At 50.8% G+C, this 280636-nt stretch overlaps 12 protein-coding genes and 1 long non-coding RNA gene across 17 annotated transcripts; 7 read left to right on the top strand and 6 right to left on the bottom strand.

The window, feature by feature from the left end:
• The first annotated feature begins 53886 nt into the window (after nt 1-53886).
• Nucleotides 53887-70900, top strand: LOC311530316 (C-type lectin domain family 2 member D-like). The gene is made up of 5 exons (XM_084646762.1): nt 53887-53998; nt 65524-65619; nt 68233-68417; nt 69226-69335; nt 70707-70900. The coding sequence occupies exons 2-5, from the start codon at nt 65574-65576 to the stop codon at nt 70855-70857; spliced, it is 492 nt and encodes a 163-aa protein (XP_084502888.1). The 5' UTR covers nt 53887-53998; nt 65524-65573; the 3' UTR covers nt 70858-70900.
• A 704-nt stretch (nt 70901-71604) lies between these two features.
• LOC311530315 (killer cell lectin-like receptor subfamily F member 1) lies at nt 71605-81481 on the bottom strand. Its single transcript, XM_084646761.1, has 6 exons — nt 80115-81481; nt 78374-78472; nt 77289-77387; nt 75907-76061; nt 75481-75593; nt 71605-71741 (listed from the first exon to the last, which is right to left on the bottom strand). Exons 1-6 carry the CDS (start codon nt 80197-80199, stop codon nt 71618-71620), a joined length of 675 nt encoding a protein of 224 aa, XP_084502887.1. The 5' UTR covers nt 80200-81481; the 3' UTR covers nt 71605-71617.
• A 1557-nt stretch (nt 81482-83038) lies between these two features.
• Nucleotides 83039-89778, bottom strand: LOC311531037 (uncharacterized protein; the record flags this gene model as incomplete). The annotated part of the gene is made up of 4 exons (XM_084648095.1): nt 83039-84172; nt 85739-85855; nt 87567-87890; nt 89709-89778. 4 exons carry the CDS (start codon nt 89776-89778, stop codon nt 83865-83867), a joined length of 819 nt encoding a protein of 272 aa, XP_084504221.1. The 3' UTR covers nt 83039-83864.
• A 5979-nt stretch (nt 89779-95757) lies between these two features.
• On the top strand, nt 95758-144196 carry LOC311530393 (C-type lectin domain family 2 member B-like). Of its 2 annotated transcripts, XR_014713988.1 has the most exons (8): nt 95758-95831; nt 99381-99590; nt 102276-102389; nt 104186-104397; nt 105646-105749; nt 106867-107842; nt 143362-143667; nt 144146-144196. XR_014713988.1 is itself a non-coding variant. In XM_084646944.1 (6 exons), exons 2-6 carry the CDS (start codon nt 99557-99559, stop codon nt 107003-107005), a joined length of 603 nt encoding a protein of 200 aa, XP_084503070.1. In that variant the 5' UTR covers nt 95758-95831; nt 99381-99556; the 3' UTR covers nt 107006-109999. The 2 variants fall into 2 exon arrangements, 1 of the variants encoding a protein (XP_084503070.1); XM_084646944.1 differs by lacking the exons at nt 143362-143667; nt 144146-144196 and having other exon boundaries at nt 106867-109999.
• On the bottom strand, nt 122934-133504 carry LOC311531307 (killer cell lectin-like receptor subfamily F member 1; the record flags this gene model as incomplete). Its single annotated transcript, XM_084648552.1, has 6 exons — nt 122934-123057; nt 124949-125061; nt 126108-126262; nt 127700-127861; nt 129805-129903; nt 133420-133504. 6 exons carry the CDS (start codon nt 133502-133504, stop codon nt 122934-122936), a joined length of 738 nt encoding a protein of 245 aa, XP_084504678.1.
• A 4565-nt stretch (nt 144197-148761) lies between the features above and the next one.
• Nucleotides 148762-152593, top strand: LOC311530358. Its single transcript, XR_014713965.1, has 2 exons — nt 148762-149360; nt 152200-152593. It is a non-coding gene; the product is annotated as an uncharacterized lncRNA (long non-coding RNA).
• A 4966-nt stretch (nt 152594-157559) lies between these two features.
• LOC311531155 (C-type lectin domain family 2 member D-like) lies at nt 157560-184211 on the top strand. The gene is made up of 6 exons (XM_084648290.1): nt 157560-157698; nt 169405-169614; nt 175184-175300; nt 178049-178227; nt 179883-179986; nt 180462-184211. Exons 2-6 carry the CDS (start codon nt 169530-169532, stop codon nt 180610-180612), a joined length of 636 nt encoding a protein of 211 aa, XP_084504416.1. The 5' UTR covers nt 157560-157698; nt 169405-169529; the 3' UTR covers nt 180613-184211.
• Nucleotides 184212-184246: 35 nt separating this feature from the next.
• On the bottom strand, nt 184247-193521 carry LOC311530420 (killer cell lectin-like receptor subfamily B member 1B allele B; the record flags this gene model as incomplete). The annotated part of the gene is made up of 6 exons (XM_084646997.1): nt 184247-185012; nt 186176-186288; nt 187501-187655; nt 189748-189909; nt 192092-192202; nt 193335-193521. 6 exons carry the CDS (start codon nt 193519-193521, stop codon nt 184889-184891), a joined length of 852 nt encoding a protein of 283 aa, XP_084503123.1. The 3' UTR covers nt 184247-184888.
• Nucleotides 193522-199640: 6119 nt separating this feature from the next.
• Nucleotides 199641-207530, top strand: LOC311531136 (killer cell lectin-like receptor subfamily F member 1). The gene is made up of 6 exons (XM_084648258.1): nt 199641-199868; nt 200742-200837; nt 201751-201918; nt 202544-202698; nt 203920-204032; nt 206713-207530. The coding sequence occupies exons 1-6, from the start codon at nt 199784-199786 to the stop codon at nt 206834-206836; spliced, it is 741 nt and encodes a 246-aa protein (XP_084504384.1). The 5' UTR covers nt 199641-199783; the 3' UTR covers nt 206837-207530.
• A 3789-nt stretch (nt 207531-211319) lies between these two features.
• Nucleotides 211320-217879, top strand: LOC311531036 (killer cell lectin-like receptor subfamily B member 1B allele C). The gene is made up of 3 exons (XM_084648094.1): nt 211320-211592; nt 212640-212738; nt 216040-217879. Exons 1-3 carry the CDS (start codon nt 211469-211471, stop codon nt 216258-216260), a joined length of 444 nt encoding a protein of 147 aa, XP_084504220.1. The 5' UTR covers nt 211320-211468; the 3' UTR covers nt 216261-217879.
• Nucleotides 217880-220784: 2905 nt separating this feature from the next.
• Nucleotides 220785-245672, bottom strand: LOC311530422 (C-type lectin domain family 2 member B-like). 3 transcript variants are annotated; one of them, XM_084647000.1, is made up of 6 exons: nt 245611-245672; nt 230576-230777; nt 227756-227848; nt 226596-226807; nt 224276-224379; nt 220785-223671 (listed from the first exon to the last, which is right to left on the bottom strand). In XM_084647000.1, the coding sequence occupies exons 2-6, from the start codon at nt 230631-230633 to the stop codon at nt 223563-223565; spliced, it is 576 nt and encodes a 191-aa protein (XP_084503126.1). In that variant the 5' UTR covers nt 230634-230777; nt 245611-245672; the 3' UTR covers nt 220785-223562. The 3 variants fall into 3 exon arrangements, with proteins under 3 accessions (XP_084503126.1, XP_084503128.1, XP_084503127.1); XM_084647002.1 differs by lacking the exon at nt 245611-245672 and adding an exon at nt 244705-244999; XM_084647001.1 differs by lacking the exon at nt 245611-245672 and adding an exon at nt 232791-233331.
• On the top strand, nt 245085-255366 carry LOC311530421 (C-type lectin domain family 2 member B-like). Of its 2 annotated transcripts, none has more exons than XM_084646998.1 (6): nt 245085-245317; nt 247533-247701; nt 250351-250446; nt 252348-252535; nt 252740-252843; nt 253713-255366. In XM_084646998.1, exons 2-6 carry the CDS (start codon nt 247614-247616, stop codon nt 253831-253833), a joined length of 597 nt encoding a protein of 198 aa, XP_084503124.1. In that variant the 5' UTR covers nt 245085-245317; nt 247533-247613; the 3' UTR covers nt 253834-255366. The 2 variants fall into 2 exon arrangements, with proteins under 2 accessions (XP_084503124.1, XP_084503125.1); XM_084646999.1 differs by lacking the exon at nt 245085-245317 and adding an exon at nt 246034-246492.
• A 1864-nt stretch (nt 255367-257230) lies between these two features.
• Nucleotides 257231-266803, bottom strand: LOC311530758 (killer cell lectin-like receptor subfamily F member 1; the record flags this gene model as incomplete). Its single annotated transcript, XM_084647634.1, has 6 exons — nt 257231-257354; nt 258849-258961; nt 260136-260293; nt 260835-261005; nt 265668-265766; nt 266719-266803. 6 exons carry the CDS (start codon nt 266801-266803, stop codon nt 257231-257233), a joined length of 750 nt encoding a protein of 249 aa, XP_084503760.1.
• Nucleotides 266804-280636: the final 13833 nt, after the last annotated feature.

Below are 280636 nucleotides of genomic sequence, written 5' to 3'. Positions count from 1 at the left end.
TGCCCTTTATTCTTCCTTTGGCCCTTCTCTGGGCTCTCAGAGTCTGACATGAAGAGGAACCTCTTCCCCCCGTGTCTTCTAGGCCCTGGGGTGTGTGACAGCCTCCCAGATGGCTGCAATCAGAAGCTGAACCACCTCAGGGAGCAGTGGGGACAGGTCCCTTGTCCGAGGAAACCAAGCATTGCTGGTTCTCAAAGAGGCTGAGAGGGAAGACCCCGCTCCCTCATGGAGGTAAGAGCCATTGACTTCTTTGGGCATATGGGTTTCTTGCGGGGAGAAATGGGATCCCTGCTGCATAGCCTGCCTGGGAGCTTCCCCCATCCCTGGGACAGAGACATCTCCAGCAATGTGCCACCCTTGTTCTTTTCCTAGCAAGAGGCTCCCCAGAGAACTCCTCAAACCTGTTTTCCTGGGAGCGTTTGTGGGAGGAGGCTCCCATCCCTCAGTCTCCTACTCCATTATGCAGTCTCTTTCACCTAACATCTCCGCTTTCCAGCTCCACTTCCCGCAGCAGGACAAAGGGACCTTCAGCTCCTAGAGAACAGACTCTGACCTCCTTCTGATCAGCAATGGGGTTTCACCATCCTCTCAGCAAACCTGTCAGCTGGGCTGGACCGGATTTGAAGGAGGAGGGTATCTAACAGGGTGGCTTGGCCTGTGGCTGCCAAGCCTGGGGCTAGGCCAAGTTGATGAGCAAGTGAGCCCCACCTGAGAGGAAACAAGGGGAAACAGCAGCAAAAGTACAGAAGCAGACCGAGCTGTTCAGTAGACGGCCTCTGGCCAAAACCTGGAGTCCAGGGTAGGACTGGGTTCTCTCACCGTCCCTAAGGAAGGGGACATAGAAGACCATAGAAACCCAAGAAGGGTAGGCCAAGCCAAAATCAGGCCGAGGAAGAGCTCCCCACAAGGGTGGAAGGCCTTGTTTCTGTTCAAGACATTTTTGGACTTTGTTTGGAAGGAGCCCGACTCCAGGAAGGAGTAGACTAAAGGCCAGTCACCTGGTTGGGGGGCTGAGTTCCCAGCCAACAAACTGCAAGAGTGAGTATCAGCGGGGTTGCTAGCCCAGCGAGAAAGCGGTGACACGAGGCCTGGCCAGCATCTAGCGGTGAGTGAACTCTGGTACACGCCTGCTTCCATTCTGGAAACAGCCTGGTATTGGAGAGTGGGTGCGGAGAGCAGGGAGGTGGGAGGGGTTCCTGAGGCTGGGGTGGGGAGGAAGCTGTGGGGCTGGGAGGGGAAGGACATGGCCCAGCTTGTGGGAGGGATCCTGCTGGCTGTGTCTGGAGCCCAGTGTAGCCTCTTCTGTGGGAAGTTCCCATGGGTCAGTGGGGCCTGAATCGCTCCTGCTCCTTTGGTCTCTTTGGGCTTCACAGGAGATGTCTGGTGAACTGCCCTTGGACTCTGGGCCCAGCACCGCTCAGAAATTATTCGCTACCTTCAGAGAGACAGGGCACAGCTCAGCCTGTTGGGTAGGCTGGAGACTCACGCTTCACTCAAACACACAACGCTGAGGTGCTTTGGGAAGCACAGTAACAAAGAAGAGATTTAAATGACACTAAGCAAGAGAAAGAGACAAATTTCAAATAGAGAAACAAAACACAACACACTTTGTAGTGACTAAAACTGAATCTTAACAAGTCCCAATCTTTGCCTTAGCAGTTTCCAGACTAACATCTCAGCTTTTCTAACAGACCTTCTTTGATGTCCCTGTAGGGTACAAAACTTCTCTGTCGAATCCACTGATTTGATTGCTTCGTCTTCTGGTTTCAGACCCTCTGTTCTCCTTCTGGGCTGCCTGGACCCTGACTGTAACATCTCTCTGGCCCAGCCTCTTACACAGATGCGTGCTGCAGCCAGCCTAGCGCAGGGGGGACAGATGGTCTCATCCTGTCAGACCAAGCAACAGGGGTCCCAGTGAGGCTTAGATGGAAGATCCCAGGCATCTCCTGGAGGTAAGAACCGTCCACTTTTCTGTGCACTTGGGGCTGTTGCAAGGAAGAGGGGGCTCCTGTTCCATTGCCTATTTGTCCTCATGACTGTGTTTTTTTATTCTCAGAGGATGTGTTCAGGACCCTGGAGACTGTTTTGTGCAGGAGATATGAGCGGGGAGAGATCACTCACTGTCATGGGTCATTAACCCGGGTCTGCAGGGTTCCTGGGAGCAGCCGCCCTCCAGCACGCCACCTGGAAGCCTACGAAAAACTGCTTACCTAGGACTGACGAAGTCCAGATCCAGTTTGAGGCTCCATCCCTGAGGCCCATTGGCAGAGTCCCAGAGCAGCTAATCGGCCCCCGGGACCTCCTTAAACCAGCAGTAGGAACAAGGAGCTGTCTGAACACCCGAGTGCCCACCCGCCCCCTCTGGACCGTGTGTTGGCTGTTCCTGCTCCCACTCCCCAGGCTTGATTTCCTGGCATGCGGACTCGGGGTGACTCATCTGACTTGAGGTGCTGAACACCATTTGGTCTTTTGCTTCTGCTCTTCCAGTGTCCAGTCCCAGCTGACTCTCGACTCCTGTCTTGTGAGTGTGGACTCTGCCTCTGACCACTAGGTCTGGCTGCCCATGACCCGGCCATGACACTGACTTTTCTACAATTCCTCCAGTGCCCTTTTCTGCTCTCCAGCTCTGCTCTCCCAGCAAGACACACCGATCCCTGGCTCCCAGAGTCCTGCTTGCCTGCTATTCAAGGGCTCAGGGGGAGAGCTTGTCTTGCCCCCTCCCCTACCACGGCTGCTTTTCCTCGGGGATTCTCTCTAGCACAGAAGAGAATCCACCCTGGCAGCAATTCAGGAAGTCACGGAAGGGACGGTCTGCTCAGCTCCCTCTGCAATGCCACTGCCCGAGACCATCACGAGTGGGTGCCCAGTGACTGCGCCGGCAGTTCCTTGAGAGACTCCTGGGGCAGGGTAGTCATGTTTTCCGGTGACCGCGGGAAGCCATGCAAAGAGTGCGGCATTGAGGAGACTCTCCTGCTGTCCTAAAGGGTTTCTGTTCTCCTGCATGGTCAGACCGTGGGGCCGGCTGGCAGAATGGGGGAGAGCTGGTTGGTGATGAGTCGGAGGATTCACCATAGAGGTGGCAGCAGCTGCAGATCCTGGAGTCCCTGTGGTCGGGTTACCATGCGTCCGGATTTTCCCGGACATGTCCGGCTTTTGGGGTTTTGAGTCGCCCTCCGGGAGGAATTTGTAAAACTCTCCAAAGGGCCGGGATTTCCCTCCCAATGCAGCACTCCGGGGGCGGGGGCGGGGCGGAGCTGCGTGCTCTGCGGGGGAGCGTGGCACTGTGTCTGGCTCCGCACCCCAGACACACTGCTCTGAGCAGCAGGGTAAGGGAGCCGGGGGGCTGGAGAAGGGGCATGGGGTCCCAAGGGACAGTCAGGGGACAGGGAGCAGGAGGGGTTGGATGGGTCAGGGGTTCTGCAGGGAGCCTGTCAGGGGGTGGGCATATGGAGAGGGGTCAGGGGAGTCAAGGGACAGGGAGCAGGGGGGGTTGGATGGGGCGGAGGTTCAGGGGGGAAGTCAGGGGCAGGGAGCCGGGGGGGGGGTTAGATGGGTCCGGGGTTCTGCGGGGGCAGTCAGGGGACAGGGACTGCTTGGATAGGTGTCGGAGACCCGGGGCTTTGTCAGGGGGCGGGGGTGCGGATAGGGGGCGGGGCAGTCAGGGGACAGATGGGGGGGAAGTTCTAGGGGGGCAGTTAGGGTGGGGGGGTCTAAGGAGGGGGCAGTTGGAGACAGGGAGAAGGAAGGCTTAGATAGAGGACGGGGTCCTGGGAGGGGGCGATCAGGGCACTAGGAGCGGGGGCGGTTGGATGGGTTGGCAGTTCTGTGGGGGGCAGTCAGGAGGCAGGAAGGGGGAGGGAGTAGATAGGGTGCAGGGCTACCACTCCTCCCCCCACCCCACCCCGGAGTGTCCCCTTTTTTAGAAGTTCAAATATGGTAACCCTACCCTATGGGCCCAGCCTCCACTCCTGAGAGTTGAGGCAAACCTGCCCCTGTTCTCAGGGAGTCTTTGGCTTTGGCGGCTGGGCCTGCCTGCCGAGACAGAGGAGTCAGTGTTTCCATCAGGCTGCTCAGCTGCAAATGCAGCCACCCAAAGACGTGAAGAATGGAAGCGAAAGAGCAAAGCTGGACCCTCCGCTGAGCTCCTGCCATCCAGTGAGCCCAGCCTGGGAGAGACGAGGGAAAGCTCCAAGGTGGCTGGTGGCTGCAGGAATCCAGGGGAGGAGAAATAAATCATTAATGATGAATCCTAAGGGCTTTGTCTTGTGTGGTGAAGGGTTTAAAATGGGTCTAGTTACTATCACATTCAACTTTACAATGGCTGTGTCTGATTGAAGGGCAGGTCTGGAAAGGTCAGAGGTCACTCTAGGAGCTTCTCGTCTCCGATTCTGTCCCTATTGCCTGCTTTGACCAGCTGATCTCAACCCAACACATCCCTCAGGTGGTCGCAGTGGTGAGCTCTTTCCTTCTTTTTCTGGATGAGCCGCCAGCATGGGGACAGGATCCATGTGGCCAAGGAAATGGAGAGGCATGGGGGTCACTTGCAGAGGCATGCAGAGAACTTGCAGAGTTGCCTGTTAATGCAGCTCCTCTGGGGGGAGCACGGTAGGGTCCCGTGCACTCAGGGGCACCGTTTCAAATTTTGGTGGTGGCGGGGAGGATAAGTTCACCATGATACCAGGAGCTACTTAGGCACCTGAAAACTCTATCTGTTTTGGCAGATAACTTAGCAAAGACCTGACAGGAACACTTGCCAGACTGCTTTCCGGGGAAGACAGCTATAAGCATGGATCCAGGGAATGGTTCTGTATCCCTGAGCTGTTTGGACACTTTCAGGGAACATTGCAGAGGCAAGACAGAGATCCCCAAAGTTATCCTGGGTAACCCTGAGAGACTTATGGAAAACTAGCAGATACCACATCTCTGCTGTCACTTTGCACTGACAAACTTGGACTGTCTGAACTTGTTCATGTATTTTACCTGCTTTAAGCTCTCAATAATTTTCACATATAAAAGAAAGAAAATTAAATAAATGACATAGTTACACTGATATAGGGCCATAGCGTAAACCCGACCTCAGAGTTGTCCCATTGAAATGGAATTATTCACAGCAGTCTTTACAGTTAAACATGCACATAAGGGTTTCCAGGGCCAAGATTAAGGCCACAGCTTATGAGAGGGGCAGACACAAGAAGAGAAGAGCGGTGCAAAAACTGAAATACCACTTGGAACGTGGCCCAAACAATGCAGCATGAAAAATAAACTCATCTTGTTATACAGTAATAGAGCTGGTTCAAAATGGTTTTACACTCACAATGCAACCTTTGAACTAAAAATGCCACTTTGGATTACATTGATCATTTGAAAAGAGTTCCCGTTTAAAAAAAAACATTTGGGATTTCTCTGCCCACTTGAGAGAGAACGTGGAGTTTTTCCCACCAAAACTAAACAAAAATTTGGAATGTCACACACAACACAGCGTGACTGGCCCGGGTTGGTTAGGTGCATGTTTTGCTGTTGCTGGCAAAATTGTGCTTTTGTGAGGTGGTGGTGGGCGGGGGGGAGTTATATTTGAAAGGAGTTCTTCATCCTCTCCCACTCTCATCCAGGGGAGACCAGGGCCCACCACTTTTTTCTGGCCATAAGTGTGAGCGACTGGATGAGGGGGAAGAGAAGGGAGCGGGGGGGGGGGTGTTTTGGGGGCAAGGGGCGGTGTGAAGTGGGAGCTCAGGGAGAAAGGCAACATGAGGCGGGGGCCTCAGGGAAAGGGGCGGTTTGAGGGGACAGGACCTCGAGGAGAAGGGGTGGCACAGGGGCTGGGCCACAGTTTGTCTGTCAGCAGCCCCCCACTTTTAGGAAGCTTTTGCCCATCCTGCCCTCATCCCAAATAAATTTGTAACAGTAAGAAAACTTTGAGCAACAAGGAGACTCGGAGACCCACACTATTACATCCGATGAAGTGAGCTGTAGCTCACGAAAGCTCATGCTCAAATAAATTGGTTAGTCTCTAAGGTGCCACAAGTCCTCCTTTTCTTTTTACTATTACCGCTAAAATCCTCACCCGCCCCTGGAGCTGGGCAAACAGAATTTTTGGTCGCTGGCAATTTCAAAAAAGAGATGGAAAAAAACTGGTTTCAGTTTTGAAAAAAACTAAATTTTTTCCAAATTTTTGATGAACCAAAAAGCTTAAAAATAAAACAAAACCCAGGAACATTTCAAGGGTTGTAACTTTTTGAATTTTTAAAATAAAATTGAAGGACATTTTTAAACAAAAAATTGTTTCAAACTGAAAAATCAAAATGGTTTCTTTGGAAAGTGTCTAAACGAAATGCTTCGACTTGTTAAGAACTGGGGGGAGGGGCTGGACGTGAACAATTCAGCAGACCGGATACGAATTCGCAAACTGCTGAATCTGCATTTTTCACCTAAAATTGGTTTAGATGAAAAGTTTCGCCCAGTCTAGTCCCCACCATTTGAGAGGCACCGTAAGAGGGATCAGCTCTTCTAGCTGGTTCCCTAGCCCATGTCTGTCTCCATTTAATGGGTCCCTCTCCGCCACTCCGGTTTAGGGTTGCCAATTTTAATTGGACGGATTCCTGAAGATTTTATCACATGACATGATCTTTAATTAAAAATTAATCTTTAATTCCTGCAGACTCCCGGTCACCCTGGAGGATTGGCAATGCTACTCCAGTTTCCTGGGCCACACCCGTGTCCCCACCTAATGGATCCCTTCCTCTGGGTTCCTGGGTGAAGCGTCTGTCCTCCATGAGCAGGTCTCCTTCACCATTCTCCAGGGCTGGGTCTCGATTCCTGTTTCTGGTTCCCTGGGCCTGGGCCTGCGCCCCGTCCCTGTCACACACTGCGGGGAGCTCAGATTCCTGTGAATCCTGCGGACTTCCAGGCTGCGGGGAGGGATGAGTCAGCAACTTCCTGAAGACGAGTCGCGGGTAGGCAAACGCTTTCCCTCTACCTTTCCAAAACCCACATTCGTATAGTGAGACTAGCTCCCCCACTACCCCCACCACTCCACGCACCATGAGACGATTCCAGGACGCTGGCTCTGAAACAAAAAAAGCGAGAGAAAGGCCCCATGACTAAGGGAGTCCGTTAAATCATCCCACTGCTGCCATGGGGCTCCCAGAAGATGAAGACGTTCCTGGGATACAGTAAGAGCTGAGTTGGGTCGTGTGCACATGGGCACCACTCAGAGCAGCGGGAATGAGATCTCCAGGCTCATTATCCCCATCGGCCAACCTGACAGAGGGAGAAAGGTGAGCCCGGCAAAGCAGCCCCTGTTCCAGAGTCTGGGAACTGTGATTTTTAAGATGCTCCGGGATGGGGTCCCTCAGGTCTTAAAGGTTAGAGGGGACGGTTAGGATCATCTACTCCAGCGTCTCCTGAAGCGTGGGGAAGGGCTAGCCGTGGTGGGAAGGGTGGGGTTTGAAGATGTGTCCATGAAAATGGGGGGTGGGGTGGTGAACACATTGCTGACGGGTGAGGGGCACGATTGGTTTCTTTGCCTTGAGGAGGGGGCTCAGCTTTTAAAAGTTTTGGGAACAATAATTTAGTCTGAGCCCTGGCATAACCCAGGCCAGAGTACGTTGCCTACTGATTCCTGCACCCAGTCCAGTGATTTATGGCACTGACTTGGCATTGAGAGGGATTTTATCATACGCTGAAATCCAGCTGCAGAAGGGAAAGGGCATTAGAAGCTGAAAGACCCCAGAAGTGGCTCTGCTTTTCTACTCAAAATAACCACCCCAGGCTGATTTTCCCAGCCCAGCGCCTTGCAGTCATGCACCCCGCGCCGAGTGAGTTCGGTGTGCAGGCAGGCTCCCAAATCCAGACAGTGGCTCTTCACACCCACTTTGCCCTGGTGTCAGGGACTGCCCTGAGCGTCCATCCTGCAAACACGTACGCACCTGAGCCCTCCCACTGCCATCCAAGGCTACTCCTACGTGGCTAAAGCGTTTGCAGAGGTTCCAAGGAGCTGAGGCTCCATGTAAAAGGAACATTACTTCAGTTATTCCAATCTTGGGTTGATGAGATGCTCCTGCCCGCCCCCGCCCTTCACAGATGAGTCTCCCACCCAGTGGAATTCTCCAAGGAACTTCCCACTCCGAGACCCTAGACACTGTGGCCAGCGCTAACTGTCCCAATCCCATGCTTCAGGACATAGTCTGAACGCCACCGAGGTCAGTAATTAATTCCCCACCTGCATTTGCAGGCCACAGTGTCCAGGGTCTCGGAGTGGGGAGTTCCTTGGAAAGTGACCAGAGAGATTGAAGTGATAGCTGGGAGTGCTGGCAGCGTAGGGCCTGAGGAGAGAGTCTACATAGCCAGACAATCCTGCTGTCAGGATGCCAATGCCTGAGATGAAGTGGTGTCCACGATTTCCAGGTTTATGGATCTTGGGTCGCAAATAGAAGACCCCTGGTCGGGGCTCTAGGGGTGTGTCTGTGCAGATTTGTTCTTGTGCTTTTTCAGGGAGTTTCCTGAGCAGATGGTGTAGTTTCTTTTGGTAATTCTCAGTGGGATCAGAGGGTAATGGCTTGTAGAAAGTGGTGTTGGAGAGCTGCCGAGCAGCCTCTTGTTCATATTCCGACCTATTCATGATGACGACAGAACCTCCTTTATCAGCCTTTTGGATTACGATGTCTGAGCTGTTTCTGAGGCTGTGGATGGCGTTGTGTTCTGCACGGCTGAGGTTATGGGGCAAGTGATGCTGCTTTTCCACAATTTCAGCCCGTGCACGTCAGCGGAAGCACTCTCTGTAGAAGTCCAGTCTGTTGTTTCGGCCTTCAGGAGGAGTCCACCCAGAATCCTTCTCTTTGTAGTCTTGGTAGGAAGCTCTCTGTGAGTTAGTGTGCTGTTCAGAGGTGTGTTGGAAATATTCCTTGAGTCGGAGACGTAGAAAATGGGATTCTAGGTCACCACAGAACTGTATCCTGTTCGTGGGGGTAGGGGGGAGAAGGAGAGGCCCCGAGATAGGACAGCTTCTTCTGCTGGGCTAAGACTATAGCTGGATAGATTAACAATATTGCCGGGTGGGTTAAAGGAACCACTGTCGTGGCCCCTTGTGGCATGTAGTAGTTTAGATGGTTTAGTGTCCTTTTTCTTTTGTAGAGAAGCAAAGTGTGTGTTGTAAATGGCTTGCCAAGTTTTTGTAAAGCTCTCCAACACCACTTTCTACAAACCATTACCCTCTGATCCCACTGAGGGTTACCAAAAGTTAGTGCCTGTCTCACTCCCCGCAACCTGCAAGGTGTCGTCCAGCAAAGGGAAGCTGCTCCCAGATCTGGAGCTGCATTCGCATGTCGTGAGGGCTGTCCTGCACCATGGGCACCACGGGCAGGTAGGTCCTCAACCTCCATCTCTGTCCCAGCTGCAGGATGGCCTCTGGTTCCTGCTCCCTCAGGCACCTGGAGATGCTGAAATACGGGTGGGGTTGGCGGAGCAGGAGAACACCCCATGAGGTTAAGAAATGGCAGTGAGAGCCTTTTCCCTCCCTGGGAGATTACAGTGTCCCTCTGTGGGGACTCCCTTCCTGGCAGATGCTGTGCTTTCGTTCTTGGACTCTGCCAGGAGGCCCAGCTCCCGACCCTAGCAGCTTGGCTTTTCCATCCCCTAGTGTGTACCCAAACTGCCTTGAAAGGACTATCTAAGCCCCTCCCAGGCCTGCTCCCATTGCGGGTCTCTCTCCTGGCTGAGCACAGGCTGTTCTTATATCACCCAACAGGCCTGGATCCTAGTTACATGCTGCTCCTTCTCAAGTGAACCCCGTAATTTATTCCCTGCACCTGGGGATAGGTTCAGTTCAGCTACTACCCCTTTCATGGCCTTCTCACCCTGGGACAGCCTGAAACTGGAAACCTGGGCTCGAACAGTAACTGTTTGCTAGGAAAGGTGCTGAAGACACAATGGAAGAGGAAATCCTTTGGACTGGGTTGAAATTATTCCAAAGGAAAGTGAATGAGAGAAAATGTCCAGCGTTATCCTCCAAGCGAAAGAAAAAAATGAAGGTCAGAAAGGACCATTCTGTCCATCTTCTGTGTAACACAGGCCCTAGAACGTCACCGAGCGCTTCCTCCAGGAAACCCACGACATGGGACTGAGCCAGAGCATGTCTTCTGGAAAGACATCTCCATGCATTAGAGCCAGCTGCTCAGAAACAATCTTTCTTCTGCAGTGACGTGAAGTTAAAGGACACGGAGACGAAGAAAACCTCGACTCGGGTTGTCGCTGGAGCTGAAGCAGAGAGGCCAGGACAAACACGGCTAGGGCCCGGGACTGACTATCAGCAGATCTGCCGTTTTCTATTCCTGGCTTTTTGACCATGAGCGAATCTCTTTGCTTCTGTGTGCCTCAGTTTCCACGACTATAAAATAACGCTACTCAGGGTTATGTTTTTTTCTCTCCTGTTTTTCAAGGCGGGACACTTAGATACATTTGGGGCCTGTCTACGCTACCGGTCTAGAGTGTATTTCTAAGCTGATGACCCCCACATGTTGTTCAGAAGCTATGGATGGCACAAGCTCCGAAGTTAGTTCTGTGCTTAGCCCCTATGGCACAGCTGGGCTGGGCGGCCTTTTCTCGCTGGGCTGTGAGGAGCAGGTTCTGGGCACTAGGGATATGAAGCAGCTCTCAAGGACTAATTCTTGAAAATAAATATCAAGGAACTGCAACCCAAATAAAAAATCACTGCTGCTAACATTGGTGGGTGATAAAATAGTAGCAGAGTGGTAATTAATGATGAGGAGAGGGCAGTGACACAGAGCAATCGGATCCCTTGAGAAGCTGGACCCATTCAAAGAAAACCACTTTGAAAATACCCAAAGGAAGGGTCCTATCGCTAGCAACAAAGCAAGCCGGCCACACCTACAGAATGGGGCAGTGTATCCAGGAAAGCACTGAGTGTGAAGAGGATTTCGGGGCCATGCTGGACAAGCCATTCAACAAGAGCACCCAGGGTGATGCTGTGGTGAAGGGGGCTAAAGCCATCATTAGATGTATGAAAAGAGCAATGAGGAGCACAGGGAGGTGACACACCATGCGGAAGATGGATCATGGAGTCCTGCATCCAGTTTTGGCGTCCACCTTTGAAAAAGATTTGGAAATATTGGAGATGGGGCAGCAAAAAGCAATGAAACGTTTTGAGGGCTGGAGAAAAATGCCTGCGAGTGAGCTATTGAAAGAGCTCAGCCTGTTTAGATGATAAAAAAGATCAGGTGGTGACGTCATTGAAGTGTTGAAGTGACTTTATGGAGAGAAACTATCGTGTATGAAAGGGCTCATGGATCTAGCAGAGAAAAGCATAAGAAGACCCAGTGGCTGGAAACTCAAAAGAGACCAATTCATATGAGAAAGAGGGCACACATATTCAACCGTGAGGATGAATCCCCAAAGGAACAAACTAGAAAGGGAAGTGGTGGGAATTCCCCACCTCTTGATGTCTTCTAATGAAGACTAGATGCCTTTCTGGAAAATGTGTAGTCAAAAACTAGCTCCTATGCTCTACAGAAAGCATGTGATATGCAGGGGGTCAGAAGACATGCTCTAATTGTCTCTTCTGTCCATAATGTCTGCTAATTTATGAAAAACTGTGCGTTGCATGGGGAGAAGCCTCTGAAGTTTTACTGTGTATTTGGCTTGAGCCCACAATGAACGCTCATTGCGTGGGGTGATCCAGAGGAAGCAGCTCAAACATCCGGTGTGGCTGGACAGGGGCAGGACATCAGCACTGCAAAGGAGGGGTGGGTGTGGCAGTGACATCACAAGGGCCTTTGGCAGGACCTCAGCCGATTGGACAAAGGTGGTGGGGAGGCGTTGACCTCACAGAGAGGTCTTGACATCAGCCAGGCAGGACAGGGGTGCAGGACAGGGGCCACCTCGGAGATCCCTGTGGCTTTGCTTCAGCACGTCTCCTTCTCGAGGTCTCTCCTGGAGGACTGAGAGAGCATTCACTTGCACCTTCGTGAGCGCAAGGAGGACCCTCTTCGGAGTTTTCTCCTTTTCTTTTCGTAGTTTTGCTCAAAAACAGACGTCCCTGTATAGAAGGTAAGAGCCTCGAAGAGGTTTGGAACCTGTTCAGTCTGATCCATCAGGTGCCGGCTGATTTTTAGGAAAGGAAAACACTAGATTGTAGGGGCAGCATTTTATTTCCGACCTAGGACTTTGTCCCTTAGAATTCCTGGTGACATTGGGGGTTCTCCTATTTGTTTTTCCTTTTCCTCTGTCCCTCCTACCTTTCTCTTCTTGCTTCCTTTGTCCTTTTCCTCTGCTCTCCTCCCACCACCAGGAGCTCTGTGTGTGGAGCAGGGGCCGGAGGGGATGGGGGGTTGCACTCCAACTCTCCTTGCGGGAGGCGCTCCCAAAGACATGTGGCTGGAATGGTGCTCTAAGAGTGACTCCCTCCGGTGGTGACCTGGGACATCTGGTGAGAACTCTCAGCTTTCTGCTTCTCAGAGTCTCAATGCTGATTGGGGGCGCTTGGGGCTATTGTGAGGGAGGAGACTCAGGTCCTTGTTACCCTCTTTTAAGATCAAGGAAATAGGCCGTAACCAAACATGTATTTGATTGCTCTTGCCGCTTTTCTCCATTCATTGTCTTTGAGTAATTCATCATTCTCTCTCTAATGGGCTAGTTCTTCTAAAATGCTTACTAAATAATTAGGTTTTAATACAGCCAAATGCAACCCCATACCTCCAGTAACAAAGGATTCAGGCGGCACCCTATAGAATGGGGGACAATCCACTGAAAAGCAGTGACCCTGAAAAGGATTTCGGGGCCATAGTGGACAAACTGCTCAGCATGATCTGTTAATGTGAAGTGAGCTGTAGCTCACGAAAGCTTATGCTCTAATAAATTGGTTAGTCTCTAAGGTGCCACAAGTCCTCCTTTTCTTTTTGCGAATACAGACTAACACGGCTGTTACTCTGAAACCTGTGATAAAAAAGGTTCAAGCCATTCTTGGATGGATAGAGTAGTGAGGATGGAAAGGGAAGTGAAACAGCATTGGTGAGACTGATGTTGGAATGTTGAATCCAGTTCTTGTGTCCACATTTTGAATATTATGTTAAAATAATTGGAGAGGGTGCAGAAGAGATTTGTAATTGAGTGAGGGGGATGATGCCTTCTAATGAGACATTGAAAAAGTTCAATCTGTTTAGTAGATACAAAAGACAAATGAGAGGTGAGTTGCTTGACTTCATGGAGAGAAAATGTCGAGTATAAAAGGGCTCTTGGTGTCGTCCTTGGCACAAAGTACCAAGAGAAATGATGGCTTCTCCATCTCTTGATCTCTTTGAATAAAGACTAGATGCCTTTCTGGAAAATGTTTGAGTAAAAGAAAAGCCCAGCTCTTCTGATATACAGGAGGCCTTAGGATACGCAGGGGATCAGATTAAATGCTCTAACAGTTCCTTCTGGCCATAAAGTCTACTAACTTGTGAAAACCTAATTGTGGCCTGGGGAAGAGCCTCTGTGTTCGACTGTGTGGTCGGTATCATCCCCACAATGAACGCTCATTGCGTGGGGTGATCAAGGGGAAGCAGCTCAAACATCCAATGTGGCTGGACAAGGGCAGGACATCAGCACTGCAGGGGAGGGGTGGCAGTGACATCACAAGGGTCTTTGGCAGGACCTCAGCCTATTGGACAAAGGTGGTGGGGAGGCGATGACCTCACAGAGAGATCTTGACATCAGCCAGGCAGGACAGGGGTGCAGGACAGGGGCCACCTCGGAGATCCCTGTGGCTTTGCTTCAGCACGTCTCCTTCTCGAGGTCTCTCCTGGAGGACTGAGAGAGCATTCACTTGCACGTTCGTGAACGCAAGGAGGACCCTCTTCGGAGTTTTCTCCTTTTCTTTTAGTTGTTTTGCTCGAAAACAGACGTCCCTGTATAGAAGGTAAAAGCCTTGGAGAGCTTTGGAACCTGTTCAGTCTGATCCATCAGGTGCCGGCTGATTTTTAGGAAAGGAAAACGTTAGATTGTGGGGGCAGCATTTTATTTCCGACCTAGGACTTTGTCCCTTAGAATTACTGGGGACATTGGGGTTTCTCCTATTTGTTTTCCCTTTTGCTCTGTCCCTCCTACCTTTCTCTTCTTGCTTCCTTTGTCCTTTTCCTCTGCTCTCCTCCCACCACCAGGAGTTCTGTGGGTGGAGCAAGGGTGGGGATGGGGGTTGTGGGAGGCCCTCACAGAGAGGTGAGACTGGACTAGTGCTCCGAGAGTGATCCCCTTGGTGGTGACCTGGGCCATTCTTTGGGCTATTTGGTGTGACCTCTTAGCCTCCCACCCCTCAAAGTCTCAACCTTGATTGGCTGAGGAGGGGGCTATTGACTCTGGTCTTTGTTGCTCTCTTTTATGACCAAGCAAATAAGTCACAACCAAGTATATGTTTGACTAATGTGGATGCTGCTCTCCATTCATTCTCTCGGAGCAGTTCATGATCCTCTCGAACATTCCAATTCTTCTGAAATACTTGCTGAATAATTACTATGAACAATTGTTGGTCTGTAGCTCATTTGAGAGCAACTGCATCAGCTAAGACAAGTCCCTGCTCCTTTCTCAGCCTTCGTTTCTCCTTCTGTCAAGGACGACTAACAATCCTCTCCCACCTACCTCGCCATGGGTGGGTGATGGGGATCCACTGAAGAGTGTCACTCGGAGCAGTGCAGACTCGGGGGTGTCCTATCACACTGAGCCATAGCAGATTATGACCTAATATTCTATTTGATTTGCATTTTATTCTTTTGAAATTGTGAAGAGCAGCAACTACTTAGCTCAGACTGAAGCATCTCGTCTAATTTTCCAGAGCGTCGTGTCTCCCCTTTGTGTACGACGAGGCAGTTTAATGCACTGTGACGGACAGGAGATGCTCTTCTTTTGCAAACAAATATTTTTGCAAAGAATTTTATCTTACTTGTTATGATTTCAAGAAACAAAGTGGTTTCGCCTGAATGGGTTTTCTTACAGAAAACGGTTTCCATGAAAATGTTCACACCTTATTTCCTGGGCTCTGGAAGTGCTGGGATGTCAGGATCCTGGAGGCGCTGTCTCCTCCACCCTAGGGCAGTGTTCTGCACCCCCCTGCTGCTGGCAGAGTTTCTCCATCCCTTGGCAATAAGACAGACACTTTTTTTCACAGCCAGTCGATCGCCCTCGTGTCATCACCCTGCCTGCTGGCTGGGCAGGGTAACTCCTGAGGTCACCACCCTCTCCAGCCTGCCTTGGGCTTGGAGAGTGAGGAGGAGGGCGAGGGACGTCTGCTGACCCTGAACATCCGCCATCCATCATACCATCACTGAGAGCAAGTGAGTGGCATTCGGGTTCCTCGGTGGCTTCCCCTGCCTGTGTGGGGAGAGGCAGAAACAGGGAGAGAATACCTCCAAAGGGAGATTTCATTTGCAATCAGCCCCCAAGAGCCCCTCACTCTTAGACAGGGCAGGGGCTTCTCCAGTGCCGTCTCCAGTGTGTTTGGAAAGGTTCCAGCAATGGGGCTTCCAGCCCTTCCCTTGTGGGACACTGTTCCCCAGACTGACAGTCTCTGAGCTGGGGAAATCAAGGGGGAACGAGGAGGGCCCTGGTCTTCCTGTGCCTAGGGTCTTTGTGACTTTGACGTGGGAATGGTTTCCCAGGAGAAGTCCGGACTCCTGGCTTCTCTTCCTTCTCAAGCCTGGGTGGGAGTGTGGCCTGGGATGACAGGAGGGGGCTGCTTGTCCAGAGGAAGCGATGGTCTTTGGGACTGACCCCATTGCTGGAAAAGGATGAGACTTCCTGGATATTGCAGCAGCAGGGATTACGAGGGGGAACGTTGGGAGCAGATCGTGCAACGAACTCCTGCCCGTGTGTGTAGATGGCTCTCCCTGCACTCCTGTGGGGGCAGAGGGGGCGGCTGTGGTTGGAGCAGGGAGGAGGAGGGCCGGAAAAGGGCCAGGAGGGAAAGGCTGCCTTGAGCCCAGACTCAGCCCTGCTCCCCGCTCGGTTCCAGGATGGCCAGGCTCCTGCGGATGTTGCGGAGGAAGGTTCTGCAGGTGACCCCAGAGCCTGAGGGAAGCAGCTGCCGCCTTCCCGAGGGGCAGAGCAAGCCCTGTGTCCCCGCTGGCGGGGAAGCAGGTCCCGTCCAGCCCAGACGGCGGAAGTGCCCGGCCTTCTGGAAAAGGACCCCGGCTCCCGGCGCAGGCGCCGAGCTGGGAGCGGCCCCGACCAGGCCCCGGTGGAGCTGGCCCAGGCTGCGGTTTTGCAGACAGGACCCAGCCCAGGAGGGGCGCCGGGCAGGGTGGCTCTGGGGCTGGTTGTGTGGGCAGCAGCGGCCCCAGGAGCCCAGCCCTCCTTCCCATCAGGAGGCCTCGCCCTGCCCGGTCTCTGAGGCCCTTCCAGCCCCCGCCGGCCAGGAGGGGGAAGGTCCCTGGCCCAGCACCGGCAGCTCAGCCTGGGACCGCGGCAGCACCTGGGTCTTTGGCAGCAGCCAGGCCGACGGGCGCCACGGCTTTGTGCCAGGTGAGGAGCCGGGCTGGGCTCCGGGAGGGCTGAGGACGGGATGTGAACCCCCTGGGCCCAGACGCTCTCCCAGGGATCCGGGGGGGGTCCCCAGCCCAGGTGTCTGGCCTGAGCCCCGCGAACCCCACGGACAGCAGCAGCCGTCACACAGCTGCCCCTTCGCACGGGGCCCTGGGGGTGGGGGCGTGAAGAGCTGCTGCCACCTTGGTCCTTGCTGCTCCGGGCGGGGGGAACAGGCCCCTCCCCTGGGGTCCTGGGCAGGGGAGGGGGGCTCTGCTCTGGGCTTCGGCAGCTGTTGGGGGCTGACGGCATCCCTGAGAGGGAGGTCTGGGGCCCATCTGCCCTGGGGGCCTGAGGTGGGAAGGGGGGTCTGGAATCCTGCTCTGCCCACCACGCCCCCGTCCATCCCCCAAGTGGCAGCAGGCATCACCCTGTTCCCTTCTCTCCTGGGTGCAGGGACCCCCCTGGATTCGGAGCAGGAGGAAGGGGTGGACGTGGCCAAAGATGAAGCTGCTCTCAAGGTCATCCGAGAGCAGCTCCAGTGCAGAGATAAGGTACAAATGTTCCCCACCTGGGCTGGAACCAAGATGGCCCTGTCCCTTCCCAGCATCCCCACCCCCTGCCGAGGGTCCTGTCCCTCCTGATCCACCACCCCTAATGGGGCCCTTTTACATCCATGATGTGGGACCCCCAAAATGGGGGTGTTTGTCCCACAACAGCCGAGGTCGTCTCCCCCCACAGGCACTGTCCCCGTTCCTGATCCTGCTTGCGTAGGAGTGGGGGGGGATTTGGAGAATAGGCGGGTCCCCACAATCCCCCATTGAGGCCTGAGCCCTGGAGATGGTGTGGGTGGGGCAGGAAGGTCCCTCACTAACAGGTTCTCTCTCGCTATACCCCATTCCTGGTGGGTCCAGGATGAGGGGCAGCAGCTCCTGTTCCTTCAGGCCGTCTACCCCGCATGTCTGGCTGCACGGGAGAGAGGGGAGGACACGCTGGAGCCGCGCTGCTGCAAGGCAGCTGTGGCGAAGAGGATCGTGGTGAGTGAGACACGCCATATGGCAGCTGGCGGGAGGAGAGGGATCCCGCTGGCCATGTGGGGCACTGGCTGTGTCATCTCCTCACTGGGAGGTGTCAGTCGGGCCTGAATCTCACACGCTCCTTTGTCTCCTTCGCGTCTCACAGGAGCTCATCGAGGAGCTTCCCGACGACTCGTCACCCAGCGCCGTCCTCGCCCACTCCCTGGCTGCAGTGGGCAACCTCTGGTACGGAGACAGCCCCACCCCCCACCCCGCCGGCTCCCCTCACCCCAGTGCTGCTCAGGCCCAAGGCTGGGAGTCACCTCCCAAGAGTGGCGCCTCTGGCAGAGATGGTGGGGAGGGAAGGGTCACTCTCTCCTGGCGGGGCTCTTCTTTTCACTCCCATAACATGACAGGGGCCTTGGGGAGGGGCTCACTCCCGGGCTCAGATACAGGAGGGGCAGCAGGCTCCAGGGAACAGGAGCTATTCCTGTCCTGCCACTGTCTGTCTGGGACGCCTTGGCCTTGTCATTCCCGAGCTCAGTGCCTCAGTTTCCAATCTCGCCAGCCTGTGCCTCTATCCCTGTGGGTTGGTGTCCGTGTTGGCGACAGTCCCACCCCCGTACTGCACAGTCTAATACCAGCTCCTCTCTCTTGCCAGCACCATGAAACCTGCCCTGGAGCCAGACCTAGAGACCCACCTCTTGCGAGCTGCCCTTCACTCCGTCTTCACCCTGGGCACGGAGAAGGACACCACCGGCATCCAGGTACATCCTCCTCCTCCATCCTCCTCCTCTTCCAGAGTGTTCCTTGGTCCTGCTCCCTTGATTCGCTGGAGCTCCAGATTTAGGGGTGGGGTAGCGGAGATGGAACAAGCTGCAGGGTTGGATCCTTCCCTCCAGCAGGGAAGAGATTACCTCTCTCTGGGGGATTTCTTTCTTTCTTTCTTTCTTTCTTTCTTTCTTTCTTTCTTTCTTTCTTTCTTTCTTTCTTTCTTTCATAAGCCGTGTTTTGCCCAGAAACCCAGCTTCCATCCATAGCAACTTGGCTGTTTCATACTCTTCTGCCTACAAGGCCCTCTGCAGAGACCTGCTAAGCTCATGGATCAAAGGTCCAGGGGTCATCAATTCTTGCGAATTGCCTGCAGTGGGATGTGAAGGAGAGAGGCCAGGAGATGTGTTTGGGAGTCTCCCCAGTGCTTCATAGATTCATAGAAGGTTAGGGTTGGAAGGGACCTCAGGAGGTCATCTAGTCCAAACCCCTGCTTGAAGCAGGACCAATCCCCAATTTTTGCTCCAGATCCCTAAATGGCCCCCTCAAGGATTGAACTCACAACCCTGGGTTTAGCAGGCCAATGCTCAAACCACTGAGCTATCCCTCCCCCCCTCTGCTTCCCAGAGACCCCTCTTCCCTTCCTGTGGCAGGTGTAGGCTCAGGTTCCCTAACTCTGACCCATGCTTTGCAGGCTTTGCACAAAGTCATCCCAGAGGTCCTGGATGCCATGCTGGGGAATCTGCTGGCAGAGTCCCCAGACACAGACAGGCTCCACTTCATCTTGGAGGTGAGCCCCATTTTACCTGAACTCTTTCGGGGACTGGTAAGGAGAGCCTGGAAGATCCATTTTCTACTCTGTCCTCCTAGCTGGGTCCCCAGTAGGCCGTCCTTGGTTGGGGAGGTCAGTGCAATGCAGTGTCAGGTCCTTCCTTCTTGAGGGACAGAGGAAAGAGCTGGGATTTCAAGCCAGAGCTCTGCCTGGTTCTGCGGAGCACGAACCACAGGGCTCCTGGCTGTCTTGGGGAGTGAGAGTCTGAAAACCCACCCTTCCCCCGCCCCTCCAACACACCCCCCCCATGAGATTTGGGAGATGGTTCTCAGAGAAGAGGCACACGTTCCTTCCTAGAGAAACAGGAGGACCCCAGGGAATGAGCCCTTCCCTCTGATCTGCTCTGAAATTCCTGGGGGGATTGTGCTCTCAGTCACTCCCTACACCCCCCCAAGGATTTGCGTAGCAGGGAAGGGCGAGGGTTCAGTCTCCTTTCTGGTGAACTGTTCAGGAATCAGGAGTTCTGGGAGGAGGGGACCAGCCCCGACCCCGAACATTGTCCCAATGTAGAGAGATGCTGACAAGTTGTGACCTGCAAGGTACAAGCTGTGTTCTGGGGGAAAGAATCCCCTTCTAAAGCTCTGCCATCAAGGCCTGAGATATTCCCCCCTGTGCAGAATGTCTCAGGCCCCTGGGGCTGGGGGCGTGGGGCTCATTTGCAAAGCAGGTGCAGCTGGCCATTGAGTCTGACCTGCCTCCTTTCCCCACAGCATGTCAACTTCTGGGTCGTGTCCAGGGTGTCGCAGGAGCGAGCCAGGGCCATCAGGAGCAGCACAGCCCTGCTCAGATACACAGTCACCCTCCCTGAGTTTGACGTAAGTGACCTCCAACCCCAGCTTGCTGGCTCCCGGCAGAGGCGGGCTGGCTCCAGCGGGCTGCAGAATCTGCTGCTGCCGGGGCTGTGGCTTAGGAGGGTTCTTCATGAGGAGGCAGGGTCAGAGCAGGGACTTAGCTCGGCTTGAGTCAAGTTCTTCTGGTCCTGGTTCAGTGTTGTCCCTGGGCCTTTAAGGGGACCATGCTCCAGCCCCTGCTTGGCATCCCAAAGCAGCTCCGGGCTCCCTTGGCAGCAGAGCAAATGAAGGGTCGATCTCAAGCTCCTCTCCCCCAGCACCTCCTGCAGAGGGGCTAAGGGGAAGGAGCCCTCTGGCCCAGGGGGGACAGGGAGCTGACAGGAAAATACTGATGGAGTCCCCTCTCCTCTCCCTTCCATTAGATCTCAGCCGAGTTCCCCAGGATGGGGCACCATGTGGCCCAGCTGGCTCTATTTGTCAGCGATCCAGACAAGGACATCAGCCGGCAGGCCAGGGAGGGGACTTACCGGCTCTACCAGCTGCTGCTCCGACAGAGGGGTAAGGAACCCAGCTGGGACACGGAACCCAATAGGGGACTGAGAGTGACCACAGGTGGATAATGGGACCCCAGACCATTTCTCTCAGACTGACCCCAGCTGGAGGACAAGTCTCTCTCTGCCTCTGGTCTTCTCCACTCCACTGTGGAGCCACCAATGGGATTGGAAGGACACTGGAACTGCAGCCAGAATGAGGAGAAAAGTCTCTCTCTCTCTCTCTCTCTTCCAGGCCTGACCATACGTGACGCGGAAGATCTCTGGTGCAATGACTGGCACCAGGACAGAAGGCTCTTGGGCTACAAAAATACAGCCAGAGTGGGGGAGGTAAGGGCACTGTGCCAGGGCATGACACAGCCCGGGGAGTGGGGCTGGCTAGGTTCCCTGCAGTGGATGCCTCCTGGAGACAGGAGAAGAGCCCACTCCTTATTTCCAGCTCAGAGCTCCTCCTCCAGCAACCAGTGGGACAGGCTGGTGCTAAAGGTCCCACATTGGAACCTCGCTAGTTGCCGTGATTTGAGTGTCTTACATGGCTGCATTGCTACGTAGCATAAGGAGGATCCCCGGATGGGTGAATTAATATAGGATTATGGCTCTGGGTGTCTCTCTGCTCCTTGTCCCCCTGGCTGATCCCCAAGTGTCTGAGAGGAGAGCCCTGAGTCAGTCAGTCACGATTGCTTGATCAGACCCTTGTTTAATTCCCTGCACCCTGGAGAAGCAGAGAAAGGAGGTGGGCTTTGCCCAATTCCATTGCCGGTCAGGAAGCAGAATGCTCCAGTCTGGGAACTGGCTGGGGACACAATGAGCTCCAGAGCCAATATGGACCACATGCGCCCCCCTCCTGTCTCCTGACCTGGCCAGGGAATGGCAGCGTATCTGGACCTCAGCCACTGTTCCAAAGAAGCACATTGTCACTGACCCAAATTACGGCTACTTGCTGCACAAGTAGAAAATCAAAGACATCGCGCCCCTCCCCCACCCCTGCCCCAAAACTGTGGTGAGAATATCCAAACCTTCGAACACACCGTAACACAGTGCCCCCAGCCTGGAGTCCAAGGTGAAATGGGTGATTTCCACAACATCACAGAGGAGGCCCTGGAGCGGCTCCTGGATCGACAAGGGCATCGACAGAACGCTGCTCCACAGACGCCCCGTGAGAGAGACTGTGTGAGCTTGTCCCGCCTCCCACAAGCTGAATTGCTGCAGCGGAAGAAAAGTCTCCAAGGAGTGTCTGGGATGGGGACTGGGCCATGAGTCTCCTTGTCCTTGTCAGGCTGCAGGTTGGATTCCCCTTAAAGAAACCAAGGAGCTGCGGAGGCCATTCCCAGCAACAAGAGAAATCACTAAGCTGGGGGGAAGAGACCTTTGGTCTGTCAGCTCCAACCCCCTCGTCCCACACAACACACACACACTCCTCTAGCCGCTGAGATGCAGGAGATCTCTCTGCTGAAAGCAACACAGGGTCCCCTGTTGTCTCTGTGCCCTGCACAGCAGAGTGGGCCTGCTCACACACATTAGAGATCCATTTCCAGCCCATCCTGGCCCCTGCCATAAATTGCCCTCCCGAAAGAGCCACTGGAGGCTTTGGTCCCTAAGCACCTGCAACCTTTTAATAAAGGGGCTTCCCTGAGCCCTGGGACCCTGAAAGCCTCCTGGGGAATGAACTGCCTTGGCCACAGCAGCTCTCTTCCCCGCCCTTTGGGGCACTAGACGGTGATGCCATTGTACGGCCAGGACTTGGAGGCTGGCTCTGGGCAATCTGCTCGAGCCTCGTGTCCTCTTGGTTCTAGGTCTTTGGAAAATTCTTCTGCGACGGGCAGAAAAGATCCTTTCTGCAGACAGCAGTGCTGGCTATCCACGACCCCCTGCTGCGTGTCAGCCAGGCTGGGCTGGTGCTCGTCTACTCCCTCCTGGGGGAAGCCCAGCAACTGATGGGGGTCACGGTAAGCAGCTGCAATCGACTCAGGAGCTTGGGGTGGGGCCCAGGACCTCATTCCCATCCGATCGCCATTCGCTGGCCTGGTAGCAAGGAGCCTAGTGGGGACTTCTGGACTTCATGGACTTCTCTTCTTAGGATGTGGTGCTCTGCTATCACTCCTGGGAAGGACAGGAGAATCCCCTAAGTGCCCTCTGGGAACCTTTCCTGCCCCACAGAGCTGCACCCATTTCCCCATGGCCTAGTGTCCATGTCACCCGAGCCACCATTGAGAGTTGCTCCCATCCCTGGCAGCCTGGGAGGCCAAGGACTGACTGGAGATGCCCCCTTCACCAGGGCTGCCATCCTGTGGCTTCAGCTTTTGTCACTGGGGTGACTTGGGGAAAGGTCTCAAGCTCTCCCCATCCCACTTCACTGCTGCCAGAATCCCTCCTGCCCCCCGCCACCCTGCTAGAGCCCCCTCCCTGCCCTACCTGGGTGGGGATGGAGGTGGGGGTGGAGGAGAGGGTTCTACAAACTTGAGCGGTGTCCCCAGGTGGGTTGGAGGTGGAACAGCTGTCAGGGGCACTGATGGGGAGGTGGAAGGAGCTCACCGTACAAGGAGGGGGGTTGGCACCGGAGGTCACTAGAGAGGACAGCAAGCCTCCATCCTGGGGGTCGGGAGGGTGAATCCACCACTCAGACATGAGCAGCTGCTGGGTGGAAATGATGGTGCTGGTTCCAGGTGCCCTTCATCCTCCCTGATTCCTGGGGAGTGTCTCCGTCTCTGACATGTTCTCGTTCCCCTGCAGCACGAGGATGTCACAGCCAAGGTCATGGGCCAGCTTCACATCATCAGGCACTTGCACCAGATGCCCGAGGCGCTGCAAGGGCTGTGGCTCCTCTGATGCTCTGAAAGGTTCCCCTCCCTGTTCAGCAAGTCCCGCTCCCTGCTGCAGGTACTGCTCTGTCTCACTGTAAATGCGGGGCTAGTGGAAGCGGAAATGGAGGCCCCTGGCACTCACAGAAACTCTCTGCCCTCTCTGTGGAGCCGGGTCCTTCCCTCGGCCCCCAAAAATTCCTTCATCTGGGGCAGGAGCTCTTTCCCTCACACCCATACCCCTCCCCTCTTTCCTTGATCTCACCCCCAGCCCATTCCCCGTGCTCCCAGGCAGAGATCTTCCTGCCCCATATGGCGCAGAAGGACCTTTGGGTCAGGGCTACAGACTGTCTGTCCAACTGAAGCTCAGGAAGCTCCACATTTGAGGAGGTGAGGATGGGACAGAGGATCAGGGCTAGCTTCATCTCCTGCCCTTTATTCTTCCTTTGGCCCTTCTCTGGGCTCTCAGAGTCTGACATGAAGAGGAACCTCTTCCCCCCGTGTCTTCTAGGCCCTGGGGTGTGTGACAGCCTCCCAGATGGCTGCAATCAGAAGCTGAACCACCTCAGGGAGCAGTGGGGACAGGTCCCTTGTCCGAGGAAACCAAGCATTGCTGGTTCTCAAAGAGGCTGAGAGGGAAGACCCCGCTCCCTCATGGAGGTAAGAGCCATTGACTTCTTTGGGCATATGGGTTTCTTGCGGGGAGAAATGGGATCCCTGCTGCATAGCCTGCCTGGGAGCTTCCCCCATCCCTGGGACAGAGACATCTCCAGCAATGTGCCACCCTTGTTCTTTTCCTAGCAAGAGGCTCCCCAGAGAACTCCTCAAACCTGTTTTCCTGGGAGCGTTTGTGGGAGGAGGCTCCCATCCCTCAGTCTCCTACTCCATTATGCAGTCTCTTTCACCTAACATCTCCGCTTTCCAGCTCCACTTCCCGCAGCAGGACAAAGGGACCTTCAGCTCCTAGAGAACAGACTCTGACCTCCTTCTGATCAGCAATGGGGTTTCACCATCCTCTCAGCAAACCTGTCAGCTGGGCTGGACCGGATTTGAAGGAGGAGGGTATCTAACAGGGTGGCTTGGCCTGTGGCTGCCAAGCCTGGGGCTAGGCCAAGTTGATGAGCAAGTGAGCCCCACCTGAGAGGAAACAAGGGGAAACAGCAGCAAAAGTACAGAAGCAGACCGAGCTGTTCAGTAGACGGCCTCTGGCCAAAACCTGGAGTCCAGGGTAGGACTGGGTTCTCTCACCGTCCCTAAGGAAGGGGACATAGAAGACCATAGAAACCCAAGAAGGGTAGGCCAAGCCAAAATCAGGCCGAGGAAGAGCTCCCCACAAGGGTGGAAGGCCTTGTTTCTGTTCAAGACATTTTTGGACTTTGTTTGGAAGGAGCCCGTCTCCAGGAAGGAGTAGACTAAAGGCCAGTCACCTGGTTGGGGGGCTGAGTTCCCAGCCAACAAACTGCAAGAGTGAGTATCAGCGGGGTTGCTAGCCCAGCGAGAAAGCGGTGACACGAGGCCTGGCCAGCATCTAGCGGTGAGTGAACTCTGGTACACGCCTGCTTCCATTCTGGAAACAGCCTGGTATTGGAGAGTGGGTGCGGAGAGCAGGGAGGTGGGAGGGGTTCCTGAGGCTGGGGTGGGGAGGAAGCTGTGGGGCTGGGAGGGGAAGGACATGGCCCAGCTTGTGGGAGGGATCCTGCTGGCTGTGTCTGGAGCCCAGTGTAGCCTCTTCTGTGGGAAGTTCCCATGGGTCAGTGGGGCCTGAATCGCTCCTGCTCCTTTGGTCTCTTTGGGCTTCACAGGAGATGTCTGGTGAACTGCCCTTGGACTCTGGGCCCAGCACCGCTCAGAAATTATTCGCTACCTTCAGAGAGACAGGGCACAGCTCAGCCTGTTGGGTAGGCTGGAGACTCACGCTTCACTCAAACACACAACGCTGAGGTGCTTTGGGAAGCACAGTAACAAAGAAGAGATTTAAATGACACTAAGCAAGAGAAAGAGACAAATTTCAAATAGAGAAACAAAACACAACACACTTTGTAGTGACTAAAACTGAATCTTAACAAGTCCCAATCTTTGCCTTAGCAGTTTCCAGACTAACATCTCAGCTTTTCTAACAGACCTTCTTTGATGTCCCTGTAGGGTACAAAACTTCTCTGTCGAATCCACTGATTTGATTGCTTCGTCTTCTGGTTTCAGACCCTCTGTTCTCCTTCTGGGCTGCCTGGACCCTGACTGTAACATCTCTCTGGCCCAGCCTCTTACACAGATGCGTGCTGCAGCCAGCCTAGCGCAGGGGGGACAGATGGTCTCATCCTGTCAGACCAAGCAACAGGGGTCCCAGTGAGGCTTAGATGGAAGATCCCAGGCATCTGCTGGAGGTAAGAACCGTCCACTTTTCTGTGCACTTGGGGCTGTTGCAAGGAAGAGGGGGCTCCTGTTCCATAGCCTATTTGTCCTCATGACTGTGTTTTTTTATTCTCAGAGGATGTGTTCAGGACCCTGGAGACTGTTTTGTGCAGGAGATATGAGCGGGGAGAGATCACTCACTGTCATGGGTCATTAACCCGGGTCTGCAGGGTTCCTGGGAGCAGCCGCCCTCCAGCACGCCACCTGGAAGCCTACGAAAAACTGCTTACCTAGGACTGACGAAGTCCAGATCCAGTTTGAGGCTCCATCCCTGAGGCCCATTGGCAGAGTCCCAGAGCAGCTAATCGGCCCCCGGGACCTCCTTAAACCAGCAGTAGGAACAAGGAGCTGTCTGAACACCCGAGTGCCCACCCGCCCCCTCTGGACCGTGTGTTGGCTGTTCCTGCTCCCACTCCCCAGGCTTGATTTCCTGGCATGCGGACTCGGGGTGACTCATCTGACTTGAGGTGCTGAACACCATTTGGTCTTTTGCTTCTGCTCTTCCAGTGTCCAGTCCCAGCTGACTCTCGACTCCTGTCTTGTGAGTGTGGACTCTGCCTCTGACCACTAGGTCTGGCTGCCCATGACCCGGCCATGACACTGACTTTTCTACAATTCCTCCAGTGCCCTTTTCTGCTCTCCAGCTCTGCTCTCCCAGCAAGACACACCGATCCCTGGCTCCCAGAGTCCTGCTTGCCTGCTATTCAAGGGCTCAGGGGGAGAGCTTGTCTTGCCCCCTCCCCTACCACGGCTGCTTTTCCTCGGGGATTCTCTCTAGCACAGAAGAGAATCCACCCTGGCAGCAATTCAGGAAGTCACGGAAGGGACGGTCTGCTCAGCTCCCTCTGCAATGCCACTGCCCGAGACCATCACGAGTGGGTGCCCAGTGACTGCGCCGGCAGTTCCTTGAGAGACTCCTGGGGCAGGGTAGTCATGTTTTCCGGTGACCGCGGGAAGCCATGCAAAGAGTGCGGCATTGAGGAGACTCTCCTGCTGTCCTAAAGGGTTTCTGTTCTCCTGCATGGTCAGACCGTGGGGCCGGCTGGCAGAATGGGGAAGAGCTGGTTGGTGATGAGTCGGAGGATTCACCATAGAGGTGGCAGCAGCTGCAGATCCTGGAGTCCCTGTGGTCGGGTTACCATGCGTCCGGATTTTCCCGGACATGTCCGGCTTTTGGGGTTTTGAGTCGCCCTCCGGGAGGAATTTGTAAAACTCTCCAAAGGGCCGGGATTTCCCTCCCAATGCAGCACTCCGGGGGCGGGGGCGGGGCGGAGCTGCGTGCTCTGCGGGGGAGCGTGGCACTGTGTCTGGCTCCGCACCCCAGACACACTGCTCTGAGCAGCAGGGTAAGGGAGCCGGGGGGCTGGAGAAGGGGCATGGGGTCCCAAGGGACAGTCAGGGGACAGGGAGCAGGAGGGGTTGGATGGGTCAGGGGTTCTGCAGGGAGCCTGTCAGGGGGTGGGCATATGGAGAGGGGTCGGGGGAGTCAAGGGACAGGGAGCAAGGGGGGTTGGATGGGGCGGAGGTTCAGGGGGGAAGTCAGGGGCAGGGAGCCGGGGGGGGGTTAGATGGGTCCGGGGTTCTGCGGGGGCAGTCAGGGGACAGGGACTGCTTGGATAGGTGTCGGAGACCCGGGGCTTTGTCAGGGGGCGGGCTGCGGATAGGGGGCGGGGCAGTCAGGGGACAGATAGGGGGGGAAGTTCTAGGGGGGCAGTTAGGGTGGGGGGGTCTAAGGAGGGGGCAGTTGGAGACAGGAAGAAGGAAGGCTTAGATAGAGGACGGGGTCCTGGGAGGGGGCGATCAGGGCACTAGGAGCGGGGGCGGTTGGATGGGTTGGCAGTTCTGTGGGGGGCAGTCAGGAGGCAGGAAGGGGGAGGGAGTAGATAGGGTGCAGGGCTACCACTCCTCCCCCCACCCCACCCCGGAGTGTCCCCTTTTTTAGAAGTTCAAATATGGTAACCCTACCCTATGGGCCCAGCCTCCACTCCTGAGAGTTGAGGCAAACCTGCCCCTGTTCTCAGGGAGTCTTTGGCTTTGGCGGCTGGGCCTGCCTGCCGAGACAGAGGACTCAGTGTTTCCATCAGGCTGCTCAGCTGCAAATGCAGCCACCCAAAGACGTGAAGAATGGAAGCGAAAGAGCAAAGCTGGACCCTCCGCTGAGCTCCTGCCATCCAGTGAGCCCAGCCTGGGAGAGACGAGGGAACGCTCCAAGGTGGCTGGTGGCTGCAGGAATCCAGGGGAGGAGAAATAAATCATTAATGATGAATCCTAAGGGCTTTGTCTTGTGTGGTGAAGGGTTTAAAATGGGTCTAGTTACTATCACATTCAACTTTACAATGGCTGTGTCTGATTGAAGGGCAGGTCTGGAAAGGTCAGAGGTCACTCTAGGAGCTTCTCGTCTCCGATTCTGTCCCTATTGCCTGCTTTGACCAGCTGATCTCAACCCAACACATCCCTCAGGTGGTCGCAGTGGTGAGCTCTTTCCTTCTTTTTCTGGATGAGCCGCCAGCATGGGGACAGGATCCATGTGGCCAAGGAAATGGAGAGGCATGGGGGTCACTTGCAGAGGCATGCAGAGAACTTGCAGAGTTGCCTGTTAATGCAGCTCCTCTGGGGGGAGCACGGTAGGGTCCCGTGCACTCAGGGGCACCGTTTCAAATTTTGGTGGTGGCGGGGAGGATAAGTTCACCATGATACCAGGAGCTACTTAGGCACCTGAAAACTCTATCTGTTTTGGCAGATAACTTAGCAAAGACCTGACAGGAACACTTGCCAGACTGCTTTCCGGGGAAGACAGCTATAAGCATGGATCCAGGGAATGGTTCTGTATCCCTGAGCTGTTTGGACACTTTCAGGGAACATTGCAGAGGCAAGACAGAGATCCCCAAAGTTATCCTGGGTAACCCTGAGAGACTTATGGAAAACTAGCAGATACCATATCTCTGCTGTCACTTTGCACTGACAAACTTGGACTGTCTGAACTTGTTCATGTATTTTACCTGCTTTAAGCTCTCAATAATTTTCACATATAAAAGAAAGAAAATTAAATAAATGACATAGTTACACTGATATAGGGCCATAGCGTAAACCCGACCTCAGAGTTGTCCCATTGAAATGGAATTATTCACAGCAGTCTTTACAGTTAAACATGCACATAAGGGTTTCCAGGGCCAAGATTAAGGCCACAGCTTATGAGAGGGGCAGACACAAGAAGAGAAGAGCGGTGCAAAAACTGAAATACCACTTGGAACGTGGCCCAAACAATGCAGCATGAAAAATAAACTCATCTTGTTATACAGTAATAGAGCTGGTTCAAAATGGTTTTACACTCACAATGCAACCTTTGAACTAAAAATGCCACTTTGGATTACATTGATCATTTGAAAAGAGTTCCCGTTTAAAAAAAAACATTTGGGATTTCTCTGCCCACTTGAGAGAGAACATGGAGTTTTTCCCACCAAAACTAAACAAAAATTTGGAATGTCACACACAACACAGCGTGACTGGCCCGGGTTGGTTAGGTGCATGTTTTGCTGTTGCTGGCAAAATTGTGCTTTTGTGAGGTGGTGGTGGGCGGGGGGGAGTTATATTTGAAAGGAGTTCTTCATCCTCTCCCACTCTCATCCAGGGGAGACCAGGGCCCACCACTTTTTTCTGGCCATAAGTGTGAGCGACTGGATGAGGGGGAAGAGAAGGGAGCGGGGGGGGGGGTGTTTTGGGGGCAAGGGGCGGTGTGAAGTGGGAGCTCAGGGAGAAAGGCAACATGAGGCGGGGGCCTCAGGGAAAGGGGCGGTTTGAGGGGACAGGACCTCGAGGAGAAGGGGTGGCACAGGGGCTGGGCCACAGTTTGTCTGTCAGCAGCCCCCCACTTTTAGGAAGCTTTTGCCCATCCTGCCCTCATCCCAAATAAATTTGTAACAGTAAGAAAACTTTGAGCAACAAGGAGACTCGGAGACCCACACTATTACATCCGATGAAGTGAGCTGTAGCTCACGAAAGCTCATGCTCAAATAAATTGGTTAGTCTCTAAGGTGCCACAAGTCCTCCTTTTCTTTTTACTATTACCGCTAAAATCCTCACCCGCCCCTGGAGCTGGGCAAACAGAATTTTTGGTCGCTGGCAATTTCAAAAAAGAGATGGAAAAAAACTGGTTTCAGTTTTGAAAAAAACTAAATTTTTTCCAAATTTTTGATGAACCAAAAAGCTTAAAAATAAAACAAAACCCAGGAACATTTCAAGGGTTGTAACTTTTTGAATTTTTAAAATAAAATTGAAGGACATTTTTAAACAAAAAATTGTTTCAAACTGAAAAATCAAAATGGTTTCTTTGGAAAGTGTCTAAACGAAATGCTTCGACTTGTTAAGAACTGGGGGGAGGGGCTGGACGTGAACAATTCAGCAGACCGGATACGAATTCGCAAACTGCTGAATCTGCATTTTTCACCTAAAATTGGTTTAGATGAAAAGTTTCGCCCAGTCTAGTCCCCACCATTTGAGAGGCACCGTAAGAGGGATCAGCTCTTCTAGCTGGTTCCCTAGCCCATGTCTGTCTCCATTTAATGGGTCCCTCTCCGCCACTCCGGTTTAGGGTTGCCAATTTTAATTGGACGGATTCCTGAAGATTTTATCACATGACATGATCTTTAATTAAAAATTAATCTTTAATTCCTGCAGACTCCCGGTCACCCTGGAGGATTGGCAATGCTACTCCAGTTTCCTGGGCCACACCCGTGTCCCCACCTAATGGATCCCTTCCTCTGGGTTCCTGGGTGAAGCGTCTGTCCTCCATGAGCAGGTCTCCTTCACCATTCTCCAGGGCTGGGTCTCGATTCCTGTTTCTGGTTCCCTGGGCCTGGGCCTGCGCCCCGTCCCTGTCACACACTGCGGGGAGCTCAGATTCCTGTGAATCCTGCGGACTTCCAGGCTGCGGGGAGGGATGAGTCAGCAACTTCCTGAAGACGAGTCGCGGGTAGGCAAACGCTTTCCCTCTACCTTTCCAAAACCCACATTCGTATAGTGAGACTAGCTCCCCCACTACCCCCACCACTCCACGCACCATGAGACGATTCCAGGACGCTGGCTCTGAAACAAAAAAAGCGAGAGAAAGGCCCCATGACTAAGGGAGTCCGTTAAATCATCCCACTGCTGCCATGGGGCTCCCAGAAGATGAAGACGTTCCTGGGATACAGTAAGAGCTGAGTTGGGTCGTGTGCACATGGGCACCACTCAGAGCAGCGGGAATGAGATCTCCAGGCTCATTATCCCCATCGGCCAACCTGACAGAGGGAGAAAGGTGAGCCCGGCAAAGCAGCCCCTGTTCCAGAGTCTGGGAACTGTGATTTTTAAGATGGATGGGGTCCCTCAGGTCTTAAAGGTTAGAGGGGACGGTTAGGATCATCTACTCCAGCGTCTCCTGAAGCGTGGGGAAGGGCTAGCCGTGGTGGGAAGGGTGGGGTTTGAAGATGTGTCCATGAAAATGGGGGGTGGGGTGGTGAACACATTGCTGACGGGTGAGGGGCACGATTGGTTTCTTTGCCTTGAGGAGGGGGCTCAGCTTTTAAAAGTTTTGGGAACAATAATTTAGTCTGAGCCCTGGCATAACCCAGGCCAGAGTACGTTGCCTACTGATTCCTGCACCCAGTCCAGTGATTTATGGCACTGACTTGGCATTGAGAGGGATTTTATCATACGCTGAAATCCAGCTGCAGAAGGGAAAGGGCATTAGAAGCTGAAAGACCTAATGAAGTGGCTCTGCTTTTCTACTCAAAATAACCACCCCAGGCTGATTTTCCCAGCCCAGCGCCTTGCAGTCATGCACCCCGCGCCGAGTGAGTTCGGTGTGCAGGCAGGCTCCCAAATCCAGACAGTGGCTCTTCACACCCACTTTGCCCTGGTGTCAGGGACTGCCCTGAGCGTCCATCCTGCAAACACGTACGCACCTGAGCCCTCCCACTGCCATCCAAGGCTACTCCTACGTGGCTAAAGCGTTTGCAGAGGTTCCAAGGAGCTGAGGCTCCATGTAAAAGGAACATTACTTCAGTTATTCCAATCTTGGGTTGATGAGATGCTCCTGCCCGCCCCCGCCCTTCACAGATGAGTCTCCCACCCAGTGGAATTCTCCAAGGAACTTCCCACTCCGAGACCCTAGACACTGTGGCCAGCGCTAACTGTCCCAATCCCATGCTTCAGGACATAGTCTGAACGCCACCGAGGTCAGTAATTAATTCCCCACCTGCATTTGCAGGCCACAGTGTCCAGGGTCTCGGAGTGGGGAGTTCCTTGGAAAGTGACCAGAGAGATTGAAGTGATAGCTGGGAGTGCTGGCAGCGTAGGGCCTGAGGAGAGAGTCTACATAGCCAGACAATCCTGCTGTCAGGATGCCAATGCCTGAGATGAAGTGGTGTCCACGATTTCCAGGTTTATGGATCTTGGGTCGCAAATAGAAGACCCCTGGTCGGGGCTCTAGGGGTGTGTCTGTGCAGATTTGTTCTTGTGCTTTTTCAGGGAGTTTCCTGAGCAGATGGTGTAGTTTCTTTTGGTAATTCTCAGTGGGATCAGAGGGTAATGGCTTGTAGAAAGTGGTGTTGGAGAGCTGCCGAGCAGCCTCTTGTTCATATTCCGACCTATTCATGATGACGACAGCACCTCCTTTATCAGCCTTTTGGATTACGATGTCGAGCTGTTTCTGAGGCTGTGGGTGGCGTTGTGTTCTGCACGGCTGAGGTTATGGGGCAAGTGATGCTGCTTTTCCACAATTTCAGCCCGTGCACGTCAGCGGAAGCACTCTCTGTAGAAGTCCAGTCTGTTGTTTCGGCCTTCAGGAGGAGTCCACCCAGAATCCTTCTTTTTGTAGTCTTGGTAGGAAGCTCTCTGTGAGTTAGTGTGCTGTTCAGAGGTGTGTTGGAAATATTCCTTGAGTCGGAGACGTAGAAAATGGGATTCTAGGTCACCACAGAACTGTATCCTGTTCGTGGGGGTAGGGGGCAGAAGGAGAGGCCCCGAGATAGGACAGCTTCTTCTGCTGGGCTAAGACTATAGCTGGATAGATTAACAATATTGCCGGGTGGGTTAAAGGAACCACTGTTGTGGCCCCTTGTGGCATGTAGTAGTTTAGATGGTTTAGTGTCCTTTTTCTTTTGTAGAGAAGCAAAGTGTGTGTTGTAAATGGCTTGCCAAGTTTTTGTAAAGCTCTCCAACACCACTTTCTACAAACCATTACCCTCTGATCCCACTGAGGGTTACCAAAAGTTAGTGCCTGTCTCACTCCCCGCAACCTGCAAGGTGTCGTCCAGCAAAGGGAAGCTGCTCCCAGATCTGGAGCTGCATTCGCATGTCGTGAGGGCTGTCCTGCACCATGGGCACCACGGGCAGGTAGGTCCTCAACCTCCATCTCTGTCCCAGCTGCAGGATGGCCTCTGGTTCCTGCTCCCTCAGGCACCTGGAGATGCTGAAATACGGGTGGGGTTGGCGGAGCAGGAGAACACCCCATGAGGTTAAGAAATGGCAGTGAGAGCCTTTTCCCTCCCTGGGAGATTACAGTGTCCCTCTGTGGGGACTCCCTTCCTGGCAGATGCTGTGCTTTCGTTCTTGGACTCTGCCAGGAGGCCCAGCTCCCGACCCTAGCAGCTTGGCTGTTCCATCCCGTACTGTGTACCCAAACTGCCTTGAAAGGACTATCCAAGCCCCTCCCAGGCCTGCTCCCATTGCGGGTCTCTCTCCTGGCTGAGCACAGGCTGTTCTTATATCGCCCAACAGGCCTGGATCCTAGTTACATGCTGCTCCTTCTCAAGTGAACCCCGTAATTTATTCCCTGCACCTGGGGATAGGTTCAGTTCAGCTACTACCCCTTTCATGGCCATCTCACCCTGGGACAGCCTGAAACTGGAAACCTGGGCTCGAACAGTAACTGTTTGCTAGGAAAGGTGCTGAAGACACAATGGAAGAGGAAATCCTTTGGACTGGGTTGAAATTATTCCAAAGGAAAGTGAATGAGAGAAAATGTCCAGCGTTATCCTCCAAGCGAAAGAAAAAAATGAAGGTCAGAAAGGACCATTCTGTCCATCTTCTGTGTAACACAGGCCCTAGAACGTCACCGAGCGCTTCCTCCAGGAAACCCACGACATGGGACTGAGCCAGAGCATGTCTTCTGGAAAGACATCTCCATGCATTAGAGCCAGCTGCTCAGAAACAATCTTTCTTCTGCAGTGACGTGAAGTTAAAGGACACGGAGACGAAGAAAACCTCGACTCGGGTTGTCGCTGGAGCTGAAGCAGAGAGGCCAGGACAAACACGGCTAGGGCCCGGGACTGACTATCAGCAGATCTGCCGTTTTCTATTCCTGGCTTTTTGACCATGAGCGAATCTCTTTGCTTCTGTGTGCCTCAGTTTCCACGACTATAAAATAACGCTACTCAGGGTTATGTTTTTTTCTCTCCTGTTTTTCAAGGCGGGACACTTAGATACATTTGGGGCCTGTCTACGCTACCGGTCTAGAGTGTATTTCTAAGCTGATGACCCCCACATGTTGTTCAGAAGCTATGGATGGCACAAGCTCCGAAGTTAGTTCTGTGCTTAGCCCCTATGGCACAGCTGGGCTGGGCGGCCTTTTCTCGCTGGGCTGTGAGGAGCAGGTTCTGGGCACTAGGGATATGAAGCAGCTCTCAAGGACTAATTCTTGAAAATAAATATCAAGGAACTGCAACCCAAATAAAAAATCACTGCTGCTAACATTGGTGGGTGATAAAATAGTAGCAGAGTGGTAATTAATGATGAGGAGAGGGCAGTGACACAGAGCAATCGGATCCCTTGAGAAGCTGGACCCATTCAAAGAAAACCACTTTGAAAATACCCAAAGGAAGGGTCCTATCGCTAGCAACAAAGCAAGCCGGCCACACCTACAGAATGGGGCAGTGTATCCAGGAAAGCACTGAGTGTGAAGAGGATTTCGGGGCCATGCTGGACAAGCCATTCAACAAGAGCACCCAGGGTGATGCTGTGGTGAAGGGGGCTAAAGCCATCATTAGATGTATGAAAAGAGCAATGAGGAGCACAGGGAGGTGACACACCATGCGGAAGATGGATCATGGAGTCCTGCATCCAGTTTTGGCGTCCACCTTTGAAAAAGATTTGGAAATATTGGAGATGGGGCAGCAAAAAGCAATGAAACGTTTTGAGGGCTGGAGAAAAATGCCTGCGAGTGAGCTATTGAAAGAGCTCAGCCTGTTTAGATGATAAAAAAGATCAGGTGGTGACGTCATTGAAGTGTTGAAGTGACTTTATGGAGAGAAACTATCGTGTATGAAAGGGCTCATGGATCTAGCAGAGAAAAGCATAAGAAGACCCAGTGGCTGGAAACTCAAAAGAGACCAATTCATATGAGAAAGAGGGCACACATATTCAACCGTGAGGATGAATCCCCAAAGGAACAAACTAGAAAGGGAAGTGGTGGGAATTCCCCACCTCTTGATGTCTTCTAATGAAGACTAGATGCCTTTCTGGAAAATGTGTAGTCAAAAACTAGCTCCTATGCTCTACAGAAAGCATGTGATATGCAGGGGTTCAGAAGACATGCTCTAATTGTCTCTTCTGTCCATAATGTCTGCTAATTTATGAAAAACTGTGCGTTGCATGGGGAGAAGCCTCTGAAGTTTTACTGTGTATTTGGCTTGAGCCCACAATGAACGCTCATTGCGTGGGGTGATCCAGAGGAAGCAGCTCAAACATCCGGTGTGGCTGGACAGGGGCAGGACATCAGCACTGCAGGGGAGGGGTGGGTGTGGCAGTGACATCACAAGGGCCTTTGGCAGGACCTCAGCCGATTGGACAAAGGTGGTGGGGAGGCGTTGACCTCACAGAGAGGTCTTGACATCAGCCAGGCAGGACAGGGGTGCAGGACAGGGGCCACCTCGGAGATCCCTGTGGCTTTGCTTCAGCACGTCTCCTTCTCGAGGTCTCTCCTGGAGGACTGAGAGAGCATTCACTTGCACCTTCGTGAGCGCAAGGAGGACCCTCTTCGGAGTTTTCTCCTTTTCTTTTCGTAGTTTTGCTCAAAAACAGACGTCCCTGTATAGAAGGTAAGAGCCTCGAAGAGGTTTGGAACCTGTTCAGTCTGATCCATCAGGTGCCGGCTGATTTTTAGGAAAGGAAAACACTAGATTGTAGGGGCAGCATTTTATTTCCGACCTAGGACTTTGTCCCTTAGAATTACTGGGGACATTGGGGGTTCTCCTATTTGTTTTTCCTTTTCCTCTGTCCCTCCTACCTTTCTCTTCTTGCTTCCTTTGTCCTTTTCCTCTGCTCTCCTCCCACCACCAGGAGCTCTGTGTGTGGAGCAGGGGCCGGAGGGGATGGGGGGTTGCACTCCAACTCTCCTTGCGGGAGGCGCTCCCAAAGACATGTGGCTGGAATGGTGCTCTAAGAGTGACTCCCTCCGGTGGTGACCTGGGACATCTGGTGAGAACTCTCAGCTTTCTGCTTCTCAGAGTCTCAATGCTGATTGGGGGCGCTTGGGGCTATTGTGAGGGAGGAGACTCAGGTCCTTGTTACCCTCTTTTAAGATCAAGGAAATAGGCCGTAACCAAACATGTATTTGATTGCTCTTGCCGCTTTTCTCCATTCATTGTCTTTGAGTAATTCATCATTCTCTCTCTAATGGGCTAGTTCTTCTAAAATGCTTACTAAATAATTAGGTTTTAATACAGCCAAATGCAACCCCATACCTCCAGTAACAAAGGATTCAGGCGGCACCCTATAGAATGGGGGACAATCCACTGAAAAGCAGTGACCCTGAAAAGGATTTCGGGGCCATAGTGGACAAACTGCTCAGCATGATCTGTTAATGTGAAGTGAGCTGTAGCTCACGAAAGCTTATGCTCTAATAAATTGGTTAGTCTCTAAGGTGCCACAAGTCCTCCTTTTCTTTTTGCGAATACAGACTAACACGGCTGTTACTCTGAAACCTGTGATAAAAAAGGTTCAAGCCATTCTTGGATGGATAGAGTAGTGAGGATGGAAAGGGAAGTGAAACAGCATTGGTGAGACTGATGTTGGAATGTTGAATCCAGTTCTTGTGTCCACATTTTGAATATTATGTTAAAATAATTGGAGAGGGTGCAGAAGAGATTTGTAATTGAGTGAGGGGGATGATGCCTTCTAATGAGACATTGAAAAAGTTCAATCTGTTTAGTAGATACAAAAGACAAATGAGAGGTGAGTTGCTTGACTTCATGGAGAGAAAATGTCGAGTATAAAAGGGCTCTTGGTGTCGTCCTTGGCACAAAGTACCAAGAGAAATGATGGCTTCTCCATCTCTTGATCTCTTTGAATAAAGACTAGATGCCTTTCTGGAAAATGTTTGAGTAAAAGAAAAGCCCAGCTCTTCTGATATACAGGAGGCCTTAGGATACGCAGGGGATCAGATTAAATGCTCTAACAGTTCCTTCTGGCCATAAAGTCTACTAACTTGTGAAAACCTAATTGTGGCCTGGGGAAGAGCCTCTGTGTTCGACTGTGTGGTCGGTATCATCCCCACAATGAACGCTCATTGCGTGGGGTGATCAAGGGGAAGCAGCTCAAACATCCAATGTGGCTGGACAAGGGCAGGACATCAGCACTGCAGGGGAGGGGTGGCAGTGACATCACAAGGGTCTTTGGCAGGACCTCAGCCTATTGGACAAAGGTGGTGGGGAGGCGATGACCTCACAGAGAGATCTTGACATCAGCCAGGCAGGACAGGGGTGCAGGACAGGGGCCACCTCGGAGATCCCTGTGGCTTTGCTTCAGCACGTCTCCTTCTCGAGGTCTCTCCTGGAGGACTGAGAGAGCATTCACTTGCACGTTCGTGAACGCAAGGAGGACCCTCTTCGGAGTTTTCTCCTTTTCTTTTAGTTGTTTTGCTCGAAAACAGACGTCCCTGTATAGAAGGTAAAAGCCTTGGAGAGCTTTGGAACCTGTTCAGTCTGATCCATCAGGTGCCGGCTGATTTTTAGGAAAGGAAAACGTTAGATTGTGGGGGCAGCATTTTATTTCCGACCTAGGACTTTGTCCCTTAGAATTACTGGGGACATTGGGGTTTCTCCTATTTGTTTTCCCTTTTGCTCTGTCCCTCCTACCTTTCTCTTCTTGCTTCCTTTGTCCTTTTCCTCTGCTCTCCTCCCACCACCAGGAGTTCTGTGGGTGGAGCAAGGGTGGGGATGGGGGTTGTGGGAGGCCCTCACAGAGAGGTGAGACTGGACTAGTGCTCCGAGAGTGATCCCCTTGGTGGTGACCTGGGCCATTCTTTGGGCTATTTGGTGTGACCTCTTAGCCTCCCACCCCTCAAAGTCTCAACCTTGATTGGCTGAGGAGGGGGCTATTGACTCTGGTCTTTGTTGCTCTCTTTTATGACCAAGCAAATAAGTCACAACCAAGTATATGTTTGACTAATGTGGATGCTGCTCTCCATTCATTCTCTCGGAGCAGTTCATGATCCTCTCGAACATTCCAATTCTTCTGAAATACTTGCTGAATAATTACTATGAACAATTGTTGGTCTGTAGCTCATTTGAGAGCAACTGCATCAGCTAAGACAAGTCCCTGCTCCTTTCTCAGCCTTCGTTTCTCCTTCTGTCAAGGACGACTAACAATCCTCTCCCACCTACCTCGCCATGGGTGGGTGATGGGGATCCACTGAAGAGTGTCACTCGGAGCAGTGCAGACTCGGGGGTGTCCTATCACACTGAGCCATAGCAGATTATGACCTAATATTCTATTTGATTTGCATTTTATTCTTTTGAAATTGTGAAGAGCAGCAACTACTTAGCTCAGACTGAAGCATCTCGTCTAATTTTCCAGAGCGTCGTGTCTCCCCTTTGTGTACGACGAGGCAGTTTAATGCACTGTGACGGACAGGAGATGCTCTTCTTTTGCAAACAAATATTTTTGCAAAGAATTTTATCTTACTTGTTATGATTTCAAGAAACAAAGTGGTTTCGCCTGAATGGGTTTTCTTACAGAAAACGGTTTCCATGAAAATGTTCACACCTTATTTCCTGGGCTCTGGAAGTGCTGGGATGTCAGGATCCTGGAGGCGCTGTCTCCTCCACCCTAGGGCAGTGTTCTGCACCCCCCTGCTGCTGGCAGAGTTTCTCCATCCCTTGGCAATAAGACAGACTCTTTTTTTCACAGCCAGTCGATCGCCCTCGTGTCATCACCCTGCCTGCTGGCTGGGCAGGGTAACTCCTGAGGTCACCACCCTCTCCAGCCTGCCTTGGGCTTGGAGAGTGAGGAGGAGGGCGAGGGACGTCTGCTGACCCTGAACATCCGCCATCCATCATACCATCACTGAGAGCAAGTGAGTGGCATTCGGGTTCCTCGGTGGCTTCCCCTGCCTGTGTGGGGAGAGGCAGAAACAGGGAGAGAATACCTCCAAAGGGAGATTTCATTTGCAATCAGCCCCCAAGAGCCCCTCACTCTTAGACAGGGCAGGGGCTTCTCCAGTGCCGTCTCCAGTGTGTTTGGAAAGGTTCCAGCAATGGGGCTTCCAGCCCTTCCCTTGTGGGACACTGTTCCCCAGACTGACAGTCTCTGAGCTGGGGAAATCAAGGGGGAACGAGGAGGGCCCTGGTCTTCCTGTGCCTAGGGTCTTTGTGACTTTGACGTGGGAATGGTTTCCCAGGAGAAGTCCGGACTCCTGGCTTCTCTTCCTTCTCAAGCCTGGGTGGGAGTGTGGCCTGGGATGACAGGAGGGGGCTGCTTGTCCAGAGGAAGCGATGGTCTTTGGGACTGACCCCATTGCTGGAAAAGGATGAGACTTCCTGGATATTGCAGCAGCAGGGATTACGAGGGGGAACGTTGGGAGCAGATCGTGCAACGAACTCCTGCCCGTGTGTGTAGATGGCTCTCCCTGCACTCCTGTGGGGGCAGAGGGGGCGGCTGTGGTTGGAGCAGGGAGGAGGAGGGCCGGAAAAGGGCCAGGAGGGAAAGGCTGCCTTGAGCCCAGACTCAGCCCTGCTCCCCGCTCGGTTCCAGGATGGCCAGGCTCCTGCGGATGTTGCGGAGGAAGGTTCTGCAGGTGACCCCAGAGCCTGAGGGAAGCAGCTGCCGCCTTCCCGAGGGGCAGAGCAAGCCCTGCGTCCCCGCTGGCGGGGAAGCAGGTCCCGTCCAGCCCAGACGGCGGAAGTGCCCGGCCTTCTGGAAAAGGACCCCGGCTCCCGGCGCAGGCGCCGAGCTGGGAGCAGCCCCGACCAGGCCCCGGTGGAGCTGGCCCAGGCTGCGGTTTTGCAGACAGGACCCAGCCCAGGAGGGGCGCCGGGCAGGGTGGCTCTGGGGCTGGTTGTGTGGGCAGCAGCGGCCCCAGGAGCCCAGCCCTCCTTCCCATCAGGAGGCCTCGCCCTGCCCGGTCTCTGAGGCCCTTCCAGCCCCCGCTGGCCAGGAGGGGGAAGGTCCCTGGCCCAGCACCGGCAGCTCAGCCTGGGACCGCGGCAGCACCTGGGTCTTTGGCAGCAGCCAGGCCGACGGGCGCCACGGCTTTGTGCCAGGTGAGGAGCCGGGCTGGGCTCCGGGAGGGCTGAGGACGGGATGTGAACCCCCTGGGCCCAGACGCTCTCCCAGGGAGACGGGGGGGGGTCCCCAGCCCAGGTGTCTGGCCTGAGCCCCGCGAACCCCACGGACAGCAGCAGCCGTCACACAGCTGCCCCTTCGCACGGGGCCCTGGGGGTGGGGGCGTGAAGAGCTGCTGCCACCTTGGTCCTTGCTGCTCCGGGCGGGGGGAACAGGCCCCTCCCCTGGGGTCCTGGGCAGGGGAGGGGGGCTCTGCTCTGGGCTTCGGCAGCTGTTGGGGGCTGACGGCATCACTGAGAGGGAGGTCTGGGGCCCATCTGCCCTGGGGGCCTGAGGTGGGAAGGGGGGTCTGGAATCCTGCTCTGCCCACCACGCCCCCGTCCATCCCCCAAGTGGCAGCAGGCATCACCCTGTTCCCTTCTCTCCTGGGTGCAGGGACCCTCCTGGATTCGGAGCAGGAGGAAGGGGTGGACGTGGCCAAAGATGAAGCTGCTCTCAAGGTCATCCGAGAGCAGCTCCAGTGCAGAGATAAGGTACAAATGTTCCCCACCTGGGCTGGAACCAAGATGGCCCTGTCCCTTCCCAGCATCCCCACCCCCTGCCGAGGGTCCTGTCCCTCCTGATCCACCACCCCTAATGGGGCCCTTTTACATCCATGATGTGGGACCCCCAAAATGGGGGTGTTTGTCCCACAACAGCCGAGGTCGTCTCCCCCCACGGGCACTTTCCCAGTTCCTGATCCTGCTTGCGTAGGAGTGGGGGGGGATTTGGAGAATAGGCAGGTCCCCACAATCCCCCATTGAGGCCTGAGCCCTGGATCTGGTGTGGGTGGGGCAGAAGGGTCCCTCACTAACAGGTTCTCTCTCGCTATACCCCACTCCTGGTGGGTCCAGGATGAGGAGCAGCAGCTCCTGTTCCTTCAGGCCGTCTACCCCGCCTGTCTGGCTGCACGGGAGAGAGGGGAGGACACGCTGGAGCCGCGCTGCTGCAAGGCAGCTGTGGCGAAGAGGATCGTGGTGAGTGAGACACGCCATATGGCAGCTGGCGGGAGGAGAGGGATCCCGCTGGCCATGTGGGGCACTGGCTGTGTCATCTCCTCACTGGGAGGTGTCAGTCGGGCCTGAATCTCACACGCTCCTTTGTCTCCTTCGCGTCTCACAGGAGCTCATCGAGGAGCTTCCCGACGACTCGTCACCCAGCGCCGTCCTCGCCCACTCCCTGGCTGCAGTGGGCAACCTCTGGTACGGAGACAGCCCCACCCCCCACCCCGCCGGCTCCCCTCACCCCAGTGCTGCTCAGGCCCAAGGCTGGGAGTCACCTCCCAAGAGTGGCGCCTCTGGCAGAGATGGTGGGGAGGGAAGGGTCACTCTCTCCTGGCGGGGCTCTTCTTTTCACTCCCATAACATGACAGGGGCCTTGGGGAGGGGCTCACTCCCGGGCTCAGATACAGGAGGGGCAGCAGGCTCCAGGGAACAGGAGCTATTCCTGTCCTGCCACTGTCTGTCTGGGACGCCTTGGCCTTGTCATTCCCGAGCTCAGTGCCTCAGTTTCCAATCTCGCCAGCCTGTGCCTCTATCCCTGTGGGTTGGTGTCCGTGTTGGCGACAGTCCCACCCCCGTACTGCACAGTCTAATACCAGCTCCTCTCTCTTGCCAGCACCATGAAACCTGCCCTGGAGCCAGACCTAGAGACCCACCTCTTGCGAGCTGCCCTTCACTCCGTCTTCACCCTGGGCACGGAGAAGGACACCACCGGCATCCAGGTACATCCTCCTCCTCCATCCTCCTCCTCTTCCAGAGTGGTCCTCGGTCCTGCTCCCTTGATTCGCTGGAGCTCCAGATTTAGGGGTGGGGTAGCGGAGATGGAACAAGCTGCAGGGTTGGATCCTTCCCTCCAGCAGGGAAGAGATTACCCCTCTCTGGGGGATTTCTTTCTTTCTTTCTTTCTTTCTTTCTTTCTTTCTTTCTTTCTTTCTTTCTTTCTTTCATAAGCTGTGTTTTGCCCAGAAACCCAGCTTCCATCCATAGCAACTTGGCTGTTTCATACTCTTCTGCCTACAAGGCCCTCTGCAGAGACCTGCTAAGCTCATGGATCAAAGGTCCAGGGGTCATCAATTCTTGCGAATTGCCTGCAGTGGGATGTGAAGGAGAGAGGCCAGGAGATGTGTTTGGGAGTCTCCCCAGTGCTTCATAGATTCATAGAAGGTTAGGGTTGGAAGGGACCTCAGGAGGTCATCTAGTCCAAACCCCTGCTTGAAGCAGGACCAATCCCCAATTTTTGCTCCAGATCCCTAAATGGCCCCCTCAAGGATTGAACTCACAATCCTGGGTTTAGCAGGCCAATGCTCAAACCACTGAGCTATCCCTCCCCCCCTCTGCTTCCCAGAGACCCCTCTTGCCATCCTGTGGCAGGTGTAGGCTCAGGTTCCCTAACTCTGACCCATGCTTTGCAGGCTCTGCACAAAGTCATCCCAGAGGTCCTGGATGCCATGCTGGGGAATCTGCTGGCAGAGTCCCCAGACACAGACAGGCTCCACTTCATCTTGGAGGTGAGCCCCATTTTACCTGAACTCTTTGGGGGACTGGTAAGGAGAGCCTAGAAGATCCATTTTCTACTCTGTCCTCCTAGCTGGGTCCCCAGTAGGCCGTCCTTGGTTGGGGAGGTCAGTGCAATGCAGTGTCAGGTCCTTCCTTCTTGAGGGACAGAGGAAGGAGCTGGGACTTCAAGCCAGAGCTCTGCCTGGTTCTGCGGAGCACGAACCACAGGGCTCCTGGCTGTCTTGGGGAGTGAGAGTCTGAAAACCCACCCTTCCCCCGCCCCTCCAACACACACCCCCCATGAGATTTGGGAGATGGTTCTCAGAGAAGAGGCACACGCTCCTTCCTACGGAAACAGGAGGACCCCAGGGAATGAGCCCTTCCCTCTGATCTGCTCTGAAATTCCTGGGGGGATTGTGCTCTCAGTCACTCCCTACACCCCAAGGATTTGCGTAGCAGGGAAGGGCGAGGGTTCAGTCTCCTTTCTGGTGAACTGTTCAGGAATCAGGAGTTCTGGGAAGATGGGACCAGCCCCAACCCCGAACATTGTCCCAATGTAGAGAGATGCTGACAAGTTGTGACCTGCAAGGTACAAGCTGTGTTCTGGGGGAAAGAATCCCCTTCTAAAGCTCTGCCATCAAGGCCTGAGATATTCCCCCCTGTGCAGAATGTCTCAGGCCCCTGGGGCTGGGGGCGTGGGGCTCATTTGCAAAGCAGGTGCAGCTGGCCATTGAGTCTGACCTGCCTCCTTTCCCCACAGCATGTCAACTTCTGGGTCGTGTCCAGGGTGTCGCAGGAGCGAGCCAGGGCCATCAGGAGCAGCACAGCCCTGCTCAGATACACAGTCACCCTCCCTGAGTTTGACGTAAGTGACCTCCAACCGCAGCTTGCTGGCTCCCGGCAGAGGTGGGCTGGCTCCAGCGGGCTGCAGAATCTGCTGCTGCCGGGGCTGTGGCTTAGGAGGGTTCTTCATGAGGAGGCAGGGTCAGAGCAGGGACTTAGCTCGGCTTGAGTCAAGTTCTTCTGGTCCTGGTTCAGTGTTGTCCCTGGGCCTTTAAGGGGACCATGCTCCAGCCCCTGCTTGGCATCCCAAAGCAGCTCCGGGCTCCCTTGGCAGCAGAGCAAATGAAGGGTCGATCTCAAGCTCCTCTCCCCCAGCACCTCCTGCAGAGGGGCTAAGGGGAAGGAGCCCTCTGGCCCAGGGGGGACAGGGAGCTGACAGGAAAATACTGATGGAGTCCCCTCTCCTCTCCCTTCCATTAGATCTCAGCCGAGTTCCCCAGGATGGGGCACCATGTGGCCCAGCTGGCTCTATTTGTCAGCGATCCAGACAAGGACATCAGCCGGCAGGCCAGGGAGGGGACTTACCGGCTCTACCAGCTGCTGCTCCGACAGAGGGGTAAGGAACCCAGCTGGGACACGCAACCCAATAGGGGACTGAGAGTGACCACAGGTGGATAATGGGACCCCAGACCATTTCTCTCAGACTGACCCCAGCTGGAGGACAAGTCTCTCTCTGCCTCTGGTCTTCTCCACTCCACTGTGGAGCCACCAATGGGATTGGAAGGACACTGGAACTGCAGCCAGAATGAGGAGAAAAGTCTCTCTCTCTCTCTCTCTCTTCCAGGCCTGACCATACGTGACGCGGAAGATCTCTGGTGCAATGACTGGCACCAGGACAGCAGGCTCTTGGGCTACAAAAATACAGCCAGAGTGGGGGAGGTAAGGGCACTGTGCCAGGGCATGACACAGCCCGGGGAGTGGGGCTGGCTAGGTTCCCTGCAGTGGATGCCTCCTGGAGACAGGAGAAGAGCCCACTCCTTATTTCCAGCTCAGAGCTCCTCCTCCAGCAACCAGTGGGACAGGCTGGTGCGAAAGGTCCCACATTGGAACCTCGCTAGTTGCCGTGATTTGAGTGTCTTGCATGGCTGCATTGCTACGTAGCATAAGGAGGATCCCCGGATGGGTGAATTAATATAGGATTATGGCTCTGGGTGTCTCTCTGCTCCTTGTCCCCCTGGCTGATCCCCAAGTGTCTGAGAGGAGAGCCCTGAGTCAGTCAGTCACGATTGCTTGATCAGACCCTTGTTTAATTCCCTGCACCCTGTAGAAGCAGAGAAAGAAGGTGGGCTTTGCCCAATTCCATTGCCGGTCAGGAAGCAGAATGCTCCAGTCTGGGAACTGGCTGGGGACACAATGAGCTCCAGAGCCAATATGGACCACATGCGCCCCCCTCCTGTCTCCTGACCTGGCCAGGGAATGGCAGCGTATCTGGACCTCAGCCACTGTTCCAAAGAAGCACATTGTCACTGACCCAAATTACGGCTACTTGCTGCACAAGTAGAAAATCAAAGACATCGCGCCCCTCCCCCACCCCTGCCCCAAAACTGTGGTGAGAATATCCAAACCTTCGAACACACCGTAACACAGTGCCCCCAGCCTGGAGTCCAAGGTGAAATGGGTGATTTCCACAACATCACAGAGGAGGCCCTGGAGCGGCTCCTGGATCGACAAGGGCATCGACAGAACGCTGCTCCACAGACGCCCCGTGAGAGAGACTGTGTGAGCTTGTCCCGCCTCCCACAAGCTGAATTGCTGCAGCGGAAGAAAAGTCTCCAAGGAGTGTCTGGGATGGGGACTGGGCCATGAGTCTCCTTGTCCTTGTCAGGCTGCAGGTTGGATTCCCCTTAAAGAAACCAAGGAGCTGCGGAGGCCATTCCCAGCAACAAGAGAAATCACGAAGCTGGGGGGAAGAGACCTTTGGTCTGTCAGCTCCAACCCCCTCGTCCCACACAACACACACACACTCCTCTAGCCGCTGAGATGCAGGAGATCTCTCTGCTGAAAGCAACACAGGGTCCCCTGTTGTCTCTGTGCCCTGCACAGCAGAGTGGGCCTGCTCACACACATTAGAGATCCATTTCCAGCCCATCCTGGCCCCTGCCATAAATTGCCCTCCCGAAAGAGCCACTGGAGGCTTTGGTCCCTAAGCACCTGCAACCTTTTAATAAAGGGGCTTCCCTGAGCCCTGGGACCCTGAAAGCCTCCTGGGGAATGAACTGCCTTGGCCACAGCAGCTCTCTTCCCCGCCCTTTGGGGCACTAGACGGTGATGCCATTGTACGGCCAGGACTTGGAGGCTGGCTCTGGGCAATCTGCTCGAGCCTCGTGTCCTCTTGGTTCTAGGTCTTTGGAAAATTCTTCTGCGACGGGCAGAAAAGATCCTTTCTGCAGACAGCAGTGCTGGCTATCCACGACCCCCTGCTGCGTGTCAGCCAGGCTGGGCTGGTGCTCGTCTACTCCCTCCTGGGGGAAGCCCAGCAACTGATGGGGGTCACGGTAAGCAGCTGCAATCGACTCAGGAGCTTGGGGTGGGGCCCAGGACCTCATTCCCATCCGATCGCCATTCGCTGGCCTGGTAGCAAGGAGCCTAGTGGGGACTTCTGGACTTCATGGACTTCTCTTCTTAGGATGTGGTGCTCTGCTATCACTCCTGGGAAGGACAGGAGAATCCCCTAAGTGCCCTCTGGGAACCTTTCCTGCCCCACAGAGCTGCACCCATTTCCCCATGGCCTAGTGTCCATGTCACCCGAGCCACCATTGAGAGTTGCTCCCATCCCTGGCAGCCTGGGAGGCCAAGGACTGACTGGAGATGCCCCCTTCACCAGGGCTGCCATCCTGTGGCTTCAGCTTTTGGCACTGGGGTGACTTGGGGAAAGGTCTCAAGCTCTCCCCATCCCACTTCACTGCTGCCAGAATCCCTCCTGCCCCCCGCCACCCTGCTAGAGCCCCCTCCCTGCCCTACCTGGGTGGGGATGGAGGTGGGGGTGGAGGAGAGGGTTCTACGAACTTGAGCGGTGTCCCCAGGTGGGTTGGAGGTGGAACAGCTGTCAGGGGCACTGATGGGGAGGTGGAAGGAGCTCACCGTACAAGGAGGGGGGTTGGCACCGGAGGTCACTAGAGAGGACAGCAAGCCTCCATCCTGGGGGTCGGGAGGGTGAATCCACCACTCAGACATGAGCAGCTGCTGGGTGGAAATGATGGTGCTGGTTCCAGGTGCCCTTCATCCTCCCTGATTCCTGGGGAGTGTCTCCGTCTCTGACATGTTCTCGTTCCCCTGCAGCACGAGGATGTCACAGCCAAGGTCATGGGCCAGCTTCACATCATCAGGCACTTGCACCAGATGCCCGAGGCGCTGCAAGGGCTGTGGCTCCTCTGATGCTCTGAAAGGTTCCCCTCCCTGTTCAGCAAGTCCCGCTCCCTGCTGCAGGTACTGCTCTGTCTCACTGTAAATGCGGGGCTAGTGGAAGCGGAAATGGAGGCCCCTGGCACTCACAGAAACTCTCTCCCCTCTCTGTGGAGCCGGGTCCTTCCCTCGGCCCCCAAAAATTCCTTCATCTGGGGCAGGAGCTCTTTCCCTCACACCCATACCCCTCCCCTCTTTCCTTGATCTCACCCCCAGCCCATTCCCCGTGCTCCCAGGCAGAGATCTTCCTGCCCCATATGGCGCAGAAGGACCTTTGGGTCAGGGCTACAGACTGTCTGTCCAACTGAAGCTCAGGAAGCTCCACATTTGAGGAGGTGAGGATGGGACAGAGGATCAGGGCTAGCTTCATCTCCTGCCCTTTATTCTTCCTTTGGCCCTTCTCTGGGCTCTCAGAGTCTGACATGAAGAGGAGCCTCTTCCCCCCGTGTCTTCTAGGCCCTGGGGTGTGTGACAGCCTCCCAGATGGCTGCAATCAGAAGCTGAACCACCTCAGGGAGCAGTGGGGACAGGTCCCTTGTCCGAGGAAACCAAGCATTGCTGGTTCTCAAAGAGGCTGAGAGGGAAGACCCCGCTCCCTCATGGAGGTAAGAGCCATTGACTTCTTTGGGCATATGGGTTTCTTGCGGGGAGAAATGGGATCCCTGCTGCATAGCCTGCCTGGGAGCTTCCCCCATCCCTGGGACAGAGACATCTCCAGCAATGTGCCACCCTTGTTCTTTTCCTAGCAAGAGGCTCCCCAGAGAACTCCTCAAACCTGTTCTCCTGGGAGTGTTTGTGGGAGGAGGCTCCCATCCCTCAGTCTCCTACTCCATTATGCAGTCTCTTTCACCTAACATCTCCGCTTTCCAGCTCCACTTCCCGCAGCAGGACAAAGGGACCTTCAGCTCCTAGAGAACAGACTCTGACCTCCTTCTGATCAGCAATGGGGTTTCACCATCCTCTCAGCAAACCTGTCAGCTGGGCTGGACCGGATTTGAAGGAGGAGGGTATCTAACAGGGTGGCTTGGCCTGTGGCTGCCAAGCCTGGGGCTAGGCCAAGTTGATGAGCAAGTGAGCCCCACCTGAGAGGAAACAAGGGGAAACAGCAGCAAAAGTACAGAAGCAGACCGAGCTGTTCAGTAGACGGCCTCTGGCCAAAACCTGGAGTCCAGGGTAGGACTGGGTTCTCTCACCGTCCCTAAGGAAGGGGACATAGAAGACCATAGAAACCCAAGAAGGGTAGGCCAAGCCAAAATCAGGCCGAGGAAGAGCTCCCCACAAGGGTGGAAGGCCTTGTTTCTGTTCAAGACATTTTTGGACTTTGTTTGGAAGGAGCCCGACTCCAGGAAGGAGTAGACTAAAGGCCAGTCACCTGGTTGGGGGGCTGAGTTCCCAGCCAACAAACTGCAAGAGTGAGTATCAGCGGGGTTGCTAGCCCAGCGAGAAAGCGGTGACACGAGTCCTGGCCAGCATCTAGCGGTGAGTGAACTCTGGTACACGCCTGCTTCCATTCTGGAAACAGCCTGGTATTGGAGAGTGGGTGCGGAGAGCAGGGAGGTGGGAGGGGTTCCTGAGGCTGGGGTGGGGAGGAAGCTGTGGGGCTGGGAGGGGAAGGACATGGCCCAGCTTGTGGGAGGGATCCTGCTGGCTGTGTCTGGAGCCCAGTGTAGCCTCTTCTGTGGGAAGTTCCCATGGGTCAGTGGGGCCTGAATCGCTCCTGCTCCTTTGGTCCCTTTGGGCTTCACAGGAGATGTCTGGTGAACTGCCCTTGGACTCTGGGCCCAGCACCGCTCAGAAATTATTCGCTACCTTCAGAGAGACAGGGCACAGCTCAGCCTGTTGGGTAGGCTGGAGACTCACGCTTCACTCGAACACACAACGCTGAGGTGCTTTGGGAAGCACAGTAACAAAGAAGAGATTTAAGTGACACTAAGCAAGAGAAAGAGACAAATTTCAAACAGAGAAACAAAACACAACACACTTTGTAGTGACTAAAACTGAATCTTAACAAGTCCCAATCTTTGCCTTAGCAGTTTCCAGACTAACATCTCAGCTTTTCTAACAGACCTTCTTTGATGTCCCTGTAGGGTACAAAACTTCTCTGTCGAATCCGCGGATTTGATTGCTTCGTCTTCTGGTTTCAGACCCTCTGTTCTCCTTCTGGGCTACCTGGACCCTGACTGTAACATCTCTCTGGCCCAGCCTCTTACACAGATGCGTGCTGCAGCCAGCCCAGCGCAGGGAGCAGGGGGGACAGATGGTCTCATCCTGTCAGACCAAACAACAGGGGTCCCAGTGAGGCTTAGATGGAAGATCCCAGGCATCTCCTGGAGGTAAGAACCGTCCACTCTTCTGGGCACTTGGGGCTGTTGCAACACAGAGGGGGCTCCTGTTCCATAGCCTATTTGTCCTCATGACTGTGTTTTTTTATTCTCAGAGGATGTGTTCAGGACCCTGGAGACTGTTTTGCGCAGGAGGTTTGAGCGGGGAGAGATCACTCACTGTCATGGGTCATTAACCCGCGTCTGCAGGGTTCCTGGGAGCAGCCACCCTCCAGCACGCCACCTGGAAGCCTACGAAAAACTGCTTACCTAGGACTGACGAAGTCCAGACCCAATTTGAGGCTCCATCCCTGAGGCCCATTGGCAGAGTCCCAGAGCAGCTAATCGGCCCCCGGGACCTCCTTAAACCAGGAGCAGGAACAAGGAGCTGTCTGAACACCCGAGTGCCCACCTGCCCCCTCTGGACCGTGTGTTGGCTGTTCCTGCTCCCACTCCCCAGGCTTGATTTCCTGGCATGCGGACTCGGGGTGACTCATCTGACTTGAGGTGCTGAACACCATTTGGTCTTTTGCTTCTGCTCTTCCAGTGTCCAGTCCCAGCTGACTCTCGACTCCTGTCTTGTGAGTGTGGACTCTGCCTCTGACCACTAGGTCTGGCTGCCCATGACCCGGCCATGACACTGACTTTTCTACAATTCCTCCAGTGCCCTTTTCTGCTCTCCAGCTCTGCTCTCCCAGCAAGACACACCGATCCCTGGCTCCCAGAGTCCTGCTTGCCTGCTATTCAAGGGCTCACGGGGAGAGCTTGTCTTGCCCCCTCCCCTACCACGGCTGCTTTTCCTCGGGGATTCTCTCTAGCGCAGAGGAGAATCCGCCCTGGCAGCAATTCAGGAAGTCACGGAAGGGACGGTCTGCTCAGCTCCCTCTGCAATGCCACTGCCCGAGACCATCACGAGTGGGTGCCCAGTGACTGCGCCGGCAGTTCCTTGAGAGACTCCTGGGGCAGGGCAGTCGTGTTTCCCGGTGACCGCGGGAAGCCATGCAAAGAGTGCGGCATTGAGGAGACTCTCCTGCTGTCCCAAAGGGTTTCTGTTCTCCTGCACGGTCAGACCGTGGGGCTGGCTGGCAGAATGGGGAAGAGCTGGTTGGTGATGAGTCAGAGGATTCACCATAGAGGTGGCAGCAGCTGCAGATCTTGGAGTCCCTGTGGTCGGGTTACCATGCGTCCGGATTTTTCCGGACATGTCCGGCTTTTGGGGTTTTCAATCGCCCTCCGGGAGGAATTTGTAAAACTCTCAAAAGGTCCAGGACTTCCCTCCCAATGCAGCACTCTGGGGGTGGGGTGGGGAGCTGTGCGCTCTGCGGGGGAGCACAGCACTGTGTCTGGCTCCGCACCCCAGACACACTGCTCTGAGCAGCAGGGTAAGGGAGCCGGGGGGCTGGAGAAGGGGCATGGGGTCCCAAGGGACAGTCAGGGAACAGGGAGCAGGAGGGGTTGGATGGGTCAGGGGTTCTGCAGGGAGCCTGTCAGGGGGTGGGCATATGAAGAGGGGTCGGGGGAGTCAAGGGACAGGGAGCAGGGGGGGTTGGATGGGGCGGAGGTTCAGGGGGGAAGTCAGGGGCAGGGAGCGGGGGGGGTTAGATGAGTCCGGGGTTCTGCGAGGGCAGTCAGGAAGTGCTTGGATAGGTGTGGGAGACCCGGGGCTCTGCCAGGGGGCGGGGGTGCGGATAGGGGGCGGGGCAGTCGGGACAGGTAGGGGGGGAAGTTCTAGGGGGGCAGTTAGGGTGGGGGGGTCTAAGGAGGGGGCAGTTGGAGACAGGGAGAAGGAAGGCTTATATAGAGGACGGGGTCCTGGGAGGGGGCGATCAGGGCACTAGGAGCGGGGGCGGTTGGATGGGTTGACAGTTCTGTGGGGGGCAGTCAGGGGGCAGGAAGTGGGAGGGAGTAGATAGGGGGCAGGGCTACAACTTCCCCCCTCCCCCCCAGAGTGTCCTCTTTTTTGAAAGTTCTGATATGGTAACCCTACCCTATGGGCCCAGCCTCCACTCCTGAGAGTTCAGGCGAACCTGCCCCTGTTCTCAGGGAGTCTTTGGCTTTGGCGGCTGGGCCTGCCTGCCGAGACAGAGGACTCAGTGTTTCCATCAGGCTGCTCAGCTACAAATGCAGCCACCCAAAGACGTGAAGAATGGAAGCGAAAGAGCAAAGCTGGACCCTCCGCTGAGCTCCTGCCATCGAGTGAGCCCAGCCTGGGAGAGACGAGGGAAAGCTCCAAGGTGGCTGGTGGCTGCAGGAATCCAGGGGAGGAGAAATAAATAATTAATGATGAATCCTATGGGCTTTGTCTTGTGTGGTGAAGGGTTTAAAATGGGTCTAGTTACTATCACATTCAACTTTACAATGGCTGTGTCTGATTGAAGGGCAGGTCTGGAAAGGTCAGAGGTCACTCGAGGAGGTCCCTATTGCCTGCTTTGACCAGCTGATCTCAACCCAACACATCCCTCAGGTGGTTGCAGTGGTGAGCTCTTTCCTTCTTTTTCTGGATGAGCCGCCAGCATGGGGACAGGATCCATGTGGCCAAGGAAATGGAGAGGCATGGGGGTCACTTGCAGAGGCATGCAGAGAACTTGCAGAGTTGCCTGTTAATGCAGCTCCTCTGGGGGAGCACGGTAGGGTCCCGTGCACTCAGGGGCACCATTTCAAATTTTGGTGGTGGCGGGGAGGATAAGTTCACCATGATTCCGGGAGCTACTTAGGCACCTGAAAACGCTAGTGTTTTGGCAGATAACTTAGCAATGAGCTGACAGGAACCCTTGCCAGACTGCTTTCCGGGGAAGACAGCTATAAGCATGGATCCAGGGAATGGTTCTGCATCTCTGAGCTGTTTGGACACTTTCAGGGAACATTCCCGATGCAAGACAGAGATCCCCAAAGTTATCCTGGGTAACCCTGAGAGACTGATGGAAAACTAGCAGATACCACATCTATGCTGTCACTTTGCACTGACAAACTTGGACTGTCCGAACCTGTTCATGTATTTTACCTGCTTTAAGCTCTCAATTACTTTCATATGTAAAAGAAAGAAAATTAAATAAATATTAGACCCACTGAGCTCTAATACTAACGTGGTCTGACATCTTGTGGAAAATCACTTTAGGGACACTGGTTAAAATTTGAATGTAGATTCTTACTTTGTTACCAACTCTTTAGAGGGAGAGACCCTGCCAGGGCTCCTGGGTTCTATCCCAGCTCTAGGAGGGGAATGGGGTCTAGTGGGTTACAGTGTGGGGGGCAGCCAGCCCAGGAGAAAGGGGCGATTCTGGCATTGCTAGCATTCCAGCGGGTCCCACTCACAGCCGGTGGCTCTGTGAGCGGAGGGGAAAGTGGGCTGGTACCGGCCGGTATGGCGTACCGGTGAGAAGTGGCTGCCGGTACAGGCCCGTACACAGCTGAGGTTAAAGGGCTGCCGGAGAGCCAGGCGGCGTGGCCTGGGCAGCACTGAAAAACTGGGTGGGGGAGGCTGACCCCAGCTCAGCTCCTTCTGCCTGAGGCCCCGCCCTTCCACCCAGAGCCCCGCCCCCTTCTAGAGTTCCTGGAGCCGGGCCCCCATACCGGTAACAGTTGTAAGTTACTTTTATCCGTGCTTCTGCTAAGCGAGGGAGCAGTGGCCATGTGGAAACTCAGTCTCTCCCCTTGGACCCTAATGCTGCAGCCCCTGGGAAACGTGAGAACCCAGCCCGTGCAGTGATGTTGCTCCCAGCCACCATGGCTAAGCAGACACCAGACCTTAACAATCACATTATTCCGGTTAGTCTTCCTCCATAGGCTACCTCCTGGGACCAGCACTAGTGGGGATGATTCCCCCTGGGACCAGCGCAGGGACAGAGGGGTTGGAGAAGGGTGGACACTGGACCCCACCCCGATTCAATAGCTCTTTGTACTTCACTTCACTTCCCTCGAAGCAAAATCTTAACACGCCGCCCCCCACCACCACCCCACCCCTGCCAGTGTGCAGAAGACCCAGGTCTCACCCCATGCAGAGGGAGATGTTGGGGTGCAGCAGGGAATTTCCGTGGCTGCTGCATTCAGAGAGACCCGCCCACCGATGCATGCGGCCCGGTTGAGCCTGCACTGAGGGCTCCTTGTTCAGGACATGCAGGGACAGCTGCTCTGAGCGAACAGGTGATAGGCTCTTCCAAATGACAGCTTGTTGGGAGATGGGTTGGTCCTTGCCAATGACCTCAATTTTCAAAAGCCGGGGAGGGAGTGAAGGCCCCCTGCAGTGATTGCCACCTTCCACTAGCCTGAATCAGTCCTGGGATGGGCTTGGTGAGGCCCCCCCAAGCAATGGATCCTGGAGTTAACTCCCCATTGAGGTGCATGGGCCAGCACACAATTCCTACGGCTGCCCAGGGTGACTGCATCTTGCCACAACCACGCTGCACAACCTATGCAAGCCACTAGTGGGCACAGGCTGGATTCCCAGGTTCCCCATGAGCTGCCGCATTAAGTCTCAGGGCAGCAAAGCTGAGAGACTGACCTTCCACATGGCCATTGCTCCTTCACTCAGCAGAACCACCAGCCACGAATCAGACCGACTGGAGCGTTTGCAATGTCAGAATTGCCTGCTTTTCCTGGGCCGGCTGCCAGCTTCCAGCTTCGAGCCGTGCAGTGAAGAGCTCGCTGTGATTCTTGGCAGGGCTGGGTTCACTCCGCGGACAGGCTACTGTAAGTCACATGGTGCAGGTGCTCGCTTCCTAAATCGCAGTCGGGTTGTTTGTGTGAAAGCCAGGCTCAGAGTTTGTGCATGTTCCTGGACTGTAGGGTAGGGTAGGGATCGCATTGGCACGGGGCAGAGAGCCCGTGTGTGTCTAGCCAGGAGGGGCGTGCGGAGAGCTGTTTTTCCGTTTGCTGTGCCGGGGTCGGGGGGAGGAATATGTGTGCACCCTGCTAGAGATCCTAAAGTGGGTCTGCTCCCGGCTTGCCTGGGTTAAAGAAAAGCATTGTGTCATTGTGACGTGTGGGGCTGTCTCCCGGTTACTCTCACCCCCACTAGAGTCAGGGCTGGCGTTTGTGCAGAGGCGCAAGGTTGGGAGCTGGGAGCCCTTCCCAAACGCTGGGTAACCCCTACCTGACATCGGTTAAGGCTGAATCTTAGCAATCACCCCTCCCTCTGTATGGAGCCTTCAAACTTCCCTCTCCCCTGGTGCCGGCTGCTCGGCTCAACCGTCTACCCCCTCAGGAGGCCTCTGCCCCGGCTCTGGCTAAAGGCTCGCACACAAGAGGCAGCCTCTGTTAGCAGCCTCCTGGACCAAGATGCTGGGAAATATCCCACCAGGGCAGCGTGTTTCCCTCCCGACGCCTGGGGCAATACGAGGAGCGTGAGATCACCACGGCTGACTGAAGGAAGCAAATCACAACACCACCCTTGTTACCTCCTGCACTGCAGCGTCGCCCCAAGTCCGGGAGGTTCACCTGGCAACAAGATTCCCGGCTTTCCAGATGCATGAAGTAAGTGCATCCTGCCGTGAAGTGCCCCACTCTCTCGGCAAGGCACTAGCGGGCAATTGATCCGACTGTGGCGACAAGCCCGAATCTGCGAAGCTAGAGCGGGAGGGAAGGAAGGGATTTTGCAATGCGCTATGGTGCAAGCGAGGGGCAGTGGAATCTTCACTGGGACCCCACCCCAGAGCTTAAAATACTTCAAAGGTACCAAAGTGATTCCAAACTTAATTAACAAAGGCTGAACTTTTCCCTTACCCCAGGTTAACTCCGCACTCGTGGTTTGCATAAAGTGTGGGACATGGTTGTAGCAGGATGTAGTCACCTTAGGCAGCTGGGGAATTCTGTGCTGCCCCATGGGCTTCAAAGGGGTGTCAACTCCAGAACCCACTGCTTGGGGGCCCTCACCAAGCCCACCCCAGCAGGGTTGTGTGTGTGATGGGAGGGGAAGAATACAGAAGGCTCAGCCACCCCTCTCAAGCCTCTGGGGTAGCTACGGGAGGGTCCCCCTGCTCTGCCTCTGTGGGAGGGCCCCCCTGCTAGTGCTCCTCCAAATGGTGGGTGAAACTCTGGGGCGGGGAGACAGTGAGGATTCACAAAGGACCTTGCATCATAGTGCACTTAAGGCCCTCGATTCCTGCAACCTGGCCTGTTGCACCCATGCAGAGTTCTCTAGGAAGTCACGGTCTCAAACTAGCCCTTCAGGGACCGTGGAGAGCAAACCCCCAGCTCTTTCTGCGGGCCTTTCCAGGCGTTCTGCCGAGTGAATGATTGCACAGCCGTTAAACAGAGCTCAGAGGGGAGCCTTCTTGTACCAGAGCCCCTTGACCAACTTCGGAGCTGGCTTCCTGAGGGCGGCGCTCCCGGCATCTGGGTGCAGTCAGAGGCGGCCTCTGGGGTGTGAGCCTGGAGGCAGAGTGGGGACAGACACATGCCGTCTGACTTGGCTGACGGTTGAGCAGAGCAGCCGGCACCAGGGGAGAGGGAAGTCGGATTGCTCCATACCCAGCGGGAGGGGTTCTTTGTTAAGACTCAGCCCTAATCGATGTCAGGCAGGGGTAGCCAGCGTCAGGGAAGGGGTCCCGGCTTCCAGCCCTGCCCCTCGGCCCTACCAGCCGCCCGCCCTCCTGGGCAGGGGGCTCACACTCAACAATCACACAAGGCTTTTCTCTAAGCCAGGCAAGCCAGGAGCAGACCCAGGTCAGGATCTCTAGCCGGGGGCTCACACGCTCCCTCCCCCCTGGCATAGCATAGAGCAGCACTGCTCTTCCCTCGCCCCGCCTGGCTAGACTCACACAGAGCCTCTGCCCCACGCCGGCCCTGCTTGGGTCAGTCCAGCCTGTCCGTGCTCTGCTCTGGTGCGGCGTGCCGTGGGTCGGGTACGTGGTCTTGGCTCCTGCCAGCAGCAGGTGGAGAGTTGACATGAGCCCCCCGTTGCCAGCGCCTGGCTCTCCTCCCTCTCTGCCCTCGCTCCGGGGACAGCTCCTCGCTCGCTCTTTGCTTTCTTTCTGCATTTCCCAGGCTGCTCCCCCATCTCCCCCCCATCTGCTCCTTCGCTCCCCAGGGTCAGAGTTAATTTGGTGCGTTTGATTGGCGCTGCCTCCCAATCCGGGGTGTGCAGGGCAGCAGGGAGGGGGGCCGGGGAAGGGGAAGGAGCTCTCTCCCCAGCTGCACACTGATGCTGGGTGGGATGGGAGCAGGAGGGATGCACTGAGTCAGCCTAGGGAGGGGGGCAGTCACTGCAGGGGGCCTTCGCTCCCTCCTCAGCTACTCCAAATTGCGTTTCGTTGGCGAGGTCCAACCCAGCGTCCAGCATTGGGAGGAAGCTGAACCTGTTCCCTCCAGGGCAGCTGTCCCAGCATGTCCTGGACAAGGAGCCCTCAGTGCGGGCTCTACCGGGCCGCATGCATCGGTGGGCAGTTCTCTCTGAATGCAGCAGCCCCTGGAATTCCCTGCTGCCCCCCAGGTCTCCCTCTGCACCTGGTAAGACCCAGGTCTTCTGCACAATGGCAGGGGTGGGGAGGGGCATTAAGATTTTGCTCTCACAGAGGGAAGTGAAGGGAAGTCCAGAGAGGTATTGCATCGGGGTGGGGTCCAGTGCCCACCCTCCTCCAACCCCTCCGTCCCTGTGCTGGGCCCAGGGGGAGTCCGTGCAGTGCACCCGAACCAACACTGGACCCAGAGGTAGCCCATGAGGGGGTGCGAAAGCCGAACCAGAATAAAATGATTGTTACCGTCTGGTGTCTGCTTAGTTATGGGGGGCTGGGAGGACCATCACTGCATGGGCTGGGTTCCCAGGTTCCCACGGGCTGCAGCATTGGGATCCGTGGCTGTAAAGCAGCGAGACTGAGCTTCCACAGGGCCACTGCCCATCGCTCAGCAGAAATACCAGATGTGAGTCAGACCGATTTGATTGGAACGTTTCTGACGTCGGAGTCGCCCGATTCTCCTGGGCTGGCTGCCAGCTTGGAGCTTACAGCTGTGCAGCAAACCGTGAGGACTGGCAGGGCTGGGTTCATTCAGCACACGCACCACGGTCGGTCACATGTTGTGAAGTACAGGCCCTCGCTTCCTCGACATCATAGAATACCAGGGTTGGAAGGGACCTCAGGAGGTCATCTAGTCCAACCCCCTGCTCAAAGCAGGACCAATCCCCACTTTTTGCCCTGATCCCTAAATGGCCCCCTCAAGGATTGAACTCGCAACCCTGGGTTTAGCAGGCCAATGCTCAAACCACTGAGCTATCCCTCCCTCCCCAATCATTCGGGTTGTTTGTGCGGAAACCAGGCTCGGTGTTCGTGTGTGTTCCTTTAGCACCCAGAGGCCCCCGTCGTGCCGGGCGTTGCACAGACGCACAGCGAGCGACAGTCCCTGCCCCGAAGAGCTAACGAACAGGAAGGATTATTATCCCTTACGGACGGATAGTTAGATAGATAGATAGACTAACACGGCTGTTACTCTGAGACGGATAGTTGAGGCCCAAAGAGAGGCAGTGACTGGCCCACGGTCGCCCAGGGAATCTGTGGCAGAGCTGGGGGTTGAATCCGGGTTTCCCACAGGCCAGTCCTGTGCGTTGACCCCCAAACCGTCCGTCCCCAGCAGGAACGAGCCATGCACATGTGTAGACTGACGCAGGAGGTGGGTTACTGGCCCCTTTGCCTGCCCTGGCTCTGAGGGACGGCATTCCCCAGCGCTGCAAACAGGTGTGACCGCCCCAGATTGTCTGACACGCCGGGGACTGAACTGGGTACTTCCAGGGCTAAAAGGTATGACCCACCGCTCCTTGAGCTAGAGTCAGGCTTATGGGTCACTACCTGTCATACACTTCAGTACTCTGCGGCTGGGCTCAGCTGGAGGGGCTGAGCAGCGGGTTACATTGGGTGTCTGGACCGAAGAACATGCAGGATGTATTTACCCCACTTCTCCTCCTCTCTCTCCCCCCAATGACTTCCAGGTGTCCTTCCTGCTGAGGGTTACACTCCCTTCTCCCCCTGCATCAATTGGGAGGGCAGCCGTGGTGTTCAGTAAACACTCAGCCAGCGCTTGCGGGACACTGGCTCTATGCAGGTTTTGGAGGGGCAGCCGTCTTAGTCTGTATCAGCAAAAACAGCGAGGAGGCCTCGTCGCACCTTAGAGACTGACACATTTATTTGAGCATAAGCTTTCGTGGGCTAAAACCCACTTCATCAGGTTGCCACAAGGACTCCTCCTTCTTTTGGCTTTATTCAGTGACCATGACCTTCTAGGGATCAGCTCTGCACAGTCTGAGAACTGCTTCCACTCAGCTCGTGCCAGGCCCTTTAAAGAGACACTTCCCCACAGCAATGTCTGCAAAGTGACTTTGCCCAGTCACTCTGCTCTCTGTGCAGGGCTCATTCTCCCCCATGTCCACCGTGCTGGGGGACATCTGCAGGCGCCCCATCATAGCAAGGAGCCGGGGGGAGGCTTTTAGGTGCACAGGGAAAGTGATCAGTGTGGGGGTTGCATGTCACTCAAGTCTCGCTCAATGAAAGGGTGATGGGAATACCCCGCTGTGCCCTGGTGCTGTGTTTGCAGCCCAATGAAGTAAACATGGTGAGAGTTGAGTCCTCTTTAGAACCCAATCTGAGCTGCCCTCTACAAACATGGGCAGCAGATATCTACCTCCACATCCGTGGCTGCCAAGTGGGAATCCCCGGCCATCATGTGGCTATCTAAAGACTTGCAGGGCTCTAGTCATCTTACCAGAAACTTGGGTCTTGTAATAAACGGGCTTGGCAGGCAGCCCAGACTTCAGTGTATATACCCAGCTTCTTCTTTAATTCTCCTTCTCCTTCTCATCTCGCTGTCCGGCGCTCCGCTGCTCGGGTGCTGCTGAGTGCCCTCTGCTTTCCAAAAGCCCGACACAGCCCCGGGCGTCTCCACCAAAGTAAGATGCACGTTTTATTGCAATAGAGAAAAAGGGAGCGATTCTCCGGTTGTTGCTGCGTGTCCGACTGAGCTGCCATCAGAGGTACGTCAAGGAACCTGGCTTGCAGCCCACTTCCACTGTACAGCTCTCATACATTGCGTGACTTAGAAAGTATTATAATTAAGATAAGTAGATCCTGAGGAAATGGCTAAACGGAAGCCTGTTCCCAATGTGGAAACTCATTAGGCTCCCAAGGGGTTGCTGTGAGAGGAAATCTCCCATTTATGAAGTGACAGATTGAGCACGATAAAGAAGCCCAGACCACTGCTTCTGGCAGGATGCCTGATTCTCTGCAGGGCACTTGCTCAGGGCTGTGGGCGCTGATGTACCCAGCTGGGCCCTGGCGTCCCTGTTAAAGCTGGGAGGGGTGAGACTGGCTGCTGCGTGCAGGGAGAGGGAGATTTTGTTGGTAGTTGAAGATCTATTTCTAAATCAGGTGCGAGGTGCAGTGTTTGAAATGGGGGAAGGGGGAATCATTCAAATCCAGCTGCACGGATTATAAAGTTTTTTGCTGTGGAGAGGCATTCTCTCCCTGCACCGTCTCACCTCTGCTACTCACACGCATTCCAGGTGGCAGTCAGTATTTCACGTCCTAGAGGCCAAGCCCCTTGTAAGTACCCTACAGACTAGATCCCCTCCCCACCACAACACATCGATCCAGCATGTGGGTGGGTGGGTCTCTGTGCGGTGCGTGCCTTCTTATGGCTGGGAGATGAGAGGAGTTGGTTTAGGAAGCAGGCAAGGTGCGCCCCTCTTTCTGTCTGCCTCTTTTCCTGTCCTGCAGTAATTGTATCAGGCCAGGAAGTTTGAGAACGAATGTGGCAACTCGTATGGGGTCCTTTGTCAGGGCTTGATCCAAGGTGTGCGATCCAAAAAGCTTCCCTTTCCTTATACTATTACATTGACAAGTGTGGGCAGGTGTTAAGTTAACTTGTTCCTGCCACATCATGCAGAGGGCAAATAATCTCGGTCTCATCTCTAGGGATTGTCATTCCCACCGCATACCCCCGTCCGCAATCTCACGACTGGCGTTTTTATTCTCTGAGATGCTTTGATCTCAATCAGAGGAGTGCTCATCTTTTCATCAGTTAACATCTTCCTGTTTTCCCGTATCCTCACCCGTTGTCATTCCCACCCGAGTTTCTAGTTGTCCAGTTCTGGCCAGATCATCAGCAATCTCACTCGGGTGTTGGAATCCATTGAACTGTCAATCTATTGCCTTACTTTCACATCCTCTGAGCCTGCTTATGAACTGCCTTCTCAATCCATCTCCTTGCAATGACTTCTCCTTTAGGGTGAGAGCCACCCCTGGACAGAGAGCCCCTGAGTGAATCTCTCTTCATGCTCTGTACAGTGCTGCCCTCTCTAGCAGGAGTCCTGGGGCTTCTCTTTCTTTCCCCCTTTGCCCAGAAGTTGTTACACCCACATACATTTTTGATTCAATAATTAAAATGCAACTAAATGGTTCCTAACTGAATGAGTCAGATGCACAGAATCAGCAGCTCAGTCTCTTTCGGGAGTGGGGTGGGCGGCAATGTCTGCAGGGTGAATTTTCTCCAATCAGTTTGCTGTCTGGCAGGGCTCCCCTACACCATGTCCCTGATGGTGGAGGTGTCAGCAGGGCCGCACCCCCGATAGTTGGAACATAAGGGAAGGGGTTTAACGTGCATGTGGCCAGGAGATTGAGGGCAATTTCGTCAGTGAAGGTGAGGCAGGAATATACTTTGAGGTCAGGTCATTTGGAAGTCACATAGCACTAATGCCTCATAACATTTTAAGCCACCGAGGGCATGGTTGGAAGTCCAAAGAGTTGCAGATCGCTGGAGGGTGAGTCATTCGCAATGTGTAATAACCAGACATCCCTCAAATCCCACATAAGGCCTTGAAGTGGGATTTAAGTGTTGCCTAGCCCTTGCCCAGCTTAAATTTCATCCTGAGTGAAGACCCCAGTAGCAGGATTCTGGCACTTGTCTTTCCCTCTTAGCCAAGAGCCCTTTACACTGACACTTTGGATTCAAGAATTAGAATGCAGCGAAATGATTCCTGAGTGAAGGAATTGCCTGCAGAGCTCCAGCACCTCAGTTCCTTGGCATCTTTTTCTTATTTAGAGGAAGGATCACCTCATGGTTAGGGCACTAGCTAGGCCTTGGGACACCCAGCTTCAATCCCCTGCTCCACCACAGACTTCTTGAGTGACCTTGGGCAAGTCACTTAGCCTCTCTGTGGCTCAGTTTCCCCATCTGTACAAGACGGGTAACAGCATTTCCCTATCTCACAGGGATGTTGGGAGGGTCAGTACTTGTTAAGCACTTGGGATCTATTAATGAAAAGCACTAGATAAGAAATGGGTGTTATCTTGTTAGAGATGTGTTAATTTGTATTATTAAATATTATTAATTATTATTATTATTTATTTCTATGGCTGTAGCACCCAAAGGCCCAAATGGGGGTGCAGGGTGCCCTTTGTGCTGCGCACTGTCAAACAGATTATAGGGTTGAATTGATCCAGCCCCACTGAAGTCCATGTGAGTTTTATAAGGGCTCCTCTACACAGGGAAATTGACAGCAGTAGCTATTCTGGACAGCATGTGGACACTCTCTTCTGGAACAAAAGTCACCTTATTCTGGAATAATTAGTGCAAAATCCCAAGTAGAGTAATTCTTCTGGAATAAAATCCTTTTTTTATTCCACAGTACCGTCTGCCAGCGGAGCTGGTCTGAAATAGCGTATTCTGAAATGGTAATTCTGGTCAATTTCCCCATGTAGCCAAGCGCTGAGTGTTGAAAAGCGTAGCTGAGTCACAGAGAAGCTGTTGGCAGTGACTGAGCTGGAAGAGATAGTTTACAGCTGTGATGTAACACGCACCACAATTATCCATGGTTCGCCTCACAGGAGCTTGGAAGTTTATAGACATAGGTATCTGCTGCCCGGGCTGCTCCAGCAGTAGGAAGCTCAGCCGAATTTGACTGAGTGACACAATTACACAGCCATCCATGGTGTGTTTAAGTGGGCGTAGTGAGCTCTGAAATACACTCCTGCTTCCTAGGGTCTTTCTCCAGGAGCCAGATCACTATTAATTTATAGTTCAGTAGCATGTGGTCAGGGATCAGGGCCCCCAAATTCAAGTCTGACTGCCACATCCAAAGAAGGCGTGGGGTTTATTTCCTATTATGTGGTGGTTACAATAACAGAGCCATCATGAAATAGCTACAAGAAGAGTCCCCAGTGTATTTGTGGGTTATGCTCTGATTTTGGTGACTGTCTGGCTCTTATTCTGCACTCTTCATTTAATTAATGGAAAACTTCTTTATGCTCTAGTTTTCTTTCACTCAAGTGTGCTCTGACATGGACAGAATGGGGAACAGCTTCAGGAAGCCCAGGCACAATGAAGAGCAGGTGGGAGATATGCTACACAATGTTTCCAATCAGGTGCTGACAGAGCAGCCTCGAGGTATATTTGTCTTCTGTTTGCTCTTGTTCTTAACCAGTTTCCTAGGGAGCCATCTCAGCATAGTCTGGTGACACTGTAACCCACTGGTTCTCGTTCTCCTTAATAGCACTAGAGGATAACAACTTACAACTTCTGTAAGCTAAGTTTTTTCCATTAGTTCAATTAAGAGCATTCCAGGCTTTCTAGTGTAGTAGGGTCCCTGGTTTAAACCCTGCTAGTGATCCATGCTGGTAGAGTGAGTGTTACAGTCTTTTACATCACTGGAGGATAACAGCCTACAGTTGCTGCTGTCTTGTGGGTTTAATTCTTTAAATCAAGTAGTCGAAACAGCCGCTTTAAGAGCTAAAGGTCCTGGGTTAAAACCCTGCTGTTGGGAGTGGGTGTCACATCCCCCACCCCAGAAGCTGGTCTACTAGAGGATAATAACCTACTACTGCTGCCATCCATTGGAGTTACTTCTTTAGCTCAAGTGGTAGAGGCCAATGTTCTCAGTGTTGTAGGTCACGGTGCTCAACCCCTGCTACAGACACAGGTCAGGGGGAGTCATTTCAGCCCCTTCCATCCTGCCGCATCAACTTCATTTTAAAAGCTGCACAAAAGTGAGGGTGGAGCAAAACCTGCGCTTATTGGGCCAGATCCTGGACCCCCCCCCCTTCTAGCTGCTAGATGGTGCAAACCTACCCAAAGTGGGCAGCTGGGAGTTTAGCTTGTGGAGCTGCTCCTAGTCGTCTGCCCAACAAGGGAGGGGAGGCTGCCAGAGGCAGGAAGGGGTGGGGCTGGAGCACAGTATCCTCCGGAGACCCTATTCCAGTGAAGTGGCCATAGGGACTGCTACTTCCAGCGTAACTTAAAAGCTCCTTGGGGGTCAATGCAGTCAGATTCCCAACTGGTGTGAATCGGGCGTCGCTCCCCTGGAGTCAAAGTGTCATGCTCTCCCTTTCTAAGAAAAACTGCCTCTTCCCTTCACGCATTTCCCTTCCCCGGTTCTTGTCAAAAGGCCCAGAGACAATGAAATATGCATGACTCGTGTCACAGAAAAAAAGACAAGCCCTCAAAAACTTGCAAATAGGAAATTCTCACAATTTCAGTAGCCACAGGGTCAGCCAGGATGAAAACCAGAAATCTGGTAGGTCTGTCATCTACCCACTGAGCCAAACTACCCGTGAAGCTTGTCAGTCCTATATATGTGCCAGTTTTCCTCTGTGTCTTCAGCCTTGCGTCTCTTTTCAGCGTGGTCTATCTAATTTTCTAGTTCCTTTTACACGGTTCCATTGCCATAGCGTTCAAGTATCTCACAGATGCTTTCTCGCTGAGTGATCTATCTAGGCAGCTTACGTATTGTATGTGGCCTCCTGCTAATGTAGTGTCATGGCTCCTTACAATTGTCACTGTATTGATCCTCACAACCCCGCTGTGAGGTTAAGGAAGTTACACGTGGGGAACTGAGGCCAAGGGAGACAAGGGGCCAGATCCACCTAGGGACTTAAGCGTTGCAAAGCGGAGCGTCGTATCGCCCCACTTTTAGGTGCCTAGAAAAATCACTGGGATCCGCCAAGCCTGGGTTAGGAGCCTCGGCTTCCTGTACAATGCATGGGGGGAGAGGGGCACCTCAGAATGGGACCCACAAAAGGCAGCCCATTAGACAGGGAGACACCTAAGCTAGCCCATAGAAGATGCTGAGCAGGGGCGTGTCCCCAGTCCTGCCCCCTCACGGAGTTCAACATCTAGGCCAGGTTGTCAGGAGGTGCCTCTCTCTGCTAGCGATCCACAGCTGGGGGCCCCTCTCCTGGCGCCAGGTGGCTGGGGTGCCCAAGTTGTTTTTGATACTCACCTGGAATGTGGGAGACTCCCCTTCAAATCCTCCTCTGGCTGATTTGAACAGGGATCTGCTGCCTATCAGGTGAGGGCCTAACCACGGGGCTAAGGAGTCCCTCTCACATGGTCTCTGACCCATTTAAGGGTTCGATTATTTAAAAATGCACAATGTCACCAAGCGAGATGTGCATCAGAATATCCCATCGCTCAATGGGTTGGGAACCCACTGGAGAGGTAGCTGAGCCCTGTTCAAATCCCTTTGTGGGGGAACGTGTACCGGGGTCCCCTATATGCTAGGTGAGTATCTTAACCACTAGGCTAAAGAGAGGTCTTCTTCCTCTAGGTGGCCTCTGAGCACACGTACTGGATCAGACAAGTTAGGCGGAGGGGCACTGGTCGTTCCTCTGGTTTTGAATCACTCTGGAGTTTAGGCATGAGTTAGGTGTCTGGGTGCCTAGACTGACAGTGCCCATTCCCATAGGCAGAAACACAGACACTTACCCTAGGTGCTGAATTAGTTTAGGCATCTGCAGGGTTAGACGCAGCAGAGCAGGGGTTTTGTGCATCACAGCAGTACCTGAACCTTGGATTTAGGTGCCTAATCCCAGATTAAGGCAGCTACGTCACTTTGTGGATCCTGACTGAAGTGACTGGGCTAGCCGGACCCTGCGTCTGATCCAGGATGGCTATTTCTATGTTCAAAGGTGCTGATACCCTCCTTGGCCTCAGTGGGAGCCCAGACTGCTGGAAATCAGCTTCTTGTTTAGATGCCTGACTGTGGATACTGGAGTCTGGCTTAAGCATCCAAGTTTGAAAACTTTGGCCTGAAATCAGCAAACAGCATAAGCCATCCTTTCCAAATTCTACCGCTCCGGTCACCTTCCTGGCCTACCATTCTGACCCCGTCATCCTCGCTAGCCACTGCCTCTGTTCTGTAGCCAAGCTCTTAATATCTGTGATGATCCAAAGTTTGATCCCTCATCGTCTCTTCCCGAATGGCACAGGGAATGTAAACAGCTGCTTTAATTTTTCAGCTCAGCCTCTGGCCGGGGCCAAGAACTGGTTTCGATTCGCCATCGGATTCATGGCAGTTCTGAGCATCATCATTTCCCTAGTTGTAGCTTTGGCAGGTGAGTTCTCCACCCCTGGCTCTTTGCTCCGGTTCCCCTGCAGCTCTGTCTCACTCATGATCTCCGGTCTGATTACAAGCACTGGCTCAGCTTCTCTCTGATTATTTCTGGGGCTCCCAACACCTTGGAGTGGCTATCACCCTGCTTTTCTGCAGGGCTCTCCCTACATTAAACTCCCCCAGTCACTCCCATAGCAGAATGCATGTCACCTGCACATGCCAAGGTTCTCAGTTGGCATTAATCGGGGTAGCTTCCTTGACACTGGGAGGCAGTGTGGCCTAGTAAATAGGGCACTGGACTGGGACACAGGAGACTTGGGTTTTATTCTTGTCTCTGCCACTAGCCAGCTGGTGACCTTGAGCAAGTCACTTCATGCCTGTGTACCTCAGTTTTCCCATTTGTAAAATGGGGATCCTGATCTCCCTTTGCAAAGTGCTTTGAGCTGTGTGAATGAAAAGTGTTTAGAAGAGCGAGATATTATTATTATTCAGTGGCGCTCGGCTGCTTGACTGAGGGGCTGGCCCTTTGTCTATAGAACATGCTCCATTAAGCAATGCAAAAACCTATAACAACACAACCTCCAGGCTGAAAAGTTAAAGAAACGGGTCATAAATAAAGGCATGAGCAGGGCTTAAATTCAGCCTGAGCTGTCCAGAGTGGAGCTCTGATAAATATTTTCAAAGGCTCGAGCTCCGGTGCCCTCTGTGGGCCAGAAGCCCAGAGCCTCAGGAAATACAGTATGAGAATTTAAACCCTGGGCATGAGACAACTGAGCTATGACTCTCATGATCCCATTCTCTTCTGTGGCCCAGATTACATCTCCCATGATAGATCATTGCCAGGGACTCCCATGATGCACTTCCACCCTTCTCCAAAAGGGGAAAAAAACCATGATGAGATCATGGGAAATATAGTCCAACCAGGGAGCCTGGCTTATAGAGGAGAATGGGAGCATGAGGCACCTGGACTACAACTCCCATGAGGCACTGTGGTGGCATATTTGTCTTTTTGCTGAGTTTCTCACTATTCCAATTTTCACCAAAAATATCAATGAATTTCCACAGGGGGGAATTGCTGACCAGTTTAACTAGAGAAGGCTGGTGTAAATCAACATAGCTCTGTTTACATTGCTAGCTTGCATCAGCTGAGGATCTGAAACCAAACCTTTAAGAGAGACCAGTCCAATCTCCAGGCAAATGATGGAGAATCTGCCCCCGTCCCATAGGGAGTTACTCTGATGGTCACTCTCCCTGACTGTTAAAAAGTTGCATTTTATTTCCAGCTTGACTGGAAATATCAGCCCATCTCAGGTCATTCTGATGCTCTCATAGCCCCAACTCTGACCAGAAAATCACTTCCCCGGCCCTTTAGCTCCCTCCCTGCTGCTGTTGGGGATTACACCATGGCTGCTTTGCTGGACTGAAAGGGTTAAATTTGGGTTCATTTTGTTCTCCTTTTACTGCTTTCCTAGCAGATGAAGGAAACATCGAGGTGAGTCGAGTTTTCACAGTTCTCAGCTAGTTGGTACATTACACAGCTTTGCTCAGTATAACTGCCCAGGCTCAGACACCTGTGATCTGGCCATTCCACATCAGAGTATAAGGGGAACATGGGACTAGCTCCCATCCATCTCATGCACAAGTCACAAGGCAGTGAAATTCCTGCTGCTTTACCTGTCCAGGCTTCTTGCACCTCTTCTCGGCCAGAGAGTGCAGTCAAGAGGGGCTGGTAGACGAATCCATGCTTAACCTCAGAGGCATTAGCCTGCAGGGGTGATGTGATAAATGGTTGGGCTGTGACCAGGCCCTGTGAATCCTCTTTGTTTGGGGTGGAGAATGGTGTGGTTGTGATCTTCCGACATAGTCTGCTATGAGCTACAATCCAGAATAACTCCATGCGGTTCCGCGGAGTGACTCTGGATTTACACCAGGATAACAGATCAGAATCTGTCCCAGGCATCATTGACTTCGGTGGGATCACTCTACATTTACATCAGCGTCACTGAGATCAGAATCCACACCTGGATCCACGGACTCCGGTTTTCCCTCCAAGTCAATGAGATCAGAATCCAGTCCTGACGCCAGCGGTTAGACCCGCAGTTCCCGTAGCTTCTTTCTTGTATCTTGAGTGACACAGAGTGGTTGATTCTATGAGATACAGGTGCTGATGCCCTGCTGCTGGGGCAGTACCCCAGGCCCTGATTTCCTATATAAACATGGGTAATTGAATCTGCTTTGGGATCAGTTTTATCTGCAGTATCGATCACTTTAATTTCAAATGCCAACTTTCCTGCCTGTAACTCAGAGCAACAAGTGCAGTTTACAAGATGGGCTTGGACTCAGAAGAAGTGGGGTCTGTTCTCAGCTCTGACAGTCTGCTGGGTGACCTTGGGCCAGTCACTTCCCCGCCATGTGACTCAGTTTTCCCATCTGTAAAATGGGAATAATGGCACTGAATTTCTTTATAAGGAGCCTTGAGATCTACAGATGAAGTGCTGGGTAAGAGCTAGGATTATTCCTAGAAACACATGTCTGTGTGTGTGTGTGGGGGGGGGCAATTAAAACAGACAGTGGGGAGCGGAGAATGCCTAACCACTCTGCTATTTGCTTTCAGTAGTAGCCTCCAAGCATCATTCCTCTCCTCTGGACCTTCCTGCTGCCGCGTGCCCAGATGACTGGATTGGCTACCGAGGAAAATGCTACCTTTTCTCAAAGGCTCACGGGACCTGGAACGAAGGCCAGAGCACCTGCTCTTCACTCAATGCCTCCCTGGCTGTGATTGACACCCCGCAAGACCTGGTAAGGCAGAGATCCGGCTTCTTTGTGGGATGCAGTTAGGCAGATGTGGCAGAGCAGACAATGATGGAATGAGGCCTGTCCTGCTCCGGGGAACCGGTGCTGGGAGCTCAGACAATGAAAGCTGAGGGTTAGATGATTTCCTGGATCACATAACAGTTCTCCCTTTGTCTACTTAGACTGTGAGCTCTTCGGGGTAGGACTATCTCTCCCTGGGTGTCTGGGCAGCGCCCGGCACAACGGGGCCGTGATCTCGGCTGGGGCAGGGACTGTCACTGTGTATCTATGCAACACCCAGTGGGACCCCAATATTAGTTGGGGCTACCGCCATACACAAATAATAGATTCCCATAGTTTATGTTCAAGGTTATTATGAATCAGCTCCTTAAGCGTGCCTGACACATTGATCTGCCCACAGTCCAGATTTGGGTCAGTTCTGATCTCTCCCAGCAAGGAATTCTACAGCTGAGGTCAGGGCACTGGTCCCAGTCTGTGTCTGTCCAGCTGTCTTGGAGAGTGGAGCAGCCTGCAGGGAAGGGCTTTGTAGGCAAGGCCCGGAGGCCTGATTCCCCATTAGCATCTTGTAGAGGCTCTGCACCCAGCCCCACCAGCTCCACCTTGCAGGGAGATTCTCAAGGGGCTGTCCGTACCTGCTTTAAGGGACCCTCATGCTGCCCAGTGTGGCCTGAGCGTAACTGACAATCAGATCCCAGGAGGACTTTCCTTTTCTCCTTCAGTGAATGACGAGTTTGCTGTCCCCAGTGTGCTGTGAGAGTCATCCCGGACATTTCTCCCTTTGTTGGTTTTAAAGGATTTCCTGCAGCAACATAAAGGCTCCCCTGCATGCTGGATCGGCCTCTGGAGGAGGGACCCGGCCCAGCCCTGGAAATGGGTGGATGGTACAGAATTCAACAACCGCCTGTGAGTGCTTTCTGCTAAAAGCCCGCTCACGGTTGAGTCAGAAGTTAGGGCTCTCATCTGGTAGAGCTGACAATCCTTTCCTCCAGGGGTGTCTCCTTCATTTTGTGCAGAGGGTCCGAGCCCTTCTCTGAGCACAGCCCGTTGGGCACACATTTAGCAATCTCGTTCTCTGGACTCCTGTAAATCAATTGTGGCACCTTGTGTGGGAAGATATGGCCCCGTGTAACAACACCCTGGCTGGGATTGAGCTGCGGATCTCTGGCTGTAAAACACAAGTCTCTACAGCTCGAGCTAAAGAAGGCTGTTAAAAGGCAGGAGCAGACTTATAAGCCTTTCACTGGGTCCCGCTCCTAGCGAGGGATAAAAACCTGCACTGGGCAAGTCCCATTTCCCCCTGCACTCCATGCAGTGATTTCACACCAGGGAAAACCGGTTGTAAAATGCTTCCATGCAGATTCAGCCACTTTCCAGTGGTGAAAATGACCATGCAAGGGGCAGGGCCACATAGAATGGGCCTGAAGCCCTTTACAGATCGAGCTGGGTGAAACTCTTGGGCTCAAACCATTTAGGAACACAGCAATGTTTGGCCCTGTCACGTTCACTAGATTGCTCATTGAAGGGAAAAAAAAACCTAAAAAAAAAAAAATCAAAATGTTCTGGTTTCAAACAAATTTTCCCTGCAAACTGTCCTTTAATTTTATTTTTTTTTCAAATTCAAAACTTTAAAAAACTAGCTGCCAGCCACATAAAACATTTCAATTTTTGTCAAAACGAAACATTGTTTGACCCAAAGTGAGGTTTTCTTTTATTTTATGAAATTGCTAAAGTACCCGAAAATCTGTTAATTTACCCCCTTTATGGGTCTGAATGGTTCTTGCGCTGATAAATATCCCTAGTGTAGAAAAGGCTTCTGTGACAGTCTCTCATGGGAAAATCTGTTAAGCATGGATCAGTGCTCTAGCCTGAACAGAGGTTCCCTGAATCCAGCCTCATGCCTTACCCAGAAGGCCATTCTCTCCAGCACAGCTGCTTAGATTTTCCCAGAATGCACCGTTACAGGTCAGCCTGTGCTGTGGGAGTGTCCATGCAAATATAGTGACACATGGTCTGTGAACACCATTTAACCGGGTCAGTTATAACCAGCTCTGATGAGAGAACCGTAACTTGGTTGGTTTTTACCGATTAATTGTATTGTGGGAGCCTCATTCATGGAGCAGGACCCCCATTGCGCTAGGCGCTGTACAAACCTAGAACAAAGATGGGCCCTGCCCTCGTAGACCGGATCTGCGAGTGCAGCAATTACACAGAGGGTCCCGTGTTTGGATGCTTCCTGTGTGATGCAGCTGATGAGTGACTCTCCCTCCATTGTAGGTTCAAAGTGGAAGGAGACGGACTATATGTATATCTCAACGAACGGCCCAGCAGCTCATTGGGCCATACCAACATGCAACCGATCTGCAGCCAGCCGGACGAACTGGCAAAGAGGAAACAAAATGGGGCCCTGCAAGCTTCGCTGGAGTGAAGCAAATCCCCTCTCTTCCGCGGTCACTGCTGCTTCCTATATTACAGACATTGAATATAGCTGCTTTAAGTGCCATACTCAGCTCAACCTTAACTCCGGAGCTAGGAGAGCAATTCCAGACACAGGGCTCTACCGCGGGAGTGGGCGGGCGAGGTTCTGTGGCCTGCAGTGAGCAGGTCAGACTGGATGGCCATGATGGGCCCTTCTGGCCTAAAAGTCTAGGAGTTTAATTAAACCATTGCTCAGAGCCCCCTGCCAAGTTCAGGGCCCGCTGGGAGCTGCACGTTCACCGTGAAGAGACGGTCCCTGCCGCAAACTGCTTACAAGCTGGCTAAGGCCTGCTCCACCCAGATTTTGTACAGGTTTAACTAGGCTGGCAAATGTTGGGCTTTTATTGGTAAAAGTCGATTTCACCGTATATACACACACACATATTCCCACAACTATGAACATTTAAATAGAAAAAAATGCTTAAAAATAAACCTATATTATCAGTCAAAATTGCACCCATTGAATGCTGCCAAGCCTAGCTATAGCTACTGAGCTAACATTGATCCCCTCCTTCCCCTCACCTTGTGGTCTGCTCCCAGCAACGCTAGGGAACAAAGGGACTAGATCAAGGATTCAAATTCCCTTATTTTGCCAGCTGTTGCTCCGCATCAGCTCAGAGGAAGACGGAGGCGTCTGTATATAAAGCCCTTTGAAATTCGTCACCATGGGGCAGGAGCACTCTGCTGGGGCGCTGACGTTCTCATTTGCCTCACACCACGATAGCGTCTTTCTGGCAAATCCACTTGAATTCGGCGCTGCAGGTTTCCGAGTTGATCGAGTTCCCCTTTACCACCCCACAGCTGCCGGAGGCAACAGGGCCCGAGACCGGGAACCTGCGGAGCGAAGGAGAAAGGTAGTGATAGATGGATCAGAGAGACCCTCCTCTCGGAGTGATGGGATGCTGGCCTTGATACCGACCCAGCTGGGCTGTGCCCAGATGCTGATGATAGCGTAACCCATGGCTGAGTGCCTCTCCTAATCTCACGGGATGGCTTCTTAGCTCAAGCTGTGGCAGCTTTTGCTTTTAGCTCTGGAGGTCCCCAGTTCAGTCCCTGGGCTGTCAGCCATCACAGCAAAACCTCCCAGGACATGAACTGAGTTAGGGTGTCTTGTACGGGGAGACTTTGGCAAACCAGTAAAATGCCTGAAACCGCTATGGCTTATTGCTGCAAGCAGCCAAGTCCGCAGGCTGTAAGTTGGCCATTCAGCATTCTCAGTTTGACCAAGGCAGGAGTGGGGGAGGGGTGGGGAGGGGGGAGTTTTGGGTGCCACAGAAAGGGCAGCTTGACCCCCCTCCCCTCCTTCCAGATAAGAATTGTGTTGAAGTGGCTGATCCTGCTCTTCGAAAATGCATGTATGTGCCCCAGGAATGTCTAGTGGGGCCTCAAGGCTGCAAACTCTGGAAAAACCCACACCTGGTTAATCGATAATCAGAAGGAACCTCTTGCTTGACTCTTGAAACTGCTTACTGAACAAGTTTTCTTTAAGGGACATGTCATTCTATTACTAATGTATAAATAAGGGGGAAAAGTTTGAGGTAGTTGGACTCTTTTTGGACTCTCCTTCTGGATACATCTTGCAGTCCCCACCGGCGGACGGAATATTTGGCCACCGGAAGCCTGCCGCTGTGCCACTCGAGAGCCACACTCAGCTTTGGTAATTATCAAGGGTTGGGGGTGTTTTACTAACCTTTTGCAGACGTGTGTAAATGCTTGAGACTAAGTAAAGTTTAGCTTTAAGTGAAAGCACCCTTGTGTTGTCCTGTTTGTGCCAGCCATCTATCGGTCGGACAGCCGTGTCTCCCCTGATTTATTTCCTGACACCACCTCGCACAGAGTAAAAGTTACTAAGAGCTTTGGGTTGAAAAAACCCCGGGTAACAGTCTCGTCTTCCCCCATTCTGATAACCACTCCCCGTTATTCAGGCCCCACAAGTCTCTGGGGAGATCCTGGCCCCCCTTGAAGTCACTGGGAGCTTTGCCAGGATCATTCCATCTCTGCTCTCTTCTTGTGGCCGATTCCTCTCTCGCTCACTGCCGATTTAACAACACGGACGCCCAGATCCACAAAGGTATTTCGGCTCCTAACTCCCATTGAATTCAATGAAAGTTTGAGGCCCTTGCGTCAATCATTATAAAGCTTCTGTAGCCAATGGTATTTAGTTTATTGCTCATTTCTTGTATGGTTATAATCAATAAGCAGGTTACGTCGTATATAATCATTGTATGCTCAATAGAGTTAAGATGTAGGATTATAGAAGTCTAAGAATGATTAGGAGCTGGAAGGGTTAATTTTGTATTCGGTATCTAACTAACGAGGGGCTGAAACACAAGGCCTGCAGGCTCAGGCCTGCAAGATTTAAGCTTCGCTGATGGAGCTGAGAAATGCCGACATAAGCAAGTGACCAAAGAATAACCCGATGCCCTAAGATTACAGGGAAAGAGGTACCAAGTGGTGGAATTGTGAAAAATCTAGCGGGAAGATTAATTTTAAATCATAAGAATGCCGCAAAGGTGCACCTGTTTCCAACGTGTGCCTTAATCACAGGACATAGGTTGTGTATTAATGCTCATGAGGATAAAGAGAACCTACACGACCTATAGGAATCGGGGTACTGTACCTTTCTAGAGGACATCAGACCAATAAGGAAAAAGAGGGTTGACACTTTTATGGACAGGCACAGACCGTAGGTGTAGACAGAATCACATTATAAAGAGGATGCCCAGAGTGGGAAAATTGAGCTCCCTACAGGAAAACTCCAGCAGGAACCATCCCTCTGTTGATGGGCAAGCCATGCGAGACCCATCAGACCTTAACACTGCTGTTAAGGTTGTGAGTATATTTGTAACTTGTGCATATGTCTGTGGAGAATTTCTATGTGCATGGGTATTCATACCCTTAATACAATTTGTAAAACAGATAGACTTTGTACTTGTGAATGTCTGTGTGGTCACTACCCTTGGTCTTTATTCCTTCCTAGAGACTCTAAATCTGAAGGGAGTGGCAGAGGTGACTTTCACGCCATTAAGCTTGAACCTGTAGGGACCACGTCCAAATGCAGAGTGGTGTGACACCAGATTACAAAACTCACTTGAAATAAAAATCAAAGGCTAACTGCTCTCTCTTTAGCTAAACAAAGAGATGGTGAAGAGGTGACTTGATCACAGTCTCTAAATACCTACATGGGGAACAAATGTTTAATAACGGGCTCTTCAATGTAGCAGAGAAAGGTCTGGCACAACCCAATGGCTGGAAGTTGAAGCTAGACAAATTGAAACTGGAAATTAAGGCCGACATTTTTTTTTTTTTTAACAGTGAGGGTAATTAACCACTGGTAGAGTAACTCAAGGTTCATGGTGGATTCTCCATCTTTGACCATTTTTAAATTGAGTGGATGTTTTTCTAAAACATCTGCTCTGGGGTTTATTTTGGGGGCAGTTCTCTGGCCTGCGTTTATATAGCAGGTCAGATTATATGATCACATTGGTCCCTTCTGGCCTTGGAATCTATGAAGATGGGGAAACTGAGGCCCAATGGGGTACAGAGATTCTTAATCCTCTCCTTGTTTTATTATCAGACCGTGCTGTCTCCCAGACCTGGGACTAGAACCCAGATGGTCTAATCCAAGGCCCTGGAATCAGTAGGAGCCAAAGGAGAAACAAGGCCCTGATTTATAGCCTAGTCGCAGAGCAGATGGTTGCAATAAGAACATTTGAATCGCAGCGATGTCCAAGTCGTCTGTGAAACCTGAGCCCCTGCTGGGATGCTAGGAGAGATTTCCGTCCAAAAACGCACAGCCCTGCGGAATCTGAGCCCAAATGTGCAAAGCTTCAGAATGAGCAAATCATAGGACTGGAAGGGACCTCGAGAGGTCACCCAGTCCAGTCCCCTGTGCTCATGGCAGAACTAAGTATTATCTAGACCACCCCGACAGGTGTTTGTCTAACCTGCTCTTAAAAACCTCCAGTGACAAAGTTTCCACAACCTCCCTAGGCAATTTATTCCAGTGTCTAACCACCCTGACAGTTAGGAAGTTTTTCCGAATGTCTAACCTAAACCTCCCTTGCTGCAATTTAAGCCCGTTGCTTCTTGTCCTGTCCTCAGAGGTTAAGGAGAACAATTTTTCTCCCTCCTCCTTGTAACAACCTTTTATATACTTGAAAACAGTTATCGTGTCCCCTCTCAGTCTTCTCTTCTCCAGACTAAACAAACCCAATATTTTCAATCCTCCCTCATAGGTCATGCTTTCTAGACCTTTAACGATGCTCTTCTCTGGACTTTCTCCAATTTGTCCACATCTTTCCTGAGATGTGGCGCCCAGAACTGGACACAATACTCCAGCTGAGGGCTAATCAGTGCAGAGTAGAGAGGAAGAATTACTTCTCGTGTCTTGGTTACAACACTCCCGCTAATACATCCCAGGAGGATGTTTGCTTTTTTTTGCAAGAGTGTTACACTATTGACTCATATTTAGCTTGTAGTCCACCGTGACCCCCCAGATCCTTCCTAACAAATCTACAAATGCGGAGGAAAAGGTTATCTTAGCCACAGTGAATCTGCAGGCAACACTCACAGTGTTTGATTTAAAGGGGAGCCGTCCACCCAGGTCCAGTTCCTGGTGTGGGACGTGATGTTCAGGCCGATCCAGATGTGGTTTGTGCCTTCTGCGATAGTGTTTATGAAATCCTGGGGAGTGTAAAGCAAGCGACTGGGTGACTGTCACACGGTCTTACACCCCCTGCATATACAGAGACTTCCCCCTCCTCCCCACAAGCCCCATCACACCAGGAGATGTATCAGAGACCCAAAACATGCAAGGAAAATGGATTCTGACCCAATGGGGCCAGCACACTGCATGATACCCTCTCACTGGAGAGCTTCAGTGGTACTGAAGAATAGACCTGTTTCCCTGAGAGTTGCTGAGTGGTAAAGGAGTCAAAAATTTGTGGCACATTGATTCACACCAGCTGGAGAACTGGCCTTGTGCATTTCACTTTACCATCTCCTCTTGGTCCCGGATCACGAGCATCTGTGAATTCCTCGACTCACAGTCTTTCCGGCTCTCACTCCAGATCTGACTCCTTCTAGAATCCCAGTAGCACTTTCCCCTGTGTGCCCGCCAGTCCTTAGGGCAGAGTTCGCACCCGGTGCCCCCTGGAAGAAGAAACAGAGATGCCCGTGAACTCACAGAAAGCCAATATTTTTATTTCAAGCCATTCAAAAGCCCTAGCCCACAATGGGCGCTAGGAGCCAGACTCCCAGCTGGTGTCGGTCAGCATGGAGCACATCAATTTACACCAGCTCAGGATCTGGCCCGAGAGCGATCCTAGTAAAAAATTTCCATCCAATTTTGTCATAGTGGCAGGCGATGGATTTATTTTCCCCTCTTTTCTCATAACTCAGAGCTCAAAGGATTTCACTCAAACTCCCCACCGGACCTCCAACACTGTATGATGTAATAAATGTTTGTCACAGACCCAGCAAAGGAAGCGTGACCCTGGAGGTTGAGTATCAGAGCATTTGGGGGCTCTAATTAACAGTTCTGGGTGCTCTGCAGAGTGAGAGCTACCCCCATGTAACCACTAGAGGTCACTGCTGCCATTAACACAGGTGAGGACGGGGGGTCTGGGTATGTTGCAAGTCTCTGCTGAATATAGGATTGTTATTGTGTTGGTTTGTTGCATTGCAGTAGCCCGTGCTGGGCACTAAACCAACCAGGCACAGGAAGACAGTCCCCACCTCAAAGGGTATTTTTGTTACCTGCATTTCAGTAACACCTAAAGGCCACACTGCCTTTACTTAGGGGAACTGGACTGTTACTCAAGAGATCTGGGGTCTTTCCCAGTTCTGCCACTGAGCTGCTGGGTGACCTTGGGCAAGTCACTTCCCCTCTGGTTCCCCTCCTGCCTTTTGTTTAGGTTGCAAACTCTGCCAGGCTGGGACTGTCTCTCCCTGTGTGTCTGGGCAGCGCCTGGCACAACGGGGCCTTGATCTCAGCTGGGGCAGGGATGGTCTGGGCCTCCATGTGCTACTCTAATGGACCTAGTGACAGACAGCCTCCATCCCAAAAGCTCAATCTAAATAGAGAAAACATCCAAAGGAAGGATCATTATCCCTACTGTACGGATGGGGAAACTGAGGCCCAGAGTGATGTAATAGTTTGCCCAGGCTTGGACAGGGAGTCCGTGGCAGAGCCAGGCATTGTACCCAGGTCTGCTGTGTCCCACTCTGGCATGTGAGCAGCGAGCTTTTCCAGCAGATGTTGAACGTCCATAGTCATTCCACCTCCCACCCGGCTCCCAAGATTCCCCAGGTCAGGTGTTTCCCAGATTCTGAGCCCAGCCTGGAAATCAGCTGAGAAAGAATCTGAGCTGAGGTTACCTGCTGGGCCGCTCCAGGCTGGGTCACACAGACTCTGCTTGAGACGAGACACGAAGGCGGCCTGCTGGATGTCGCATTCTGCCCATCCGGCCTGGAAACCTTCCAAACAGCATCCGTGCAGAGGGAGGTTAGGACACAGCACATAAGGAAGCTCTAAGGAGCTAGGTCACGTTCCATAGCCCAGAGGGAAGAGAGAAGGGGAGCGAATTTGGGCCCGGTTCCCCATTATCTTGCCCCTTATGGTGTCATTTACGCTAGTGCAGAATGCCACCATCTGCTCTGGTAGCAGATCTAGTCAATATTATCTGTATTTTCTGTGCTTTTTTTAAAAAAAAAAAAATGTCAATTAGATACCCAAAAAAATCCAGTTTTTCGCTTCTGTTTCCCTTCCTTTTCCCCCTTCCTCCGTTTTCCCATTAAAAAGGGCTTGATGGAAGGAAAAAAAGGGGAAGGAATGGGGAAAATATTTTCAGATGTTTCGTTAAACTCCAGGAAATTTTAAAAATATTTAGCGAAGGCCTTTGTCAAAAAAAAACAAAAACAAAAAAAGCCACGATCTGGTGTCTTTAGTAATATTTTGCACTGGTTTTCCCCCTGGGGTGAAGGGCAGGGAATCAGACCCGTTTCAGAGGGGTAGCCGTGTTAGTCTGTTTCAGCAAAAATGAGGAGTCTTGTGGCACCTTAGAGACTAACAAATGTATTTGGGCATAAGCTTTCGTGGGCTAAGACCCACTTCATCAGATGCATGGAGTCAGACCCATGGAGGTGAGCTGGTCTGGAGAACACGGTGGAAACCGGGCCGCAGTCATGCCCCCACTGGGGAAGATGAACCATAGCTGGTGGGAGAGTCGAATGAAAGTTGCCACTCTCATTTACCCTCTTCCTGCACTTACAATAGGCACCGAGGTAACAGGGTTACAGACATAAGAGCTGCCATATTGAGTCAGACCAATGACCCATCCAGCCCAGTACCCTGTCTCTGACAGCGGAGGACAGGTGGGGTCCCAGAGGACGTGTGACAGGTAGAGCTGTGGGTTAAACACCCCAGGGCCTGGAGGAAGCCAGCGCCTGTGCCAGATACTTACCCCAGACACTCTGAGCAATCACAGCCGACACCAGAAGGACACACACAGCCCCTAAAACTCCCACAGCAACTTTATAACCATCGAGACCGGGAGGAGAACCTGTAAAAATGCAAACGTGGGGAAACCTTTTCAGTGAAGGACAAAAGTAGCCATGGAGGGATTTCCTGCCAAACCTACCAACCGGATTGTGGTACTAATCCTAGTGCATTCCCTGCAATTTCCACATCTAGTTTTGCTGGGCTCACTGGCAGGGTTAGTGCGACCATCTCAGTGTAAGATCTTTGGGGTAGGAGCTGGGGTACACAATTAATAGAAGTAAAACAGTAGCACCTAGAAGGCCTAGCTGAGATCAGGGCCCTGTTGTGCCAGGCGCTGTACAGACACACAGGGAGAGACGGTCCTTGCCCAAAGGATGACCGAGTATAATTAGACTAGACAGACAAAGGGGAAACAGAGGCACAGAGACTTACCCAACCTCACAAGCAGGGACCTAACCCAGGTCCCCTGGCCTTTACCCTACCCAGTACCGCATGGCACGTCAGAGAGATATACTGTTATTTCAGGCCGACAGTTCTTAACAACTTCCCCCCCCCCCCCCCAATTAGTGTCAACAGAACCAGCAGACAATACAATTAAGCAGCCCACTGTTTATTCCCTCCTTGTCTCCCCGGGTAGGAGCGTAGGTGTTGTCACACTGGACCAGAGCATGGGTCCATCTTGTACAGTCTCCTGTCTCTGATAGGGACCAGTGCCAGATGCATTCGAAGGTGGTATAAGAACCCCATACCTACAGCAACCAGTCTGGATGCCGAGAGCTCTGACGCTTACCCCATGCCCTGACCAGTCTCCTTTACTGATCTCTGTTGCACTGTTTTGAACAGCCGCCACAGTAATTTTGCACATCAAAAGTGCTCTCTGTCAGCAAAACACTCGTTTGTTCCCTCCTGGAGCTGTGGAAGAAATGCTGCAGCCCTGTCAGAAAAGGTGGATGAGTTTTTCCACAAGTGTCTATGAAAGGGAACTAAAAAGGGCCAAACTGGAGTTTGAAAAGCAAAGAGCTCACGACATCAAATCAACAAGATTCTTTAACTAGAGCAGAAGCAGGAACCCTCTGTGCAAGAATAAGTTAGTCTGCTGGAAAACCATGATTTTAAGGGAGCAATTAAGGAGGATAAGGACATTTCTGAGAAGCTAAATATCTTTCTTTGCATCAGTTTTCACTACAAAGGGTGTGGGACAGATTCCTATTCTAGCACTGCTCTTTGCTGGTAATAATGTTGACTTCCGGTCAGAGACTGAGCTACCAGACCAGGAAACTGATGATTTTAAAAATGTCATAAAATCACTCAGCTGTGGTTGAGAATGTTACCCCCCCCCCTTTTTTTTTTTAAAAAATGGCATTTTTTCTGTTTTGAACCAAAGCTCTCCGTCTGACTCTGCTGACCTACCGAAATCAGGACTGAAAGAAAAATTTTGCAGAACAACCAACATGCAAAAAACATTTTTTGTCTTCACATTTCTGATCACTTTTTTTAAACTGCAGGTGTTTGGAAAAAAAAATCAAAATATTTTTGCAAAAAAGTCCATGTTTGAAGAGGGGCAAAAAAGGCCATTTTTTCCCCCAAGAAAAACCTGTTTTTGCTGGGGAAGTTTCAACCAGCTTTGCTCGTGCCGTCACTGAAACCTAAAGAGCAGACGCCATTCCTGAGTGGACAGTGTAGGTTGGTTTATAGAGCAGTACCTTGGCTCCCGTGCGGAGATGGCTGGGTTGAGTTTATCCTCTTCATCTGGAGGGTCATGACGACGTAACCGTCTTCATTCTCCATCTTCTGATGCCGGTGTCGGGTTCGGTTTCGAACAGAAGATTGGAGAAGAAGAAGAGACGCCTGTGGATTCCGGCTGGTCTCCACAAGCCTACAGAGGAAGTACTGGCTCCTCCCCAAGAATCAGGTGTGAAACCACAACATGCAGAGCTGCTGGTGTCCGATGGACCCAGCCGTGACAGTGGAGCCAGAAGCTGAGGAGGGGGGTGCAGGTGTCACATGGCTGTATTCCCGACCTGGGGGGGGCCAGATGTTCTTTGGGAATAAGGCAGCGTAGCTACAGCTCATTGACCCCTGCTGAAAAAATCTGGGCCCATTGACGCCAATTGAGCAACTGTAGATTCACACCAGCTTGAGTTTGGCCCCACTGACGCCAGTAGAGTTATGGGCGATTTGTACCAGGTGAGGAATCGGGTTCAGAGCAGTTTGTGGGGAGGAGACGTTGATAAGAACTAGCTGATAAGAACCTACGAACTGGCTCAGCCCAATGGTCCCGCTACCCCAGTATCCCGTCTCTGACAGCGGCCAACGTCAGATGCTTCAGAGGGAATGCACAGAGCAGGGCAATTTATCGAGCGAGCCATCTCCTATCATCCTGTCCCTGCTTCCGGCAGTCAGAGGCTAGGGACAGCCAGACCATGGGTTGCATCCTTGACTGTCTTGGCTAATAGCCATTGATGGACCCAGAAGTGAGAGTGGGCCGGTGCGGCACTCCGGTTTTGCTCCCCCGTCAGCAGCACTGTCAGACCCTACCGGGAGAGTGCCGACGGGGGGGAGAAAAAGGGGCAGCTGCCCCAGACCCCAGCTTTGGGGGCCCCCCTGGAGCCCAGGGGGCTAGTGAGGGACCTGCTTCCAGCTGGGAGCAGGGGCCGAGCCCCCCCTGCACTGTCTAGCGGCGGTGGGAAGAGGAGACACCCAGCCCCAGCCCGCTCCACTCCCCCAGCTCACAGCCGCTTCCCGCCCCCGGCACTCACCGGCGGTGGCAGGAAGTGGAACGTCATCGCAGCTGGGAGCCGGCAAAGTGGAGGGGACTGGGGCTCTCCACTTCCCATCCGCGGTAAGGATGCTGGGCCCAGTGCAGGGTGCAGCGGTAAGTCGTGGTGGCTACTTTCACTCCTGGCTGGACCGATCCTCCAGAGACTGATCTAATTCATTTTGAACCCTGTTACACTTCCGGCCCCCTCCACCTCCCCTGGCAATGAGTTGCACAGGTTGACTGTGCATGGTGGGAAGAAATACTCCCTTTTGTAACACGGCTGTTACTCTGAACCCTTTTGTTTGTTTGTTTTCCACTTATGCTCAAATAAATTGGTTAGTCTCTAAGGTGCCACAAATCCTCCTTTTCTTTTTGCGAATACAGACTAACACGGCAGCTACTCTGATCCCTTTTGTTTGTTTCCCGTCACCAGGTGACCCCTGGTTCTTGTGTTACGTGAAGGGGTAAGTAACACTTCCTCAGTCCCTTCTCCGCACCAGTCATGATTCTAGAGACCTCTATCAGCTCCCCCCTCGGTCATCTTTTTTCCCCCCAAACTGAACAGCCCCAGGGTTTTTACCTTCTGCTCACACGGCAGGTATTTCACACTGGTCATCAGGTTGATCATATCTGCATTACCCCCCACGGCTGCCAACCACACTGAGAACATCACACAGCACCTGCGATGAAGCCAGCCTCCTGCGGGTCAGCCTTTGCTGATGTGTGGGAAGCCATTTTCCATCTGCTCACCTTCGAGCCAGCGCTGACTGGCCGGCCTTCTCCTGCTGGATAACTTTGGATGCAGCCCACCCTTCCTGTGTAAACAACAACCTGTGGGAGAGAACGCCACAGCGGCTTCCTCCTGGAGTGGGACCCAGCTCATCTGTCTGCAGTGGGGTTTGCTCCCTTGCTTGGGGGGGCTCAAACACTTGGATCCCCAGAGAGATGTGCTGATGTCGGCAGACCATCTGGCAGCCATGCACAGAAGCCGGATACCTCGTTCCACCAGTCCCAGGGCCGTCTGTCTCTCCTCTCCCCACCAGCTTCCTGGCAGCCCAGCTCCCCTGGGCAGGGGTGTAATAGAAACACACGACCGATCTGGGGCCATCTCTATCCCCAGTGTGACCCCACTGAGGACAACAGCGTGGTGCAAAGGATTAATGCGTCAACTGAGCTAATTAATTGGTTGATAGACGTATGCCAGGGGTTATTTGAATCCCTGCAGTGTGACAAGTTTGATGCGGATTTCCTAGCCTCTAGGGACTGCACTGGGGCAGAAGAGGTAGAAAAAGGCTAATGAAGGCCCGCTCAGTCCAAACTGAGACAGCTGGAGGGAGATGATTAAAAGGAAGAGCCTTGCTCACCTGCAGGCAGAGAGAGCAGATCTGAGGCTGAACTCACTCTCCCAGAGAAGAAATTAAGTTTCTGTTGCTTCTTGCTGGCTTTAGGCATGGAGTGCCCCACAACCGCATGGGAGGGTGGGTGGAGAAGCCCAGGGACTCACAAGGGGGCACGCTGGTCAGGACGTGCTATAACACAAACCGAATTTGGGCCTGGCGTGTGCAAGTGAGACTCTCTATGGCAAGAATGCCAGGGAAGCATGCTCACGCTAGGACAGCCTTGAGCTTCTAGCACTGGGGATGAGGGCGTGAATTAAATTTAAGTCGCTTTACACCCCTGTTGGTAGGACTTGCTTTACCATAGCAGCCAGAGAAGACTGGGCTTCACCCTCACGTAGCTGACTAAAAGCGTATAATACTGACACTGAGTGGCCAGGAGACATTTGATCGCACTCTGCTAGTGTTGGAAATTCCTAAGAAGGCAGGAAGGTTTACGGTAGGTTAAAAAAAAATATTCAGACAGCTGTGACTTTATTATTGCGTGTATTGCAGTTGCATCGAGTCTTCAGGAGACATCAGTGCCCCCCTTGTGCAAAGATAAATGAGACACTCCCTCTACTGTATAGCTTATCGACGAAATAGAAATCCTGTCGCAGACAGGAGGGACAGGCCCAGAGATAAATACAATAGTAAAAACAGATTTAAAAAAACAATCACATTTACTTATGATCAAGGCTACGATTTTGGCACTGGTATTTTTATGTCAACTCCTGGACAGGACATGGACAATAAATAATAAATGATGGATGCCCAAACCCTGCTGCCCAGGGTTGAATTATTGCATTTTCAAGAAGTTGTGGAGGGCTCATTTAAAAAAAAAAAAATCACAGCATCTGTAAGATCCATGACAGATTTGTAGCCTTACTTATAATTATTAATGTTACAATACAGTTCCAGTCAGGGCCCCATAGCGATGGGATGGACACACACAGTCCCTGCCCCAAAGTGCTTACAATCTACATAGAGGAGTATCTCATTTTAAAGATGGGAAACTAAGGCACAGGACGGTGGAAGGCCCGATTTTCAGAGTAGCTCAATTCCCAGTTAGGCAGCTGCACGAGCCTTCGGATTAAACACCCCACTCACTGTCTAAGCTCTTGAATATTCGGCCCTGAGTGACTCACCCATAGACAGGGAGTTGGTGGAAGAGCCGGGTCTCCCAAGTCCCAGCCCGGAGCCTTAAGTGCAAGGGCAGCCCTGGCCCCACAGGGGAAGAAGTCACATCCAGGATAGTGCAACGATCGTAGCTGTGTAACGCACACAGAAGGCACCCACCCCTCGGCCATTCAACGCTATTCACGTGCTGGCTCTCGGCTGCGTTGGGGCAGCCGGCTCAAGTCCCGGGGCTGTACCACCTCTCCGTTCGATGGGATCTCCTCACCAGCCTCTCTGTCTCGGGTTCCAGCCTCGGGAAGATGCGAGACACGGGCCGGTACGCAAACGGGCGAGTCTGCCGAGTCCAAGATCCCTTCCTCTTTGCAACTACAACGGGTTTCCGGTCCTTCTCTCCCACGTTTCCAGCAGGCATAAAGTGCAGCAGCAACAAACAAAGCAGCAACGAACCCCAGAGATACCCACATGCCACTGTGGCCCCTTGGCTCTGGAAAGAAAACCAAAGATGAGAGTCAGTTTAGGCACAGCTGGACTAAGAGAAGACAGGTGTCCCAGTGGTTAGAGCCCTCGCCTAGGTCTTGGGAGACCAGGGTTCAATTCCCTGCTCTACCTTTGAGTCCTTCTCTGGGCCTCAGTTCCCCCTCTCCAGTGTGGATAACAGCATTGCCTTCTCACAGGGGTGCTGTGAGGCTGAATCCAAGGTGCTCAGATACTAACATGACGGGGTCCAGATAAATATTTTAGAACAAGCCTTACTGATAAGAAGCTGGCCTCTGCCACAAAGATCTGTTTGCACAGCACCTAACACTCTGGGGTCCTGGCTATTAACCCAAGGCAAATAATACATTAGAGTCACTCAGACTAGAGCAAGGGTAACCTCATGTTGCTGCCTCTCATAATGTTTGGTGCGTTCCTTAAAGCCCCAGCTCCTGGAGTCCTGTGATTAGAGGAGACTCCCCGCTTTCATTTGGGTCTTCTCAGGGAAGGTTTCCAGCCCTTGGGGCTGTGGGGAGAGTTTGAAAACACAGTCCCTAGAGGTAGGTGCAAAAAGGGGGACGGAGACTGAGCATTGCAATCCCCTGCCACCCCAGAGCATGGCACCCTGGCTCCCTATAAAATTCAGAGGCCCCTAAAATTGGGATTCACAGAAGCCAGCATGCGAGGCAGGGGGCTGCCTAAGGTAGCCAGTAGGAAATGCCGAGGAGAAGGCTGTGAAAAGCCACCTCCCTCCACTTGCAATTCACAGCCAGGCGCCCTCTCTTGGAGTTAAATGCCTAAGCAGGGTCAGTCCATTTTTGAGAAGAAACAAGATGGCAGCGATTAGAGCATTTGCCCAGGGTGTGGGAGACCAAAGTTCAAACCCACGGAGAGAAGCAAAGACTTGAACCCAAGTCTCCCACCTCTCTGGAATGGGCTGTACCCACTGACCGCCAGGAGGGACTGAGGGACCCCCCCAACGTTGTTCCACTGGGCAGAAATAATTAGCTGGAGAGCCCCAAGAAATTCGCAAATACAAGACACCATGGTAAAAAAGCAAAACACAAACACCCACCCCTCAATGGCAGTGCCCATCTCACGGAGCTGGGCCTGGCTCTCCACTCCTGTGTCGTGACCTGGCGCATGGGGTCACATCACCGCTCAGGTATGGGGGCAGCCGGGCCAAACCGGGCTGGGGGTGTGGGGGGATTGGCCCTATAGGACAGGAGCTGCCGCTGCAGGGTGAGTGCAAGGCAGATTCACTCTCCAAACCTTCCCTTGCCCAGCCTGGCCTGGCCAGGCCCAGGGCTTCCCCATCTCCCCCAGGGGACCTGACCCCCCCATACCACCATGTGGATAAAACAAAACCTCACACAATTCCCTCCAAATAAGACATTATTTAAAAAAAAAATTCACAGGGCTCTAATTATCTGACAGCCCCCGGCTGCGGGTGATCGCTGGGATCAACACACAAACACCCGGAGTTCTGGGTAAAAGCTGATCAGGCACCGACCCAGTTCTGCACAATCCCGCTGGGAAGTGCTCCTGTAAAGAGATTCAGGTCATTAATACTTACCCCGCTCCAGAGAGCCGTTGGAAAGCATCCCTCGTCTACTTCCCTCTCCAGTCCGATTGGCAGTCCCCTCTCTGACAGCGGGAGTCTCCGATATAAGTGGTGGGAACAAGACAGGACCTGCAGGCAAACAGGAGGGCACAGATGTCAAGGCAAGGAGGCACCATTAGGTCAGCTGATCTGATCTCCTGTATAACCCGGGCCAGAGGACCTCACCCAGGGGTTCCTGCGTCCAGCCCATATCTGGTGGTGGCCTAGAGCTTTTTTTCCCTGAAAGTCATCCAGTCTTGATTTAAAGACTTCACAGCGATGGGAGGCTGAGATACACAGCACCTTGCAGGAAGCAGTAATGCAATATCTAGGCTCTGATCCAGCCCTTCTGCCCATCCCCGTAGTATCGTGCACCTCATAGTCCCTTTAAAGTATTTATCCTCCCAACATTCCCCACCACGGTGGGGGAAGCACCGTTATCCCCTGTACCAGGGCGGTTTGCTCCTGGGCTGGAGAGATTAGGGCCAAGCCTGCCCTGATCACAGGAGTCATCCCAGCCGAAGGGAATCCGGAGATTCCAATGTAAAGGGCAGTGTGGGGCGGGGGAAGTGGGGGGTGGTTGAAAGAAAGTTGAGCCTGACAGCAAGCTAGGGAAGGCCAGGAATCAGGAGATGTATTGAGCTGAAATGGATACAATACTTGGTGTGTTTTGGGACCGCTGAATTCTGCGTTTGGACAAACTCCGTTGCCAGCCTGGAGAAAAGCGGTTCAACAATTCTGGGTGGACAAAGTGATTGGAACCTGTGTGAGTTCTTAAAGGGGGCCCGATGAAGGGGAAACAGAGGCAGATTGGTGGCCACGATACTATATCCCCTGACAGAGGCGCACACACACAAACTTCGTGCCAGATTTGTAAAGGTATTTAGGCGTTGCTGTGCACAGGGTCACAACGCCTAACTGAGTTAGGAGCCTACATCTCTTTTCACAAGGGATTTAGGCACTTAGGAGAAAAGATCCCATTGATAGACAGAATTTCAGCTCCCATGTGCCCAAATGCCTTTTGAAAGAGTTAGGCTCCTAAATCAATCAGTTAGGGGCTGCGACACTGTGCATAGCAACGCCCAAGACCTTTACAAATCTGGGGCTAAGTGACTTGGCCAAGGTCACACAGACAGTCTGTGGCAGAGCTGGCATTGACCCAGTGTCTCCCGAGGCCTGAGCCGGCAGACCAAGCACAAGGCCCTCCTTCCTCCCTAAACATGGCAGAAGAAACAGACGCCCAAAGGGAGTCATAAACAACACTGAGCATGTAGAAAAGGAGGACTTGTGGCACCTTAGAGACTAACCAATTTATTTGAGCATAAGCTTTCATGAGCTACAGCTCACTTCATCGGATGCGAATACAGACAAACACGGCTGCTACTCTGAAAACTGAGCATGTATTCAGCATTTCTCATCCATAGACGTCCAAGTGCTTTACAGAGGTGGTCAGTGTCATCCCCACCATTTTACAGATGGGGAAACGGAGGGACAAAAGGGGGGGGCAGCAACATGCCCAAGGTCACCCAGCAAATCAGGGGCAGAGATCTGAATGAAAGCCAGATCTTTGAAGTCCCAATCCAGCCTTACCCACTTGACCCATCTGCCTCCAAGAAAGCAATCCCAACTGTCGACAAGGATCTCAGGGACAGCGAGGCCAGAAGAACTATGCCGCTCTGAACGACATCCCTGGGAATTATACACCACTTCCACACATCGGATGGAGGGGGGAGAGGCTGTGCGCGTGAGACTGAACTGGAATTGGCCGTAAACCTCAAGGCAAGGCACCTGGGAAACTTACCAGGCACCGTCAGGTTGATACGCGCCATGCAGATTTCATGAAGGTCACTGACGACTCGGTATTCTCCGGCCATCCATTCACTTGCGTTCTTCACAGAAACGAGGAGCCAGCCTGAGACAGCGATCCGTCCCTGGTACTTGCGGCTGTAGTAATTCTGCTTTTCTTTACTAGTGAACACCAGGATGGGGTCACAAGCAGTGTCGGAGGCCGTGATGGTGGTTGGCATCTTACACAAACGAGATGCCTTCTTGGGCAGGTTAATTTCAACATGCCCAGAGGAGCCTTCGGGCACAGACAGGTTATAGCGGGGACAAGCTCCAGACCCTAGAAGGAAAAAGGTGTGTGAGCGACAAGTGGGTTCTACGCTGCTCTTGTGGAAGACAATGATTTCCTCTGGAGGGGAAGCGGGCATGCTGCAGGTCCGGGGCCCAGGAGCAGAGCTAAAGCTGGCTGCGGACGGGTTAGCTCAGGGCGTGGATGGCAGAATGTTGCGGGTCAGGACTATGGGGCACTGGCAGAGCTGTGGGCTAGGGCAGCGGAACCTTCCCAGAAGTGGGGGGGGGCCCCCACGGGCCCCCATCCCCTCTGTGGCCCTGCCCCCACCCCCGGCCAAGCTGGAGTGGGGCTGGAGAGCCCAGGCCCCTCCACCTGCCTGAGGTGGGCCCCCCAAGAGCAGCCCCTGGCCCATGTATCCACCCCCCCAGACCCTCTGCCCAAGGCGGTGGAGGGTCCACGGCTCCCCACAGTTGCCTGCGTGATTGTTACCCCCACCTGGCTCCAGCTGGGGGGCAGGGCCTTGGAGCCACACTCAGCCCTGGTAAGAGCCATGCAGGCACCTGCAGGGAGCCAGATGCTCTACCTGTCCTGGGCAGGGGGGGGAGGGTGTCCAGCGGGCGGGGACTGTTCTCAGGGACCCCCCCACCCCAGGAAGGTGGAGGGTCCATGACTCTTCACAGCTGCCCAGGCTCCTGGGCCAGGCTCCAGCTGCCAGGAGGGCTGGGGGAGGGGGGGCCTCAGGGGGAAGAGGAAGGGCAGGGGCCAGGCTTCCCTGGCTGGGGGGGCAGGGGGAAGACAGCTCTGGGCTGGAATAGTTGTGGACATCAACAGAGCTCAGCTGCGGGGGGGGAAGACCAGGGCTTGAAGGAAGAAGTGGGGACTGAAGGTCAGGACAGAGGAGCATCCGCAGAGCAGGAGGGTGGGAAGCCGGGGGCTGGAATAGCAGAGGGAACATGGGTCAGGATTAAGGTGACTTGGCAGAGTTAGGTGGGAGTGATCCCCGTGGGGCCTGGGATCAAGGGGCACTGGTGGATGTAGGAGGGAAGCCCAGGGCTAGAAGAACTATAGGGCACCAGGAGAGTGATGTATACCGAACCCAGGACTGCAAATTGCAATACTGGGGTACGGGATGTGTGCAATATGATCCATGGAAAGGGAGACCAACCTTCCCCCACCCCCACCCCCCAGCCAACATTTCAAAGATCCCCAGTGCAACTCAACTCGGGGGTGGGGTGGGGGGGATCTAGATTTAAGTGTCCAGATTTGGGAGGGGGGAGAGCAAGAGGTGAGGGTAAGTATGGTTAAGAGCCACCTGGACACCTTGCCCCTGCAAACACACACACCCATCTCCTGCCCTTGGCCAATAAAATCTGTCAGTGCCTCAGATCCCTCCCCGCCACACACACTTGGTGACTCACCCTGCTACCATCTGCAAGAGGCCAGTCCAGCCTACCAATGAAGATCATTTCTTGCAGTTTCCCACCCCCACCATCCACTCACTTGCACAGACCCAGCTCCTTATTTTCCAGCCCTGCCTTCTCCCCATAGCAATGGGGGGAAAGACATAATCCTCCAGACCTCCAACTCCCTGTTACCTCCCAGCCCCATACTTGCTACCTCCCCCCCCCACCAGTAAGGAGACATCCTCCTCCCCATCTACTCCCTAGCTGCTACCCTGCAGCAAGAGGATGGACCCCCCGCCTCCATCCATCCCGAGCAGCCTGCTACCCCCATCCCCAGCAGGAGGAGCATTCCACCCCCACCCCCCTATTCTACCGCTCTCCGAAATAAGGATCCCCCACCATATCCCCTCTGAACCCAGCACAGCTGTATTCCGTCCCCCCATTACCCATCCCCCCTGCCCACCTGCCACCTGCCCAGTCCCTGGAGTCAGCCAGAGGGCCCCCAGAAAGATCAGGGTCTTTAGTCTCCACATTGGCCCAAGTAGCAGCTGTTGAGCGTGTCTGTCCCCTTCCGCGCACACAGCGACAATGGTTGAAATTTTTCTTGGAGGCTCGTATTTCCCGGGACTTGCGCAGACATCGTCATGAGCTGGGACAGGGATTGGTTCCCCTTTGCCCCGGCCCTGCCCAGCTCACATCCGCTCTGCCTCCCTGGGCCTGAGGGGGAAGCCGCCACCTGCTTCTCAGCCTTCCCTGGCTTCCTGCGCGAACAGCTGAGTCGCAGGAAGCCGAGGCGGCGCCTTCAGGGGAGGATGCGGTGCTCTGCACCCACCAAATTTTCCCCTTGGGTGCTCCAGGGCTGGAGCACCCCTGGGAATTGGCGCCTAAGGTGCTACTTTGGGCCGATTAAATTTCTCCCTCCCGGAACAACCGGTTCTCAAAGGGCTTCTAAATTTAACAACCGGTTCTAGCGAACTGGTGCGAACGGGCTCCAGCTCACCACTGGTTGTGCCCCCAGCAGACCACCCCGCTAAACTAAACACCGATCTGACTGTACTCTGTGGGTACACACTACACGGGTTTGCAGGATCCCACCCACGCTGGGACAGCACTTTTCTGACCAAGATGATTTTCCAAGTCACCTGTGTCTCCTCCTCCTCCTCCTGTCCTAACCCACTCCGCACCCAGAGCCAGGGACAGAACCCAGGAGTCCCGATTCCCAGTGCCCCCTGCAACTCTCACCACTAGGCACCCCTATTTTCCAAGGGCAGAGATTTTCTGGTCTAGTTCCAGTCCTTATTAGGAAGCTGCTTTGCTGGCCAGCAAGGAAGCACCCGTGCAAGCTGCGGGGGGGAGGGCTGAATGAGAAATCCTGCGTTTAGAGATCGCCTTTCACAGAGGCTCAGAGGCCAGGGCAAAGCCTGGGAGTGAGAGATGCATGGTCCAGGGCTGCTCCTGGGAAGATGGAAGGTTTTAGGCAGCACCCTTGGAAGCTCTGACCCTCACTTCCCTCCTAGCCCTCCCCCGCCCTGAACACAGAGCAGCCATTCTAAGTGGGGCGGGGGGGGGGGGGGACGGGGCACTCAAGGCACTGCTACAAAGGAAGTTCACAGCTTACCGGCTGGCCGGCCCCCTTTCTGTGCAGTATCCCCTGCAGATGAGCCATCTCCCCCTCTCTGGGCACGAACAGCCAGGCGTGCTCTGCAAACCCCCTATTCCAAGCCGGGCAAATACAGCACCTAGGCACGATCAAAACCGCGGGATTTAGCCCCGCCTGTCTGGAAGCCTGGGGATTGGCTGTCATTAGCATACTGTACTGTCATTAGCGTACGCAGAGGACAGCGTGTAGCAAATGAGCGGTGATCTGCATAACGCGCGGGAAGCTGCAGGGCTGGGGGGCCGCCCCGGCTGGTCTCGTGTGCATTGAGCCAGCTGCTCTGGGTTCCCTCCCAAGCAGAGGTTGGTGTAAAGTGGCCCTCGCTCTGTTGGAGTCAATGAGCCAGATCCTCCCTCCCCAGGGTGAAACCACTGCTCTAACCCTTAGGCAACGCTCCCCTCTCAAAGCCAAGATTGGAGCAGCTGCTTATTGCTCCCCTGCATGCTGCTGTCTAGGAAAAATAGCTTGTGTAAAACCCGCTGCCAACCCGCTGCTAGCGGGGTTGTCTGCTCGGTGTCCCCATCCGGTATCCTCATTTTGAACCTCTGACCTTCACTCTGATCCCTAAAAAGAAAAGGAGGACTTGTGGCACCTTAGAGACTAACCAATTTATTTGAGCATAAGCTTTCGTGAGCTACAGCTCACTTCATCGGATGCATCTCTGATCCCTGTTTTTCATTAGTTGTCTCCCGGGACTCAGTTGGTCCCTGGGTCCAGTGGTCCCTCCCGCTGGGCTGGGAGAGGGGCCTTTAACAGTGGGTGGGCTTGAGCCTGCCCACTTCCCGCATTTTTTTCGTATAAAATCTCCTCACTGTATTTTCCACTTTATGCATCCGATGAAGGGAGCGGCAGCTCACGAAAGCTTATGCGCGAATAAATTGGTTAGTCTCTAAGGTGCCACAAGTCCTCCTTTTCTTTTTGCGAATACAGACGAACACGGCTGCTACACTGAAACCTCCATCGTGGCCATCTAGTCTGCCCACCTGAATGGCACAGGCCAGAGAACTGCCCCCAAATAATTCCCACAGCAGATCTGCCCTGCTCACATTTCCCGGCCACTGGGCACAAGGGAGGGACACGGAATACAGCCTCTTCACCAGCTGTAATAAATAAAAAACCAAGCAGCCACATGGGGCCCAGCTTTGCCCACTAGGGGGATCAGCCCTGAGTCCTGGTCTCTTCTGCTTCTCTCCTTACAGTGGAGGGAGGTGCTTTGGGGTTATTTTAATTTGCAAGCTAGTTTCACATGAGGCAGGGCAGGTATGGGGGCAAGTGGGAACACAGAACAATACTTGCAAACCGTATCTATTCAAAGCATAATATGAGATAGCAGGAGACCCTGAGCCAAAATGCCCAAGTCAGTTTAGTAGGGCTCATACGGTTGGGACTGAATGCAGAATTTGGAGCATTGCCGTTAAGGCATAAATTGGGTGGTTAGAAGGCTAGTGGGGCGTCAGATGGCAGGAGAACGTAGAGCTGGGAGGAAAAGGATAAAGGCAATAGGTGCATTCAGAAAGAGAAGCAAGGTTGTTACCACCGCTACAGACTAGGGACCGAATGGCTAGGCAGCAGTTCTGCGGAAAAGGACCTAGGGGTGACAGTGGACGAGAAGCTGGATATGAGTCAGCAGTGTGCCCTTGTTGCCAAGAAGGCCAATGGCATTTTGGGATGTATAAGTAGGGGCATAGCGAGCAGATCGAGGGACGTGATCGTTCCCCTCTATTCGACATTGGTGAGGCCTCATCTGGAGTACTGTGTCCAGTTTTGGGCCCCACGCTACAAGAAGGATGTGGATAAATTGGAGAGAGTCCAGCGAAGGGCAACAAAAATGATTAGGGGTCTGGAACACATGACTTATGAGGAGAGGCTGAGGGAGCTGGGATTGTTTAGCCTGCAGAAGAGAAGAATGAGGGGGGATTTGATAGCTGCTTTCAACTACCTGAAAGGGGGTTCCAAAGAGGATGGCTCTAGACTGTTCTCAATGGTAGCAGATGACAGAACAAGGAGTAATGGTCTCAAGTTGCAGTGGGGGAGGTTTAGATTGGATATTAGGAAAAACTTTTTCACTAAGAGGGTGGTGAAACACTGGAATGCGTTACCTAGGGAGGTGGTAGAATCTCCTTCCTTAGAGGTTTTTAAAGTCAGGCTTGACAAAGCCCTGGCTGGGATGATTTAACTGGGAATTGGTCCTGCTTTGAGCAGGGGGTTGGACTAGATGACCTTCAGGGGTCCCTTCCAACCCTGATATTCTGTGATTCTATGATTGCTGTGTGTCTGTGCTGCTCTGGACCCCAATAATCCCTCCCTCTAGTCTAGGCTGTGTAAATTCGTATACCACAGCCCATGGGATTACTGGTGCTTGCCTAGAGCAGTGGTTCTCAACCAGGGGTACATCTATGTACCCTGGGGGTACGCAGAGGTCTTCCAGGGGGCACATCAACTCATCTAGATCTTTGCCGAGTTTTATAACAGGCTACAGAAAAAGCACGAGCCCAAACTGAAATTTCAGACAGAGGATGACTTCTTTACACTGCTCTATAGACTACACACAGACAGGTAAGTACAATATTTATATCCCAATTGATTAATAATTATATGATACGAATGAGAAAGGAAGCAAATTTTCAGTAACAATGGCTGTGACACTTTTGTATTGTTATGTCTGATTTCATAAGCGAGTCATTTTTAAGTGAGCTGAAACTTGGGAGGGATGCCAGATAAATCAGCCTCCTGAAAGAGGTACAGTTGTCTGGGGAGGCTGAGAGCCGCTGGTCCAGAGGCCAGTAAGTATAAGTCTACACAGCAAAGGAAAACCCATGGCTGGTCCATGCCAGCTGATTCAGGCTTTTGTGGCTGTTTCATTTTTGTGTAGACTTCTGGGCTCTGGCTCTGGGACCCTCCCACCCGCTCAGGTCCCAGAGTCTGCACTCCGGGCTTAGCCCAGATGTCTACACAGCAATGAAATAGCCCTGCGAGCCCAAGTCAGGTGGCACGGGCCAGCCGCAGGTGTCTAGTTGCTGTGTAGACATGCCCTGAGTTTCAAGCAGGCACAAGGCTGGGTCTGGCACCACATGGCCTGTTTGTCTGAATGTTTATCCTGTGCTGATCCTACATCCCTCCTGAGTCATCTCCACTGAGTCAGCCCTGTGATTTATCAGGGGACGGAACAGCCAGTCACAGAAAATCATGAGTCACCCATATGTGACGGTGCAGAATTTGAGCAGTGTTGTAGCCGTGTCAGTCCAAGGATATTCACAGTGGGTGAGATATCTTTTATTGGACCAACTTCTGCTGGGGAGAGAAACAAGCTTTCGAGCCTGTCTATTCCAAGCTCTGCTGCTGGGTGAGTGGGGGGAGAGGGGGTAAATTGCTTCCCCCCCCGTGCCTCAGTTTCCCCATCTGTGAAATGGCACTAATGATTTTTGTAAAGTGCTAGGTGATCTGCTTTATGAAAAGCGCAAGATACAAGCTAGATATTATTATTATTATTATTATTATTATTAAAGATTGTGAGGTGTTCAGATAATCTGATAAGGGGAACCCTATGGCTAGAGCCCTACTAATCTGGGGGGAAGACCAGATAAATCTGATGTCCACTGGTGTAAGTAAGGGGAAACTGAGGCCCACACAGGGCCATTTTCCATGCGACAGCTGTTGCCTACATATATCGTAGGTGGCCCCTCCGTCAGCAACAAACCTTGGCACCCTCTAGTGATTTTTCTGTGGGCCCCCTGTTGGCATGCGGGATCCCTCCCCGCACAGAGCCCCCTGCTGGAGTTGTGTTCCCCACCTTCTTCTCTGAACCCAGCCCACTCAAAAACAGGGTGCAGTGGGTAGGGAGACACTGATCAGAGTGAAGACCAAAGGCAGTGGGAACCCTTCCTACCGCCACCCCTCCTACAATTGGTCTTCCATATGCACCATGCCATCAAGGGGGAGGAGAGGAGTTTTTTAAAACCCTGCAGAGGTCTCTGGGTGAGGACGGAAGGGCCAGCTGCTAGCATCCCAGCAGAGCTCTGCGCTGGATTGTTTTAGGGGTTTCCCCTGGACTCCCTGCTCTTCACAGCAGTGTTCAGGCATCTGCTGTTACGAGCTGCCTGTGGCCTTCCAGAGCAGGCTCTCTGCAAACTCAGGCAGACCTCACTGTGTCAGCTGGGGGCATTTTTGGACACCAATCTTTGCAACCCTGAGGAGGGAGCTGGGGGGGGGAATGCACAAAGAACCTGCCGTGATGGTGAGAAGGGGAGAGAGTGATATGGGGGACGGGGGCATGTGGGGGACAGAGAGCTCCTGGCATGGAGGGACACACAGATGGGGGTAGGAATAGGGGTGAACAGAGGCCCTGGCAATGGGAGGGGGTGACACAGAGCTGATATCATTGGAGAGGGGATTGTGAGGGTGGCACAGCGAGCCTTTGGGTTGGGGGGAGAAAGGGGTACCCTGGTCTAGGGACATGAGGATCTGGGGGGCAAACAGAGCCTTTGGGCTGGGGGGAGAAAGGGGAACCCCCGGTCTATTGGCATGGGGATCTGGGGGGCACACAGAGCCCCTGGCATGAGGCAGGGAGGGGCAGCTGCAGGTGGGGTCTGTGCAACAGAGGGGGATGCTGGAGGAATGGAGGATGCAAGGGCCTTTGTTGTGTGCAAGGAGCTGGACACAAGCAAAGCAGCTGATCCCCCTTAGGAGCAAATAAAGCAGAAGCTGCGGGCGTGTGTGTGTGCGGGGGGGTTTAGCTGGAAAAGATTCTAGTTTGAGACCAGGGGAGTCGCTTCAAGCCTTGGGCTGGAGGGAGGGAACTGGGGTCTCGGCAAGGGAGGGAGAAGGGACTGGGCGGAGCGGGGTTGTTTACCTCGCAGCTGGATCAAGTCGCTGCTTTCGTTTTCGCTTCCTCAACCTGCCAGGGCAGCTCCTGCCACAGCGTCCTGGGAGGTGAGTTTATTGCATTAGTTTCCCGATGCCACTCCACGTTTGGCTGTCTCGGTGCTCAGCTGCACCGGGGTGGGGGGGTATGGGGGGGGCAGCTTCCCCCCTGCAGCCGTGATTGTTGGGTTTACTTGTGCACGGAGTTGGGACAGTGGATTGGGGGCCCTTCGCGTGGCACTGGGCAGGCGGGGCCGGCAGGAGTGGGGGGCGGTGCTCCAGGCTGGACCCCCCACCCCCCACCCCACTTGTGAGGGTGGAAAACTGCATGTCACCGCCCCGATGATTGTTTCCCTCTCGGGATGGTCTCCCCGCGGAATGACTTGACTCCGGCACCGCTGCTCCGGATGAGCTGCTCCCTGTGTGAACGCTTGGCATTCGCATCGGAGCAGCAGCAGCATTGGAATCGACTTTCAAGAGAAGGCAAGCCCTTCCCCCTTCTTCCTCCTCTCCACCCCCCTACCCCCAGCGAGCAACTCCTGGGCTCACTTGACTGCTTTCTTCCTTGCCTCTGTACTGGCTGCTGAGGACCAGGAGGGGGCGCTCTCCCCTTGCAGTGAGTGTCAGCACCCGGCTAGGGGGCGCTGTGCTTCAGGGAGTGGGGCGGGGGGCTCAGTAGGGGGTGCTCTCCCCTGGCAGTCAGCGCTGACCCCAATGCACCAGTGTGGCGCTAGGGGGCGCTGTGCTACAAGGAGCGGGATGGGAGCTCAGTAGGGGGCGCTCTCCCCTGGCAGTCAGCGCTGACCCCAATGCACCAGTGCGGCGCTAGGGGGCGCTGTGCTACAAGGAGCGGGGCTGGGGGCTCAGTAGGGGGCGCTCTCCCCTGGCAGTCAGCGCTGACCCCAATGCACCAGTGCGGCGCTAGGGGGCGCTGTGCTACAAGGAGCGGGGCTGGGGGCTCAGTAGGGGGCGCTCTCCCCTGGCAGTCAGCGCTGACCCCAATGCACCAGTGCGGCGCTAGGGGGCGCTGTGCTACAAGGAGCAGGGCTGGGGGCTCAGTAGGGGGCGCTCTCCCCCGGCAGTCAGCGCTGACCCCAATGAAGCGCTAGGGGAGCTAGGGTGAAGGTGCCACCTTTAAGCTGCACCCCTGTAACTCATGTAACCCCATTGGGGTTCAGAGAGCCTGGCCCCTTTTACAACCTTGTCCTGAGGCAGCGGAAAGGCGGGTTGTTCTGGGATGGGGAAAGGGGAAGCGACAGGGTGTGCGTGTCTGGAGCTCCAGACAAGAGAGCTCCAAGCGAGCAGGCCCTCACGTAGCGAGGCAGCCGAGAACCTGCCCAAAGCCCGGAAGGGACAGAGCGGCTGACCGGGGACACCCCAGGACGGGAGCCAGAAGGAGCGCCGTGCCAGGGAGGAATCGCCCGAGAAGGACAAACCGGCGCTGGACCCCGGATCCCTGCTGCCCAGAGCCGTGTGGGACCATGAGTGCTGAAGCATGTGACCTTGCATTGGGAATAAGGAGGGAGGCTGTTAGCTAGTTAAGTGGGGAGGTGGTTGCTCTGTGCGGCTTTGCAGAGCGCTGCAGAAGAGGGCACCGGCGGGGTTTGTTGGGGTCTGGGGAAAGTTCACTGCACCGGAGGTGACTTGGGAGCACCCAAGACTCACCTCTGGCCCGGAACTGTGCCCGGATCTCCTGAACTCTCAGCGGACACATTGCTTGGTACCTGCCCTTTCAGACCGCTGGTACCATGGGCCTGTGGGGCCTTGTGTTGGATGTAACCCTGTTTTTCTCCATTCGTCCCTCTGTAAATAAATATTTCCCTTTCCTGTAGTCATTGGACTGCTCTGGATGTGTGGTGTCTTTTACTCCAGGGGTGTGGAACAGGTGCCCACGGGGTGACAAGGAGTTTCCCGGCTGCGTTCCTGGAAGCACCTGTTCTTGGCCGGAGCTGCCTGCACAGCGGCCTCCATCTTGGCCACGAGGATGCCATAGTTAAAAATCGATCTCGTTATGCTGAGGCAAATACCTAATGTAGATGCCAGGGTCACCGGAAGGGGGGGCCCGGGGGCCATGCCCCCCTCCCCCTTTTTACTGGCTGTAAGCATAGGTGCAGACTCCGTGGGTGCTCCGGGGCTGGAGCACCCATCGGCAGCCAAGCTCCCCCCACCTCACCTTCCCCCCTCGCCTGAGCGTGCCGCATCCCTGCTCCTCCATCTACCTCCCAGCGCATCCTGCCGCCAAACAGCTGTTTGGTGGCACTTAGGACTTTCCAGGAGGGAGGAGTGGGGACATGGCGCGCTCAGGGGAGGAGGCGGAGAAGAGGCAGGGCTGGGGCAGGGAATTTGGGGAAGGGGTGGAATGGGGGCAGGGCGAGGGTGGTGCAGGGGCGAGGGTGGGGTCGAGCACCCACCGGGAACAGTGGAAGTTGGCACCTATGGCCGTAAGAGCAAGCAACGGGGGTGGGGCAGAAGAGCGGGCCTGTTCTTGGGGAGACGATGCAGGAGCAAGGCCCCAGGGGAAGATGCGGGGTGGGGGCGGGGTCTCGGGGGAAGGGGCGGGGTCTCAGTGGGAATGCACACCACGGGGGCAGAATCTTGGGAAGGGGCGGGGCTTCCATGAAACTAGGCAATTGTCAGAGCCGGGGCTCAGGGAGAAGGAGCGGTGTGGGGGCGGGGCCTTTGGGGGGCACAGCAGGGGGGCGGGGCCACAGTTCGGGAGCCTGTGGCCCCCTCACTTTTAGCACACTTCTGCTGCTCCCGGCCCTTCAATGGTTTGTCTTCCTTCAATTGGTTTAAATCTACATCTACATTAGGAATTTTCAGTAGGATCATGAGAAGATCAGTGTTAAAACTGAGTTAGTTACACTGCTATAACCTTTCTAATATAGACAGGCCCACAGATTAGCAATCCAGCACATTCCGCTTGTTCGCAAACTGCTGGTGGATGCCTGAAAGTTGCCATTATCCGATGCTGCGTGATCAGCAGAAGTCAGGATTGTGGTGCTGTAGCCAGGAAAGGAATGGCTAGGACGTGATTTCTCTGGCTCCAGCCCCGCAAACCTGCCTGCAAGCAGGGGTTTTCCCTGGAGAGTGGAGATGCTAGGGATTTTTTTTTTTTTTTTCTAAACTGTCAAGCCGGTTGCCAATAGCCAGACCGGTTACCTTTATAGTCAACTGGACAGTATTGGTTCCAGGCAAAACGTAGTGAGGGTTGTTATTAAGCAGCATCTACTGTAAATACATCTCTGGTTGCGTGTGGTTGCTTTTTCTGTGTCACTTTCCTGAAGAGGAGGGGGCATTCCAGCTAAATTTCCACATGGGAACTGGCTTCCTGGAAAATTCCCCTTTAGTTGGACTTTGGACAGGGGCAGTTCTCTTCTTTTCCAGTTGTGGTGGGTGAATAAATTCCCGTGTGTAATCTCTGTCTGTCCATTTTACTTTCTAAATCCCTTTGCCGTGCGGTGGCGGGGAGGTGGTCCAGGTTTCTGAGGAAACGTGAGGTCATTCGTTACACTGTTAACGCCTCTGGGTGTGTGGGCCCGGCTGGGGAAGGAACTAAGGGTACAGATAAACAGCCAACCCTTGAAAATCGGGACTGTTACTGTCTCTTGATTTCAGTTTGGTCCAGTCGCTGCCAAGGGGAGAGGATCCGGCGCTGGGATCTCTGAAGTTGATTGCTGCCTCCGGACTGAACCCAATTGCAGCTAGAGAGGAACTGGTCAGAGCCCAGTGCCCACACCCCAGCGTTCATCTGTCTCGGTGAGAGAGGAGAGGTGACAAAAGGCGTGGATCCCATGGCTTTAGAGCAGTCGCTCAATGGAAGACAAGGTAACTAACGCTTGACTGAGTAGGAACAGCCTGGGGGCTACATCTATACTTAGGGTGTCCAGGTGCCTGGTTTTCAACTGGAAAGTCCAGTTGAGAAGGAGACCTGACAATGTCTGGTCAGATCTACTGACCGGCCATGCAAAGTCCGGTTACTGCTGGTGGGGGAGGCAGGGCGGTGCCGGGTCATCACCCGTGCCAGCCCCTACTCAGCCGGGGTCACCTCCTACCTGCGTCGGGCGGCTGCAGCTCCCAGCCCTGGCTCTGCAGGCGAGTTCCTCCTGACCCAGGAAGGGGAGAAGGGGGAATAAGCAGCAAGCAAGGGGGGAGGAGGGAAAGAGGAGCAAATGGGGGGCGGGGCTTTGGGAGGGAAGAGTCGGGGCGGGGCCTCGGGGGAAGAGGTGCAGCTTTGGGCGAAGAGTCGGGGCAGGGGTGGGGCCTCAGGGGAAGAGGTGCAGCTTTGGGCGAAGAGTCGGGGCGGGGCCTCGGGGGGAAGAGGTGCAGCTTTGGACGAAGAGTCGGGGCAGGGGCGGGGCCTCAGGGGAAGAGGTGCAGCTTTGGGCGAAGAGTCGGGGCGGGGCCTCGGGGGAAGAGTGCAGCTTTGGGCGAAGGTCGGGGCAGGGGCGGGGCCTCGGGGGGAAGAGGCGGGGTGGGGGGAAGGTTCTGGCATACCTGCTAGACTGTCTGTTTCTTAAATATTACAAAATTGGCAACCCTACCTATGCTGCCTTCTGGGGGTTGGCATCAAGAGTCCCGGGTCCCAAGCTTCTACACGCAGGCCCCCTGGTTCGTAGGCGCAGCTGGTGTTTTCCAAGCACAGACATGAGACGATGGTTGTATGGTGGGATTTTGTGGCCTGGTGTGACCCAGGTCTGTTTGGCGTCGTGCCCTGTCCCCCGTCTAGTGGCATCTAAAGATCACTGAGTCTGCTACAGTCTTAGCGAAGAAGTATGTGGCTTTTAGTTCACGAATAGAGGCTCATACACTGAGCTTCACTGGTTCCAGGTTCGATCCCGCCTGCCAACAGACCGTGCTCCACTTGCATAGTGTTCATATGACTGCATGGGTTTGTTCTTTCTCGCTCTGCTTTATGCTAAGGACAACGGAGCCAAGTTTTCCATTGCTGCCCCTGTTTCACCCAGAATCCCACAGTGGGCATTGCCGAGACTAGCTATGTGCCGGGCAGGAGGGGAACTGGATTGCTTGTTTATGCAAACATAGGTTTCTGTAGACATACAGTAAATGCACACCTGCTCCTGTGGCTTCATCCGCCAGGGCCTCTGAAATGCTTCCATCAGGAATATTTTGACGTTGGTCTAGCATTCCGTTCCATGACTGAAGGGATTTCAAAGAAACCGTTAACTTCTGCCCAAAACAGTTTTCATTGAACGGACACAGTCATTTATTCAAACAGTACAACGGCCCCCTCCATCCAGGGGTCTTTGCACCCCTTACAAACAGCCAGAAATAATGCTGACCACCCACGTGGTGAGGTAGGGATCGTCCCCACCTTACCAAAAATGGGGAAACTGAGGACCTGGAGAGGTGAGGAGGAAAACTTTTAAAGCTTCCTCACTTTCAAAAGGAAGTTTGAAGACTTAGGAGCCTAAATGTCATTGATCCCCCCCCCCCCTCCCCAGTGAAATTTAGGCTCCTCCGTATCAAAGTGAAGTTGGTTTTTAAATGGGGTTTAAATTCCTAGAGCACTTGGAGTCAGTGTTTCAAAGGCAAGTAAGTGATTTGCCAAAGGTGATATGGAGTCTGTGGCGGGCTCAGATTGCTTGACTCTCAGTCCTATTTTGACTAGTCTGGACCGATAAAGAGTGATCAGTGCAGTCCCAAAACTGGGAGCGGGCTCATCTCCTTTCTGAGGATCCTGTGGATGTGGGAGAAGGGAAGGAAAATGCCCTTTTTTTTGCTGAAGTTTTGGTGGCTTAATTATTTTGGCTGGATGGAACTAACTTGAGAAATAGTCAGATGAGGCACTTTAGAGAAGCTAAAAGGAAACCGTGCAGAAGGAAAGTCTTGTGGCTAATGCACAAGACTTGGAGTCATGCATCTGCTGCTGGCTTATTGTGATCCAGAGCAAGCCGCCCCTCCCTCTGCCTCGGTTTCCCTATCTGTGAAGTGGTGGCAATGATACCGCCTAGCAGGTAAGCAGATAAGCTCCGTGATGGCAGAGGGCTGCGAGCATTGGAGGGAAGGAGCTGTGGAAGTGCAAAGTCAGTGACCCCTTGGGATTTCTCCAGAGTTTTCCACTGCCTTCCACGAACCTAGGGTTGCCAACTCTGACTGAAGCTATTCTGGGAGTTGTTGTCCCCCCCCTACACACACACACATGATGTAATGTAGGTTTTTTTCAAATATCCTATTAAAATCTCTCTGATTGCTTCAATAGTCACTGGGAGATTGATGGTGATTCCAGGAGACTCCAGGCCAATCCTGGAGGGTTGGCAACCCTACATGAACCTGGTTCCTTGTATTAAATGTGGAAGCACCGACCTTTGGGTGTCAGACTGCGAGGGGCGCCGTACCAGGGGCACTTTCTCAGCAGCATTAATACTTTACCATCTGTTCCCCACCTGGGAAGCCAGTTGTCCTGGCGATGGGCCAGCTAATGGAATGCTACCTGGCCTCTGGCAAGATAAATGCCATCTGGTACCATGAACGGGTTTTGTTCTCTTTCAGGTGACTTGCTTCACCTTAGACACAGGAAACCAGTTGGGTGGAAAGTCCCCCTGATTGTCGGTGTTGTACTCACAGTCGTTGTGATTGTTGCTGTTCCCATGATACTTTTGTCCGGTGAGTTGTCAGCCTTCACTGCTGTCATAAATAGAAAGGGAAGGGTAACAACCTTTATGTATGCAGTAACATCAAATCCCTCCTGGCCAGAGGTACAGAATCACTTACCTGTAAAGGGTTAATCATTTCCATTAACCTAGTTGGCACCTGACCAGAAGGACCAATGGGGAAAGAAGATACTTTCAAATCTGGGCGGGTGGAGATTTTTGTTTATGCTCTTTTGTTGTGTGCCCTCTCGGACAGAGAGAGGGACCAGCGCAGGAAAAAACATCTCCTAAAAAGATCCTGAATTAAATTACAGAAATTGTAAGTAATAGCAAGGAAATGCATTAGAGTATCTTTTGTTTTAGCTTGTGAATTTTCTCTATGCTAAGTGGGAGGTTTATTCCTGTTTTGTAACTTTGAAGTTGAGCCCAGAGGGGAATCCTCTGTGTTTTAAATCTTTTTATTACCCTGTAAAATCACCTTCCACCCTGATTTTACAGAGGTGCTTTTTACTTTTTTTTTTTAATAAAGTTCTTCTTTTAAGAACCTGATTGGTTTTAGTGTCCTAAAAACCCAAGGGTCTGGTCTGTGCTCACCTTGTTACCCTATTGGTTGGTATATTATTCTCAAGCCTCCCCAGGAAAGGGGGTGAAAGGCCTTGGGGGGATATTTTGGGGGGCTAGAGCTCCAAGTGGCCCCTCCCTGAATGTTTGTGTAAATCACTTGGTGATGGCAGCAATACTGTCCAAGGACAGGGAAAGGAATTTGTGCCTTGGGGAAGTTTTTAACCTAAGCTGGTGGAATATAAGCTTAGGGGGTCTTTCATGTGGGTCCCCACATCTGTACCCCAGAGTTCAGAGTGGGGAGGGAACCCTGACAACTGCCCATTCCCCAGCCACAGGCTCTCTCCTAGGCGGTGTGAGGTGGGGAGGCATGTGGGGTCATATGCCCCCACTCAGATTTCTGTCGGGGTGCATGGCTGAGAGGGACATGCCTGCGAAAGGCACCAGCAGCAAGCGCTCCCGCCAAGCCCCACTCGGTGGCACCCAGAGCAGGGAAGCGAGACGGGGCTGGCAGCCCAGGGTACAGGGAAGCCGGGTGACTCGCATCCTTCCTCGCCAGCCAGCAGCTGCAGTTACCAAGTCTGTTTTGGCTTGAAATTACCTGTATGCGATGCTTCCGGCAACCGCCTCTGCTGGTCCCTTTGGTTACCCCCCCCCCAATACTTTCCACAGAGAAGCTAGCTTAAAACAGCCCTTCTGGCTGGAAGTGTTTCCCTAGCTTGTGGGGACAGTCCCTCCACGGGAAGGCTTAGGAGACTCCTGGGATCAGATTTTAAAATGCTCCGGGCCAGATGTTCAGGACCCAACGGGCCGAGCCCTTTTGAAAGTCAGCCCTGAGCAAACAACCAAAGCGCCTTTAAACCGGCAAATCTGGGCTTGCACCTGGTACGTGACCCATTTCAATGTTAATTGATTTGTGGGCACAGAAAGGTGCTACAAGGAGGCATGTTTATCAGCTTCCTCCAGCTTCCTCCCTTGAGTTTAGGAAAAGCAAAATCTCTTATCACTAAAAGAAAAGGAGGACTTGTGGCACCTTAGAGACGAACCAATTTATTTGAGCATGAGCTTTCGTGAGCTTCATTCAGTGGATGCATCCGATGAAGTGAGCTGTAGCTCACGAAAGCTCATGCTCAAATAAATTGGTTCGTCTCTAAGGTGCCACAAGTCCTCCTTTTCTTTTTGCGAATACAGACTAACACGGCTGCTACTCTGAAACCTCTCTTATCACTGTTACTCTCTTAACTTCAGTGAAATCTCCACCCGAATCCAAGCTGCCTCATGTCTCCACCCCAACCCAGCTAAATGCAAAACGCCCTACTGCCTGCTGCCCGGATGGCTGGGTCGGGTTTCGAGGGAAATGCTATTATTTCTCTGATACTGAGGGGATCTGGGACTCCAGCCAGAGCCTCTGCTCTTCACTCAACGCCTCCCTGGCTGCGATCGACACCCAGAAAGACCTGGTAAGGGAAAACGAAAAATAAAACGGGTATAGACACCAAGCGGCATGTTGGTATGATCTTGTCCCAGGGTTCCTTCTAGTGCTCTTGTGAGGAACAAATCAGCTGGAACAAAAGCTCTGGCAGCTGAACCCTCAACTCAGATAGATACAAATATTCATATATTTTAAAAAATCCAGCCATGTTAATTAGAACATTAGAACGGCCATACTGGGTCAGACCAATGGTGCATCTAGCCTAGCGTCGTGTCTCGGATGGTGGCCCTTACCAGAGCTTCAGGGATAGGGTTCAGCACAGAGAATTTCTGGAGTGACCCACCTCTGTCTTCCACTTCCAGCTTCTGGCAGTCAGAGCTTTAGGGTCGCAAGCCTGGGTTTGCGTCCCTGACCATCTTGGCTAATAGCCATTGATGGGACTTCTCTAGTTCTTAATGGTGATTTGCAAAGGGTTTTTAAATAAATTTGGACTTGGGTCCCAATAAATCTTACTCCGTCTCTGAGGACACTAGATGGGGAATGCTGTGAGTTACTACCGAGAATTCTTTCTCAAGTATCTGGCTGGTGGGTCTTGCCCACTTGTTCAGGGTCTAAATAATCACCATCTATTGGGTCGGGAAGGAATTTTCCTTGTGGGTCAGATTGGCAGAGACCCTGCAGGTCTTCTTGCCTTCCTCTGCAGCATGGGACATTTGCACGTTTAAACTAGAGTAAATGATTCTCTGTAAAGTGAAGTCTTTAAATTATGATTTGAGGACTTCAGTAACTCAGCCAGAGGTTATGGGTCTATTACAAGAGTGCCTGGGTGAGGTTCAGTGGACTGTGATGTGCCAGAGTTCAGACTAGATAATCATGGGGGTTTCTTCTGGCCTTAAAGTCTGAGTCTTGCAGACAAGTGCTATCTGCCCCAGTCCCCCCACCAGATATCCGCCCGAGTCCTCCCACCAGATACCTGCCACTGTGCCCAACAATGTAAGCATGTTAGCTGGATGTTGCTATAAAAACATTTAGCAGCAAAATAGTTAACGTTGAGTTTGCCATCACTAGGTTTCAGAGTTAACAGGGGTGGAGCTGAAGTGTGCAGTTCATCGCTAATGTTTGAGATTCTCTGCAGATTCAGGGACCATCTACACTAGGAAAGCGATTTGTTTCAGGCAGCAGATCCCCTTGAAGCGGTGACTGAAAATAGCTTAACCGTTTCAACAGCATTACAGACTATAATGAATAAGGTGCTTTTTTTTTTTTTTTTTTAAAGAACTTCATTATGCGATACAAAGGCCCCTCTGAGTACTGGATTGGCCTGAAGCGAGTATCGGCGCAGCTCTGGCAATGGGTGAATGGCGAACAGTTCAACAACCTGTGAGTCCTTTTCTAGCTAGTCACGTTGTTGGGTTCCGAATGGGAAAAGGGCTGCATTCAGGCAGGTAAAAAAATTAGTTATTCCCAAAACATGGGTTACTTTTCTCCTTCGTGACATTTCCCCGGGTCTTTGGGGCTCATCCCCCATCGCTGACCTAGCAGATCAGCAGGCTGCATGCCCTTCCCCAGGCTCCAACCCTCTAATGCGCGGCTTAGGTGGAAATGAAAGACCCAGGTATTTTTCTGAAAAGTTCAGTGGGGATTTAAGCCCAGATTTTAAAGGTACTTCAGCATTGCAAAGCCGAAATAATTTTAGGAACATGAGTCACTTTCAGAAGTGACTTAGGCTCAGAGGCGGATTAAGGTTTTGTGGGGCCCTGGGCCAGATCAAGTGAGGGCCCCTCCCCACCCCTTCCACCTGCAGTCCCGCCCGGCCCCGCCAGCGCTCTTGCTGGGGAAATGAGGTCAGGGCGCGGGGGCTTGCCTCGCTCCGCCCACCTGGCGCTCCTGCTAGGGAGTGAGGGGAAGCCCCCACACCCTGACCCTGCTCCCTGGCACGAACGTTGGGCAGGTGGGGCAGGGCACAGGGGTGCCTCAATTTGCAGGGACCCCTAGGCAATGGCCTCATTGGCCCAGTGGCTAATCTGCCACTGCACCTGCTCCTAAGTCACTTGGGCCTCGCAATGTTGAGCAGAGGAGCAGTATAAATAACTAAATAACTTTCTGGAGCTTAGCCCTTCCTCCTCCTCCCTAGCAAAAAACAGTAGGAAGAGAGTCTCCAGTGCCCATGCTGAGTTAATGCCAGTGGCTGCTGATGAGGAATCTGGCAGGACAATCCCTGAGGTCGTAGCTATGCTGCAGAAATAACCACGTTTGTGACCCAGCTACGTTAAAAAGTGTCTTGCATTGCCAGTGTGGACAAAAGATAGTTCCTTAACCCTACTGGAGATCAGCATTTTAGTCTCTTCCTCCCCACCCTTCTTGCCAGGAAGAGTTCGAGTGGAATGAGTGATGCAGGAAGGGGGCGATCCTGAGGGGTTTCACTGGATGGGCCCGTCCGATGGGGCACATGCCCGGCCCCTGCCAGACTCTAATCACCAGGGCATCTCCTTCGCAGGTTTACAGTAAGAGGAGAAGGCGACTGCGCATACCTGAGCGACGGCTTTGCCACTTCGTCGTGGTGCTCCACGAAACGCTACTGGATCTGCAGCGAACCCGACGGGATGCGAAGGGAGGACGCGATGCCAGGGGACTGAAGGGCGAAGCTTGGGGAAACGCCTCCAGACCCAGCTGCCTTACACTCCAAACATCGCTCAAGAAGATCCTTGATAGAGCTTGACAGTTGTTTTTTTTTTTAATAAGCCTCTCTTTTGATTTTCTCTGTGTTGTGGCCCCTGTATAATCCTCTCCTTCCTGGTTGTGTACTAAAACCTGGTCTACACTTAAAGCTTAAAACTCACTCCTGAATGCTGTAGTTAGGCCGACGTAACCCCCAGTGTAGTCGCAGCTAAGTTGCCCTCGCTACCGTCACTTGGGAAGGCAGAGTTCTTACAGTGACGGAAAACCCTCTTCTCCCATGGTAGGAGATATCTATGCTCTGGGGCTATGCCAGCGTAGTCCGCCGCCATGTCCCCATACCGTAGATACGGATAAAACCCCTTCCCAGCTTCCACTGCTGCTGTCTGTCAGGGGGTGTCTACACCTCAATGAGGGTACGTGGGGGTTACGCTACCCACCCAAGTCTTTACCCAGGGTTCCAGCCTGCGCAGCTGCGGCATCATTGCTCCAGTGCTAGCTAGATTAAAATTAGCTTGTGTACGTCTACATTAATTGCAGCCAGACCCTGTGCTTGCAATGTAGACGTACCCGCAGCTCTGCTGGGCCGGCTGGGCGGGGAGGCAGCACAATCGAAACAATCTTAAATAGCAACAGGGTAAGAAAATCCACAGCAAGCAGAGATGTGAAACACAACATCCTCCCAAGGGAAGGAAGCTGCGGCAAGACACAAGCAGCCAGGCTGTGGGTTTTCTTCGGCGGTTGCAGAGCCAGGCTCCATTCGCTCATGCTGTCTCCCGACACCGAGCAACAAAGTTGTAAGTTAAAGCTAAATGGGACCGGGATCTGAACTCACCAAAAGGCCCTTTGTTGATGCTCATTCAGAGCTACCTCCTGCATAGGGTCGACTGGGGTGTGTTGTCTCCCGGATCAAAACGTAGTTGTTCCATCTTTGATGGAGAGTCTCCGTTGTGGAGCCAAGAAGATAATTAAGGAGGGCCAGAAATGAGAGGCAGGTTCAAATGGAAATCGAAATGTCTGCATGTTTGAGAGTGTTAGGGCCTTGCTGGGCTTATTGAGACTGGAAAGGGAAGGCCAGGCATGCGTGCCAGAAGTTGATAACTAGCGAGATGAGCTAGCAGAGCAGGTAGAGAGGCGGCTGCGGAGATGCCGAGGAGCGGCGTCTGCCCTCGTGAGAAGGCAGCCGGTTTTGTACTCTGTAGTAGCAATGCGTCACCAGTGCGTTCCAGCGACAGGAATTTGCCTGCAAACTCCTAGGCAGAGCAAATGCCTTTTACTTTAATTGAGGCCTCTTTACGAGTTCCAGGCAGAGAAGCTGGAAGCGCGGCTCCCGGCACTCTGAGCCTGTCCACACTGGCGCTTTAAAGCACTCAAACTTGCTGCATTCGGGGGGGGGGGGGGGCAGTGTTTTTTCACACCCCTGAGCCAGGAAGTTAGAGCGCTTTGTTTTGCCAGTGTAGACGTGGCCTTAGATAAGTACAAAGGTCAACGTGGTCAAACCCTAAGACGTAGAGTTTTTAGATGCTGCAAGGTTCATTTTTTAAGTGTTGCTTAAGAGTTTAATTCCCCTTGGACTCCTTTGCAAGCCAAGTTAAGAGTACTTTTGTGGAGGACAAGATGTGTATTTTCCCCTAGTTTGGGTATTTTGTAGCTGCATCATCTGTTCAAACCATGGGAGGCTGAATCTAAATAATTGAAATGTGGAAAGTCTCACAACTCATGAAAATTAATCGGGTGATGCCATGGAGTGTTCACCTCTTTAACAATTTGCTGTTCACTACTTTTGTTTTATGAAGTTTGATATGACTTAGTCATTCCTATAAGCTAACTGTAAAAGAAAAAAGCACCTTATTTTTCCTTCTGTTGTAATTTGCTCATAGTCATTGCTCATAAAGTTTCAGGCTGGGGGGTACCTCTTGTTTTGTTTAATCTGTCTCCCCTCCTTCTCACTTAGAGACAATGGAGTATTTTCTAACGAAAAGTTTGTCAGAAAATGTCTTTGTTGAACATGAATGGATGAAACTTCATTTTCAGTGAGTTCATCTTTTACGTTTTCTGAAGTTGTTTTTTTTTTCTTTCAATTTATTATCAAAACCATTTCAGGGGGAAGCCCAACTTTTCCAGAATTTTGTAAATGTCTTGAACTGTGGAGTTTTTTTTCATTCTTCTCTCCACTTTCTGGCTGCCTTCCAACTTTTGCCAGGCGGAAACGAGTAAGAGCGTTTCCGAAAGTAATGCTTTGTGTTCAATTAACCTTTCAAAGTGAAGGTGTTCCTTAAAAAAACTACAGGAGTCCTTGTGGTACCTTAGAGACTATTGCTCAGATAAATTGGTTAGTCTCTAAGGTGCCACAAGGACTCCTGTTCTTTTTGCAAATACAGACTAACACGGCTGCTACTCGACCTTAAAAAACTACCCCCTTCACAGACCCATACAAACCCTTTCTCACTCACTGTCTCCAAAGTGGAAGAAATTGGGAATGAATAAAAACATGTAAGTGGGGAAAGAAGTTTTGCACTTAAATTGTTCCATTAGGATGTTTGAAAGGGGATATTTTTTTCCTTGTGAAAACTTTTGTAAGGCAAAATGCTGCTTTTCCAGCTAGCTCTAGTCTTTATTGTTGTTGGTCTCCTCTTATGTATTGGTTTATTTTTATTTTTTCCCCTGACCCAGTGCCATCTGCTGGGCTGGAGAAGATGCTGCAATGTTGTCTAGGTTTATTTCAGAGCGCCCTGATCTGCTGTTTAGAGACCAGGGTTGGGAGGATCAAGGTGGATTTGAGCCTTGCTGGGTGGCTCTTCCAGGCGATCCCAGTATGGAAATACCCACTGCAAGCATTAAAATAGGGGGGAAGCTAATATACCAATCAGCGATACAAACTCAATACAGGGATTATTGTACAGATTTAATGTGCCTAGCTCTGTGACTACTTGTACTTGTAATTAAAATAATTATTCAACACTCAGATGCCTGTGTTCAAGAAGATCTGTCCTCTCAGTCATACTTTCACATCTGCGCCTGCGAAGTGCAGCTCTGCGAGGTTTCCATTCATACGTGTGTTTGCATGCGGACAAGTTCATTCTGTGCGTGCACATGCCCCATGGGGGGCGCTGTTTCTCTTGTGTATTTCTAAAGCGTCCCAGCACTGACAGAGTGGAGGGTGGCGTTTTTGCAGGCCCTCCACCTTTGAGAACTTTACCCTAAGCCCGAACCTTAGTCCTGTGTTTCCCTTAATCAAATAGGGGATCTGTTAATGCCATTTAGATCAGGACAGCTTCCCTCTGGCAAATACACTTAACATCACCACTGCACATTTCACTATGAATCTGATTCTCCTTCCACACCCGACATCCAGAGCATGGGGTTGCATCCCTGACCGTCCTGGCTAATAGACATGGATGGACCTATCTTCCATGAACTTATCTAGTTCTTTTTGAACTCAGTTATACTTTTGGCCTTCACAACATCCTCTGGCAAGGAGTTCCACAGGTTGACTGTTTCCTGTGTGTAAAAATACTTCCTTTTGTTTGTTTTAAATCTGCTGCCTATTAATTTCATTGGGAGAGCTCTGGTTCTTATGTGAAAGGGTAAATAACGCTTCCTCATTGACTTTCTCCACACTGCTCATGATCTTATAGACTTCCATCCTCTCCCATCTTAGTCGTCTCTTTTCCAGCCCCAGGCTTTTTACCCTCTGCTCATATGGCAGCTGTTTCACACCCTTCATCAGATTGATCATATCTGCATTACCACGCACTGTCACACGGCAGCTGAGATAAAGCCAGCTTCCTGCGGGTCAGCCTTTGCTGATGTGTGGGAAGCCCGTTTTCCATCTGCTCGCCTTCGAGCCAGCGCTGATTGGCCGGTGTTCTCTGGTTGCTTAACTCTGGGTGCAGCCCACCCTTCCTGTGTAAAGAACAGCTGGTAGGGGAAAGACAGTGCTGCAGTTTCCTGCCTGGATGTAGGCCCCAGCTCAGTCTGTCTGCAGTGGGGTTTGCTCCCTTGCTTGGGGGGCTCCAACACTGGGATCCACAGAGAGATGTGCTGATGTCGGACGATCATCTGGCAGCCATGCACAGAAGCCAGATACCGTGATCCATCAGTCCCAGGGCTTTCTGTCTCTCTTCTCTTCACCAGCTTCCTGGCAGTCCAGCTCCCCCAGATGTGGGTGTAAGAGAAACACACGACTGATCTGGGACCATCCCCATCCCCAGTGTGACCCTACTGAGGTCAGCAGCGTGGTGCAAAAGATTAACGCATCAACTGAGCTAATTAATTGATGGATAGATTTACGCCAGAGGTTATTTGAATCCCTGCAGTGTAATAAGTTTGATGCGGATTTCCTAGCCTCCGGGGACTGCACTGGGGCAGAAGAGGTAGAAAAAGGCTAATGAAGGCCCACTCAATCCAAACTGAGACAGCCAGAGGGAGATGATTAAAAGGAAGAGCCTTGCTCACCTGCAGGCAGAGAGAGCAGATCTGAGGCTGAACTCGATTTCCCACAGAAGAGGTTAAATTTCTGTTACTTCTGGCTGCTTTGGGCGTGGGGTGCCCCAGAAAGGGGAGAAGTTCGGTAAGAGGCCCAGCTAGAGAGCGAGGTCTCTGCAACCCAGTCAGTGGTGGAGGATGGGGGGAGAAGCCCAGCTGGGCCGCTGAGGCTGAGGGCCTCACAAGGGGGCGCTCTTGTAAGGACATGCTATAACACAAACTGCATTTGGTCCTGGCGTGAGGCTCCCCATAGAGGGAATGGCAGTGGGGCATGCTCGTGCTAGGGCAGCCCTGGGCTTCTAACGCTGCGGATGGAGGGTGTGAACTAAGTTTAAGGCACTGTACACCCCGCTGTTAGGACTTGCTTTCCAATAGCAGCCAGAGGAGACTCACAGACTAAAAGCGTGTAATATTGACACCTAGCGGCCAGGAGACATTTGCTCTCCTTCTGCTAAATGGTGATGAAAGATATTGGGCGTTAGGACACGAGCCCAGCAAGGCTAGTCCAATATTCTGCCCTGGGGGTGGGGGGGGGTTGCAGAGCGAACCTAGGGGAGAGGTTTGCATTTGAGACCCCGGAGAGCTAAAGCCAATGCTCACTCCACAGCACGTTGGAGCTTCTGAAGAAGCCAGGAAGGTTCCCCATGGGTTAAAAAAATTCAGACAGCTGTGATTTATTATTACATGTGTTGCAGTCACACCAAGTCTTCAGCAGAGATCAGTGCCCCCCCCGGTGCAAAGATAAATGAGACACACTCTCTTGGCTGCATAGCTTACAACCTACAGAGATCAGAGGGGTAGCCGTGTTAGTCTGGATCTGTAAAAGCGGCAATTGTCCTGTGGCCCCTTATAGACTAACAGACATCTTGGAGCATAAGCATGCATGCATCTGAGGAAGTGGGTATTCACCCACGAAAAAGCTTATGCTCCAATACGTCTGTTAGTCCATACGGTGCCACAGGACTCTTTGCCAATCTACATAGACACTTTTTCACAGACAAGAGGGACAGGGAAGAGAGGCACAGAGATAAATACAATAATAAAACCGCTTTTGTCATAAATATAACGGGAAGGGTAAACACCTTTAAAATCCCTCCGGGCCAGAGGAAAAACCCTTTCACCTGTAAAGAGTTAAGAAGCTAGGATAACCTCACTGGCACCTGACCACAATGACCAATGAGGAGACAAGATACTTTCAAAGCTGGAATGGGGGGAGAAACAAAGGCTCTCTCTGTCTGTGTGATGCTTTTGCCGGGAACTGAAAGGAATGGAGTCTTAGAACTTAGTAAGTAATCTAGCTAGAGATGCCTTAGATTCAGTTTTGTTGAAATGGCTGATAAAATAAGCTGTGCTGAATGGAATGTAGATTCCTGTTTTTGTGTCTTTTTGTAACTTAAGGTTTTGCCTAGAGGGATTCTCTGTGTTTTGAATCTGATTACCCTGTAAGGTATTTACCATCCTGATTTTACAGAGGTGATTCTTTTACTTTTTCTTCTATTAAAATTCTTCTTTTAAGAACCTGATTGCTTTTTCATTGTTCTTAAGATCCAAGGGTTTGGGTCTGTGTTCACTGATGCAAATGGGTTAGGATTTTTATCAAGCCTTCCCCAGGAAAGGGGGTGTAGAGTTTGGGGAGGATTTTGCGGGGAAAGACGTTTCCAAGTGGGCTCTTTCCCTGTTATATATCTGTTAGACGCTTGGTGGTGGCAGCAATAAAGTCCAAGGGCAAAAGGTAAAATAGTTTGTACCTTGGGGAAGTTTTAACCTAAGCTGGTAAAAATAAGCTTAGGGTGTTTTCATGCAGGTTCCCACATCTGTACCCTAGGCCAATCTACATAGAAACTTTTTCACAGACAAGACGGACAGGGGAGAGAAGCACAGAGATAAACACAATAATAAAACAGCTTTAAAACAATTAAAATCACATTTACGTATGATTAAGGCTACGATTCTGTCATGGGTATCTTTATTAAAAGTCACAGACAGGATGCAGGCAATAAACAATAAATGATGGATGTCCAAACCCCACTGCCTGGGGTTGAATTACTGGAATGTTCAAGAAGTCATGGAGGGCTCATAAAAAAAAAAAATAAAAATCACAGCATCTGTGACCTCTGTGACAAACTCGTAACCTTACTTATGACAGCAAATATTACAAGGGAACATACAGGTCTAGTCAGGGCCCCATAGTGATGGGGGACACGCACACACAGTACCTGTCCCAAAGTGCTTATAATCTAGACAGAGGAAGATCTCATTTTAAAGATGGGGAATCCAACCCCAATGGCTGGATCTAGGTCCCCGGTTACAGGACCTGCTACTGCTGAGCTGGGAGAAGGAAGAGAAGAGGGACAATTGCAATAGGCTGGATTGTAAAACAAACCCGGACGGATCCCCCCACACGCAGGCTGGAAGAGAACCAGGCTTTGGAGACCAGCAGGCTGTTCAGAGGGACACTGGACTAGCTTGAAATAGAGACAGATCATTAGAGCCCTGAGCGGATACAAACATTTGGATTCGCACTGTAATTAACTTGTATCCGACCCGCGATCCGCACTCCACCTTTTAAAGTCTTTTGTTAGTCTCTACGGTGCCACAAGTCCTCCTTTTCTTTTTGCGAATACAGACGAACACGGCTGCTATTCTGACACCTTTTATAGGTGTCCACAGCAGCACCCAATCTCCCTGTCAAAGGCTTGCACGGATAGAAAAATCCAGATCCACAGCTGATCCGCAAAGATAGTAAACAACCACATCCGCGGATATCCAGTGGATTGTCCCTGGATTTGCAGGGCTGGACAGATCATCACACACTAGCTTCTCTACAACTCCCCTCTCCAACAGTGGCCAAGGACAGGTGAAACTGAGACACGTGCTCAAAGGAAAAGGCAAAACGAGTCAGAGAAACCACGTTGGCGGGGGCGGGAGGGATAGAGAGCAGCTACCTTTCAGTTTTACCCATTTTCAGGGTGATTTGCAGCTGTACGAGCTCCCAGCCCTGTAAACACCAGGCCACATGAGTAACTCTGCTCACTTGGGTCCCCGTCTTCTGATCAGCTGTGCAGAGCTGGGCTCCCAGCAGACACCACTAAACACAGATCTGGCTGCCCTCTGGGGGTAGTTCCACACCACAAGGGCTTCCTGAATCCAGGCCACCGCTGGGGCAGCGTTTTTCAGACCTGACGGTTTTCCAGGTCTTCTGCTTGCCTCCCCCTCCTGCCCAGAGCCAGGGACAGAACCCAGGAGTCCTGATTCCCAGTGCCCCCTGCGGCTCCAAAAGCAGAGGTTTTCTTCTAGTTGCGGTCCTCACTAAGAAGCTGCTTTGCTGGCCAGCAGGGAAGCGCCCATGAACTGAATGAGAAATCCTGCGTTTAGAGATCGCCTTTCACTGAGGCTTAGAGGCCAAGGAAAAGCCTGGGGGATGTATTATCAAAGACAGCAGCACCCGCACCCCCTAGGAGCTCTGAGACTCATCCCCCCGCCCAGCACTTCCAGAACTGTTTGCTTCTCCTCCCTGAACACAGACCAGCCATTCTGGAGGGCAAGGCCCCCGCAAGGCACTGCTACAAAGGAAGTTCACAACTTACCTGCTTGAAGACCCCCCACTTTCTGTGCCGCATCCCCTGCAGATGACCCTCCCCCCCCAGCCATCTCCCCCTCTCTGAGCACAAGGAGTGCTCTGAACTCCCCATATTCCAAGCCAGGCAACACAAGCCCCTAGATAGCTAGATGACCAAAAGCCCGCGATTTAGTCTGGAAGAAGAGTGGTGATTGGCTATCATTAGCGTACTGTCCCCTGACTGGACACAGGGTAGGGCCGTTGTATCGAGTAGCAGAGAACAGAGCTGTCGCTCACGAAAGCTTATGCTCAAATGAATTGGTTCGTCTCTAAGGTGCCACACGTCCTCCTGTTCTTTTTGCGAATACAGACTAACACGGCTGCTACTCTGAAAAGAGAACAGAGTGTAGCAAATTAACAGTGATCAGCATGACGGGCGGGAAACCACAGGGCTGGGAGGGGCCCCAGCTGGTCTCTTATGTATTTAGACAGCTGCTGTGTATTCCCTCCCAAACACCTTGGGGTTAAATCAGCGGTAGCTCTATAGGAATCCATGGGCCAGATCCCCGGATGAACCCACTACGCTAACCATTAGACCGCACTCCCTGCTCAAAGCCAAGGATGGACCCGCCAGCCAGTAACTGCTCCCCTGCGTGCTGCTGTCTAGGAAGTAGTTTGTATCACCCGCTGCCAATGGGCGTGTGTCTCCATAATAACTAGACTGTTTGTGGCCATCTAGTTTGCCTGCCTGAATGACGCAGGTCAGAGAACCGCACCCCCCAAAAATTCCTAGAGCAGATCCGCCCTGGGCACATTTCCAGGCCACTGGGCATGAGAGAGGGGCCTGGAATTCCCCTCTTCCCCAGCTGTAATAAATAAAAAACAGGGTGCCCGGTTCCACCCACTTGAGGGAGGAGCATAGCCCTGGTTTTGCTTGATCTCTTCTGCTTCTTGAGGAGAGGAGCATGGGCTGCTGCATCTGTTTTCTCTCCTGACAGTGGAGGTGTTTTCAGGGTATTGCTGTGTCTATCCATACTGCCCTGGGGCCCCAGTAATCCCTCCCTCTAGTCTAGTCTGTAAATTCTTGTACCACAGCCCACGGGATTACCGGTGCTTGCCTAGAGCAGTGGTTTTCAACCAGGGGTACATGTATGTACCCCTGGGGGTACGCAGAGGTCTTCCGGGGGGACGTCAACTCATCGAGGTATTTGCCTAGCTTTACAACAAACTAAAATTTCATACAGGCCATGACTTGTTTTTACTGCGCTACGTACTAAACACTGAAATATAAGTACAATGTTTCTATTCCAATCAATTTATTTTATAATTCTATGGTAAAAAATGAGAACGTCAGCAATTTTTCAGTAACGTTGGGCTGTGACGCTTTTGTATTTTTATGTCTGATTTTATAAGCAAGTAATTTTTAGGTGAAGTGAAACTGGGGCATACGGAAGACAAAGCAGACTCCTGAAAGGGGTACCGTCGTCTGGGAAGATTGAGAGCCACTGGCCTAGAGGACAGTGAGGGTACGTCTACACAGCAAAGAAAACCGTGTGGCTGGCTCCTGCCGGCTGACTTGGGATCTCGTGGCTTGGGCGGTGGGGCTGGTTCATTGCCATGTCGACTTCTGGGCTTGGGCTCTGGGACCCTCCCACCTGTAGGGTCCGGGAGCCTGGCCTCCAGGCTTAGCCCAGGTGCCTACACAGCAATGGTGCAGCCCTGAAAGCCTCAATCAGGTGGCACAGGCCAGCCCCAGGTGTCTAGTTGCTGTGTAGACATGCCCTGAGTTTCAAGCAGGCACCAGGCTGGGTCTGGCACCACATGGCCTGGCCGACTGTCTCCGTATTTATCCTGTGCTCATCCTACCGCCTTCCTCAGTCATCCCCACTGAGTCAGAGTCACCCAGGGAACAGCCAGACACAGGGAAACATGAGTCACCCATATGTGACGGTGCAGAATTTGAGCAGTGGTGTTGTAGCCGTGTCAGTCCCAGGATATACAAGGTGGGTGAGGTGAAATCTTTTACTGGATCAACTTCTGCTGGGGAGAGAGATGAGCTTCTGAGCTACACAGAGCTCTTCTTCAGGGCTGGAGAAGGTTCTCCCAGCCTCACAGCAAAATGCAGGTGGCCGAGGTCGCTGTGACGCCGGGAGCGTCTTACCCAGGCCTGACGGAGATCTCCGTGTGCCCCAAAAGCTTGTAAAACAGGAAGATGTAACACAGAAACCATTGCGCTTGTGCCTGCATCCCAGTGCCTCAACCAGACAGCCTCAGTTTCCCCCTCTGTGAAATGGCACTAATGATTCTGCCCTCCTTTGTAATGTGCTAGGAGATCTATTTTATGAAAAGCGCCAGGTACAAGCTAGGTATGATTAATTATCATTATGATTATTACTAAAGATTGTGAGGTGTTCAGATACTCCGATAAGGGGAATCCTGTGGGAAAGTTCACCTTTTTCTGCAGCATGGGGCATGGGCCACTTGTAGCTTTAAGCTAGAGTGAATTGTGGATTCTCTGTAACTTGAAGTCTTTAAATCATGATTTGAGGACTTCAGTGACTCAGCCAGGGGTTAGGGGTCTGTTACAGGAGTGGGTGGGTGAGGTTCTGGAGGTCTAGAAGATCATGATGGTCCCTTCTGGCCTTAAAGTCTGAGTCTTGCAGACAAGTTATATCTGCCCCACTTCCCCATCAGACATCCTCACCAGTACCCCACTAGATACCTGCCACTGTGCCCAACAGCAGTGAGTAAACATCTTAGCTGAATGTTGCTATTAAAACAATTAGCAGCAAAATAGTTAACATTGAGTTGGACACCATTAGGTTTCAGAGTTAACACAAGTGGTGCTGAACTGTGCAGTTCACCGGTAATGTATGAGGCTCTCTGCAGATTCAGGGACCATCTACTCTATGAAAGCGATTTGTTTTAGGCAGCAGGTCCCCTTGAAACAGTGACTGAAAATAGCTTAACCATTTCAACAGCATTACAGACGATAATGAATAATGTTTTTTGGGTTTTTTTTTAAAGCAGTTCATTATGCGATATAAAGGCATCTCTGAGTTCTGGATTGGCCTAAAGCGAGTATTGGCACAGACCTGGCAATGGGTGAATGGCGAACAGTTCAACAATCTGTGAGTCCTTTTCAAGCTAGTCACTTTGTTGGGTTCCAAATGGGAAAAGGGCTGAACTCGGGCAGATTAAAAAAATTTGCAAAAAGAAAAGGAGTACTTGTGGCACCTTAGAGACTAACCAATTTATTAGAGCATGAGCTTTCGTGAGCTACAGCTCACTTCATCGGATGCATATCGTGGAAACTGCAGCAGACTTTATATATACACAGAGAATATGAAACAATACCTCCTCCCACCCCACTGTCCTGCTGGTAATAGCTTATCTAAAGTGATCATCAGGTGCCCACCTGATGATCACTTTAGATAAGCTATTACCAGCAGGACAGTGGGGTGGGAGGAGGTATTGTTTCATATTCTCTGTGTATATATAAAGTCTGCTGCAGTTTCCACGATATGCATCCGATGAAGTGAGCTGTAGCTCACGAAAGCTTATGCTCAAATAAATTGGTTAGTCTCTAAGGTGCCACAAGTACTCCTTTTCTTTTTGCGAATACAGACTAACACGGCTGTTACTCTGAAACCTTAAAAAAATTTGTTACTTCCAAAATCACGCTGATTACTTTTCTCCTTTGTGACATTTCCCCCCAGCTTTTGGGGTTCATCCCCATTGCTGACCTAGCAGATCAGCGGGCTGCATGCCTTTCCCCTCTAACGGGCAGCTTAGGTGGAAATGAGAGACCCATGGTATTTCCTGAAAAGTTCAGTAAGGATTTAAGCCCAGATTTTAAAGGTACTTAAGCGTTACTCAGAATTTCAAAGCCTAAATAACTTAGGAACATAAGTCTCAGTTTCAAAAGTGCCTTAGGCATGTAAATCACTTAGGCCTTGCACTGCTGTGCAGAGGAGCAGTGCCTAAATACCTTTCACAATCTGGACCTTAGCCCTTCCACCTCCTCCCTAGAGGGGAAGAAAGTGGGAAGAGAGTCTCCGGTGCCCATGCTGAGTCAATGCCAAGTGCAGAATGGCTGCTGGTGAAGAATCTGGCAGGATAATCACTGAGGTCGTAGCCGGGCTGCAGAAATAACCATGCTTGTAACCCGGCTATGTTAAAAGAGTTAGGTGTCTTGCATTGCCAGTGTGGACGGACGACCATTCCTTAACCCTGCTGGAGATCAACCTGTTAGTCTCTTCCTCCCCACCCCTCTTGCCGGGAAGAGTTCGAGTGGAATGAGTGATGCAGGAAGGGGGCGATCCTGAGGGGTTTCACTGGACGGGCCCCTCTGTCGGGGCCCATACCTGGCCCCAGCCCGACTCTAATCACCCGGGCGTCTCCGTCGCAGGTTTACGGCAAGAGGAGGAGGCGACTGCACGTACCTGAGCGACGGCTTTGCCACCTCGTCGTGGTGCTCCACGAAGTGCTACTGGATCTGCAGCGAGCCGGACGGGATGCGAAGGGAGGACACGATGCCGGGCGACTGAAGGGCGAAGACTGGGGAAACCCCTCAAGGCCTGGCTGCCTGACTCTCTCCAAACATCGCTCCAATAAGATCCTCAATTGAGCTTGACAGATTTTTTTTTTTTTTTTTTTGGTAAATAATCCTTTTTTCTAACTTGCTCTTTATTGTGGCCCCTGTATAGCCCTCTTAGTCCTGGTTGCGTAACTGAGACCTGGTCTACGCTTAAAACTTAAAACTCGCTCCGGAATGCTGTAGCTAGGCCGACTTAACCCCCAGTGTAGACGCAGCTCAGTTGCCCTCGCTACCGTCACTGGGAAGGCAGTGTTCCTGCAGTGATGGGGAAACCCCTTCCCCCACGGTAGGATGTGTCTGCTTTGGGGTTATGCCAGCGTAGTCTGCTGACATGTCCCCATACTGTAGACATGGATTAAAACCCCTTCCCGCCTCCCCCTGCTGTTGTGGGTGCGTCTACACTGCAGTAGGGGTATGTGATAAAAGCAATGAAGGGGCAGCAGCACTGGGCTAGTCGCCCAGGTCTTTACCCTGGGTTCCAGCCCGTGCTTCTGTGGCATCATTGCCCCAACCCTAGCTAGACTGAAATTAGCATGTGTATGTTTTACGTCTACATTAATGGCCACCAAACCCTATGATTGCAGTGTGGACATACCCGCAGCTCCGCTGTGCTGGCCGAGCAGGAAGGCAGCGCTGCCTGAGGACAAGCTTAAACAGCAACCGGCTAAGAAAATCACCCTCCCTAAGGAAGGAAGCTGCGGCAAGACACAAGCCGCCGGGCTGTGGGTTTTCTTCGGCGGTTGCAGAACCAGGCTCTGTTCGCTCCCGCGGTCTCCCAACACCGAGAAACAAAGTTGGGAGTTAAGGCGAAATGGGACCGGGATCTGAACTCCCCAACGGGCCCTTTGTTGAGGCGTCTAGTGATGCCTCCTGCATAGGGTCCACTGTGTTGTGTTGTCTCCCAGATCAAAACGTGGGAGCTGCATCTTTGACGGAGAGTCTCCATTGTGGAGCCAAGAAGATAATTAAGGAGGGCCAGAAATGGAGGCAGGTTCAAGTGGAAATCGAAATGTCTGTATGTTTGAGAGTGTTAAGGCCTTGCTGGGCTCATTGAGACTGGAAAGGGAAGGCCAGGCATGCGTGCAGGCCAGAAGAAGTTGATAACTAGCTAGGTGTGCGAGCAGCAAAGTTATGGAGTTGCCGGCACCCTGTGAAGAAGCTGTGGAGCTGTCCAGGAGAAGTGTTCACTTTGTGAGAAGGCAATGGGTCTGTACTAGCAATAGGAATTGTGGGTCGCTGTCACCCTCGTATCCCACCCACAGGAATTTGCTTACAAACTCATAGGCAGAGCGGATGCCTTTTAATCTAACAGAGTTATCTTTCAAGGTGAGTTCGAGGCAGAGAAGCTGAGGTCTGTAGAACCCTTTTGATTGCACTTGACTTTCCCCGTGATCAAGTTTTTAATCAGTAAGCAAAACAAACTGCAAAATCTGATTCAGGGTAAGCAGGTGGGTTTCCTGACCTTGCTAAAGAAACTTAGATAAGGGCAAAGATCAATATGTGCATAAAACTCTAAGACTGAAGAGTCTTTAGATGCTTTAAGGTTCACTTGCAAATGTTGCTTAAGGGTTTAAATCCCCTTGGACTCACTTGCCAGCCAAGTTACAAGTACTTTTGTGGAGGACAAGATGTGTATTTTCCCCTAGTTTGAGGGGGGCTGGGTATTTTCCAGCTACATCATCTGCTCAAGCCATGGCGGCGGAATCTAAATAACTGAAATGTATAAAGCCTCACAACTAACGAAAAATTAATCGTGTGATGCCATGGAGTGTTTGCTGTTCCCCTCTTTAATGATTTGCTGTTTACTTCTTTTGTTTTATAAAGTTTGCTATGACTTTGTCAGTCCTATAAGCGAACAGTGTGAAAAACCAACCAACCAAACAAACAAAAACCCTTGTATTTTTTTCCTTCTGTTGTAATTTGCTCATAGTCATGGAGTTTAAGGCTAGAAGGACCCTCTTGTTTTATTCAGTCTCTCTTCCTTCATTCTAACTTAGAGACAACTGAAATTTTTCTAATGAAAAGTTTGTCAGAAAACAGAATTTAGTTGACCATTAACTTTTTTTTCCAGAAACTTCGTTTTCAGTGACTTCATATTTTAGTTTTCTGAAGGGTTTTTGTTTTTTTCCCCCCCAACACAATTTCAGGGGGGGGAAGCCCCAGTGGTCTTCAGAATTTTGTAAATGTTTTGAAATTGTGCTGTTTTTTTTTGTTTCTTCTCTCCATTTTCTGGCTGCCTTCCAACTTTTGCCACATGGAAAACAGTAAATGTTTTCCATGTGGCAAATTAATATTAATATTAATATTAATTAATTAATTAATACTTAATATTACTTTCTGAAAGTAATACTTTCACTTTTAAATGTTAACGTAACACAAAGTATTCCTTAAACGACCCTCCTACAAACCCTTTCTCACTCACGGTCTCGAAGGTGGAAGAAATGGGGAACGAATAAAAACACGTAAGCAGGCAAAGAAAGTTTTGCACTTAAATTGTTCTGTTAGGATGTTTAAAAATGTTTGAACAGGGTTTTTTTTGTTTCCTGTGGAAACTTTTGCAGGACAAACTGCTGCTTTTCCAGCTACTTTCTAGTCTATATTGTTTTGTTTTTATTTTTTCCTCTGGCCTAGCACCATCTGATGGGCCGGATTAGACATTGCAAAGCCTAGGTTTGCTGCAGGGCACCCTAATCTTCTGCTGTGTAGCTAGAGTGGAGACCAGCGCTGGGAGAAAGGTGAGTCAGAAGCAAATTGTGTTTGAGATTAGCTGGGTGACTCTTCCACACTATCCCCACGGGAAACACTCACTGCAAGGATTAAAATGGAGTGGGGGAGCTAATATACTAATCAGTGGTACAAACTCAGTACAGGGGTTCTTGTATAGATTTAATGTATCTAACTCTGTAATTACTTGCACTTGTAATTAAAATAATTAATTAACACTCTGAAGCCCGTGTTCATGAAGATCTGTCCTCCTACAGCCATGGCCTGCGAAGTGCAGCTCTGTGTATGTTCCATGCACATGTGCCTTTGCATGCAGACAAGTTCATTCTGTGCTTACACATGTCCCTTGGGGGTAGCTCTTTCTCTTGTGTATTTCTAAAGCGTCCCAGCACTGACAGAGTGGAGGGTGGCGTTTTCCCAGGCCCAGCAACGGCCCTCCACCTTTGAGAACTTTACCCAAAGCCCGAACCTTAGTCCTGTGTGTCCCTTAATCAAATAGGGGCTTCGTTAATGCCATTTATATCAGGACCGCTTCTCTCTGGCAAATCCATTTAAAGGTACCACGGCAGATTTCACCACGAATCTGATTCTCCTTCCACACCCCACAGCTGTTTCCAGTGTCAGGGGCCGATAGTGAGATCCTGCAGAAAAACAAAGAAAGTCACCAGGGGCATCTAGATCTATCACCTCGCTCCTAGAGCAGGACTTGCTTGTTGTTTAGTAGCACTTGATTCCCCCCGCCTCCCCCCCCCGTAGGGTTCAGATACCTCACCAAGCCTGTAAGGAACTGATAGGGAGAAAGAGAGAGAAACAAACCAACTGTGAAGGGGATTAGTCTTGTTGTTTCATGCACGGCAGGAATGTGCAGAGACAGTGTGGGGGGAAAGGGGTGACAGCTAGTGTAACCCAGGCCTGCTGGGGGTTGTGCCCTGTCCCTGTCTAGTGGCCTAGAGGTTAATGAGTCTGCTACAGCCTCACTTTTAGCTCATGCATCAGAGCAGGGCTAGTCAATTATTTGTTTGCCAAGGTCCAGATTGCTTGGTCAAAGCCTAGCCAAGGGCCGGACTCCAGAGAAACCTTTTTCACGCCACACTAACAATAATAAGTGAACGAAAAGATTTAGCGGTCCGTTCAAAAGCATCTGGAGGTCCAGGTTTGGCCCGCAGTCCGCCTACAGCCTACCCCTGCAGCAGATTCTCATGCGCTAAGCTTCAGAGGTCCCAGGTTCGATCCCACCCGCCAGTGACCAGGCTCTGGCGCCGTTACCCAAGAGCCTCATCAGAACAGAATCTCGGTGGACGGGGATCTCTGTTACAAACCTGCCACGAGGTTGGGAGAGGGCGGCCATGGCTACCAAATTACTTACCCACCCACTCTGCTGGCCTTAGGTGAAACGCACACACCCAGAGTGAATGAGAATAGACTCTGCCCATCTCTCCTCTGCAACTTTGTTCCCTCTAGCTGTCATGGGCTCCCCGAATCCACCAGATTAATTATAAGCCGTGTACTCCGCTTCTGCATAGGGTCTCCCATCAGCCAAACCGTGCCTCGCTTGACAGAGCCTCAAACTTTCTCTGCCCCCCTTTTTTTTGGGGGTAGGTGGCAAGAGCAGGGGGCATGAGGGAGAATTACTATAACTGTTGTGCCTAGGAGCCAGGATCCCATGGTATGAGGCGCTATACGTTAGTTACTAGGTGTATTATAGTAGCACCTTTGCGCATCGGCGCCAACTTCTCCTAGCACTGGTGGGTGCTCGTGCCCCCCTGCCCTGGCCCTGCCCTCCTCCTGCCCCCGCCCTTCCTCAAAGTCCCCACCCCAACTCCGCCCCCTTCCTGCCCCTATTGGACTCCTTCCCCAAATCCCCGCCTCTTCCCCTGAGCGCGCCGCGTTCTCGCTCCTCTCCCTCCCTCCCCCAGCTTCGGCAATCTCTACGGCACAAAACAGCTGTTTCGCGGCAGCAAGCGCTGGGAGGAGAAGCGGGGACAGCGTGCTCAGGGGAGGAGGCGGAGGTGAGTTGAGACGGGGGGGCGGGGTGGGGAGCCAGGCTGCCAGTGAGTGCAGAGTACCCACCAATTTTCCCCCGAGGGTGCTCCAACCCTGGAGCACCCATGGAGTCGGCGCCTATGCCTATGAGCTCCAGTCTGGGAGCAGGACCTGGGTGTGCTAGGAGCTGTACAAACACAGAACAAAAAGACAGCCCTTCCCCAGAGAGTTTCCAACCTCAGTATAAGAACAGATGGAGACAGACCGGGGAGTACAAGGGAACAATGAGATGAAGGTCAATGGATGACATTGCAGGTTGCATGCACACCTATCGCATTGCAGTAAGACTGCCGTTTCAGCTGGAGATGTTGCGATCACTCCTTTTTTTGTGGCTCACTTTGAAAATACGGCCCTTAACATGTGAAGCCGAGGACGAAAGTGACCTTCTAGTTCCAGCCCAGCAGAGGTTTGCATTTGGCCCCACGAACAGCCAGAATGATCAAGTTACAAGGTGATTCCAGACTTAAATTCAAAACAGGAAATACTCACCCTGTTTGATTTAACAGGGAACCATCCAGCCACGTCCAGTTTCTCTTGGAGGTTGTCAGGTGCAGTCCAATCCAAATAGGGTATTTCCCCCCTGTGACGTTATTTATGAATGCCTGTAAAGTGTAGGCCAGGTATACCGATAAATGTAACTGCCCGTAATTCGAAAGAATTTAGGCTCCTTCAGTTGGTTTTGAAATAAATGGATATAAGGAGCCAAAATTACCTTCAAGGATCTAGCCCTAAGTTTTGAAGTTCTGTGCCCAAAAGAAAGCAGAGTATCGGACATGCAGGACCCTAGATACTGTAGCTCTGCAGCTATGTATCTATAACTTTCTATATAGTAATGAGTGAATAGACACAGTTGTGGCACTGAATTTTAGCTGTCAAACTCTTCCAACTACGTCCCCGTGGCGTTTGGAGCGGAACTTTTTTAAACGGTACGCGCACAAAGGGATTTGCACCTCTGTATACACCTCTGTGGACGTGGGCCTTCGTTTACGCTCAGGATTATCAGAAAATGGCCAGTGGGATTTCACTATTTTCACGTGCTCCGTACGGCATCTTAAGCCCAACGCTGGTTTCCCGTGGCAGTTGTTTTTACACTCAATCCTCCGCACTTATCTTCTGGAATGGAATGATTCTAGGGTTTCCTGTGGGTGTTTCCATCCTCCGGAGAACTCTTCTCCCATCGGGGGGAACCAGCTTGGCCTTTGCGAGTCTAACCTTACAGCCCAGGCCTTGGGCTGGTTGAGCTGCCAACGTGACTCTAGACTAACCGATTACCATAACGTGAGTGACTCAAGTGAGGTGAGAGCCTACCCGGTCCAGGGATTAGGATGCTTGCTGTGACTCAGGACCCCTGGGTTCTGTTCCCTGCTCTCCCACAGACTCACTGAGTGATCTTGGGGCAAGTCCCTCGGTGCCTTGGTTTCCCCAGACATACTGAGGAAACTGGGACACAAAGGGAAATTGCCCATCTGTCTATCGGGGCTGATACTGACCCATCTCATGGGGTGTTGAGATTAAAGCATGGGAGGTGGTCAGATACTACAGAATTTGGGGGGTGGGGGGGGAGAGAGGTTAGAAGAGCACTGCATTTTGATAGGTTGAGCTCGACATCTCTCCAGCTGAAGTTCCCACGCCCTACTATTGACTTTACCATCTCACGCTGGTCCTGGGTCACGAGCATTTGAGAGCTCTTCACCGAGCAGTCGTCACGACTCTCGTTCCAGTTTTTGCTGTCTTTAGAAAACCAGTAGCACTTGTCCCCATGCAGCAGCCAGGTCAGGGGACAGAGTCTGCACCCGGGGGCCTCTGGAAGGGGAAATGTAAAGAGTTGAATTTACTGGGACTAAAGACTCAGCAAAACTGTGCAAATGGTTTTGGAGCCTCCCGGCTAAATATGGTAACCAGGGACTTTTCTCTCTTGTAGAATTTCATCTGCTGGGAGAAAAGCCAGAATTGGAATAGCTGGAGGGTTGCAGGTCTAGATAGAGGGGCACCAGCAGAGCTGTGGGATGGGGGCACCCCAGGGCTGGGCTTGCAGGAGCTGTGAGTTAGGCGTGAGGGGCGCTGGCGGAGCTGTGGGGTGAGGAGAGCCCAGGGCTGGGACAGCAGGAGGTTGTGGGTCGGGACTGAGGGGATCTTGGTGGGGGGAAAAGAGTGACAGAAACCCAGATGTGAATTAAGGTCTCCTGAGGCCCTGGACCAGAGGAAGTGGGGAGGCCCTGGTGCTGGGAGTGTGGCCCTGCTCCACCCCTTCCGTCTGCGGTCCCATCCCCATCCCGCCCCTTCTGCCTGCAGCCCCTCCCACAGCCCCCCCCTTCTTCCACATCCCTGCCCCCATCCCACCCCTGGCCCTGGCTCGTTCCTCCCATTCCCCATGGCCCCACCCCTTTCTGTCCTGCCCCCGCCCCTGCTTGCTCCTTTCTGCCCCTTTCCCCCACTGCGGAGCTGCGACCAGAGAAGCTCTGTTCCCCAACTCCTCCAGCCCCAGGGCCACGGTGGGGGCGGGGGGGGAGGATTTTTCTGTGGCCCCCAAATTGGCTGCAGCCCCTAGGCATGGGTCCCCTGGGCCCGTGCGGTAATCCACCACTGCAGGGCTCCCACCCCGACACCTCCCAGCTGTGTGAACGCCCCCCATCAGTAAACCCTGTTCCGAACAGTGGGTCAAATGCCCCCAAACTGCCTTCTCCTGGAGTTCGGGGAGGGGAACCAGCCTCTCAGCCTTCCCTCCCCCATCCTCAGCTGCTGGGACATTTCAACCGCTACAGGAATTGGGGGGAGGGAAGGGGAACCACACCCACCCTGACCTACCCTGCTTCTCTAACCAGTTCCCTTTCCTCTTCCACCCCCATCCGAAGTAAGGGGAAGCTGACAGCCTGCGTGGGAAGGTCTGCTGGCCTTCGAAATAATTGTCATCACGTAGCCTGATCTCCTGTGCAAGGCAGGCTGGAGACCTTCCCCAGCCCGGTAGCATCTGCTTGAGCTGGAGCACGGGATGGGGTTGTTCATTTTTCAGACAAGGTTCAGATGCGCAGGTCTGCAGAGAAGGAGCCCGGAATGGCCCAGATCAGCCATGCTGGCATTCAGGGGAGCTTGCCCGCAGAAACCTTGATGTTGTGGGACCACGCGAGGCTGCTCTCGGCTTGACCCAACCCCGGCCCGGATCTGCGAGCAGCACCCGTGATTTGGGTCACAGGGAGCTCTTCCACGGACGGAGCCGGGCGGGCGGAGGGGAGTTGCGTTTACCTGCTGAGCTGCTCCGGGGGGAGTCGCACAGAAGCTGTCTTAGGTGAGACGCCAAGCTGGAGTTGCAGTCTGTACCATGTCCATTTCTCTCGGTGACCCTGTCGCTCTCGGGGGCCACGGAGGCTGCGCTGGTCTCTGCTTTATGGCAGGCGCCCTGAAAACCTTTATAGCAGCATCGGTGTGAATGATTTAGGGTTGGAATGGTGAGAACACGGGGTTGTAATAGACCAGGGATCTCAAACGCAAATCACCACAAGGGCCACATGGGGACTAGTACATTGGCCCGAGGGCCGCATCGCTGAAACCCTTTCATACAACGATACACAAGTATAGTCAAAAATGAAGAGTAATATAGTATGCTCTTAAAAGTCAGCGTATGAACTTTCTTAAAACTGTAACGCGAAGAGGGGTTTTAATAAAATATAAACACCTGTAACTATTCCTTATGTGGTCAGTAACACTGATGATGATCTCTACACTAACAGTCTATCAACATAGCTGCAATGGCAGGAACTTTTTAAAGTAACTATTCATACAAAATGCGTTGCCACTTTTAACCAACATTCTTCCCAACTACTCACAGCAAAGAATCACACATGCTGAACTTCATACCTCAGACTGCTCGTCTCGTCCATGAGGCCCCGCCTCTTCCCCGCCCCCATTCCAACCCCTTCCCCAAATCCCCACCCTGACCCCGCCTCTTCTTCGCCTCCTTCCCTGAGTGCGCCGCATCTCTGCTCCTCCTCCCTCCCTCCTGGAAAGTCCTAAGCGCCGCCAAACAGCTGTTTGGTGGCGGGAAGCACTGGGATGTAGGCGGAGGAGCAGGGATGCAGCGTACTGGGCGGGGGAGGGACGGGAGCTTGGCTGCCGGTGGAGTCAGCGCCTATGGTGGGCCGCAGGAAATAATTCTGTGGGCCGCATGTGGCCCGCAGGCTGCATGTTTGAGACCTTCTGTAATAGACTATTTTTGAGGGTCTATTGACTGGTACGGAGTGCGGGGGCAGATATGGGGATAGATAGATAAGGTGGTGTGGGGGAGAGTGGATGGATAGATAGATAAGGTGGTGTGTTGGGGGTGGATAGATAGATGGCTGTGTATGGGGTTGGATAGATAGATAAGGTGGTGGTGGGAGGGTGGATGGATAGATAGATGGCTCTGTTTGGGGATGGATAGATAGGTAAGGCGGTGGTGGGGTGGCTGGATAGATAGATGGCTGTGTACAGAGATGGATAGATAGATAAGGTGGTGGTGGGGTGGCTGGATAGATAGATAGATGGCTGTGTACAGAGATGGATAGATAAGGTAGATAGATAGATAAGGTGGTGTGTCGGGGGGTTGGATAGATAGATTGCTGTGTATGGAGATGGATAGATAGGTAAGGTGGTGGGCGTGTGGATGGATAGATAAGGTAAGGCAATGTGTGGGGTGATAGGGTGGTGATAGATTGATAGATAATGGTGAAGGGACAGATAGACAAGGTGGGGTGGGGGGATAGATTGTTAGATAAGGCAGCATGCAGGGTGCTGGACAGATAGAGAAGGCGGTGCGGGAGCGGGATAGATAGTCAGATAAGGTGACATGGTGGGGGACAGATAAGGCAGTCTGTGTGGGGATTAATAGATGGCTAGATCATTCATTACAACATTCAGGTCCATTTCACATTAGCAAAGGGAAAGTTGTCCTGAATGAGTCACTTGAATGGCATACGTCAATGTTATCTTGTTCATGTGACATGTCCTGCCTGGGTGAAGTATTGAGTCATCTCTTAGCAACTGGAATAGAATCCTAAATTGAGTTCCTGCCCCATGGTTACAGCATTAGCCTGGGACCTGGGAGATATCCCTGCTCTACCAAAGGCTTCCTATGTGACCTTGGTCAAGTCATTTTGTCTCCGTGGGCCTCAATTTCCCCATCTGTAAAAGGGGATAATAGCTCTGTCTCACAGAGGATTAATTTTAAGGTTGTTCAATGTTCAAGATTGCCTAGTGCTCAGGAACTTGGGTAATGCGGGCCTGAGGGAGAGCAGCACTGTGGAGGGACACAAGAATGTGGGATACCTCGCTGTACCCCCAAACAAGTGGATGGGTGGCCTCGAGCTACTCACCCCAGACGCTCAGGGCCATCATAGCTCCCAGCAGGACGACGTTTGCAGCCCAGCTGACCCTCTGAGCTATCTGACGCCAGCGGGGAAAGTGATGGCATTCTGTAAGAGTGATGGCATTTTGACTAAGCACTCTCTGCTAAGGTTAAGTGAGCTAATAATAATTATAAAAGGGGCTGGAGCTTAGTTAGCTCCTGCTGGTTCAGTCTGTCTTTAAAAAAAACCTCCAAACTGAGACAGGTCTCCCTTATTGTGATAACAGAGACCAGTTTGTTAGACAGAAATATGCCATGCTTCGGAGCCCCCCTGTGACTGTCTAGCCAGAATGTTGCATTGTAACTTCTGGAACAATAGAACTGATGAAGACTATGAATTTTCAACAAAAACAAAACAATTTGCCCCAACCCCCCATCACCAAAAACTGAAATATTTTGATTTGGAAATGTTGCTTTATTTCCTCGTGGGACTTGTAGTTCAGGTTCCTTCTCATTCTCCTCTGTAGGCCAGGCTCCTGGTTGGACTACATCTCCTATGATACCCTGTGGTCTCCTCTGTTGGGGGGGAGAAGATGGGCATCAGGGTGTCCCTGGGCCCCGGTGCATCATGGGAGATGTAGTCCAGCTGGGGAGCCCACCCATAGAAGAGACTGGGCACATGAAGAAACTAAACTGCAATTCCCATGTGGCACCAGGGCAAAGAGTTTTATTTTCAGGCATTCTGTTTTTTTAACCAAAGAACCGACTTACGTTTTCTGCAGAAAGCAAATGCTGCTTGCAAGCAAAAAATTATCTAGCCGAAAACCCAATTTTCCATTGAAACTTGACTCAACAGAAACATTTCAACCAGTCCTCCCTGTGAATTAGTAGCACACAGGCTTACACCTCTTAGGCCTTCGTTGTCTAATATGACTCTAGATGGTCTCACCGTCCATCTAAATAATGGATTCATTTGTACTCCTGCTATGTTTCATGCCTCGATATCTACCACCCACATTTTTTCCTGCATTACCAGGCCAGTATATATTCTTATCAAAAACTCAAGGATGTGTTAAATCTTGTGACGCAGGCACCAGCTCGCAGCTCTGACTGGTAGCAGTCCAGTCACTTGTGGAAGAAAGGAAGAAACGCACAGGCACTAGTCGGCCTCATTGCGGTCTTCGCTCCTCTTTGTGCTCTCTCAGCCTGTGACCTACATGAGGCTCAGCACAATGCCTGGGGTGTGAAGTGAGAACTCTGTGGGGAAAGGCTACAGAGATGAACGGCCAGCTGTCACTGAGCTGAATTTGTTGCTGGTTTAATTGTGTCAGTTTAGTTTGGTGTCAGCCCTGATGGGAACGCTGGGTGAATACTGTTACCAAAAAAAAAGAGCAACCTTTACTCTCGGATGTATTAGCTGGAGCGTTGTAAGCAAGACGCGAGGAGTATGGTTCTGCTCTACTCAGCACTGATAAGACCTGAGCTGGAGTACTGTGTCCAGTTTTGGGCACCACGCTTCGGGAAAGATGTGGACAAACTAGAGAAAGGCCAATGGAGCGCAACAAAAATGAGTAAAGAAAACAGGACTTACGAGGAAAGATTAAACAAACCCAATTTTTTTAAGTCTGGAGAAGAGAAGACAAAGTGGGGACATAACAGACGTTATGTACATAAAAGTTTGTTGTAAAGAGGAGGGTGATGAATTGTTCTCTTTAACCACTGAGGACAGGACAAGAAGCAACGGGCTTAAATTGCAGCATGGGAGGTTTACGTTGGACATTAGGAAAAACTTCCTAGTTGTCAGGGTAGTTAAGCGCCAGGGACCTGGGGAGGGGAAGTTGTACAATCTCCATCTTTCGAGGTTTTTAAGGACAAGTTAAACGAACACCTGTCAGGGATGGTCTAGAAAATACTTAGTTCTTCCTCAGTGCAAGGGACTGGACTAGGCGACCTATCGCGGTCCCTTTCTGTCCTACATTTCCATGAAATTCTGAAGTCAGTGGGAGTTCTGCTATTGACTTCAGTGGGGCTAGGACGACACCGTCGGCCGTGGGGCAGGGTTAAGGCCATGCAAAGTGAATGCTACTCCACTTAGGGGGGGTGGGGGGGATGAGAGCTTTAACGGGCCATGCTGCCCCTAAAGTGAGGGATAGTGGCTGAACAGGAGTGGATGATTCATTTTTGCCTCTGGTAGAGAGCTCTGGTATGAAATTAATTTGCCCCCTTGCAGCCTTCAGCTGGGGAGGAGAGGCAATAAAGTGGGGTCGATTTTGCCACCCTGGAGGGGGACGGGAATTCCCCCCAACCCCAGGAGGGGGTTTAGCTGTTACAGGCAGAGCTGTGTCATAATGCACTGCGGGAGGTTTGTGGGGATGTGTTAATGTGACCGATGCACTTTGAGTATTGGTCACACACAAGAGAGAAGGAGAGTGATTTCTCTCTATCCTACGGAGAATCGACCACCTCCAGCAGTAGACACTGGAATCATTACCCCTCGTCTCCTCTTGCCCCCGACCCCCAGCAGATCTTCCATGTCTTCCTGCAGCGGACGCCCCCAATCTCTCCACCTCTCTCTGTACCTCCTCAGCCTCTGCCAGAATCTGGTCCCAGCTACCCTAGGGCAAATACAGAGTAAAGCAGTTAACTGAGGAGAGTCACTCCAGATTTACAGTGGAGTCACTGAGACCAGAATCCATCCCTGACTGCACTGACTGCAGTGGGGGTCGCTCCAGATCGACTAAGATCAGACTCCAGCCCTGAATCTATTGATGTCAGTGGGGTCACTCCAGATTTACAGAAGAGGTCAGAATCCGGCACTGAGAGCTCACTCTGGATTTGCACCGGTCTAACAGATGAGAACCTGGCCTTAATTCTATTTCTGTTAATGATTCAATATTTGTGTTGTAGTCATTCCTAGTGGGCCCCTCGCACTGAGCGCCGCTGTACGCACACGGTAAAAGAAGAGCACCTAAGATTTTGCAATCTAGTTTAAGAGACGATGTTACAGGGGAACAAATCAACAAGACCACTCAAGGCTCCCGCTAAAGTAACCAAGAGCTGAATCAGTAAAACACTGAAATCCTAGTCCTCCCAGATTCTCGTGCTAATTACTGCTCATCCTTCCCCAGACATGCCCATTGCACCTCTTTCTCTGCTCCTCGATTTGCCCCCATCTGTCCCACACACAAATCCCATAGCGAAACCTGTACATTTCCTTTCTTTAACCAGGTTTCAGAGTAACAGCTGTGTCAGTCTGTATTCGCAAAAAGAAAAGGAGGACTTGTGGCACCTTAGAGACTAACCAATTTATTTGAGCATGAGCTTTCGTGAGCTACAGCTCACTTTAACCAAGAATCCTTAGAGGTCCTATCCTACAACTCGCCTACGTTCAGATCAGTGTGTAAGACTACAAGCGGCCATGAAGGGTTCTGAGACACATCACTATTCAGCAGGTTCTCAGAGCGCTCTCTATTGTGTTAAAGGATTACAGATCCCAATCCAGACCCATGGGCCAGTGCTTCACCTGACACTGAGCAGAATCAAGGTGCTGTACAATCTCCCTTAAAACTCCCCGTGCTGCGGCATGCCTTAGAAATACAGTATCACGACCATCGTGAGAACATAGGTGGTAAAATGCACTTACTGAGGTGGTGAGAAGGTTGGGGTCGGCTGGTGAGGGACGAATCTCCACGGATGTTTAAATCAGCATAGACTATTTCCCCAGCCATGGCTGGTTCAGCCGAAGGCGAGTGCACGCCCAGGGGCTGGGGCTCTGAGAAAGGGGCAGCTGCTTCTTTATATGCGAACGGAGACAGGTGACTCAGCCAACATCAGGAAGTGGTATCAGGCAGAGGCTGCTCAGTGTTTTTTTTCCCTACCTTACTGAAGGCTAATGAAGACACCGACTCCATATTCTGCTCTAGGGTGATTATGTTGCAGAGCCAGAATTTTTGGGGTGAAAGCATATTATTACGTTCATGGCATATCCAGAGACAAATTAGATGAAAAACATAAAATATTGTTGATGGAAGATTGCAACGTAACAGGACTTTAATGCTGAGAATTTAAAACGATGACACATAAGAACCCCAAAACAGCGAGAGACAAAACAGGCTGCTCCCTGAGGCAGAGAGGCACAACTCAACCCCACCTTGTGCAAAGTCAGTGCTTTTCAAACTCACTGCTGAGACCCATATTGCAGGCTTCCCTACACAGTGCCTTAGCCCGCCAGCAGGACTAGGAAACCCCCGGAAAATTTTAAGTGATAGTTTTCAGAGTAGCAGCCGTGTTAGTCTGTATTTGCAAAAAGAAAAGGAGGACTTGTGGTACCTTAGAGACTAACCAATTTATTTGAGCATAAGCTTTCGTGAGCTACAGCTCACTTCATCGGATGCATGGCTGTAGCTCACGAAAGCTCATGCTCAAATAAATTGGTTAGCCTCTAAGGTGCCACAAGTCCTCCTTTTCTTTAAGTGATAGTGTAACCCACACACCATCTGAGTGTGGTGTTCTGTAGTGGCACTGAGACCACTTAAAGAGAGAGATAAAAGGAGTCTGCTGTACGGCCTTAACTAACAGCCAGTCGGCTTTTAGCTCAAGCACTAAGATCCAGAGGTCCCAAGTTTGATTCCGCCCGCCGACGACTGAGGGGGGTCTGTCGGTGTTACAATAGCATATAATTTTTTTGCACAGGTTTCGATACCACACAGATCATGGCTGTTCCTGCACCATCAAGAAGCCGCTGCCTTTTGTGTGGGAAACAGGAGCTGTGAGCGCTCAAGGGATGAGCCACACAGTGGGCAAAGCAGGGAAATGGTTTGACAATCATGCTGGGCCTGGCATTCATAAGGTGTCAGCTGGCTGCGGCCATCTGGAACCGAGGCACCTCCAGCCCTGTTCGCCACAGCTGTAAGAGAGACATACGCTTGGTTTGATGTCTGTGGTGATCATGGCTGAGTTCCCCTTTGTGGGCTCTAGCAAAGGCTACTCGGCAGGAGGCTGTGAAGATGCGGGTGCGTCTCCTTTAAGCAGGCTGCTCGGCGGGCAGACTGGGGGAGTTTCCAGAGAGGAAAGCCCCTCTGGGCAGCACAGCATGTCTTCAGTGAGGTACGGGCTCCTCCTGAGCCCTGCCTCAGTCAATGTACACCTTAAAAGGCCGTGAAAGTTTTGGGGAAGCTGAAAATGGGGCTGAAGAAAGATCCAGTTTCTTTCAAGTTCCCCAAACCTTTAAGAAGCTTCAAGGAGACAGGTACCCCCAAACTCCTTGGGAGCCCTTAAACTGCTAGGGGAAGCCCAGTCCAGAAGCCCCCTCTTTCCAGCCGATCATCCTATATCACCTTCCCTAGCAGCCCCTCCTCCGTCCTTTGTCTTTGATCCCAAGTAAACGGGTCACCTGGGCCCTCTCTCTTCCGGGGCCCTGTCTCTTCCATCCTTTGTTCCCCACTGTCTGGAACTGTCTGGTCAGGTCACCCAGGGTCTTCTCACCTCAGCCCTTTGTCCTCCCACTGGCCAGAACCGGCTGCCCTTCCAAAATGAGGTGGGCCTCTTGGTCACCAACCTGTCGACTGAGGCCTGGTCGAGGCTCCAAAACTAGATCGACCTTGCGACCTCCTTCAGGGATGTGAAAACCTGAAGGCCTTGGGTGCCATAGTTAGGTTGACCTAGCCGCTGGTGTGGATGCAGCTAAGTGGCTAGAAAAAAATTCTTCCATCCACCTAGCTCCTGCCTCTTTGGTGTGTGACCGCCCGCTCCAAGGCCCTACCCACGCACCTCCCTGTCTCCCCGAACCCCGACCCTCACGCCGCCCATTCCTCCCGAGGCCATGCCCTCACACCGCCCCTTTCCCCAAGGCGCCACCTCTTCCCCCATGACTCCTCCTCCTCCTGCTTGCTTCTTTCCACCCCCTCCCCTGTGACTTGCCCTTTCAGCCAGTAAAAAGTGGGGGGGCCATGGCCCCCTGCCCCCCTCATCCCGTTCCGTGCCCGCAGTGGGGGCTGAAAGCCAGGATTGAGGGCACCGGCAGAGCTGTGAGGGGGTTGGCCAGAGCTGGGATAGGCGGGGGGCTGTGGTTTGGGATAGAGAGGCCTCCACAAGGCTGGCGGGGTCGGGGGGGAGGCCAAGCCCTTAAGCCGCCCAAATCTCACTGGCATTCAGAAGCCTGCCCTAAACTCCCTCTGTCTTCCTCCGAAGGAGCCGGTCTGCCAGGGCATCACTGCCCACTGCTGCCAGTTCATTCCCCTCGCTGCCCAAACCATTTGTTTTCCCAAGTATTTCAGGGGTGGGTAGGACCCCCACCCCCCGGGGCCAGATCCATGGATGTTAGACTTTCAAGAGCTAGGCCCAAGTCCCTGGCTTCTGACCCTCATAGAATCATAGACTATCAGGGTTGGAAGGGACCTCACGAGGTCATCTAGTCCAACCCCCTGCTCAAAGCAGGACCAATCCCCCATTTTTTGCCCCAGATCCCTAAATGGCCCCCTCAAGGATTGAACTCACAGCCCTGGGTTTAGCAGGCCAATGCTCAAACCACTGAGCTATCCCTCCCCTCAGCCGAAGAGGAGCCAGTGGCCTGCAACGGAAACGGTGATTTCCTTAGCTAGCCGAGTTGAGTCCCGAAATATTATTTTTAGAGCGGCCGGCCGCCCGCGCTCTGCTACTAGGCCCGTTTCTGTGCTGTTGTTTATTGGGCAGCTCGACAGGAAATTGCAACCCCAAAAACGTCAGCACGGGGATCAAATCCCACCTCGCGCCGGGGCTGACTTGATGCCTGTTTTCCTGTGCCCTGCAAAAGTAAGGGTGTGTTGGCGGCTTTCGAAATGGGCCCCGCTTTCCAGTGCTGCTCGGGGAGAGGTAGCCGCCAGGAGAGCGCTAGGATACACAGGGCATAGGCAGCGACCACGGTCATAGAGTTTAAAGCCAGAAGGGACCCCCGGCCCATCTGCTCCGACCGCCTGTGTGTCACAGGCCACCGACACCACCCAGCACCCCGCACACCAAACCCAACACATTACAGCCCCCCCCCCCCCGCCCAGGAGACTAGACTTTTTTGTGCCACAGGCAGAGAACAGGAGGGACCCAGGTGTCCAAGGCCCCAGTGGCAGGGAAGCGATGAAGTGAGACACACCCAGATAATCCTGGCAAGTGACTCGCACCCGCTGCATACATGAATAAAACAGCATTTAAACACAATCTGCAGGAAGCAGCTAAGGCCGAAGGAATCCTAGGACACTCCCATCCGAGAGAGAGTTAAAGCTTGGGGGGGAAGGGGAGCTGGTTTCCTTACACGATCACTGTGGTCTATGATTTAACTTTCTTTTCAGATCACACAATGCAACGTTGCCTCTTTTGGGCCAAGCGGTTTGCCAATATTTGGAGCTCTAGCCGCTGCTGGACACAGGAGCGACACAAGGTCCCGCACCAGCACCCAAACCTTGGCCCAGCCCCTCATGGCACCCCTTCTCCCTGAGGCCCCGCCCCCACACTGCCCCTTCCCCTGAAGCCCCGCCCATGCACCGCCCCTTTCCCCAAGGGCCCGCCCCTGCTCGCTTCTCTCTGCCCCCTCTTATCCCCGTCGCTCACCCTTATGGCCAATAAGAAGTGAGAGGGCATAACCCTTCCACTTTTAAAAGTGGGATGAGGCCATGGCCTCCTGCTCCCTCCGCCACCGTTCCAGCGTCCCTGGTTGGAGACAACATGCTTGACTAGAGGGATCTCAGGTCTGATCCAGTCTGGGATTCCTACTGTCCTTCTGGTCGATTAAAACCTTTGTGGTGTTGTTGGGAGGGAGGGGGAGAGACCTGATCCCAGGTGAATTATGGGTCGGTTACCAGCTGACAGCTCACGTCTTGCAGGAGAGGGGACACCCAGTCTGATCTCAGTGATCTGGGTATAAATTCGGAGTGGTCCCACTGCAGTCAGTGGAGTCTGATCTGGATTCTGATCTCAGTGACCCCAGTGTAAACCCAGAGTGACTCCAGTGAAGTCAGTAGGGCTGGATTCTGATCTCAGTGACCCCAATGTAAACCCAGAGTGACTCCAGTGAAGTCAGTAGGGCTGGATTCTGATCTCAGTGACCCCAGCGTAAACCCAGAGTGACTCCAGTGAAGTCAGTAGGGCTAGATTCTGATCTCAGTGACCCCAATGTAAACCCAGAGTGACTCCAGTGAAGTCAGTAGGGCTGGATTCTGATCTGAAAGACCCCAGTGTAAACCCAGAGTGACTCCAATGAAGTCAGTGGGGCTGGATTCTGATCTCAGTGACCCCAGAGTAAACCCAGAGTGACTCCAGTGAAGTCAGTAGGGCTGGATTCTGATCTCAGTGACCCCAGTGTAAACCCAGAGTGACACCAGTGACGTCAGTAGGGCTGGATTCTGATCTCAGTGACCTCAGTGTAAACCCAGAGTGACACCAGTGACGTCAGTGGAATGGTTCTGAATATACCCCATTGTGAGAGCAGCATTTGGCTCAGTGAAGACGGTGAAGTGATTGCTCTGGATTTACACCAGTCTAATGGAAAGCAGAATTTGGCCCGTTGCAGGGCTCAGCCAGCTGCTGATACCGGAGGCAAGAGCACTGCAGAGTTTCTGTTTCTTTTACACGCTGGGGAAATCCCCATGCACTTGATCAGGCCAGGGTCCTGCTCCCACCAGGGCTCCTGGTGCATCAGGGGTTTCCCAGCCTGTGTTTCCCCCTGGAAAGGCGACGTTAACCCCTGCCTCGCCAGTGACCCCATCACTCACATTTCGCAGCGCTGATCCGCTCCCTTGGCCCAGGCTATTGCTCCGCTCTACCAACGCAAGCAGGCCTCAGTATTGGAAGGGGAGAAAGGGCACATGTATGTGTCCCTTAAACTAAAGGCATGGCACCGGGGCAGACGCTCACAGGTGGGGAGCATGTGCCTATTCATTGATGGGCCCGTTACCTGCAGAGAAGGGCTGTACCCTGGAACTCCTGCAATTAACCAGCTTAACTCCAGGGAGAGCAGGTGTCCCTGAAAGCCAGGAACATCTCCTGGTTTCTGTAATGCCCCCAGCCATGCGCCGTCGAAGGGGCCTGGCTGTGCAACAAGCTTCCAGAGGAGACCAGACACAGCGGGCATCTGCCCATCTTCAGGAGACACTGCAAAGCTACTCCACCATAAGTGAGGCTCAGAATGTGAACACCCCGTTTATTCCCTCCAAAAACAAAAAGACCCTCCCTCGAGCAGGGTTCTGATCCCATAAAGGGAGAAGAGCCAGAGACACCGGGAAATCCACTAGGGACTTTGCTGTTGATTTTTCATGGAAGGTGCCCAGATACCATGGTGATGGGCAGCAGGATGGAACTCACTGGGCATGTCTACACTGCAATAAAAAAACCAGCTGCACCGAGTCTCTCAGCCCAAGTCAGCTGACTCGGGCTCGAGGGGCTGGGGCTGCGGGGCTATAAAACTGCAATGTAGACATTTGGGCTTGGGTGGGAATCTGAGATCCTGCCCCCTCACAGGGTCTCAGAGACCAGGCTCCAGCCCCAGCCCGAACATCTATACTGAAGTTTTATAGCCCGGCAGCTGGAGCCGCCTGACCTAGGCCATTCACGGCCGTGCCACGGGTCTTTTGTGGCGATGTAGATGTACCCTCAGCTAGACCTGCAGGGTGCCAGCAAAAGAGAAGGGGGGGTTGTTAAGATGAGGACAAAGAGTGGGTACTTTTCTCTGTCTCACCCTCTAACCTTAACTCTGCCCCTTTTCACCCCTCTGGGAGATCACAGCACCGTACCAGCCTCTGCCAGCCAGTAGCAATACCCACCCGATCAATATCGCTGCCCAGTTCACATCACTGGGTCCCAGGGTGTAGACTGGGAGTGGGGATGGCGAGCAGTGCTGGGCAAAGAGAGAATGACAGGTCTAGTAGGGGAGGGGGCAAATTCTGATATAATCCCCAATCCTCCCGCACCATTCCCAAGGGAGCAGCGTTACAATTGGTGTGGCAGTTTCCACCTTCCCTTTGCATTTCCTGATTTCCCCCAAAGTTCGCATTTTAGGAATTCCATTCTTCCATTCCAGCAGGGGCCAAGGAGCACAGGGCACCTTCATGATTTGTGTGAATATGGATCTTAATTTCTATTTACAGTGCATACCTGAAATTAATGCCCTACCCCATCTGCCTAATTATAGCATGGGTTTAAATTTCTTCAGCTCTTTCCCTGGCTAAAGCTGATTTCCAGGAAGCTAGCGACAGAGAAAGGTGAGTCAGGCTCTGGCACCGAGTTTAACTTCCATTTATGAGAAACCACTGGAGAGAAAATAATAACTCTGGCTGGGATCAGCTTGGCAGAAGGCGAACTTGGCAGCCCGGTGCCATTCAGCTTTCTCTGTCCACCTCCCTCTCCACTATGGATCCCGGAATGTGGTTTGTTTAGCTAGCAAAGAAAAATAGAAAGTTTAAGGGTGGGGGAGATAGTGCCCCTGGTAAACAAAGGAGACAAAGGCAGAGCATGAATTGTGCGGAAATCTGTTTGCTGTAAGTGTCTGTAGCTGTCAAAAGCCTCTTGTGTCAGGTGGACAGTGATCCCAAAGATCATGACAAGGGAGAAACCCATCGCTTTGCCCCACTCCCTTCCCAGCAATGAGGGGATTTTCGCTTGACTCAGCAGAGGCACGTTATCTCAGGGGCTCCCCTACTGCAGGCTCTGGGGAAAGTTGGTTCACTCTCACACTGCCACCGAAGAGGAAAGATGTCAAAGGGACATCTCCTCTGGCCACTACTGCTCCTCTTGATAGTAACCACCCAAGGGAAGCCAGTCACCACCTCAGGTAAGTGACCTACCACTTCAGGAAGGTCCCCCCACCAGGCAAACCAAGGGGCCTGACCCCACCCTGCCTGCTTGGAGAACCACAGCTCAGTACCCAGCTTAGCATAGGGAACCCCAACCTCTGCCCTCCAGGACTCTTTCTAGGCAGCTGAGCCCAGAGCCACCTCCACCCCTTTGGGGAAACAGAGGAAGGTTCCTCCTATTCTACCCCTACTCCAGCTGGTGAGGAGATAAATGGGGCAGGGAGGCAGAGATGGATTTGAGAGGGACCTGGATGGAACCAGTGGGAGAGGCAGGTTAGGGGAGGATGGATGATGTGATGGAGGCAGGAGGGCTGAGGAAATGGGTGAAAGGGGAGATGGATGGATTTGGGGAGGCAAAAGGAGGCAGGTTCTGAAGGGAGGCCAGGGATGGAGGGGAGTTTCTGACAGGAGGGGCAGTGGGTGTGGATGGATTTTTAAGAGCCTGAGTGGGGCAGGAGTAGATTAGGGGGTCCTGAGAAGAGAGTGGAACGGGGATGGATGGATTTCAGGGGTCCCAAGAGGAGGGCTGGGTGGCATGGATAGATTTGAGGATGGTAACATGGATGGATATTTGGGGGGGATTGTGGATGGGGCATGGGGGCCTGGATGGATTTGTGAGGGTCAGGCTGAAAGGAAGGGGAGGTGGATGGGTATTTGGGGGGCTAACAGGAAGGGGAGGATGTGATCCTGGATTCTATATCTACTAGTTCTTTGGGCCAGGGACTGTCTCACTGGTATATGCATGTACAGTGCCTAGCACTGTGGGGTCCCAATCCCTGATTAGGCCTCTAAACTCTACCATGGCATAAGCCTGCAACCCAAACAGCAGAGCAGATGCTGAGTGACTCTGACACAGAGACATTTGAAAGGGGATTTAATAACATCAAAGGGCTTCTGCGCAGCACAGAGCCAAAGAGAGGTGAGCCGGAAAATACCCAGCTGGGCGGTGTGATTTTCAAGACCATTTGCGGGTGGCAAGGAGCCGTGGTGGACTACTGGGGGAAACCCAGCACGAGAGAAGTTAGAGATGGTTGAATTTTATTTTATTTTTGGTCAGAAAAGGGTTTTCAATGGAAAAAATGGCTTTTCGATCCATATGAAAAATGTCTACAATAAAATAATTGTACCACTCAAAATTCTGTGCTTTTTGACAACAGAACGATTTCTACTGAATTGATTCAACATGACACATATTCAGTTTGATTCAGATCACATGGAGTTGAAATGAATTTGTTTGTTTGTTTGTTTCCTTTTTTAGTGGGTTCCTTTTCACCCCCTTTCCAGTGTGTGTGTGTGGGGGGGGAGATAAAGAGAGGAGGAAGAAAAAGAGAAAAAGGAAAAAAATCCCGCCCCCCCCCAAATGAAAATAAAAACATTTGTTTCGATTGGATTCATTTGATTTAAATGGAAATAACAGGGTTTTGGTCTGAAATGAGTCGAAATTAAACTTTGGTGAGAATTAGAGAGAGTCCCAAAAAATTTGTCAAGAAGTTTTTTGTAAAACAGAACAATGGTTTTGTCAAGCTATGTGAAAATTTTCTAGACAAACGTTTGTACCATTCGGATTTTGACAAATTGGAAACTGTATTTTGAATGGATTCAAATGGGAAAATATTGGCTTTGATTCAAATCAAATGGAATGATTATGATTAGGGTTTTTGTTTTATTTTTGGTATTTATTTTCCCCTTATCTCCACTTTTCCAGAGGAAACTGGTTGCGGGGGGCGGGAGAAAAAAGGGGGAAATAGCCCTCAAAAATGAACATCTTTATTTGTTATTGTTGTTCTGAGTCCATTTCATTCAAACTGAAACTAATATTTTGGTTCGACTACATTCTAAATGATTTTTTTCGTTTGGTGGGGAAAAATCGGAACAAATGCAACAAGAAATTTTCAAGTGAATATATAGTGATAGACTCAAAGAGCTCAATCTGTTTAGCTTAACAAAGAGAAGGCTTGGGGGTGACTTGATTCCTGTCTGTAAGTATCTACAAAGGCACAAATCTTTAATAATGGGCTCTTCAGTCAAACAGAGAAAGATAGAACACGATCCAATGGCTGGAAGTTGAAGCTAGACAAATTCAGACAGGAAATAAGGCATATATTTTCAAAGAGTGCAAGTAATTAACCGTCGGAACAATTACTGACAATTTTTAACTCAAAATTGGATGCTTTTCTGAAAGATTGTCTCTAGGAATTATTTTGGGGCAGGTCTCTGGCCTGGATTATCCAGGTGGTCAGACTAGATGATCGCAGTAGTTCCTTCTGGCCTTGGCATCAAAAAGCATACGTTTTTGGCATAAAGAATTCCTGGTGTTGGCCATTCCTAGTGGAAACGTTCGATTTGGAAACCCAGAACTTCTGGCCAAGAGATGTAGGATGTTATCAGCGACTCTGATTTTGCTGCACGGGACCCACATCAGCACGCACAAAGCTAGCTGCAAGCCCACATCCTACTTGTGAGGGTGATTAACCAATAGCACAAACTCCTAAAGCAAAGGGGTGTCTTCTCCAACGTCTCAGTGCCTTCAGATCCAGCCTGGACATCTCGCTGGAAGACGCTGGAAGACACAAGTTTCTGGGTTCTGAACGGGGCGGGGACTGGGTGAAATTCTCTGTCCTATAAGATACAGGAGATCGGACTAGAGGATCTAACGATCCCCTCTCTGGCCTTGAAATCTACTCATCAAACCCCAAGCTCCTCTCACCATCTCTGCAGTACCACGTGCTCTCCCCTCCCCCTATAATCAGCTTGTTTTTTAACCCTTGCAGTTCCCGTGGTTTGTCGGAAGGTCTCCTGGTCCATGACAGAAGGAGGCTCTGTGTGCATCCCTCTTCACACTGTCGAGACGTCCTTCCACGTGTATCGCCTCGATGGCTCCGCCTCCCACTGGGAGGAGATCCTGGTCTCCCTCAATGGGATCTCACAGCCTCCCCGCATCCCCTTGGCTGAGAAGATCTCCGTGTCCAGCAGAGGCTTTGAAGTGGAACACATGAGCAGAGGAGCAGAAGGCAGCTACCAGGTGGTCTCCACGATCACTGGGGAGTGCGTGGCTCACATAGACCTGGGAGTGCTGGGTGAGTCCTGTGCTTCCCCCCCACCCCTCCCAGGCCCCTAGTAACTCTGCTCAGTGCACGGCCTGTATAGAGCGTGTGCATGGGACCAAGCAGCTCAGGGGATTGTTCTTTCCCTTTCTAGCTCGTGGAGGGCTCACTGGGAGCATAGCAGCTGCGTCCCTGGCTGGATAAATGTAGCTGGAAATGGCTAATCTGTGTTGCACATTCTAGGCTTGGTTTCTAAAGGCACAGCTGTCTGCAGAATCTGGGGACGGGGGGGTTAAAGAAATAACCAGGTCCTTCCAGCATGAGGACAGACACAGAAGACCAGAGATGAGACCATTTTTCTTTGCCTGCCCTGCCAGACAGCCCACACCCCCAGCAGAGGATCAAAAAGGGAATTATCTCAGCAGCCTAGAGGCAGCCCTGGGGGTCAGGGTCACGGGGGAGGCTGTGCCCCAAATCCCCATTCTCATCTCTTATCCCCTTCTCATTTCAGACCCGACCCCATCTCCGCCTGTCCTGGGAACCCCGCCTCAGGGAGAGGGAGACCTCAGCAAGAATGAAAAGGGAGGTAAGTCAGTGTAATTGGCAGCCGATGTTAGACCGTGGTAAGAGAAGAGAACTTGGCGTCAGGACTCCTAGGTTCTGTCCACACCTCCAGGAAGGGAGTGAGATCTAATGGGTTGGGAGTGCGGGTGACGGGCTAGGATTCAGGACTCCTGGGTTCTAGCTCTAGGAGAAGAGTGGGGTCTATTATGTTGTGGGGTGGGAGTCAGAACTCCTCTTTCTATTCCCAGCTGTAGGAGGAGAGAAAGGTCTAATGGGTTGTGGGCTGGGGGGGCTGAGATTCAGGACTCCTGGGTTCTATCATAGGTTCTGGGAGGGGAGAGAGCTATAGTCGGTTGTGGGTGGGGGAAGATACTCAGGACTCCTGGGTTCCATTCCCAGGTCTGGGTGGGTAAAGTGGGATCTTTCCTGCAGAAAGTTTTGGTTTTGCCAAATCCGCCTTTTTCCAACAGAAGAAGGTTTCGGTGAAAAATTCCAACCAGCTCCCAGGGGCAGAGTTAAGGTGAAGTTGCCGGGTTAGCATGCATCTTAACTGTATTTCATGGTTTCTAGAGGTTTAAGCTTAGCAGCTCTCCACGTGCTGGAAGGGCATGAGGCAGCGCTGGACAGCCTTAACTCTCCATTCACGACGTTGTGGGGGCAGTTCATCGGTACTGCAGCCTCGCCGGGGAGACCCCGGTCATGGCCCAGGACCCCAGTGCGCGAGGCGCAGCGAAAACACAGAACAAAAAGCTGGCACCTGCCCCCGTGAGCTGACAATCTAGGAACCTCTCCTCAACGCTCCCCTTCTCCTCTTTCATTTCAGGGCCTTTGAGCGACGCTGCCAGGATCGCGCTGGTGGTGGCTGGAGCATTAGCACTGCAATTCCTTCTCTTGCTGCTGGCTGTGTATATGACACTCTCTGTGTGTATAAATAAGGGAGCCGCCCAACGGAGCGGAGGGAACCCCTGAGTGGCTACGGATCAGGAGACCGAGTCAACAACCCCTTTGCCAAGCTATCCTGTGACAAGGTATACATAGGACAGAGGAAGGCCATTTTGTGACTCATAAAACCTCTAAGGGCGAGGGAATCTCCATCCTTAGGAGTTTTTAAGGCCCAGCTTGACAAAGCCCTGGCTGGGATGGTTTAGTCGGGGTTGGTCCTGCTTTGAGCAGGGGGTTGGACTAGATGACCTCCGGAGGTCTCTTCCAACCCTAACGGTCTATGATTCATTCCAGGGATTAAGCTGCAAAGATATGGGAGAAAAGAGATCTGCCCTAGAGGAATGGATCCCAGGATGCGGTGCTCTGGGAGAGAACCCAGGCTGCTGACGGGGCCTAGAATCAAAGCCTTGAAATGGGGTGGGAGGGCCAAGGCCGCCCTCGTCCATCAGGCAGAAGGAATCCTGGGAAATGTAGTCCCAAAGGCATGCTGGCATTTGTAGGCCGCCACAACAGGGCATGCTGGGAACCAGGGGCAGCATATAAAGAGCCACCTCCTTCATCACGAGGGTGGCTGTATGTAGCTGTGGTTGTTCAATGGGCATTTAAAATCTGTGAGCGGCTTTAAAAATTTCATCCTTCCCGCTGCTGGGTGTTAACTGCCCGCACGTGGGCATTTGATGCTGTTAAATGCTTATTGTTATTTGACTGCAAGTCTAATTGTTAGGGCACCCATGGCTTTGTCTATTTGTTTTTTATACTTTAATTTATATCCAAATAAATTTTCCTTTACAACAACACAGGCTCCGGTTGACTCTGGCCATTAATCAGCAATTGGAGGGAGAAAAAGGGACTCTAAAATTTAGACAATCCAAAGGGAAATGGGGGACATGCAGGTACCTCCCCTTTTCAAGGCCCAGCTAGTTGCCATTTATCCACATGCCTTGCCCTTCACTCAAGCCAGGAACCGAAGGCTGCAATCTCATCAGGCCAAACTTCTGGTAATCAGGCCATTTGCTGTCTTTTATGCAAACAGCACGTTAATCAGCAAGTGCATTGCAGCATTTGCATGACGCCTCCAGCTTTCTGGACCAGCGTTAGCTGTTAAAAGGCATAAACTCCTCGTCCTGTGTGAGCTGCTGTCCTGGAAGCTACATCTGAGCCAATTTCAGGCTGCAAATTCAGATAGAGTTCATGGGAAATCAGCCAGCAGAAGATATGACGCAATGCGGCCTCAGCTGGGAAGGGAGCAGTAGTCCTTTGATAGCTGCTTCTGCCCTTCAGCTGAGTAGATTGTTGAGTTCAGCTGCCAAAAGAAAAACAGCAAGGGTTAGAAAGCAGAATGGCAGGATCAAAGCCCTTGGCATCAGCCATGGGTCCACTAACTGGAGATGGGGAGAAATGACCTCCCTGTCCCTTCCCCCGACCCACACACCCACTGGAAGGGAATATAGGAACAGCATGATCTAGTGGGTAGGGGCATTGGCATGGGCCTCAAGAAGCTGTAGGTTCTAGTCCTGACTCCTGTCTGAGGCCTACCCATTCTTTCCCCTGTTTCACAGCACCATCAGGAAGGAAATCCAGTAGCTAGAGCATGGGACTGGAAATCAAGTCACATATTTTCCATTCCCAGCTCTAATGGGATGCTGCCATGGTGTGTGACCTTGGGCATGGTGCTTTGGGCCTCTGTTTCCCCTCCTGATCAGTACCTGTCTTGACTATTTCAATGGTAAGCTTTTGGGGCAAGGACTGTCTCTTGCCGCGTGTTTGTGCAGCACAACGGGGCCCTGATCTCAGCTGGGGCAGGGACTGTCTCTTGCTGTGTGTCTGGGCAGCTCCCGGCACAACGGGGCCCTGATCTCAGCTGGGGCAGGGACTGTCTCTCCCTGGGTGTCTGGGCAGCTCCCGGCACAAGGGGGCCCTGATCTCAGCTGGGGCTTCCATGTGCTACCGTAATAACATAATAATGGAGCCATCTGTATTGTGCGTTGATCTCTGGAAGATCAATTTGAAACAGAGAAAGTTTCTGTTGCCCGTCGGCAATGTGGACACAGGGGGCCTTGACTGACTAAAAAATTAATTTTAAAAATATTTGCTACTTTGAAACCAGAAAATGTTCAATAAAAACCCGATGGAAATCATTCAAAACAACCCGAAAATGATGAAAGGCTGAAAAATTGCCCTTTTAAAGCTCTTATTTGGCACAGGCTGATACGCAGCGGAAAGCCGATAGCCTCAGCACAGGCTCAGCCCTGGATCGGGTCTGACTTTGTCGCTGATGTTTTCCCACAAGCAGAATCGTTCCGGGTGAAGGGGTCTCACAGATGCTGCCTCTGGGATGAGAACCTGCCCAAGGATGGGAGGCAGGGAGAAGTGAATGGGAGAGAGCTCCTATCTAGGGCTTTTCAGCTGTAGATCGCAAGGCGCTTTACAGGAGGCCAGTATCATTAACTCCCTTTGTCAAATGGGGAAACTGAGGCACGAGGTGGGGACATTGACTTGCCCAAGGTCACCCAGCAGACCCATGACAGAGCTGGGAATAGAGCCCAGGTCTCCGGATCCAAAGGCTCGTGGTATTGGAGCTCACTGGAAGCACGTGCTGCCCTCCCGCTCAGCTGCTGGGGGGAGGGGCTATGACAGGAGTGGGCGTGGCCAGAGCACTCTGCACTCCAGGCTGTGAAGTTGCTATAAGTTACAGCACCCCCGAGGCTACTCTAACTTATCCTGGGATATGCACCAGCCCCCAGAGCAACCCAGAACCTGAGAGGTGCAATGGCAGCTTGCATCTCTCTTATTCGTAGATAGCCAGAGGCCGGTTTGGTCCCTTTCACAGACCAGGGCCACCCTAACTTGTACCCCTTCCGGGCCATCACTAGGGAGAAGCAAAATCACCATAGCCCCTCCCATTTCCAGCCTTCTCTGCTCCAGCCACCCATCCCTGCTGTACCCCATGGCCAAGCCCCCTGCTAGCCCTACCCTCCTCCAGTCCCTAACCCTGCTGCCCAAAATACCCCATAGCTATGCCCTTGCCTCTTCCACCCTCCCCCACTCCCTGTGCTGGGGATTCCTCAGGGTCTGGGCTTACTAGTGGACCAGTACAGCTGATGCCTAGGTGTTGCAGAGCAACAGGGAGCCCATCCCTCCATAAGGATGGGAGCCAGTCTATATCCCACAGCAGGAGCCCCCCACGCCAGCTGCTAACTGAGAGATGCAGAATCTGGGACTCATTGCTGCAGACACCCGGGGGGGATAGAATCTGCAGGGGGGCGAGGATGTTGCTTGCTCCTGTGATGCAGAGCAGTGTTACTCAAGGACCGGTCCGTGGACCGGTTAGGGTGACCAGCTGTCCCGATGTTATAGGAACAGTCCCTATTTTGGGGTCTTTTTCTTATATAGGCTCCTATTACCCCCCACCCGTTGTCCTGATTTTGCACACTTGCTGTCTGGTCACCCTAGGACCGGTGCCGGTCCCTGAGATCTCCCTGACACGGTTTAGGAAGGCAGTGAGCCGGTGCCTGGTATCAGGAACGCTGAGGGAGCGTCCCTTTCAGAGCAGGGCTTGAGGGGAGGGGGTGGGAGGGGCTGTGGTGACACATGGCACCAGCCATTGGGCCTCTGCAAACACGCCACTGGCTGAGTCAGCAGCTGGAGAGGCAAAGGTAAAAAGAAATTGGCTAGCCCAGACTCACACCCTTCTGCATCTCTAAGGGGATGGTGCTCTCTCTACACCTCCAAACGGGGCAAGCTGGGGCTTTTACACTTTGCTCTGGCAAAGAGGAGTCTCAGCCGGTTTATTTTCTAGCATGGAGAGGATTATCAGGGAATTGCTGCTCCGCCAGCCAGGTGAGTATTTACACCAGCGATGAGCCAGACCCCCAGCTGGTGTAGACAGACCTAAGTGGAGCTACACCTGATTGACACAGCAGCTGGGGATCTGCACCTGTTGACTCTCATGGAGCTGGGGATATGGAATTTTTATTTTTATTATGTCACTGAAAATGCTGGTTGGTCGTGTCGATGAAGAGGACAATGGGAGGGGGGAAATGTACGGTAAACCCGCCCTGATTGCTACATCTCGGATTCTGGACCCAATGGGAAGCGCAGAGCGGGAAGGAGGTCAGGGTGGTACCTCTGCCTGGAATTGGCACCGCGAGTCTGACACAGTGACATCCATCCGGCGAAGCACTGAGGATGCTGGGACCAGGCTGCAGGGAGCCATGGAGGTAACAACCATCTCCTTCCTTTTTGCACCCCACTTTCTCTATTTACCATTCCTCTTAGGGGCCCCATTTCAAACCCCCTCCTGGGGTCAGGAAGGGTGGCCTTGCAGTGAGGGCACTGGCCTGGGGACCTGGGTTCAAAGACCACTTGTGCCAGCAACTCCCTGGGTGACCTTGGGCAAAGTCACTTCAACTCTGCATGGCCCAAGTCTTCCCCCTCCCTGCTAGGAAATAATCCTGCCTCTGTTTGTGCTAGGGTGACCAGATGTCCCACTTTTATAGGGACAGTCCTGATATTTGGGGCTTTGTCTTATAAAGGCGCCTATTACCCCCCACCCCGTCCGGATTTTTCACACTTGCTGTCTGGTCACCCTAATCTATGCCTCAGTCCTCCAAGCAATTATGCCCTTTACACTAGCTGGGGATCAGGGCTCATAGTAGTAAAGGCAATCACGTATGTCAGGGGCCTTAGCCTGTAAACTCTTCAGGTCCATCTATACAAACCCTTGTCCAATGGGGCCCCAGCCCTACCGGCAATGTCATAATATAAATAATAATTAATGGGCAACTGCACGGCTGCTCCGTCACCTTGGCACTGAAAGGGTTACATTTCTGGCCTGCCCTCCAAGAAGTTTTCTCCTTTAAATCCCGCCTCCTGCTGCATTAGGGGAACCAAATGTCTCAAGCCAAAAGAGGATCAAGTTACACGGGGGGCCTAGCAGGGGCATGGCTAGGGTAGGGGTTTCTGAGGTTCTGGCGCCGGAGTGTGGACATTTGGGGTCACTGATGGAAGAGGCTTTTCTAAACCGTGCACCAAAGGGCCCTGATCTCAGCTGGGGCTTCTAAACACCGGTCTTATTGGGATCCAGGAAGTGCTAAAGGATCCACACACACACACACCCCACAGCCTAAGAGGGGGGTCCACAGGACCTGGAAAACCAAATAATTACGGGGGACAACTAATGAAGAACAGGGACAGGAGTGCGGTCAAAGGGTCAAACGAAGGGAACCGGACGGGGACACCGAGCAGAGGACCCCGGACAGCACCCACTGGTCCTCGAAGGTGTCAAGGGAGTCAGCGGACGCCGCCCAGAGGAACTCTACCCGGAGGCGTGAACGGACGGAGGGTCGGAAATAGGCCCCACAGTCACAGGAGACTCCATCGGCCAAACTCCTCACCCTGGTTTCATAGATGGCCACTTTAGCCAGGGCCAGGAGGAGGTTGACCAGGAGGTCCCGTGTGTTAGGCAGATAACAATGCCCTGTATTGCTAAACCGATGGCCTGTTTCTGTGGGGAGTTTGTCTCCTAGCCGGCGCAGAGAAGCCTACGTTCATCACAATGTGCACCAAAAGGCAAATTAAAGGAAAAGCTAGGGTAATGAGCAAATCCACTTCACGAGGAGTTTCCTGATGTCGGAGGACAGACCCAGCCTCTTAGTCAAATCAAGCTTTGGTCGTAGTGGCAATTAGGGTGACCAGACGTCTCGATAACGTCGGGACTATCCCGATATTTAGTTGTTTGTCCCGCGTCCCGACCGATGTACGCTCGGGACGCCATTTGTCCCAATGTTTTGGCTCAGGGCTGGAGGAGGACACTGGCGAGCGCTCACCTGGGGTCCCGGCAGTGCTCATTTGGGGCGGCTCCCAGGAAACAGCGGGCAGCAGGACTCTGCGGCCCCTAGGCAGTGGGGCGGCCAGGGGGGTCTCTGAGTGATGCACTTACTACAAGCACTGGCTCCGTCGTGGGCCAGGCAATGGGAACTGTGGAAGCAGACAGGGCACAGGACCCCCCCCGCCCCCGGCTGCCCCTGCCCCTGGGGCGCTGCGTGCTACTCACACCCCCAAGTAAGTCCCGCCCTCACAGCTTCCAGCCAATGGGCCACCCCACTGGCCACTGCTGACCCGAGGAGCCAGAGGAACCTGCCAGGTGCTTCCCAGTGGGTGGGAACCGTCCCCCAGGTAAGCGGCGGGGCTGTGGGCAGGAGCTGGGGCCCTGTGCTTGTGGCGGGGGACGGGGCCATGCCCCCCCCACCCCCAACCCTGGAGCAGGGCTGGAGCGGGGGCTGTGAGCCCCCGACCCGTGGCGGGGCTGCACCCGGAGCCGGGGCCCTGCACCACCAACCTGTGGCTTCCTCAGGCTTTGTATCCCCCTCCCGCCATGGCTCCAGTGGGGTGGGGGGTATGAGCCTGTGCCCCCCCACCCCACCCCCACCACCATGTGTCCCGATATTTTGTTCTTGTCATCTCATCACCCTAGTGGCAACTCTGCTGATCCTCCAGAAACGCTTCCCCCTTTTTCATGCTGACCCCTGGGCCGGCAGACTGAGTCTGTGCTGGGCACAGATGGACTGAACTTGCCAACAAGTTGGCACCGTCCACACAGAATTCTGACCATTAGCAGGAACCAGAGGAGCATGGCAGATTCAAGCTCGATGCTCTTCGCATACTAGTGTAACTCCGCTTACTGCAGTGGGATTGCTCCTGATTTACCTTAGTGTAAACGAATGGAAAACCAGCCCCATCAGTCCCTCACTAGAAAATGCCCTGCCCCTTCCCGTCCCTTACCCTCAGGCCTGCACCATTCTATCCCTTTGATATTCCCCTTTGGCTTTTTCCAACGCTGGCAGGAAAGAGATTAGGCTGCAGAGGGAAATCCGGAGCCCTTGTGTTTATATAGAACCAGATTATCAGCTATTGCAGATCAGCGCTCTATGGTGGAGCGACACCAGCCGAGCATCTGACCCTCCGTAGCTCTCTTCCACCATTTTTCCGTTGCTGCGTTTTTGAATGCCTCTCACTCTGTGGCTATATATGGACATTACATTCTGTTTTCTGTTTCAGCTTGGCGATGAGAGAAGGGGAAGGAAATTGCTTTCTGCCTGGGGCAGCTTTGAGGTGCTACACAGAGAACTCCAGATCTGCAGCTAACCTTGCAAAGAGGAAGCAGAGTGAGAAGCTTTCAAAGAAATCAACAATGCAAGAGCCTGGGTTCAATCCCGTCTTGTCATCCTGCAAGCAATGCAAAAATGTTCCCTACAGTTGATTCTCCAGGGCTTCGCCCCGTCCCATTTAAGCCATTCCACTAATGGGGTTTCCGTTGCTTCCCCGGGGGAGAATGTGCCATAGCCTGATGGAAATTGTCTCTTTTGCTCCATCTCTCCCCTCCAAGTACTCCCACCCCCTGAGTCTTGTTGCTTGTTCCCATGACTCCAGTACACGCTGTTCACAGAAGTTACACATTGTTTTCCTCTCAGTCTCATTAGTCAAATGATCTATGAAGTAGGGGAAGATCGTTGCTGCTCACCCACCTAAGTTGCATGCAGGGATGGATCCAGTAGGCGTGCTCTGACCAGGCCTACCAGCTCAGACCCTAGTTAGAATGCTCCCCTGGGATGTGGAAGATCTAGGTTCAATTCCCCCCTCTGCCCAAGGGGGAGGAAAAGATTTGAACAGGGGTTTCCCCACCACTCAGGTGAGTTCACTGAGCTATGGGATATGCTGATATGGAGCTTCCCCTGAAGCTGTTCCACGGGGGATAAATAACTAAAGAATCATTGGGCCAGAGAGTGAATAAGAGAGCAAATGACTCTAAAGCTTCATAATTAGTACACCACCTAAGAAGATGGGAGACTGCGGGTCCAGTCCCCCTGCTCCAATCCTTTATACAAAGTGGAACTGAGTCTGCAGATCCTAAGCATGACAGAGTTTTTTTTAAAGAAGCCTGTAGCACTGATGGAAGCAAAGAAAACCTCCCAAAAAGAACCGAGTCCACATTCGGTGGTGACGTCTGCTCATGTCAGCATACAGCTGGCCGGGACTCATTTCTAATTTGAAGTTGTCTTGTTTAACTTCCAGCCATTGGTTCTCTCCAGGATGGTCCACATACACTGTGACCACGTCACCTCTTGGATCTTCAGGTGAACAAGCTGAGCCCTCAATCTCTCGCCATATGGCATTTTTGCCCAGCCCTTGAATAATTTGTAGGCTAATCTCTGCACCCTCTCCAATTTTTCAGCATCCTTTTTAAAAACGTTGACACCAGAACTGGGCGTAGTATTCACCAATGGCCCGTACGGAGCTTACATCACCTCTCTACGCCTTCCTGTTACTCCCCTGTTTGTCCATCCAAAGGCTAACATTTGCCCTTTTAGCCACAGCAGATGACCGGGAGCTCAGGTTGAGTTGTTTGTTCACTGTGGCTGCTAGATCCTTCTCAGAGCAAAAAAAGACACAGACAGCAAGAAAGATACAAACATTCCTAGTGAAATCATCTTTCAGTCCCATGACTCACTGTCTGATCTCAACACCAAGAACCCAATCCCGGCAGCAATCAACCACACTGGAAAGAAAAATCCTCATTGTGATAGGTCCAAACATACGGCATGAGAGGAGGGTGACCAGATGTCCCGATTTTATAGGGACAGTCCTGATTTTGGGGTCTTTTTCTTATGTAGGCTCCTATTACCCCCTACCCCCGTCCCGATTTTTCACACTTGCTATCTGGTCACCCTACATGAGAGTGAGTCACCAGGCAGCAGGGATTTCCCCAGACCCCTCCTGGGAGGGGTGTAAATCCCACCCCCCCCGAATTTCCACAGCCCCCCCCCCCACCAAGTTTCAGGCGGTGTTGCCAATTTAGTCATTGGTTGGAAATTTGAATGGAAATTCAAACATTAATACACACTTTAAAGGCATCTACAGTATATGAGAAAATTCTCGTACCCGAGAAAGCAGAATGGGTTTGAAAAGTCTGAACCAAGACGAGCTTCCTCACACAGCTGCTGTTTATGGCAATGTCGGCACATTTGTGGGGCTCCTGCTCTGCCCCCACTGGCAGGCGAGCTCTTCGCCCCCCGGCCTCCTCCCCCGAGCCTGCCGCGCTCCCGCCCTGCCCCCTCCCAGTGCTTCCCCGCCGCCAAACAGCTGTTTGCCGCCCCTCCGGGAGGGAGGGGGAGGAGCTGGCTGCAGCCCACTTGGAGGAGGAGGCGGAGAAGAGGCGGGGCGGGGCCTTGGGGAAGGGGGTGGAATTGGGGCAGGGCAGAGCAAAGGCGGGGCCCCTGCACTCCCCCTACACATATTCCCTCCCCCAGCCCCCTGCCCTGAGAGGCTCACAGCAGGGGGCTGGGAGCACCCCCACGACCCCAGCCCATACTCTCTCGTCAGCCCCTTGCCCTGACTCCTGCACCCCCCTCACAAACCAAGCCCCCCACATCCCCAGCCCAGACTCCTGCACCCCCTCACCCCCTGCCCTCCCTGACTCCTGCACCCCCCCCACATCCCCCACCCCACCCTGAGCACCAAACGGGAGCTCCTGCACCCGCCTCCACATCCCCACCTGCACCCCTTGCACCAAATGGGAGCTGCCCCAGGTAAGTGCTTCACACCCCAACCTCCTGCCCCAACCCTGAGCCCCCTCCTGCATCCTAACTCCTGGCCAGACCCTGAACCCCAACCCCCAATCTGCTCCTGCACCCTAACTCCCTCCCAGACCTTGCATCCCCCTCAAACACACCCAGTCCCCTGCCCACCCTGACTCCTGCCCCACAGCCCTCCCTGACTCCTGCAACCCCCCACACCCCCTACCTCCCACACCCTCAGCCTGCTCCCTCCCTGACTCCTGCAACCCCCCACACCCCCTGCCCCCTCACACACCTCAGCCCCCTCCCTTCCTGACTCCTGCCCTCCCTCCACATCCCCACCTGCACCCCTCACACCAAACGGGAGCTGCCCCAGATAAGCACTCCACACCCCAACCTCCTGCCCCAGCCCTGAGCCCCCTCCCGCACCCTAACTCCTGGCCAGACCCTGCACCCCAACCCCCAGCCTGCTCCTCTACCCTAACTCCTGGCCAGACCCTGCGCCCCCAGCCCTGAGCCCCCTCCCACACCCTAACTCCTGGCCAGACCCTGCACCCCAACCCCCAGCCTGCTCCTCTACCCTAACTCCTGGCCAGACCCTGCGCCCCCAGCCCTGAGCCCCCTCCCACACCCTAACTCCTGGCCAGACCCTGCACCCCAACCCCCAGCCTGCTCCTCTACCCTAACTCCTGGCCAGACCCTGCACCCTCAGCCCTGAGCCCCCTCCCACACCCTAACTCCTGGCCAGATCCTGCACCGCAACCCCCAGCCTGTTCCTGTACCCTAACTTCCTCCCAGACCCTGCACCCCCAGCCCTGAGCCCCCTTCTTCACCCTAACTCCTGGCCAGACCCTGCACCCCCAGCCCTGAGCCCCCTTCTTCACCCTAAGTCCTGGCCAGACCCCGCACCCCAATGCTTTTTTACATTTTTTTTATACAATGCTCTTATCCAAAGTACTTTACACTCGTTGGCTAACGGTGCAAACAGTATTTGGGAAGATCCCTACGTGGGCCGTCGAGACCCTCGGCGATTTTCCAGTGGTCTGTGGAAAAATAAGTTAGGCTACAAGAGCAATCAAGGTCCCTCACTTGATTTTCATTTACTTCCTCTTACTTATAGGAGGAGGATGAAGAAGAAAAGAATGAAAAAGAGGGTCGGTGAGGGGGAGATCAGAGCGAGTGTTCTTTTCCTTGGCTGGGTCCCAAGGAGGGGCCCCAAGAATAAAGCTCAGCACAGGGCCCCGTTAACATCTCACACGGACTGAGCATGCTCAGGGACGCTGATGAAGCCGGCGGCCCTCACTCTGCCCCCTCTCCCTGCTATCGGCAAGCACCGGGGTCCTGTTTTGTATTATTATTTGTATAATAGTACAAAATGATTAATAATAATGTGCAACGCTGGGACAGACCCTCACCACAGATGGAGTCCGTGACCACAAGCTATTGGAAGGAACAGAGCCCTGCCCAATTCCAGACAGGAGTGGCTGAGCCACCAACCCAACGGGGATTGAGGTAGAGGCCAGGTCTATGCTACAGATGTCTTAGGGTTGCCAGGGGTCCGGTTTTGGACTGGAACGCCAGGTCGAAAAGAGACCCTGGCGGCTCCGATCAGCACTACCGACCAGGCCATTAAAAGTCTGGTCGGCGGTGCAGGCAGGCTCCCTACCCGGCTCCATGCAACTCCTGGGAAGCTGCTGGCATCGCCCTCTGGCTCCTAGGTGGAGGGACGGCCACGGGGGCTCTGCGCACTGCCCCCGCTCCCAGCACCGGCTCAGCAGCTCCCATTGGCCAGGAACTGTCTCACGGGCGGGCCTCTGCTTCACTCCCAGTCAGAGCGAAGGGTGCTGCGTATCTTCTCCTTTGTTTCCGGGCCCCCGATAAACCGGATTAGTCCGAGTGGGAAGGTTTGTTCCTCTCTTCTAGGTGCTCCTGCCGAGTTAACTCCTGCTATATCCCAAGTGCTGCCCTTAAATGCTATATCCCAAGTCCCGTCCACACCCAAAGCCCCTTCACTCCACTGTGGTGGCCGCTCGCACAAGCGCTCCCTGCAGGGCGAGGGTTAATCCACAGTGGGACTGCTCTCAGCCCAGCGAGGCACACTCGCCAGGAGTTCACTCACGCAAGTGTGGATAGCTTGAGTTCACTGCAGTGAAGCCTTTTAGCTTCAGTTTCTTCTTCTTCTTCTTCTTCTTCGTGCCTTTGATCCCCCCCTGTTCTGGGCCCAGGCTAGCCTGAACACTTCTCCCTCCTGAAGGCTGCTGTGTCGTACCTTCTGTTTGCTTTTGTTTTGTTGCATAGTTTTGCTTTATCCTCTTTGGTGATTCTTTGTAAGTGTTACACAAACAAAATTCTTTTCTGCTTTAAAAAAAAAAAATCCCCCCCTGTTCTCCTCTTCCTCCCCCCAACCACCACCCCCTTCTTCTTTCTTGCCTTCAGAAATGCCCTGATCTTTCCAGCGGTGCCAATCCCAAACTCATGAGTGGCCGCACCCCCACCCCCAAACCCCCCGCCCCCATAAAATCAGCTCGGAAATCCTGACCGTTTTTGGGTGCAGAACTGGGGAGAGGCACACACACACACACACACCCTCCCCCAAGAAAACAAGCAGAGAGAAATAGCCCCCTGCGGGGTGAAATGTGTGGAGGTGAGAAGGGGGCTCAAAACCATGACAGCTAGTGGCTGGTGCTGTCCTTTAACCAGCAGAGCCGCGGGAACTAGGGGGCTGCCGCACCCCCTGGCTTGAAGTGGTTTCCATCATATGCAGGGTTTACAGTTTGGTTCAGTGGATCTCAGCAGCTCCCCCCCCCCCCCCCCCCGGCCGTTATGAGGACAGGAATCACACAATGACTGCTTTGCAGTTTCCCTTTTGCACAGGGAACTGCTGATGATTGCTCTGGGGGTGGGTCAAACTGCAAGAAAAAACCACCACTACCGGGGAAACTCTCATCGCCTTTCTGCAGGCTGCCTTAGCAGCAGCAGCAAAGTAAGGAGGGGACTGGGGGGGCAGGGGTTGAATCTTCCACTGTAAGCTAGGGATTGAGGCTGCACTAAGATTGGGGGGCTCTAACCCAGTTTGGGGTGGGGAAGGGCTGTGTGGCGCCTCCCCCCACTGCGGGTGGAGGGCTAGACGAGGAGGGGGGCTGGATGGAAGGGAGCCACTACATTCCACTCCGGTTTATGTCTGAATCTTCCTGCATTACATGTCGCTGAACTTTCTAAAGTGGGGCGAGGGCTTGAAATCGAAGGACGTGTCGGGAGCACCGAGAAAGAGACAGGAGTAGGGTGACCAGCTAGCAAGTGTGAAAAATCCCGACTGTGTGTGGGGGGTGGGGGGTGGGGGTGGTAGTAGGTTCCTATATAAGATAAAGCCCCAAATATTGGGACCGTCTGGTTTTTGAATGTTGTAATTCCTGATGTCAGATTTGTGTCCATTTATTCTTTTGTGTAGAGAATTTATTGCTTAGAACAATTATTATTGTTGTTTGACGTTTATATTGGCCTAATAGCTAAACGCTACCTGGGGCTTTAAGATAAAAAAACACAACTCTTTAAATATCACCAGACTTGTGATACCCCGCACCACAATCCCCCGTCCTGAGCCCCCTCCTGCACCCCAAACCCCAGCCCGACCCCAGAGCCCGCACCCAGAGCCGGAGCCCTCACCCCCCGTCCCAGCCTGGATCCCCCTCCCGCACCCCAAACCCCTCATCCCTGGCCCCACACCAGAGCCGCACCCCCAGTCGGATCCCTCACCCCCTCCTGCACCCCAACCCCCTGCCCTAGCCTGGAGCCCCCTCCCGCACCCTGAACCCCTCATTTCTGGCCCCACCCGAGAGCACGCACCCCTCAGCCGGAGAAAAGAGGAAGATGGCAACCCCCTCTCTTCCTACTTTCAGAGGTGAAGCCCTGTTAGTCTGTATCAGCAAAAACAACAAGGAGTCCTTGTGGCACCTTAGCGACAAACAAATTTATTCGGGCATAAGCTTTGGTGGGCTAGAACCTACTTCATCAGATGCGTCTGATATAGCCCACCAAAGCTTATGCCCGAATAAATTTGTTAGTCTCTAAGGTGCCACAAGGACTGCTCCTTCTTTTCGCTGTCTCCTCCTCTGGCACCTCCCACGAAACTAACTGGTTGCTCTCATTTCTTCTCATCTGGGCCCTTTCTGAGAAATCACGTGGGGCTGTTTCCCTTTTGTCCCCTCCCCCTCTTCAAAGGACACTGCTCCCAGCAGGACCTCCCAGGGAATGAACAATAGGATTGCAGCTCCGGAAGCAGCTCACCCTTCCTGGTCTATATGGGCTAGTGGGGAGATTGTCCTCCTGGGTGAGGGGAGAATACCCCCTATCCCCTACGACTGGGTTCTCAACCTTTTTCTTTCTGAGTCCCCCCCAACAGGGACAGGATCCAGAGCTGACGCATTCAGAACCAGAGGACAGAGTGCTTGGGTTCAAAACCAGGGGACAGGAGACAGGCTGCTTGGGAGCGAGATAGGAGGGAGGAAATGGGTGGGAGCCTCTTGATTCCACTCTGGATTAGTTTGTATGTTCTTGTATTTCAAATCACTGAAGTGGGGACAATGCCCCTGCCTTGCTCTGAAATTCAGCCAAGGTCGCAGAGCAGGAAGAAAGACAGATCTGAGTTGCTGCTGGCCGAAGCAAAAGTCAGGGACTTCCTTCCCCCCACATCCCCTTTGGGAGAGGAACTAAAACCAGCCAATAAAACAGCAAATGCAAAACAGAACACATCTGTTTCTCATAGCTGAGGAATTTGGCAAATGTGGCCTTAGGCAGCCTAGATGGGGAGTATAAGATATTGGCACCTCCTTGGGGCAGGGATCGCAGGCTGCGTTCGGAGGGGCTGTGAAAGGGGTTTAAGGGTATATTGGTGTAACCCACTGGTGAGTGTATGTTACACGTTCCCCTTTGTGCTGATCCAGCGGATACGAGCACAGAGCTTTTGCTTGGGCTGTAGCAGATTGTGTTTTTTTATCTCTGGTTTCACCCACAATGCTCCCGCTAAGAAACTGACAGGCACATTTGCCCTGAGTGTTTACGCTGACTGCAGCTCCTGGAGTAAAGTGCATGCACAGTGCAGGCTTGTGGGATCTGATGTGTGTTGCCCAGCACCTTGCGCAGTCATTTCCACCAGCGCAGAGTGGATGCAACAACTTTGCACTGACGTCAGTTACTGTCCGAGGTGCCGGGTGTTGCGTGGTCCCAGGAAACCTTGGGTTTTTTCCTCCCAACTGGGATTAGATGCTTGGACGCAAACCGTGCTTTACAGTGCATGACTCTGTCTGCATTTAGGGTTTGGACTGATGCAGCTACACTGGTGACTGCAATCGGGGCAGATCCCGCAGTGTAGACAAAGCCTGTACAGGATCAAGCCGCCACAGACCCTGCCTTTATAGAGGAATCCACCGGCGTAACATCATTTGACAGAGGCAGCCCAATTGCTCTGACTACTATGGGAGTGCCTTGCTGTGGGTGCAGCCCCAGCGTTAAGTACCACTTACTGCCATGGTGTGCTGCCCGACTCCCAGAATGCCGGGGCCTGCTGGGTAATTTTACAGGCCCACTCTGCAATGGCCTGGGCACCATGGGACAGCAGCATGGGAAGGGGAAGGGCCGTTTGCCCTGATGATGCGACCCCGATCGCACCAGATGCTTCCTTCTGCTTGCACCTGGGGGATCTTGGGTGGGTGGATGTGCAGTAAAACGCTGACCGATGCAAACTGGAGTGTGGATACGAGGGAACAGGCTAAAGGATAGACCGGTCCTATATCTCCCTAGTGCAGACAGGCCCTTGGCTACGCTCCCTTGACTTACACCCACTCCGCCCATGGCCAGGGGAGTCTCTCTCTCTCTAATTTGCATGATGTAGGTTTTCTACATTCTCCTCCAGTTCTTTGGCGGCTAGGTTCAACGGGTTGCTGCCCCCACCCCCCATTAGATCCTCTGCCTTGCTGTCTCCCTCACCCCCTCACTGCTTTGCTCTGCCTTCTATACCCTTTCCCCAGCTCCCACATCCCCTCCAGCCTCCCAGTTAGTGCCTCTGCTTAGAATCATAGAATCACAGAATAGTAGGATTGGAAGAGACCTCAGGAGGTTCTAGTCTGACCCCCTGCTCAAAGCAGGTCCGACCCCAATTAAATCATCCCAGCCAGGGCTTTGTCAAGCTGGGCCTTAAAAACTTCTAAGGATGGAGATTCCACCACCTCCCTAGGTAACGCATTCCAGTGCTTCACCACCCTCCTAGTGAAATAATGTTTCCTAATATCCAACCTAGACCCTCCCCCCCCCACTGCAACTTGAGACCATTGCTCCTTGTTCTGTCATCTGCTACCCCTGAGAACAGCCTTGCTCCATCCTCTTTGGAACCCCCTTTCAGGTAGTTGAAAGCAGCTATCAAATCCCCCCTCACTCTTCTCTTCTCCAGACTAAATAACCCCAGTTCCCTCAGCCTCTCCTCGGAAGTCATGTGCCCCAGCCCCCTAATCATTTTCGTTGCCCTCCGCTGGACTCTCTCCAATTTGTCCACAACCCTTCCATAGTGGACGGACCAAAACTGGACACAATTCTCCATATGTGGCCTTACCAGTGCCAAATAGAGGGGAATAATCACTTCCCTCGATCTGCTGGCAATGCCCCTACTTATACAGCCCAAAATGCCGTTAGCCTTCTTGGCAACAAGCACACACTGTTGACTTATATCCAGCTTCTCGTCCACTGTAATCCCCAGGTCCTTTTCTGTAGACTGCTTTGCGGTCTCCAAGTTCCCATGTGCCTGGCTGTCCCCCACAGCTCCTTCTCCTTGTGCCTGGGGCTTCCCCCTGGCCCTCCCACCCCGTCCCCCGCCTTGTGGTTCCCCTCGCTTCTGTCTCTTTCTCCCCCTCCGGACTTCTCAGGACCTCAGGATGTTGTACCAATAAAATAAAAACCAGCAGGATCTTATTAAAGGGAAAAAGGCAAAATACCACATTTATTGTGAATACAGAAAGAATCATAGGAAGCGGTTAGTTATAGCTATAACATTCCATTCAATCTCATATTTATTCTCACATTCATTCATACAAACACACACACACACACACACACAGGTTCTGCAAGGTTGTTATCATAGTTACCAGCCTTAGAGTTGCTCATGCCAAGCCACTGGCCAGGTGGCCTGGACATGAGGAGGGAGCAGGGCCTTGTCAGATGCTCATCTGATGCTCCTGGAAGTTGGTTTGCAGAATCAGACCCCAAAGTTCTCACTTTTTAGAGTCTATTTTTATAGGAATTTCTTCCTATGCCAGTCTATGGGAATTGCTTCATCATGCTGTTGCTGAATCAATCAGCAGATAGCACATTCCTGACGGCTCCAAGATGTTATCTTGTTCTTTGGTTCTCCCATTCTTGAGGCTGTTGGGTGGATTCCAGTCTGCCCTCCGGGTGGGGTCCTCTGGTTATTTCCACTTGACGCCTTCTTCAGCCGATGGACACTGGATTCTCAGGCTGGCACCTCCCTGATCATTCAGTTATTATCCACACCAAGCATCCATCCACATACATCCTCTATCTCTATTTTAATCACAATTGTTAATACAACAAAAGGGCGGGGAGTCTCTGGGTGCTGTTTCTGTTGTTAGAGTATTGCTTTGAGTCTCTCTCTCTGTGAACTGCTTTGAGAACAGACTCTGTCTTAGAATGTACTAACACAGTTAGCAGCTTGCAAGTTTCACACATAGAGGGAGAGAAACAGCACCAAAAACCAAGAGACCTCTTCATTAGTAATACCCTGGAATTTAAACTCTGGGGAATCAAACTCATTTGTGATTTTAATACAGAACTTCTTTAATATGATCCAACATAATCCCCCTTTTGACACTAAGATTTATAATCGTCAGTGTCACTTTCTATGTAGCCTATTCAAGAGAAAGTACTGTGAGGCAATTTGAGTTTGTGATTCCAATTCATGCCACATACATGATCCTAGTGATGTATCTTTACTACAAGGTTCTGGGGCAACAGGCAAGGTGAGGCACACCCACTTTTGAGGAGTCCGTTCGGTACAACCTCTAGTGTCCAATAGCTTCCCTCCCTCCCCAGCCCACTGGCTCAAGGTCCAGGGTAGCCAAAAGGATCCCATGTGTAATATGGGGAGTGGGTTAACCTTCAATACCTTTGCCTCCAGGGACTGTTGGTGTGCAATTTTGACAACAATTTCTCCCATTAACAAGTCTGGTTTACAATAGTGGAAACATATTGCATCCATTCATATTGATAAGTGTCAACCAATGATCTCTTTCTTTTTTAACAAATGCATCAAACCCTTAATATTTCCCAATATGACCCAGAACATTTTGTGTTCCAAAGTAGCTAGTGCAAGTATCTGCATTTCAGTGCTTCCCATAGCTATGGCTGTGTAGTTTCCTATTTCTAATATTTTTTTTTCTTATGGATAAGCCATGTGGTAGTATTAAGCCATTACTAAAGATTCCATTGGCCTTTTAGGTTACCCAGACCAATTTGGACCAAGTCTACATTGGCATGTACTTGTTTTTGTATCAGGCTGTCCTGTAGCTGGGACAGAAAGCTTAATTTATTTTTAAGTTCCTGCAGGTCTTCAGTATTTTTTTTTTTTTAAACACACAACAGTGCTAGCAACAACACAAAACACAAGACAAAACATAGAACACAGAACACAATTTCTATTGTGACAGTAGATTCATGGTATTGGGTTGCTTTTCAGCTGGCAGCTTTTCCTGATTTTCTGAAAGACAAAAAGGACATGTTTCTACCCCTTTTGGGGTGGCAGATTATTGCTTAAAATATTTCTTTTACAAATACCCTTGCTGATTGCAGGCAAAACAGAGAAATTGCCCCCATATTTTCCTGTTTTTGTTCTATAGGCAGGCCAGGTTTCAAAGGCTTTTATCTTTTAAGGGTTATGGGGAAATTCTCCCACTGTTTAGTCATTAAATCCCTGAGTTTTCCTTCTTATACAGCAGACCAAGTTTATAATGTTTTTCCTGCTGTGTTAAGCTTTAAGTTTTATTTACAGGTAATAACTGAGAAGCATCATTACCATACGACCTTAAAGGATTTTTCCAAAAATCATACACACTATACGTTGTTACAGGGATACTTATTATCATTACATTTATTAAAATTATCTTGTTATCCCATGCCTTTTATTTAGACAGTTTGTTTGCTGACCAGGTATGTCCTTTATCTGCAGCTCCTTTGTGCTGCTAGTTCTTTCCTTCCTTTATCATTTAGGTAATTTGCATTTTCACAGAAACTTCCTGCTTTTGGATTTAAAGCCATCAGCAGCTCAGAGACTCTATCTTAAAAGGGACACAATCAACTTTCACCAGAGTTTTGATTACTTTTAACTTCTGCTTCCAAAACACACAGCAATCTGAAAAAGAAAACCCAACCTATTGTGGCTCCCTTTGGAGCCCTAATAGCATTTTAATGAAGTAGCATGGTATGTTTGCATTTCTTTTGCCCCTTCTACAATATACCCTGCACATGTTCTGGGGCAAATGCACATTCCTTCCATAGTTTAACTTCTATAACATTATCCAGATCCATTTTTACATAAGGTGTCACTATTTCTTTTTTTGCTTACAGAGTTTTCATGTACCTTTATCAAAGTGACAGTCTGATTACTCAGAGCCATTTTAAGACTCAGTGTTTCTAACATTGCTTCTTTTTGTTTTGTGCACCTCACCCCTGCTGTTGCTTCAGAGAGGCACTGTCTTTTTTTAATTTTTTTTTTTACTACAACTCTCATCTGCGATTTTGTTACAAAAACAAACAAACAAAAAACAAACAAACAAAAAGAATCCAAAATTTTTTTTATATATTCTCCTGATTTTGACTGCCCTGCTGCAGCCACAACTTAAAAACATTTTAAATTTTGTAAAGCATTGAGTTACCTTTTAAGGGTTAAATGCCAAATCCCAAAGCCAAACAACACTAATTACCTGTGTCTAGCAAAAAGGTCTGTCAGTTTTGCAACTTTGAATTAAAGAGTCAAATGGATTTTTAGTGGCATTATTTAAAACAAAAACAAAACTAACTGGTCCTTAGAACTTTACATATTTACACACACACAGACAGATACATACACGTTTTCTTTTCCTTAACATCCCTTCCACACTGCTCTGTTTTTTACATCTTACATTCCCTTTATACATTTGAGGCAGTTAAGTTCCAATAGAACCCTCTTATGTTCTTTTATCAAATTTGACTAAATTGTCCAGTCAAATGATTTTAATCAGATAGTTTATTTTTGCCTGGCTAATTTACAGACATTCCTTTGGGAAAGGGCTCATTTTTCTTTCAGAATGGCTGCAAAGAAACCAAGAATGCTCTAACACTTTTCCTTTTTAACATTTTCGGTTAAAAGTTGTTTGGGTGAAATACAAAGTTTAACTGCTTAATTCCCTCCAGCCTCTGCAGAGTTAACTTTTTTTTTTTTTTTACTCTCTTTTCTCTTTGTAATTATGCCTGGGGGTGCCGTACATAGGACCTTCTCCCCCTTTACCTGCCTCCCTCCAGCCTCTGCAGAGTTAACTTTTTCACTCTTTTTGTATTCCTGGAGTGCCTCTTTCACTATTTTCAGCTGGCTTTGGATATGTGTAGCCAGCACCTTCCAATTGTCTGCTCCCTTTTCCATTTGTGCCTTTTCCTCTTTACATGAAGACAAGCGGAGGGAAGAATCCTTACATGCCTCCCACAACAACCAAATTGCTGCTGCATTTCTTTTGGCAGCACTAGAAGGTTTGTATATGAGGATATACTGAGCCAATCTACCCTCTAGGTCCGAAATAGTGCAGACATCAGCTAGGGCTTGTTTAGTCCAAGGACTGTGCCCACATTTTTGAAGGATTTGTTTAAAAGGTGTAATTTCTTTAACAAAAGGTGAGGTTGGAGTTCCTTCTGACTCCATTCCTCCCTCTGGTACTGGCTTACCCTGTTTTCTTTTAAACATCTTAACATGGATATTTCAATCTCTTTGTCACTGCCGGTATTACTTAGCAAGTGACACAGCCTAGATTCTGAAACCATAGCTTAATCTATGCGTTTTTCCCCTGCTACCTTCCCGGAGGCCAGCAGGTCCCCTGCTACCTTCCCAGAGGCCAGCAGGTCCAGTTAACCTATTTCTCCCTGCTACCTTCTCGGAGGCCAGCAGGTCCGGTTAACCTGTTCTTCCCTGCTACCTTCTCGGAGGCCAGCAGGTCCCCTGCTACCTCCTCGGAGGCCAGCAGGTCTGGTTTAATCTGTTTTCCCTACTACCTTCTCGGAGGCAAGCAGGTCCCCTGCTAACTTCTCGGAGGCCAGCAGGTCTGGTTTAATCTGTTTTTCCTGCTACCTTCTCAGAGGCCAGCAGGTCCCCTGCTACCTTCTCGGAGGCCAGCAGGTCTGGTTAACCTAATAGAAATGCCTAGCTCACTAGAGCTGGCGGTGTGCACACCAATATTTACAATAACTGAGGTTTTTTACCAATATTCCCCCTTTCGCAATTCTCCACCAAAATGTTGTACCAATAAAATAAAAACCAGCAGGATCTTATTAAAGGGAAAAAGGCAAAATACCACATTTATTGTGAATACAGAAAGAATCATAGTAAGCAGTTAGTTATAGCTATAACATTCCATTCAATCTCATATTTATTCTCACATTCATTCATACAAACACACACACACACACACACACACAGGTTCTGCAAGGTTGTTATCATAGTTACCAGCCTTAGAGTTGCTCATGCCAAGCCACTGGCCAGGTGGCCTGGACATGAGGAGGGAGCAGGGCCTTGTCAGATGCTCATCTGATGCTCCTGGAAGTTGGTTTGCAGAATCAGACCCCAAAGTTCTCACTTTTTAGAGTCTATTTTTATAGGAATTTCTTCCTATGCCAGTCTATGGGAATTGCTTCATCGTGCTGTTGCTGAATCAATCAGCAGATAGCACATTCCTGATGGCTCCGTGCTGCTAGATGTTATCTTGTTCTTTGGTTCTCCCATTCTTGAGGCTGTTGGGTGGATTCCAGTCTGCCCTCTGGGGGTCCTCTGGTTATTTCCACTTGACGCCTTCTTCAGCCGATGGACACTGGATTCTCAGGCTGGCACCTCCCTGATCATTCAGTTATTATCCACACCAAGCATCCATCCACATACATCCTCTATCTCTATTTTAATCACAATTGTTAATACAACAAAAGGGCAGGGAGTCTCTGGGTGCTGTTTCTGTTGTTACAGAGTGTTGCTTTGAGTCTCTCTCTGTGTGAATTGCTTTGAGAACAGACTCTGTCTTAGAATGTACTAACACAATTAGCAGCTTGCAAGTTTCACACATAGAGGGAGAGAAACAGCACCAAAAACCAAGAGAGCTCTTCATTAGTAATACCCTGGAATTTGAACTATGGGGAATCAAACTCATTTGTGATTTTAATACAGAACTTCTTTAATATGATCCAACAAGGAGTGAACTGAGGTTTGCCTCCCTTCCTAGCACAGCATGGGGGGGCCGCTGCTGAGCTCTTTAGAAAAAGGGGGGCCATTTTATTTGGGTTCTTGGACGCCCTTGTGGGTGAGTCCCTTTGAAAATGCTTTGCCGAGCTACATTGTGCCAACCAGGAAAGTAAGCGTAATAAAAGCTTGGAGCATTGTTTAGTGGCTTTCATTTCTGTGGCGCCAGGAAGTCACTGTATGCAACAAAAGCCTTTTCTCTTGTCGAAAGCTTGTGCGGGTGTTGTTGACACTGGGAGCAGCTGCTCCTGGAATACAGTTTAACTACCAAGGTGCAGCAGAAGAAGTGCTTGTCCCAGCCAGTCCAGGCAAGGACTGGACTGGCAGCAAACCTACCCAAAACAGTACTGTCTGCTCTGCATCGGACACTGGTGGTTAAAGCCTCTGGCTTTTTTCAGAGGAGACAGGTCCTAAAGTTAGCAATTCACAGTTGCATAGGCAGTGTGGCCAAGTGCATACTGGCCTTTATTCCAGTGGCTCTGCCCCGGTCTGCTAGGTGAGTTACTTCTGGGCTCTGTGCCTCAGTTTCCCCACTTGTAACATGGGGATAAGGATCCCCCCTTACACCTCTGTTGTAAAGTGCTTCCCGATCTACTGATGAACTGCATGGGGTATTATTATTAAATTGGGTTTGCCAAAAATGCAACCAAGGAGCTGCAAAAGAAGGTCTGTTTTTATAAAACCAGACTAGAGGAACTTAACATACATGATCGACACAATATAAAATAACGAGAGGCGATTCCTGTCATATCGCTCTTATTTGCCTCCTCTCTGAGATAAACAGTCCCAGGCTTTCAAGAACATGCAGATTATGGGAACTCCTCACTTAAAGTCGTCCCCGGTTAACGTTATTTCCTTGTTACATCGCTGATCAGTTAGAGAACATGCTCCTTTAAAGTTGTGCAATGCTCCCTTTTAACTTTGTTTGGCAGCTGCCTGCTTTGTCCCCTGCTTGCAGGAAGAGCAGCTTGGAGCGAGCTGGTGGGGGCTTGGAACCAGGGTGGTCCAGCAGCCCCCCTATCAGCTGCCCGCTTCCTTAAGTTCCCTGGGCGGCAGCCCAATTGCCGGGCAGTTCAGCTGTCCCTCCTCCCACTGCCATGTGCTGCTCCTGCCCTCTGCCTTGGAGCTGCTCCTCGAGCCTCCTGCTTGCTGGGGGCGGGAGAAGACGGGGGCTAATGTCAGGGTGTCCCCCTCCCCCTTGCTCCTGCACCCTGCTTATCCCATCTCCATAGAGCAGGGGGATACACAACAGGGCTCAGGATGGAGGGAGCTTCCTGGCAGCAGCTGCTGAAGTCTCCGCTTGCTGATTAACTCAATCAGGCAATGTACTTAAGAGTGGGTCAGGGTACTTAAAGGGGAAATGCGCATCTCTCTCTCTCACAGGCCACACATGGTGTGTGTCTCTGTCTCTCTCTGCTATGCTGTCTCCCCTCCCTCCAATCCTGCTGCCTTGTAGAGTGTGAGGCTACATTAACGAGTTAACCCCTTGAGGGCTCAGCCGAGTGTTAGTTCATCATTTAGCAGTAAGGCATTCCCTGGGAAATATCCCACCCTCTGACTTCACCACCTCAACCAAGCTTCAAAATCATCATTGCTGTGTACAGTATTAAATTGTTTGTTTAAAACTTATACTCTGTGTATGTGTGTGTGTATATATATATATATATATATAATATAGTCTTTTATGTGGCAAAGAAAAAAATTTCCCTGGAACCTAACCCCCCTATTTACATTAATTCTTATGGGGAAATTGAATTCGCTTAACATTGTTTCGCTTAAAGTCATAAGGTGGGAGAAAGGAAGGTTTATTATTAATCTACCCATTGTTCTGAGTGATGACTTAATGAACCAGAGGATGAATGACAAAAGATCCCCATAAAGCCCATTAGCCCTTAAATCATATCATTATTGATTTATCTTATGGCAGAGTCCAGGAAACCCAATCAAGGTTCAGGGCCTCATTGTGCTAGGCGCTGTACATGCCAGTAATGAAGAAGATAGTCCTTGCCCCAGAGTGCTTAAAATCTAGGGGTCTGACAGGATGCAACTGGTTGTTGAAAGGGACAAATGGGTCGGGGGTGAGTTGGGCAGATGAGGTGCTACTAAAACAAATAGTTTTGCAGAAGTCACAGCTTGTAAAAACTCTTGGTTGTTATGTTACAGGGCTTTAGGGTTCGGCTCTGGTTCCACCTCTGGCTGATTGGACATCCACTGAGCCTGGAATACGGCAGCATCCAACGAAGGGCAACTGATCAGAGCACAACACACCCCAGAGCTCCTAGGAAGAGATGGGGAAAGGCATGCAGAGGGAGAAAACAGAGCTAGAGAAGCCGCTTAAAGACCAAGGAGATGCAGAGAAAGGAGCAAAGCTAGGTAACCAACTGAGTATAAATGCCCTGGGGAAAAGCTGGGGAGTGTCACTGAGTCACAGCGCGAGAACCAAACTTTCCAAAGAGGAAGGGGGGGACAAAGGGTATTTGGGCTCAGACCCATGGAAGATAGCAGCCTAAATTCCACCGTGGAGCTGGGCCATGGTCACCTCAGTGGAGTCATCTGCACTGACACCCAATTTATGTCCAACCGGTCACCGTCACCATAATGCGACTGAGAGCAGGACGAGATATGGGATCGGATGAAGAGAGATGATCACCCGGGCAGGGTGTGAAGTGGAAAAAGACGAGGGCCGAGGTCTTTAAGCTTTAAAATGTAGCTGGCACATCCCCAAACAACCTGTCTGGGCAAAGGTTGTGCACACCCACAATCTCACACATATGCATGCAGTTGAACAGTGGTTGGGGCCAGCTGAGCAACAGGGGCATGTGGCTGCCTGACTGGTTCTTGCGAATGGGGATTTCTGTGGGTGTAAGTGTAACACAGAAACATGCCTTGTTTTTTGGTTCATGCAACCTTTCAACCTTCTGGAAATTTGGGGCCGAATACCAGGGGAAGGGTGTCTTATAAACAACATCTCTACTTAGGGTGGGAAACAGAATAGAGATGGTGTCATCTGTGTATACAGGGCTCGTGAGACCATTACTGGATACCATGTATCTCTGGCTCTAAAAGCATAAGCATGTATTGTCTGCCTGAAACCTTACTCTAGCCTATCCCCCTGAAGGCTTGGTCACATGCTGTCCTCCTACCTACGTCCCAAATTGCCCTTTGGTTGTCCACAGTGCTGGTCTCTGGACAGCACCACAAAGTACCCCTGGGCTTCCCAGGGGTCCCCATTGCTGAATAGAGCTGGTGAGTGAGAGAGGAAGCTAGCAGAACTAGCTGGCAGAACTTGATTGGGCGTATAAAATAGCTCATGATGAATAAACAAAGTCAGTGGTTTTGTGTTGACATTTAAAAAGCAGCAGATGTTTAAGGGAAGGGATGTGGGTGAGGGGGAAAGGATGAGGGTCTATTTTCTAGATACTGGGAGGGGGGGCCAATAATCTCTCTAAACTGTAGCCCTCACGTATGACTGTTGAAGGTCTCCATCCTTATCTTCAAGGCATGCCGTGGTGTGGGCCCAATATACCTAAAAGTCCACCTAACACTTTGGGATGAAGACTGTGGTGGACAGCTCTGTTCCTCTGGCCCAATTGATCCCTCAACTATACGGTAATGCTGGTCTGTGTGGTGTGAATTCCCCCAAGAACGAAGGACCATCACAAACCTCAGCACCTTCCGCTCCAAGTGCAAGGCACAGGCCTTTGACTTCTCGTAGACACAGCGCAACGGGTATATTTATAATAAAATAAGATGCATCCTGCCACAAGAAGACACTCCACTGCACATGCTACTCCCTCTGGGGAGTGACAGATGTGTAGCCATGTTTCTTAATGCATGGCTGGAAGGCACTCAGGTACGGTGATGAGCATGGTATAAATACCAATTTTGAATGGAACAGACCTTGCTGAAATGTTTTACATTGATTACTTCATTAGAATGTCCTGAAAATGATAATACTTTCATAAGTTCCCACTGAAACGTTCAACTGTGCTGAAAACGATATATTGAATACGATAGAGTGAAAACGATATACTTTGATAATTTACCCTAGACAATTTCAACAAAATCAATATGTTCCTCCCAAATGCTTGAACTGCGTCAGATCAGAATTTTCCAACAGAAATTTGGAAGTTTCATTGCTCAAAACTGGAAACTGGTGTGGTCTGTGCAAAAAAAAAACAACCCAGAATAAATCCCCCAACATTTTTCACAAAATATGTTTACCACTGTCCTGCCAGCTCTGTGTGTTCAGCAAAAGTGCACATTCGATTATGGTTGAAAATGTGTCTCCATTGGCTGGATCCCGCAACATGAAGTGTCTGCTTGTGATCTACTGCTATTGAGAAGAGGTAAGGGACGCTGTCTCTCTGACTTGTTCTCAGCATTCCCCTGGCAGCCCAAGAGATAGATTCATAGAGTTGAAGGCTGGAAGAGGCCATCAGATCATTTAGCCTGACCTCCTGTATAGCACAGGCCACTACGTCTCACCCAAATACCCCTACGTTGAGGCCAAGAACTTCAGTTAAACTAAAGTATTTTAATCCTCAGAGATCAGGAGAGACTGAAGTGCCATCAGTGCCCGCTGTGCTCCAAGCAGCATCCCAGAACCCCCATATTCACCGCTGTCAGATAGTTATGCGATGTCTTGTACAAGGTTTGCCTTGTGAGGTATCATTTTAAAAGGCTCGATCTGTTGAACATTAATAGCCTGTTGGATTGTTTGTGCTGTCATTGGATGAGAAGTTATGAAGTTTTGCTACAGGTGTGTGACTGAAATATGTTGTGAGGTTGGGAACACCCACAACCAGCCTTTCAGGTGCAACAATAGGAGAACCAGACACACTGACAGCCCACTAAAGGAATCCACACTCCCAAGGTCTATCCCAGGAACTGTATACAATGGAGACTTCTCAGAGATAGGACATACACAGTGGGTAAGAAACTATAAAAGAGGGGAAGTGACATCATCACTTGGCTTCACTCCCCCCACAACTCAACACCTGGAAACACATCTGGAGAAAAAAGACTTTGAATGGGGGAGGTGGCCTCAGACTGGAAAGAAGAATCCAAGCCCGTGTATTCAGGAACTATACCATCTATCAGAGTGAGACACTGCCTGATTCAAATCCAGTCTAGTTTATAGAACTCAGGTTTCGATATAACTTTTATTTCTTAGGTAACCAACTTTGCTCTCTACGCCTGCTACATATAATCACTTAAAATCTATCTTGCTGTGGTTAATAAATCTGTTTTATATTTTTCCTAAAACAGTGTGCTTTGGTTGAAGTGCTTTGGAATTCTGCTCAGGTTTCAAGGGCTGGTGCATGTCCTCTCTACACTGAGGGAGGGACAGACTGAGTAATGAACGTACATTGGTCAGGTGTGTGATCAGGGCAAGATGATGGTACAGCCCATGGGTCCAAGGCTGGGGAGCTAGGGGAATTGGCTGGAGTCTCTCTATTGTTGGTTCATGAGTGGCTGGGAGAAGCATTCGTGTAACTCAGCTGGGTGTGTCCCTGCCTGAGGATGTCTGTGTAAGTGCAGTACCTGGAGAGGTTTGAAGCGTGTCACAGCATCACAGTTAGTAAGACAGGTTAGTAAGACAGAGGGCCCAGTGGTACCCCAGGTCCAGGTTGCACCCTGGGGAACCCGACACACCCGCGTTCCCTGGAACACCAGGGAGGTCAGAGATCCCTCGACATTCAAGGATGATGGTCTCCCAATAAAATGATAGCTAGTTATTGCTAGTGGATCTGCAGGTGGCTAACAAGACCAATCCGGGATCCACAGATCTTGTCCCAGTTGGGGCAGACATTTCCCAATGGAAGGGGCAGATCTGGATTGTTGAGTCAGGCTGCAGAGCGTTGTTTTCTCCTGTCCCCATTTCTTGTTGTCTCCATTGGATCTCGAAATACTGGCATCCTTGCCACAAAGTCCTTTTCCATTTCGCTGGATCAAAGGCTTCCCAGGAGTTTATGTCAATATTGTACTTCTTCACATTGGCTTGGAAGGTGTCTTTGAAGCGGGTTTTTTTTTGTCCGCCCCTCGACCATTGGCCATGGTTCAGTTGTGAGAATGTGACCTGCTTCAGGAATCGATGTTCTGGCATTCAAAGAACATGACCAGCCCAATGGAGTTGGTGGCGGACGATCATAGCTTCAGTGCTGAAGGCTTTGGCTTGGGACAGAACACTGTTGTGGTGCGTCAGTCATCCCACTTGATTTGGAAGATCTCGTGGGGGCACCGTTGATGGTATTGTTCAAGAACTTTGTGAAACGGGTCTAGATGTCCCAGCAGGCAACCCCCTGTCCCATGCTACACAGGCGGGCAAGACCCGACCCCCAAGGCTCCTACCAATCTGACCCGGGGGCGGCGGGGGGGGGGAATTCCTTCTTGATCCCAGATCTGATAATCAGTTACACCCGGAGCACATGAGAAAGACACACCAGGCAGGCACCTTAGACATCTAGAGCAATTCTGGTGTCACAAGCATTCTTAAGCAGATGCTCTCCCTTCTGGCCTGCAGCGCCCCCCACTGGCTGTTTGCTGCATTGCAATGGGAGGGATTGGAGCTACCTTGCTGCCTCCCTACAAAGCTTGACTGCCTTTGCCCGAGTCTATGGCAGCGCATGGCAAAGGACGACCTTTTGAAATATCTTCAGCGCCAGGCTGAAAGGGTCGGGTGCCCCTGTTGTGACTTGTCTAGCTCACAGTGTAGATGATACCTAGTCAACACGCTGTGGGCTCTCTAGAGGTTGGATCTTGTATGAAATTTACGAGTCTGCTACTGCTTCCTACATTAGAGGACGTGCCCCTTTAGCTCAAGCTGCAGCAACTCGTGCCTTTAGATCCCCAGGTTCAAACCCCACTCATGGCGTGAAGATAGAAATTAGTATGTTTGCAATCTATGGCTGGTTTCACAGTAGTTGGGATGATGCCACCTGGAGTAGCTTGATACCGCATGCCGTACTCCAGTCCCTAAGCATGGCCATACTAAACACAGGGCATCTCTAGTGCCAAGCCACGGTATGGACATGAGTCTGCAGCAGCTTCTGAACGGAGGAAGCTGGGTTATTTGGCTCAAGTAGGGGCTTGTCTGCACCCCGCAGCTTTTTCAGCGACAGGGCTGTCTCAACACAGCCTTATCGCCAAAAGTTGGCGTGTGTAAACGCTCTTTGTCGGCACTTTTGCCGACAAAATTCTTCCACCCCTGCGAGCGGCGTTCGCTTTGCCGGCGGGAGAGCGCTCCTGCCAGCCAAGCTACGTTCACACCATAGGCGCCGACTCCGTGGGTGCTCTGGGGCTGGAGCACCCCCAGGGAAAAATTAGTGGGTGCTCTGCACCCACCGGCAGCCAAGCTCCCCTCCTCTCCCCCCCCCGCGCCCCACCTCCTCCTTACCCCTGAGCACGCCACATCCCCGCTCCTCCGCCTACCTCCCAGCGCTTCCCGCCTGGCTGCCACCAAAGAGCAGTTTGGCCGTGTTAGCACGCTCCGGCGCACTCAGGGGAGGAAGCGGGGAAGAGACGGGGCCAGGGCGGGGATTTGGGGAAGGAGTTGGGAATATTGGCAGGGAGGGGGCGGAGTTGGGGCGGGGACTTTGGGGAAGGGGTTGGAATGGGGGGGAAGGGGTGGGGCAGGGGCAGGGCCTCATGGAAGGGGTGGAGTGGGGGGTCGAGCACCCAGGGGAAAGAGGGGAAGTCGGCGCCTATGGTTCGCAAAACTTTTGTCTTTCGGGGGAGGGCTTTTTTACGCACGGGAAAGACAAAAGTTTTGATGACAACTTGGCAGTGTAGCCAAGCCCTAAGAAAGGCCTGGACTGAAATCCTGCCAACGACCCATCCAGGGCTGTTGTGTTAAACAGAGAGAGGAATTGTTTAGCTAATTCCTAGGGCAGCTCAGCTGCCTCTCCAGTGGGAGCGCTAATCTCCTCTTCTCTTTCAGATTATGCCCCCGACGCCGTTTGCAAAACTCTCTCATCCCGTAAAGCCATAACTGCAGTCGCATGCTTGATGAGTATCATGACCATCCTCATCCTCATTCTGATAGTAGCTCTGGCAGGTGAGTTGCCAGCTCTGCATGCCTGGATTTCTGTGGCTCCCCTTTCCCCCGGAGCTGTTGTGGTCACAGTCCCGGATCCATAGGTCCTGCACCCTGCAATGCTGGGGGAGGGCATGGGGGGCTCCAGGGCCAAATGGCCTCCAATCGAGGAGCTCATCAGCCAGCCCATAATGCTGTAGCGAATGCTGGTGCCCCTTGAAGGCAGGTTCTCCATGTACCTCTGTGAGCTACCAGCAGCAGGGTGGCTGACCCAAGAGGGAGGAATGAGGTGGAAACACCCCATCACCCTTTGAGGATGGGAGGGACAAGGGAGGAGGGCTGCTGAGGGTCAGGACTGGGGAGGGCAGTAGAGGGCTTTGCACAGTCCATGCACACTCTCCCCCGTAGCCCAGTGACGTGTCCTAGCAGGCTCAAGCGCGAATGCTGTCATGCCCCCACTTGGCAAATGGGGACCGTGACCCCGAGGGCTCCTTGGCAGATTGCTCCCAGATCCATGGAGGAGTAAAGCCATGGAAGAGCTGAGAATGACTGGAATCAACCTCCCCCCAATAACTCGTTTTGGCCGAAATTTAGACTGAAGCTCTGTGCGGCTGGGGCCATCTGATCGTTACATGCGCATACAGCGCCCTGCACCATGGGGGCCCGATCCGTGCTGGAGCCTCTAGGGGCTAATATAATATCGATAACAAAGATGTGCATATTCCACCATCTCCAAACAGCACCCTCTACGCCTCCCCAGTGTCAAATGCCCCAGGACACACAGCTGTGACCTGTATGGCAGGAGGCTGGCCGTAGAGGAAAGGCACTGGGGTGGAACTCAGGAGATCTGGGTTCAAATGGTGCCTCTGCCACAGGCTGTCTGTGTGACCCTGATCAAGTCATTTCATCTCCCTGTGCCTTAGTTCCCTATCTGTAAAATGGGGTGAATGAGCTTTCCTTTCTCCCAGCCTTTCTCAATCTAGATTGTGAGCTCTATAGGGCTGCTCTATAAACTCTACGAACTCAGCACCGTATGACAAAGCCCCCGCCCCATACACCCTACAGTGTAGCAAAGCAGGACAGAACCTGTGGAAAGCGTAAAAAGCGACTTGTCTGAGCAGTGGAAGCTTAGCAAATGGCTCCTTCATGCCACAGTTTTGTTTTAGGTCCTCGCTCCCCCCCCCACCCCGCCGCCCCCAACCCCATTTGTATTTCCTCATACAGATAAGTCTCTGGCTACCCAGGCAGGAAAAAACTCAGTGTCCATGACATCTCATCCCGCTCCCTATCCCCTAGAGATCAACCCCGGTGACTGAAAGGAACATTCTGGTCAATTGCAATTGCCACAACAGGATGGGTTTGAAAATGTCTGGCTCCAGGGCTTCAATCAGCACCTATTATAGGCATAATTATCCCTAGAGCTCACTCCCACAGCACCCCCTTATGCCAGGATGGGGCATTGCAGGGGTTTGTCTGTTTTAGCTTTGATCTGTACGCTTACTACTTATAATCACTTAAAATCTATCCTTGTGTAGTTAATAAATCTATTTATTATTATAACACCTGGTTCTGCCATGGTTTGAAGCTTCTGTGGTCAGCCAGGTCACCTCAGTCCGGTTCCCTTCCAGGGTTAGCTGAAAAGTGCAAAACTACCCCACCCCCGACCCCCAAAGTCTAATGGCCAGGCCCTTTAAGCCTCCCCCTGGGACTCATTTCTGGGCTCTTCTCGCAACTCCAGGTCATTAGTAATCTCACCCCTTCTGAGTCCCAGAGCCCATAAAGGTCCATCACCTTCTATCAGGTCATCAGCTTCTTGTTCTTTCTTTCTCAGGGAGTTTTTTCTAGACCACCCCCTTTCTGGGAGTGGTGGGGGGACCCTGCAATGCCCTTTCTGGGTTCCAGCCCAGGGACCATGTGTTTAGGCAGCTAAAACCCTTGCTCCTTCTTACCTCCACCTCTCTGCATTCTATGTCCTCCCATCTTTTCCCTCTGGAAGTCTGGCTCCCGGCAGAAATCTCTCCGGCAACCAGCCTTCTCAGCTGCAGTCTGCAGCCTTTTACTGCAGCTGTTGCTAACTGGCCCCTTAGTCTCAGCTGCGGGAATAACTGATCTGTCTGTTAACTCTTTTCCTGGCTGTCACAGCATGGGGTCTACACACCCCATCATAACTCTATAAAGGCTGATTTCATTATCCCTTTGTTTTATAGAAAGGGAAACTGGGGCACAGGGGGGGAGCCAATTTGCCACTGATTCACATCAAGCAAGCTGGGGATAGAACCCGGGAGTCCTCCCAGTTTCCCTCCAGTCTAACCCACTTCACCTCACTCCCCTCCCAGAACGGGGATAGAACCCAGGAGTCCTGTCTGCCAACCACCCCCTCTAACCACTCGACCCCATTCCCCTCCCAGAGCTGGGGATGGAACCCAGGAGTCCAGACTCTTTGTCCCCACTCCCCTCCTAGAGCACCCCTGAAATCAGGGGCATGGAGGCTTCATTTCTAACTCCCTCTGCCCTCCAAGCCATTGCCCGAGCTCTCAGCAAGGCCTGGATCTGAGGGGATTGTTTCTACTCATTCCCCGTGGATACAGAAGGTCCAGTCCCCCGTGGCGCTCTGCCTTGGACAATCACTGAGGCAGCTCAGAAAGAGCGAAAGGTGCTGACATTCATGCTTGGGTGGTGTTTCCCTCCCACATCGCATGCCAATGGAGACCCAGGCCCTGAGACGGAAAGGGAAAGATTTCTCACCCTATATTGCTTTCTTATTTCCAGTGGTAATGTCTCATGTCCCTGAGCCTCTTCTTTCTGAACCCTGCTGCCCGGACGGCTGGGTCGGGTACCAAGGGAAATGTTACTATTTCTCAGAAGCGGAAGGGAACTGGGAATCCAGTCAGCACCACTGCTCTTCACTGGGTGCCTCCCTGGTGGAGATTGACACTTTGCAGGACCTGGTAAGGGACTGGGGCAAATAACGTGTTTGGGGTTTGCTTGGTTCTAGGGCAAGTCTGAAAAAAAACCCGATTTGCAGCTGTGATGGGGCTTTGTCCCCAGCACCTGCAATGCAAGGGAAAGGACCCAATTAATCATGTTCTGCACCTGGCAGGTAGTAACTACCTGTCTCTTCAACAAGGGAGGTGAAGCCAAAGCTTGTAAGTAGACTCGGGGAGCTCAGCTGGGGAGAAATTGCAGAGGAGCAAGGTCTCCTGGGCTAGCATTTAACAGTCAGGATACAACAAGGGAGAGGGGCGGAAGGGCTGTTAATTTGAAGCCTTGTTTGAATCTTTATCTGGCCTTGTTCATGCTGCCCCTGGAAGGGTTTTAACCCTTGACGTGACTTGGCCGGGCGGCCGAGCCACAGAATATCCTGAGGGGGACTCGGGAGAAGAGGCAGGCGGAGAAAGGCTATGGCCGGCCAAGGAAGCGGCCCCTGGGGGCATGAGAGGTGAAGTCCCCTGCAATGCCGTATCCAGGCAGGAGGGGGCGCCCTCGATTTGACGATGTGCACCATAGAGTCAAACTCAAAAGGAAATCTTTCGAAATTGTCATCAAACTGAAAAGTTGGGAGGGCCCGAAATTCGTTTGGGGTCAATTGAAATGTTTTGTTTTGATTTCCAGTATTTTTTGAACACTTTTAAAAAAAATAAAAAGGAAAGGAAAGTGCAGTGGGGGGCCCTGGTGCTTCTTCTACTGGGAGGCGACATTGTCTGAGAGTTCTGGCCACTGAACCCAGCCCTGGCTAGGTCCAAGGTGCTCCAGTCAGCGTGCAATTGTAGGGACCTCTGATCCCTCTGGGAGAACCTTTCCTCTCAAGGAATGGCCCAGCAGAGCTCCAGCCCTGGTCATCTGCTGGAGGAGGAAAGAGGACCTTATTCCTTCCCCAGTTCAGGACTTCCATGCAGATTGGCCATAGTAAAGTGAATTGAGCCGAGAAGATGGCTTGATTTACACCCGAACCTCCCCAAGGGGAGGTAGAGGGGCAAGGCTATGTTTTTTGGTGCACTTTGAAAAACCGATTAAAAAACACCCCTCGTTTCAGATCAGACCGCAAAAGAAACATTTTCAGTGAATAAAAAAAGTTGAAAGAAAGTCAAAAAGTTTCCTTTAGAGACTGAGCATTTTCAAATGGTCCTTTATTGAAAACAATCTCCTGTGGCGATTTTTGGGTTCGTCTATTTCTTTTCATTTCAAAATCTCTTGATTTTTTTTTAAATCCAAGACATTTTGAAATGAAAAGAAATGTTCAACCCCCCCCAAATCACCCTAGGAGATGGTTTGTTTTTATAAAATGTTGGGGTGTTTTTTTGCAAAATGAACAATTCGGTGACATTGACGAATTCGTGAAATGTTTCGGCGTCACCGAATCCACATTTTCCAGTGGGGGGGGGGGGCAAAAAAGCCGTTTTGTGTGAAACGTTTTACCCAGCTCAACCTCTGGCCTTCTCGGAGCATTCTCTCTTTCTCCTACAAAGCTATGCTCTGCTCAAAGGCTGCACACAGAGGTCCATGGAGACGGCAGAGGGCTTTAGTAGATCTACGTACTCGGGCGGTGGGCCCCCTGGAAATGCTTCTAAACAGACCAAATTCATGAAGACACCTTGTTTTAAAGGTTTTCCTGATGCGGTACAAGGGGCGCACTTACTACTGGATCGGCCTGCGGCGGGAAGAAAGCCAGCCTTGGAGGTGGATGAACGGGACAGAATTCAACAGCATGTGAGTCCCGCTTTCTTTCTGTGAAGTTTCTCCGTGTTCGTTCACTGGTGCTAAATTTGCTCAATGGGCTGCTAAACGTGGACCTTGGTATGGACCTTGGCTCTGACTTAAGAGTCTGACTCCGGTGTGACCCCTGGAACCGCCACACGGACCCTGATTTCTGATTCCGGCTTGGTCCTCATCTTGACACGCTTCACCCTGTTACTGGCTCTTACCCCTGGCTTCAGTTCCTGGCTCCCAAGCCACTAATTCTGGCTTCCTTTGCCCAGGACCCTGACACCCAGCTCTGGCCTCTTTCTCCCCCGGCTCCCATTTTGGCCCTTGTTAAAGTTCCCCCTCTGGATGGGGAGGGAGGAGCTTGGCGGTGGTCCAGGAAAGGGAAATCCCTTCCGAAATCTGGTCTCTCTCTGACTTCGGCTCTCTCTGCCTCTGCCTAGCACTGACTGACTCTCCCCCCGGGATCTCCCGTCTGCAGGTTTGAGGTGAAGGGAGGAGGAAGCTGCGCATATCTGAACGACGTGGCCGTCATCTCCTCGAGGTGCCAGACAGAGAAGAACTGGGTCTGTAGCAAACCCAGCCTGCATCTGAAGAAGGGCTTGACTGGGATGGAACAGAAGAGGCCTTGAAAGGGTGAGGCTCACCCTTGGTGAAGGCAGCCGACAGGCACATGGCCCACGACAATCACCGGGTTGCTTTCCCTGCTACGCTCACTGTGCTGTTGGCATGTAAACGACACCCTTCCTCCCACATGTAGCTTGCAACACCATTTATGCTGCCTCAGTGCTTAATTTGTAATGACTAGGGTGACCAGATGACAAGAACAAAATATCGGGACACTTAGGTGGGGGCAGCCACGGGCTCACCCCGCCTCCTGCCCCCACTGGAGCCATGGGGGGAGGGGGATACAAAGCTTGAGGAAGCTGCAGGTCGGGGGTGCAGGGCCCCCCAGCTCCGGGTGCAGCCCCGCCATGAGTCAGGGGCTCACAGCCCCCGCTCTAGTCCTGCTGCAAGCTGCGGGTTGGGGGTGCATGGCCTCATGCCCCCCCTGCCCCCCAAGCACACGGCCCCGGCTCCTGCCCACAGCCCCGCCGCTTACCTGGGGGATGGTTCCCACCCACTGGGAAGCACCTGGCAGGTTCCTCTGGCTCCTCGGGTCAGCGGTGGCTAGCGGGGTCTCCACTCCATGTGCTGCGCCAGGCACAAGCACTGGCTCCGGCTGCCATTGGCTGGAAGCTGTGAGGGCGGGACTTACTTGGGGGTGTGTGTAGCACGCAGCACCCCTGTCTGCGCCCGCAGCTCCCATTGGCCGCGATGGAGCCGGCGCTCGTGGTAGGTGGAGCATGCAGACGCACACGCCCCTGGCCGCCCCTGTGCCTAGGGGCCGCAGGGTCCTGCTGCCCGCCGTTTCCCGGGAGCCGCCCCAAATAAGCACCGCCGGGAGCCCAGGTGAGCGCTCACCAGTGTCCTCCTCCAGCCCCAAGCCAAAGCATCGGGACAAATGGCGTCGGGACCTGAGACAAACAACTAAATATTGGGACAGTCCTGATGTTATCGGGATGTCTGGTCACCCTAGTAATGACAGAGCTGCCAGGGCTTAAGCCGTTTTTTTTTACATTCATAACTGATGTAATGCCATGGCACAAATTAAGCACTGTGCTGCTTCTGAATTTGCCCCAATGCCTTAATCAGAAGCAGTGGAGTGTGTGGCAGAACATAAGAATGGCCAGACTGGTCCAGACCAATAGCCCATCTAGCCCAGTAGCCTGTCTTCCGACAGTGGCCAGGGCCAGGTGCCCTAGAGGGAATGAACAGAACTGGGCAACTCTTGGGCCGTCCTCTGTCATCCACTCCCAGCTTCTGGCAAACAGAGGTTAGGGACATTCAAAGCTAGTCTGCACTAGAATTGCTACTAATCATTGGGGGCACAGAACTCCTCCAGCCCAGGGGCCATGGTGGCAGGGAAAGCAAGCTCCTCCTGGCTGCAGGGAGGAGAGCGAGCTCCTGCCGGAGCCCGGACAGGGAGGGAGAGAGGGAAGAGCAAGCTCCTGTCGGAGCCAGGGGGAGCACAGAATGCGTAGCACCCAAAAAGAGGTCAGAGTTAAATTTCTGCACAGACCCCTGTCTCTCACCAACATAGCGTTGTCCACACCAGCACTTAGGCCGGTGTAACTTACATCGCTCGGGGCGTTGTTTTTTCACACCCCGAGCGACATATGTTATTCCGACCTAAGTGCTAGTGTGTACAAGCCCTCAGAGCATGGGGGTGCATCCCTGACCCTCTTGGCTAACAGCCATTGTTGGACCTGTCCTCCAGGAACTTACCGACTTCATTTTGAACCCTGTTCTAGTTTTGGCCCTCACAACATCCCCTGGCAATGAGTTCCACAGGTTGAGGGTGTGTTGTGATAGCCAGATCCCCTCTGCCTATCCCACCCAGTTCTTTTCTTACACTAAGAATCTCTGTACCTGGTAAGAAAGTTCAGACATTTGTTAAGGGATCCAGCCCAGTTTCCCCAGCCACATAATCCTCCTTCAGCACTGACTGTTGCCTCATATGGTTTACACCATCTACCCAAAGTGGACCCTACTCTCTAAAACATACACAACCGTGAGAAGAACAAATTCCTGGGAAATTATTGGAAGACCCTTAAATGAGGATTGGGCCTACACAATCACCTAGTCATTTGTTATTGTGACCTTTGTGTATATATTTGCAAATGATGTTAACGCCAGCCCCCTGCATTTAAAAATTAGTCAGGTCTCCAAAATCACAAGATTATTGGAAATAATCATGAGATTTTTTTTAAACTAAATCATGGGGTGTTTTAGTAGCTTTCTGAGCCGCTGGGGGTTATGTTTCCAGACTTTTCTCCATAAGCCCAAGAGGCAGAAACCTAGGGCCAGGGGCGAATTCATGCACAGGTCACAGGTCCACTGGAATCTGTGTGGAAGTCGGGGGGGGGCCACTACTAGTACCTGCCCCTGCTCCACCTCTTCCTCCAAGGCTCCACCCCCCTGGCCAGGCCAGAAGCCAGACCCAGGCCATGGTAAAGAGCCACCCAGGGAGTCAGGCTGCTGTGGGGCGCACCAGACCCGCCACCTGCCTTGTGGCGGAGGTTGGTGGGCCCAAGGGCAGCCCCCAGCCTGTGTCCCCACCCTCCTGGGGTGCGCCGGCCAGAGTAGGTGGAAGTAGGGTGACCTGATGTCCCAATTTTATAGGGACAGTCCAGATTTTGGGGTCATTTTCTTATATAGGCTCCTATTACCCCCCATCCCCGTCCCGATTTTTCACATTTGCTGTCTGGTCAGCCTAGGTGGAAGGTCCAGGGCTCCCTACAGCAGCCTGAGTTCCCTGGATGGCTCTTACCACGGGGCCTCGTGGAGGGAGGAGGAGCAGGGGGCGGATCCCCGTGGCGAGGGAGCTGTGAGGGAGGGGTCCAAATATTCTTTGTGCCCAGGACCCCAGTAAATCTTAATCTGCCTCTACGTAGGGCTTGTACATGCTACCACTTATGGTGGCATCACTTATGTCACTCAGGGGTGTACACAATTGCCAGCCCCTTGAGTGACGTAAGTTACACCAACTTACGCACGGGGCTGCGTTGGCAGGAGTGCTTCTCCCGCCGAGGTGGGTTTATTATGCCGACGGGAGAGCTCTCTCCCATCGGCAGAGAGCGTCTTCACCAGGCGCAATGCGGCACCACGGCTGTGCAATGCTAGCCCTGAGCGAAAGCCGAGTTGCTCACAGGATTCCAGGAGCTGGGACTTGAGACCAAATGAGGAGCCCTGGCAGCACCGAAATTTTAGGGGAGCTTGGGAAAGTTGGGAGGCTGCTACGACTCAGGGGCTGTGCTGGTCAGCATCGTCTGATTACATGGCAGAGGATTACAGGATTGATCCTTTAATTGTTCTTTCTCAGCCATCCTTTGGGGGGGGTTGAACTTGTCTTTTAGCCTTGGCTTATTGAATTGGCAATTTTATTACATAACCTTCCACCCATCATTATTATATGGCCATGTTATTGTGTAGGCTGTGAGCTTGCATGCAATTAAGCACACAATTCATGATCAGCTACAAACATACTTATTGACTGCAAACTCTTTGGGGCTGAGACTGTCTCTCGCTCTGTGTCTGGGCAGCCCCCGGCACAACGGGGCCCTGATCTCAGCTGGAGCCTTAACCTCACTTTATGATATTAAGTAATAAATAAAAATCTGGAAAGCAACATGACGTTATCACAAACGTTTATTTTCCCGAAGAAGTGACCCATGCTTCGCATCCAGGACACACAGACGGGGTCTGCAACAAGGACAAGGTGCTGCAGCCTGTAAAGGGTTAACAGGTCACATGGCTAGTTGGGGCAGCATATTAGAGGAAGCTGGGTTAAAGGGGAACGAAGTGGGGGTGGAAGTGGAGGTTCCCTGGGAATGGGGGCAGGGAAACAGGAGGGGAATTGTGAAGGGAGGTTTTGAGACTTAGCATTCTGGGGGGAAGGGGCTCCAAGCTGGGAGGGTTGGTCCCTACCTGCTCCCAGGCCCGTTCCAGCCCTCCACCTCCCAGGAGCATGCCAGTTATTCAGACTCACAATATTTCCATTGAGGGGGCACTAGCTCCCTGGCTTTGCCACCCCTGGGGGAAGGTGCGTGTCCTCTTTATTCCTGGGGGGGGCTGGAGTGGGGAAAACCTCTAGCAGTTATGGCCCAGTGCGTCACTGGGGTTGCTTTTCTTTAGTGGACAATAAAACCATTGACTTCGAAGGTGCAGATGTACGTCAGCTGGGGTCTCGGTCCCTTGGACTCCAGTATGGCGGATTCACACTCTGGCCCCAGATATGCAGCAATCTGATATTACATTTATAAGTAAACATACTTTCAGGGACTGAAGACTCTTTACTTCCCACATCTATAGCAGGAAAGCTGCTTTCTGGCAGAGCCATTTTGATTCCGTGCTGCAGATTTCAAAATCAATCCTAGTCTTTCCTAACTGTCCACAGCTGTTCACTTCAGCCTGACTTAATCTTGGGACCCTGTAGGATGAAGAAGAAAGTCACTGTCAGTTCGTTTCGATTGATTAACGAGCCTGTAGCAGCTCTTCCTTGTGTTACGTCAGATTGTGGTTTCTTCTTTCATCTCTGTATTTTCCCCACACAGCCCCGTTGTAGGAAATGGGTTGGTCCATTGCGGGTCCTGGAGAACCTTTGTCCGTGTTACCAAACCATAAGCAACACAATTGACCCCATTACGGGTGTAGCTTGGGTGTTCAGGCCACAAAAGCCGAGCCATCACCCATGCTTCTGGTCTGGCTCTCGCTCCCGCTAGAGGCAGCATGACAGATATTAGGAGTTTCTGCTAGTGGCTTTAAGCTGCTCTAGCTGCATCCTTTAGCTCCCACAGGAGTGATTTGTGCCTTTTAGGCACATAGGCCACGAGTTCAATACCTGCACCCCACCCAGGAATGTTGCATTGCCGAACCAATTAAAATACATGCCTCGTGGATGCTAGCAGATCAAGACCCTTTACTTATACAGCCAGGAAAACACCCTCAGCACAGGGTTAGCCCCAAATACATTCTAGCCCTGCTTGCATCCTGCCTGCTACCTTTTATTTCTTCCCAGCTCACCTGTCCTATCGATGTCAGCAGCTACAGAGCTAAATAACCACTATAGGGCTGTCAAATCTTAGGAACGAAAAGGTGAAGTCCAGGGATTTCCCGATACACACCCCAAACTCCTCCATATATTTCAGTGGTCAGGTACTTAAGTGACTGACTCTCTTTTGCTAGTCCTTTGCCACCCCCATGCCTTGGATTTCCAGTTCAACCTGGATGCAAACACACAACAAAGACGACAACTAGCCCCCCTCCCAATTTAAAATGCAGTTTGCAGCTTGGTAAAGATACCGGGAGAGTGCATAATCTTGCTCAAAGTCCTAAACTGGACAGTTTCCACAAAGCATCACTGGTGCAAGGCTTAAGTAAGCCACGGTTTGAGGAGTGGGCATCTAAAGCAGTCTTAGATTATCACGACAGCTGAGTCAACAGTGAAATCCGTTCCAGTGCCGTACATTGTGTCTCTCAACTGCTACGAGTCCCAGAGGAGCTGGTGTGGGACACTCTGCATGGGCTGAATCAGCAAATTACATGGCAAGGCATTTTCTAAACATGAAATAGTAAAACTCGGGAGACACTCACAGTTCTTCACGGACAGGGGCACCGTCCGCCCACGTCCACTTCCTCTGTGAAGAGTTGAATGTTAATCCAATCCAAACACTTTGACCAGCTGGTATGAGAGGCTGCAGGTAAGCCTGCAACAGAAGCGTCTGGCTGAAGGTATTGTTCTAGAAGTCTTTTATTTCTGCCCCGGTGCTAGCAGCACATGGTATTAGACAGACCCCGAGATGCTGCAGTGCAGAAAAATCTAACGGCAATAAACCAGCACAACACGCTGTGCTGGAGAAAGTTGCTCGACTTCTCTGGGCCTCAGTTTCCCCTTTGTAAAATTGGGATCATGAGCCTTTGCTAGACGGTCTGGTCTATTTGGATTGTACACTCTTTGGCTCAAGGACCATGTCTCCCGATGGGCACAGCCAGCTCTCCACAGAATGAGGCCCCCATCCTAATTGGGCCCCACCAGTTGTGCTACCTTAATGGAAATAAACGATGAGGATGACATTATTATTCATAATAGATCTAGAATCAAAGCTCTCTGAGCTGCTGACCTGTCAACAAAATATCTGTAACTCACTGCTCGGGTTTGAACCACATTCTTACCCATTACCTTTTCATGGAGATGCTGGCAGGTACTTAGATAAGTATTGTTATTTGTGCTCTGGTAGAATTTAGGAACACAGGAATGGCCAGATGGGATCAGACGCAGGGTCCATCTAGCCCAGTGCCCTGTCTCCCACCGTGGCCGGCACTGGCTGCTTCATAGGAAGGCATAAGAGCCCCGCAATAGCAGACATAGGATGATCTCACTCCACGCTGGTTCCCATCCTGATCTCTAGTAGATAGATTCTAGATCTCTAACAGATCAATGGCTTAAGCCCTGCAGCGGGAGGTTTACTATCCTGTACAAAGCTCTTCCAGCATTAACTGATGTCTCTGGATATTCATTATCCACATTAGCTTCCAATCTCTTTTTAACTTTTATTTTTGAGCCCCAATCAATTACCTGGGCCCCATTGTGCTAGGTCATGCAGTGGTTCTCGAACCGTGGGTCAGGCAGGATCCCAAAATGGGTTGCAACCCCATTTTAATGACTTGCTGTGGCCCGAGGGCTTCAGCCTGGGGCAGCGGTGCTCGGGCTCCGGCTCTCCCTATCTGGCCGGGGCAGGGGGACTTGGGCTCCAACTCCATCCCCACTCCCCCGCCCAGGGTCATGTAGTAATTTTTGTTGTCAGAAGGGGGTCGTGATGCAATGAAGTTTGAGAACCGCTGTATAGAGACACGTAACAAAGAGAACAGAGACATGACGAACGGTTCTCTCTGTGCCCCTGACATAAAACGTACGTTACCATCTGTTCCTGGTCCTGGATCACCAACATTTGAGATCCCTTCCTTGAACAGTCATCACAACTCTTGTTCCAGGTCTCAGTCTCGTTAGACAGCCAGTAGCACTTGTCCTTGTGCAGCACCCACTCCCTGGGGCAGAGTTTGCACCTGGAGCCACCTGCGGGGGGGCAGTGGGAAGAGGCGGAGGTCATTAATGCTTCTGAAGTTTCTGAACTCTGGGGAATTCTTTCCCTCCAGGGGAAGGGGATGAGTGGAGTGGGAGGAGGTGGAGTAGGGGCGGGGCCTCACGGGAAGTTGTGGAGCAGGGGCGGGAACAGGTGGAGTGGGGGCGGGGCCTCAGGGCGGAGCGTGGGGTGGCATAGCCACCCGGAAAAATTAAAATCAGCACCCGTGGTTACAGTTTAAAGTGAGCAATAGCGGACCCTGGGGGGGTCCCTCGGGCCGTCCGGTTGAGAGGCAGGGTCTTCATCCCCAGTGCCCGGGCTGTCCGCTCCGCTCCAGTCTCTACTCCAGCAGATAAGTGTTTGTGGGTTCCCAAGCCAGGCTCAGGTAGCGTCTCTCCCTGAGGCCCCTTTGCACCAGTTCCCTGCCCAGCCGCTGCTGCTCCCCCATGAGCCCCCCACAGGCCTGCACCCAGCTGTGATGTCCGGCCGTCCCAGCTTGTTCCATATGTGGCTCTGCCCACAGTTCCTGGGGCTTCTCTCCTGCTGCCACGTGGCTCCCCCTTTTCAAACAGAACCTGGCCACTTCCTGGGTCAGAACCTTTCCCCTTACCCGGGCAGGGGTAGGAGCAGTGCAATTTGGGGGATGTTATATAGTCCCTGCTTGGCCAAGAGGAAGGGGCTATACAGAGGTGAGGGGGCTGATGGGAGTTGTAATATCCTGCTTTGCAGCTCCATCACACTGCCCTCCCCTGGTAGCTGGCGTTGACTCTTTCATGGACCAGGAGTCCTTGTGGCACCTTAGAGACTAACCAATTTATTTGAGCATCAGCTTTTGCAGGCTACAGCTCACTGCCTCGGATGCACGGAATGGAACATGTAGTATGAAGACATATATATATACCGAGAACCTGAAAAGGTGGACGTAGCCATCCCAAGTGTAAGAGGCTAATTAATTAAGGTGAGTATCCAGTTCTTAATCTTTCCCTGTTTGCTGTAGAGGATGTTGATCAGGTGGTTTCGCAGTTTCTTTGGGAGCCTGTGGCACAAACTCTCAGCATAGCCTGTGTGATACGTAGAGAGACCTGTTGCCATAACAGGCACAAAACCTGCAGCCTCCTCTCCACTGCTAGGGTGATCAACACCCCCACAACACCCCTTTCAAGATCCACGAGTCCGGCACAGGCCTGTCGCCACATGTGGTTTGTCTCATCCGGTGCCCTACACACTGCATTCAAAAGAATGGGGGAAACCACACAATCGCTACGCTCTTGAATGAACTCACGCAGGAAAGTGATAAAAGACAAAAACACCACATCACCTGTCGGCGAACGCTTTTCACCGAGCGACTGCTCTATATCTGCCCTCTCTGTCCTTGTCCTCAAAGGAAACCAGCAGGACACCTTCAAAAGACGAGCCTGGGAGCTTAAAGTCAAAACCCGGCTGAACACTAAAACCCCTGGTCTTCGTAAAGAGACTGGATTTATGGTTTATTACAAGAAGATGAAACTCTTTTTTGTCCTACGACTGCAGAGGTGTTAACCAACCACTTCGCCTTGAACGGTCTCTTACAAGATGTGTTTACTTGTGCTCAACAATCTGTTCTGCCTGGCATTTAGCTGTGACGCTCTGGGGATGTCTACGCTGCGATAAAACACCCACGGCTGACCTGTGCCAGCTGACTCAAGCCCAGATGTCTACACCGTAATTTTATAGCCCCAAAGCCTGAGCCGCATGAGATCAAGTCAGCTAACATGGGCCAGCCCCAGGTGTTTTATTGCACTGTCGACATGCTCTCAAGAGTACCTTTCCTAGCCCCGAGGAAGAGCTCTGTGTAGCCCAAAAGCTTGTCTCTTTCACCAACAGAAGTTGGTCCAATAACAGATATCACCTCCCCTACCCTGTCTCGCCAGCCACCAGACAGAGGCGCATAGTTTACATTGAACCATTGAGTTGTACCAACACAGTGGATGTAGATGGGAGGGAGAAATCCTATAGACAGGTCCCCCCCACAGCACAGTGGTGAATGGGTCAGACAGCAGTCCCTTAGATGCAGGTGTGACACGTGCCACAATGAACTGAGGTTACCTGCTGAGCTTATCTGGGCCGGATCACACAGACTCTGCTTCAGACGAAAAAACAAGTCCTCCAGGCTGGCGTTGCATTCTCTTCCACTTCCGGTTCCCTGAGTGACACCGTCGCTCTTCGAGGCCGGTCCTTCCTCCACTTTATTAGAGAAGCCCTGAAAAACTTCAGCACAGCATCCGTGGGAAGGATTGTTACTGCTTATTGCTTAGGAGAGACAGAGCGTGGGGTTGTGACAGATCAGTGACTCTGGCCTGGTCTACAGATAGACTTACACTGAACTAACTAAAGGGTTAGGATATAGTGTGGCTATAGTGATGCTGGTATAAAGGTAAATTATAGGGAGCTGAAAGAAAAGAGGATTGGAGAGAAAGCAAGCTGGTTGAAAAATGAAAAAAAAAAAACATCAAAGTTAGATTTGTTCTTCAGGTTTCCAAATGAAATATTTTTTTCATGGTTTGAATGTTTTCCATGAAAACGTTTGTTTTCAAATTTTTATTTTCCTCCCTTTTTTTTTTTTCATTTTTTCTCCTTCCCCCTTTTGCCTTTCCCCCCATTTTGCCACTGAATACAACAGAACAAATGCTGGCCACGGTTTTCTCATTTTTCTGTTTGCCACCCTGTAAGTTTTCAAAAGTTGCAAAGTGAAAAGCAACGAAAAACGGAAAGAAAAAAAAACAACCCAACCCCCAAACCCTCAACAACGCAGGGCATTATCTGAGAGTGATTAGAAAAGGAAAAGGAGAAAGAGAAAAAAAAGGTTAAAGAGGAAAGATGGAAAAAACCAGGATAAAAATGATAAATGAAAAAGGTCAGAAAAAATAATCTGAAAAATTTCATGAAAAAAATCAGCAAATGGATAAATGAAAAAGAATAAAAAAGGGGAGAGAGAAAAAAAAACCCGAACAACCCACAAATGGGGAGAAAAAGGCTATTTTTTGTTTTGCTTTCAATTTCATCAAAAAGTTTTTAAAAACAGCAGGGAAATTGGGTTTTAAAAAGTCCTTTTTATATTAAAAATGTTTTGATCTGCTCTGGAGAAAGCCTCCTTCATTATGGCAGATGATGTGAGATTAATGCGCCAAGCCCACAGCTGCGTCTGGTCCATGTAACACTTTTCCCTGCCTGTTGGGGATGAGGACATATCACACAGTTCACCTGGCAGACAGACTGGATTTACAGCTGAACAAGAAAACGCATTATTTGTGTTACAGTAGCACTCAGAGTGATATTGGCCTTCTGCTGTGCTATGCAATGCAGACACACCCTCTGCCTTGAACACCTGACAGTACACAGACCAGACAGACAGAGGATAGGAGGGGAAGGGAGGCAGAAAGAGGGGAAATGAGATGCTAGAGATCACACAATAGAGGGGAAACTGAGGCATGGGGAGGGTCAGCATTTAATTGAACCGTGTTAACCCCAGAAAGGGAGAAGGGTCGAACTTAACTAGTGACTCAGCTGGAAAGCTGGGGTCAGAAGGGCTCTCTATGGAGCAAAGAGTCACCAGGCAGGGGCCCTGGTACACTGCTCTGTAACAGAGCAGGCACCATTGGAAGTTAGCCCAGGAAGGGCTGAGGGTACCGCGATAGGCTCTGTTAGACTGACTGAGCCCCGAGACGGGGTGCCAGACCGAGACGTTACAGAGGGCACCGTGAGAAGCCACCACAGGTAATGTGAAACAGAGTGCAGGGGCAAACACGCCCGGCCGGCCCGGGTGCTCACGAGAGGTGAGTGGCCCCGTCACATCGGGCCGGAGCATTATCAGCCTGCCTTCCATGTCCAAATCTAACTTCCTCTCCCTCATAATGTTGGGGTGCCCTTATCCTATAGGTTAACCTATTAACGCCATTTAACTCATTATCCTATACGTCCCCTGTTTCTCAAGCGAGTTTGTGGTTAGACATCTGCCCCATGATTCTATCCTAAAATGTCCCAGCCCAGTATCACTTCAATGTTGCGTGAGGTTCCAACTCCTACTATTGTGGAAGCTGTTCCTAGTTCCCCGTTCATCTATGCCAAGGGCCACAGACCACTTCTACTCAACTATACTTATGCTAACTTACTTAAGCTCATGTCTGACAGGACACTGGCCTGTAGCTTCCTTGCGTTACTGCTGGATATAAGAAACGGCTAAGCGAGCTCTCTGGGCGACAGCCACTGCATCACACACATGGCACGCGCTCATTGTCCCCACAAAAAAATCCTCTGTTAAAATAACGTTAGGGGCTTTGATCTTACAAGCAGACGTGTCTTTACTCAAACGAGTAGCCCCGTTGACTTCAACATGGTGCATTTTGCCTGCAGGAGACTCACACAGCTGAATAAATGGCCTGGAGCGACTTACCCCAAGCACTCAGCACGGCTACCATCACCAGCAGGATGATGACCCCGGCGCACCCGACCTTCAGAACGACCCCATGCCAGCGTGGGCACTGAGGGGATTCTAGAACATTCCCTGTTTGATTAAATGTGAGGAAATTGGGTGGTTACCTGGTTACTTTGTCTTCTGAGAGCTCGCACAACGATGACACACCTGGCTAACGAGGTGCTTACATAGCCCCCGTTGGTTGCAGTTTCAATTACCCCATGTACTATCAGTTACTCTGTTTAACATCCTATAGTGTCTTTATTACTACCCCATCCCCAACCTGCTTCTTTCTCATCCACCTATTATGCCTTGTCCATTATGTCTTGTCAATCCCTCCCATTTTACAGATGAAGAAACTGAGGCAGAGAGAGATGAAGGGTAAAAGTTTTTGCAGGAGCCTAAATGACTTTGGAGTCCAAGTCCTGTTGACTTTCAAAGTGACTTAGGAGCTTAAGCCTTATTGGTAGACAGTGGGACTTGGCTCCTGAGTCACTTTGAAAATGGGATTTATTGGCATTTTCAAAAACTTTACTGTTTAAGTACCTAGCACAGGTTGTACAGGGAGTGCGTGGGAGAACACAGGTCTCTTCTCACGTCGCACTCCAGTGTCTTAGGCACCAGGCCAGTGTTCCTTCCCCAAATTACATCAAGCCGACCAACCCAATGGTCAGGTTTTTCACACCCAAAGAGCAAACCATGCACCCTCAGTCTAAATCGCTTCTATCTGAGATGCAGGAAAACAACACAGAACAAACAAACAGAGACTGTCTATGAGAGAGAAACAACAAACCTATAAGTAGCCTGCGAATAAACCGGGTGAAATTTTCAATAGTTCCTAAGAGAGAGAGGCATCTACATCGAATTAAAAATCAACGAGATTTTGGTCTCTAAGGGCAAAATTTTTAAAGGTATTTACGAGCATAGTGGGATATACAAAAGCAACCAGGTGCTTTTAAGACCCATTGAAATTAACGGGTGGTAGGAATCTAGGTGCTTTTGAAAATTCACCTACTCAAATAGTTTTAAAAATCCAGCCCTATGCCCCTTAAGTACCTTTGTTACCCTGTATCTTTCCCAAAAGAAAGTATAAAACATATTGTTACAAGAGTCTACTGCTACTCCAAATGTCTCTTCGCACTCACCAGCTATTAGAAAACTGGGATCCCAGCTAAAATCCTCCCAATTTTGGCAGCAAACTAGGCAATCAATCCCCACTTACTGTGAGCTTTAGATGAAGGTGACAGCCTGGCCCCAGGAAGGTTTAAATCAGCATACACTATCTCCCCAGCCATGGCATGTACCGGAGGAGGCAAAAACACCCACCCGATAGTGTTGTGCAAAGACAACTGTCTAGCTATGTATGAACTAAGCCAGCCGACACACCCAACATCAGGAAGTAGCGTCATTCGGGGTGGCCACTGAATTTCTTTCCTATTGCTGCTCTGTGGTCTTCCCTCATAAATTAAGGTTGCTGGCTGAACATTCTCAGCCCAGGTGAACCTTAAATGCTACAGACCCGGAGGAACTTGGGCGACTGGAGTTACGATAAACACACTGACGCGTTGGCCTGTCGCGCTCCATGCTGCGTTGGCAGAAGCAGCTCTGAATGGTCCAGAGGCAAGAAATGGATGTGGTGATAAAGTTTCCAGTGGAAATTGGCGCCAGCGGGGCGGGCGGCCATCTTGAATCTAGAAATGGCCACCTACCCTTTTCCCCCACAGATTTGGGAGCATCAGATTCTTGCATTGGTGTGTAGAGATGGAATAGCTTTGGTGAAGTCTCCTTTCCCGGTCTCTATGGCAATGCCCCCTGCTGCATTGTGAGGGTGGTGACTTTAACTTGGGATGCAAATTTCTGGTCGTAACAGCCAGAAAGTTAAATAATCAGGTTCCCAAGACCTCCCCAATGGGTAACAGATCCACAGCGTCCCATCTGTGTATCTTAATGGCCCCGTCACTATAGTATCTGAGCCCCTCATACTCATTTTATGCCCCTCTGAAACAGGGCAGTACTATGAGCCCTATTTCAAAGCGGGGAACTTGAGGCACAGAGACACCAAATGAGTTACCATAGCGGAGAAAGGACTTGCACACTGGTTGTCCACATTCTAGGCTCATGCGCTAACCACTGGGGACCACCTTTCCTCAGAACAGCTTGTCAACCTCCTGATTGATTATTGACCAGTTGGTTGCAAAAACAGACAAACAAAAAACAGAAGCTGAATTTTTCATCCATTGCAGCAAACCCAGCCTCCTCCTCTGAACAGCAAATCAGCTACCAGCCGGATATCTGTGGTTTTGACCTTTTCTGGTAAGGAGATAGAAAACAGCAATGTTTTTTACACTGTTTTTCCTACAAAATGCTAAAACAGAGCTAAATAATCTTGGTAGGGGAATCGGCAAAATCAGATGAGATTGTTACCCCTTTTAGCCCCAGTGGTTACCCAATATTCAAGGCCTTGCAGGTTGTTTTGGTTAAGAGAGACTGATGACGAGCAAGGGATGTCTTTGATTCAATCCTCTGTATTTACATAGCCTCATGATATCCTGTTTTCCCAGAACCCAGCAAGAATCAAACAACAGGAGGAAGTTTCTTTATGCACAGTTCCAAGCCTCTTTCTGGCCCTCACTCTGCCCAAAAAGCTCTCTCACTTTGCTTGCTTTCAGGGACACATTTCCAGTCCTGATCTTGCTGTCTGCTTGGCTGCTGCTGCATGTTCCTACTCCCAGACACATCTCTCAATCGGCCAACGCTCACCAAAACCCATCCACACAAGCAACTCAGTTTCTGAGAGGCCTTGCATATGGCCTGTGTTTTGGATGGTGGCTCCTATTGTTTCAGCTATCTCACTCCAAGAAGAAGCTTAATTGCTTCTTACATTTATTCTGATTGAAGGGCAACTATTGTCCCCACCAATTTCAATGAGGTTTCACCCAAACTCCATCAAAACAATATCCAATGGCTGGAAGTTGAAACTGTACAAATTCAGACTGAAAATAAGGTATACAATTTTAACAGTGGTTCAATTTACCAAAGGGCAGTTGTGGATTCCCATCACTGGAGATTTTTAAATAAGACTGGATGTTTTTCTAAAATGCTCTAGTCAAACAGGAATTATTTTGGGAAAGTCCTACAGCCTGAGAGATTCAGGACATCAGACTAGATGATTCTGGTCACCCACTCTGGCCCGATAATCTAGGAATCTATAACATTTTAGATACTCAGTGTTGCCAGCTCATGAATTAATTGTGCAATATTTGGAGTGTTTCTTAAAACCCCAACTCCTGGAGTCATGTTATTCCTCAAGAATCTCAACTCTCATTTGAAAAAAGAAAGTAATTTTCTGGCCCTTACGGTTGGAGAGAAAAGCTTGAAGATGAGACCCCTAAATGCCAGAAGGCAAATAAACAGACCTATGCATTATTGTTTTTTTAAGTCTCCTCCTCTCGGTGCCTGCTAGTTCCCGCAGAAGTTATGGGCTTGATGCGGGAACGCTGCTGGTGCGCTCGGACCTGTCATGCTGGCCAGCAGCGTCGCATTGTTTCCTCGTGCTCACGTCTGTCTGTCTGTATCCATCGATTGTCTCTTTTCTTATACTCTTTGAGGCAGGGACCATCTTTTGATCTGTGTCTGTACGGCGCCTAACACAACTGGTCCTCCTCCACAACCGGGGGTATGTCTATACAGCGAACAAAAAAACAGTGCCAGTGAGTGGCAGAGCCCAGATCCCCTGACTCGGGCTTGCGCTACCGGCTAAAAATAACGGAGCAGACCTTCGGGCTCAGGACGGAATCTGGGCTCTGAGACCCCAGGTTGTTACAGCCTGAGCCCAAACATCCACACTGCTATTCTTAGCCCCGGGACTTGAGCACCGTGAAGCCGGGCTCTGAGACTCACATCCATGGGTCTTTTTTTGCAGTGTAGAAAATACTCCGGGGCTTCTAGGTTCTCCTGTAATACACCTAATGTAATACACCTAGTGTCCAACAGGACGGGGTGTGATCCATGACTGGGGCTTCTAGAGGCTTCCATAATAGACCCAATAATGTGCCATTGCGTGGTGGGGGCCCTGGTCCATGTCTAGGGCTCCTAGGTGCTATGGGACAATAGATAATAATATCTGGGGCACAGGCGCCGACTGTGTGATTTTCCGGGGGGATGCTCAACCCCTGCTCCGCCCCAGGCCATGCCCCCCACTCCACCCCCTCCCTGCTTCTTCCTGCCCCGCCCCACCTTTCCTGCCCTGTTCCGCCCCCTCCACCGAGCACTTCCTGCAAGCCATGGAACAGCTGACCACCATCAGGCGCTGACCTGCAGGGCTGCCGCTGGGTGTAGAGCACCCAGTATTTCTCTCCATGGGTGCTCCAGCCCCGGAGCACCCACGGATTCGGTGCCTATGATCCAGGAGGTCAGACTTGATGGTCATAAAGGTCCCCTCTGGCCTTGAAATCTATGAAGCTATTAAATCATTCTCTGAAACACCCCAGGACAGCAGCAGACTGTGCCAGATCCAGGAGGCCCTCCTATCCCAGGAGCATTCAATTCATTCACAGACGCATCTTAATGCCTAAGGCTCAGACACCTCTGTGCCTCACCGACAAAGCTCGATCCATTCTTCTAGGAAGCCAAAGCTCTTTCTGGTCCTGATCGTCAAGGCGCTCCGTGGCCTGGGCCCAGGATCTCCGAATGGGTCTACACCTCTGGGGTGAAAACCATGGGGGATAACTTTGGTCTTCTGGGCCGACTGGACTCTAAAATAAGGGGAAAGCTCACCCGTGCAGGAGACAGAACTCTCTCCAGACTGCCGTGAATTTTCCCAGGAACAAAGGACCTTCCCAAACCGCCCCACCTTCTGCTCCAAGGGCAAGGAGCGCCTCTTTGAGTGGCCTTCTCTAATTTAAATACATGACTCCGGTGCACCCAATTTTCCCCCTGGGGACAAGGTGAGAGAACAAACAAGTGTGACGGATGTTAGTCATGTTGCTTAATGCACGACTGGAAGATGCTCAAATGCTATGGTGATGAGCATGGTATAAGAACCTATATGGAATAGAACAGCATTTCTAGTCCCACGTATTGCTGAAACCCCTGGTCGTCTCCCCTCCTTCCCCCAGATGCATGTGCACTGGCAGATTTTGCTTTAAGCCAGAGCGATTTATTTTTAGAGCAGCCCCGAATTCTCCGGCTTCAGGCTTATTTATCTAATGGAAAAATCTGCACCACAGAAGCCACGAGGTGATGAAATGCTGCCTTGACCAGCGACTGGCTTCATTCTTTCTTTTCCTGTGTGATCTCAAGCCACTGCTGTTCTGCCTGCTTGCAAAAACGTGTCAAAAAAGTGCTCTGGTTTCAGAAACACTTTGCAAAGTACCCCCTGCACTCTGCATACTCTTGATAAACAGAACCATTGTGGTATAGGCCAAGGATGTTGTTGTGGGAGAGAAATCTACATAGGGCCTCAGAATGGTACAGCGAGTGAGAAAAAGGGGTGGGAGGGCTTGATTGGAGGAGATGTGAGAGATAACTGGAGGAACCACGGGGATTATTAAGACCTAGAAACTAAAGGCCCAAGATTAGGGCCCCAGTTTCCGGAGTCATGTGATTAGAGCAGAATCTCAACCTTCATTTAAAAAAAAGAGTAGATCTATACCTCTCATGGCTGGGAAGAAAAGCTTGAAAAGGTGACCTGAGTGATGTGTGCAAGAGCTTGAGATAATTGCTCTGAGAGGAACTGCCCCAGGTGTAACGAACACTGAAATGTCTGCCTGAATCTGCAGAGAGCCTGAGCCAAGTGCGCTGAAAGGGGGGGATCTGCAACGAGTTTAACACTGCCTTAGTCTGCAAAAGAGCCTCTGCTAATTGCTGCGAATGGGGGAAGTGACTCCAGTGTAACCAATGCAGGGATACCTGCCTGAGTTTGCAAAGAGCCTGAGTCAATCGCTTTCAAGGAAGAACTGCCCTGGTGTAACCGATGCTAGTGAAATATACAGGTGCTATGGAGACAGATTGCAGGCTTTGGCTATTTTTCACCTGTGCCTTTTCACTGATGAGGCTGAACTTACGTTTATTTTTTTATGCGCCTTATAATCATCCTGCATCTGAAGGAGCTGAAATCACCAGCCTCATTAATACATCCATAGGACTATATCATCTGGGCCAGATTCTCAGCCCTCTATATGGCTCCTTCATGCCACTGCAACAGCGCAAAGTGTCCGTCCATCAAGTTGCCCCTCCTGTGCAGCTGAGAATACGTTGGCATGGGGGAGCCAGTAGCTGGCAAGAGGAAGAATGGTCCAGTAATGAAGTTGTTAGTGTAGAACTTCAGGAATCTGCGTTCAATTCCCTGCTCTGACACATGCTTCCTGTGTAACCTTGGGTGAGTCACTTAGCCTCTCTCTCTCTCCATTCCCAATCTGTAAAATAGAGAAAACAGCATCGTCCTACATCACAGGGGTGTTGTGAAGAGAAATACAACAGAGATTGTGAGATACTCATAACAGTACCATAGGCAGAGCGGGCATAGATGTCTCTATTCCCCTTGGCACAGGGGGTGATATAGGGGCTGTGGAGATGTGGCCAGAGAGCTGATACATTCTGCGGCATTCTGGTGATCTCCAACTGACATAATGGCTTCTTAGATCCCATTCGCTGCCTGGTTTGAGCCAGAACATAAGAACGGCCATACTGGGTCAGACCAAAGATCCATCTAACCCAGTATCCTGTCTTCTGACAGTGGCTAATGCCAGGTGCTCCAAAGAAAATGAACAGACCAGGTAACCATCAAGTGATCAATCCCCTATTGCTCATTCCCAGCTTCCAGCAAACAGAAGCTAGGGACACCGTTCCTGCCCATCCTGGCTAATACCCATTGATGGACCTATCCTCCATGAATTTATCTAGTTCTTTTTTTAACCCTGTTATAGTCTTGGCTTTCACAACATCCTTTGGCAAGGAGTTCCACAGGTTGACTGTGCATTATATGAAGAAATACTGCCTTTTGTTTGTTTTAAACCTGCTGCCTATTCATTTCATTGGGTGACCCCCAGTTCCTGCACTGGAGAAATGCCCTGATTTCAGCCATGCCTGTAGCTGGCACAATGCAAACCACGTGGGAAGGCAGCCTCTGGGTCCGTAGAGTATGAAGGTGGCATGTTTGCAGAAGATCTTTAAAAAAATATTTTCCCAGATCTTTTATAAGAAGCGGGGGAAAGGTTTTTAGTTCCACCCCCTCTTTCTCTAGCTTTCTCCCCTTCTCTTTTTCCTCCTTTTTCAGAGGTAAAATGGTAAAAAGATAAAACAAGAGAGAGAAAGGGGAGGGAAAAAGCAGAAAAGCACCTATTTTTGTCAAATAACTGCAAACATTTTCGAAGAAATGAACATTTCCCACGAAGATTTGCAACTAGAAAAAAAGCCACTTTCTGTTCAAAAATGTTTCTGAATCACAAACAGGGGCACTGAATATGTCCGACACCAGAGCGCCACTCAGCTGGACCTGAGAATTGGGCAGCATGTTTCGACCCACAAATCTAAATTTCCTGTGTGGTTTCACAATCCCAAGAAGCTGCCAGGACTTCTTGTAAAGGCTGGTCAGTTTCACTCTTGTGTGCGCACTTAGTTCTTATTTCAATCTGTTTGCTCGAAGATGCAGCTCCGCTGAGTTTGGGGAAGATGGAGGACGACGAAGGTTACACGGTACTGAACCTCCGGCCGAAGAGGGGAAACTCAGCCAGTCCGTCTCCAGATGGACGCCAAGGTATTGACGTAGAATGTCTTCAGTTTGAGACATACCGCCATTGAGATCTGGATTTTTATGCCAGAGATTTCAAGGAGGGAACGAGTAGAAAGCATTTTCCCTGGATATGAGAGCTGTCCGGTCTAGTGAGTAGGAGAACTGGGTTCTAATCCTGGATCTGTGACCTTGGGCATCTCCGATGACTGTACAGAAATACTCTGTAGTAGAAGGAGGCCCCATCTGAAAAAACTGTTACTTGAATCTGGACTCTGGCATTGCTGGTGCTCGATGTGCAGTTATTATTCTGGTATTGAAGAAATCCTCTTCTCAGGTCAGAGTTAGGTTTGCAGATTTCCAGTATTTCCCACTGAAATAATTTTGCAAGCTAATTTTTTCAAACTCAATTTAAATGACAGTCTTACCGACCTGCCGCTGGAGCTGACAAGAGCATTTGTTATTGTTGTTATTATTTCATCTTTGTTTTTCAATAGCGCCTAGAGACCCCATCCATGATCGGGACCCTTTTGTGCCAGGTGCTGTACAGACATATAACCAGAAACAAGTCCCTCCCCTAAAGTATTTACAGCCTAAAGAGAGGATAGTGGACAATGAGACTTGAGATTCTCCTCGGTTCCAATCCCATGCTCATCACCACAGTGTCGGAGATTGAGTGAAGTTGCTTGGGCTGATGCCAGGAATCTGTGGCCCGGCAAGGAATTAAACCCCGATCACCACTGTCATCTGGCAACACGCCGGTTGGCTCCAGGGAGAATTTTGGAACTAAGATTCAGGGCTGACAACATCTACTCCTGCTCTAGCATCTTTCCTATTCAAAGCACTTTGCTGGAGTTAACTAATTAGCTATGATGTTTCGCTAAATCTTTCATTTTCCAGAGTCTCCTACGAGTGCCCGTTGTTACAAAATCGCCCTAGGAGCTTTGGGGGCCTGTTGTATCATACAGACGCTAGTGATTGCACTGGGCGCTTGGGGTAAGTGTCCAGGATCCCAACTAATCTTTTAACTCTATCGAATCCAATCTGTTTTAGGTAGATTTCTAGAGTCTCTCACCCTAGCTAAGCACCAATATAACTAGGCTTGGCAGATTTCATTTCTTTTTTTTTTTTTTTTGGTATAACTTCAACAAATAATATCAATGTTTATTTTTAAACACTTTTTTTCTATTTTTATCAAGTCAAACTTTCAAAATTACGGGTTTTAAGCTTTTTTGTGTTTGTATCTATTTCAATTTTCATGGGTGTGGGAGATTATGGGGAAGTAGGACAACAGTGGGCAGACAATAACTATTTACTGACAGCGGATGTTGAGAGTCTAACAGTTAAAGCTTTATAATTAGTCTACAAAAGAGCCTCTGCCAATTGCTCTGAGCGGGGGAAGGGCCTCGAGTATAGCTGATGCAGGGATAACTGTCTGAGTCTGCAAAGAGCCTGAACCAACAGTTCTGAGAGCCATAATGTAACTGATGCAGTGACCTAGTGAAATAAACGGCTTCTATGGAAACAGACTGTGAGCTTTGGCTATTTTTCACCTGTGCCTTTTCACTGATGAGTCTGGAGTTACGTTTGGAACCAATGTACTGAACTAGTATAAGCCCCGAATGTGGATGTAGTTATACCAATATAAAAGTGTTTACATTGCTGTGAATTAACTAGTATAAACACTCGAGTGTCAGTATAATTGTGTGCACAATAGGGGCCGCATTGGGTTAAAGAGAGTTAATCAAAAACAAGATAAGCAACTCTTAAGCCTTTTGCACTAATTTAAAAACTGATTAAGTTAAACTGGTGCAAGTCTGTGTGTCAGCCAAGCCAGAGTCACTCCTCCATCACTGATCTATCACAACCCTGTGCTCTCAGTGTTCCCATCCCTGACTGTTTGTTACAGCATGTTGTTACAAAGTTTGTCAGGGCCCCTGTCCGAAAGGAAACCCCGCAGAAAGCGATGGTGTCACTCAGGGAACCGGAAGTGGAAGAGAATGCAACGCCGGCCTGGAGAACTTGTTTTTTCGTCTGAAGCAGAGTCTGTGCAATCCGGCCCAGATAAGCTCAGCAGGTAACCTCAGTTCACTGTGGCCCACTTCAAACCTGCATCGCAAAGGGCATGCTGCCTGGCCCACTCACCGCTGTGCTGTGCTGTGTGAGCCCTGGGTATAGGAATACTCCCCCCAACTACATTCACATTGATGGCATAACTCACTGGTTGGGTGTGAGCTATGGGTGTCTCTCTCTAGTGGCTGTTCCACATAAAGGATAGGAGTCTACAACTGCTACTAGCTGAGGGAGCTGCTTCTTTAGTCCAAGTGAGTGTGCTTTTAGCGTTCAATTTCTGTTGAGGACTGATATGGCGGGGTGTCACGCTGGACTATTCAACGAATCCCTCCCATTCAGCAGCACCAGGCACTAAAGACTTGTTCTGTTTCCTCTGCTGCAATGCGCTGTGTCTTTAATGTTTTCTTGGCAGTGGTTTACTGACAAATAACCTGATTTCAGCTCAGGGAATTGGGAGGGTGGTGGGTTAGCCGGGAGGGGAGAGCAGGCCAGCCCACAGGAAAAGCTGCAGGGTCTAGCTCTGGGAGATTTGTCTGACTCTGCAGTTGACTGGAGTGAAAGAATCCCTCAGTGTTCAGAAACTTCAGAAGCATTAATGATCTCCGCCTCTTCCCACTGCCCCCCCGCAGGTGGCTCCGGGTGCAAACTCTGCCCCAGGGAGTGGGTGCTGCACAGGGACAAGTGCTACTGGCTGTCTAAAGAGACTGAGACCTGGAACAAGAGCCGGGATGACTGTTCAAGGAAGGGATCTCAAATGCTGGTGCTCCAGGACCGGGAACAGATGGTAACGTACGTTTTATGTCAGGGACACAGAGAGAACCGTTCGTCATGTCTCTGTTCTCTTTGTTACGTGTCTCTACACAGCGGTTCTCAAACTTCATTGCATCACGACCCCCTTCTGACAACAAAAATTACTACATGACCCTGGGCGGGGGAGTGGGGATGGAGTTGGAGCCCAAGTCCCCCTGCCCCGGACAGATAGGGAGAGTCGGAGCCTGAGCACCGCTGCCCCAGGCTGAAGCCCTCGGGCCACAGCAAGTCATTAAAATGGGGTCGCAACCCATTTTGGGATCCTGCCTGACCCACGGTTCGAGAACCACTGCATGACCTAGCACAATGGGGCCCAGGTAATTGATTGGGGCTCAAAAATAAAAGTTAAAAAGAGATTGGAAGCTAATGTGGATAATGAATATCTAGAGACATCAGTTAATGCTGGAAGAGCTTTGTACAGGATAGTAAACCTCCCGCTGCAGGGCTTAAGCCATTGATCTGTTAGAGATCTAGAATCTGTCTACTAGAGATCAGGATGGGAACCAGTGTGGGGTGAGATCATCCTATGTCTGCTATTGCGGGGCTCTTATGCCTTCCTATGAAGCAGCCAGTGCCGGCCACGGTGGGAGACAGGGCACTGGGCTACATGGACCCTGTGTCTGATCCCATCTGGCCATTCCTGTGTTCCTAAATTCTACCAGAGCACAAATAACAATACTTATCTAAGTACCTGCCAGCATCTCCATGAAAAGGTAATGGGTAAGAATGTGGTTCAAACCCGAGCAGTGAGTTACAGATATTTTGTTGACAGGTCAGCAGCTCAGAGAGCTTTGATTCTAGATCTATTATGAATAATAATGTCGTCATCATCATCATCATCGTTTATTTCCATTAAGGTAGCACAACTGGTGGGGCCCAATTAGGATGGGGGCCTCATTCTGTGGAGAGCTGGCTGTGCCCATCGGGAGACATGGTCCTTGAGCCAAAGAGTGTACAATCCAAATAGACCAGACCGTCTAGCAAAGGCTCATGATCCCAATTTTACAAAGGGGAAACTGAGGCCCAGAGAAGTCGAGCAACTTTCTCCAGCACAGCATGTTGTGCCAGTTTATTGCCGTTAGATTTTTCTGCACTGCAGCATCTCGGGGTCTGTCTAATACCATGTGCTGCTAGCACCGGGGCAGAAATAAAAGACTTCTAGAACAATACCTTCAGCCAGACGCTTCTGTTGCAGGCTTACCTGCAGCCTCTCATACCAGCTGGTCAAAGTGTTTGGATTGGATTAACATTCAACTCTTCACAGAGGAAGTGGACGTGGGTGGACGGTGCCCCTGTCCGTGAAGAACTGTGAGTGTCTCCCGAGTTTTACTATTTCATGTTTAGAAAATGCCTTGCCATGTAATTTGCCGGTTCAGCCCATGCAGAGTGTCCCACACCAGCTCCTCTGGGACTCACAGCAGTTGAGAGACACAATGTACGGCACTGGAACGGATTTCACGGTTGACTCAGCTGTCGTGATAATCTAAGACTGCTTTAGATGCCCACTCCTCAAATCGCGGCTTACTTAAGCCTTGCACCGGTAATGCTTTGTGGAAACTGTCCAGTTTAGGACTTTGAGCAAGATTATGCACTCTCCCGGTATCTTTACCAAGCTGCAAACTGCATTTTAAATGGTGGGTGGGCACTAGTTATCTTTTTGTGTATTTGCCTTCAGGTTGACCTGGAAATCCAAGGCATGGAGGTGGGGGGAGGCAAAGGACAAGCAAAAGAGGGTCAATCACTTAAGTGCCTGACCACTGAAATATACTTGTCCTAGACAAAAGCCTGTCTGTGCATTTCACGCTTCTCAACTGCCTAGGGTTGCCAACTCTCCTGGACGCCATTGATGCAAAGGGGGACACTGTTGCGGCAAAATGGCATCCGGTCGAGTTGGGAACCCTACAACTGCCCCATGTGCCCTGAGAATGTGAAACAGTCACCCGGGACTGGAGGCTCTGACCTTCGGTACACTACTGGCAGAGGGTGTGTTTAAACTACTCGCGCGAGTTGCAGGTTGCTAGGGCGGGTGGGCTGAGGGGCTCCACCTCCAAGAAGGGGTGGCAGACTGAGCGTGGGGGTGTCCAGGAAATGTGCCAGCAAGGCCAAGGGAGATAACAGACCTGCAGCCTGCTGCATAGGCGCTGACTTCCCCTCTTTCCCCTGGGCGCTCAACGCCCCCCATCCCCGTCCCCAGCCCCACTCCACCCCTTCCATGAGGCCCTACCCCTGCCCCACCAGCATCTCTGCCCTTCCCCTCATGCAACCAATGGCACAGTTGCATTCAAATTAGCTGTAGAATAATCATGGTGATTGGCCGTCGTCACCTCTGAGATCACAACGGCCTAGCACTCTTGGCATGACACCGCTACATGCCTTGCTGTCCCAGGGTGTAATTTGTCCTAATGGCTGAGAACTGAAAAATTGGACCGTAGCCATGAACAAACGACAGCGAGGGTTGGACTGGGTGACTTTCTGACCAGAAAGAGCTCTGAGCCATGCACGTAGCTGTCTCCATCACTGCACAGTGACGCTATAGCCATCCAGGCTTCAGTGTGAAGACAGACCATCCTGGAGCCTTACGACAGAGATTGTGAGTGATAATGCGAGGGTAAAATTCAAGTCAGAACAAAAAGAGGCAAAAGGAAAAGAAAAATACAAAGCAAAACATTTCAACCTTAGCAAAAAACCAAGAATCTCAACGAAATCGATACAGTCCCACGGGACATTTCAATTCCGTCAGCATTTTCCAATGGGAAAACGTCCCCTTGGAAAAAATTTGGCCTGCCCCTCATAATAAGCTGTATCGCAGATACACTAGTAAAGCATGTCTAAGCGGGCAACATCCTTATTTGTGAATTAACACAGGCCTTACGACGACAGCATTCCTTTGGGCTTCTTTGCCTAGTAATACGGTGACCAGACGTCCCGAGAAAATCGGGACGGTCCTGATTTTTAGTTCTTTGTCCCGCGTCCCGACCGATGCACGGTCGGGACACCATTTGTCCCGACATCAAGGCTCTTGCTGCTCTTTATTTTTTTTGGCGCTTCGGCAACTCCGCTCTGGGGGTTTTTTTGCTTCCCCCATGTGTCTCGGTATTTTGTCCGTTTCATCTGGTCACCCTACATAGTAACTAGAACTGAAGGACTCAAAAACATAGCAGTAATTTACTGATTTAAGCTAAATTCCAGGAAGGCCTTCTTAGCAGGGCCGTCCTTACCCATACGCAAAGTACGCAGCTGGGTCGGGCACCAGGAAATTTGGTGCAGCTGAGTGCTACTCCAGGGCCTGCCCTGCCTCTTCCCGCCCCTGCTCTGCCCCAGCCCCGCCCCTGAGGACTGCAGCAAGGGTCAGGCCTGCACTCACTTGCGGGAAGTGCAGCGACCTGGCTCCAGCCACGCCGCTGGTGAGTGCTGGGGGGAGGTTCCCCCGTTCCCCAAGGTAGCCCTGCCCGCCCCCCACGGAGGCCTGGGGCCCCACACCCCTCCCCCATGGAGGGGGGCTGCATAGGGCCTCAGAATAGCTAGGGACAGCCCTGCTTCTTAGTCCTCAATAAAAGAGTCCCCAGGCAGACTTGCAGCAAGGTGTGAATGACAACTAATATCCTTATTTCCGTTCCAGTTCCTGTGTAGACAGGCCCTGGGTTGTTAAACTGAAGCGGTCAGGGCTCAAGTAGCAGGGCTGTACCTTCGCTTTCAGGACCAGATTGTGTCTCTTCGGCACAGAGCTACACTGGGTGTACTACAGAGCTGAGTCCCCCGGGGGTGCATCAAGATGGGCATAATCGGGTCGTGTTGCTTAAGGTTTGGTAACATGGACATGGGCTCTCCAGAACCCCATCTGACCAACCCATTTCCCAAAATGGGTCTGTGGGGGAAAATACAGAGATGAAAGAAGAAATCACAACCTGACACCCCCCGAGGAAGAGCTGCTACAGGCTCGTTCATCCACCTAAACAAACTGACTGTGACTTTCTGCTTCATTTCACAGGGTCCCAGGATTAAGTCAGGCTGAAGCGAACAGCTGTGGACAGTTAGGAAAGACTAAGATTGAGTCTGAAATCTGCAGCAGTGAATTAAAATGGCTCTGCCAGAAAGCAGCTTTCCTGCTATAGACTGCGGCACGACTGAGCGGGAAAGTAAAAGGCCTTCAGTCTCTGAAACATCTACAGTATTTTCAGCTTTACTTATAAATATAATGTCGGATTGCTGCACATCTGGGGCCAGAGCCCAGGCTGGTGTGAATCAGCCACAGCTCCACCGGAGACAAGGGGGCCAGACCCCCAGCTGACGTGCATCTGTGCCTTTGCCCACTAAAAAAAAAGAAAAGCAAATCCACCCACTGGGCCCTAATTGCCAGAGATTTTCCCCACTCCAGCCCCCCGGGAATAAAGAGGACACGCACCTTCCCCCAGGGGTGGCAAAGCCGGGGAGCTAATGCCCCCGCAAGGGAAATATTGCAACCTTGCACAATTGGCGCACAACTTGGGGGGCTGGAGGGTAAGAGTGGGACCAAGAAGGCTGGAACGAGCCTGGGAGCAGATAGGGACCAACCCTCCCAGCTTGGAGCCCCTTCCCCCCAAAATACTAAGTCTCAGAACCTCCCTTCACAATTCCTTCCTATCTCCCTGCCCCCATTCCCAGGGAACCTCCACTTCCACCCCCACTTTGTTCCCCTTTAACCCAGCTTCCTCTAATATGCTGCCCCAACTAGCCATGTGACCAGTTAACCCTTTACAGGCTGCAACGCCTTTCCCTTGTTGCAGACCCCATCTGTGTGTCCTGGCTGGATGCATTGAACGTTCACTTCTATGGGAAAATAAACTTTTGTAAAAACATTATGTTGCTGTCCAGATTTTTATTTATTTACTGCTAATATTGTGAAGTGGGATAGAGGCCCTGAGACCAGGGCCTCATTGTGCTGGGCGCTGCCCAGACACACAGCGAGAGACAGACCCTGCCCCAGCTGAGATCAGGGCCTCATTGTGCCGGGCGCTGCCCAGACACACAGCGAGAGATAATCCCTGCCCCGTAGAGTTTACAGTTCAAGATTCGGACAGTGTAAACAGCTACACACATGCTTATCACTAAGTGTGTGCTTAACTGTTTGCAAGATCACAATCCCAATAATAAAATGGCTCGATAATTAAAATGAGTAATAAAATGCCAGATTCAATAAGCCAAAGGTGAAAGTGGGGTGCAGTGGGAACCCCGCTGATATCCCAAAAACCACCTTAACACTTTTGTAAAAGAAGTTCAACCCTCGCCACCGTAGAATGTCTGAGAACGAACAATGAAGGGACTCCACCAATAAGCCACATAATCATTCGCTGCTCACGATCACAGCCTCTGAATTGCAGAACAATCCCAACTTTAACATTCTCCCCTAACATTTCAGTGCTGCCCACTTGCCTGATTTTATCATGCACCTCAAGATAGCTGGTGTTTTCCTGAAAAGCCCCAGCTCCTGGAATCATGTGAGCAGCTCAGGTTTTTTATTTTAATAAACAGTAAGTTTTTACCTTTCACAGTTATGGAGAAAGACTTAAAAACCTGACCCCTAGAGGCTCAGAAATCAGAAAAAGAACCCATGATTTAGTTTGTTTGGTTCCCCACCCCCAGCAAAAAATTTCTCAAGATTTTTTTTTTTACAATAACCTTGTCATTTTGCGGGGCCTGACTCGTTATTTTTAAAAGCATGGGGTTGGCATTAACAAAATTTGCAAACATAGACACAAAGATCACAGTTACAAATGACTAGGAGATGATGTAGTCCCAATCTTCATTTAGGGGGCAATTGCCAAAATCTCCCTATCATTTGTCCTTTGAGTGGCTGTGTATATTTTAGAGGGTAGTGGTAGCTGAAGGTGGGGTAAGTGAGATGGGGAAACAGCACAGAAGGAGGATTATATGGCAGTGAAAATTAGCTGGATCTGTTGACAGGTTTCTGAGCTTCGGGGATCTCAACTGGGGTAGAAATTCCTTTTGTAAGAACAGGCCGGAGGTAACAGGTGGAGCGGATCTGCCACCAGCTGACTGTGGGGCCTCTGAATGTAAACTCTTTTGGGCAGGGACTCCCTCTCGCTCTGTGTCTGTGCGGCGCCCAGCACAAAACCCTGGATCTCAGCTAGGGCAGAGTCTGTGTGTGTACTTCTTGTCCTATGTTTGGTGGTCATGGAGAACAATGGATTTCCATTATGTTATCGTTATCGGATTACCATTAGCAGGACATTAACTCTCCCGCTGCAGAGTTTAAGCCATTAGTCTCTCTCTGAGAGATCTAGAATCTATTATAAATCAGGATGAAAACTCACGTGGGTTATTCCCCTGTGGCAGCTGGTACTGGCCACTGTCAGAGACAGGGAGACTGGAGGGACCTCAGTTCTGATCCAATCTGGCAATTCCTATGTTCCTAAATTCTAGCAGAGGGTACAAAGAACAATAATTATCTAGGCAGCCATCATAAGTCTCCTTAATAAGCTAATACACAAGTTCCAACCCCAGTGATATTTTGCTTAACGGTCAGCATCTTAGAGTGCTAAGTTTCTATTAGCAATAATGCCCTAATAACACTGTATGCATGCAGGGGTTTGGACTAGATGACCTCTCGAGGTCCCTTCCAGTCCTACGATTCTATGTATATTATGGCAGCACAGCAAATGGGTCAAATTAGGCTGGGGAACCCATTCTGTTGGAAGCCGGCTGCGCATACAGTGAGATGCAGTCCTTGAGCCAAAGAATGTACAATCTAAAGAGACAAGGTGCTCAAAAGGAGGCTCATTTTGTAAGTGAAGGGACTTTAACCATCTCCTCTCTTCGGAGCTGAAGAGCATGATGTGTGTGATCAGGGCATGGTTTAGGGGTCTCCTGCCTAGTGGCCCCAGTTCTGGTGGGGTTGGGGCACCTGGGCCGTCCCACTCCACCAGGTTCTGACCCAGGGCTCTGAGAGACCGGTTTGGCTGTGCACCCATCTCTGTCTGGCTTCAGCCTTCAGCCAGCTTCCGTGGATCTATTCCTACCTTAGTCCGTACCCTACCTAGCCACTGCCTGCATCTGAGGGAGGTGTCACCTTCAGAGCTTCTAGTCACTGGATGTAGTCGGCTCAATGCGGACTCAGCAGCGGTTCTTCCCTGGAGCTCCCAGGGAATGTCCTCCTCCCTGGCTTGCCAGCCTCAGACTGAGCTCCCTGGCTGGCTTTTAAACCTCACCTCCAACCCAAGCATGCTCGGCAAGGATATAGGGGTGGGGCCTCCTTAGTCCATAGCTGTTCATTGACCCCCTCCTGTCCAGTGAGGGGTTATACAGCCTTTTCTATCACAATAATACAGCACGCATAGTATTTGCATTACTCACACCCTGCCTTGTGGAAAACCCCGATGTGTTCATCCTCACCTCATCACCACCACCACCACCAGGGCCATCCTCCTGCTGTCTCCCCCTCTCCCTCCGCATCCTGGCCCGCACCACGGCACGCAGCTTTTATAATGTGTTAAATGGCGCCCACTGGGGTTCACCCATATTGATGAAGGTTTCCACCCCCTTTCCTCATTTGAACGCCCACACCCCATTACTTCTGGGGTGACCCATTTCTCATAAGCCAACTTATTTGTTCCCCTGATATTCATTAACACTGATGTCACCATATCACCACAGTAACCTTAAGGAAGTCGCTAACGTTTCACCCCAGCTACCAATGGTCATCCTGTGATCTCTCCTGAAGATTGTTATCCAAATCCACACAAAAAGAAAAAGAAAGTGAAAGGAGAGGAAAAAAAGCAGAAAAGCACTTCTTTGGGGGTGTAACAGGGTGTAGACTCACCAGTGCGGCGCCTCCTGCTGGTTGTCCTGGGAATTAGCTCATCCAGCTCAGGAGCGCCCCCTGCTGGCCAGTGTCCCTCCTGCCTCAGGCCCCCGGTGCCCCTTTCCCTTGGGGTGCTGCCCCACAGCAGCACCTCCATATTCTTGGTCTCCCCTCCGAGGGGAACCCCACCCCGCCACAGTGACTACTACCAGTCATCATCTAGCCCCCTCTCACCAGGGCAAACTGCAGTCTCTAATGGCCACTCATCACTGGCAAGGGGATTGGACCAACTGCCTCTGCCTATTCCCAGGCTGCCCCTCTGCAGCCCCAGTACCTCCTTAGGCCTCCCTGCAAGGCCTCAGCCTGGGAGGTCACCAGGGGTGCTCTTCTCTCCTCTCCTCTCCTCAGCCTAGCCTAGCCCTGCCCCATTGAAGGTACCCTGTGCAGGCAGTCAGGCCCATCTCACTCCAAGGCTGGAGTGAGACTGACCTGGCTCCTCACTCACAGCCCTTTTATCAGGGCCAGCTATGCCATGACTGAGCTGGCCACACCTGTGGCCAGCCTCCCTCAGCTGCTCTCACTCCTTTCCTAATAGGAGCGGGGTAACTGCTACAGGGGACAAAAACCAGCAAACATATTCAAAGAAATGAACATTTTCATGAAGATTTTGATCGAGAAAAAAAGACATTTTCTGTTCGAAAATGTTTCTGAACGAAAAAACAGCAGCACCAAGGACTTCTGTCACCAGAGCGCCTCTCAGCTGGACCTGAGAATTGGGCCGTATGTTTCCACTCGTGCATCTAAATTTCCTGTGTGGTTTCACAGTCCCGAGAAGCTGCCAGGACTTCTCGTAAAGGCTGCAGCGGGTCAGTTTCACTCTTGTGGGCACTTAGTTCTCATTTTGATCTGTTTGTTTGAAGGTGCAGCTCCGCTGAGTTTGGGGAAGATGGAGGACGACGAAGGTTACACGGTACTGAACCTCCGACCGAAGAGGGGAAACTCAGCCAGTCCGTCTCCAGATGTACGCCAAGGTATTGACGTAGAACGTCTTCAATTTGAGACATACCACCGTTGAGATCTGATTTTTATGTCAAAGGTTTCAAGGAGAGGACGAGTAGAAAGCATTTTCCCTGGGTATGAGAGGCCGTGTGGGCTAGATCTGGGTTCTAATCCTGGTTCTGAGGCCTTGGACATCTCCTTTCCCCCTCCGACCACTTGTCTGTCTTGCTTCCTTATTTTGTAAGCTCTTTGGGGAAGGGATGGGTCTCTTACCAGGAATGTGTACAGGGCACAGCACAATTAGGGCCCCAATTTCAGTCGGAACCTCTTGGTGTAATTATATTACTAACACAATATACAGCTGCAGTGTTCGTGATGACGGAGTTTAGGGCCACTGGTTGTGTGGACAATACTCTGGAGTAGAGAGAGGCCTTACTTGAATCTGGACTCTGGTATTGTCAGTGGTCGATGTGCAGTTATTATTCTGGTCTGAAGGCTTCCTCTTCTCAGGCAGGTTAGGTTTGCAGATTTCCAGTATTTCCCGCTGAAATAATGTGGCAGGACTATTTTTTAAAACCTCAATATAAACGACCGTCTTACCGACCAGCCGCTGGAGCTGACAATAGTATTTCTTATTGTTATTATTTTGCCTTTGGTTTACAATAGCGCCTAGAGACGCCATCCATGATCGGTACCTTTATGCGCTAGGTGATATACAGATATATAACCAGAAACAGTCTCTCCCCTAAAGAATTTACAGCCTAAAGAGAGAATTATTTTCCCTGTCCAGATGGGGGGAAATGAGACATAGGAGATTCTACTTGATTCCAATCCCATGCTCATCACCGCAGTAGCTGAGATTGAGAGAAGTTGCCCAGAGTGAGACAAGGAATCTGTGGCCCTGGCCCAGCAAGGAATTAAACCACAATCCACAGTGTCTTAACCACAAGCCCAGGCGTCCTCTGGCAACACACTGATTGGCTGCAGGGAGAATTTTGGAACTTATATTCAGGGCCGATGATAACATTTACTTCTGACCTAGTATCTTTCCTATTCAGACCCCTTTGCTAGAGTTAATGAATTAATGATGATGTTTCACTAAATCTTTCATCTTCCAGAGTCGCCTACAAGTCCCCGTTGTTACAAAATTGCCCTAGGAGCTCTGGGGGCCTGGTGTATCATTCTGACGTTAGCGGGGATTACAATCGGCACCTGGGGTAAGTGTCTGGGATCCCATCCGGTTTTTAAAATTGATCAAATGCAGCCTGTTTTAGATAGATTTCTAGAGTGCTAACACCTTCTCTAAGTAACAGTATGACTAGGTTTGGCAGATTTCAATTGATCTTTATAATTTCGACAGATAATATCAATGTTTATTTTTAAGCATTTTTAAAATTTTTCGCAAACTACATTTTCACAGCTGTGAAAAATTACGGGTATTAAGCTTTTTGTATTTTTATCTATTTAAATGTTCACAGTTGTGGGAAATTATGGGGTGGTAGGACAACAGTGGGGTCAGACAACAAATATTTAATGACGGCAGACGTGATTCTAAAAGTGAAAGCTTTATAACAGTTCACACAGAAATTGTCAATATCACATGTCAAAATATACAAGTAAAATTAGATTATTATCCATAAATATTTGTTCATTAGTTTGTATTTGGTGAAGTAAACGTTTACCGATAAAAATCAAATTCTTCCAAGCCTATGTACTACAATTTTTTCTCTAACTCAATTAATTGTGCCAGGAGCTGCCCAGACACACAGCGAGAGACAGTCCCTGCCCCAGCTGAGATCAGGGCCCCGTTGTGCTGGGCGCTGCAGACACACAGGGAAAGACGTCCCTGCCCCAGCTGAGATCAGGGCCCCTTGGGCCGGGCGCTGCACAGACACATGGAGAAAAACAGTCCCTGCCCCAAACAATTCACCATCTCGATAGACAAGAAAAACAAAGGAAGGCTCTGTACTCCCATATCACAAGTGGTAAACTGAGGCACAGGTTGCACACAGAGATGCAGTGATTTGCCCAGTCACTGAGTCTGTGGCAGAACTAGGAATTGAAACCACACCTCCATCCACTACCTTAACCACAAGACCCACCCTACGTCAGTCAAACATTCATCAACTTCATTGGAAATTTTGCATGAATATGAGCCGTAAACCACCCTTCCTTTCTTTTTGTCTCACCAGCTTTATCCTCTCCAAACATCCAAAAGGAAAACCCGGTACACTAGCCCTTGACAGTTTCAACTGGATACTTAGGCTGGAGCTAGCAATAATCCAAGGCAGGAGAACCACAGACTCCCCCCCACTAAAATATTTAACGTCTGGTCTTCTCCCTCTGCCTTTCTGCCTAACTGACCCCGATCCACATTGTCTGATGCTTTATTACAATCACACACTGCCAGGCAATTTCCTAACCCCAGCTCTGCTGGATGCTGCTAAGTTTTCCAGGGTCCAGCTCAGGAAGAACAGGCTGGAGCAGCAGGGAACGCATCCCTGGAGGAGCTGGTGTCTCATTTGAGGCAGCGTCTGTGTGACACACCACCCGGCAGCTCTGCAGGTAACCTCACCTCCTTCGGACGCTGGGTTACTATGCACATTTCACACCACCGGGAAGGGTCATCAGTGGGGTCTGAACCCCAGGTCCTATAGCACAGACTTCTACTGGGTGAGCTAAAGGAGTAACTTCAATAGCTGACAGTAGTAGAAAGTTAGGACCAGTCCTATTTAACATATTCATTAATGACCTGGGAAAAAGGGTAAACAGTGAGGTGGCAAAATTTGCAGATGATACAAAATTACTAAAGATAGTTAAGACCCAGGCAAACTACAAAGAGCTTCAAAAGGATCTCTCAAAATTGGGTGACTGGGCAACAAAATGGCAGATGAAATTTAATGTTGATAAATGCAAAGTAATGCACATTGGAAAGCATGATCCCAACTATACATATAGAATGATGGGGTCTAAATGAGCTGTTACCACTCAAGAAAGGGATCTTGGAGTCTTTGTGGATAGTTCTCTGAAAACATCCACTCAATGTGCAGCGGCAGTCAAAAAAGCAAACAGAATGCTGGGAATAATTAAGAAAGGGATAGATAATAGGACAGAAAATATCATCTTGTCTCTATATAAATTGATGGTATGCCCAGATCTTGAATACTGCGTGCAGACGTGGTCACCCAATCTCAAAAAAGACATATTGGAATTGGAAAAGATTCAGAAAAGGACAACAAAAATTATTAGGGGTATGGAACAGTCTCTATATGAGGAGAGATTAATAAGACTGGGACTTTTCATCTTGGAAAAGAGACAGCTAAGGGGAGATATGGTTGAGGTCTATAAAATCATGATTGGTGTAGAGAAAGTAGAAAGGGAAGTGTTTACTCCTCCTCACAACACAAGAACCAGGGGTCACCCAATGAAATTAATAGGCAGCAGGTTTAAAACAAACAAAAGGAAGTATTTCTTCACACAACGCACAGTCAACCTGTGGAACTCCTTGCCAGAGGATGTTGTGAAGGCCAAGACCATAACAGGGTACAAAAAAGAACTAGATAAATTCATGGAGGATGGGTCTATCAATAGCTATTAGCCAGGATGGGCAGGGATGGTGTCCCTAGCCTCTGTTTTCCAAAAGCTGGGAATGGAAGACAGGGGATGGATCACTTGATGATTACCTGTTCTGCTCATTTCCTCTGGGGCACCTGGCACTGGCCACTGTCGGAAGACAGGACAGTGGGCTAGATGGACCCTTGCTGTGACCTAGTAGGCCATTGTTATGTTCTTATGTTAAAGTTATTCTCCTTTCTGTGGACTCGCTATTGGAGGGGGATGTGGCACACGCTTTGCTAGCACAAGGTAACCAACTTCCACTGGGAGGTTCAAAGTTCAAACCGATTCCTTGGAATATTTCTGTGGATGTTTGGCTGCGTCTAGATTTGGCACCTACACCGATTGCAGAGGTGGCAAGGTGGCGTGTCCAGCAGAAATAGGCCATAGGCCCATAACTGTAATTTCCTCCACCAGTCCCCGTCATTTCTGCTTGGTGTGGCCTGACTGTTAAGAGTCATAACGCATTCTTGGGGCCAGTTTTGTGGGTCAGCTGAGACATCTAGTGGTCACTCAGGGTAGTTCTCAGCCTTTACTCACATTTTTCTAAATAAATCAGGAGTCCTCGTGGCACCTTAGAGACGAACACATTTATCTGGGCCTAAGTTTTTGTGGGCTAAAACCCACTTCATCAGATGCATGGAGTGGAAAAAACGAAAGCTTTGGCCCAAATAAATGTGTTAGTCTCTAAAGTGCCCCAAGGACTCCTCGTTGTTTTTGCTGATACAGACTAACACGGCTACCACGCTGAAACCTGTCACATTTTTCTGGTTTTTAGCTAGGTCCTGACCAGAAGCCCCCCTTCTGTCCCATCCCTGTATCCCCCCTCTCCTCCAACTCGGCCAGTGCCCCTCAGTCCCAAACTGCAGATCCCTGCTCTCCCAGCCTGAGCTCCCCCCCGAGAATCCTCAACTCCGCTGATGAAGTCCCTGCTTTTATGTCTCTTTCCAGATGGCTCCGGGTGCAAAGTCTGCCCCCGGGACTGGCTGCCTCACAGGGACAAATGCTATTGGGTCTCTAAAGAGAGTAAGTTCTGGAGTGAGAGCTTTAAAGACTGTGAAATGAGGAAGTCTCAGATGCTGGTGATCCAGGACAGGGACGAGATGGTAAAGAAACTAAGCTGAGGGTTTAACTTTGCCTGGGGAGGTTTTGTTATGGTTTACCGCGGATGTTGCTAACACAGCGGATGAGGGTGAATTTCAGAGATGGAATATTTGGTTTAACAAGCTGGGCTAGACTGTCCCATGTCGCCAAACATCCTCAACGGAAAATTCCATGCACCTGATCCCCAGCTGGTTTAAATCAATGTATTTCCACTGCAGGCAGTAGAGACAGCCCTACCGAGGAAGGGGCTTGTGGGTAAATGGGAGGGGCAGAGGACGTGGTCTTGCTCTGGGCTGTTGGTCTAAAGAGCCATAGGAATATTGCACTGACTCTTCCCCCCCACATGCTCCTGCTTCCACTCTCAGGAGCGAGTATGGCCTTCTGGCCTATCCCTGTGCTTTCCTCTATCCAGAGGGCTCAGAGATGGGAATCTGTTGGAGTTAAGGCTGATCCTATTGTAGCGTGTGGATGCCAGCGTACGGTGCTGTGTGAAGTCACTGCTCCACCACTGCATCCAGCTACATCTTTCCAGTCTGATGGGGCTCTCTGCGACATGGGTTCCCATGGGCCATGAGGAGAACACAAGAAACCAGAGAATTATATTCACCCTGATGCTTCTGTCTCACACTTGGCAGGAGTTCATACAGAACATTACTCAAGGGACAAACCTTGTTTGGATTGGACTCACCATTAAATCACCAGAGAAGAAATGGACCTGGGTGAACACTTCCCCATTAGATCAAAGACTGTGAGTGTTTGTAATTGGTTACTGGTTTACCTGAGGTAGGAAAGTTGTAGCTGTGTTGGTCCCAGGATTTGAGAGAGATAAGGTGGGTGAGGTAATATCTTTTACTGGACCAATTTCTGATAGTGAAAGGTCTTCTTCATCCTCAAGAATTAGCGATTGCTAAACTCATTCCTTTTTATGCCTCTCCCTCCCACTCATGGATGCATGAGGAATGCAACAGAGCTAGGCTAAAACTTTCTGCCAAAACTTTTTTGGGCAAAAAAAGAGCGATTCAGTGACACCAAAATGTTCTGCAAATTCATGGAGGCTCCACCTAATTGTTCATTTCAGAAAATCAATCCATTGATCGATCCATCAAAGCATTCCATTTAGATATTTTCAAAACACTGGGGAATGGTAAACAATGAAGAGGAGAGGTCACTGATTCAGAGCGATCTAGATCGCTTGTTAAACTGGGCGCAAGCAAACAATGTGCGTTTTAGTATGGCTAAATGTAAATGTAGACATCTAGGAACAAAGAACGCAGGCCCTACTTACAGGATGGGGGACTCTATCCTGGGAAACAGGGACTCTGAAAAAGATTTGGGGGTTGTGGTGGATAATCAGCTGAATATGAGCTTGACGCTGTGGCCAAAAGAGTTAAAGCGATGCTGGGACGCATAAACGGGGATCTCAAGTAGGAGCAGAGAGGTTATTTTACCTCTGTATTTGGCACTGTGCGACAGTGGCTGGAATCCTGTATCCAGTTTTGGTGTCCACAATTCAAGTAGGATGTTGATAAATTGGAGAGGGTGCAGAGAAGAGCCACAAGAATGATTACATTATTAGAATACATGCCTTACAGTACTAGACTCAAAGAGCTCAATCTATTTAGCTTAACAAAAAGAAGGTTAAGGGGTGACTTGATTACTGTCTATAAGTATCTACATGGGGAACAAATATTTAATAATGGGATCTTCAATCTAGCAGAGAGAGGTATAACATGATCCTGTGGTTTGAAGCTGAACCTAGACAAATTCAGACTGGAAATAAGGTGTAAATTTTTAACAGTGAGAGTAATTAACCATTGGAACAATTTACCAAGGATCTTGGTGGATTCACCATCACTGGAAATTTTTAAATGAAGATTGGATGCTTTTCTAAAAAATCTGCTCTAGGAATTACTCTGGAGCTGGTCTCTGCCCTGTGTTATAATGGAGGTCAGACTAAATGATGACAATGGTACTTTCTGCCTGTGGTACCTATGAAAACAAAATATATCAATTTTTCGGTTTGAAATTACTTTTCATTTAAAAATTTTCTTTAACTTTATGTTTTTAAAATTGAAAAAAAGTCTTAAAATGGTCAAAATCGAAACAGAACATTTCAATTTTGTCAAAATGTGTTGATCCCAACTGACTTTTTTAAATTTTATTTTATGTTTCGCCAAAAATCTCAGCAAGTTTTGGTTTCAGTCCAGCAAGAAACAAATTTTTTGTGTGTGGACTAAATTGCCAACAAACCGGAAAATCATTATTCACCCAGCACTAATTGCAGCCACATTTGGAGCCATAATCTTGACACAATCAGTTGTAAGATATTTAGTGACTGAACATGGCAATATTCTGAACAAAAGAAACCCTCAACCATGCTTGTAGCTCATTCCATCGCTTCACACTGACTCCACAGACATTTTAGACTTCAGAGTGACAAACAGGTGATGCTCCTGAAATCTTCTCATATCGATAGTAATAAATCACATTTTAAATCACAGATCTTTTGCAGGTTCCCGGTAACTGGCTCTGCTGAAGGAAACAGCTGTGGGATGATCAGAAGGAATCGGATTAATTCTGAATCTTGCAACTCTGAATTCAAGTGGATGTGTCAGATGGGAGCCATCCTGCTATAAACCTGGTGGTCCCTGCTTGGAAAAAATGAAAGCTTTGTATTTTAGTAAATGGGCAGTGATGAGTTTTATGAGTTGGAGTTATACATTTTAAACCCATGGCTTGATCACCACGTAGTTTTGAAAAGGGAGGAGAAAAGTTATTTCCAAATATAAGTGGAGGAAATTGTTTGGGGCTTTCTTCTAGAGGGAAGCTGGTCTTGTAGGGTGGGATTCAGGAGATCTGGGATGATCCTTTGTGACATTCTTAACAGTGAGCGTGATTAACCATTGGAACAAACGACCAAAGGAAGTGTTGGATTCTCCATCTTTTGATGCCTTGACTGGCTGCCCTTCTGGAAGATGTATGTTGGTCAAAGACAAGTAATTGGGCTGGAGAAATTTAACGGCTTGTATTATATAGGAGGTCAGACTCCAGCAAAACATTTTAAGTTTTGTCAAATCAGCATTTTCTGGGGGAAACTCCAGTGAGTGGTAGACTGAGAGGGACTCCAGGGAAAGCAACCAGGGAGTCAATGCTCTGTAACAGAGCAAGGAAGCACCTAAAGGTAGCCCAAAGAGGATTGAGAATTAAGCCCAGAAGGTGGGCTAAAGAGGAGCCCAAAAGGAGCAGAAGAACCTTTTGTTGGCTTGAACTTTTGTTACCCAGGGAGGGGTTAAATTTGTGTAGTGACTTCGCTGCAAGACAGAGTGAAATCACCAACACAGACCCCTGTGCAGAAGGCCAAGAAGACTTGCCTCAGAGGTGGAAACTGACTCTGAGGCAGGTTTCTCCTACAGAGGCACACTCCAACAGAAGGGAGCATGGTGGGGCAGCCATGCCCTGTGACAGCCTGTTTCCTAAAGCCCCAGCTCCTGGACTCATGTGATTATAGGATGATCTCAGCTTGAATTAAAATAAAAGCAAGTCTCTAACCCAGTGGAGGGCAACCTGCGGCCCACAGGCTGCACATGGCCCATCAGAGTAATACGCTGGCAGGCCATGAGACATTTTGTTGACATTGACCATCCGCAGGCACCGTTTCCCACAGCTCCCATTGCCCGGGAACAGAGAACTGCAGCCACTAGAAGCTGCAGCGGGAGGTGCCTGCGGATGGGCAACATCAGCAAAATGTCTCGCAGACCGCCAGCAGATTACCCTGACGGGTCACATGTGGCCTGCGGGCTGCAGGTTGCTCACCACTACTCTAGCCCCTGTGATTGTGACATAACACTTGAAAACAGGGGCCCCTGTAAGCTCAAAAACCAGAAGTCAAATAAAAAGAATTTTTTTTTTATTTTTTTTTTTTAAGTCTCATGGTTTTAAAATCACACACGTGATTTTCAGGACTGTTCTGACTCCTGATTTGTGAACACTTGGGATTGGCGATAGTGGCTAACAGACTCTTGTGAATGCAATCCTGCTTTGTTCTTGATTATTGTATTGATCTAAAGGTCCATATGATCACTCTTTTTCAGTACTAGTAGTACTGTAGTAATGCCTCGGTCATGGACTAGGACCCCACTGTGCTAGGGGCTGTACAAACACAGCACACAAAGATGGTCCATACCCCAAAGAGTATATAAACAGAAGGTGAAATTCTGGCCCCCTTGACATTAACAGCGAAAGTCCCATTGAGCTCAGAGGGACTAGGATTTCACTCTGAACCCTACATTGATGACAACACTTCTGCTCACACTTTTGATTCAATTTTTTTTATGAGCTCATAGCCTGGAATTGCTGGGGCTCAGAGATCACAGAAAGGAGCAAGGTGTAATACTTAGGGCAGTGGGGTAATATGCTTCTGCTCAGCCATTACTGCCTTAATGAATAACCAAGATAAAAAACATTTCACGGAGCATATATAGGTGCGCACACACCCCCTTCCCACCCACCACCACCCCCCAAGTAAAACCATCCCAGTTCCCCCATTATAGGAAAACATATTTCACTGAAAATATCAAAATGCTTCATTTCAAAAATGTTGAAACGAAACATTTATCACAGAATCACAGAACTGGAAGGGACCTTGAGAGGTCATCAAGTCCAGTCCCCTGCACTCAGGGCAGAACCAAGCACCATCTAGACTATCCCTGACAGGCGTTTGTCTAACCTGCCCTTAAAGATATCCAATGATGGAGATTCCACAACCTCCCTAGGCAATTTATTCCAGTGCCTAACCACCCTGACAGCTAGGAAGTTTTTCCTGATCACCAACCTAAACCACCCTTGCTGCAATTTAAGCCCATTGCTTCTTGTCCTATCCACAGAGGTTAAGGAGAACAATTGTTTTCCCTCCTCCTTGTAACAACCTTTTAGGTATTTGAAAACTGTTATCATGTCCCCTCTCAGTCTTCTCTTCTCCCGACTAAACAAAGCCAATTTTTTTCATCTTCCCTCATAGGTCATGTTTTCCAGATCCCTAATCATCCTTGTTGCTCTTCGCTGGACTCTCTCCAATTTGTCCATATCTTTCCTGAAATTTAGATTTGTTTTGTTTAGAGTTTTTTTCTGCCCAAAACAATTCAGTGAAACCAGCCTGAATGCGGGACATGTTTCACCGTCAGCGAATCTGCATTTGTTTGCTGAAAAAAAAATTAATATAAAAAATTTCACCTAGCTCTAGTCAGGAGTTTGACTATGATGTGGGGCAGTGGAAAGCTGGTTTTGTGTATTTGCTAGTGCAAGGACAATTGCTTACTGGCTGTCCTTCAGTAGAGTTCTGTGTGGATACACATTTCTATCCGCGGATATCTGCATCCGCAGATAGAAATTTGTATCCGTGCAGGGCTCTATCCATCAGTCTACAATAGCCATGAAACTATCACCCCTTGACAATACACATCTCCTATGCATAATGTACACAGATAAAATACTCAAATGTATTACATTTTATTAAACAGTAGAAAAACCCCAAACCTTGCAAACCATACAGCTGAAATCCAGGCCTATAAAAATTCCTTAAAATGCGGATAAAAGTTCAGAAGGAAGCGAAATGGTTGTTTGTGGTTTAGTCCAAGATCCTGTGAACTGGGAAACTGGACTGTAAGTGTGAGCTGACATGGAATGAAGCAACAGAGACCGCACTGGGCCCTACATCCAATAAAGTATTTAAAAAAATGCATCAGTAATGTCATAATCACCCTCTGCTTCTCATCAGTATAGCTCACAGCACTTTACAAAGGAGGTCAGCATCGCTATCCTTATTTTACAGATGGGGAAACTGAGGCAGAGGGCAGCAAAATTACTTGCTCAAGTTTGCTCTTTAAAGGGCTTCCTTGCAGTGTCTAGTTCTTAAATTCACAAACTCCTATGGAAGTGCTCTTCAGTGTTTTTGAAGTAGGGGCCACTTTGGCAAAACACCTTCAAATGTGAGAGCCAATGTGTAGGATTCAGTGGTGAGAGCTGCAGGGCGGGGCTGGGATTAGGGATTCAGGGTGCAGTAGGGGGGTCAGGGCTGGGGCAGAGCATTGGGATGCAGGGGGGGTGAGGGCCCTGGCGGGGGGTGGGTGCAGGCTCTGAGGTGGGGCCGGGAATGAGGAGTTTGGGGCGCAGGCAGGCTGCCCAGGGGATGGGGCCAGAGGACTTCCCCCAGCCCTCTCCCTGCGGGCAGCAGCTAGCTCCGGGGAAGGGGCCTCTTTGTCCCCCTGCTGGCAGGCAGCACGAAGCTCCATGGGACAGGGCCCTCGCTCTTAGAGGGAACTTAGGGAGCCGCACTTTAGGGTCAATGGGAGCAGCCACTGGCTCCCGGGCCTTGCAATGAAGACAACTGTTCTATGGGGATTTGGCTATGAACGGCTGGAGCTTCGTGCCGACTCAATATTCCACGGAGCAAAAGAGTCTGTGACCTCCAGCACTCTGGGAAATTGCTCTATGGATGGCTGAAGCTTCGCTGAAAATAGAACAAACTTGTATCTAGGATTTACCTTCCTCCAAGCCCATATCAACAGTGACAATATGCTGAAAGGAGAATATAAAGAAGAAACAAAAGCCACGTGACCTAGAAGCAGCCCAGGGCTAAGAGGCACCACACGCCTCAGTCTGATAGCACCAAGGTGCTTGAATCAGCAGGCAGCATCCTCCGACTGAGGGAAACTGAGGCATGGCGAGGGTAAAGCCAAAGTCTTGGAACGTAGGTGCCTAAACTTAGGACAATTCTTTAGGTGTCCAGTTTCCAGAAGTGCCAAACAACTGTAGCTCCCATGGAAGTAAAGGGTCAGTAAAGGGCTGGATAAGGTGAGGGAGGGATGGTGCGAGAGTCATCGAGGGCAGGATAGGGAGGGGACGGGGGCTGGGTGGGTCAGAGGGGCAGCACGGGAAGGGGACAGGGGGCCACATGGCGGTCACGGAGGGCAGGATGGGAAAGGGACAAAGGAACAACATGGGCGTCCACAAAGGGCAGCAGCTGTGCCCCGCAGAACTTTTATCCCTGGAACTGCTGTATGAAATTGAGACCCCAGCTTGACTCTCAGATCCCAGAGGCAAGCTTGCGATGCTGGCTGCTAACGAGGGGGTGGGGGTGGGGAGGAACCCCAGCAGCATCTGTTTACTTGTAAAATGAACCCATCTGATCTGGAGACACCAAAAGATAATAAATCAGTACTCCTAAGGTGAAGTTTTTTGCTCTCAGTTTTCAGAGTCTAACTGTGATTTAAGTCCTTCATTTCTGGCAGCCCCACTGTATGTCCGTGTTACTTTCCCTTCATCTATTATGCATACGGTTTGTTGCAGATCCAGCTTCTCATGGTGTAACACCTTGAAGAGCTGACAGCAGTCTCCATCAGAAATGCGCAGTTTGCATCTCCTCTGACTTCAAACCTGGAAAGAACAGCAAGATGTGGCTTGTACACACCCCTCATGACCCTGACTCAGTTTCCCTCCGAGGTTCCTAGAAATCAGCCGCTCAGCACAAAAGTCTTTAAACCATATCGCCGTCTTCTTGTGGTCTAATGTATTGAACATAGTCTGGCTCCCAAAGTCAGCCTCCTTTCACCCACCACTCTAGGTTCAGGGTTTCCACAGCCCTGCTTCCTGGGACTGGGTGGTTCAAGTCGGCCTCTCCAGCCTGCAAACGTACTTCCCTTTAGACCAGGGTTTCACTGCCCTCTTTCCAGGGACCAGATGCTGGTGGAGTGCTTTTTTTCCAGCAGCTCAGCCTCTGATTCACCCAAAGCCTCACCCTTATCACCTGATTGGGTCACTTGACCTCCATTTTCCCCCACCCAGGAGAGTTGGCTGCATCACTGGCGGGGTTGAGACACCCAGCCACCCAGCAATTTGGCCAAAGCATTATTGTACCATGCAGGCCCCGACCACACACACAGCCCATGGCAAAGCCAGACATGGAAACCAGACCTCCTGAGTTCCAGCTTTAAACACAGCACAGCCTGACACAACGTTCCAGCTGAGCAAAGAAACTCACAGGTTGTTGAATTTGGTGCCGTTTTCCCATTTCCAGTGATGATCGGAGCCCCTCTGGAGACCAATCCACGGATCTGTGGTGCCTTTATATCGCAGCACGAAATCCTTAGGGCGATAAAGAAGCGAAGAGGAAGCTCGTTATGTACAACGGCCTTCAGTGACTGCACACAGCATCATTCCACCCCATTCTTGTCGAAGAAGACTATCGTTCCATCACTCTATACAGCCCCGTTCCAGAGCATAAAGTGGTTTGGTTTTGGGGGAAATGTCACAACATCGCAAAGATCCAGCCTTCCTTCAGTCGCTCATTTTATTCCAAGTAGCGTTGCAGGCTCTTCAGCCATGTCACCAGGATGGACAAAAGTAACCCAGCGCATCATGCTCTCAAACTCTCCAGCAACGTGCAAAAGGGACTGTTTCCTGACCCTTGCTGGCACCACATCCAGGGCCACCCCAGAGCGCTGTGGGATCGCGGGACTGAACAAGAGCTGGGAACTTCATCACACAACACCTGGTGCAACGCCAGCTGCCACGGGCACTCAGACTGGCGCAACGGTCCTTAGTGGACTATGCGTGTTTGACGACGACGGTATGTATATATTTTAGAGCAGGGGAAAATGGAATTGCCATCCCGCGGGAAACTCTGAATTTTAGTTTTGTCCCGAGTCAGGACAAAAGGTTGAAAGTTCGAAATTCTTCATGGAATGAAATATTTCATTTTGGGAAAATAGGACTGTTTCATGTCAGCCTTATCAAACTGATTCATTCTGATAATTTTCCATCAAAAACTGTTTAAATTGACAAATTCTAGCAAAACATTTCCCGACTGTTCTGTTTGACAATTTTTGACCTGCTCTAGTATATGTGCTTTGCAAAATCAATTAGTCATGAGCGTTCATCCCAAGGAGGTATTTGGATTATAAGATCTTTGCAGCAGAGATTGTCTCTCGCTGTATGTCTGTGCAGCGCCCGGCACAATGGGGGCCTGATCTCAGCTGGGGCAGGGACTGTCTCTCGCTGTGTGTCTGGGCAGCGCCCGGCACAACGGGGCCCTGATCTCTGTGGGGGACCTCTAGACACTAATAAATAATAACAGAGTTTTTCAGACAAAATAGACCACTTTGGATCAACTTGCGACAGGAAGCCAAAATGCTTTTTGTAGGGAATAAGTGGCAATGACTACCATGCAGGATCCAATAACACGCATAGATGGAGTTCCTCTTAAAAACTCTTTGTGGCAGCCACCACTTTTCTGCCCAGCAGCAGTCCTTGCTCAGTTTAGCTACTGCCCACCAAGGGAACGAGTGGCTGTGTAGATTATTATGTACATGCACATGGGAGAGGAAACTGGAACAACCTGGCTTGTTTAGCAGGCCTGAGAGTGGATCTGATTGCTCCCTATAAATACATCACAGGATAAAACACCCGGGAAGGAGAAAAAGCCACTGAAGCTCAAAGCAAATGTTGGCACAAGAACAAATGGGGACAAACTGGCCATGAATAAATTCAGGCTGGAAATTGGAAGTTGCTACCCATCAAGGGAGGGAGGCTCTGGAACAGCTGACCAATAGGAGCAGGCAAGGGCAAACACCTAACAAACTTGAAGATGGAGCTTGATAAGTTTATTAACAAACTGGGTTGCCTGTGAAAGCAGGTCCTGGACTCAATAACCCTTTCTGTTTTATGTCCTTATCCTGAGAGACAGCGGCCACCCCAAGAGCTCACAGACAAGACAGACAATGGTGAGGATTATCAGCCCCATTTTACAGAGTGGGAACTGAGACCCCAGAGAGATCAAGATTTTCAAATGTACCTAGTGATTTTTGGGTGCCCATCGTGAGAAGCCTTAAAGGGCTCTGATTTTTAGAGGGCAGGAGTTTAGCAATTTCTCCAAATCAGGCCCTCTGAAGCCACCTGATATTGGGCAACCAAAAATTAGTCGTCACTTTGGAAAATCTTGGCAATAGGCTTATAATGAGAACTGCCTTTCAACTTACACTTTGAGATCTCAGCCATGACGACACAGATGCCAGTTGTGAGTTGAGCTGCTGAAACATCCATGCTATTTAGCATCTTTACCATTACAGGGACCAGAGGCTGCTATGAGCTTCACGGCTGGAACCCCGGAATGTGTCCGTCACGAGCATTCCAAACCCAGAACCCCGGAATGAGTCCGTCACTAGCATTCCAATTCTGGAACCCCAGAATTAATCAGTCACTAGCATTCCAAACCTAGAACCCTGGAATGAGTCAGTCACTATCACTGCAATCCCAGTCTATTGAGATTGCCATGCAGAACAAGAAATCAGTTTCTTCCTTACCAGGTCCTGCCGGGTGTCAATCACAGCCAGGGAGGCACCAAGTGAAGAGCAGTTATTCTTGCTGTAGGTCCAGTTCCCTTCGGCCTCTGAGAAATAGTAGCATTTCCCTTGGTATCCGACCCAGCCGTCCTCACACGAGGGGATGGAACGGCAGATTGAACACGAGGCAACGATGGGGAGTGGACATGACCGCTGGGTTTTAAATGCCATCACTGGAAAAGACAAAGAAAGAAACTGATTCTCTCCTGCCCCACTTCTCTGTTCACAGAGTCACGAATCAAAATAAGTCGCCCCAGATTTAGGCTTCAAAGACTCTTCAGCGTCTGGCTGCTGGCTGGAGGGTATGTGATAGGAAAGATCAGAAGTTAAGTCGTCCCTGTGCTCGGTTTCTGGGAGATAACTGGAGCCGGTTGGGAATTATTTGACAAAACGCTTCTTCAATTGGAAAATATCAATTTGTAAAAACTGAAACTTTTCACTGAAGCCGGTCGGTTTTGTTGGGAAGGTTTCTCGGGTCCAGGGGGGGAATTTCTGATTAAAACAAGAGACAGAGACACCCCAGAGTAGCCAATTGGTTAGGGCACTTTCAAGTGGTTGCTGGCCCCTTTTAAAGGGAGTCTGGGCCCAGGCTACAGGTGAGCTAAATTAAAGGGAATGAGCCTATCTAGGCAGTTAATAGACTAACAAGCACCTAGGCCTGATAAAAAGCCATCGAGGGCTCTGATGCAGGGAAGTGCTCATAGAAAGAGATACTCTCTTAAAGAATCCAGCCCAGGATGGGAAACAAACCCCAAGAACGAGGGCTGTACAATCCCCTGAACCCAAGGGGAGAGACTTTATTTCAAGTTTCTTTGGATGTAATAAAGTAGAACAGCAGCAGGGAAATTTTGCCTCATCCTCTTTTGGACTCTGCGTGGAGTTCTCAAGGGGTCCTGAGAGACGAGAAACCGAGACAAGACGACTGTAAGGCCATGCCTTGCTTCTACAGGCACTGATCTGGGAGGTGGGAAACCCGGGTTCAAGTCTTTGCTCAGAATCAGGCAGAGCTAGAAGTTAAGCCTGGCACTCTACCCACCAGGCTATTGCACCAGTCTGAGTGGAGAGAAGAAAAATTCTAAACACTCAACATTTCTCATGGAAATTCAATTTTGTTTACTCACCTACCAAAGAAATGAGAAATACAGCTATGACGAGAACTTCAACTACAACTCTAATCCTCCATCTAAAAAATCTGATACGTGCAGATTTACCCTCTGAAAGAGAAAAAGCCATTAGTATCCAAGTATTCAAAGGAGCTAGCCATGCATCAGACTTGCCCAAAACAAGCTGCTTTAATTTTCAGTTAAAGTTACCATACAACATCCCCCACCTGTTTTTAAAAGGGGAATGAGAAGTTAAAGATCTAGACAGGCTTCCACTTGACAATATTTATTTTTGATCTAATCTTGATAGCTGCCAACCTCTTGCCATCTCCACTGGCTAAAGCAGGGTCTGGTTGATTTCAGACATCTTTCAGGATCCCTTAGTCAAGTGGTTGTCCAACTTTGTTCTGACAGCCCTTGCTGGTTGTCTGCAGAGAGCTGCTTGGTCACATAGCACTGGCTCCTCTTCCTTGTTTCCAGCTACTAAATTACATGTGGTTAAGGCACAAGAATGGGACTCGGGACACTGGACACAATTTCCAGGTTTACTACTGAGTCCCTGTGTGTCCTTGGATAAGTCACTTACTCTTTGAGATTTCGCTCCCCATCTGTAAAATAGGGATTATAATCCTCTCTTTCTTCTACCCTCGTCTGTTCAGACTGTGAGTTCTTTGGGGCAGGGACGGCGTGTCTGTGCAGAAGCTGGTGCAATAGGGCCCTGATTTCACTTGGGTCAGGGACTATCTCTTACTGGGTGTCTGGGCGGCGCCCGGCACAACGGGGCCCTGAACTCAGCTGGGGCAGGGACGGTCTCTCGCTGTGGGTCTCTGCGGCGCCCGGCACAACGGGGTTCTGATCATGACTGGGGGCTGAGTCTAGGCCCTATAATACATACTTACATTTTTATTATTATAGGCAGCTAGAAGTACAAACCAGGGATCTATGTTCAAAGCAGTGGGCACAAATAGCTGATACTGAAGCCTACGTCACTACTAATCTGCTGAAAATTAAGCATTAAAGTGTTAGCAGGATTGGGGCCTTCAGACCAAAAACGAAAGGCATGATAAGGTTTCCTTCAACCTGGACCATATACTCTATTCTCTACCAGATTTACTGGGTTAAAATAAGGCTGCAGAATTGCGCCAATTTCACTCAGCTGTGTGGTTTTGAACCAGTACAGCAAAACTAACACAAAAGGTGGTGTGACTGCTTTTATTTCAGTTTCAGAGTATCTCAGTTCTTAGAATCATAGAAATGTTGGGCTGGAAGGAATCTCAAGAAGTCATCAAGTCCAGCCCCCTGCGCTGAGGCAGGACCAAGTAAACCTAGACCATCCCTGATAGGCGTTTGTCCGATCTGTTCTTAAAAACCTCCAACAATAGGGATTCCCTTGGAAGTCTATTCCTGAACATAAGAATGGCCACACTGGGTCAGACCAAAGGTCCATCTAGCCCAGTAGCCTGTCTTCCCACAGTGGCCAGTGCCAGGTGCCCCAGAGGGAATGAACAGAACAGGGAATCATCAAGTGATCCATCCCCTGTCGCCCATTCCCAGCTTCTGGCAAACAGTGGCTAGGGACACCATCCCTGCCCATCCTGGCTAATAGCCATTGATGGACCTAGCCTCCATAAACATAACTACCCTAGAGTTGGAAAGTTTTTCCTCACATCGAACCTAAATCTTCCTTGCTGCAGATTAGGCCCATTACTTCTTGTCCTGCCTTCGGTGGCCATGGAGGACAATTTATCACAGTCTTCTTTAGAACATATCTGAAGACTGTTATCAGGTCCCCTCTCAGTCTTCTTTTACAGGTCTGTTATAGGCGCTAGTTCTAGAAGTTTAGCACAAGCATAGCCATTTGTGCTTTCAGCTCTGCAGATCCTTGGTTCAAACCCCGGAGTGTTGGCCAAGATAGCAGCCACCAAATGTAGACAAGGCCTCAGGCTTATAAATGGGCTATAACCTTAAGCTTTGGAATTGCCTATCAAATGCCTCCATAATATCAGCAGTTGAGCTGTCCTGGATCAAGAGATGTTTCGCTATATGGGTCATATTATCAGAACAGGGGTTGGCAGCCTTCGACAAGCAGCCCATCAGGGTAATCCTGCACCGCTTCCCGCAGCTCCCATTGGCCAGGAATGGCGAACCGCAGCCATTGGGAGCTGTAGGGAGCCATGCCTGCGGATGGTCAACGTAAACAAAATGTCTCATAGCCCGCCAGCGGATTACCCTGATGGGCCACGTGCCGAAGATTGCCGACCCCTGCATTAGAAGATAAGTCTGGCTATTCAGGTGTTCCTGGTGTTTCTGCCTAGGTTAAGTTTCAAGGGCTGTTGCTTGGAGTATCTTGGCAACAACTGGCTTTTGTTTAATAAGAGAAGAAAATATGGCCCAGCCCCACAAAATCGGTGTAGCTCTATACCTTCAATGCAGCTATGCTAATTTACACCATCTATGGATCTGACCCAAAATAGCAGACCCCTCCTAACTCCGTAGCCCTGTCTAGATTAGGATTTCGAGGTGTGACGTCAGGCCATGCCAATTAGACTGAGCTAGCTAACCATCTCCTAAAGTTCTAATCAAGGAAAGACAACAATTTGCACTTTGACACATGCTAAGATGATGGAGCTGAAGCCTACAGGGAAGTTTAGGCTTTGACTCAACTAGCTTAGCATGTGTTAAAAATACGTATGTTCTATGCCACCTCTGGCTGGCTCCTGCTTCCTCTGAAAAATCGGCTGTTCAAACCTTCCCAGATGCTCAGGGTCTAATCCTTTACAACACGCTTTACTCCCCATGTCCCCAGAAAGAAAGAGGAAGGAATGCCCATCCCATTACCCTTTTCAAACGAGTTGCAACGTTGCACCTTTACAGAATGAGAATTCGTTTTCTCCATCTTTCCTCTCCGTCTGGGAAGCGAGCTATCCGTGTGTCCCAACCAACTCTTTCACTGATATAGAATTACTCCCGATCAGCTGTGACAGTTCTGGCTTCAGGGTCTTTTCTTCCTAAGGTTTCTCCACTTGAGTCATAGTCTGCTCTGTTTTTATACCAGACGATAAAAGAAAACAGACAAGAGTTCACTGGATGCAATTAATTTAAACTTTCAAGACAAATAAATTGAAATATTTTCGGCAGCATAGAATCATAAGGAGCTGGAAGGAACCTGAAGAGGTCATCTAGTCTAGTCCATCCCTGCATGCTGAGGCAGGAATAAGTAAACCTAGACCATCCCGATAGGTGTTTGTCTAACCTATTCTTAAAAACCTGGGGATTCCACAACCTCCATTGGTAACCTATTTCAGCGCTTAACTATCATTAGAATTAGAAAGTTTATCCTAATAGACAACCGAACTCTCCCTTGCTGCAGACTGTGCCTATTATTTCTTGTCCTACCTCTGGAAGGCTTGGAGACCAATTGATCACCATCCTCCTTCTAATAATCTTTTACGTATTTGAAGACTCTTAGCAAGTCCCCCCTCAGCCATCTCTTCTCTAGACTAAACATGCCCAATTCTTTCAACATTTCCTCATGCGTCATGTTTTCTAAACCTCTGATCTTTTTTGTTGCTCTCCTCTGGATTCTCTCCAATCTTTCTGAAAGTGCAGTGCACCAGACTGGACATAATACTCCAGCTGAGGCCCCACAAGTGCTGAGTAGAGCGGAACAATTACCTCCCATGTCTTACGTACAACCCTCCTGTTAATACACCCCAGAACTGCACGTTGTTAATACAGCCCAGCATGAGTCAATCTGTTGGCCGCACTGCCACAATTAGCCAAAGGAGAATTCGGGGGCTGAGTTTAAAGAAAAATGGATTTGTTCTACCAGCAACAATATTTTGTCTTCGTGAGCATTTACTAGTGCTGTTGTAATTGAGGTCGCAAACCTGTTTCCATTCTAATCACCTTTCCCTACCAATTTTCAGTCACTCGTAACTTCTGAGATATTCATCACAGGTGCTGAAATTTTCCTTTACCAAAAATCTGTATTTGGGAAGAAAAAGTGTGTTTTGGGCAGTGAGAGGACAGACATCTGGGTTGTTCTTTGAGGTCCAGATCTTCAAAGGTATTTAGGTGCTTAACTCATATTGATTTCAGTGGGAGTTAGTAAGAGGTTGGAAAATGGAAGCCCAAGTTAAACGAAAGTTAGGGGCCTAACCCGCTTTTGAAAATACCACTAGGCACCTATCTGCATTTGTAGGTGTCTAAATACTTTTCAAAATCTCTTGCTCCTGGTGCCGGTGTCATTTTTGAAAATTTTGCTCTACCTGATTGGTCCAACGGCACACCTGGAGTTTATGGCAGAGTCAAGAATTGAACCCCAGGTCTTTTGAGTCCCAGTCTTAGCCACAAGACTAGTCTTCATCTTGTAATACCTGGCTCTTACCTTAAGAAGATCTCCAAGCACTTTGGTTTCACTACTGCCATTGTACAGAGGGGGGAACACTAAGGCACTGAGAGAAGTGACTGACTTGTGGTCACGCAGCAGAGCCCGGAATAGAACCCAGGTCTTGCAAATTCCAGTCTAGTTCACTGCTCGCTAGGCCACAGTGCACCGTCCCTCTCAGGCTGAACTCTTTCTTCCCAACCCAGTGTTTTCTCCTCGGGTGCTCGTTAGTACTAAGCTTACCAATTTACCAACATTTTCCCTATCACCAGGTTGCAATGCTGGAATTCTCCACTGCGTGTCAGCGTTACACGCAGCTATGTCTCCCTTGCCAAGCAAGAACGCACCAGAATGTTCTGGATCGTTACATGAAATTGATAAGGCCAGTCGAATATTTTCCATCATAACTTTTTCCCCCATAGAAACTGGATTTTTGACTATACAAAATTACCCCCAAAATCTACAGCTGTCTAACTGTCCCCCACCCAAAACTTCCTTTCACCCAGCTCTTCTTTGGATGCTACACCAACTTTCCCACCTCATCACCCTCCCACCCCTGCATTTCCCTCTCAGAACTCTTCTTTTCACCCCTCTGCACTCCATTCCCTGCCTTCCCCTCAGACCCCCTCCCACTAGTCTCCTAATATACGAATCATAACTCACCCTGTTTCCTGCAGCATCAACTCTGAATCTAGAAGAACTGCTCCACTGGGAGAGAATTGTGCAAGTGATGTTCAGTCTCACGCTGGTAACTGGGCAAAACACCCTAATTGGGGGAGGAGTTGCCACGCATGTAAACCAGCGAGAAAGCCGTGAGAGAGCATTCAACAACACAGCAACCTGCCACCAATCAGGAGTCTACTGTAGTGGTAAATGTACCCCCTTGCCCTTTTGGGAGCACAAGAGAAGGGGAACTGCCAGCCACAGAGGCTGAAACTGAAAAAGACTTTCTGAGCTTGAACGACAGTGGACTAGAAACGCTGACTGAAAACCACAGGAACCAACTACAGCTAGAGCTCGGCAAATAACAGATTTTTTTGATTTGCTGGCAATTCTTAAAAAAATCGGGGTGGGGGGAATTACAGAAGGGACCAATGTGATTATCTATTCTGACCTCCTGCATAACACAGGCTAGAGACCCTCCACAAAGTAATTCCTTTTGTTTCAGCTCAGCTTGTTTCAACGTTGAACTTTTTTTAAACATTTGATTGACGTTCTTAAAAAAAAGGGGGGGGGGGATTTTGAACCCAAAACAAACAAGTTTCAAACTAAGCAAAGTGTGTCCTTTTGAAAAACTGTCAAAATGAAACTTCTGATTTGTTTTGGAATTTTTGTTCCCCACCCACGCAATTAAAACAATTCAGTGAAATCAACACAAATTCACAAAATGTTTCAGGGGCACCAAATCAGATTTGGGAATCCAGTTTGGGAATATTTTAATGAAGTCCCTCTACCTGTGGGTAAGACAGGCATTATATTTCATTTAACTATTTTAGTTAAAAACAATTTTAACAAAAACAAACCTGATTTTAAAAACCTTGAATGTTTAACTAAATTCAAAAATTCATATGCTTGTTGTGTTAAAATATTATGTTTGCTGTTGAAGAAAAAAATCCAGAATACATAACGTGGTTGTTTTAGTTAAATAAAACAATTGAAATGTCTGTCTGGTGATGTTCTCCTCCTAATACAGTCTGGCAAGAAAATCCTCCAAATAATTAATGATTAACATGTTGAATTGGAGATAGTTCACCTCCCAATGACTTCATAAATATCTGCTTCAATTACCTTTGGTAAATGAAATAACCAAACAATCATTCCTTTTCTGAGATAGCTGTAAAACTCTTATTCAGAATAAATCACGGTTTAAAAATGGATCATGTGTACCTTCTAAAAATGAAACCGACATCTACCTCTGAGTTGTGAAGAATATGTATTAAGGTTATAACCACCAACAAGAATGCACTTTTATGTAGAAAACCATGATTCAATCGAGTCTTCCTGACTCATGATTTAAATCAAATCCACCCCGGTATTTTCCAATGAAAAAAGCTGACCCTTAAAAGCACAGCTTTGTAGTTATTAGCTTATTCCACCCCGCATGAGCAAAACAAGCTGCACCAGTAAAAGCATCGTTTGGCTCATATAACTGCATCTATGCACCCCAAACCGACAGCTATGCCGGCAAAGGTCTGTACTGTAAACATGACTCTTGTCTACACAGAAAATTTTTCCCAGTTATATAAGTAGAGTGAAACTGATACAGATATAATTTCTGTTGCGGATACTCTTATTCCAGAATAAGGCCTGGTGTAGTCTTCACAGGCGCCGACTTTCTTCTTTTCCGGTGGGTGCCCCAAGGCCCTGCGCCCACTCCACCCCTTCCCCCAAAGCCCCACCATCGCTCTGCCTCTGCCCCTCCCCTTAGGCCCCACTGTGCCCTCTCCCCAAGTGTGCCCTGCCTAGGGATGTAACTAGTGTTTTAAAAAAGTAAATGTCTAAACTAGTAAAACTGTCCCAGTTAAACGTTTAACCACTAGGCTCCACTGCCGCCCTGCGTGCCCAGGATCCCGGCTGCCGCGCTGCGTGCCTGGGGCTCTGCTGCTGCCCTCCGCACAGGGTCCCAGCTGCTGACCCCGCGCCCGAGGTCCCAGCTGCCGACCCCACACCCAGGGCTCTTCTGCCGCCCCGTCCCCGGGTATTCCACTCACTGCTGGCCCCGTGCTGGGGACTCCATCGCTGGCCCTGCACGTAGGGTACCGGCTGCCACCTTGTGCAGAGCCCTGGGGGCAGGACTGGCATCTGGAACCCCGGGGGCAGGGCTGGCAACTGGGATCCTGGTGTGGGCGGGGAGCAGAAGCATGGATCCATGGCGTGGGGCTGGCAGTGGAATCCCGCCGTGGAGTTTAAATGTTAACCAGAATACCTTACCGATAAGACTGATGCTTACCGGTTAACTGGCTGACTTTTATATCCCTAACCCCACCCTCGCTTCCCACCTCCCTCCAGCGACTCCCAGCTCCCATCCACCTCCAAACAGCTGATCGGTGGGTGGCTGTTGAGCACCCACTTTTTTTTTCCGGGGGTGCTCCAGCCCGGGAGCCCCCCCAGAGTCAGTGCCTATGGTACCCTTAAAACTTACCGTACGTCTACACTGCAGTGGCTACGGGAGCGCAGCTGTCACTGCAGCTGTACCTTGGTACTGCAGACGTTTTCTACAACGACACAAGGGGTTTTTCCATCAATGTAGGTAGCCCTCGCCTCCGAGAAGGAGCAGCTAGAGGGACAAGAGAACTCTTCTTCACTGCGTCCATAGTGGCGTCCATATGGCGTCCATAGTAGCGTCCATATGGACCTCGCCGCGTTCATAGTGACCTAACCACGCCACAACAGGGTGTGAAATTTTATACATACAAGCAACGTAACTAGGTCAACCTAATTTTTATGCGTAGAGCAGGGCCAGGGCACCTTTATACCTTGCGCTGCTTGTGACGCTGTAGAAAAGAAACACGCTTCCTGTTTACAAAAATGTAACGTGTCACCACTGTTGCACAACTCGTGATAAACCTTATGCAAAGTACGCCACGTAAGGTATACATCCAGGCTAGGGTCCCCCACCATCACTGAAGAATGCAAGCGCGAAACTACAGTCTAAAATAGCTTTTCTATTTATCCGTTTGGCGCCAGATGTCGCGAGTCACATATCACTTCTGGAAGGCTCTGCAAGATCAGTGATCCCAAGGGATAAAAACCTGGATAGAATGTTGTAACAAAAGCCTATGTCCTAAAATGTCACCTACCTGTCTGCTATGTAAATCCAACAGTTTTAGAGGCCGCTTTGTTTGTTTAGATAAATTCCAAGAGAGATTTGTTGGCCGCGCCCTCACAGACACACAAGTCCGGGAGCGGAAGAGCCAGTTGAATCCTACAGTAGAGCTGAGTGAATGGATTTATTTTTTGTTGTTGTTTGGTTTTGTTTAGGGATTGCCCCCTCTGATGTCCCTTCATGTCATGTTCCAGCAGGATGGCTGCCTTCTCGTTCACTGTGTTCTCTCTCATCTATTCCTGTCTCCTTCTTTTTGTCACAGCCCATGGCACTGTCACGTCATGCCTAGTGGTCGGAGCTGGAGTCAGCGCCAAGGGTCAGAGCTAGGTTCAGGAACCAAGCAGGGGAGCAGGGCTGAAGTGTACCGGAGCAGGACTGCAACAAAGCAGGAGCAGGGCTGGGAACGATGCAGACACAAGAGGGATCACAGGTACAGGCTTAAACATTGAGCAAGTTCTGGCCTGGGGCTGCAACTGGGTTTGTCTCTGTTCAGTCCTCCAGTGTAAACAAGGGCTTAAAGCAGGAGATCTCCCAAGAAATGTTTTTGTGGCCTCGGAGTGTGGCCACTAACTCTTGCTGGTGGCTGCTCTGACAATTTTTCCTAAAATACTTACTTAACTTTAAGAAAAACAAATAAATATCCACATATACATGTCCAAATCATTGTAATTTATTTATGTAGGGTTTTTTTTGCAGACTCAGTAATAAAAAACGTACAGTTGTCTCTACTCTTTGCTGGACCTAAACAAAATAGAAACACGAGGAGCTTTGTACGGTCTTGTCTTTTTTCTTGTTGTTTCTTTTGCTTTTTTTGGGTTGCTTTTTAAAAAGACTTGCTAGCTAGTAAGTCTGTTGTGAAAAGTGATATTAACAAACATACAAATATCACTTTTCACAGCAAGTGAATATCAAATATCACTTTTCATACAAATATCACTTTTCAGTCCCGGCAAGCCCAGAGACAAATTAAGACCTGGATGGGGAAGTAGTTATGGAGGCAGTGGGGCGATGGGGCCCTGGGGGAGGCAGCAGGATCCAGGGGTGATTGGGGAGGGTGAGCTCGGGGCCAGAGCCAGTCACCTCACAGCCAGGGAATGGAGCCCAAAGCCCCATGGGTGGAGCCTGTCAACCACCACCCCACGGCTGAAGCCCAACCCCACCACCCCGTGGAAGATGGAGAATTCACACCGACTGTCTGCTCCTCTAGCTTTCCTGACTCCAGAGGTGGCAAGGGCCCAACCACTGCTGGAGAGGGGCTGCTGCTTTACTCTCCCCTCAGGAGGCTGTGGCCGCAAGAAAAGCCCCTGGTGGCCGCATGCGGCCATAGTGGCCGCATTTGGGAAATGCTGGCTTAGAGAAATAATTTATCTTCCTCAACATAATTTTCTTCTCTCCACACTGGAAAGAAAAAACAGCATGTTACACTACACTTGGGCCACAACCACGTTTAAAAGTGATTTTTGCAGATGTGTGGAGGAAGGCTATCATGTTGACTTTATACTCTTCGCAATCTTGCATTGAAACAACATTTGCATGTGGTTTGTGGTTTCAGAGTAGCCTGGATGACTCATTCTTTATCACCCTTACAAGGAGCACAGTAAAAAAAAAAAGGGGGGGGGGGAAGGGGAAACAGTCCCCTGTTCTAAAATTTTTCTCAATCAAAAAAACTTGTTTGGTTTGTCATCTGAACACAAGATCAGCCTTTAAACACCTGCCACTCCAATCCTGCAATGAGTTCTTTGTAGGCACACAGAAGTTTGCTGATTTCAGTGAGCGCACAGTAGCTTGCTGATTTCAGGCACGAGGGTTCGCTGAAGCACTGCAGGGTCGGAACTTAAGCAGTAAAAACAAAACGCCCACATAAGCTTCAAGAAGGCAAATGACCTTGGGGGATAAATGTCGTAATCATACAAGATTTTAGAAAGCAACCAAATCCAAACTCTACACAAATCCTTTTGCAAGACATAATACATTCCCCTTTCCATTTGGCACAAGCGGCCTGGAGGTCTCAGTTGTATTTCAAGCCATTTATCGAACCAAAAAAGCATCCCACCCACCTTCCTTTTTCCCTTCAGTTTGTTGATTTGAGAGAGTTTGTGTGTGTGTGTGAGAGAGAGAGAGAGCGCAACAGCGAGATTTTGTTTGAATGAACCCACACCTAGTGGTTTTACTAACACCAAGTGTTTAAATGAATCCACACTTCGCGGTTTTACTTACTAACACCACGTGTTTAAAAAACATGAAAACAAACATTTGTCCTTCAGTTCATTTGGAACCACAAACTTCTCCTTCTCCCCCCGCTTCTCATTCCTCTTTCTGGGGTTTCCTTTCCCCCCAGCACAGAGCGCTGCTCACGTCTGGATTCCCTCTCTGTCCCAGCTGACGATGGGGAGGTGGCTGGGGGTTGGGAAGAGAGTCCTTTGTTGGAGGGTCCTGAGCAAGTAGAACCTGACTGTTGAGGAAAGGTTAAGAAAACTAGGCACGTGTAGTCTTGAGAAAAGAAGAAGTTTGCAAATATGTTAAGGGTTGTTATAAAGAGGACGGTGATCAACTGCTCTCCATGTCCAGTGAAGGTAGGACAAGAAGGAATCGGCTTACTCGGCAGCAAGGGAGATTTAGATTGGATATTAAAAGCAATTTTCTAATTCTAAGGGTAGTTAAGCTCTGGAACAGGTTACCAAAGGAGGTTGTGGAATCCCCCTCATTGGAGGTTTTTAAGACCAGGCTGGACAAACACCTGTCAGGGATGGTCTAGGTTTACCTGGTCCTGCCTCAGGCTGGGGGAATGGACTAGGTGACGTCTCAAGGTCACTTTCAGCCCTACATTTCTAAGTCACACCATGGCCTTGGCTTCACCAGGAAAAAAGGGTTTACCACCATGTTGGCTAACGTTTGGTAAAATGCGAGTGTGGACAAGACAGTTGTTGTCACGCATTAACTGGTCACACATTTCCCCCAGGGCTGTTAATGTGTGTGAAAACCACCACAAACTGCCCACATAGGATTTTACCATGTTAGCTAACACAATTTAAAAAAAACATGCTGTTCCATGCTCTTTACAAACTAGAGGCTGGTTATGAAATGAGTCCCTTTGACTTCCTACATGTTAGTGATTTGTGAATCAGCTGACTGGAAGTGATTCATCTTTTTTAGTGGTGCTTTTGTGGTGTAAACCAAGATTGAAATGACTGTGCTGTCTTCTAAGTGAGAAATGTTGATCATTTACAACATAGGCGCCCACTTCCCCTCTAGCCAGGGGGTGCTCGACCCTCCGCCTCAGGCTCTGCTCCCACTCCACCCCTTCTACCAAGCCCCTGTCCCCGCTCTGCCTCTTCCCGCCTCTCCCTCCCTCCCGGAGCCTCCTGAATGCTGCAAAACAGCTGTTTGCGGTGGGCGGGAGGGGGAGGAGGTGATCAGCAGGGGCCGTGGTTGGGCAAAAGGCGCTGGGAGGAGGAGCTTGACTGTCGGTGGATGCTGAGCACCTGCTAATTTTTCTCCACGGGTGCTCCAGGACTGGAGCACCCACAGAGTGGGCGCGTATGGTTTACAACAAAGGGCATGTCACAAGCGCCCGTGGACTCAAACGTGTATCTTAATGCTGCCTTTCTTGGTTTTCACAAGTCGGAGTTCTGCAGAACTTGATGTTCTGGGAAGGCAGCCGATAGCTTCAGCTCTGCACTAACTAAATTGTTTTTGAACTTTAATAGCCACTAGGTATTTGTAAATTGCACAGCACAAGGGAGACCCCGAGCTCAGTTGGGGTATCTGAGGTAGGACCCTCAGCAGATCAGAAGTGACAACAGGGCTCTGGGAATAAGGATGAGCGAGTTGGGAGCGCAGGTGTGTGCTCTCTTCAGTCCTTCCAGCAAGGGTAGGGGCCTTGGCAGAGACAGATGCATCCTGGAGGTGAATATCTGGCTGTGAGGATGGTGTTGACAGGAGGACTTTGGCTTCCTTGACCATGGGATGCTGTTCCAGGAAGAAGGATTGCTAAGCAGAGATGGGGTCCACCTATCGAGGAAGGGGAAGAGCATATTTGGATACAGACTGGCTTACCTAGTGAGGAGGGCTTTAAAGGGGGCGGGTGACCAAAGCCCACAGGTAAGTAAAAAACATGGAGACCTGGGAGAAGGGTCAGAATTTGGGGGGAGCATGGGCTATTTTAGCAGGGATAAAGGGGGGGGAATCAAATCAGTATCTTAGATGTCTGTATACTAATGCGAGAAGTATGGGGAATAAGCAGGAAGAACTCAAAATGCTAGTAAATAAACACAACTATGTCATAGTTGGCATCACGGAGACCTGGTGGGATAATATGCGTGACTAGAATATTGGTATAGAAGGGTACAGCTTGCTCAGGAAGGACAGGCAGGGGGAAAGGTGTTGCCTTATGTATTAAAAATGTATACACTCGGACGGAGCTTGAGATGGAAATAAGACACAGGCTTGTTGAAAGTCTCTGGGTAAGGATAAAAGGAGTAAAAACCAAGGGTGATGTCATGGTAGGGGGTCTACTGCAGACCACCTAACCAGGAAGAAGAGATGGGTGAGGCTTTTTTTCAACAACTAACAAAATCATCCAAAGCCCAGGACTTGGTGGTGATGGGGGACTTCAACTCCCCAGACATCTGTGGGGAAAACAACACAGCAGAGCACAGATTATCCAACAAGTCCTTGGAATGTATTGGAGACAATTTTTTATTTCAGAAGGAGGAGAAAGCTACTAAGGGGGAGGCTGTTCTAGATTTGATTTTGACAAATAAGGCGGAACTGGCTGAGAATTTGACAGTGGAAGGCAACTTGGGTGAAAGTGATCATGAAATGGTTGAGTTCCTGATTCTAAGGAATGGTAGGAGGGAGAATAGCACAATAAAGACAATGGATTTCAAGAAGGCAGACTTTAGCAAACTCAGGGAGTTGTTAGGTGAAATCCCATAGGAAGCAAGTCTAAGGGGAAAAACAATTGAAGACAGTTAGCAATTTTTCAAAGAGACATTATTAAGGACACAAGAGCAAACTATCCCACTGCGTAGGAAAGAGAGGAAGTCTGGCAAGAGACCACCCTGGCTTAACCAGGAGATCTTCAATGATCTAAAACTCAAAAAAGAGTCCTACAAAAAGTGGAATCTTGGTCAAATTACAAAGGATTAATATAAACAAATAACACAAGTATGTAGGGGCAAAATTAGAAAACCCAAGGCACAAAACAGATCAAACTAGCTAGAAACATAAAGGGTAACAAGAAAACATTCTACAAATACGTTAGAAGCAAGAGGAAGACCAAGGACAGAGTAGGCCCGTTACTCAATGAGGGAGGCAAGACAATAACATAAAATGTGGAAATGGCAGAGGTGCTTAATTACTTCCCTGTTTCAGTTTTCACCAAGAAGGTTGGTGGCGACTGGACATCTAACGTAGTAAATGCCAGTGAAAATGAGGTAGGATCGGAGTCTAAAATAGGAAAAGAACAAGTCAAAAATTACTTAGGTTAGCAAAAAGAAAAGGAGTACTTGTGGCACCTTAGAGACTAACCAATTTATTTGAGCATAAGCTTTCGTGAGCTACAGCTCACTTCATCGGATGCATACTGTGGAAAGTGTAGAAGATCTTTTATACACACAAAGCATGAAAAAATACCTCCCCCCACCCCACTCTCCTGCTGGCAATAGCTTATCTAAAGTGATCACTCTCCTTACAATGCGTATGATAATCAAGTTGGGCCATTTCCAGCGGATTATCATACACACTGTAAGGAGAGTGATCACTTTAGATAAGCTATTGCCAGCAGGAGAGTGGGGTGGGGGGAGGTATTTTTTCATGCTTTGTGTGTATAAAAGATCTTCTACACTTTCCACAGTATGCATCCGATGAAGTGAGCTGTAGCTCACGAAAGCTTATGCTCAAATAAATTGGTTAGTCTCTAAGGTGCCACAAGTCCTCCTTTTCTTTTTGCGAATACAGACTAACATGGCTGTTACTCTTAGACAGGTTAGGTGTCTTCAAATCACCAGGGCCTTATAAAATACATCCTAGAATACTCCAGGTGGTGACTGAGGAGATATCTGAGCCATTAGCAATTATCTTTGAAAAGTCATGGAAGACGGGAGACATTCCAGAAGACTGGGAAAGGGCAAATATAATGCCCACCTATAAAAATGGAAATAATGACAACCCGGGGAATTACATACCAGTCAGCTTAACTTCTGTACCCAGAAAGATAATGGAGCAAATAATTAAGCAATTAATTTGCAAACATCTAGGAAGATAATAAGGTGATAAATAACAGTCAGCTTGGATTTGTCAAGAACAAATCGTGTCAAACCAACCCGATAGCTTTCTTTGACAGGGTAACAAGCCTTGTGGATGGGGGAAGCAGTAGATGTGGTATATCTTGACTTTAGTAAGGCTTTTGATACTGTCTCGCATGACCTTCTCATTAACAAACTAGGGAAATACAACCTAGCTGGAGCTACTATAAGGTGGGTGCGTAACTGGTCGGAAAACCGTTCCCAGAGAGCAATTATTAGTGGTTCACAGTCATGCTGGAAGGGCATAATGAGCGGGGTCCCGCAGGGATCGGTTCTGTTCAATATCTTCATCAATGATTTAGATAATGGCATAGAGAGTACACTTATAAAGTTTGCGGATGCTACCACGCTGGGAGGGGCTGTAAGTGCTTTGGAGGATAGGATTAAAATTCAAAATGACCTGGACAAACTGGAGAAACGGTCTGAAGTAAATGGGATGAAATTCAAGAAGGACAAATGCAAAGTACTCCACTTAGGAAGGAACAATCAGTTGCACACATACAAAATGGGAAATGACTGCCTAGGAAGGAGTACTGCGTAAAGGGATCTGGGGATCATGGGGACCACAAACTAAATAGGAGTCAACAGTGTAACACTGTTGCAAAAAAAGCAAACATAATTCTGTGATGTATTAGCAGGATTGTTGTAAGCAAGACACAAGAAGTAATTCTTCCACTCTACTCTGTGCTGATTAGGCCTCAACTGGAGTATTGTGTCCAGTTCTGGGCACCACATTTCAGGAAAGATGTGGACAAATTGGAGAAAGTCCAGAGAAAAGCAACAAAAATTATTAAAGGTCCAGAAAACGTGACCTATGAGGGAAGATTGAAAAAATTGGGTTTGTTTAGTCTGGAGAAGAGAAGACTGAGAGGGGACATGACAACTGTTTTCAAGTACATAACAGGTTGTTACAAGAGGAGGGAGAAAAATTGTTCTTCTTAACCTCTGACAGGACAAGAAGCAATGAGCCTAAATTGCAGCAAGGGAGGTTTAGGTTGGACATCAGGGAAAACTTCCTGTCTGAGTGGTTAAGCACTGGAATAAATTGCCTAGGGAGCTTGTGGAATCTCTATCATTGGGGATTTTTAAGAGAAGGTTGGACAAACACTTGTCAGGGCTGAATACTTAGTCCTGCCTTGAGTGCAGGGAACTGGACTAGATGACCTCTCGCGGTCCCTTCCAGTTCTATGATTCTATCTCTGTGTGCCGTCATTATATACCCAGTAAATCTTCATTCACGACCCAGCACAGCTGTGTTAAAGCAGTGGTTCTCAAGCCAAGGTGCGTGTACCCCTGGGGGTACGCAGAGATCTTCCAGGGGGCACACCCACTCATCTAGCTATTTGCCTAGTTTTACAACAGGCTACATAAAAACACGAGTGGAGTCAGTACCAACTAAAATTTCAGACAGACAACGACTTGTTTATACCGCTCTATGCGCTATGCACTGAAACGGACAATACTTCTCTGCCAATCGATTTTTTATAATCTTCCGGTAAAAACGAAAAAGGTAGCAATTGTTGAGTAAGGGGGGGGCAGTATCACTTCAGCGTTTTTATGTCTGATTCGGTAAGCAAGCCGTTTTACAGCGAGGTGAAACTTGTGGAAGGGGGGGGAGGGAAACGCAAGACAAATCAGCCTCCGGAAAGGGGGGCACGGTAGTCTGGAAAGGTTGAGAGCCGCTGTGTTAAATGACTGTGCTAAGTCATTACGCAAGGTAACCTACTTCCCCTTTCAGAGTAACAGCCGTGTTAGTCTGTATTCGCAAAAAGAAAAGGAGGACTTGTGGCACCTTAGAGACTAACCAGTTTATTTGAGCATAAGCTTTCGTAAGCTACAGCTCACTTCATCGGATGCATACTGTGGAAAGCGTAGAAGATCTTTTTATACACACAAAGCATGAAAAAATACCTCCCCCCACCCCACTCTCCTGCTGATAATAGCTTATCTAAAGTGATCACTCTCCTTACAATGTGTATGATAATCAAGTTGTGCCATTTCCAGCACAAATCCAGGTTTTCTCTCCCCCCCCGCCCACCACCACCACCACCACACAAACCCACTCTCCTGTTGGTAACAGCTTATCTAAAGTGATACAGTGTAAGGAGAGTGATGCATCCGACGAAGTGAGCTGTAGCTCACGAAAGCTTATGCTCAAATAAATTGGTTAGTCTCTAAGGTGCCACAAGTACTCCTTTTCTTTTTGCGAATACAGACTAACACGGCTGCTACTCTGAACATTGTAAGGAGAGTGATCACTTTAGATAAGCTATTACCAACAGGAGAGCGGGTTGGGGGGGGGAGGGAGAAACCCTGGATTTGTGCTGGAAATGGCCCACCTTGATTTTCATACACATTGTAAGGAGAGTGATCACTTTACATCAGCTATTACCAGCAGGAGAGTGGGGTGGGGGGAGAGAAAACCTTTTGTAGTGATAATCACCCATTTTTTCATGGTTTGTGCGTATGAAACATGGTCTGTATTTTCCACGGCATGCACCCGATGAAGTGAGCCGTAGCTCACGAAAGCGGACGCTCAGGTAAATGGGTGAGTCTCCAAGGTGCCACAAGTCCTCCTTTCCTCTTTGCGACTACAGACTAACAGGGCTGCTCCTCTGAAACCTGTGTTAAAGAATGACCTCCCTTGTCCCCCCACCCCACCCCGGGAACCAAATCCTGCTCTGTTCACTTGGGGGGACAGAGCCAAACAAAAAGCTGTTGCGGGTGTGTACGGGTTTCGTTTTCGTTGGGGGTTTGGTTTGGTTTGGTTTGGTTTGGGGGGGGGGGGGGGGGGTTTGTGGTCTTAGGGGGAACCAGGCGCCGGAAGCCACAGCAGGCATCGGCCCAGGGCTGGAGCAGCATCCCGGGCTGGGGCCAGTGCGCGGCAGGCCGGCGAGCAGGGGGGAGCCAGCCCCACACAACGCGCCCAGCCAGCGCCTGCCGGGGGGGGCGCCTGAAGTTATTTTGACCCTCCAGAGACGGAGCCGCCCCTGGGTCCAGGACCAGGAGGGGGCCACCCTCGGATCCAGCCCCCGCCGCTGGCTCTGACTCGGGAGGTGAGGGGGGGGGGCGCTGCGCAGGCTGCACCCTGATGGGGGGAGCGCCACGGGGGGGGGGGGGGCTGTGCCCAAGGGTGGGGGAGGGGGGGCTCTTAACACGGGGGTGCGCGCGAGCTTTCGGGGGGCAGGGACGCCCCGTCCGCTGGGAGTGGGGGGGTGGGGCACAGCCGGGGGAGGCGGCAGGATGCTGATGGGGGGGGGCGGGGGCCGGGGCTCGTCCGACAACACGCAATCGGGGAGGGGGGGGGGGTTGCGCAGCCGGAGACACCCCCCCCCGGATGGATCCTCACCTCGGCCACGAAGGAAACTCTGGGTAAAATGGCGGCGGCGACACCCGAAAGTAAAAAAAAAAAAAAACCAAATATGCCTCTACTACGGCGAGCCGGAGGGGACACGCCGCGCCGCTCGCCCGCCAAGCGGAACCGCCACAGCGCATGCGCGGGGGAGAGGTCCTCTTCCCCCCCCCCCACTGCCCCTTCGAATCGGCTTGGGGGCGCCCCGTAAAGCGGGGGGGGGGGATCAAGTGCGGGGGCTGCTCATGGGGGGCTCCTCATGGGGGGACTCTGAAGTGGAGGAGGTTAAAAGGGGGGACACCCCAAGGGGGAGGGGCTGCTATGGGGGGGGGTCAATGGGGGAATCCTAAGTGGAGAGGGTCATTGGGGGGCTGCTAATGGAAGAGTCTAAGCGGGGGGGGGTGTTGCTGCGAATAGGCCTCAGCGGAGGAGTCCCCCAAAACGACGTTAGCCGCGTGAGAAGCGTTCTTCTGTCGACGTAGCGTCTACGCCGCGTGTTAAACATTGGCGTCGCTATGTCGGTCTGGGATGTTTGGGGGGGGGTCCGTCCCCCCCCCACGCTTCTTGTTGGCGTAGCTATGCCAATATCACTCTCCGGGCTCGACCCAGGCCCTGGTCCCCATGACAGAGTTAGGTCCGCTTCGCTGCGGCGCTCCAGGCTGTGCAAAATGTCGCGCCCCGTGCTGTGTCGTGAAGCCGACCCGAAGCTCGCAAGGTGGATGGAAGAATTCTTCTGTCGACCCAGCGGCCACCCCTGGGAGAGGTGGATTTACTACGGAGACAGAAGAGCCCCTTCCGTCGCAATAGGAAATCTCTACGCTGCACTGAGGAAGGGTCTATGCTACAGGGCTGCAGCCGCACATCTGTAGAGTTTCAACGGTAGACATTCCCCAAGGCGTAGATTGCAAACTCTTTGCGGCAGGGGCTGTCTTCTTTCTTCTGAGTTTGCACAGCGCCTAGCACAGTGGGATGCTGGTCAATGATAATACAAGGAGAAGACAGCTTGGGAGAGTCTCCCTGTTTGTGAGACACCTGTCTCCATGAGCATAGGGCGGGTGGCATGTGCCTCCCTTGTATGAGTGATGGTTAACAGGTGTAATAGAAATGTTTCAGTTTCAACTTTAATTTGTCGTGTAATTTATGTACTATAAAATCTGAAATTTTGAAGCAAAAACATTATTTCAAAATTAAAAATTGAAACAAAAACATGACCTCATCCCCAAGAATCATTTTGATCTTTTTTCCTAAACAAAATTTTGGTTCTTTTCCTAAACAAAATGGTCCTGCAGCACATTTTGATTTTGACAAATCAGTATTATCTGATGGAAAATTCTTCTGTCAGAAAGTTTTCAACCAGCTCTGATTACTTGTATAACAATAGCCTAAGAGCCTAAATCGTGGACCAGCCATCAAATAAACCAGTGCAGAGCCTTTTGTGGGCAGCTGTTTGACTTTAAAGCACCATGGGTTTAACTGAATTGTAATAATTTGTATTGTGTGATGCTGAATGTGGACAAGGCCTTTCCCTGGTAAGATAGTGGTGTAAATTGCACCAGTGCAGCAGGTTTCTTAGGGGTTTGCAAATGTAGCTACACTAGTGCAATTAACTTAGGCTTGAATAGAGACTGGGAGTGGTTGAGTCATTATACAAAGTAAAACTATTTCCCCTTGTTTATCCCCCCCCCCCCAACTATTCCTCAGACGTTCTTGTTAATTCCTGGAAATGTGCTGGAAATGGCCCACCTTGATTATACTTCAAAAGGTTTTCTCTCCCCCAACCCCACTCTCCTGCTGGTAATAGCTCATCTTACGTGATCACTCTCCTTACAATGTATATGATAAACACCCATTTTTTCATGGTCTGTGTGTATATAAATCTCCTCACTGTATTTTCCTGACTCTTAAATCTTGGATTTCAGGTCTTCAAATGACGGCGGTTCCTCTTCTAAACACAGCTTCAGCCTGAGAGAGAGTTGAGCAGAGCCCAGTGTTCATAGACCATGCGTCTCACTCAGAGACAAGAGCCTGAGAATTCTGCTGAGGACCCTCTTAATAACAATGGGGATCAAGAGAGGGCAGGAAAACCAGGTAACCAGAGCCTCGCTGCTCGGGTACAGGGTAGAGGGAGAGACAAATGTAAGACCCATCAACACTGGAAGAATAGCCATGTTTAGACACAAATCTGAAACATGGTTGTGGCTCTTCTGTGTTATAACAAAACTCTTCTTGACAGTGGACAGGACAAACATGTTTTAGCCTAGATGTGTGGCAGGATTAGAAGAGGCTTTACGGCATGGTTAACCTGCATTTTTTCCCCCCTCTGTCCACGCTCTCCATAACACAGGAGAGACGTAACCTTGTTTAAATACTGAGGTTGCCCTTTCAAAAGAGGATGCAGCATTTGCATGTGCAGTCAGGCGTATCTGATCACCCCAAACCCCTCTCCTATGTGTTGTTACCTCATTTTGTACCTGCAACTCTATTGACAGCTGTGGGAATGTTGTGGGTTATTAAGGAGGCTCACGTACATTTCTGGGCTGGAGCATATATTGCACCTGCACATGATGATTTGGCCCTGGTGCCCTCTCCTTTCCCTCTTTACGGCCAAAGACGGAAGTGGGTGTGGTTAATCCACCCAAGGCATTGCGAGCCCAGTATTCTGCATTTGCACATACAAAAGAGGAATTTGGTTCACGTAGGGGATGTCTCTACTGCATAGGGTGCCCGGGTCTGTGTACTCGAGCATGCAAGCCTGTGCTTTTCAACTCGCCTGAGAGCATCCGTACTGCATCGGTATGCAGACCTCATACCTGCAGTATATCCTGGCAGCTGCATCCATACTGGGGATGCACTGACGCCGGTCAGACACGGTGGCTTCTGGGGGCGCGTCCCCGGGTTCCTAGTGCCCAGCTAGCTAGAGCTGTTCTAGGGCTTGGTTAGTGGCGTATTATGGGAGACCGTCTCTGTCCATCCTGCGACATGCTGGTTGATAGGCATCTTCTCTGCTTTTTTTAACAAAGTAGGCGGAGCTGTGTTTCAAACCAAGTCATCTGTGTGGCAACGAAGGGTTAAACCCAGAGCGACTGTATTTGAGCCAGCAGGTTGCTTCCAGCTCATGGGAGACAAGTGGGAAGATGGGAGACAGAAGGACAGGAACATGCAGACCCCAGGAATTGTGGGACAGCTTCTCAGGCTGTCTGAACACAAGCTAGGCCACGTGAACTTGGGCTACATCAGCGGCAAAGTTGGCAGGGTTGGGTGCGCGCAATAGTGGAACACAGGTTCGTATCCACACCGCTGGGCGAGCCAGCCAGCCCCGCTTGTGAGGCGTGTGTCTTTCGCTCACAAGAATCTTAGGTCTGGCTTGCAGCACTAGTCTCTTCAGAAAATTTTTGGACAAATGGTGGCATTTTTTAAACTGACACCTCCCTTGAATGCATGGCTGTCTATAGAGCAACCTAGGTGCCTTGTGTTGAAGGTGCTGTAGAGGAGGAATTTACAGGTTCATAGATTCGAAGGCCAGAAGAGATCATTGTGATCATTTAGTCTGACCGCCTGTATAGCATAGGCCTGAGAACTTCCCTGAAATAATATCTAGAGCAGATCTGTTAGAAAAACGTTCAGCCTTGAATTAAAAATGGCCAGTGATGGAGAAACCGCCATGACCCTTGGTAAATTGTTCCCATGGTTAATTACTCTCACTAGCAAAAATGTACACCTTCTTTCCAGCCTGACTTTGTCTACCGTCAACTCCCAGCCCTTGGATCGTGTTGTATCTTTCGCTGCGAGACTGAAGAGCCCGTTATTAATTATTTGTTCCCCTTGTTTACCAAGTGATCTAGATCGCTCTGAATCAGTGACCTGCCCTCTTCCTTCAGAGAGATCTGGAGCGCTTCGTAAGCTGGGGGCAAGCAAACAGTAGGTGTTTGAACACAGCACAGTGTCAGCGTGTACATCTGGGAACAAGGAGCCCAGGCCATGCTTACTGGATGGGGAAAGCTCTCCTGGGAAGCAGGGACTCTGAAAAAGATTTGGAGGTCATGGTGGATAAACAGCTGAACGTGAGCTCGCCATGCAACGCTGTGGCCAAAAGGGCTAGTACAATCCTGAGATGCAGAAACAAGGGAATCTCAAGTAGGAGATGAGAGAGTTTGTTTTCTCTCTCTATTTGGTACTGGTGTTTCTGGTCTGTTGTGTAAATGCCTTCTAATGCAGGATAGGTGTAAATCAACATCGTCTATCATACTGTAATGGCTGCAGTCCCTATAATATGGAATGGGAACATTTTCCATCCTGTAGCAATTTCTCTGCTCATTAGGGACACTAGTACCAAATGTATACTGCTTCTCCTCCTAAGGGAGTCAAATTTCCAGCATCTTCCCCGCCCCCCCCCCCCCACCATGGCTTGTCTCAGAGCATCCTGACTTAATGTAGGGCCACTAGGTTTGTGGGTTCGACGTCTGAGAGAGAGTCTGATATCCTGGGTAGGGGGCACAGGCAGGGAAGAAACTGCAGAATGAGACACATTCCCCTCTCCTGTTAGTTGGGAGCCAGTCAGCCCTGGGATACTCGGGATCACAACGCCAGAGAGAATGGACCGGAACAATGAGCAGAAGGGAGAGAAAGCAGGAGCCATTTAACTAAATGCCCTATCTGACAGCTGACATGCTGGTATTAATAACTCTGGGTCCTCACATCCTCCTCCTCCAGGAGAACTGACAGCTTTCTCTCTTTCAGGTACTCAGCGTTGGGCCAAGCCCTGGAAACACTGTACACGTAAATTCCTCTTTATACTCTTGACCACTGCTGTCATTGCCATCGTGGTTTTGTCAGGTGAGAGTTCAGCGCTCCCTGCTCCATTCTGTTTTCCATTCGGCCCAGGAGCGGCCGCAATCCCACGGTTTTCTCTCTTCTTGCCTCAGATAGTTGAGCCATAGTGGATTTATACAAGACTCTTGCTCCAACTGCCCTTAACATGACTGCCTCATTTGCCCTTCAAACCATCTCTGTGATATGATTCACGGGCGCCAGTCCCTCAGCCTCCTTTTTTGCCCTGAAAGGGTTAAAATTTCAATGAGGTCTTTAGTTTTGTTACTTGGTCATCTTTTATCTGATGCGATATCCAATAAAGAGGCCTCTGAACGAGAGATGGAATGAGTTAAAACAATGGTGGGCCACCCATCAGGGTAATCTGATTGCGGGCCACGAGACATTTTGCTGACATTGACCGTCTTCAGGCACCGCCCCCCACAGCTCCCAGTGGCTGCAGTTCTCTGTTCCCGGCCAATGGGAGCTGTGGGGAGCGGCAGCCAGCACATTCCTGCGCCCCTTTGCCTGCAGGCGCCGCTTCTTGCAGCTCCCATTGGCCAGAAACAGAGAACCGCGGCCACTGGGAACTGCAGGGGGCGGTGCCTGCAGACAGTCAATGTCAGCAAAATGTCTCGCGGCCCGCAATCAGATTACTCCGATGGGCCGCAGGTTGCCCACCACTGAGTTAAAACCTTTCTCCGAGCCAGTCAGTGCAAAGTTTTGTGATGAGACTCTGGTGCCCTCTTGTGGCTGGACTTTATCTAGTTGTTGTTGTTTTTTTAATAGTGCAGGCTACCTGCATGTATTAAACAATGTTAATAAGTGCAAAGTAATTCACCTTAGAAAAAATCAGTCCCAATTATACATACCAAATGATGGGTCTAAATTAGCTGTTGCCACTCAAGAAAGAGATCTTGGAGTCATCTTAGCTAGTTCTCTGAAAACATCCGTTCAATGTGCAGTGACAGTCAAACAAACTAACAGAATACTAGGAACTGTTAGGAAAGAGATTAGATAATAAGACAGAAAATATCCTAAATGGCACGAAGTAAATCTGTGGTACAACCACGCCTTGAATACGGCGCTCAGTTCTGGTCACCTCAACTCAAAAAAGCTATATTCGAATTGGAAAAGGTACAGAGAATGGTGACAAAAATGATGAGGGGAAAGGAACAGCTTCCGTACGAGGAGAAATAAAAAATGACTGGGACTGTTCAACTTAGAAAATAGAAAACTAAGGGGGCGATATGAGAGGGGTCTGTAAAATCATGACTGGGGTGGAGAAAGATAATAAGGAAGTATCGTTTACCCCTTCACAGAACACAAGAACTAGGGGTAACCTGATTAAATGAATAGGCAGCAGGTTTAAAACAAACAAAAGGCAGTATTTCTTCACACGACGCACAGTCAACTTGTGGAACTCCTTGCTAAGGGATGTTGTGCAGGCCAAAAATCTAATGGGGTTCAAAAAAGAATTAGATAAGTTCATGGAGGATAGGTTCATCAATGGCTATTAGCCAAGATGATCAGGGATGCAGCTCCGAATATCCAACTGCCGGAAGTGGGGACTGGACAACAGGGGATGGATGACTTGATTCCCTGTTCTGTTCATTCCCTCTGGGGCACCTGGCATTGGCCAATGTCTGAAGACAGGATACAGGGCTAGATGGACCATTAATCTGACCCAGTGTGGCTGATCTTGTAGTCTTCTGCTGTGACTTTCAGCCAGATGCTTTTCTTCTTAAAAATAAAATCCTTTTCTCCACTGAATCAAATATACAGATATGAGCGCTGGGCACAGGATGGGCTGCGTTAATCTCAGGGGGAAAGCTTATGTGTGACATTCTTACTGCTGCGTATAATTGCATAGGAACAGATGTGTCTCTGTCACCCTGTGTCTGTTACTTTCTCTCTTTTTCCCCCAGGGGTAGCACTGAAACTTGGTTTTGATCCTCCGGGCTCCCCTGCTGTCCCTTGTTGCCCTGCTGGCTGGGTTGGGTACCTACGGAAATGTTACTATTTCTCAGAGGCCGAAGGAAACTGGACCTACAGCCAGAGCAACTGCTCCTCCTTCGGAGCCTCCCTGGCTACGATCGACACCCTGCAGCAAAAGGTGAGACGCCTCCAGACTATAAAATGGGCCTGGAGCAGGGACCTGAACTTGGGTCTCTTCAACCACCAGGCTAGAGAGTCTGTCTCACACACTCCTGGCCCCAGCGACTGTTCAAGTGTCCTATGCAACGTGGAACAACTTCAGCAGGAGACAGGGAGGGGGACCCACCCGGAAATAACGTCTTCCTTTTTTTGTTCTACAAAGGCTTTCATGCTGCGCTATAAAGGCCTTTCCGAGCACTGGATCGGCCTGCGGAGGGAAGAAGGCGAGCCCTGGAGATGGGCGAATGGTGCAGAATTCAACAACCTGTGAGTCTTCTCTCTTTTTAAGTGTTGGGACACATGTGACTCGAATAAGCATTGAATCTGAACCAGTCTAAGATTGGTAGGAAGACTAAACCACCGATAATCTTTTTCTGGCATTAAAAAGACTGGACATGGTATTTTGGAACTCCTATTCGGTGCAGGATTGGGGGGCGCTGCGTTGTTTAATGGGGCTGGCTTTGAGGGGATCTTGGGTTTTCCGTACGTGGGCGTTTGTTTGCACTGTTGTAGCAACGTTATTGGCTGATGTCCCCTGTGTAACCGATCTGGCCCAAGAGACCTTTTAGGAGTAAGTAAATGTATTGATGTTGGTATTATGGTAGCACCCAGAGGCCCCAGCCGAGATCAGGGCCCCGTTGTGCCGGGCGCTGCCCAGACACGCAGGGAGAGACCGTCCCTGCCCCAGCCGAGATCAGGGCCCCGTTGTGCCGGGCGCTGCCCAGACACACAGCGAAAGACAGTCCCTGCCCCAAAGAGTTCACAGTCTAACTAGACAAGACAGACCAAGGGTTGGGGGCAACAGAAGGTACAATCAGATTGAATAGCGTGAATAGCTGGAAACATCCTACCTTTGGTCTGATCCCCATCTGGCCTGACGTTTTGCCTGCATTAGGGACATACCACTGCTAACCCCAGGGCTGCGTGCTCCACATGAGAGGACATCATGAAATGAACTGAGTTTGACATTCAAACACATCACAAGGGGATGCGGGGCCCAGATGCAGCGGGCAGGCAGCGTGGGGGAGAGCAGTGGAGAGCAGGGTAATTAAGGCCCCGTTGCTGCCTGCTTTCCTCGGCTGCGCCACGCAGAATGCTCCGCCGTGACTCACGGCCCCACGGCGCTTGTGTTGCAGGTTTGAAATCCGAGCCGACGGCCGCTGCGCCTATCTGAACGACAAGGCCGTCGGCTCCTCGTGGTGCCACACGCTGCGCAACTGGATCTGTGCCCAACGCGACGCGTACACGAAGGGCTAGGGAAAAGCCGGCGGGCCGCGGCGTTCGGTGCCCGACCTGGGTGGGACTGGCCAGGTCAGGCTTGTTGGACTTCCGATCTGCTTTTGCTGCTGCGCTATCGGCATATGTTGCAACGGGAGGAGCCACGTCACTGCTGCGGTCATCTGCAGAGTTCCAGACTCCGGGCTGCGGTTGAAGGAAGCATTTCCTTGCTGCCGAAGGGCTGCTCCAGGAGAAGAGCAATGCAGAGCTGACTCTTCGGTGCTACGTTGGGTGCTGGTGGCCGGGGTGCAAACGGTGCCGCTGAGTGATTTGCTGCTGATCCCTTCTCTGAGGATATTTACATCACAGTGGCACCCGGAGGCTCCAATCAAGGTCAGGGGCCCCATTTTGCTGGCTGCTGTCCAAACAAACTTCAGTAAGACTCGCCCAGAGAACCTCGCAGCCCCAAACAGGGGATGCCGTGGAAAAGGGATACAGCATCCGAGCAGAATGGCTGGGGCTTCCTACTGCCGCATGCTTAAATGCAGCCCTTGTCTCTGTTTATTTCTTAATGTGTTTGTATCCTACACAGCAGAGTCTGATCTCTCCTTTCTAGAGGTGATGGGTTGATTAACCTCAGTAGGAATTCGTTCCCAAAAGGGTTATCCAGTCATTTAAAAGCCTTTAGACAGATGCTTTTGAAACTCCCATCCAAGTGTCTTAGAACCTGGAGGTAATGACTTTTATTGGACCAACTTAGAATATAAGAACAGCCATACTGGGTCAGACCAAACGTCCATCTAGCCCAGGGTCCTGTTTTCCGACAGTGGCCAATGCCAGGTGCTTCAGAGGGAAAGAACAGAACAGGGCAATCATTAAGTGATCCGTCCCCTGTCGCCCATTAACTTCTTTAAGCTTTGCTTCCTTTTTCTTCGTGTTGTGGAGTTTCCACAGAGGCGGCAAAATTCGATATCTTCCCTTGTCGCGTGTTGTAGCTGTGTTGGGCCCAGGATAAAAGACATTCCCTCCCCCACCTTGTCTCTCTCAGAAGTTTGAGACTGAGTGACAGCGAGAGAAGGAATTTTGCCGGGGGTGTATTTGATCAACCTCTCTGAGGGAATTCTTCTGTCAAGCTACATCTACAGTCGACCGTACTACAGTGCACAGGGTGTAAAATTTTTCCCAGCCCTGAGCGATGCCGCTAGGCCGATCTGATTTGTAGGTACAAACCCAGTCTTACACCCGTTCTGCAGTGGTGTAAAGTAGCTATTTAAGGAAATGTAGGAAATCAGGGTGTTCGCAATAATGCCGAGACCAAACTGTGAAAAGGCAAGAGTCAGGGCTTAATTTCAGCATCCGTCATCCCAGCGAGCCTCCCACAAGCTGCCTATCTTGGGAGAGACTTTGGGGGACTCTCCCTATTTCGCCCTGGCTCAGTGAACCCACTAATGGGCTACAGTATTCTGTATACTTGAGAAACGCTTGTGAATAAGAATACAGGCGCTGCTTAAACCTTTGTCTGTAAATCCATGTTTGTACTCTTTTGCACTTTGTATAAATAAACAACCTCATTGCTGGGTCTGTGGTTTTGTTCTGTCTTCTTCCCTGCATTCGCTTCAGCACCTCCTCAGTGCCAGCAGGGCTGTGTCCAGGCGGAAGGAATAAAAGGGGATTTTCCAGCAGCTGGCCAACTGATTTGGTGCGGGGAAGAGTCTGAGTTGCCTGATCAACTGCAGAAGCAGCCAGCGCCAGCCAGCCTTCCCCTCCTTACCTGGGGTGGAATCTGGAGCATGGGATGGTTCAGAGTGGCCCTTAGCAATGGACTTGGAGGTGGCTTAGGTGACAGGGCAGGGGTGGGAGGAGAAATAAACGTTAAAGATAGTGACTGTAGTAACGAGGGCTCCGTATCAAGTACATTAGATTAAAAAAAAATAGAGAGATTTAGGTTAGACCTTTAGGAAAAATTTTCTAAGTGTCAGGGTAATTAACCACTGGAATGAATTACGTAGGGAGATTGTGGAGTTTCTATCATTGGAGGTTTTTAAATAACAATTTGAACAAACACCTGTCAGGGATGGTCTAGATAATACTTAGTCCTGCCTCAGTGCAGGGGACTGGACTAGATGCTCTATCGAGGTCCCTTCCAGTCCTATTTTTCTGTGATTCTATCTCTGCTTCCATTTCCCCCTCCACCCCTACAATAATGGTGATCACTTGCCTTGTGTAAAGCACTGAGAAGGGCGCTACATGCTAAGGATGATGGTTATTGGGGTTTGTCACGGATCCACATGCCCAGTGCTTTAGAACAGTCCCTGGGAGGACTCCTTGGGTTCCAGACTCCCTTAGGGTCTCACTCGGTCACCAGGGTCAGCCCTTTGGCTTCACCACCTCCTTGGACTGAACCTCGAAGTCTCCAGCACCGCTGCTTCAAGCTGGGAGCTCCCTTCAGCAAGGCCACCTGAGATGGGCATCGGAGGGAGACTTGTACCCCCAAAAGGAGCCATGCACCCCTCCTTCAGCATCTGCCATGACTCCCAGCCAGAGTGGTAAAAGCAGGAGGGTTTATTAGCTATCTGGAACACAGTGTAGAGAGTCCTTGGTTAACATAGAGAAGAGAAAGCTGCAGCAAGGTCCATTCTGGTTGGCCCAGAGCCCCAGCCAAGTGGTATGTCCCCAGCTCCCACTCTGTCCTCTTTGGTCAAGTTCTCAGGCCAGTCCCGCCGGGCCCCTTCTCAGTCCTTTGTTGTCCAGCTGCTCAAACACAGCTGGCTTCCTGCGGAGAGGTGGGCCATCCATGGTCCTGGGGGGTTGGCTTTGCCATTGTCTTCATGGACTTCCAATCACATGGGCCTCACACTCAAGACAGGCGTCAGCCACCCCTGCATCGTAGCCTGCCTGAGAGTAACCAGCCCTTTTCTACCTCCTAGATGATGATGGAGCGTACAGGGGAAACTCAGGCACGCACAGGAGTCATACAAAAATATGACAGAAAATTCTCACTGTCACAGGGGTAAGCTGAACCTTTCAGAGGACTGGGAGTAGGGTGACCAGATAACAAGTGTGAAAAATCGGGAAAGGGGGTGGGGGGTAATAGGTAGGGTGACCAGATGTCCCGTTTTTAAAGGGACAGTCCCATTTTGGGGGACTTTTTCTTATATAGGAGCCTATTACCCTCCACCTCCTGTCCTGTTTTTTCACAGTTGCTATCTGGTCACCTAGTAATAGGTGCCTATATAAGAAAAAGCCCCAAATATCAAGACTGTCCCTATAAAATCAGGACATCTGGTCACCCTAACTATGAGGAACATGTAGCTCTCTCCCGTCAGCTTTTTACCACTGGCCTTTGTTATGCAGGAGGTCAGAGTAGACAATCAGAATGGCCTTTCTATCTAGGAATCTATTATTTCTAAGGATACTGCCTCCCTACTGTCATTGCTTAGATCAGGGCGGCTTCTTTCTGACAAATCCACTTAAATTCAGCGCTGCACATTTCCGAACGCATCTGATTCCCCTTTATCACCCCACAACTGTTGCTCACAGCTGGACCAGATACCGGAAACCTGTGGAACAAAGGGGAGGGGGGAAATAATCCGTGTTAGTGTCTAGACTTCTCAAACAAAGATCCAGAGAAGAGTCTCTTTGTATTAAATCTAATGGCCTACTCAGCTGTAGGTATTCCATTATCTCTGCATTTTCCCCTGCAAGGTTATAAATGTCCCAATCCTCCCACCATGTCTGGTCTCCATGTGGGCTATTGGGGACTGAACTCACCACTCTAACCTAGAGGCGGCAGTGGGAAAGCATGCATTGGAAGAAAGCTTGTCAGGATCTCTGCCGAGTGTGGCTCTTTGTCTCCTCCTAGTCAGTGGTTGGGCCACAAAAGTGCCTAAAGTCCAGTCCTTTCTCTCAAGCAGTCGTGTGCATGCTTTGAGACCCGGTGGTCCCATGATCAGCCTGAGAATCAAGGGGAAGTTGCCTCCCTAATAACATTCAGAATCACCTTTAATTCCTGAGAGGAGGGGACTTTACTTATTGTTAGAAGAAGCCGGAAAATTGAATTTCCATTCCATGGGATATTCCAAAAATATCGGGAGGTTTGGTGGTGGTTTTTTTGCTGTTGTTCTCAATCAGAACACAACGTTGAAATTTACAGCAAAATGAGGTTTCCAAAAATTTCGTTTTGGAAACATCTCAGACATTATCAAAATGTTTCAATCAGGTCAAAATCTTTCGACTTTTATGTTGTCATGTAATATACAATGTAATCAAATAGATGCCGCTGAAATAAACGGTTGCGATCATTTTCCATCAAAGTTGAGAAAAACCGATACAGTCACCGGCAACGTGTCAATTTCATGGAATCGGTGTTTTCTGAGATGTGGTTTTCATCTAAAAACTGCAGTCGACCTAACTACATCTCTCAAGGCTGTGCAAGATGTTGCACCCTGTGGACGTCGTTCGGTTGACCTAACCCCTGGCTGTAGATGCAGCTGGGTTGGCGGAAGAACGCCTCCATCAACCCAGCTGCTGTCTCTTGGAGAGGTGGACTAGCTACAGCAACGGGAAAACCCCCTTCCGTCGATGTAGGAAGGGCCCACAGTTTGGTGCTACAGCGTCACACCTGCTGCACGGTAGCCGCTGTAGTGTAGACGTTCCTAGAGGGAAAGCTGCTCCACTGGGCATTGTTTCCCCTGGCTCTCTGTATTATGTGTGTTCTAGTAATGCGTAGAGGCCCCAACCAACATCAGGACTCCATTGTGCTGGGCGTTTTATCTATACACTTAGCAAGAGGCAGCTCTTGCCTCCGGAGGCCTGCAATCTAAATACACAAAGCTGCCAAAGAATAATTATTCCTTAGGACAGATGGGGAGTGGAGGCCCAGAGAGTTTAAGTGACTTGGCCGAGGTCACGCAGGGGGTGTATTTGTAAATCCAGATTGCCTGAGTCCCAGTTCAAGGCCAGCCTTTCTCACCGATTCAGCAAACATCCAAAAGTTACTTAATTATAAACTTTCCTCAAGACACATGAAATATTTAACAGCAAGAAACACTCACAGATTTTGGTTTAAGATGGAGCCGTCCACCCAGGTCCATTTCTCTTCTGGGAATGTAACGTTAAGCCCAATCCAAATGGGATATTTCCCTTGTGTGACGTTCTGTATGAACTCCTGTGAAGAAAAGCAGGAGTGTGAATTTAACCTGGAGGAAAAGCAATCATTACAAAGGACACCAGAGAACTTAATCCACAATCTCTAAAGAGGCCTTCAGTTGGACCCAAAACAAGCAAGGGAATTTTTTTTTTTCTATGAACCGGCATATAACACTTGTTAGGACACTAACTGCTAGGTCTCAAAATGTAATTGTAAGCAGGGAATCGTCATTGAGCGGGTGTGTTTCCAATGGCATCCCACAGGGACTGGTTCTTGGCCTTAAGCTACTGCAACATTTTAACCAAGGACCTGGAAGAAAAAATAAAATCATCACGGATAAAGTTTACAGCAGCCACGACAATTGGGGGCGCAGTAAATAATGAAGAGGAGAGGTCAAGCATCCAGAGCGATCTGGATTTCTTGGTCAACTGGGGGCAAGCCAACAGTATGTGTTTTTAATAGGGCTAAATGGAAATGTATATAGCTGAGAACAAAGAATGCAGGATGGGGCCTCTACCCTGGGAAGTCATGACGCTGAAAAATTTTAAAGGTCATGGTGGATAATCAGCTGAACTTGAGTTCCTAGTGGGACGCTGTGACCAAAAGAGCTGATGTGATCCTGGGCTGCTTAAACAGGGGAATATTGAATGGAGTAGAGAGGTTATTTTACCTCTCAATTTGGCTCTGGTGTGACCATTGCTGGAATCCTGTGTCCAGTTCTAATGCCCACAGTTCAGGAAGGATGTTGCTAAATTGCTGAGGGGTCAGAGAAGAGCCATGAGAATGATTAAAGGATTTGAAAACCTGCCTTAGAGTGATAGACTCAAGGAGCTCAGTCTATTTAGTTTAGCAAAGAGAAGGTTAAGGGATGACGTAATCATAGTCTGTAAGTACCTACATGAGAAACAGATATTTAATAATGGGCTCTTCAATCTAGCAGACAAAGGTAGAACACGATCCAAGGGCTGGAAGTTGAAGCTAGACAAACTCACACTGGAAATAAGGTGTAAATTTTTAAGAGTGAGGGTAATTAACCATTGGAACAATTTACCCAGGGTCATTGTAGATTCTCCGTCACTGACAATTTTTCAACCCAGATTTAAAACAAGAGGCATTTTTCACATGCCTGCGCAAGATAGCTAGGTTGACCTACATTTTAGGTGTAGTTTGCACACTTTATTTTTTACATTACCATCTCATCCTGGTCCTGGATCACCAGGATGTGAGACCTCTTCCTTGGGCAGTCATCACGGCTCCCATTCCAGTCCTTATTCCCTTTAGAGAACCAGTAGCACTTTCCTCTGTGTGATAGCCAGTCCATGGGGCAGAGTTTGCACTCAGAGCCTCCAGCTGGGGGAAAAGGACATGGCATTCATGGGGCTGAAGACACCTCATGGTTCAACACTTTCCATGTTTTTAGGCACTTGACTGCGAGTCAGGTGATCTGGCTTCAATTCCCAGCTCTGCCACACATTGTACTGTGTGACCTGGGAAAAGTCACGGCAACCTGCCGTGCCTCAGTTTCCCCACCTGTCATAGAGGGATAGTACTACTATCTGCCTCTGCCTTCTTTCTCACTCTGTTGGAGCCCATCCCTTCCCCTCTCGCTCTCCTGGGCTTTCCCCCCACTGTGGTACTGCATATACTGAGAGCTACCCTGAGTGGCCACTAGGCGTCACTGCTGCTCCCCACAGTCCCATCTGAAAACGCTTGTGGTTAACTGCACTCCTGGTACCCAAAGCAGAGAAGCTCTGGAGGGCAGGTGGGTGGTGGCACATGTGGGCCCAGGAGCAGGAAGGGACTTTCCTAGGAGGAGCTCTGACAGATGCACTAGAGCAGCCTAACGAGCTAGACAGGCGCACGGCTCAGGCATGGAAGGAGCTGAGGTTACCTGCTCTGCTGTGTGTTTGCAGATCGCACAGATTCTGTCTCAGGTGAGCAAGGACGTCCTCTGGCCTGCTGCTGCCTTCTGCTCTGTTTAAGCTTCTCCGCCCAGAATCACTGTCCGCAGGGGTGTTTGGGGGTGTTCCGGTCGGTCCTTTGTGAGAGCCGCCCTGGAAAACTTCACCACACAGCATCCGTGTGAATAGAGGTTAGAGAACTGCCCGGCATGTGTGTATAATAAAGCCCTGAATAATATGGATCCCAGTCAGTCACTTTGGAGAAAGAAACTGAACTATTAAAAAATCCAGAGGCAAATTCTATTATGTTCCTACAGTATTTAAACTCAAAAGTGAACCAAGCATGTCTCAGTGTTTACATCCCCCTTTCCTATTAGATGTAGTAATCTCTTAGGTACTTTCCCATTTCTCTCCCCTGCTTTTGTCTCTTTCCAGCTGGCCCTGCAGTTGTTTTATTTTGAATGATTTTCCCCGGGCTCAATGTGCCTCTGCCTCATTAGTTTCTTTCTTTGGCATCAGCATCTTTGCTTATGTTATCAGTAGAACTGGTCAAAAAAACCCTGACGGAACAGTATTCTGGGGGGAAATTAAGTTTCATCAACATGGAAACATTTTGCAGGAATTTGTCTGTTTCAATGACATTTCTGATGAGGAAAAAATCTAAAGGAATTGTTTTGACAGTCTCATTTTGTTTCAAATATGTTTCAATAAGGTAAAAAAAACATTTTGTTTTGACTTTATCGTTTTGATTCATTTCATTCCAACTTGTATGTTGTAGTAAATATTAATTTTCATATATTACATTTTATGTTTAATATTCAGTGTATTGTATCTGTTATTATTATTATAATGTTTGAACATAATCAAACTGACTTGATAGTTCCCAGCCCCAAAAAATTGGAATTTTTAATCCAGTGGGAAATTCTGAAATTTTGGCTTTTCATTCCAATTTAGAATGAATACAAATTTCAAATGGTCAGAATTTCCCACAGAACCAAAATTCCAATTTCCAGCCAATTCTAATTATCAGTGATAGCAGCCCAGTTCTGGGAATATGGTCTATTACGTCAATTTGTTCGTCCAGAGCTATTGGGGTCTGTAGCATTCAGCATAAGAACATTGTAAAGACTTAAGGCAGTTTTTCCCAAAAATGGGGGGTATGGACAGACTACTGAGTTGTTCTCCAGAGCTGCTTCTAAGCCAGTCTCTAGCTATTATCATTGTGGGGGGAACCCTAAAAACGTTGACCGAAGTGTAACTGATCCAGCAACTTCTGCCTGAGTCTGCAGAGAACCTGAAACAATTGCCCTGATATATGAACTGCCCATCCATTTTAACAGATACTGACTTACAGTCTAAAGAAAAGGAGGACTTGTGGCACCTTAGAGACTAACCAATTTATTTGAGCATGAGCTTTCGTGAGCTACAGCTCACTTCATTGGATGCATAAAGTGGAAAATACAGTGAGGAGATTTTTATACACACAGACCATGAAAAAATGGGTGTTTATCATACACATTGTAAGGAGAGGTTTCAGAGTAACAGCCGTGTTAGTCTGTATTCGCAAAAAGGAAAGGAGGACTTGTGGCACCTTAGAGACTAACCAATTTATTTGAGCATGAGCTTTCGTGAGCTACAGCTCACTTCATCGGATGCATGTAGCTCACAAAAGCTTATGCTCAAATAAATTGGTTAGTCTCTAAGGTGCCACAAGTCCTCCTTTTCTTTTTATTGTAAGGAGAGTGATCGCTTAAGATGAGCTATTACCAGCAGGAGAATGGGGTGGGGGGAGAGAAAACCTTTTGAAGTGATAATCAAGGTGGGCCATTTCCAGGAGCAAACAAGAACGTCTGAGGAACAGTGGAGGGGGGGGGATAAACAAGGGGAACTAGTTTTACTTTGTATAATGGCTCAACCACTCCCAGTCTCTATTCAAGCCTAAGTTAATTGTATCCAATTTGCAAATTAATTCCAATTCAGCAGTCTCTCGTTGGAGTCTGTTCTTATAGTCTATGAGTCTCAGGCCAGAACGGACCATCACGATCGTCTAGTCTGGCCTCCTGCACATTGCAGGCCACAGAATTTGTATACTAATTATGATACTTTAAATGTCCACTTTGCTAGCTATTTCACTGTGCAACATGGAGTGTGAAAAAGGAGAAGGAAGATCATATTTTGAAGAAACTCCAGCCGATAGGACCAGAAGCAGGGACTGCTGCAGTGAGGGGAGGAGAATAACTGGGGAATAGCAGGCTAGGAATGGGGAATAAGAGGCTAGGTGGCAGTTACAGTGGATCATAAATAGAATATGAGTCAACAGTGTGATGCAGTTGCAAAAAAGGCTACTATCATCCTGGGGTGTATTAACAGGAGTATCATATGGACAATAAAGGAGGTCTTTGTCCCGCTCTATTCGGCACTGGTGAGGCCTCACCTGGAAGACTGTGTCCAATTCTGGGTGCCACACTTTAGGGGACATATGGACAAATTGGAGAGAGCCCAGAGGAGAGCAACAAAAACGATCAACGATTTAGAAAATCTGACCTAAGAGGTAAGGCTAAAAAACCTGGACCTGCTTAACCTTGAGAAAAGCAGACTGAGCAGGGACCTGACAACAGTCTTCAAATCTGTTCAGGGCTGTTATAAAGAGGAGGGTGATCAATTGTTCTCCATGTCCACTGAAGGCAGGATGAGAAGTAATGGGCTGAATCTGTAGCAAGGGCAATTCGGGTTCGATATTCGGAAGAACTTTCTAACTGTAAGAGAAGTTGAACTCCGGAACAGGCTTCCAAGAGAGTTTGTGGAGTCCTCATCACTGGAGGTGTTTAAGGACAGGTTGGACAAATGCCTGTCAGGGATGGTCTAGGGGTATTTGGTCCTGCCTCGTTGCAGAGGGCTGGACTTGATGACGCTTATTCCCCAGTTTGTAGCTGTGCATTTGATTTTTTTTTTCTTCCTAAGTATAGCAATGTGCGCTTGTCTTTATTGAATTTCATCATCTCAGCGTCAGACCAATTCTCCAATTTGTCAAGGTTGTTTTGAATTCTGATCCTGGCCTCCAAACTGCATACTCTGCACTCCATTGTCCAAAGTCACTAATTACTTCTGAAAAGTGTGGTCTCGGGTCTCACAGGGGAGGAAAAACACTCTTCAAAATGTAGAAAAATGGGATTGTAAATCGAGCTTGTAGAAAATGTTCTTTTTTATTAAAAATTCAAAAATATAAAAACTCTGTTTTCACACTAGACATATTTTGTTGTATAAAATTTGTCCTGTTTTTTGAAGACCACAGCCTCTTGTGTAAGACAACAGGAGAGTATCAAAAATTGACATGCACATTCATCGTATTAAGGAGTCGGATTAAAAACACCTTGGGGCAACATATTACAACCTGTGCCAATCAAAATCTACACTGTGGGAAACCAGAAACTGAAATAATTTTGACAAATGGAAAAAAGCCCAACCGTATTTTCACAAACAGAACAAAGCACTGGAAACATTTCAGTGAAAATGTTTGTACAACTGACAAGTTGCCCAAACCAAAAAATTGTTTCCAGATAGACAAGATTTTTTTTTAATGAAAAACATGGTTCACGAGAGTTTGACCAGCTTTCATTGTAAATGGTCTAACGGTCAAGAGAGCCCAGACTAGATTTAAAGGTGATTGTCTTTTTAAGGACCCTAATCAGGAAACCACTGAAGTACATCCTTAATTTCAAAAGCCTACGCAGGTGTTTACCTGAACTGGGGCCTACCCATTTCCTGCTCGGGGCCATTTCTTCATGATGTTACTAGCGCTGTGGTAACTGAATATAGGACAGCAGTTCTCAAACCGTAACCCATGATGAACCAGTGAGCTCTTGTTGGTAGTAAAAACTGGCCACATAGGGCTAATCTCCTTGCTTTCACCTGCTAAATTCCTTTATACAATAGCAACAATTACATTATTTTCCTAATGTGACTCTTTCCACGTAAGCAATAGTTGTCATTGGCACAGGGATTATAAATATAAGAGATTCTGTTATGTGGACCAGGGAATCTGTAATCCCCGCTTCCCGCAGCTTCAATTGGCCGGGAACGGCAAACTGCGGCTACGGGGAGTTGCGGGCGGCTGGGCCTGCAGACGGTCAGTGTAAACAAACTGTCTCGCGGTCTGCCAGCGCATTACCCTGATGGGCCGTGTGTGGGCCGCCGGTTGCCCACCACTGGTCCACGCTGTGGTGCACAGCTCCATGTGTCAGGGCAAGGTTCTGGCAGGGAGGAGGCAGTGGGGTGAGGCTCGGTAGCAGGGAATTGCCAGATACTTTCTCCACTGATGGAGTCTTTCCCTGCCACGCGTAAAGTCTCCACAGCAGGGAGCTGCCGGAGCCTTTCACTGCTCACTTCCCATTGCCAGAGTCTTTCCCCACTTCTGAATCTTCCCCTTTGGTGGCGAAAGACTCTGGCAGTGGGACGCTACACTGTAAAAACAGAAATGTAGATGGGGGAGACACTGCTTGGGTGAGTAGAAAGCTGTGTGTGTAGGGTGCATACCTGAGTACGTACCCACAGGGTTCAGTGTGTCTTAACCCTATTCGCCTAAGCAGTGCCTCACCATCTACACTGCTATTTACACCCAAGTTAGGGGGGGCATGTGGTGTACATACTCTACACACCCCCGAAAAGAGTGTGCAGTGTAGGTGGACCTTCACAGGTGGACTGCGCCATGGAAAAATTTGAGAATCCCCGGTTGATTAATAAGAAAATAGTTAAGCTGAATTACTAAGGCATAAGAAACTTCACAACCCGCATATTTATGAAACAGACGGGATCCAGACACTTACCGAGGATAGTCAGAATGATCACGGCTAATGTCAGAATGATGCAAAGAGCCCCCAAAATTCCTAGCATGCATTTGAAGCACTGGGAACTCAAAGGAGAATCTGTAAAAAATGCAAAGTTTGGTGAGACGGCTTCAACCTTATCTTTGTCTTTTAAAATATGGTCTCACGTTATGTCATGAGGCATCGTTAGATAATCTCCGTAATGCAATACAAACGGATATTTCTAATGCAACCCTACATGCGGTAATTTACAGTACAGTTGCATAGCCAGGCTTGGCTTGATTTTCAGAAAGCCCTGAGCACCCGCCCTCTGAACCCTCTACAGATTATCAAGATCCTTCTTGAATTGTAGATATCGGAACTGGACACAGTATTCTAGCAGCAGTCACATCAGTGCCAAATACAGAGGTAAAAAACCCTCTCTACTCCTACTCAATATTTTCTCCTGTTTAGGGATCCAAGAATCACCTTCGCGGTCGGTTGCAGCCCCACACTGGGAGCTCCCGTTCAGCTGGTCGGGAATGTGTCAACAAACCTGGTTTTGTCGGAAAATGCCGATTCCTCAAAACTTCTCATGGAAGCATGTCAGTTCCACAAAAGTTTGCTCGGGTTCAGAGGTGGTGCTGTCATTTCCCCTGGGGTGTGGGGGAGCCAGACTGAAGTCCCTGCTATATCAAAGGATCTTATTTTTGTTCTGCTGCAGAATTAAAACAAATGTCGAGACCGCTACATTTTTCAAAAAGTGGAATTCCTGTTGTCCAGTCAGCCCTAAAAATCAGCAGCTTTGAAAGCCAGAGCCTATGGGAATTGAATGTCCAAATCCCATTTATTTTGATTCAGTTTGGGTGTCCAGATCTCTTAGGCAGCATTACAAATCTCAACCATCAGGTGCAAAATATCCATTTCTGAATGGGAACAGGGAATGTCTGGTCACGGGGTCAAAGAAAAGCCTGTCCGATATTCAGCAGAATAATGGCACTCTGCACTTATGCTCTTCACTCATTCTCTCCTTGCGACATGCTCCTGAAGCATACCCATCTAACTTCCATACCTTGGATCCTCTTTGGTGACAGGCGGATGGTGGTTTTCTCCTGGGATCGGAGGTTTAATACCGTGTAACCTTCTTCATCCTGCATCTTCCAGGCTTGCCCAGAAAACGACGAGAAAAGAAGAAACCAAGGACCCTCCACAGACTCGCCCTGTCCGACTGAGGGCTCAAGGCTGCAGAGGAAGTGCTAGCCCCATCTCGAGCCGTCAAACCACAGAGTTGACGCAGATGCAAGAGGCAGGCCAGCCTGCTAGCGAGCTGCACGGCTTGGCACTTTGAAAGGGCAAGAGGATTAGAGCCTGGGTCAGAACATAACCCTAAGTGAGGGAACCTGTAAAGGGAGTAATCACAGGGCAAAACTGGACCTGATGCCCTGAAATAAGTCACAGGGAAGTTGAACAGCCAAGGCACTGGGGGGCTACACTGGAGTCTGTGCCCACGCCCTGCTGTGCCTCTCAGCAATAAGAAACACATCTCTAAACATGCAATAAACAACGTCACGGGCCCAATCCCCTGGTGGTGTAAACTGGTATAGCTCTTCTGAAGTCAATAAAGCATCACTGATCCAGCTGGGATCACACCATTGGGATCTGGCCCCATTGAATCCAGTGGAGCTACGGCCAATTGACACCAGCTGCGGGATCTGGCCCCATTGAGTTCAATGGAGCTACGGCCGATTCACACCAGCTGGGGGATCTGGCCCCCAAAAATGTTGGTTTGAAAACACAGTGATCATAGAATATCAGGGTTGGAAAGGAGATCATCTAGTCCAACCCCCTGCTCAAAGCAGGACCAATCCCCAATTTTTGCCCCAGATCCCTAAATGGCCCCCTCAAGGATTGAACTCACAACCCTGGGTTTAGCAGGCCAACTGAGCTATCCCTCCCCTGTACACTGATGAACGTGACCGTGTTAGACCAAAATCTTGCAAACACGGAAGCATTTGCTGAGCGCAGGTGAGTTGTTTGCCGTGACTGGTTGGACTGTGAGCTCTTCGGGGCTGTCTTTTACTGATGTCTCTTTGGACAGCACCCAGCACACTGGAGCCATATTATGACTGGGCCTGGGGCCTGGCATTATGGGCCTGGTAGAACTGTGCTGCCATAATGCAAATAAAAATAATAGCCAAATGGGAGGCAGTAGGGCTACTTCTGTGCGTAAAGTTAGCCACGTACATAAACGTTTGCAGGACTGGGGCCTCTTAAGGAACGTTGCATTTGCTGCAATTGCTCGGTGGATTTTAAAAGATCGGTATGATTCCCGGACACGACCTATCGTGCCAAGGTTTGTTTTGGATGGGAAAGACCTTGTTAAATGTCTGATCTATCTTTCGAGTGGTGCATTCGTCTTCTGGTCAGGTGTAGTTTTCATGTTCCTCCCTCCCCCATTTCACTCCCTTCCTCCCCTGTGTCCCTCTAATAGTCACACACGATCTCCCTCCCCAAATAGCTACACTACCCTCCACACACATAAGCGCACGCTCTCTAAGGTGCCACAAGTCCTCCTTTTCCTTTTGCGGATACGGACTAACACGGCTGTTACTCTGAAACCTCTCAAATTTATGTGATCGCCCCCCCCCCCCCATTCTGTGTGGCTGGAGTAGTTTATGTCCCCCTGCCACACACTACATATACCGATAAAAAAACCCAACAGACAACTCTCCCGAAATAGTCAACCCAGCAAGGCGTTGATTGAAACAGCCAACGAGCCATTGTAACAAAAGCAAACGCCAACCTGCGGCAGGTCCATGCCTAGAACTCCCGACCCATCCAACCACCCCTGCTCCCTGCCTGCCCTGACCCCTCTCCATACCCCTGCCCCAACAGCCTCCCCCCAGAAACCCCGACACATCCAACCCGCCCCCTGCTCCCTGCCTGCTCCGATACCTCTCGACACCGCCACCCCCTGACAGGCCCCCCCGCCAGAACTCCCAACCCATCCAACCCCCCCCCCCCGCTCCCTGCCTGCCCTGACCCCTCTCCACACACCTGCCCCGACAGGCCCCCCTCAGAACTCCTGACCCCTCCAACCCCCCCCGCTCCCTGCCTTCCCTGACCCCTCTCCACACCCCCTCCCCCTGAGAGGCCCCCCCAAACCCCTGATCCTTCCAACCCCCCCCCCCGCTCCCTGCCTGCCCTGACCCCTCTCCACACCCCCACCCTGACAGGCCCCCCCCCAGAACCCCCGACCCATCCAACTCCCCCTGCCCCCTGACTGCTCCGATACCTCTCCACACCCCCGACCCCTGACATCCCGGACTTTTCTACCTTATAACCAATTCCTCCTGGGCGGCTGTTTCAAGACGAAAAAGCCGGACATGTCCAGGGAAATACGGATGGATGGTGACCCTAGCTATGGATTTGGGATTGAAGGGCATTGACAAAGCTGGGAGGGCAAACCCAGGGCTGGGATAGCAGGAGGGCTGTGGGTCAGGATTGAGGGGCATTGACAGAGGGAGAGCCCAGGGCTGGGGCAGCAGGGAGACTGAGGGGTCAGAACTGAGGCGCATTGGCACAGCTGGGATGGGGGGTGAGGCTAGTACAGGAATACACTGGTAGGTAACGCTCCTGGTCAGCCTATCTGTGGCACCAGACAACATGCCTGCGATTGACAGAGATTAGTAACAATGTCCTGGCTACTGAGCGTCTTACCTCTCTTTATTTCTGTTCTGTTCTTTTTAGAAAATTCCCAGCCAGTGTGTCTTCGCTGCCTGACAGATGTGACTCAGATAAAAATCCCATTTTCTCAGTGAAACTGACCCAATGCCACAGTTCGGTAGGGGATGTTTCTTCTTTCTCACCAGGCTCAGCTCAGAGGCCGGCTCTGTTGGTCCCAGCAGACGATAACCTGGTGAGTGAACTCCCTTCTGCATCATCCCTAGGGGTTTGGGGGTTGTAGTAGGAGCAGCTGCTGTAGTTAAATTTACAAACCAGTTGCCATTAGAACCTCCTGTTTCCAGATGCCCAGAGCTTTGTAGCTTTCCCAGAGCAGGGATGTGGCAATGCTCAAGTGGGATGCTTCCTTCCAGAGACTGGTTGAGTTTGATCCTGAGCTTGTCGCTGGGATCGTGTCTAATTGACGGAGAGGGAGACTCTGGTCTGTAGGAAATGGATCGGTCATTCCGATGAGTAGGTGAGAGACATGATCCGAAATGAATGGCTGGTCTCATGGCTAATGGAATCTGTGTGAGTGGCACTGATGGCTGAGAGGGTAGAACGTAGAGCCTGTCTCTTGGTGGGTTGTGACATCTCCAGGTGTGTGTTGAATGGGCGGGATTTGAACCAGCTTTATCCCCAGTGTTGTTGTCAGGTTGGAGGAAATACACGAAACAGTCACACTCTTAGCTAAAGATTCCATAAATGAGTGCATCCGATGAAGTGAGCTGTAGCTCACGAAAGCTAAAAATTCTGTCCATAAATTGTTAATGGATGACGAGTAAGTACTGTAAGCATGTTACAGAGATGAGTAATAATAGACGCAATAATAGACGACTAGATGCCGAGCAGTAGATGACTAATATTGTTTCACTGTTCCCTTGTACTCCCCCTTCCATCTGCCTGCACCTACCCATTGTCTCCTCTCATACTTAGATTAGAAGCATGGATCATCCTTGTTCTATGTTTGTCCAGCACCTAGCACAAGGGGATCTTGGTCCATGACTGCGACTCCTACTTGCTGCTGCAATTTCAATAATAATAAAGATGCCGTGGGGCTTATCTACATGAGAAGGTTGAACTGAAATCAGACTAAATATTACTTCAGTTTAACTAAACTGAAAACATGCTTTTACTTGCTCTTTTTAGAGTTTGAGTGGCTTGTTTCAGTTTGTCTCAGATCAGATAGGAATAGGTTTAAGATACCTGGAATGAACTGTCCTTAAACTCCAAACCAGTGTCCATGTGGGGTGGGGTTGGGGATGTGCATTAACCAAATCAGTTTAGAAACCAACTTAAGTTAGGTGCAACTTGAGTTCGTCTTCACTAGAGAGTTAGGTCGATGTAGCTACTTTGCTCAGAGGTGTGAAAAATTCACCCCCCGGAGATACATAATTAAGCCAACCTTACTTCAGGCATAGACAGCCCTACGTCAACAGAAGAATACTTCCGCTGACCTAGCTACCACCTCTCGGAGAGGTGGATTATCTACCGCTATGGAAGGACCACTTCCGTTGCTATCATGCCAAGACAGCTGCTGTGCCACTGTAGTGTTTCTAGTGTAGACGTACCCTTTCTCATGCAGGCAAGGACTTAGTTACATCTGTGCAACTCAGAACGTAGACAAGCATTCAGCCTCGGAAGCTGATTTTGGCTTGTGACCTCACAGGGCAAGATCCCTGGAATTGGGATCTCTGCTGCGGTCATTGGTGGGTTGTCTGTATGTTGCGACTCTGTCTCCAGGGTCCCGTTTTGCGTTTGGTGGCGGACAGGTTTCTTTTCTGATGTTGCCACATTACACACATCCGGCAGGTCAGTGTGCTCTGGGGGTGTTCTGATTTTTGTTACAAATAATCAGCAGCTGTCAAGTTAATTACTGCTAAGGTGCTTCCTCCTGGTTGCTCTGGGGATTAGCTCTTTCCAGGTCCCACGTTCCCTTCTGCCGCTCCTTGTGCACCTTGCCGCCTCTCTCCCTCAGTCTCTGAGATACCGGGTGCTCTCCTTTCCTGGCTCAGCCCTCCGGCCAGGTCACTGTTTCCGGGACATCCAAGTCTTTGCCTGAGACAGTTTCTCTGGAACAGGGGTGGGCAAACCTTTTGGCCCAAGGGCCACATCTGGGTATGGAAATTGTATGGCAGGCCAGGAATGCTCACAAAATTGGGGGTTGGGGTGCAGGAGGGGGTAAGGGCTCCAGCTGGGGTGCAGGTTCTGGGGTGGGGCTGACAACAAGGGGTTGGGGATGCAGGAGGCTGCTCTGGGCTGGGACCGAGGGGTTCAGAGCATGGGAGGGGGATCAGGACTGGGGCAGGGGGTTGGGGCGCAGGAGGCGGTCAGGGCTGCAGGCTCCTGGCAGCACTTACCTCAAGCAGCTCCTGGAAGCAGTGGCATATCCCGTCTCCAGCTCCTGTGCAGAGGTGCGGCCAGGTGGCTCTGTGCGCTGCCCCATTCACAGATGCTGTCCCTGAAGCTCCTATTGGCTGTGGTTGCTGGCCAATGGGAGCTGTGGTGGCAGTGTGCGGAGCCCCCTAGCTGCCCCTGCCCATAGGAGGCACAGGGGAGACGTGCCGCTGCTTCCTGGAGCCACACGGAGCCCCGGCATGCATGGAGCAGGGCAAGCCCCCACCCTGCTCCCTGGCTGGAGCTTCAGGGCCGAATTAAAATGTCTGAAGGGCCGGATGGAGCCCCCAGGCCGTAGTTTGCCCACCTCTTCTCTGGAGCCTTCTCATTCACTGCCCAGACAGTGCCACTTCCCCAGTGGCCAGGAGGGGAATCCGGGCCTACCCTCTACTCCTGATTCCAGCTCAGGGACCCTTTAATCAGCAGCAAGGAGGAGTGCACTGTCTTAAACCTTGCTGCCCTTTCCCTCAGCCTTTTCCTACACCCTCTCCCCTAGGTTCCTTCCTTCCTTCCTTCCTTCCCTCTCTCTCTCTCTCTCTCTCTCTCTCTCTCTCTCTAATGTCCACAGAGTGGCTACAGGCTCCTTCACTATAGCCCCTTCTTCTACCAGCTTCCTGGATCTACACCAGCCCTGCCTCTTCCCTCTCAGCTGGCTCCATTATCATTCAGCCCCCTAATTCCCCTCAGCTGTGGTCTATCCAGTTAATTGCCCCCTTCCTAGCCTCATTAACCCCCTTCTAGACTAGCGTGGGGGAGAGCACCCCATCACAAGGCCCCAGTCCTGTGAGGAGCTTTGCCTGTCCAGAACTGGCTGGAGAATTTGGGCTTCTGAGTCTAAGACTGACACTTCGCACCTCAGCTGGATTGAAACCAGCCTTAGCTCATTTGAGGGGGTGGGGGGAGTTCTGATTTATCTGCTGCATTTTTGCTTGGAAAGAGCAACCGCCACTTTTGGCCACTCACATTGAAACAAGGACTTATTGCACTGAAAGGCAGGAATCAGCTAAAATTCTTCAGAAAGTCCTGATCGTAGGGCATCGAGTTTAACCGATGGGGCTGATATTAGAATCATAGGTTTCAGAGTAACAGCCGTGTTAGTCTGTATCCGCAAAAAGAAAAGGAGGACTTGTGGCACCTTAGAGACTAACCAATTTATTTGAGCATGAGCTTTCGTGAGCTACAGCTCACTTCATCGGATGCATACTGTGGAAACTGCAGAAGACATTATATACACAGAGACCATGAAACAATACCTCCTCCCACCCCACTCTCCTGCTGGTAATAGCTTATCTAAAGTGATCATCAAGTTGGGCCATTTCCAGCACAAATCCAGGTTTTCTCACCCTCCGCCTCCCCCCCCCCCCCCCCCACACACACACAAACTCACTCTCCTGCTGGTAATAGCTTGTCATTTTCAATAAAGATACATTTAACAGCAAATGGTATTTTGAGCATTTTGCATCAATTAGTACTTCATTAAAAAATTGTTCTGTGAACGATCTTCCCATTGCAGTGTGAATTTGAACTTCAAAGTGAAGTGAGCTGTAGCTCACGAAAGCTCATGCTCAAATAAATTGGTTAGTCTCTAAGGTGCCACAAGTCCTCCTTTTCTTATTAGAATCATAGTTTCAGAGTAGCAGCCGTGTTAGTCTGTATCAGCAAAAAGAACGAGAAGTACTTGTGGCACCTTAGAGGCTAACAAATTTATCTGAGCATAAGCTTTTGTGGGCTAAAACCCACTTCATCAGATGCATGCAGTGGAAAATACAGTTGGAAGATAGATAGATAGATAGATATACACATACACACAGACAGAACATGGAAAAAATGGGGGTTGCCATCCGCACTATAACGAGAGTGATCAATTAAGGTGAGCTATTATCAGCAGGAGAAAAAAACCTTGTGTAGTGATAATCACGATGGCCCATTTCCAACAGTTGACAAGAAGGTGAGAGTAACAGGGGGGAGAGGGGGCAATAAGCATGGAGAAATAGTTTTACTTTGTGTAATGACCCATCCACTCCCAGTCTTTATTCAAGCCTAATTTAATGGTGTCCAGTTTGCAAATTAATTCCAATTCAGCAGTCTCTCGTTGGAGTCTGTTTTTGAATTTTTTTTTTTGTAATATTGCGACTCTTAAGTCTGTAATTGAGTGACCAGGGAGATGGAAGTGTTCTCCGACTGGTTTTTGAATGTTATAATTCTTGACGTCTGATTTGTGTCCATTTATTCTTTTGCGTAGAGACTGTCCGGTTTGCCCAATGTACATGGCAGAGGGGCATTGCTGGCACATGATGGCATATATCACATTGGTCGATGTGCAGGTGAACGAGCCTCTGATAGTGTGACAGATGTGATTAGGTCCTATGATGGTGTCTCCTGAATAGATATGTGGACACAGTTGGCAACGGGCTTTGTTGCAAGGATAGGTTCCTGGGTTAGTATTTTTGGTGTGTGGTTGCTGGAGAGTATTTGCTTCAGGTTGGGGGGCTGTCTGTAAGCAAGGACTGGCCTGTCTCCCAGGATCTGTGAGAATGAGGGATCATCCTTCAGGATAGGTTGTAGATCCTTGATGATGCGTTGGAGCGGTTTTAGTTGGGAGCTGAAGGTGACGGCTACTGGCGTTCTGTTACGTTACTTTGTTGGACCTGTCCTGTACTAGGTGACTTCTGGGTACTCTTCTGGCTCTGTCAATCTGTTTCTTCACTTCAGCAGGTGGGTATTGTAGTTGTAAGAATGCTTGATAGAGATCTTGTAGGTGTTTGTCTCTGTCTGAGGGGTTGGAGCAAATGCGGTTGTATCGCAGAGCTTGGCTGTAGACCATGGATCATGCGGTGTGGTCTGGATGAAAGCTGGAGGCATGTAGGTAAGTATAGTGGTCAGTAGGTTTCCGGTATAGGGTGGTGTTTATGTGACCATCGCTTATTAGCACTGTAGTGTCCAGGAAGTGGATCTCTTGTGTGGACTGGACCAGGCTGAGGTTGATGGTGGGATGGAAATCGTTGAAATCATGATGGAATTCCTCAAGGGCTTCTTTTCCATGGGTCCAGATGATGAAGATGTCATCAATGTAGCTCAAGTAGAGTAGGGGCATTAGGGGACAAGAGCTGAGGAAGCGTTGTTCTAAGTCAGCCATAAAAATGTTGGCATACTGTGGGGCCATGCGGGTACCCATAGCAGTGCCGCTGACTTGAAGGTATACATCGTCCCCAAATGTGAAATAGTTATGGGTGAGGACAAAGTCACAAAGTTCAGCCACCAGGTTTGCCGTGACATTATCGGGGATACTATTCCTGACGGCTTGTAGTCCATCTTTGTGTGGAATGTTGGTGTAGAGGGCTTCTACATCCATAGTGGCCATGGTGTTTTCTGGAAGATCACCGATGGATTGTAGTTTCCTCAGGAAGTCAGTGGAGTCTCGAAGGTAGCTGAGACTGCTGGTAGCGTAGGACCTGAGAAGGGAGTCTACATAGCCAGACAATCCTGCTGTCAGGGTGGCCAATGCCTGAGATGAAGGGGCGTCCAGAATTTCCAGGTTTATGGATCTTGGGTAGCAGATAGAAGACCCCTGGTCGGGGCTCTAGGGGTGCGTCTGTGTGGATTTGTTCTTGTGCTTTTTCAGGGAGTTTCTTGAACAGATGCTGTAGTTTCTTTTGGTAACCCTCAGTGGGATCAGAGGGTAGTGGCTTGTAGAAAGTGGTGTTGGAGAGCTGCCTAGCAGCCTCTTGTTCATATTCCGACCTATTCATGATGACGACAGCACCTCCTTTGTCAGCCTTTTTGATTATGATGTCAGAGTTGTTTCTGAGGCTGTGGATGGCGTTGCGTTCTGCCCGGCTGAGGTTACTGGACAAGCGATGTTGTTTTTTCAACCAGGGCTGGAAGGGACCTCAGGAGGTCATCAAATCCAGCCCCTGCGCTGAGGCAGGACCAAGTAAACCTAGACCAGCCCTGAGAGGTGTTTGTCCAGCCTGGTCTTAAATACCTCCAATGACGGGGATTCCACAACCTCCCCTGGAAGCCTGAGCTGAGCTGAACTGAGCTGAACTCCTTCCAGAGCTGAACTCCCCTTAGAGTCAGGATGTTTTTCCTAATATTTTTCCTAATGTTTTTCCTGAATCTCCCTTGCTGCAGATTATGCAAAGAGGCACCACTGGAACCGGTTAAAGGTCCCAATTAAAATGGCCTTCCGAGTTGTAAGCAAAGTTAAAAAATGTCCCTCTCCTTTTCCTATATGCTCTTAGCTGATTCTGATGCAATAGGGAGCATGTTGCAGGTGTGCCAGCCAGCTGCAGACAGAAAGGACTGTTCTAGATTTAGTGCTAAAAAAGAAACTTTTTTTCCCCCAAAAAGAAATACCCGTAACGATCCCAGAGGACACCAGCTGTTAAGCTGAGATGAGGAGGCGGGGATGGGGAGGGATGGAGCGAACAGTGCACCAGTGCAGGGGAGAGAAATGGCATTTACAGTGTCGTGGACCCTTGCAATGGTTTTTTCTCTGTGGGTGACGGGATTTCAGAGGGTGCTGGAGCTTGTCTGGCAAAGCTCCGAGTTTTCTCATAGGAGGGGAAGGAGGAGCAGAGAGAGCCCCCCAAGCTCAGGGGAGCTCTGCTTTGCCCCTCCCCTCCTGTGAACAATCGGCCGCGATTGTTCTCTTATTCCTAACCCATCTCGGAGCTGGGCCGCATGATTGGTTGAGCAGGAATCCGAATAGGCATTACTGTCTGCACGCAGAGGGAATTTCAAAGGGATTATAGAGCCGGTTTGGGTTCAATTCCTTTCACTTGTGCTGAGCTGCGAAAGAAACCCAGCGGGTGTGTGAACCCGAAGCACGGAGGGGCGGGGGAATGCTTAGCGTCTCTGGCAGGTACATACCTTGTAACCAGCTTTGGTGTCTCATTTTAACGGGACTTACTGCAAACACCTCATCCGCGTGAACTCACCTAGGCCCTGTACAAACCCAGAACAAAACAACAGTCCCTGCCCCCCTCCCCCGGGGGCTTCAGGGTCTCGGTCTCAGTGAGATTCGGGTCTGTCCTGGGGCATCGTCCCACCTCGCCCTGCCTCCCGCCCGTGTGAACGCGTTTCCCAAGCTGAGGGGCGCACGCGGGCTCCTGCAGGGCTCCGGAAGCCGGATTGCTCCCGTGGGGGCATCGCTCAGAGAGGGCAGGGCTGCGAGCCGCCTGGCAGGCGGCGGTGTCCAGCCACACCAGGGCCGGGGGAACCGAGTCTCCGGGGAGCGGAGCGGGGCCCCTGCGGGAGGGAAACGATCGGCACTTGAGCAGCGCAGCGCAGCGCGGGGACCGGTCGCACCCAGGAGCGAACTGGGGCCTTCCGGGCTCCAGGCAGGATCGGCTGCGGCTGGAGGGAAAGTCCCGGGGGGGGACATTAGCAAAAGGTCCCCGGGGCCGCCCGGCTCCGCGCCCGCTCCCCGCGGGTTCACACGTGTTCGCGGCCCCGGGGGAGCAGTGCGAAAGTGTAAGTGTTTCCCGCTCGCCCCCTCCCCGCCCCCCGACGCTGATTGGAGGAGACCTAGTTCCCTTTCCCTTCCCAGCCCGCACCGGAGCGTCTCCCCTTCACCGCGCCGGGAGCCGGGTGCCAGGTGAGAGCGCTGGGGCCGGGGGTTCGGATCCCGGGTTGGGGGGGTGTCTGAGCCATAACCGGGGCTGCTCAGGCTCGTGGGGGGGGGGGGGGGCAGCTGGGGCCGGGGCTCATGGAGCCTGCAGACAAGCGGAGCTCCCGGGACACGGGGGGTGGGAACCCTCCTTCCTTCTGCTGCACCGGGCGCCCGCAGGGGGGTGGGCGGGGGGGGCTGGTGTGTGTCTGTGTGTGTGTGTGTGTTGGGGGGGGGGGGAAAGATTTGCCCGAGATGCTGCGAGGCAGCCCAGTGTAGATCCAGACTGGAGAGCGGGTGGCGGGTGCATTGGGGCTGGAACTAGGGGGGTCCTGGGGGTGCTGCCGCTCCCCCCCCCCCCGGCTTGAAGCGGTTTCCATCACAGACAGGGTTTGGTTCAATGGCGCTCAGCACCCCTGGGCGGTGGGGTGGGGAGATCACGGGGCGCTCTCAGCCCCGAGGCTGGGGTCCCTGGGCAGTGAGGCGGGCTGCCGGGGTGCGGGGAGGGACGGTGTGGGGGATGGGAGAGCATCGACTTGGCACGTGGGTCCCCTTCGGAGGGCCCAGGGGGTGGTGGGGACCCACTGACTCCTCGTGTGGATGCTCCGGTGAATCGGGTGTTGGTGGGTGGGGAATGAGTTGGTGAGACTGTGAGTCATGGCCCGGGGTCTGCGGGGGGAAACACAAAGTGGTTTCAATATAAAGTGACTCAGGCAAGCTTTGGCCCCCAAATCTATTATCAGATCAGACAACAAGGGAATCGTCTCCTCGTCCCGCAGGAAAAGTCTGCCCCTTGGCCTAAAAATGCTGTGTAAACCCTCATCCAGCACATGGACAGTGCTGGGTCCAGACACCCGCCCATCCCCATCCCTGACCCTCTCAGGTTGATAGAGAACAAGTGTTGTGCTGGTCTGAGACCATCAGAAAGGGGGTGGATGAGCGGGGAGGGTGCAGAACATCACCAAAAGCAGCATCCCCATAGCAGGATCCAGCCAGCCTCTGGCCGCAAACCTCCTGCCAATTCTTCTGTCTCATAGGATAAGGAATATGCCCACACCCCGTGCGCCCTCCAGCTCCAGACCCTGGCTCACGTTGGCCTATCCTGCATTCAGTGGCAACAAGGGGGGCGGAGGGGGGGATCTTATTTTTTTAAAAAAAAAGAAGTGGTGAGGATTTTTTTTAATCCCAAACTAAAATTTACACTTGGAAATTTCCTGCTGGCGAGTTTTGTAAAAATGACACTTTCTTCCCAAACCACCACCACTGCCCCATTAATTTTGGACAATTTGGATCATTTTTGGGGTGGAAAACACAGTGATCAAAAATATTTCAAGCCGTTCTACTGGAGGGGGCGTTTGGGCCAGTGGACTGTGCATCGAGGGAAGTCAGGGGTGCAGCTGTCATCTCTGTCTTGTGTTTTCCTGGGGGAGCGCTCCTTGCCCTAAGGGAAGGGCTGTCTTGGTGGGGGGATGCATTTTGAAAGTTGCTTTTGAGTAAGCCAGTAAGGAGTTAAGACAGGCCACTGCACATCTGGCCTCTTTCCAGTTACTTTGTTCTCTTTCGTTTACTGCCCACAGAAAGTTCTGGTTTTAGAATCTGGGAACATATTTCCTTTTCAGTCCTGGGAATTGCAGCTGTGTAGAAGAACTTGATAGTTAGAGGGTAGGAGGGGGGCATGAGATGGGAGGACTCAGTAGCATAGCTGAAGGCAGTGTGTGTGTGTGTGTGTGTGGTGGGGGGCTGGGAATACATGGGGTGCGGTTGTGTGCAGGGGGCTCCTGTGTTGAAGAGAAGAGGGCTGTGCACAGGGCAAGGGTCCAAAGTGGGGAGCTTAGTCCCACTATGCTGAGGCATCAGGGCTTAAAGGCTCCACTGCGCACTGAGACAGCACTGATGGGGAAACTGAGGCAGGAGTGCAAGGAGAGCCTGGTGCTTTGGGTCAGGTGTCCTTCCCTGCTGCACCCCTTTCTGGGCACCGGGTCTCCCCCAGAACAATCCTCGTAGCCCCAAAGCTCCCCCCACAGCCTTGCTTCCCCCTCCCACCAGAAGAGTGGGGGGGGGAGAAATGACTATGTGTGAGGGCATAAGGGGCAGGAATATGAGAGGGGTAGGGCAGGCCTGGTGGGGAGAAGGGCTGTGCTTGGAGAAGGTGCTGGGGTACGATGCAAAGGGAGAACCTGCATCTGGGGAGCCCAGTCAGAGCTCCCATATGCTCCTGCCTCACTTTCCCCTGCCTGTGCGTCTGAGGCAGCAGTGTCTTGGGGAGCAGTTTCAACCTAGCATGTGGCCTCAGAACCTTTTAAAGAGCTGGGAAAGTCAGGTCTAGTAATCTATATATGGGGACTTTCCATGCCCCGTGTCCCAGGTCGATAACAGCAATGACTCCGCGACCCACCTAGTGACGATCCACAGAAACTGCCCTTTACGTATTCCGGCTGTTCCCTCTTGTACTGCAGAGCAGCCACGAGCTGGAAAACGACAGGAGCCAGGAATCTCTCCAGCCGACCGGGACTGAGTCCCCGCACAGATTATAGCAAGAGAGCGAGGAGTCCAGTGTGTGCCCGCGTGTCCCGCTGAGACGGGAGAAAAGAATGGATCCCTCTGGGCAGAAACTGGGGTCAGAGTTTAATCCTGATATCCCTGGAAACCCCGAGAGCGGAGCCGAGCCAGGTAACTGAAGCCTGCTTCTGAGCTCCTAAATGGGGTCTCTAGTTTCATCATCTGTAAAGCCAAAAGGGACCACTCTGATCACCTGTTCTGACACACACCCCTGGGCCCCCACACCCCACTGCTGCATAGCACAGGCCATTGACTCACCCACTGCCCCCTGCATCCAGCCCACGCCTGCTGGGAAGCTAGCGCTTGTTAAGAAACATGGAAACCTCTGGCTATGTACAGATGGGGCTCTGCCATTACCAAAGAGCAAGTGTAGGAGGTATCTCACCTTTCAGTGCCTATGACTAACACCTGTGGGGGTAGGGGAAATTCCAGTGGCATCTGCTTTGCCTTAACCATGACTGTGGAAAATGCTGGCTAAGAACACATGGGGAGACTGAAACTGTTCTCTCAGCCCTAGACAGCCTGGTGCCCTGGCTTTATTCCCCCTGGGTAAGCAGTTTGCCTGGATGCCAGGCCATCCAGTTCCCCCCAAATCAGGAGGTTGTTCAGGAGTGTGTGGGTGCACGTGGGGTTAGGGGCACGGGGAGAGCAGGGGCCCTGGTGTCAGATGTGAGACCTCACACACGCATCTACCCGC

This window comes from Lepidochelys olivacea (genome assembly GCF_965140295.1).
Source record: "Lepidochelys olivacea isolate rLepOli2 genome assembly, chromosome: 14".
Taxonomy (NCBI): domain Eukaryota; kingdom Metazoa; phylum Chordata; order Testudines; family Cheloniidae; genus Lepidochelys; species Lepidochelys olivacea.
This window is presented reverse-complemented; position numbering and strand designations above follow the sequence as displayed.

Excerpts from the sequence above, each read along its gene's own strand:
- LOC311530421 (XM_084646998.1), top strand. The coding sequence starts at position 247,614 with ATGCGTCTCACTCAGAGACAAGAGCCTGAGAATTCTGCTGAGGACCCT. Across the intron at positions 247,702-250,350 it reads AGAGAGGGCAGGAAAACCAG|GTACTCAGCGTTGGGCCAAG; the intron begins GTAACCAGAGCC and ends TCTCTCTTTCAG. Across the intron at positions 250,447-252,347 it reads TGCCATCGTGGTTTTGTCAG|GGGTAGCACTGAAACTTGGT; the intron begins GTGAGAGTTCAG and ends TTTTTCCCCCAG.
- LOC311531036 (XM_084648094.1), top strand. The coding sequence starts at position 211,469 with ATGGAGGACGACGAAGGTTACACGGTACTGAACCTCCGACCGAAGAGG. Across the intron at positions 211,593-212,639 it reads TCAATTTGAGACATACCACC|AGTCGCCTACAAGTCCCCGT; the intron begins GTTGAGATCTGA and ends TTCATCTTCCAG. Across the intron at positions 212,739-216,039 it reads GATTACAATCGGCACCTGGG|AATCCTCAACTCCGCTGATG; the intron begins GTAAGTGTCTGG and ends CTCCCCCCCGAG.
- LOC311530315 (XM_084646761.1), bottom strand. The coding sequence starts at position 80,199 with ATGGAGAATGAAGACGGTTACGTCGTCATGACCCTCCAGATGAAGAGG. Across the intron at positions 78,473-80,114 it reads ATCTCCGCACGGGAGCCAAG|GTTCTCCTCCCGGTCTCGAT; the intron begins GTACTGCTCTAT and ends GCATTTTTACAG. Across the intron at positions 75,594-75,906 it reads TCCGGGACCAAGAGGAGATG|GATTTCATAAACACTATCGC; the intron begins GTAAAGTGAAAT and ends TACACTCCCCAG.
- LOC311530393 (XM_084646944.1), top strand. The coding sequence starts at position 99,557 with ATGGCTTTAGAGCAGTCGCTCAATGGAAGACAAG. Across the intron at positions 102,390-104,185 it reads TCCCATGATACTTTTGTCCG|TGAAATCTCCACCCGAATCC; the intron begins GTGAGTTGTCAG and ends TCTTAACTTCAG. Across the intron at positions 105,750-106,866 it reads GGCGAACAGTTCAACAACCT|GTTTACAGTAAGAGGAGAAG; the intron begins GTGAGTCCTTTT and ends TCTCCTTCGCAG.
- LOC311531155 (XM_084648290.1), top strand. The coding sequence starts at position 169,530 with ATGGGGAAAGGCATGCAGAGGGAGAAAACAGAGCTAGAGAAGCCGCTT. Across the intron at positions 175,301-178,048 it reads TCTGATAGTAGCTCTGGCAG|TGGTAATGTCTCATGTCCCT; the intron begins GTGAGTTGCCAG and ends TCTTATTTCCAG. Across the intron at positions 178,228-179,882 it reads TTGACACTTTGCAGGACCTG|GTTTTCCTGATGCGGTACAA; the intron begins GTAAGGGACTGG and ends CTTGTTTTAAAG.
- LOC311530316 (XM_084646762.1), top strand. The coding sequence starts at position 65,574 with ATGGCAGTTCTGAGCATCATCATTTCCCTAGTTGTAGCTTTGGCAG. Across the intron at positions 65,620-68,232 it reads CCTAGTTGTAGCTTTGGCAG|TAGTAGCCTCCAAGCATCAT; the intron begins GTGAGTTCTCCA and ends ATTTGCTTTCAG. Across the intron at positions 68,418-69,225 it reads TTGACACCCCGCAAGACCTG|GATTTCCTGCAGCAACATAA; the intron begins GTAAGGCAGAGA and ends TTGGTTTTAAAG.
- LOC311531136 (XM_084648258.1), top strand. The coding sequence starts at position 199,784 with ATGGAGGACGACGAAGGTTACACGGTACTGAACCTCCGGCCGAAGAGG. Across the intron at positions 201,919-202,543 it reads GGCCCAGATAAGCTCAGCAG|GTGGCTCCGGGTGCAAACTC; the intron begins GTAACCTCAGTT and ends GCCCCCCCGCAG. Across the intron at positions 202,699-203,919 it reads TCCAGGACCGGGAACAGATG|GCTTACCTGCAGCCTCTCAT; the intron begins GTAACGTACGTT and ends CTTCTGTTGCAG.
- LOC311530422 (XM_084647000.1), bottom strand. The coding sequence starts at position 230,633 with ATGGAGAAAACGAATTCTCATTCTGTAAAGGTGCAACGTTGCAACTCG. Across the intron at positions 226,808-227,755 it reads ATTTCTCATTTCTTTGGTAG|TGATGGCATTTAAAACCCAG; the intron begins GTGAGTAAACAA and ends TGTCTTTTCCAG. Across the intron at positions 223,672-224,275 it reads GGCACCAAATTCAACAACCT|GTTTGAAGTCAGAGGAGATG; the intron begins GTGAGTTTCTTT and ends TGTTCTTTCCAG.